The following is a 266,231-nucleotide window of genomic DNA, read 5'->3' on the forward strand; positions in this document are numbered from 1 at the left end:
ATCCTAATGACAATGAGGAATTAATAATAGTCAGAAGAGGATCTATGACTTCTGGAAGCACCTCTTTTAGGAGCTTAGATGGTATAGGGTCTAACATACATGTTGTTGGTTTAGATGATTTAACAAGTTTATACAATTCTTCCTCTCCTATGGTAGAGAATGAGTGGAACTATTCCTCAGGGGGTCTATAGTGCACTGTGTGATATGATACTGTAACTGACGGCTGAATGGTTACAATTTTATCTCTAATAGTATCGATTTGAGAAATAAAGTAGTTCATAAAGTCATTACTGCTGTGGTGTTGGGAAATGTCAACACTTGTTGAGGCTTTATTTTTCGTTAATTTAGCCACTGTATTGAATAAATACCTGGGGTTATGTTTGTTTTCTTCTAAAAGAGAAGAAAAGTAATCGGATCTAGCAGTTTTTAATGCTTTTCTGTAGGATATGTTACTTTCCCGCCAAGCAATACGAAATACCTCTAGTTTTGTTTTCCTCCAGCTGCGCTCCATTTTTCGGGCTGCTCTCTTTATGGTGGCAAACAGTTTTCCTTAACCTTCCTTAAGCGTAAAGGAGCAACTTTATTTAAAGTGCTAAAAAAGAGAGAGTCCATAGTTTCTGTTTCATCATCAAGTTGTTCTGAGGTTTTGGATATGCTCAGGAATTTGGTTACATCAGGAAGATAACTTAAAAAGCAGTATTTTGTGGTAGAAGTGATGGTTCTTCCATACTTGTAACAAGAAGTAGAATTTATAATTTTGGCTATATGAAGTTTGCACAGAACTAAATAATGATCTGAGATATCATCACTTGGCTGAATAATTTCAACACCATCAACATCAATTCCATGTGACAGTATTAAATCTAGAGTATGATTTCGACAATGAGTAGGTCCTGAAACGTGTTGTCTAACACCAATAGAGTTCAGAATGTCTATAAATGCTGATCCCAATGCATCTTTTTCATTATCAACATGGATATTAAAATCACCAACTATTAAAACTTTATCTGCAGCCAGAACTAACGCAGATGTAAAATCACCAAACTCTTTAATAAAGTCTGTGTGGTGCCCTGGTGGCCTGTATACAGTAGCCAGTACAAACATAACAGGGGATTTATCATTAACATTTGTTTCTCTGGATAATGTTATATGAAGCACCATTACTTCAAACGAGTTATACTTGAAGCCTGCCCTCTGAGAAATCCTGAAAACGTTGTTATAAATTGAAGCAGCACCTCTACCTTTGCCTTTTAGACGCGGCTCATGTTTATAACAGTAATCTTGGGGGGTAAACTCATTTAAAATAATGTAATCATCAGGTTTTAGCCAGGTTTCTGTCAAACAGAGCACATCTATATTATGATCAGTGATCATATTATTTACAAAAAGTGTTTTCGTAGAAAGGGATCTGATATTCAATAAGCAAAGCTTTATAATTTGTTTATCCATATTGCTTCTGTTTTTTATTTGTTGAACCTCAATTAAATTGTTAATCTTAACCTGGTTTGGACGTTTTTTGTATTTTCTAGTTCGGGGAACAGACACAGTCTCTATAGTGTGATATCTAGGTGAAAAAGTCTCTATGTGCTGAGAATTAACTGACCTCTGTGACGGGAGGCAGCTAGCAGACGGTCGGTTTAGCCAGTCTGCCTAAGGCACACTTGTAAACTTGCTGTCCAATCATACCTGTGAGGTGGATGGATTATTTCGGCGAAGGAGAAGTGCTCACTAACACAGATTTAGACAGATTTGATCTGACGATATTTGAGTGAAATTATCCTTTTGTGTATATAGAACAAGTCTTAAATGAGTTCAGCTCATGAAAAATGGGGGCAAAAAATGTGTTGCGTTTATAATTTTGTTCAGTGTATTATTATAGCTTTTTTCTATCCTAGTTATTTTAATACACAAAATAATTAAATTAAACACCACAAATTCTCTTGTGATCAGTTTACTCACTTATGTTTGTTAAGACATTACCGAAAGGGTCATAAATAAAAGGTTAATGCATTTTTGGGTGAGCTATTTCTTTAAGGACTGTTACTTGAAGTCCAATCACAAAACCAATGAATCAAACATCTGGGCAGGTGACAACAACAACACAATCAATTGCTCTTTAAAATATGCATTTCTTTATTTATTGTACACTTTGTTTACCCTAGTTATTTGAATACAATCCTGGTTAAACCACAAGTGCTCTTGCGATCGGTTCACTCATTCACTCGTTTTGATTTAGACATGACCAAAAGAGTCATGATGACTCATCATGAACAATAACTTCAGACGACGATTCAAACGGATTTGTGAATCGTTTGTCTAGTTCGTTTAAAAGAATCTGTTCAAAAGTGCGAATCGGACATAACACCGATTTTCCCGCCCACACGAAGAATAATTGCGTCATTTCTGCCCGGTTTTTTTTCTCGCTGGCGGTATCTTCACGTGTCTCCAGCCATCAACTCCTCTGCTAAACGTATGCTGCTTTATTTTTTATAAGTTACATGAATATGATTTTACTCCTCAGTCTTAATGCGAATTAAAGCACGATTGAAGAGAAGGTTGACTCGTTAGCGTCAAATGGTTAGGCGATAATTGTGAAGTTGCCTTTTACTGCTGCGGTCTAATTGACAACGTTAGTCGTGTTTGGTGTTTATACCTATCTTGGTTTAATTGCTTGCTTTTAAATTAACCGGTATTACTGTACTGTAGCAGAAAGGATGGTGTCGTGTGCTTTTTCTAGATATGACGGTGTTTTACACGAGGCTGTCAAATAGGTTAAGAGGCCTTGTGCAGAAACTAATGACCGATTTAAATTGAACGTTAATTTAACTCCTTAAAATGTTAACCGATAATCGAGTTAGTTTGATGTAGGAAATATTCACTTTTTTATCAGTGTGGTGTTTTCTGTCACAGATCTTGGAGAAGTGTTAATTGACGGTGGTATCCTCTCTCAGCTGAGCTGCTCATCATGGATGACTGGGAGGAAGATCAGGTGAGGCCACCACACTCATCCTCTCACGGTGTGAAATTCACTGGCCACAAGGAGATGTTAAGTTATTTCTTGCTTTCTTCAGTAGTACTGGAAACATTACTCATTGTTTTTTTTATTTTATATTTTGACATGTATTTTGGCCAAGAGAAGTGATTTGATTACAATGAGTTTGCCAGAAGCTTCTACGTGTTGCACATGGCAGGCGCTTTTATCCAAAGTGACTTTCAGTGGATGCGAGGTTTAACGTTAGTTTCGTTGCATATACTTAACTTTACATTACTTTGCCAGATGTGCAGTGTTAAAGATACAACCGGTACATTTCGCAAGTGTTCTGTGAAAGAAATGAACCCGATGAACTTTTTAGCACAGAGTTCAGCACCTGAAATGGATGTCAGATAAGGGACACAAACAGAACCAGGGTTAAAAAAAAAACTGATTTACAGGTTGAACTGTAGGAATTAAATTGTACAGGTTACCTGATTGTATGCAAGTAAAACCAAATGGAATATATTTAGTAGGGTTGGGTATCGATTCAGATGTTCCAGATCGATTCGATATTGATTCACAAGCTCTCAAATCGATTCGATTTTCTATACTCCATTCTCGATTCAACTCCATGCATATAGATATAATACAAATACTATATTTTATTTAAAAAAATTAAGAGCCACATTTCATTTTTAAGATAAACTAATCATAAAAAAAAATAAAAAATCGATACATGGCCTTAGAGAATCGATTTTGAATCACATTTTAAAAAACGATTAATTGAAATTTTTTTTTTTTTACCCAGCCCTAATATTTAGGAATGAACGGTGTTAATGTGATTACTTAATTTGTTCATCTTTTTACAGGGCCCTGTTGTATCCTGCAATTCAGGTTTTGGTAGGTTTAAAAAATAATAATGCACACATATACATACATACATGCATATTTATTGCACTTTGTTCTTTTTTTTACGTTTAGTTCCATACAACCTGACAGAAATTACATTTCAGTTTCACATTAGGGCTGTGCGATTTGGGGAAAATATCTAATTGCAATTTTTTTGACAGATATTGCGGTTACGATTTTGCGTTTTTAATTTTGCAAAGTCAAGCTTCAGCTTAAAATTGTCAGTAGTGTGCAGGACAGTATGGGTATCGTTACCCTGCTGAAAAAACATTAAAAAAAATTCTTATGATTTCCATTAAAACAATTACAAAATTATTTTTGTAGTGTGTTTTGGGCATTACTCCCATATTAATTACTGTTGTTCTATTGTTTCCCATCTGACAGATTACATCCCACCAATAGAATCCATCAAATAGCAGTAGACACCATTATAGTTTACAGAAAAGCCAAAATAATTCCCATTTTAACCCTTAAATCCATCCATTTTCTTTTGTTTTTTGGGAGGGGTTCTATTGTTTTTTGTTTTTTAAGCAGGGAATATTATAATTGCATTTAGGGCTGTAGCTATCGAATATTTTAGTAATCGAGTATTTTACCAAAAATTCCATATATTAATTGATAATTTTATTCATCGATTTTAATTGCTTAAAGTGCAATATTAATTATGCAAGAGAAAATAAGACTCCTGGGTTTCTTAAAATGAACAACTAAGTTTCCTTTTTTAGAAAAATGTTTATATTTTTTAAATGCATAGAATGCAAAGCATACATCAAAAATAAACATTTAATTATTACCCATTGTTTCTTTGTCTGTACTTGTACTGTAATAAAGTTGACAGATGAATTAAGTGCTTTTAAGTGCCATTCAGTTGGGGTCTTAAAGCATTTTCTGAGATGCACATTAAACATTAAACACATAAAACATTAATTTAATTTATCTTTTAATTAATGAAAATTAAGCAAACTTAACTTTTTGGTAAACAAAGGGCATTTACTATTAAAAATAAAACTTGGAAGAAATGTTGTGTGATTAAACCTTAAAAAAAAAATGTTTGATTTTTATTTGTTTTTTAGTAGTAGGCTATGTACATTCTGCTGAACAATAGTAATACATACGTACCTTTACAGTTCTGTGTATGTGATGTGATGCTAGTTTTACTCAAATCAAACGGTCAAATGCTCATGAAGTGACTCTCAGAGCAGTTCTGGAGATGTTGTTCATGTGTTCACGTCTTATTTAGTGAGACAGCAGACGCTGAAATCACCGGAGCGTCACGCGCGCTTCAGTGTGTTTAATAAAGGAAGAAGCGCTTCTGCTCCATTCATTAACAGAGACACGCAGAACATGCAGGATTCATATTTAAATAGACTGTTCCAGCTTAACATTTACAGATATTAGTCCATATCGTGATTTGATGTAAGTGCAATGACCTATTTTTGATTAATTCATTCAAAATTTGGCAAATTTCGTGCCATTCTGCGTTAAACTGTAAATTCCGTTTTTATGACTGGATTCCGTGATTCCCTCCTCGTTTTCTGCATCACGGAAATCAACGGCCCTAGTTGTGGTATGCCAGCTCTGTCTTGCAGTGGACACACGCCACGACGTTCTCTTTACGTTTGCACGCGCCTCAAATCAACACACTGCTGACTCCTTGCAGTATGCGATTTCGGACGCAGTGCTTGTGTCTCCTTCCGCTTTGTGGGTGACGTAAACGCGTTGTCACATTAAAAAAATCATTGCGAAAGAACCTGACGTGAGATTTAAAATTAAGAGCCTTCGAGGCAGAGGAATTTGCCCCGATCATCTTTTGTAATAGAGTTACTCGAGGAATCGTTTGAGCCCTAATTGCATTACTACTTTTACAGAATTTACTTATTTAATTTTACAGGAAAGATTTATTTTGTGTAAATAAAGAACTATTAGTTTAGTCAGTTAATAAAGTATTACATAGGTTACATAGGCTGATTTATTCATTTTTAATATTTGGGATTTTAAGAACAAGTGGAAAATGTGTTGAATGTTTCATGTCATCCTTGTGAAATTAGCAAAGCAGTTAGACTGAATTTTTTTTAAGCGGAGCCAAACAATTTTAAAAGCTGAGCCAGGCAGGTTGCGCGCATGGGTCAGGTCTCATCCATATTGCCAGATGCACTCGTGAAGACCTGCGGTGCGGAGCCACGCGCGAGTATAACTGAACATTACGAGACAGGCTGTGTGTGAGCGGCGAGTTTAAACGGCTCCTTCGTGAGGAGTGAGTATGAGAAGCATTCAGAGACACAGGCTGTGTGTGCGCTCTTCTAAATTGGGAATAGCGAACATGCATTATAAACTTCTATCAAATTAGAATCTGTTGGGGAGATAAAATGTGCAAGAAAACGTTCATGTACTAATAAAAACCTATAAGAACAAATATTTTATTCTCCAGACAGCTCTTGTAAATTTACCTTTTTTGTTTGGTGTCTGTCATTTCGAAGCCAAGTAATCTCATATTACATAAGTTTTTCTTTAGTATTAACTTGCCTAACTACTGACCCAGCAGACGCGATAATCACACACACACACGCACACACACACACACACACACACACACTCTCTCACTCTTTTTTTTTTTAACTGTGGGCATTTACACAGTTAGAGCAGTGCTGATTGAGGAGAACAGGGGTGCGCTCACTCTAATGGTTAGTAAGACTCCCACTCAAGGCTGACAGTCAGTTATATGCTCTGGAACAGAGTAATATTGCGTCCACATCGCAGGCTTTGCGATTAGCAAAATCGCAATGTCTCCAATCGCGTTTGCATTTCGATTTCAATTAATCGCACAGCCCTATTTCACATGCTTTCAGTACACAAAAATTGCTTGATTTTGAACTGGCATCACTGAAAGGAACGATAACTTGCAGTTAAGTGAGTCTGAATTATTCAGTAACTGCTCTGAGTTTGGTTATTTCTCTCTTTCTAACTACTAACACGAGTGAAAACTAATCATCAAAATAAGTATTTGAACATTTCAGTATAAAAATATTGGGTGTCTGTTTGACACGCATGTGTGTTTTCTAAAGTTTGCAACTCAGTATTTCGTGAAATGAAAATATGCACAGGAATTTAATTTTTACAATAACGTAAACAAAACATAACTAAACCTGCCAAAGAGCACTAACCCTGCCTCTTCGACCTGACTGCAAATAGAGACCGATCCATTCAGAATTACTAAACACCACAAAATCCAAATGAAAAATAAAAACTTTTCACAATGTGTGGGAACTGCCATCTTTTGCCTACATGTACATAAACACCACTAAATAATGTAGACTTGACCGACTGCTTCACTTCCCCTTTAAATGTACACTTAAATGTCAAATACATTGTGTTTTGCTTGCAGGTCTGAGCTCCAGTGGTGCAATTGGAGGATTCAAGAGCTTCTATTCAGGTTCACTCTCCCATTTTATACATGCAGTCATTTGTTACCCCTTTTCAATTGACAGCATTGGCTAGAGCAAAGAGATCAGAAACCCTGGTGATATACTGTCCTGCAGACCTCGGTTCAGCCCTGCTCCAACACACCTGCCTGTAGTTATCAAGCAACCCTGAACACCTAGATCAGCTAGTTATTGTGTGCTAGATTGGCATCAGAGCTGAAATCTGCAGGATGGTAGCCCTCCAGGAGCAGGGTGGGGGCCCCTGCTACAGCAATTGTTGTTAGGTGTAGACTAGAAACATTAGATGGCAACTTTTTGTATTATCATTAAGCTGCTGCTTTTAGACAGCCTGCTGTATTAATTCTGTCATAACATGCAGATTCCTAAAATCCACTACCTGGAGTAAATCCAGTTACATAAAATGCAGTTACTAATGTAAATTACTGAAGGGTCTGTACACATTGTGGTTAATCATTCAGTAGAGGAATGCCAACTGTGTTTGAACTGTGTACATTGTGAGTAGCAGTTTATAAGATGCTTTTCATTTGCAGGAAGTACAGGAAATGGGAAGACAAACAATGAAGGTTCGTATCTCTTTTGTTACAGGACTTCAGAATGCAACTAAATTTAATATAAATGTGCTTTCAAAATCTATTATGTGTCAGTTGATTTAAACAAATTAACCAATTGCACAGATTTTTGCAGTCGTAAATAATTGAGCCTAATATTAAAATGTGTAATTATGAATCAGACCTACCAGCATGTGCGCCATTTGGGTAGCCAGTATGTACTTTGACCTCAAAGAATGCAGTTACAATTTGGGACCGTAAACTATGTAAAAAGCTTTGTTCAGTTATGCACATGCAGTATGCTATTCAAGCAAGAGGCTGCATGCATCTAGAGAATCTAAGAATACGAGAAGTAATAACTGAAATTTCTGCCTTTTTTTGAATGAAAAGTAAAAAAAAATTGAAAGGAACACTTAAATCACACATTTGTTCTTTATAAACTAAATATTTGTTAAATTGTTACTTGTGTATGGAGCGATGAGGCCAAAAAACTCTAAAGAAGGCATATTTTTGCTCCCAAGTAATTGTTGTAGGAACCAGATCGTTATTTTTAGTTTAAATCTACTCTTTATGGTCGGAACATGAAAAACACTTGAATGCTTTATGCTTTTTCAGTAGGACTGCATGATAAATCGCAAGAGATATTTAATTTGCATCTTGTCAGTAAAGCCGGTTCTGAAATCAGTGGTAAATCTCCATCACGCATAGTGCTTTAAGTGGCTCAAAAGAGGTGCCGGTACTCTATTATAGCATACATACATACATACATACATACATATATATATATATATATATATATATATATATATACATATATATATATATACATATTTATACATACATATATATATATACATATTTATACATTCTACTAAATAATAGTAATATTTCTAGCACAATTCCTTTATGTAAAAATGAACTTTTATTTTGACGGGCTACTTTTATTTTGACACTGGTTTTACTCAAATGAAACGGTAAAATGCTTGAGAAGTGACTCAGAACAGTTCTGGTGATGTTTATGTATTTCTGTCCTCATTGAGACGGCAGATGCTGAAATTACTGCAAGCGGCACGCGCTTCAGTCTACGTAGTAAACAAACCATTCATTCATTCATTCACTCACACAAAGACTCGCAGAACATGCAGGATTCATATTTCAACCTTCAACTTTTGTGGCTAAACATTTACATATACTGGTCCATACGGAGATTTGATTAATTCGTGACTGTCCATATTAAAATGTAAGTTTCATTATCAAGACTGGATTTTGAGATTCTGTCTGCGTTTTCTGCTTCGCGGAAATCATAGCGCTGTATGCGTCAAGAACCGGGTTGACCGGGTCCTCGGTACCACCGGTACTTACAGAAACCTGGTACCGTCACATTTTAATTTTTTTAGTACCTACTTGGTACCGAAGTACCGGGTCTTTTGACAACACTTATATATACTTATATATATATAATATATTACTGTGTAAGTTTATGACTTCTGTAACAACCATGATTCTGAATGGCTCAAATAAACTAAACTAACTAATATATATTTATTTATTTATTTATTTATTTGATGACTCCCCTCATCCCCGAGGTAACAACTATATTAAAAGGGTTTTTATATACAGCAGTCAACAGATGACCTTATAAAAAATAATAAATCCTTTTATTAGTTTGTGGATTTGCTTGAGCTATTGCTAGATCTCAGTGCTGCGTTTGACACTGTCGATCATAACATACTACTAGAGAGACTGGAAAACTGGGTCGGGTTTTCTGGGATGGTACTCAAATGGTTCAGGTCATACTTAGAAGGGAGAGGTTATTATATGAGTCTAGGAGAGCATAAGTCTAAGTGGACGTCCATGACATGCGGAGTCCCACAAGGGTCAATTCTTGCACCGCTCTTGTTTAGCCTGTATATGCTTCCCCTAAGTCAAATAATGAGAAAGAACCAAATTGCCTATCACAGCTATGCTGATGATACCCAGATTTACCTAGCCTTATCTCCAAATGACTACAGCCCAATTAACTCCCTTTGCCAATGCATTGATGAAATTAATAGTTGGATGTGCCAGAACTTTCTTCAGTTAAACAAGGAAAAAACTGAAGTCATTGCATTTGGAAACAAAGATGAAGTGTTCAAGGTGAATGCATACCTTAACTCTAGGGGTCAAACAACTAAAAATCAAGTCAGGAATCTTGGTGTGATTCTGGAGACAGACCTTAGTTTCAATAGTCATGTCAAAGCAGTAACTAAATCAGCATATTATCATTTAAGAAACATTGCAAGAATTAGATCTTTTGTTTCCAGCCAAGACTTGGAGAAACTTGTTCATGCCTTCATCACCAGCAGGGTGGACTATTGTAATGGGCTCCTCACCAGCCTTCCCAAAAACACCATTAGACAGCTGCAGCTCATCCAGAACGCTGCTGCCAGGATTCTGACTAGAACCAGAAAATCTGAGCATATCACACCAGTCCTCAGGTCCTTACACTGGTTTCCAGTTACATTTAGGATTGATTTTAAAGTACTTTTACTCGTATATAAGTCACTAAATGACCTAGGACCGAAATATATTGCAGATATGCTCACTGAATATAAACCTAACAGAGCACTCAGATCATTAGGATTGAGTCAGTTAGAAATACCAAGGGTTCACACAAAACAAGGGGAGTCCTCCTTTAGTTACTATGCCGCCCGCAGTTGGAATCAGCTTCCAGAAGAGATCAGATGTGCTAAAACACTGGTCACATTTAAATCTAGACTTAAAACTCATCTGTTTAGCTGTGCATTTATTGAATGAGCACTGTGCAATGTCCGAACTGATTGCAATATATATTTTCACTGTTTTTTTTTCATTTTATGTAAAATCATTTTCTAACTGTTTTAAATTCATTTTAAATAAGTACAGGTTTAATCATTTTAAAAGTTTTAAAATTGCTTGTTTTATTATTTTTCTTCATTACTATTTTACTTTCTTTTATGTAAAGCACTTTGAATTACCATTGTGTACGAAATGTGCTATATAAATAAACTTGCCTTGCCTTGCCTTGAGCTAGAAAGAGCTACTGACCATAAATAAAATGTGCAAAAGGATTTTGAAAAAAATACCCTTAGAATAGGGTGACCAGATGAGATTGGCTTAAATTCGGGGTGGGGGTCTGCGGTCTTGGGTGACGGGATGGGGGGCTTATGATATTAGACTTAGTAGCCTATAATAAAAGATAATGAATTTCAAACCTTAACTAAACACATTTTTATTCAAAGTGTAACCGTTGTAACCGTGCGTAAATCAGACCTTTCTGTAACGCTAATGAGCTTAAACTTATTTTTTGTACACAGTGCCGCGAACTGTCAATCACTCGTGCATCACTGTCCTCGCAGCTGCAGCAACTTGCGCTCTCTTCATCAAGATTTAAACAAAAGGGGTCAAAAAGGTCGTATTGTCTGCATATAGATTAATTAGATAAATGAATATCTAAATTCGTGCCTAGCCGCCTACGGTATTTTTTTTAGAATTCAGACAAAAGATGCTGCAGCCGGCGGGGGCTGGTTGCAGGACGACTCAACCTCCGCAGACAGTTTTTAATGTTTATCAGACAATATACTCAAGATTTAGCTTTAGTGTAATTTTCGGGACAATTAGGGCCAGATTCGGGACAACAGTTTAGATTTCGGGACTGTCCCGAATTTTTCGGGACGTCTGGTCACCCTACCTGAAAGAGCTACTGCATTACTTCATTAGCTTGCGTCTGACCTGCAGCGATATCATTCAGGCTTGGTGGGGTGTCCACCAGCGAGTCATCTGATTCTAAACATGTTTCAGTATTCAGAGTCTGAAGCCAGAAGAGCATAATAAGTGTTGATCACTGTATTTGAATTTTTACCGAGCCAAGTGGGTGCGTTTCACACACCATTTCCGGCCACGTTGAGTTGTTACTGACAGCGGCAAAAGCGACGCATGCACTTTTCACTTGTAAAACTCAAGGGTGTATGGGTAATGTAGTCTCTCGGTGGGACGAATTAGGAAGCTTGCATTGTGAAGGGCGCTCTGAAAAGCGGCAGCACAGGCAAAAGATTAAAACCTCTATTAAAACAGATATCCAATTGAGTGTACCGGTACGCTAAAAGCATGTTCTGGGCGCACGGAGAGGTGGCGGTACACTCAAGAGCTATATTTGGAAATGGCAGTACTGAGTACCGGTGCGTAGAGGTCTTCACGGGTCCAAAAATTTGTGCCCGAACCCGAAAGAGACCCGTAATGTACTACACCGAACCGACCCGGACCCGTATACTATTTGAAAGCTGTACCCGAACCCGTCGTGAAGACACAAGACCCGACTGGACCCGATTGTCACATATTCCACTTTAAATTGCTATTACAAGTCAATAAACATGTTGCGAAAAAAAAAACATTAAGGAGCCGTAGTCTCTCGTCCTTGTACCTGCCTGTGATGCATTATAATCCTCAGACAAGAAAGTTATCAATGTTATTCCACTCGTTATTCCAAGTCCAAGCTTAATCCATTCATTATTTCAGCTTCAAAGTTCCACTAGATGTCACGGTGACGGATGACAAATGCAACTGTGCACATGTATATTCTGACTCGATTTAACTCTCATAATAACTTCGACTGTTTGCCCTTTTGAACTATAATAACAAATGCTCCTTCAGTGCCATGGCCACTTACGCTATCATCTCTGTGCTCTCTGCTCTGCGTCGAGTCTGAATCTGACCACTAAAACTTTAAGATTAAACAGTTTATTTATATTAGTATAAAAATGGGAGAAAATGTAAAGCGCGGTTTGTCCCTCACTGGTTGCCATAGAAACATGACACGCGCTCGAGACTGCACATGCGTGTTAGCTGGATCATCCTAAAATATGATTTAACGCAATTTGAGCGTCATAGAAAACATTCATGTGACAGTTCACCTCCAATTTTGTTGCTGATTTGAAATATATTAAATATGAGTGTCAAGTCTGCAATTATTACCGTGCATGTGCATGTATTTGCATTCTGCGCGCTCTGCTTCTAACGGCAGAGAGAGGGAGAGAGAGCGTTTTTTTTTTTTTTTTTTTTGCTCACTCTGTTCTTTTCCTAATTTTACAAGTTGCAAGTTACAAAAAACACAAGCAATGTCCGATCACGGCCAGGTGTTCTCCGAGTCCGATGACTCCTATCGCACGGGTATTACACACAATGTTAAACAGACACGGGACCCGAAGTAATAGATTCGGACCCGACCCGGACCCGGCTGATCATTTAAAATATAGACCCGGACCCATACGGGTTCCGGGTCGACGGGTCTCGGGTGCACTGTGAAGACCTCTACCGGTGCATACCGGCCCACTTAAAGCACTGATTAGGCACTTACTTTTACATGGAGCAGCATTTACTACACAGAGCTGTTATTCACAGACAAGTATGGGCCAAACATTATCATATGTGAAAAAAATTTGCCTGATCTTTATCACCGAAAAATATTTGAATGTAAAGTCGGCAACACCAAAGCTCAAAGGTATATAAAAAAATTGTTTAAAAACTATCGCATGGCGTATGTGACGTTTCAAGCACGCAGGCTCTACATCAGACATATTTCTGTTTGTTTTTTGGTCGATCAGCCAGTTTAGATTGATGTGTGTGCTTTTGCCTCCTTTTTCTGATCTTTATCACAGCAACTCATAATGTAAGTCAGTAGTGTCTAGGGACTAGTACTGTTGTTGCCCTTCTTCAGTCCTGTCCATCTGTCCTCATGTAACAGCCCATCTCCTGGTTACTTGAATGCACTGAAGGTGCAAATATGATTAGAATCATTAGAATGAAGGTATCAAATTAGATCTAATTTAAACTAAATACAGCTCATTAAACCGAAGCTCTTCTAAACCACCAAGCAACTTTGTATGGGTCCTAATTGTGTACATCTCCTAATTATGGATGTTAGTACAATTGAACCTTTTGTTTGGTCTGGAGAGGTATATTAGAAGCAATTCACATTACCAAATTTAAAATCACATGTCAGCTTTTGTTATGATCTGGGACTATGATGCCTAAAAGCTTATGTAAGTATATAGATTTGAACATATCTAAAGTGTGTCCTTGTGTTTGTAGATGTTGACGGCAGCTCATGGAAGACTACTGGTGATGGATTCAGGGGCAGAGGTGAGTAGGTGAACTTAAGTATTGATAACTGAAGTAATGAGTAACTGCATCAAGAGCGTTCACACAGTTGATGTTTCATCGAGATATCAAGAGCAGTGTTTTTCAACTCTGTTCCTGGAGCCCTAACACGCATTTTGAATGTCTCCTTTGTTCTAAACACCCGTTTCAAGTCTTGGGTAGAGGTCGACCGATATATCGGGCCGATATTTGTCATTTTTTTATATATCAGCATCGCCCGATATCCGTGTTTAGTAGCGCCGATTTAAAGTCAGGCACGTCTGCGGGCAGCCCCGTGTTATTGGTGCGGTGGAAAGTGCTGCTGCTGCCACTGCATGTGAAGCACCCCAAGCCAAAACTTTTGGAAGATTCAACAGCAGTCCTGGGAGATAAAGGTAGTCAGAGAATTTCACTCTGTAAATGGGGTGGAGAAGTTGGCAGCTCTAACAAACACTGCAGCGTGACGTTACCAAAGTAAACTGTCTCTGACGTTACTCCGCCCCGCTCACAGACAGCAGCGCGCTCGGAGAGACAGCTGTCCTGGAGCTGCCCAGAACCGTGAATCACATTTGTTCGGAAGCATGGTTTGATGCAGACAATAACCAGTTTTCCATCCAACTCATTTGTATTTAGGGATGTCAATATTCGATAATTTCCATGATCGATCGTCGTTTAAATTAATGATCAATTAATTACTTTAATGCTGCAAAATGCGTCTGCAGCGGTATTATTATTGTGCAAAAGCCACTTGGAAAAAAGTTTTCTCACCCGAATTAAAGGGGTTTTAGTCTCAATAAAATGCTAGTAGCAGGACTGTAAAATGAATAGATGTGATTATGATCATTTGATAAAATGAAGAGAGCGTGCCATACGTTGGAGATCATTTTACTTTGTTGACTGTTTCTCGTCAAGGAGACCGCTGAATGCGAAATGGTTTCGTGGTGCTTGTTGTATTTTAAAACGCATCTGCAACGTTTTCAAATGACACTATAGTAGTGGTGCAACGGATCATCATTGATCCGTGATCCGTTCGGATCAATATCTTCGGTTCGCCACACACGTGACCCGCGGATTGATTTAGGAAAAAAAAGAGTTGCGCATGTTTAGTCCACACTCAGCGGTCATGGCGAGCGGAGGAACGGAGGAGCTTGAACGCCCCGCGCATTTTGTATTCCCTGTCAGATATAATGATGAGGAAAGAGGTTAGAGTGAAAATATTGTGCCAGATCTTTATGAACAGGAGAAGAAAACAGTTGTGGATGAACTATCCCGAGCATCCTCTGTTGCGCTCACGACAGAAGGGTGTAGGCCTACGTCCAGGGGGACGGAGAGCTCTGTGACGATAACTGCTCACTTCATCACAGCACACTGGGAGATGAGAAGTCCGGCTATTATGTTAAAAAGAAGATATTATGTGCACTTTAAGTTGATTTCATATATTTTAATTTAATAATTTAATGTTAATAAAAAAAGACAAAACGTATGTTTATTTGTCTTGGCCTTTTTTTTTTTTTTTGCTGATCCGTAAAATGATCCGATCCATACGAGGACGAGCGAGCGCGGGTTTGACTAGATGTATTTGGAGGTTATTGCTCACGTCTCGTTCTGCACATATCCAAATGTTTCCATATTCGCAATGTATCTGAATGTTAAACTATAATATTTTTTATTTATTTAATGTAAACTAGACGGAAAATATCATCCTCTTCACATGAGCAAAAACGTCCTTGGCATAACAGCAGAGTGGACCGGTATACTACGGTCTATTTAAACTGACCAGTGTAACCTTTTAAATGTTTGGTTGACTGTACTTTATTTTAATAATGAACAGACTGCGATGTAAGTTTGAAATTAGAATGCACTTTAGATGTTCTGTGTCATTTATACCAAACACAAATGTTGCTGGTTGCTAGCGTGTTTGCAGCACTACTGTTATTTATTTTTTATATATTTATTGTTTTATATTTTTCAGATTTTTATTTTTAAAATTGTATTTATTTAAATGTATATTTAAGTTTACATTTATGTTCCAACAAACTTGAAAAATTCTACTTGATAAATGCTCTAAAACTTTTATGTAAATGATTGACTTTTTTATTATATATTATATATATATATATAGATATATATATATATATATATAATATTTTCCTGTTTTATATATTTAATACTTGGTCAGTTTATTAATTTTGTTTGGTTAACTTTGGATACATTTTTTATTTTAATACCGTGCAGTGCACAAAATTAAGATTCGAGAGATGGTTCAAGTCAGTGCTCAATAAATGATGATAAGTTTAGAAATGTTGTGCATCCACTTATTATTAGTGTGACATTTTTGCATGCAAATGAAGGGGAAAACTTCAAGATATCGGCCCTAAAAATCGGCAGCACATATCGGCCATCGGCTGACCCTGACCTCTAAACATCGGCATCGGCTATAGAAAAACCCATATCGGGCGATCTCTAGTCTTGGGGCATCTGCTTATAAGCATATCCATTACATCAGGTGTGTTTGATTAGAGAGCCAAAATGTGCAGTTTTTTTGTGGGGAGTTATATGGGGGCTTAGGTAACCAGGACCAGGGTTGAGAATCACTGCCCTGCCTTGGAGTCAAAAGATCAGAAACAAGGACTTGAGTCAAATTTTTGGATCAAAATTGAATATACTTGTGGATGTTGACCATTTCTATCCAAATTATATTTGGCACAGGCAGCTAGGGACACTGGGTCTCTTTCACTAAGCACGTGTTAGCAAAATGTGTGAAAACTGTGTATGGACGTTTTCAAAAAAATTATTGATCAAAATTTTTCATACTGAAATTAATTCTAGATTCATGAAAGTATAGAAACAACTGAAAGCACACAATCATAGCATATACTTTAGTTACACTTAATCTGTGTTAATATCGCATCTCGTACATTAGTGGTGTTCGATATATATAGTTTACGTTAATTTCTTAACTGTTGTTTAAACGATATGCAAATTGACATTATGGAGTATATTGCAAAAACCAAAAAGAAACACCCAGTGAGTGCAAGCATACACTGAGATGTAGATGTAGGTTAGACTATTGCACGAGCACACGTCCACACGGAGACGTGTTTTGCTGTATATGCATAAATTTTGTATCATTTAGGTGTTTCGTCCACATGGATCTGGCGTTTTGGGAATTGATTTTTTTTTTAACCGTGTCCCAAAAGTGGGTAAATCTGAAAACGCGGCCCTAGCATTTTAGTTTGGACGGTGTATCAGTATATTTTCTGAAACGATGACATCAGCCCACGTCTCGCCCGTACTCTGACACAGCTATGTCACATAGCCGCAACAAAGACATGAACAAACACTGTAACCTTAAAGAATGAAACCTTAAAGTGTGATTTATGCTATTAAAATACATTTATAATTCCTTCAAAATACAAGATAAGTGGGAAAATATGCCCCTGTATAAATTATATCATCTGATATAGTTGGGATAACATAGTGACATTTTTCTCCAAATATCAGCAAGATTGCAAATGTGAAGTTGATTTAATGAACGGCTCAATAAACAAAAACTTAAAATTTTAGACACAACAAGGCCCGGTTTCATAGACGGGGCTTAGCCTAAACCAGGATTAGGCCATAGTTCAATTAGGACATTTAAGTAATTTTTATAAACATTCCTTCGAAAAAAGTATTACTGGTGTGCATCTTAAGACAAAATAAAAGCACTGACATGTTTTAAGATCAGTCGGTGCAAGTTTCTTTTCAATAAAACAGCTCAGATTTACATTTTAGTCTAGGACTAGGCTTAAGCCTTGTCTGTGAAACCGGGGGTGAATCTTTTTTTTTTTGGCATTTCATCAATGAAAAGTTTCAAACAAACCCACAGCAGAACCTCTGAGCAACAGAACTAGGGGGAGCTGTGGCCTAATGGTTGGAGAGTTGGACCCAGTGGTGTAGTCCTAAAAAAAAAAGTGGTTTACTACACCCCCCCCCCCCCCCCCCCAGAGAAAAAAATAAAGGCAAAAACATGTCAGAAGTCATTGTTTATTTGGTTTATTAGGTATATATCAATTCATATACATTTATATCAATTTACAAGTCATTGTTTTTTTTGTTAATTAGGAATATATACATTTAAAACTACATTTACAATCTGGCGGTTTTTTTAATTTACATTTATCTATTATGCATTTTTTTTTACAGTACGTTCCAAACAGATTTACTATTTTTTGTTATATTTACAGATTTACATTGACGTGACTGAGGGTCATTTGCAGTGCGATGATGTCTTGCCCAGGAATTAACATATTTCTCTGGGTTGAACAGTGAAATTGGTGGGCCATTCAGGTTGATCATCATTAAATTTGAAACATGTGAAACAAGAAGCAAAGACCTCTTGTTGGTCAAGATGGTATTCATCAGACTGAAACCTCTTTCACATTCTGCAGTACTTACAGGAAAAGTCTGCATGCAGTTCTTAAGGGGTTTCAAATTCTGACTTTCAGTTTGGGGAGATTCAATTAAGTCTCGCATTCCCTTAATGGCCTGGTCAGGGCACACATTAAAACGTGCACAAAGCCTACAAATCTCTGCTTCACCATAACGAATGCTAGGCTCTGATGGCCACCTGCTTGTGTCAAGAATACTTAAATCTTTGAGAATGTCTTCTTCAAAAGGAAGACGTTTCTGTAGACTGTCAATTAGCCTTTGCAAGAATTCCTCAGTGTTAATGGACTTCATCTTAGGGTTTGACTTCAAGTGCACATCTTTAAATGTGCCATGATCCTTTGCTTCCAGGGCAGCTGATAGTTTCTCTTCTGGTTGAGTTTTAAATAATGTTAAAACTCTGATTGCTCTTTTCACAAGAAGATCTGCTCTGAGTAGGGTCATAGTTTGAGCTTGTAGTTCCTCAGAGACAATGGACAGTTCATGCAAGGTATCATACATCAAACCAAGATCACAGAGAAATTCTGGGCTCTTCAGTCTGTCACACAAGCCTCTGTATGTCTGTCTCTCAGTGCAGGTCCTCTGGTCATCATTGGAGGCCTTTTCAAAGTGTCTGGCAAGAGCAGTAAAAGAGGTCCAGACAGCCCGAACGGTCCGAAAACTGCTGGCAACCCATCTAACATCTAAGATTCTGCCAATTTTGAGAACCTGAGAGCCAACCTCAGCTGCTGATTCTAAAAGCTCTCTTTGGTTTTTGTTTGATTTGCTATAGATGTTGTGCAATTTTTCAACAAAGACTCTGAAGTGATTTATAGCAGTAACTTTATCTACAGCATCAGAAACTGCCAGTTCTAACCTATGATTCATGCAGTGCCAAGTGAGCAGGTTTGGAAATCTCATTTTCAATTTAGTTGACACACCAGAGTGTTTTCCTAACTAACAACTAGCACCATCTGAGACAAAAGATACCCAGTTTTGTTTTAGCCACTCCTCTGTGAATCCTGCTTTTGTTAGGCAACTCATTAAAGCATCAGTTATTCCTTCAGATGTCTGGTCCTTAAGTTCCACTAGATCAAGAAATATGAACTCTGGCGGTTCACCTAGCACAGAGGTTTTGATGTTAACAATCAAGGTGGTTCTTCTACTCAAGGTGGAAGCCTCATCTATTAGTACAGCTAGTTTGCTTGAGGATCTAATAATGTTATTCACAATTGAACACTGCATTTCTTTCGCAATGCTTTCAATAATGTTGGTGGCACTGAAACGAGAGTGCAGAATGTGTCCCATTTTGACTCCATTTAGCTGCTGGAGTTCTACGAGCGTTTCGTGATCTGTGAAGGGATGATTATTTTTGGCTAGGTAATATGCAGTTCTGAACACTGAGTAAGTCTCTTTAGTAACGACAAGTTCATTGTGTCCACATTATTTCCCAGCACATCTTTTTTTTTTTTTTTTTAAGTTTTCTATATTTTCAGCATGAGCATGTGCTTTTGAGCAATAATGTCTTTTGATTTTGTTCCTTAATGAACATAAAACAGTGTCCCTGTTTTCATTGATAGAACCTTGAATTTGAAATGTAGACCACTCCATGGAAATCTGGACACCTTGTTCTTTAAAGACCCCTGTTGATCCTGCATTACAGCAGACCAGGCATCCTGTAATTAAGTAAAAATGGAATTAGTTGTATGCCATTAATTTCAGTTGTCATTTGTTTATTTTAGATTTTAGCTGAATTTTTTAAATTTATTACCACAAATGCCATAAACCATGCTTCATTCAAAGACAGCTAGGTCAAGAATTTCATGTTGTTAGCATAAAATGTTTATAAAATCTTTAAAAGAATAAGAAAAACAAACAAACATAGGCCTTAAAAAACTCCATGTTATGCTATAGTCATTTTAATATTAATTTAACTTGAACAATAGTCTCTGCTTTTATTTTACAAATTGTGAAAAAAGTAAAAGCTCATATGAATTAAAGTCAGATTGAACAATCACATACCAAGCCTCTTATTCTTGCACCCCAACCAAGGGTTCTTTGATTTAAAAGCTTCCCATTGGCTTTTACTCCAAATGTCCGGCCAATCTTCAGTACATGGTATGCCAGGACCTAAACAAAAACATGATTTCATTGCACACAATTTTAATGTAAAGCCTACCCTATAAGACTGATGTGCTTTATAATTTCATAAATAACAGACTAATGTTAAAGTGATAGTTCACTTAAAAATGAAAATTCTTCCATTATTTCCTCCTTCTCATGTCATTCCAAACCTGTAAGGCTCTCTGTAAGGTTCAAAACACTAATGAATATATTTTGGATTGAATCATCTGAAAGAAATGGACAATACAGTGTACACCTTTTAAAGGTTGTATCAGCGATTTCTAGCCTAAAACATAAAGTGTCAATTTCAGCTGACCTTTCTTCACGATCCGCTCGCTGCCTGCCCTATAAATTGTCTGTGAAAAAAACGCGTCTCTCTGGTCAGCCTAGGGTCCGAGATATGCCAAAAAAACAATCGGCGCTACCATCCTTTCCACACGTAAACAAACAGTGTTCCAACCAATCAGCGTCCGGGGTTTAGTGTTGTGGACTTTCGCTCCGCCTCCCTCACATCCCAGCACCAGTAGGAAAGACCACAACACCAAACCCCTGACGCTGATTGCTTGGAACACTATTTGTTTATGTGTGGAAAGGTTGGTAGTGCCGATTGTTTTTTTTGGCATATCTCGGACCCTAGGCTGACCAGAGAGACGCGGTTTTTTCACAGACAATTTATAGGGCAGGCAGCGAGCGGATCGTGCAGAAAGGTCAGCTGAAATTGACACTTTATGTTTTAGGCTAGAAATCGCTGATACAACCTTTAATGCAAAATATTTTAAATTGTGTTGTGAAAATCAACAAAAGTCTTGTGGGTTTGGAATAATATTAGTGTGAATAATTAATGATAGGATTTTTATTTTTGGGTGAACTATCCCTTTAACAATTGCAATTGTGTTTTACAAAAATGACATATTAGTCTCTGAAACTGAACTAATCCTAATAGTGAACTACTAGTCTTGAGCAGGTTATAAATCCAGCCACATTGTGAGATGCCCATCAAATTATGAGCAAACAAAAGACTATAACTGAGTGACACATAATACTAACCTACTTTCTACTCTACTAAATATTAAATCACTATAGTAAGCATTTTCCTATTATTACTTTGGAAAGACCTGAGCTGTCTGTGCTGGTCTGATAATGGCCTGTGCTGGAGGTCTGGGCTGTGCTGGTCTGACTTGGGCCTGTGCTGGAGGTCTGGTCTGTGCTGGTCTGACTTGGGCCTGTGCTGGAGGTCTGGTCTGTGCTGGTCTGACTTGGGCCTGTGCTGGAGGTCTGGTCTGTGCTGGTCTGACTTGGGTCTGTGCTGGAGGTCTGGTCTGTGCTGGTCTGACTTGGACCTGTGCTGGTTTTTGAGTAGAACTGGCCTACATGGCTTCTCTTACTCTGCACACTAAAAGTAAAAAAGTAATCATTACCTTTGCTGTTGGCTGACAGGTCAAAAGCCAACATTTACCCTTACAAGTGGGACACTATGAAATTTCCTTTAGTTGGCCTACCTTCCAAAATAGTCAGTTAGACTGACTTTCCTTTTTCTCTCCTCTTCCAACCATTTTCTAGGTGAGATAGAGACAGAGATAGACTTGAATTATGCATCATTAAACTAACATGGGTCGCATAATCTACCCAAGTCTTTACTTTGTCATAAGACATAAGATAACACATCACAAATGTTTGCTTTTTAAAAGGTATTTGCAGTGGGATAACCTCGTAATGTGTCATTACAATTTTTATTTAATTTAAATTTGTTGTTGGATAAACATTAAATGAAAGTCAGTAGCAGATGCACAAATCCCAAAGCAGCCTTCTGATATTATCCCAAATGCTGCATTTATTTAACACATAACATTAACAGACTGTTTTATGCAAATATTCATCATGATGGCAATTTTAGAATTTGTGTATATGACTTTGTCTGTGGCTTGTTAGCTACTTTAAACATAATTTCTGATCAATTTCTGATTCATGTATATGCTTTATCAAGTTGAAATGTTTATAACTTCAAAAATCCTGTGCTGCTTGAATAACGTTATATTTCTGCCATATAAGAAATCATGATGAGGCAAAGGCATCATAAATCAGCAACAGCATAACAGACTGTAATTACCGGTAGCTGTAATTAAACTAATTTCAAATACTTTTATTACCTGACTGCCTCAACGTGAAACCATCTTCCGTCGTCAATCGATGAACACTGTGCTCGCTCGCTGGCATCCTGCGAATGATGCTCGATAACGGCGTCGTCGGGGGCGGGGAACGACAGAATTCAAACAAAAATGCACCAATTACAACAAACGTTCGCGAGTTAAAAAAAACACAATGCACACGAAAAAACACAAAAAATGCAATGTGGTTGAAGTTTTTACAGTATACAAAAATAGAGGCAAAGAAAATTATTTTACTATGGTAAATATGAGTTTACGATAGCGCTTATACAGACCTGCCAACATGTATGCATTTTTCGTACTCTGCACGCATTTTTACCCATAAGTACGCTTGTACGATTCGCTGCTCTCTAGGTACGCATTTTGTTGCGTCTCGCATTACGCCGATTTCAGTTTCTACGCAATCTATGACGCTGATTCTGCTGCTGATCCACAGCGTGTAAGTGGAGTGAAAAGCTTTCGGCCAATCAGAGCGGTGCATGTTAACCCACCGCCCACCTGCCTCTCCTATCAACAAGCTTAGTTGGCAGTTAGAAAAGTGGTGGAATGCTTGAAATCTAAAAGGTTTTAGACAGGCCAGGTGCTGATTAACGTAAGATAAAGGTAACAGATAGGCCATGTTTAGCCTAAATGAATTTATGAACATTAAAAACGACCTTGACATTAGGGTTGTGCCGATAGACGATAGTATCGTGTATCGACGATAGTCAGAGATATCGAAATAAGCAGATTTCTCTGTCAATAAGACGATATTAGGCTCATTTTCCTATTAATGTATTAGATTATAATAATAATAACTATTATTTTTATTAGGCTGCTTTATTTTCAAAGGGAACAAATGGCCATTTTATTTGGCCTCTGTTTGAAGTATTCCCATACTTTTGATAACAGTGGTCTCTGTTTTTGTGATAGAATGCAACTTTCTCCATTACCAGTATGCCATTACGCGAGATGTAAACAGTGTGACGCGTGTAGTCGACGTAATCGATGACGTCGACGTGTCGTTGCAGCACTACTTCAAATGCAGATTCTGTGCCACCTATGCACTGCAAACAGATTGTTGATCCTAATTTTATTTGATAGGTAACAGCCCTATAGTGTCTTTTTAAATTTAATATTAGAAAAAGATTAGCCTTTATAAAGGTAAAAATCAATTTAAACTTCTTTGAAAAGTTAATTTCTGTTACTCCCGCTGACTAACCACAGCACAGAATAGCTTTGGGAGTCAGCTGTCCACAGCAGTCCTAAACCTGCCGACTTACTAGCACAATAACACGCTCCGCAAAATGTTGACCAATTATCGTTGTTTTAAAAATTTAATTTCCATTTAAAATTAGAGGCAACCACTGGATTTTAATCATGATCCAAACAAAGATGCAGCATTAGTAGTTTTTAATCTAAATTAAACTGAATAATTTTGAAGCAAAAACAGAATGGTCTGACTTTAGTTTTGTGACACTATACTACAGAAAACATCTGAAGGAAAAGGCAGATGAGTTGAATAAGACACAGATGCACTCTCTGACAGCAGGTGGCACTTAGGAACTGCAATAATAGTGGGATACCATTGTAAACAAAACAGCACTGCTTTTATGAATACTACTTTAATATGCATTGTTTAGAGGTAAGATGAAAAGATTGTATTGCGATTTGTTTAGCATCTCACCGGATTTGCGTCGTCACATTTTAATCAATTTTCAACAGGTTTGTGGTTAATCATTAGTAGAGGTTGACCGATGTTTTGCTGATTAACCCTCTGGAGTCGATTAACACTGATACGCGTTATGAGTCATTTTCTCCTGATAACGCCGAAAAGAACTTAAATTACACTTTCAGTTTTAATCGTACAGATAAGAGCAATACATCAATCGAATCTGTAAAGGGTCTACTTTTTTTTGGATACAGACATAATAACAACAAAACTTTGTGCACTTATAAAATAAAGATAACAAACAAGGTGTGCTGTCTGCAGCCTTTGTCTGCGCTGATCTTCATTTACAAACAAGTCATTAAAATGAACTGTAACTCCGTGAATACTCAACGAAGAGACATGAGAGAGATATCTATAGAAAGCTTGACATGTCTACTTTTAAACTAAACAAGTGCCGCCGAAAACAAATATTCTGTGATAAAGTAATCCATATGAAAACAACGCAATGTCCGCTTTTCTTCCATTGTGACCACGCCCCCGCGCTGAACGCTCTATTCAGATTCTAATGTTAAATAAAGTTTTTATTTTTATTTTACTGTTTGCTTCGCGATGAGAGGAATAACACATAAATCACCCCAAAAAGATGTGATGTGGTTGAGGATTTGAGAAATGGATTTCCTCAGAAAAAAAGAATGAAGCACTTTATTCAGCAGAGATCATAAACATGAGTAAGTCTCTTTTTATTTATTTATATACTTGTACTAGTTTTCACATAACGTGTAAACGTTTTACTAGTTAGACTTTTTCCAAACTATAATTCCTGACTAAATGTATAATCAAGTGAAACATTATGAAGTTTCAATAACAATATACAATACTATACCATTCAAAAGCTCTTTTCAACATTAATAATAATAATGATAACAACAATAAATGTTTTTTTTTTTGTAGAAAATAAGATTGTTAAAAGAATTTCTGAAGGATTGTGTGACTGGAGTAATGATGCAAAAAAATTTGTTTGAAAGTCAGCTTTGATTGTTTCTAATAAACGGTTTAACTGCTCCCCCAAGTGGATATTAAAGTATGTTGTGGGATAATTAAATATATTCTAAATAAACTACAAACATAAAATTATATAGATTTATTTTGTTCTCACATTCTCTCTTGTAACTCCTCCCTCTCAGTGGCACAGATGACTGAAAGGCTCATTATGCGGCTCATTATGCGGCTCATTATGCGGCTCATTATGCAGCTCATTATGCAGGCCTTTGTCTTCTCAGGTGTAAATCACAATGATATTCATGATAGTTCACGCCCTCTCGCATATGACTTTTACCAACAAAAAGTGACATAGAAAATTTAAATCAATATATTGTTTTCTGTGAGTGAGTAAACAAGATGATTTTCACGTAATTTAGAAAGAAAAATTCTAGACTACAAGCTCCAGTTCTCAAAAATCCCGGGAACCATTGTTCTCTATGTGTTTTTTTGCCTTATTCAACCGTTTTAACATTTTTAGTTTTTCACTAACCACGCATAATATTTTTTTTCTCAAAAATACAATCATGTACATACATGCTGCTCACATATTATTACAGCCCAGTTTGTGCTAATTACAGTGAGATTGACTTTATTATTTATTTTTTTAAATTTATTAAATTACAGTTGACTTTACCCATTCAGATATTTAAAAGAAACAGAAAAAAGCACAAATGTCAGGGCATGACAAAACTTCTCCAGGCCCCAAAAATACCCTTAGATTCCAGAGGGTTAAACGGCTCTGATATTTGATTGCTGGAACAATCGGTTATCGGCACAAATTCATACCGACTGGCACACTTGCCGTTGCTCAAGAATCTGATGAAATTGTCTGTAGAGAGCTTATGTCTGACTCTGAGTCATAAAAGGTGAAAGACAATTCACTAACATTAAAATTAGGTTAAGAACATTGTCCATGTTGTAAATAATTACACACAGTTTTTGTGACATTCGAATGTGCTTATAAATATGAATAATTTGTGCATTTATTAGTGAGACCTATTGACTCTACAGCAACTCTGATAAGGGAGGTGGAAACTACATATTTTATAAAACTGCATACTTAAAATAGTTTTTTTTTTCAGATGGTTGCCTGAACAAACAAGAACACTACAGATTTAAACTGTAAATCTGAATCCAAAGTTGTTTGTGTGCAGCGTGCTGGAATTTGTATTTGACTTCCATTGCTCATGATGTATTTTCAGGAGGCAGAGGAGGATCACGAGGAGGAAGAGGAGGCTTCAGAAATGACTTTAAATCAGGTGATATTACATGTATCCTTGATTCTCCTAAACAAGTCTGGTTTTCAGGCTCTTGTCAATTTTGGTTGTATTCTACTCCAAGAAGAAAACAAGCTAGCTCCAATATAATGCTGATGTAATTTGCCATAATTTTCCTGGATGAAATCAGTTTACTGTAAAAGTGAACAGCATAACCCCTTCATGAAGCCTTCCTACAAGGCTGTTAGAGAAGGATTCATGGTAAATTACTTTCTTGAAGTGACCATCACATTAGCGTACTATAATACAACTACTAAAGACAACTGAAGTAGGACTAGGATGAAAATCTCATAATTCTTATATATAATAATATATAATAATATATATATATAAAATATATATATATATATTAGCATAAATTCTTAAATCCCAAGAATTGATCTCTGCAAAACTTAAACATTTTGTAAAGATGGTTTGGAGCTCTTTAATTTGATTTAACATAGCTGTAATGCCTGAGTTCAAGCAGCAAATGAACCAATCATTTCTTCCTTTATACTTATAAAAAATGTGTGTGTGTGTCATATATATATATATATAAATATATATATGTATGAATTGTGTGCTCGTGTTATCCTGTCAGGCATGTATGAATTTAACAATGTTCTTGCTTATTTTTCAGAAATTGATGGCAGTGATGAGGGTAATTATATTTTTATATATATATATATATATATATATATATATAATGTTTTTTTTTTTTTTTTAATAGACATGTTTTTATGACCCTTGAGCACTTTTTTTATGGAGGCCATTTGTTTGCAGGTTGGAAGGAAGGTCAGGGAAGAGGGCGAGGTGGTTTTCGCGGTGGTTCCCGTGGTGGTTTTCGTGATGGTTGGTTGTTGTAAAAATGTTATTTGACTTGTAATTTAAGTGAGAAAATAACAGAAAGGGATAAAATGAAATGTGCATGGCTGTGTATTAATTTGGTTCCTTGAGGTGACAGTGAATTATAGTTCATTATACACATTGAACCACATTACAATATATTTGACCAATCATTATTGAGTTGTGTAATGAGGCATTTTTTATATTTGTCTTTTTTTTTTTAAGGCAGTAATGAAGAAACTGGAAGAAGTGGCTTTGGAAGAGGAGGTGATGAATTTTAATTCTTGTCTATGTATACATGTACAATTATGTATATTTTTATTTAAATTTCTTTAAAATTTCAGGAATTGATGAAAATGGCACAGATGAGGGTAATGTAATTTTTCTTTAAAATAATATACATTCTCTTGTGACACGTGATGTTTCAGTAATTCATGGACCCCATCTGTTTGTTGCAGGTTGGAAAGGAGGTGAAGGACGAGGAAGAGGTCGCGGCAGTTTCCGGGGTGGTTTACGTGATGGTTTGTTATTGAAATAAATTAGAATTGTAGTTTATAATGTGAGATGATGACGGGAAGGCCTGAGGTGTGAATCTAGCACATCTGTGTAGGGAGTTATTTGTCTGGGGCAACTATGTTTTATAGCACAGTGTTTCCCAAAATGTTTTTCACTACTGAACAGTTTTGAGTAAAAATAAACAAATAAATCACACTGCACACCTCTAAGCACTTTAAACAAAATTGCCTAAACATGCATTGCTTCAAATGGTATATTTAAACTGGATCTTATATTAAAAGTAGGGCTGGGCAACACATTTTTATTTATTTTCCACGATCGCATGATTTTCTGTGATTTTAATAGTTGTGCACAAAATTCAATCATTCAAAAGTACTGTTATATGAACAAAAGTCCTAGAGTGCTGTGTGGGACAGCTCTTGATGAACACATTTGAGAGTGATCTTTTATTGTGGCCAGCCTAAGGCACACCTGTGCATTAATCATGCCATCTAATCAGCATCTTGATATGCCACACCTGTGTCTGGTGGATGGATTATCTCGGCAAAGGAGAAGTACTCCCACAGATTTAGACAGATTTGTGAACAATATTTGAGAGAAATAGTCCTTTTGTCTAAATAGAAAAAGTCTTAGATCTTTAAGTTCAGCTCATGAAAAATGGGGCCAAAAACGAAAGTATTAAGTTTTATTGTTTTCAGTGTAATTATATCAATGCCTGTTGTGTGGTGTGTTCCAGTTGTGTGTTAAATAATTGTAAACAATTGAGGGAAAACGAGTATATTGGATCTGTGCAGTCGTTCTTAAAGGGACAAGCTGCCTTATTTACCTGCTGATGTCTTTCATTATTAATGTTAATCTCACTTTTGGATCTTTAATCAGAATAATTTCATGTTTGATTGATACAGTGAATACTGAGTTGCTTTTCTACACCTTCAATTTTATTTTTTCTATTGTTTGTAATTTGCTGCTTATTTTATAACAAAAATGAAATAAAAATTGCTATATCAAGATATACAGGTCCTTCTCAAAAAAAATAGCATATTGTGATAAAGTTCATTATTTTCCATAATGTAATGATAAAAATTAAACTTTCATATTAGGGCTGGGATAAACGATTATTTTTTAAACGATTAGCGATTTTTTTCGATGCATCGATTAATCTAACGATTAATTTTTCAGACCGATTTCGATTATCTCCCCATTAATTGACTACTAACAATTTATACATGTTGATTTACATATCTGAATGAAAAAAACATGAATTCCTTAACATTGCAATATGTTTATTGCTCTTAAAGTTACAAAATAAAAGACTGACTAAGAATGCATTACTTTGCACTTGTATAGAGATAGCATTCAATAAAACCTTGAAGCCTTGAAAACACATAGCTTACTGAAACAAGCTTACTGAACACATAGGGCCTAGCATACTGAAAAAAGTTCTTCTTTCAGATGAAAATAACAACAACTTGATGTCTAGCATTCAATAAAAGTTCACCCAAAATACTTGTTTAGAGCAATTGAAAGAATACAGTAACCAATGTAAACTTTAGGGCTTTAAGCTAATACAGAGAGTGCTTTTCCAAAAAATAAAAATTAACAGTGGGAGCCAGCAGCCTGTCATATAAAAAAAAAAATCTCTGAATGCTCCGCGTGAAACTTTGGCGTTCCGCCCTTTCTCTATCGTGTCTAATGATTTTAGTTAATATGCACGAGGGAGAGAAAGAGAGAGAGAGAGAGAGCAAGAAGCGCTCGTGTAGTTTGAAGACTGTGAGTGCGCGAGCGCACGTGAAACTTGGGTGTTTCGCCCTTTTTCTACCGTGTTTTAATGATTTTGATTAATATGCACGAGGGAGAGAGAGAGCAAGAAGCGCTCGTGTTGTTTGAAGACTGTGAGTGCGTGCGCGCAGCCGGGGCTCTCTCTCGTACGCGCCCTGTCACTGTCACTCACCGATCAAATAAGGCTTTGACAGCCGCCAAAAAAAAAAAGATCAATGCAGAAAAACCCCTGGATTGGTTATATAACGTTGGACAGAATGTTGATCCGGCCATCGCGTATATTCAGCGCACATAAGGTAAACGTTTTGCAAACGTTTTTTAGAGAAATAAAAACAGGTCGACGAATCAATGCGCATATTTTGCGTCTACGTATTTTTTGCATTGACGTCATCGATGACATCGGCGCGTTGTCCCAGCTCTATTTCATATATTTTAGATTCATTGCACTCAAACTGAAATATTTCAGGTCTTTTATTGTTTTAATACTGATGATTTTGGCATACAGCTCATGAAAACCCAAAATGCCTGTCTCAAAAAATTAGCATATTATGAAAAGGTTCTCTAAACAAGCTATTAACTTAATCATCTGAATCAACTAATTAACTCTAAACACCTGCAAAAGATTCCTGAGGCTTTTAAAAACTCCCAGCCTGGTTCATTACTAAAAAAACCGCAATCATGGATAAGACTGCTGACCAGAAGGCCATCATTGACACCCTCAAGCAAGAGGGTAAGACACAGAAAGAAATTTCTGAACGAACAGGCTGTTCCCAGAGTGCTGTATCAAGGCACCTCAGTGGGAAGTCTGTGGGAAGGAAAAAGTGTGGCAAAAAACGCTGCACAACGAGAAGAGGTGACCGGACCCTGAGGAAGATTGTGGAGAAGGACCGATTCCAGACCTTGGGGGACCTGCGGAAGCAGTGGACTGAGTCTGGAGTAGAAACATCCAGAGCCACCGTGCACAGGCGTGTGCAGGAAATGGGCTACAGGTGCCGCATTCCCCAGGTCAAGCCACTTTTGAACCAGAAACAGCGGCAGAAGTGCCTGACCTGGGCTACAGAGAAGCAGCACTGGACTTTTGGACAAATTTTGCGTGTCATTCGGAAATAAAGGTGCCAGAGTCTGGAGGAAGACTGGGGAGAAGGAAATGCCAAAATGCCTGGGTCCAGTGTCAAGTACCCACAGTCAGTGATGGTCTGGGGTGCCATGTCAGCTGCTGGTGTTGGTCCACTGTGTTTTATCAAGGGCAGGGTCAATGGAGCTAGCTATCAGGAGATTTTGGAGCACTTCATGCTTCCATCTGCTGAAAAGCTTTATGGAAATGAAGATTTCATTTTTCAGCACCTGCTCACAGTGCCAAAACCACTGGTAAATGGTTTACTGACCATGGTATTACTGTGCTCAATTGGCCTGCCAACTCTCCTGACCTGAACCCCATAGAGAATCTGTGGGATATTGTGAAGAGAAAGTTGAGAGACGCAAGACCCAACACTCTGGATGAGCTCAAGGCCGCTATCGAAGCATCCTGGGCCTCCATAACACCTCAGCAGTGCCACAGGCTGATTGCCTCCATGCCACGCCGCATTGAAGCAGTCATTTCTGCAAAAGGATTCCCGACCAAGTATTGAGTGGATAACTGAACATAATTAGTTGAAGGTTGACTTTTTTTGTATTAAAAACACTTTTTTTTTTTATTGGTCGGATGAAATATGCTAATTTTTTGAGACAGGCATTTTGGGTTTTCATGAGCTGTATGCCAAAATCATCAGTATTAAGACAATAAAAGACCTGAAATATTTCAGTTGGTGTGCAATGAATCTAAAATATATGAAAGTTTAATTTTTATCAATACATTATGGAAAATAATGAACTTTATGATATGCAATTTTTTTAGAAGGACCTGTATATTCTGAAATAAAATGTATCGTACTGTGAAATAAGGTTTTGTTCATTTTGCCAAACCTAATCTGACTGAACATAATGTTTCATTTTAATGTTTGTGTCCTGCTTTTAAGGTGGTGGTGGTGATGAAGAGACAGGAAAAAGAGGCTTTGGAAGAGGAGGTGATATTTTCATATTCATGTGTTTTAAGTACTACATGAGTGATTTTATCTTATTGGTTCAATTGAACTCTTTTCAATGACACTGTAGGTTTCAGAGGCCGGGATGAGGAAGTGTTTTCCAAGGGTAAATCACTGCTTTTATAGTAACTAATTAAAAAGCAGCTTTTTAAATTTGCTTAGTTTTCTTGCTCTTTTCCCAATTGTGTAGTCTCAACAGTAGACAAGGAAAATCAAGAAGCAAGTGAAAATACAGGTATGTCATATTTTCCTTCAATGCAAGTCATTGCTTTAGCCAGAGCATGTGTTATAGTTGACTTGCTTTATATCCAAAATAAACTAACATTGTGTTTGTTTCTTGTAGGACCCAAGGTTGTCTATGTGCCGCCTCCCCCTCCAGAAGAGGAGAGTTCCATATTTTCCCAGTATGCCACAGGCATTAATTTTGACAAATATGATGACATCCTTGTGGATGTGAGTGGCAGCAATCCTCCCAAAGCTATTATGGTAAGTTGTTAGTGCATATATTTAGTAATTCATTTTAACATTGGCTATAAAATATTGTTGGTTTTTGTAATATTTAAGTTATAATACTAACTTAAACTTTAAATTACACAACTGTATTTCTGCTCCATGCAAGCACGCATGCACTGTCACGATCTAAGGCACTGTAAATGTGGGATTTTTTTAAACAAATAGGCCTAGTGGAACGCAGAAATTCTAAATCGAACATTTTGCAGAACATGATCAATTAAAATACTGGTCATAATACTTGCATAAAATGTTTGATGTGAAAAAAGCGGTTAATTGAATGCGCAGCACAGCCACAAGCGCCACAGTTACGTTTTGGATGATTTTTTAAAATACTATAGTGTCATTAGAAAACATAGCAATTGCATTTTAAAATACAACAACGAGCACCACGAAACCATTTAAAGAGGCGCATTCAGCGGTCTCCTTGATGAGAAAGTCAACAAAGTAAAATGATCTCCAACATATGGAGCGCTCTCTTTATTTTATCAAATGATCATAACCACATCCTATTAATTTTACAGTCCTGCTACTAGCATTTTATTCAGACTAAAAACCCTTTAATTCGGCTGAGAAAGCTTTTTTTTTCCAAGTGGCTTTTGCACAATAATAATAATACCGCTGTAGACGCATTTTGCAGCATTAAGGTTATTAATTGATCGTTAATTTAAACAAAGATCGATCATGGAAATGATCGAATATTGACATCCCTAAATGCAAATGAGTTGGATGGAAACCTGGCTATTGTTTTCATCAAACCATGCTTCCGAACAAATGTGATTCAGCTGATCCAGGACAGCTGTCTCTCGGAGCACGGTGCTGTCTGTGATAGTGATGTCTCATAACCGGGTTGGGGCGGGTTGAGAAATTGGCACTTTATTGTGGGGCGGGTCACTAAAAACAATTTTTTTTTAAATCCATTTATGTTGCGTTGAATTTAGTGGTGGAAATTGATTCTTTCAAGAGATTCGTTGATTTTCAGTTCGTTCACCAAAATGATTTGTTCACTGATTCGTTCAGTGACCATTTCTTCATATTACACAAATAAGCCAGCAGTTGACGTATTTACTTGTGACAAAAACTGATTTGGCTTTCAAGGTAAGTGCACAAAGGTCTCTCTCACACCCTCTCTTTCTCTCTCTCTATCACACACACACACTATAATTTGCTATTATACTCCATATACAAGCCAGAAACTATGCCTTTTTTTGCACAGGTCTATCTAAAGGGTTAATGGTCCCACCTAGTGATCAACTGTAAAAATAACAAATGTTACCTCTTCCCAACAGGGAAAAACCACCAACAATCAAGAATCTCACACACACACAAACACTATAATTTGCAGTTATACTCCATATAACTCCATATACAAGCCAGAAACCAAGCCTTTTTTTGCACAGGCCTATTTAAAGGGTTAATGGTCCCACCTAGTGATCAACTGTAAAAATACATTTTTTTTACCTCTTCCCAAAAGTGAAAACCACAATCAAGAATGCATGATTATATGGTGCCATGGCTTTGCAATCAAAAAATGTCATTATAATGTAAGTCAATGGGGCAAAATCAGCCACCAACAGCAAATTAGGGAGAAAAAATTTAAATCTAATGCTGCACAAAAACTAACAATGCATCAAAGCCAATCTTGTTACTAATCTTTGACATACCCAAGACTGTGATAAAAGGTTAAAAAAAATCCAGTCCACAATCACTTTTTATATTGAAAATATGTAATTTTTTTATTTATTTTTTTCCAAATCAGTGACATAATTTATGAACTTGGTAATTAAAAAAAAAGCATTTTCCCCAAATATGGGTCAAAATAAGATTTGTCACCAAAAATCATTCCATTAGCTCAAACACAGAGAAAGTTGTGGCCAAAATAAGACTCAACTTTACCCCTAGTGGACGAAAACGTCCCCAACAACACACAACGGTTAAAAAAAAATCATATTTTATTAGGTTTTTTGATATGGTTACGATACGAAGGTCTAAGTAGCAACGTAACTTCCGTGATGTCCCCGATGGTCGGGGCGGGTCAAGAAATGTTACGTTATTTGCGGGGCAGGCTGGGGCGGGCCAAAAAAAACCATAAAAGCGGGACCCGTGGGTTGGAAAAAATCCCGACCCACGCATCACTAGGTCTGTGAGCGGTGGAGTAACGGAGCCCTCAATCACGCTGCAGTGTTTGTAAGAGCTGACAACTTCTCCGACCCATCTACAGAGTGAGATTCTCTGACTACCTTTATCTCCCAGGACTGTTGTATCTTCCAAAAGTTTTGGCTTGGGGTGCTTCACGTGCGGCGGTAGCACTTTCCACCTCACCAATAACACGGGGCTGCCCGCCGACGTGCCTGACTTTAAATCGGCGCTACTAAACACTGATATCGGCCGATGTTGATATATAAAAAAATTCAAAATATAGGCCCGATATATCGGTCGACCTCTAATCAAAGTGAATGTGTGTGTGAACTGTCAGGTGAAACTTGGTTATCATAATTGCACCTCCACAATGGGAAAATCGCATGATATCAAAACGCTTAACCTAGGGATGGGTACTAAAACCCGGTATTAAAGGGATAGATACGCCACCCTAAAATTAAAAATTTGTCATTAATCACTTACCCACATGTCGTTCCATACATGTAAAAGTTCCGTTTGGCTTCGGAACACAATTCAAGATATTTTGGGATGAAAACCTGGAGGCTTGAGACTGTCCCATAGACTGCCAAATAAATAACCGTTTCAAGGTCCAGAAAAGGAATGAAAATGATTGAATAAAGTTGTTTTTATTTTCTTCGCTTACAAAAAGTGTTCCTGACGCCTCATATACCCTATTTTCCGGACTATGTCGCACTTCTTTTCATAGTTTAACTGGTCCTGCGACTTATCAAGTCAGGTGCGACTTATCAAGATTTATTTGACATGAATTAAGAGAAAACATTACCGTCTCCAGCCGCGAGAGGGCGCTCTATACTGCTCAGTGCTCCTGTAGCCTACACTGAAAACATAGAGCACCCTCTCCTGGCTGTAAATGCGACTTATAGTGCAGTGTTGTTGTTTTTTTTTTTTTTCGTCATGACGTATTTTTGGACTAATGCGACTTATACTTAGGTGTGACTTATAATCCGAAAAATACGATAACCCAGATTACATGTCTGATGGCAAATGGAGTATTCTGACAGACTTTTCATACCTTTTATAGTTACCTTTCATTCAATATAAAAAATAAAAAATTGCTTGACAGTTTGGTCTGTGGAGGAAACATTTGCACATATTGATATTATACCCATCGTCTCCTTCAGTTTAGTTTATTTTCCACGTCAAGAGTTGTTTTTTTCTGTTATTGAACAAAGTAAATATCAGATTTTATAAGCAAATATCTGATCACCGTCCATATTCCGGTTTATATTACACTTGCGTTACCAAGCCAAGGACTGACGCATTTGTATTGCCTTCCAAAGAGCTCCGATAGAAGTGCCACAGTGGAAAATAAGTGAGAGTAAATAAATAAGAGCGGTGCGGAGTGCGAGCGGAGTTGCGTGATTTTGCTAGGTGCTAGGAGCGGATTTTTTAAATGTCGGAGCGTTGTGATTTTCTCTCGCTCCGAAACGCTCCACTATCGCTCAATTACCAATCACGAGCCAGGAGTCCCAGGACCAAACCACTGTCAGGAGACGGAGGGGGACTCAAAATGTTTCTAATCATATTTTGGATTTGTTTGCATTTGTATTGTTTTATTAGTACTTTCACAAACATTTATATAAAGTATATATCATGTAATTAATTTATCACATGATTTTCCACCTGTGCATCTCCATTATATGATGGACGATTTTATAAGTTGGTAATAAGCAGTTAGCACAGGTAAAGAGAGACAGAAAAATGGAGTTTCTGAAATATTACCGTGAAGAAGGGGAAAAAAATATAAATGTATTATAAAAGGTAGTGATGACAAAGGAGAACGCGAGTGCGGGGAGGTGATTGCAACTTCAAAAGATTCATTGTGGAATCTTAAAAGGCATGTGTCAAGGAAACACGATAAAGTTTTTCGCTCACACGTGGAAAAAAATCTGAAGGTCGGTATTATTCAGCTTGAACAACCTAAACCACCAATGCAGAATGAATACATTTGTAAATATTGTATTGGCATTTAGGCTACTTATTATTTACATTTAATTTTAGCGCCATATTTATGTTCAATTTACATTTTTTTGCAGAGAAAAAATCACAGGAAACATGTAAAGAGACACAGAGCAGTAAATTTAAAGGCTTCTTTCAACAAAGAATGACAAAAATAATTATTTCACAGGAGAGGAAGAGTGAACTAGACCAGGCTTTCTTTAAAATGATTTACATGGACTATGAGCCACTCACCAAAGGAGAAAGAAAAGGGATGTGCTATTTTGCGAACATTGCACAGCCTGGCTACACCCCACCTTGCAATAGCATGGTACGTGACACACTCATGCCACATGCTTTATTAGAGTTGGAGAATAAATTGCGCGTTCTGCTACAGAACTGCAATGGACTCTCAGTGGCCCTTGATATTTGGAGGAGCCGACGAGGTCAAAGTTTTCTGGGTATCATGGGAAGTTTTGTAGATGAAAACTTTCAAGGCCACACTGTTCTGCTGGGTTGTGAACACATTCAGGGATGTTCTTCTCTTAGTACTGCATATTCACTTTACACTACATGCATCTTCTGATCAGAGACTGGTGTTATTAAAAAAATAAATAAAAATACTGTGAAGTGAAAACGGAGCGAGACGTATAAGGACGGAGTGGGGGAGGGAGCGAGGAGCGGAAAATTGTACACCCAGAGCGGAGCTTGAGCGGAGTAATTATGAAATACTTTGAGCGTGGAGCGCAAATTCATCCCGCTCAGCTCCGCTCACATACTCTGATCCATGCTGACTGGAACCGAATGGAACGGTTAAGCAAAGAGAACCGTTTGCCCGATAGTGGAAAATCGGCTTATGAATTGCCCTTGAGTAAACGTTATGAATGCCGTGATTCAGGTTATCTGGAAGAGAAGACAAAAATGCTGAAGACCTCAGCTGTGTGGGAGCACTTCAAATTAAGAGAGGACAAGACAAAGGCAGTGTGCCAGATATGTTATTTGAATCTGGCCTACCACAACAGCACATCAAGTAAAAAAAAAACACCCGAGTTCTAGAAGTACTACGCCTATAGTATATTGTTGGTGTAAAAAAAAAAAAAAAAAAATCATTTAAAAACTTATAAAAAAATTTGTCACTTCCTGTAACTGTTGTATGTGCGTCCATTCTGGGCAGATATATTGTGTAGCGCATGCTCCGATGAGAAGTGCCGAATGCAGAAGCAGAGAAGAGAGAACCAAACAAAACTCTGGTAATTAATTGGAAGTACAAAACAAGGATTGGTAAAGAGAAATGTTGGAGGATTTCGATATAAGCCAAGAGGAGACTGGTTATCCTTTGCTAAAGTAAGGAAACTTTGCTTCATTTGCTCCTGTAAACAATTGGTTTTCACGAGACTAGCATATTCTCACCGGTTCCTTTGCTACACATCCTACAGTCATGGCCAAAAGTTTTGAGAATTACATAAATATTAGTTTTCAAAAAGTTTGCTGCTAAACTGCTTTTAGATCTTTGTTTCAGTTGTTTCTGTGATGAACTGAAATATAATTACAAGCACTTCATACGTTTCAAAGGCTTTTATTGACAATTACATGACATTTATGCAAAGAGTCAGTATTTGCAGTGTTGGCCCTTCTTTTTCAGGACATCTGCAATTCAACTGGGCATGCTCTCAATCAACTTCTGGGCCAAATCCTAACTGATAGCAACCCATTCTTTCATAATCACTTCTCGGAGTTTGTCAGAATTAGTGGGTTTTTGTTTGTCCACCCGCTTCTTGAGGATTGACCACAAGTTCTCAATGGGATTAAGATCTGGGGAGTTTCCAGGCCATGGACCCAAAATCTCAACATTCTGGTCCCCGAGCCACTTAGTTATCACTTTTGCCTTATGGCACGGTGCTCCATCGTGCTGGAAAATGCATTGTTCTTCACCAAACTGTTGTTGGTTTGTTGGAAGAAGTTGCTGTTGGTGGGTGTTTTGGTACCATTCTTTATTCATGGCTGTGTTTTTGGGCAGAACTGTGAGTGAGCCCACTCCCTTGGATGAGAAGCAACCCCACACATGAATGGTGTCAGGATGCTTTACTGTTGGCATGACACAGGACTGATGGTAGCGCTCACCTTTTCTTCTCCGGACAAGCCTTTTTTCCAGATGCCCTAAACAATCTGAAAGGTCTTCATCGGAGAATATGACTTTGCCCCAGTCCTCAGCAGTCCATTCACTATACTTTCTGCAGAAGATCAATCTGTCCCTGATGTTTTTTTTTGGAGAGAAGTGGCTTCTTTGCTGCCCTTCTTGACACCAGGCCATCTTCCAGAAGTCTTCGCCTCACTGTGCGTGCAGATGCGCTCACACCTGCCTGCTGCCATTCCTGAGCAAGCTCTGCACTGGTGGCACTCCGATCCCGCAGCTGAATCCTCTTTAGGAGACGATCCTGGCACTTGCTGGACTGTCTTGGACGCCCTGAAGCCTTCTTTACAAGAATTGAACCTCTTTCCTTGAAGTTCTTGATGATCCTATAAATTGTTGATTTAGGTGCAATCTTAGTAGCCACAATCCTTGCCTGTGAAGCCATTATTATGCAACGCAATGATGGCTGCACGCGTTTCTTTGCAGGTCACCATGGTTAACAATGGAAGTACAATGATTTCAAGCATCACCCTCCTTTTAACATGTCAAGTCTGCCATTCTAACCCAATCAGCCTGACATAATGATCTCCAGCCTTGTGCTCGTCAACATTCTCACCTGAGTTAACAAGACGATTACTGAAATGATCTCAGCAGGTCCTTTAATGACAGCAATGAAATGCAGTGGAAATGTTTTTTTGGGATTAAGTTAATTTTCATGGCAAAGGACTATGCAATTCATCTGATCATTCTTCATAACATTCTGGAGTATATTCAAATTGCTATTATAAAAACTTAAGCAGCAACTTTTCCAATATTTATGTAATTCTCAAAACTTTTGGCCACGACTGTACGTCATCCACCCGGAACTGCTTCTGCTGTACGACAGCACAAGCTACAGAAAAGTGGTTATAATGTTTTAAATATGGATCTCTTTCTTACAAGAACGCATTGATTTGCTAAAGGAGGTCTATATTCACCCCCTGGAGCTGTGTGAGGCATGTTTTACTATGGATGTATGCGCTTAATTTCACCCGCTGAGTGCTTTTCTTGAGCTTGGAAGATCAAAGACATTGTTTTATATAGCTCCAACTGGATTTGTCTGAAAGAAGAAAGTCATATACAGTTAGAATTGTTGTTTATTGCAATTTTGGCTTCTAAGGAGGTAAGAGGTAAAACTATTAAAATCTAGCTGCATTTCTTTGAGCATAGTTCCTTCTCTTAACAGCGTCACATATTCGTTCCTCCCTAAAAGCCAAGTTGAATGTCAGAATCGGCACATTCTGTGATTTGTTGTAAAATGCTGTTTTTACTTTTGCTAAATTGTGGGACATGTTTGATAAATCGTTGAAAGCACAATAAAGCCGTGCAAGAGACACTGTTCTCCAGGCTGAAATGTGTGTGCACTAGGGATGTAAAATATTGATTATTTCCATGATCGATCGTCATTTAAATTAACAATCAATTAATCGATTAATGGTAAACCATAATGCTACAAAATGCGTCTATTGCAAAAGCCACACAGCAGTGACTGGCTATAAGGCCTCCAGTGTTAATCAAACAAAATGCAAAGAGAATCACCCACAGCTCTTAGTCTGAATAATGTTAGCTTTAAGCATTAAATCCTTATGAACAATACTGATGATAAATATAACAGGGTTTTATATATATAAAAAACAACTGGTTGTAACACTGAACACCACTAGATGATGCCTGTTTATGAATCCTCTAAGAACTCTGATCAAATTTGACAAGACATTGAGACGAAAATAATATTCTATATTGTGCCTACACGCACTCAAATTTCCATTTTAGCTTTTTTTGTGTACATGGTACATTTTAAAAGCTTTGGAAATAGGCCAAAATAGCTGCTAAATTACACCGTACTACAAAATTAAATTAAGTTCCTAATGCTCGCGCTCTCTCTTACAGACTTTTGATGAAGCAGGACTTTGTGAATCACTGAGAAAGAATGTAACAAAGTCTGGATATGTGAAGCCTACTCCTGTCCAGAAACATGGAATCCCCATTATTTCTGCTGGACGAGATCTAATGGCTTGTGCTCAGACCGGATCAGGAAAAACCGTAAGAGCAACCCTCTGTGACATGCTGTTTTCGTTAAATGCCAAGATCTTTAATTTGTGTTTCTGATGTAGTTTATAGGTGTTGGTTATTATAACTCATGTAATCATCTGCTTTCTCAGGCGGCCTTCCTGCTGCCCATCCTACAGCGGCTGATGGCTGATGGTGTGGCAGCCAGCAAGTTCAGTGAGGTGCAGGAGCCCGAGGCCATAATCGTGGCCCCCACCAGAGAGCTCATCAATCAGATCTATCTGGAGGCCAGGAAGTTTGCATATGGGTACACATTTTTGACTTTTCATTGATTTTATACACGTCTAGTGTTTGTTTTATTTTATAGTTTTCTTGGCTAAAACCAAAAAATCTGGAAACACTGAACTACAAAACAAACGTAATTATAAAATTAGACTTTATTGGAATTACTTTTTTACTATGTATGAAAACAGACTAATTTAAAGGTAAAATTTGTAAGATATTTGCAGTAAAATATCAAAAAACCACTAGGCTAGTGTTATATATTTTGTCCAGCTGATTATTAACAATATCTCTAATGTTTTCAACTACTTGTAAATCATGAGAAAATCCATGTAGTGCAAATTCAGGGCAGTGCAGTCGCCTGTCAATGACGTTAGTTACCCTTTGTTACAGCCTTTACTGATGTATGGACAAATGCAAAAGTAGCTTTGCGACAAACTTCAATTAGAAAGAGATGCCAATCCCGATTTGTTGTTTTGATTCCTATCTTTACAGAAAACATATGCTATTATAACGATCAACAACATTAGTATTATGGGGCATACACTCCAAACGCAGGGCATTGCGTCTCTAGACACGCGAGGACGCATCTGATCCATAGTCTGATCGCGTCTTTGCATTGACTTTATGTAATCTACTCGGGCAAATCGTTAAACTCGCGTTAAATCCATGATTGAACTTTCCTTCTGATTGATGGCTGTCAGCGATTGGGTAGAAGACAACAAATCCCATCATTCCGCACTCCTCCTTAGCGTCATCAAACCACGCGATTATTGTTTTGATAGTGCGCCCTCTAGTGGCAGGTCCTACAACCTGTACCTTTAAGTACAATCTTACTCAACAAAAGAAATATGGCCATCAGCAAAAAAAGTTTTTCTCATGCATTGCACGATACCGTCTCATAGCCTTTGCCAAAATGGCAGGTAAATGCTTCTGGCCATGGAGACGTGAATCCCATTTATAATACCTAGAAAAATAAATACTAAATCTGCAATTGCATTTTTACTTTTTCTACAGTATAGTAGTACAGTGCAGTAGGGCTTGGTATTAATACAGCGTTTCCCACAGGATTTTGTGAAACTGGTGGGTGAACAAGAAAAATTTGTACATTTAAAAAATGAATTTATTTTATCTGGTGCACTTGAACCCATTTTCTTAACTAAGAAAATTAAGAGATAAGTAGGTAAATTAACTTAAAATATGTACAGCTTAATTGTGAAATTGAAATGTTTCCTCTTGCCATGATTATATCCACTGCTGGTGACATGGCGTAGTCATAAATAAACTTTAAAGGGGACTCAACCCTCTTTTTAGTTGTGATATATTGTCTCATTCTGAATTGCATTCACACTGGTGTTTTAGGAAGCAAATAAATTAGTTATAATAAACCATTGTAAATTATTTAAATGACAGTAATATAGCCATACATTGTTAAACAATTGCACTCAATAAATGAAAATGAATATAGGTGTATTTTTTTTGTTACACAAGTATGGAAATTACAGCACATTTGTCCTAATTTCTACACTTGCAAGAGATGCCACTTTGAATATAGGCGGTCGCACACTGGACGGATGTAGGACAGCTCGAGGTATCGTACACCGGACGCACACATTCTATACGCTGGAGCTCAATATCGAATCAAGTTCTGACATGACATTTAACTTCATTTATTATTATTATTATTTTACATAATTTTAATTGATAATAGCTGAGCTTTGAACGGTAAGGCCATCCTTAAAAATATTCTTGTTTGCCGTAACCCGACCGACCCTGTCAATTAAGCACCGACTCAATTTTTTTTTTTTTTTTTTTGCTTTTAGTCCAACCGACTTGCAGATTGTAAATTTGCGTTAAGACCGACCAATTATTTTTTTACTCTTCAAACAACTAATACAAATGCAATAAAATACTATCAATTATATTTAAGTATTGTAAATATATAAATTGCCTTGGCCTACATACAAATGAAGGCTATCTTCTTTAAATAAAAAAAAAAAACCTTGACGTCATCTGTGTTTACACGGATGTCACACTGTGGCCTGTGCGTTCGCTTTGTCTCATACTCTCACTCACTGTCAGAGTCAACGGTTCGCGCTTGGTAATGATGGCTGCGGCTGCAGTAAACTAAATGTTCGCGGTCACTGTTCAAAGTCATATGGGTTCGGGCACCATAATACATCTAAAAAAATTCATTAAAACAGCTCGACACCGCTTTAACTTGGCACAAAGTTCTGGAAAAACTGTGCCCAGATCTTTTGCCATCCCTTCTCCTCTCTAGTCTAAAACCGTGACCGTGTCGACTGTCACTTTATTTTTCGAAATTCTACTGCACGAATCAAGCACGAATCAACCAACACAAGTTTCGAAAACGAAAATAAGAAAATGATTTTAACGACCTTCTCTCGGAGCGCGTACAGGTTTTTTTTTTGAACAGGCGTCACACAGCAACTGCAGCTTCAGACAAACATGCATAACAGCAAATAATACTTCTGCACAATGTTTCTCTTTTTACAACAGAAATGTGAATTCAGCCGGTATTCAGTCTCATACAGTTTCGTTCTTGAATCGCCTAGGGCTGTCAAAATAGCTGAAAAAAATACATTCAAATTTTTTACTTAAATATGATCAAAATTCTAATTGTATTCGAATTTCAAATGCATAATTTCAGTAAGGGTGAAGAAAAGCTTTTTGCTTCTCTTCTGAGGCCTCAAGATAGCGCATCGAGCAAAATATTACAGCATGTTTATTCAAAGCATTAGAATACATGACTGTGAAAAAACATAATATTTAAAATAATGTTTATGAACCAATTATTATTAAGTTGCTTAAAGAACTATAAACAAAACAGCATCATGTATGCATGCATTGTTAAATAAAGGGCGGAAAACCAGTCACACAGGATACATTTTTTCCATTTAAAAACATGAGATGCGCGAAATATGCGTTCTGTGTGAACGGCTTGGTTTCAGTTTTGATGTAAACATTTGATTTTTTTTTTTTTTTTTTAAGTGGCTTCAACTGGATAGGCTAACATAACCTTATAATGCAATGACACTAGATTTTCATCGCATCTCGTGCGCGTACACCAGGTGAAAGATGATACAGCAGATACTGCTTGTCGAGCTCGTCCGCCTTTGAAAGTTGTGTAGACACAGCTGTGCGAGCGGCGAGATGGACTGGAACACGTACCGGGGCTCATAAGGCAGCTTCCTTAATGCACACCTAAAATTCATATGCGCATTCGAATGTGGATTTTTATTTTAAATTCGACGAATATTTGAAAACATTTTTTTTGATAGCCTAAGAAAAGCCTTTTGATAGCCTCTTTTGTTGTTGTTGAAATTTAATCGTAAACACATCCATGTTGAAGCCTGCAGTAAATGATTTGCATTATGGCAGTCCACTCTGCTTATTGTTTTATCGAAAATGTTGCACTCCTGTTTGTCATTTTGCACGCAATAAATTCAACTTCAACTTCACGCCAATAAATCATCAGAAATATTGGTCTTTACCAATATATTGAATCTTTACATTCCTCCTGCCTGTTGTCTGTATTTGGTGTTATTTGCCGTATAAAACTTTAGACATGCAAAATCGATTTTACAATCGATTCAATGAACACTCGTCACTCAAATCAAACAGGATTTTTTTCACAAAAGTGACAACCCAAGAAAGCAAAGTAAACGTTCTCTCATTTGTAGGTTGCATTGATACGTAGCGGTGGATGCAAGTAAAACAGTACCTCATTTTTTCTCACCTGAAATTCATGCAATAAACACGTTTTTGACAGAGATTTAAATTTGTTTGTGGTCTATATAGCCTGCATCAAAATGAGGTTTGCAATGATGCGCCCGAAGGCACGGGTTGAAGACCCAGTCAGTGACGTCACGATATGCTAATTTGTTTAAATTCATACCGACGTCATCACCATCACAAAAATTAACTTTTTTTTTAACCCTCTGGAGTCTAAGGGTATTTTTGGGGCCTGGAGAAGTTTTGTCATGCCCTGACATTTGTGCTTTTTTCAGTTTCTTATAAATATCTAAATGGGTAGAGTCTAATCTCACTGTAATTAGCACAAACTGGGCTGTAATAATATGTGAAATGCATGTATGTACATTATTGTGTTTTTGAGAAAAAAAGTTATGCGTGGTTAGTGAAAAACTAAAAATGTTAAAACACTTGAATAAGGCCATAAAACACATTAAGGACATTGGTTCCCGGGATTTTTGAGAACTGGAGCTTGTAGCCTAGAATATTTCTTTCTAAATGATGTGAAAATCATCTTGTTTGCTCACTTACAGAAAACAATATATTGATTTAAAATTTCTATGTCACTTTTTGTTGGTAAAAGTCATATGCGAGAGGGCGTGAACTATCATGAATATCATTGTGATTTACACCTGAGAAGACAATGGCCTGCATAATGAGCTGCATAATGAGCCATTCAGTCATCTGTGCCACTGATAGGGAACAGTTACAAGAAAGTATGCGAGGACAAAAAATAAGTGTATATATTTTGTTTATCACACAAAATAACATTAGAATTTAGCAAAAACACAGAAGGCACAATCAAGGTGAAACTGCAAAAAAAAAGGAAAAAAGGAAAAGTGCAACATAAAAAAAATATATATTGTAAACAGGAAGAGTGCAAGATAAAAAAAAAAGGGACCACTTTATCATAAAGTGCCCGGAATTGCACAGTTATACGTCTCTGTGCCACTCCAGGAAACAGTTCCTTTTCAACTGGACACACAAGTGCACATCACATGCCTGGCATTTCCAAGGAGTGTCCTGTCTCTTACCATGCTTTACTTTGCAAAGCACACAAGTCCGGCGACCAGCAGTGGCACCTGAGGGCTGCTCAGATCCTGGAATAGGCACATGGTCAGCACTGGTCCGCTTTGGTGGTATTTTCTGTGACACACCACAGAGCTCTGCAATTAGTTCTTCCATAAACTCCTTGTGGGTCATGGTGCCATAAAGCTCTTTGTGTAAAATATAAGCATTGCTGGCAGCAATGTCCAAGAAGTGCAGAAATAGCTTTCTGTACCACTTCATTGTTTTGTGCTGTGTACTGTAGTATTGTAACAGCTGATCAGACAGGTCAACACCCCCCATGTGCTGGTTGTAGGCAGTCACAGGTGCAGGACATGGAAAACTCTTTTTCCTCCATCCATTTTGTGTTTTTGCCCTCCTCTGCACATTGTCTCCTGTGTAAGCAGCATGGATGGTGGAGCAGACGGACACCTCTCGTGTGTCCATCCATTTCACAAACACAAGATCTTTGTCTCGAATCCACCTGATGGAGCCCCTCACAGATTTTTTGGTGAGGGAGTTAGCTGCATTCCGAGGGCAATCTTTCCTGTTGTCTCTGTAAGTCCCACATGCACCAAACTTCAAAGCAAACAAGTCTCTTAGGAGCTTGGGACTAGTGTAGAAATTATCCATGTATACATGGTACCCAGAGCCCAAAACTGTACGGTCCAACAGAGATGTCACAGCGTCATATGAAAGTCCATGGCCTGTGGGAAAGTGGTTCTTTCCTGTGTAAACAGCAAAATCTGCAGTATATCCATTTGAAGAATCCGCAAGAACAAACAACTTGAAGCCCCATTTGGTTGGCTTGGCTTTCATGTACTGAGTCATTCCTGTGTTTGCTTTGCATGCCACCATTCTTTCATCCACTGCCAAATTTTTTCTTGGTTGATAGATGGCCTTGCATGCAAGCCGGATTGTGTCCATGAGGGGCCTGACTCTGAAAAGACGGTCATGTTCAGCTGTGCCCCTCTTTTTGTCATTGTCCTGGTCTGCATCTGGGTTACTCATGTGCAGATTCCATGAAATTGTGCGGTATCTGTCCCTTGACATGATTGTGGCAGGAAAAGGAACAGAGAAAAGATTGTTCTGCCGCCAGTAGTCTGTGATGGAACTCAACTTCACCATTGCCATGTAGAAGAGTAACCCAAAGTAGCAGTACAGCTCACTGATGCTGACATCTGTCCATTTATATTTATGTCCCTTTGCACATGCCCTGGCAGCCTGAGCATTGGTGTTTTGACACAGAGTTGTCACAGCAGTGTCAGAAAAAAACTTTTTGAATAGACTCATGGGAGTGTGTGCATCACATGGTCTTAGTTGTGGTCCAGGTTCCCTTGTGGGCAGGAATCTCAGAGCCTGTGGAGCCATGTCAATATCATCCTCTGTTTTCCATGACCAAGTGGGTTGCTTATTTACTTTAGCTCTCTTTGCCACAGGTTCTTTTGCACATCTGAAATAAAGAATAAAAATAAAAATTAGCATTTTTGATGCAGGTAAAACATGAAAGTGGTGTATTTGAAGTGTTAAAAAAAAATTGTTGTTAAAAACTGATGACATATATTAAGAAATAGTGTTGTAAATACTATAATAAATACAGTACAATACACTATGGTTCAAAAACACTATAGTATTCACTATAGCTAAATTACAATATTAGTTTTTCATGTGGGATACAGGCATAACAAAAGTACAATTTCTAATAATCCATACAGGAAGATTTGCTTATTGTGTCATCCAAACCACAAATAATGTTTCCATATTATTTAGGCATAGGCATAATAAAACTACAATACTGTGCACTTACTCGATATGCTTTTCCAGCGAACTCACGCACTCGGGTCCCTTTGTTATGCACGTTGCCGATGATGCAGCCACAGTCCTAAAAGAAAATTGAAAGTGTTGTTAGCAATTACCAGAGGATTCATAACTGATAAAACATTACATCACTTATAAGAATAGACGCGCGTGTATGTCTGCCGATGGCCCACTTATCAGCGACATTTGCAGCTTTATGATACATTTACACCTCGGATGATCGCGAACGCCAATAGCCGGGTATAACACTTTTGAAACTTTTAACACATCTGATATTCGCCAACAAGCTAAGTTGGTAAACAATTTCAGCATTTTGAAAAATAGTCTAAACAATCCACAATGTAAAAAAAAAATATAAAATTAAATAATTACAAAAAAAAAGCATGGTTAATTTTGGTAAGAGATATAAGATATGTATATATATCGGCCTATAGCATTATATGTGTATTATATAATTACATAGGCTATATATCATCATCATATATCATAATATATAGTTAAATACATGCTTTGCTCTGATTTTAGTCAAGTAATAATAAAAGGCTTACTCGTCAGGAATTATATCCTCAGCTGGGTCCAGACGATCTTCAAAATGCAAACATTCGTCATCTGAGTCATGTTCTTCCTCTGAGGAGAAAGCAGCCTCTTCGTCGCTGTCCAGGATCATCCGAAGCGCTTCTTCACCCGTGTAGCGTGCCATCATCCAAACGCGCAGGAAAAAAGTAAATTTCTATGATGATCCTTTACGTTTTATGTAATTTCTCGTGGGCGTGTACGTGATTACCTGGCTCACCTCAGTTCATTTCCATATGAACAGCGCGCTAAGAGGTAGGCGGGAACACATTATCTATAATGAGACGATGCAGGAGAAACTGGACCAGTCCTTTTATACAAATTACATAAACATTTATTATTCGTTTTTTACTTGAATCTGTTTATTTAAAAGTAGACATTTTAAGCTTTCTATAGATATATTTATCTTGTATTTGAGGCAAGTATTCGCTGAGATTCGGGTTGTTTCATTTAGGTGTCTGTGAAGAGAGGTGACAGAGACAGAGATGGCAGATAACGCACACTGTTTATTTTCTTTATTCTACAAAAGTATAGCGTTTTGTTTTTATCACGAGTGTATATAAAAAATAGTAAACACTTTACAGATACGATTGATGTATTGCTCTTATCTGTACGATCAAAACTGGAAGTGCAATTTAAGTTATTTTCGGCGTAATCAGGAAATTAACCCGCAAAACGCGTATACGCGTTAATCGACTCCAGAGGGTTTTAAAAATGAGCGCAACAAATGATGTTGAAGAGCAGAGGATGCTCTAAGATAGTTGACAAGTTTCATGACTGTTGTCATTACTTCTGAATACTTTTCTCCAAGGCTGGCACACAAAACCATCTGGTGAATTATGCAGTGATATGCCATGAGGTCAGGGTGGTGAGCTCTCAAGCGTGACACCAATCCCCTCTCTCTCTCCCAATCATACATGGTGCACCATCAGTAGCAATGGAAACAACATGCTTCAGGTCTATCTCTAAGCATCTGTGTCACTGCTTCATAAATGTCATCCCCCCTCGTGTGTTCTTGGAGGTTTGTGAGACCCAAAACATCTTCATGAAATTCTCCCTTTTCTTCATCAAAAAAATCTGACAAAGACCATGAGTTGTGCGTTGTCTGTGGATTCATCCACAGCCAATGAAATGAATTTGGCTTTTTTAATAGCAAAGCGAAGTTGTTCAAGCAAATCATCAGCAAGTATTGCAGCAGTGGAATCAGAACAGGGTATTTGGCTTATTTTCTGGATTATTTCATCCTTTTGAGTGCCTTCAAACAGAGCAGTCACCACTTCACTCATACACTCCTTGACTATTTCAGCATCAGAGAAGGATTTCTTGTGTTTTCCCAGGACCCATGCTACTCTTGGTGAGGCTTCCATTGCCCACTCCTGTTGTGTGGCTGATCTAACTATTACACTGCTTGTAGCTTCATAGGATGATTTCAGCTGGTTTATTTTTATGATCCTTACCTCTGTGTTCTGAGGGTAATTTTGTTCAAAATGTGCATGCTTGGTGTCATAATGGCGTTTTACGTTACCACTTTTGATGATTGCTACAGTCTCGGTGTAGATTAAACACATTGGTTTCCTGCTTCCCGCGGGGAGCAAGAATGCATATTTTTCTGTCCACTCACTCTTAAACTCACGGTTTTCAAAATCAACTTTTCTTTTCTTATCAACGGCCAACTTTGAGCACGCCATTTTCACTTTCGGTCAGCAAAAAAAAAAAGAAAAAAAGGTCAGTTATCGATATTTGCACTGCTCGCAAATGGTGAGAATGCCTGTTCGCCTGCCCACCTGGTCCAGAAGATGTGATCGGTAGATACATCTGGCTGCCTTGAGCGAGCGAGTGACGTAGTGACGACGTTGCTATAGCGACGCTGTTACAGCTACTGTGATTGGACAAAGATGAAGCAGCCAAACAGAGTAGACGCCTCAAAGATAAATAGGGCGGAATCACAATTGCTCACACCTTTGAAAATTATTATTTGGATTATGATTAAATTAGCATGTTGTGTTTGGCATCGGTCCAGATTTAACCGCGCCTGGGTCCGGATGCGGACCGGAGTCTGCCTATTGAGTACCCCGGTGTTATAATTTAGTCTAGATTATCACTATCATTCTAGATTTGCCATTCATCAATTTTGTATTATAAGCAAATTCAACATTTCTAATTCTGTAGCTACTAATACTGATTTGTTTGCTCAATATAAACAAAGCAGTATATTTTTATTATAGGTATGCTTATTTCGTAACGTTTTCAAGCACTGTCATTGAACATTTTACCTTAGATCGAAAATTAGACAATCTTACCTGAAAAATCTATGACTTTAATGTGATCTTCCTCCACGTTTATGACTTCCTGATGTTGTCTTTGAAGAATCTGTGGTTGGTTGCATATAATTCTGGGTATTTCCCTTCGTCGTTGATCAGTTTTTCATCTATTTGTGGTCCACTACTCCGCTATTTAAATAATCTGAAGTGTGTTGTGAAGGTTGTGAGCTGGTAAATCCACTAGGTGGCTGCTGACAACATTGAATGTAATCACAACAGACAAATACTCTATTAAATGTCTTGAGAGAAAAATAAAAGATTAGAAGGACTGTTTATTATACATTTAATTATACATGTTTACATTTTATTCAAGCTGTACAACTAATGTAAGTATTATTATGCAGCAGTGGTATCTTGGTATTTATGAACAACGATTTGAAACAAATGTTATTTAATACAAATTGTGCATATGGCTCTCTGTGACGCGGCAGAAATTTGAACAGTGTCCTGAGTCATAGCTGGGCACCGCAGACAGACGCAGAATGGCGCCGCTGGTGTGTGTACACTCATAGAGAATAATGTGTTCGCATTTTAAAGATGTGGTGGCGGCGCGGCGCTTCTCGTCTGCTGTGCGACCCCCCTTAAGGCTACTTTGAATTTTGCCGGCAGTACCCATTTCAACTGCTAGCAGTTAATATTACATACTGCACCTTTAAGCTTTTGTTTTGATGGAAAACTCCAGCTTCAGTAAAAACAGGTTTATGAATCAGTTTCATTAGCAATCTAGTGAAATACTGTAATCATCTGATCATCTCTGGCAGGCCGTTACAGTCTACTTTAGTGTTGTCAAAAGACCCGGTACTTCGGTACCAAGTCGGTACTAAAAAAATGTAAATGTGACGGTACCAGGTTTCTTTAAGTACCGGTAGTACCGAGGTCCCGTTCAGCGCTATGATTTCCGCGAAGCAGAAAACGAGGACGGAATCTCAAAATCCAGTCATGAAAATGAAACTTACATTTTAATATGGACAGTCATGGAATTTGTCAAAGTTAGCATACATTTATTAAATCAGATCTCCATATGGACCAGTATCTGTAAATGTTAAGCCGCAAAAGTTGTTTGAAATATGAATCCGTGTTCTGCGCGTCTCTGTGTGAATTAATGAATGGCAGAGACGTGCGGGTTTGTTTACTACATAGACTGAAGCGCATGACGCTTGCATTAATTTCAGCATCTGAGCTTCAGAGTTCTCTCTCCATCAAGCGATCTGAACTTTTCAGTTCATCTCAATGGACGCACAGCGCACCTTTATTTGACGCTCTGTAAACTCTTTGTGAAGGTGCACGACTCACCGTCGCTTTACTGATAGCGCTGTTTCTCACACATGCAAAGAGAGAGAGAGAGAGAGTCTTACCACGCTGAATCGACACACTATATGTAAACTATTCTTTGTAGTCTTCTCCTGTCAAAGTAATGGAGTTCATTTAGAACAAGCAGAAGACATACCGGTTTCTCCGATAGTGGGCGGAGCTAATGCGCAAATGGCAATTTCATTGCCTGGCGCTGATCTATTTCAGCAAATCAGTTCGACCGAACGCAGACAACGTGATTAATATTCATGAACCCAGCAGCTCATCAATTCATAGTGCATTGTATATACATTAGTATGATAGTAGAATTAGTAGCAGTATTATCTTTTAATAATAATTAATATGATCTATTACTATTTTTTTTTTTTTACAGAAACCCTCAATGACCAAAAATATCTTAAGCATCACCACCAGTCTTAAGTTCAGTTAAAATGACAAATATGCATTCATTAGGCCAAAAAGGTAATTTTTACATAAAGGCATTGTGCTAGAAATATTGCTATTATTTAGTAAAATGTATGTGATACTGCTACTACTGTTGAAAAAATGTATAAAACTTTCTTTTTTAAAGAAATAAATCACAATATTTCTTCCATGTTTTAATTTTAATAGCAAATCCCTTTTATTTACCAAAAATAAAATGTGTTTAAATTTCATAAATTAAAAGAAAATTTAAATTTGGGTGAAACTTGTTTACTGTTTTTTTTATAATTATATAACTTGTAGAAAAACTTTAAACACAATTGTAAATAAGTATAAAGAATGGCATTGGTTTTATTTTTAGTGCAAAAACGTTTTTTTTTTTAAATTAACATGTTTTTGTGTTTTGCTTTGGTACCGAAATTGGTACCGAGAACCGTGGATTTTCACTGGTATCGGTACCGAATACTAAAATTTTGGTACCGTGACAACACTAGTCTACTTAATGAATGGGAAACACTGGATACAGATTTTATGAGTCACCATCTTTATTTGTATAGAATTTTATACAATACATGATTCACATTCACAACTCCTTGTTAGCTTCGAGTCCACACTGAACTTGTATGACACTCATTCATTCTGTATTACTGGTAGCTTCCAGGTTTAAAAAATAACAATTGGTTTTGAATCTTGTGTAGGACCTGTGTGCGTCCTGTGGTGGTTTATGGTGGTATAAATACAGGATACACTATTCGAGAAGTGTTAAAGGGCTGCAATGTTTTGTGTGGGACCCCAGGAAGATTGCTTGACATCATTGGTCGTGGAAAGGTAATTTTATTTTATCCAAATCTTCCCCGCCACTTATTTAATAAATATATAATGTGGCTTCTACTAATAATAATGATAATAATAATAATATTTATTATTTATTTAACTTTTTCTTTGTCAGGTTGGTCTGAGTAAGCTGCGGTATTTGGTTCTGGATGAAGCAGACCGAATGCTGGACATGGGCTTTGAGCCGGATATGCGAAAGCTAGTGGGATCTCCAGGAATGCCTCCTAAAGAGGATCGACAAACCCTCATGTTCAGTGCCACCTACCCTGAAGATATTCAAAGGTCTGACACACTTTAAAGGGCAACTTACATACGGTTCTGAGGGCTCCATAAATATGGCCTGGGGATAGTGTGCTGCTTTTGTTTCGTTGAACAATCTAGCTACAAGAATGAGTCTGTAAACACCCTCTTAAAAACTCGTGTTTAAGACCGATCAGTCAGCTAGTCGTCCACGCAACTTAATGACAAGGTTTTGAAAATGTGTTTTGCGAGTCTCTATTCAGTGATTCTTTCATGGCTTCAGGAGTGAGATATGAATTGTGTGTTGTATCATAGGATGGCAGCAGATTTTTTGAAGGTGGACTACATTTTCCTTGCTGTTGGTGTGGTTGGTGGAGCATGCAGTGATGTGGAGCAAACTATCATTCAGGTGGACCAATACTCAAAGAGAGACCAGCTGCTTGAAGTGCTCAAATCTACAGGTGCATTCACAATCATAAACATTTAATGAGTTTAAATTGAGGGCTTGTTGAATTTCCATATGCAATTCACTTACTGAAGCATAACCACGTTGCTTTCATAAGTCTAAAGCAATTCGATAACCTTTTAAGGAACTGATGGATTAAATTTATACTTTATATTTGAAATTTTTCTAATATGTGTCTCTTTTTAGGGTTTGGAATCAATTTAAATAGATGTAAATTGATAAAAATCTAAATGTATTAATTGGACAGGTTTCTGTGTGTTTTATAAATTGTATGATTATGCTCCCAGCATCCTATATTGTTTTTGAACCGCTTTAGGCTACTATTGTACTTTATGCAGTACATCCAGTTTGCAGGGCCCCAAACAAAAAAATTGAGAAACTTAGGCGCCAAATTGTTTTTAGGTGCATAGAATAAATGTTTTTTCATTTTAACATGACCATTTTAGTCGCAGTTTGGAGCCCTGGTTTGGTACTGATTTTCTAATAGTTTGTGTCCAGTAACTGATTGTGATGTTTATTCAGTTATTTATTTTAAAGTTACACAAAAATATTTTAGTGCCTTGTAAAATGAAAATGGGTTGTAAACAGCTTTATGTTGACCGCTTTGAGGTTCCTGTCATCAGCTAATTTGTCAATTTAATGGCACTTTGTTTGCAATTACAGGGAATGAACGCACAATGGTCTTTGTTGAAACCAAAAGAAGTGCTGATTTCATAGTAACATTTCTCTGTCAGGAGAAGATCTCTACTACAAGCATCCATGGGTACGGTTTTATTTTTTTTCTCCCTCCTGTCCCTTTCTCTATTTCTTTCTGTAATAATGTGTTCATGATCATGTACTGTTGAAGAAAAACAAAGCAGTCTCCGAAGCATTGTAAATTCTGAGCTCAATATTAATCCGTTATAGATAGCGTTGGGTATTGAGTTTGATCATTTTTAATGATATTTTCAATTTTCAAATAACATAGTTTGAAAAAATGTCTTGTCACTCTGTACCAAAGCTTGATCCCTGAAGGGTTAATCTTAAAGTCAGTGAGCAATGCTGCATGTTTTATGAGCCTAAATCAGTTGGGGCCCTATGATTTCCGTGATGTGGAGAGAATCGCAGAATCCAGTCATAAAAATTGAATTTACGGTTTAACGCAGAATGTCACAGAATTTGTCAAAGTTTGTGTGAATTAATTTAAAAGGTCATTACAATGAAATCAAAACGTGGTATGGATTAGTATCTGTAAATATCGAGTAACAAAAAGACTATTTAAATATGAATCCTGCATGTTCTGTGTCCCTGTGTGAATGAAATGTGCAGACGCTCTATTTCGTTTACTACACGCATACTGAAACACGTGTTACCCTCGCGGAGATTTCAGCATCTGCAGCCTCAATACACGAGTACATGAACACAATCTCTAGAACTGCTCAGTCACTTCATGAGCATTTGAGAGAAACTATCCTCATATCAGATGCACACAGAAATAGAAAGGTATTCACGGCAACCCATCAAAATAAGTTTGGTTTAACTTTAATTATTATTCCTGAAATATATTACTGTTGTTCAGTAGAATGTACATAACTACTACAACTACTGTTACAAAAAATGTGACTTTTTTTTTTTTTTAAGGAATAGTTAGACAATATTTCTTTAATGGTTTAATGTTAATATAAAATCCTTTGTTATATAAGTTTTATTTAATATTTGATTAAAAGATGAAAATAATAAATTTTTTAATGCCTTCATTTGATACCCAGAATTTATTTTATACAAAACACAGAATTTCTGAGGAAGGAAAACGTTTCTCAAAACAGTGGAGATGATAGTGGACTTCAGGAGAAACCCCCCTGGCTCTCCTCCCATTCACCATCATGGACAGAGCTGTGGCAGTGGAGTCATTCAGATTCAAAAAATAGATTTTAATTGTTTTTATGCATTCAAATAATTAGACAGTTTGGTAGCAATGAAACAGAAGGTGAAGAAAAAAATAATTTCATAGTGCATTGTATATTTCATGATTTTAATTAGACATTGATTGACATTGATTAGACAAATAAAACAAACTTCACTTTTGAGTCCATGAGTTCGCCTACCAGTGGTATGAGAGGAGCAGCTTTCACTCTCAACCAAACTAACATTACTAGCCAATCAGAATATTTTGCTCTTATAAACACAAGACGCACCTAATAGTATCCAGTTACAGAGTCGCAGCCCTGGTGAATGGAGAAGCGCAACAAAAAGCTGCGAGGAGCAATGATTATGACCATAATGTAATCTCCATAAAAACGATATGATTGCCAGAACATATTTACTGGGATATTTTAACTGTCCTGTTCACTAATGGTCTATTAATGGTAACTTACCTGTAATTTACCAGTAAAGGCTGTATGTATGAAAGAGGTGAAACACTTCCTCTGATTATGCCAAAAAATTTGAATTGCATACAAAAAAAAGTCAATCTGGGAAAACAGTGCATTATCTCACTAGATTTGTACGTTTGCAACACCAGTTATTATTGCCTCATTGTTAGTTTATATATAAAATAGACTAAAGCCTGGTTTTCACTTAGTAATCTGATATTTTTAGTAACACAAACAGACCTCAGTTGTCAAAATAACCAGTAGATTACTTAAATTACCAAAACTGATTATAATTACAGCCCTAGACTAGTTACAATATTTCTAAATACAACTGCATTTTTACTTTTATGCAATTAAAAGACACACATTTTGTCATTTGAACATTTCTTAAAGTGTGTTAAAATATTGTCACGTTGTAGTGAACCAAGTAACTGTATTTTGTCTCATCTCGTGAGTTAAGTGTAATTTCACTCTAGTGTCGATAAGCGATGATATAGCACATAATTTTCCAAGTGTATGATACAGCTTTCATTCTTCAGGTCAACCATATATTCATGAAAAAGAAAATCAGTTTGAATAAAGAAAGCAATAACTTTGCCATAGGATCCTTTCAAATGTTAAAGTTGCCACAGTCACTGCATGACTTGCATGTGCTGCCCCGCCCCACCTCCGGAAAAAAGTTCAGGTTTAGGAATTTTTTTTTTGTTCCTTTAACCCAATAGCAAGCTTAGCTACAGCAACATGGCAAAAGTAGTTTAGTACATCCAAGCTATTAAAATAATAATAATAATAATTGTATTAAACCAACATCATACAAAGTCAATGTTCTCTCAGTGATCAATACAACCAGTGCTGCTGCTAGCCATTTTGGTGCCCTAAGCATAATTCCTTTATGATGCCCCCCAACCCGACCCCGAGAAAAAAAAAAAACGTTTGTTTTTGCCAGTTTAACTTTTTATTAACAAACATAACTCAATACCAATAACACAATAGCAGCATCACAGTATAAAACTTAAGAACACTAAAAAGAGAAAGTAAAATCTTCATAGCTTTGCTGACTTTGTAAACAGTAAACAGAATAGCAAAGTAAAAGAATTATCAAAATAATCCAGACTTTTTTTTTTTTGCAAATTCAATGTCACTTAAATAAATTAAATAAATTAGAATAAATTAAATTAAATAATCAATAAGTACAAACAAGAATAGTCAGGCTTCTTAAATAAAACAAAGATTTAGAGGACTAAAAGTCACAACTTTACTTACTTTGTAAACACAGTAGGCTATGTAACAGCTAAAAACACACATTCAAGTAAAGTGCAAAATCTTCTTAGACCAAATGTTGTCAAAATAAACCAAAGACATACATTTTGAGGGAGCCATAATGCTATTCTGTATGGATCAAGCATTTCCATCTTTTTTGGGAGGCTCTATAGAACCACACGTCTGCATTTCATCGCTGCAAAATCACTAATTAGGTCATCTTATGACAGCTTCTGAGCCACTTCACCATTGATGCTGATGACAGCAAGACCACTTAGACGTTCCTGCCCCATTGTTGAACGCAAGTATGTTTTAATGAGCTTTAGTTTTGAAAAACTTCACTCAGCGGAGGCAACTGTAACAGGGAGAGTTAATGCAACTCTAAGAGCAACCCAGAGATTTGGATACACCTCTTGAAGGCTATTCTCATGGAGAAATGTGAGCAACTCCAAGGCAGTTGTCTGTGGGGACAGTTGGGGAAGGTTGATGATTTCCTGAACCATCTCAAGTCCATCAGTATCAGAATTTCCTCCCTCAGTGTCTTCTGCACTTCAATGCATTTTTTTTGTAAGTCCTCCTTGGACACTCCGTGCACTCTGCTGAAATCGAGCACCACTCCAAATTTGTCTCTGACCTGGGTCATGGTCTCAAAACGCTCCTGCAGTGACATCGAAGCTGAGTCCACTACACTATTGAAAAATGTTACCTCAAGCCTTTTGAGGGCATCACTGAAGGGCTCGTCAGCAGTCTCATATGCAAACTGCCTTTTTGTGTTCCTGAGCCTTTTCTCCTTGAGCTCTGGCTCTATGTTCATGGCCTCACAAAGCTCCTTGGCAGATGACACTGCTTTAGCAATTCCAGAGTGCCTGTATCTGGAGAGGGAGGTTTTGGCATTGTCAATGAGCCTGACAGCAATGTCAAGCTGCATTGAACTAGTCTTCAGAAGCTTGTTTACTTGGTTAGTGGTCGTAAGAATTTCACACCAGACAACAGAACAGATCAGAAAAGATGCCACCTCTTCTGCTAGGGCTTGAGCCTCTATTTTTGCGACTGAGTCATTGACAGTTTGCCTAGCCTCGATGAGCGCATTTCTGATTTCTTTAATTTGGCTTCTGGCAGCTGTGACACTCTTAAGCCTGCTCTCCCACCTCACATCACTCCATGATTTCACACTCAGGTTGACGTGTTTTTTCAAGATGCCCCATCGCTGTGTAGCTCCTGAGAAGAAACAAAATAGCTTCTGCAAATAGCCAAAATAGCCAGTGTCATCCCTGGACGACTTAGCAGCATCAGCTATGACAAGATTAATCGAATGAGCTGCGCAAGGAACAAACAACTCCCTCGAATTAAGTTGTAGCTGTCGGGCCTAAACTCCTTTCTTTTTTCCCCCTTCATGTTTGCTCCATTGTCGTAGACCTGTCCGCGGCAATTATCAAACGGAATGCTGAGTTCCTTCAACTTGTCTAGACGGACAGTAGACCGGTTCAGGCCAGTTGTTTCAACCACCTCCATATAACCAAGGAAATACTCCTTGATATTTGGCTTTGGCACCAAATCAACAATTCGCACGATGAGGGACATTTGTTCCTTGTGGCTTATATCAGGTGTACAGTCAAGAATAATGGAGAAATATTTCGCTTCCTGAATCGGTGTCTGGATTGTTTGTAATGTTTTGGTGGAGATGATCTGGATCAGTTCATTTTGTGTCTGCTGTCCAAGATAATGCGTTCGGGAGCTTTCATCAGTTATCTTGGTCAGGTGGTTCTCCATCACGGGATCAAAACTGGCTAAAAGCTCCACTTCCTTTAAGAAGTTGCCATTGTCTGGCTCATACAGACACTGTGAAGAGCCTCTTCTTTGAGGCAAGAGATAGGGTTATTATAAGTAAGCGTTTGAGAACATCTTGCCAGCTTCTTTTTTCTGCCTCCAGCAATGTCAGTGCCTGGTGGTCTATTGTCATATTTGTCTGTAAACGCACGTCCAGTTCTCTCCATTTAAACATGCACTGGGCATGGTCTGAGCTACATTCATGACTCCTCAAACTACTGTTTATGTTGGACCAGTCACTCTGGCCCTCTGCATTCAGCTTTATAGCTTTCAAACTGAAAAGCTGACTAGACTAGAGCAATTATTAAATATCTTTCTTGTTCCCCCTTTTTTGTTACATATACATGGCTAAAATGTGCCTAATATTTCTATAGGCTAATGAAATAATACCGGCATTTTAAATAAAAATTTCATTAGGCTATTTTTGGTGCCCCCTCAGCACTTGGTGCCCTACGCACAGTGCGTGATGCACATGGTGGGAGCGGCGGCGCTGAATACAACTGTCAGTCAAGCAGATAGACAGGCCTAATAGTTCAGTTTAGTTGTTTATTCAAGTTTTCCAACTTTTTTTATTATACAATTAACCAAAGCAAAAAAGGCCTTTTAACATTAGCTTGTTCTTTTTCTATTCTACCGGTGTTATTTTTATTTTTTGATAAATTGTAAAATATATTAAAATAGAAAGCAGTTATTTTATATAAAATATTTCACAATATTACTGCTTTAGCAAACTGGTAGTGACTGGTATTGTGTAATGTTGAAATCTATATAAATGAACATCACATAAATAGCATTTCCAAAGTGGATATTGTTTATGAGCTCTCTAATAAACTAAATGATAAACTACATTATTAACATTATTGTGATTGGCACTGATACTAGTAGTACAGTCGAACATTTAGATGTAAATGAAACTTCATAATGTTTCACTTGATTATACATTAAGTCAGGATTTATAGTGTGGAAAAAGTAACTAGTAAAATGTGTACACGTTGTGTAAAACTTAAAGGCCTGGTTTCACACACAGGGCTTAGCTTAAGCCAGGACTAGACCTTAGTTAAATTAAGATATTAAAGCGACTATTACAAAAATGCCTTGGAAGAAAACATTACAGGTGTGCATCTTGACACAGAACAATGACACTGACATTTGTTAAGATATGTCAGAGCAAGATATTTTCAGCTGAGACAGTTCAAACATGCATTTTAGTCTGGGACTAGCTTAAGCCTTGTCTGTGAAACCGGGGGCATGTGTGTGTGTATCTATCTATCTATCTATCTATCTATCTATCTATCTATCTATCTATCATATAGATTAATTTATCACAGAATATTTGTTTTCAGCAGCACTTTAGTTTAAAAGTACACATGTCAGGCTTTCTATAGATATCTCTCTCATGTCTCTTTGAGTTCACGGAGTTAGTTAATTTTTATGACTCGTTTGTAAATGAAGATCAGCGCAGACAAAGGCTGCAGACAGCACACCTTGTTTATCTTTATTTTGTAAGTGCATAAAGTTTTGTTATGCGTGTATACAAATAAAAGAGACCCTTTACGGATTCGATTGATGTATTGCTCTTATCTGTACGATTAAAACTGAAAGTGTAATTTTTTCTTTTCGGGGTTATCAGGAGAAAATGCCTCATAACGCGTATACACGGGAATCGACTCCAGAGGGTTAATGTTACTAAAATAAAACACAAAAGAGAAAAATAACTCCCTGCTCTTGACTGAAGAACATTAATACAGTTGCTAAAGTTTATCAGTAATAAAATAACTTTTGCAACAAATATTATCGATAACCGAATCAATAGTTATCGGTAAGCAGTATCGATTAAAATGTAAATGATACCCATCCCTAACGTGTACCGTGTTAAGCTAACTGAGACCTTGTTATAGCACTTGCATATCATTGCGCTTTTGTTGTTTTTGATTGCTTCCATTGTCCTCATTTGTAAGTCGCTTTGGATAAAAGCGTCTGATAAATGTAAATGGTAACACTTCACAATAAGGTTAGTTAACATTAGTTAACAAGTGTAATTAACTTGAACTATGAATGAACAATACTTCTGAAGCATTTATTAATTTTAACCCTCTGGAGTCTAAGGGTATTTTTGGGGCCTGGAGAAGTTTTGTCATGCCTTGACATTTGTGCTTTTTTCAGTTTCTTATAAATATCTAAATGGGTAAAGACTAATCTCACTGTAATTAGCACAAACTGGGCTGTAATAATATGTGAAATGCATGTATGTACATGATTGTGTTTTTGAGAAAAAAAATATTATGCGTGGTTAATGGAAAACTAAAAATGTTAAAACGCTTGAATAAGGCAAAAAAACACATAGAGAACAATGGTTCCCGGGATTTTTGAAAACTGGAGCTTGTAGCCTAGAATTTTTCTTTCTAAATTACGTGAAAATCATCTTGTTTACTCACTCACAGAAAACAATATATTGATTTAAATTTTCTAAGACACTTTTTGTTGGTAAAAGTCATATGCGAGAGGGCGTGAACTACCATGAATATCATTGTGATTTACACCTGAGAAGACAAAGGCCTGCATAATGAGCTGCATAATGAGCCGCATAATGAAAGTGAAGTGACATTCAGCCAAGTATGGTGACCCATACTCGGAATTTGTGCTCTGCGTTTAACCCATCCAAAGTGCACACACACAGAGCAGTGAACACACACACACACTGTGAGCACACACCCGGAGCAGTGGGCAGCCATTTATGCTGCGGCGCCCGGGGAGCAGTTGGGGGTTCGATGCCTTGCTCAAGGGCACCTAAGTCATGTTATTGAAGGTGAAGAGAGAACTGTACATGCACTCCCCCCACCCACAATTCCTGCCGGCCCGGGACTCGAACTCACAACCTTTCGATTGGGAGTCCGACTCTCTAACCATTAGGCCACGACTTCCCCGGTAAATGAGCCATTCAGTCATCTGTGCCACTGTGAGGGAAGAGTTACAAGAGAGAATGTGAGAACAAAATAAATGTATATCATTTTATGTTTGTAGTTTATTAAGAATATATTTAATTATCCCACAACATAATTTAATATCCACTTGGGGGAGCAGTTAAACAGTTTATTAGAAACAATCAAAGCTGACTTTCAAACAAATTGTTTGGCATGCTTACTCCAGTCACACAATCCTTCAGAAATCCTTTTAACAATCTTATTTTCTACAAAAAAAAAAAACCGTTTGTTGTTATTATTATCATCATTATTATTAATGTTGAAAAGAGCTGAGAATATTTTTCTGGGTTTTTAGGGGGAATAAATGGAAAGAAAAGCATTGTTTTTACATTTGTTACAGTTATCTATTTGTTACATTTATATTATTTACATCAAGCTTTCGAAGGGTAAAGTGTTGTATATTGTTATTGAAACTTCATAATGTTTCACTTGATTATACATTTAGTCAGGAATTATAGTTTGGAAAAAGTCTAACTAGTAAAACGTTTACACGTTATGTGAAAACTAGTACAAGTATATAAATAAATAAAAAGAGACTTACTCATGTTTATGATCTCTGCTGAATAAAGTGCTTCATTCTTTTTTTCTGAGGAAATCCATTTCTCAAATCCTCAACCACATCACATCTTTTTGGGGTGAATTATGTGTTATTCCTCTCATCGTGAAGCAAACAGTAAAATAAAAAAAACTTGAACAGTCTCGCTGCTTTTTCTTCTGTTATGGGCGTATTCAAGCCGCGCGCTTCAGTTTGAATCTGAATAGCGCGGGGGCGTGGTCACATTAGATATAATGAAGGGAGACATGAAAAACAGATATCGCGTTGTTTTCATATGGATTACTTTATCACAGAATATCTGTTTTCGGCGGCACTTTAGTTTAAAAATAGACATGTCAAGCTTTCTATAGATATATCTCTCATGTCTCTTCGTTGAGTATTCACGGAGTTACAGTTCATTTTAATGACGTGTTTGTAAAAGAAGATCAGCGCAGACAAAGGCTGCAGACAGCACACCTTGTTTGTTATCTTTATTTTATAAGTGCACAAAGTTTTGTTGTTATTATGTCTGTATCCAAAAAAAAGTAGACCCGTTACAGATTCGATTGATGTATTGCTCTTATCTGTACGATTAAAACTGAAAGTGTAATTTAAGTTCTTTTCGGGGTTATCAGGAGAAAATGACTCAAAACGCGTATCCGCGTTAATCGACTTGATAGGGTTAATTTCAACATTTACTAATGCATTAAAATCAAGCTGTGTTTAAGTTAATGCACTGTGAAATAACATGAACTACAAATGAACGACTGATTATTTGCATCGCTGTATATGTCACAACATTTCACCAAAATCAAGTTCAAATACAAAGTTTTTGATCAGCGAATGTTCGAAGACAGTACGGGAATATAATTTACATTTTCATGAACTTGCAGGTTATGTAGTTTTCTGCTGCTATGTGGGCACTCAGTTTTTTCTGTTATTTGGCCAAAGTATCATATTGCACAAGCTATTTGAATGTGACTTGACAACAAATGCCAAGACACAGCTTTGATTGGGGAAAACTAACGCTACCACCACGCTACTGAGAAATGTAGTTAAACTATTAGTGACACTACTGCCCATCACTGCTGAAATGTTATTAGTAGCCTTTTATATCGAGCTAATCACTACAAAAATGCTAAAGCATTTCTCATGTAATCACCTATTATAAAATTAGGCTGAATCTCATGAAAATCATATACAATTCATATACAGTCATAATCGGGACCATTTTTATGGAAGAGTAATGCAAGTTTATCATCTGAGGCAGGGCGGGTTATGAACTTGTCCTATGATAGACATACCGGTGCAAAATAAATGTATTTATTTAGAATATATTATCCCACAAAATAATTTGAGATTCACTTGCAAGTGCTGTTAAAAAGTTTATTAGGAACAAAAAAGCTGACTTTCGAAGCTGAATTTTTAGCATCATTACTCCAGTCACACGTCCAGTCCAAAGTCAATGCAGCCGTCTACCAGGAGATTTTGGCGCACTTTATGCTTCCATCTGCTGACAAGCTTTATGGAGAAGTTGATTTCAGTTTGCAGCAGGACTTAAGCACCTGCCCACCGAGCCAAACCACTTCCACAAAGTGGTTTGATGACCATGATATTATGATATGGGCTTGATTGACCTGAACCTCACAGAGGTTGAACATTTCTGTTTTTTTTTTGTTTTTTTTAATCTTTTTTTGATTGATCTTTGAGAATATTCAAATTTTTTAAATTAAATTTTTAATTTTCCTAAGCTGCGAGAAAATGTAATCTTGATTTAAAATGGGTTTATAAAATTGGTATCAAAAAAGTATCATTAATGAACCGTTTTCAAAGTCAAGGTATCGATAAGGACAATTTTTTTTTTTTTTACAATACCCAGCCCAAGTTATAGGTGCTTGTTGTTGTTACAAATACTCCCTGTCCAAATGCTTTTAATTGAATTGACTTTTTTCTGAATAGTGATCGGGAACAGCGAGAGCGAGAAAAGGCTTTAAGTGATTTTCGCTTAGGCCAGTGTCCAGTGCTGGTGGCCACGTCTGTTGCTGCCAGAGGCCTGGACATTGAGCAGGTCCAGCATGTTGTCAATTTCGACCTGCCCAGCAGCATCGATGAATACGTCCATCGCATTGGAAGAACTGGACGCTGCGGGAACATCGGTCGTGCCGTGTCCTTTTTTAACCCGGAGTCAGACACTCCATTAGCTCGCTCTCTGGTCAAAGTTCTGTCTGGGGTTTGTATTTTCATGTTTATTATAAAATAACTTCATATGAAGAACAGATATAAATTGGATTTTTATCCATATAAATATTGAGCAATGCGAAAACAGCACATTAAATTTGGTCAATGCTCAAATGTGTTTGCTTGACTTTCTACAAAAAACATTGGTTTACCATATTTAATGTGCTCAAAAATAAAATCAAATGGAATGTTTATTGATAAATGTTGCAGATTCTGTGCGGGAATGTCCATTATACAAGGATCTTAATAAAACTTCCATAAATTGTAATCTCCCAGGCTCAACAGGAGGTTCCCAAATGGCTGGAGGAAATTGCTTTCAGTGCTCATGGGACAACAGGGTTCAACCCTCGTGGAAAAGTGTTTGCGTCTACAGACACTCGGAAGGTATGGCATATCACTTCTCATTTGACTGCCTGAAACCCCATTTTTGAACTTAATTTGCTGTAATTTGATGCATGTCTCCATGACTTTTGCATTTAGGGGGGATCCTTTAAAACAAATGAGCCACCACAAGCATCCACCCCAAGCCCAGCAGCGGCTGCAGATGATGAGGAATGGGAATAAACACTTACACCTTATGTTCTATTATGTAGATTTAATTTTTATATTTGAGTTTATTCATTTATCCACATGGTTAAATGTTGATTGATTAAGGTAGCTTTGCGGTAAAGCAAAAAAAAAAAGTCACATTATGAAAACTGTAGATTTGATCTGAAGGACAGAGTATTAATCAAGACATGATACCTTTTAGCAGTTTGGTTTGAATGACCTGATTTTTGTGTCACCTGTTTTGATTTGAGCACATCTTGATTAGTGGATTTGTTTTGTTATCAGATTAACACTTTGCTAAGAGCGTATTGAGTTTTGTGAGGTTTTATCTGAAGGTCTTTTCTTACAGTTGTACCGTATTAATCAGTTCTGTTGTTAAATGTGACTGTTTGCAGGTTGTTTTTCTTGACATTTTTGTCTTAACGCCAAAGTATACAAGTAAAGAAGCTTGTTTTGCTCATGTACCTTGCCAGATCAAGGTAAATAAAGCAATTGTTTGCCAGTCAACTTGGTATTACAAATCTATTCTCATTAAAATTTCACATTCAATATTTCTTGTGACAATATTTCTGTACCATGGATCAGTACTTCTCCACAGTAAATTACTAAAAATAAAGATGGAAGCTGACATTTGTTTTCTCAAAAACAATGCAAGTTTGATTTAAGTGTTTTCTAGACCTTAAGAGCTGTACAGCGTCCCATTGATGGGCTAAAGGGGGCCACATCTCTTGCCGGGGTTACTAAATCATGTCCTTCACTTGCAAGAGAAGGTCCTTTCTTAGTGGTAGTGGCCAGGGGTTGCTGATAGCAGCTGAATCAACTCTGGGTACCATGTCTTATTCCTCCTGAGTGGGGTCACCAGGAGGACTGAGAATTTGTCTTCCTTTACCCATCTGATGGCCATTGGGGGCAAGGTGTACAGGCAGGTGCTGGGCCAATTGTGGGCCAGGGCGTCTCGCTGATTTGAGAAATAAATTGGGCATTGAGAGTTGTCTTTTGAGGCAGAGAGGTCCTCCTCTGCCCTCCCAAAGATTGACCAAATCATTTGAACTGTTTGAGGAAGTAGCTTCCATTCTCATGGAGCTACATTGCTTCTGGACAGCATATCTGCTTCTAGGTACAGTCTGTCCAGGAAGTTTTCACGGCAAGGCAAACTGCCATCATCTTGTCGCAGTTGATATGCATGCTTGACCAGGAGCATAACGCTGAGTTGCCTTCGAACAGAGCTCTCCAACCCAAATTGGATGCAACTACATTCCTCCTGAAGGACAGTCCCAGTTGAATGCCTGATAGAAACTTGCAGCTCTGCTGATCCCTGTAAGATTCAGCCAAAGGTGGCACTCCAGCACCCCTAAATTGGCCATAGCATTGCCAATTACCTGTGCCATTGTCTTGGTGGCACGCAGAGACAGGTCAATCACTTTGCACCGCTTCTTGAAGGTGTAAAGGTCCTGGCCAGACTCGTTCATGCTTCAGAGAAGAGCACTGCCATCGTATGCAGCCATGAGCCAGCCCGGCCGGCCACTGCATAAGCCCTGTTGGGCAAGGCCAATGTCATCCTGCAGGGCTTAAATGGGTGCACTGCAAGGGCTTTTAATCTAAGGGCCAATGGTGGGCTCAGGTGGGCAGCAATCGGGGGAGCTTACTGTATCCTCGGTCTTTAGCGGTGGTTAAAGCAGCCGAAGTGGAGTGATTTGTGCCACGTTTTGGTGAGTTTTGGCAGGAACATGGAAAGGCGTTTGACGGGAGGAACAGGAGACCATGGGTGGGATCTTCTAGGGCCGACGAATTCAAGCAGAGATCCTCCACTGCCTTAAGCCCGGCTCACACTGCAATTTTGGCCATGATTTGGTCGCCTGAGACAAACTGTGACAATCCTAATAGATTCCTGTAATCCTAGGCTAAAACCTGTAGTCTTTGATCGTTAGTTAGTTTAGTTGCCTTTGCCATGATAAACACTGGTTGTGCTGCGGTTTCATGTCTGTCCCATATTGCTGCCATTCATATACTTTTAATGATAGCCTACATTTACAGACCCACGTGCAATGCTACGCGCAGTCACTGAACGTGTATAGATTGATAATGTAGAACTCCGGACAAGTTCTCTTGCACGCTCCTGTTTTTAACGCGTCTTGACTGTCGTACAGTCTGACATTAATGAAAACTGAGATCCCACACTGTGACATGATCACAGTGTTCATACAGTCTGACAAATAGAATCCTGAAGGACTTTTAAAAAATCGCAGTGTGCCATGCTTTAGGGACATCATGCTCTCACTGTGAGAAAAGGAGTCTCGCCAGTCTTTGCTTGAGGTTATCTTTCCTTAAAGAAGGTTGGTCCTCCCTGCTCTGCTCTCGCAATTCCATTCTCTCCTAAGAGAAAGAAACGGTGTCTCTGACAGCAGGCTCGAGTGACATCCATTCTCCCCGCATCGCATCATCAGGAGGATCAGCACCCCTCATCTGCTGCAATCAGCTTAGTTTCCTATGGTGCTTTTGAGGAGGAGATTGTCATCGATGAATCCATGTCAGGAAAATCCCTCCTTTTCAGTGCCAACTTCCGATCTTCCAATGCCAGGGCTCTTCTACAGGCTGAGCTTCTTCCTCCTTTGTGGACATTGGCAGAGTCAGCGAAGAGAGAATCCCTTTGCTGAAAGAGAAAATTCTTATGAAATGGCACTCTAAGCCACCTTATATAGCGATCAGCTCCTCCCTTTGGCAGTTTTAGAGCACCATTGATTTAGGCAGCTACACAAATGTGAAGAAATCAGGTTTCAGTAACACAGTAAACGGGAGTTTCTCCAAAAGTGTCAGCATCGCAGCGGGAGAAACTGTTCTATAGGGAACTATGGAAATATGGGAAATATAATGGTATGAGTTTACAGCATATGAATGTTAATTTCCACTAACAATGCAAACACTATGTTGCCTTAGGTACGGAGCCCCACACATGACGAGAAAAAATAAATTGTGCACACAATTTACTATTGCGTTCCCTCGATTTGCTAAATTGTGTGCACGATTTAGCAAATCGAGGGAACGAATTAGTAAATCATGCACTCGATTTAGCCTTACATTTTTCCCTGCATGTCATGTGCGGGGCTCCGTACTTAGGGCATTGGTTCCCAATATATATATCCGATTATACCTGATAAAATATTTTAGATCTTGGCATAACTAGAAAAATAGAACAGAGCTTCAAGAGTATGTCATCAAACCTGTTTTATCAACGAGTTCATCATCATGTCTGTCTTTACCGTCTGTGCTCCAAAGCCATCAGATGAATCAGGTTCACATCAGTCATCATTATTTGTGCTAAATTATTTTCTCAGACCATAAGTTTTGCTATTTAGAGCACAATTTAAAGCGGAATTGTTATATGCAAAACAATCCTGTTGTCATTTCTGGATAATAATTTAATGAAATTTCAGAGCTCAACTTATTTTTTCAGTGTAATATTTAATCTTAATGTGTATTTCAAATGTAAAACAGCCTTAGTTATGTTTGCTTCATTTCGCTCACAAAAGAGTGCTTACTGTAAACTGTATCAGATAAAAACATGGACGTACGTCCGTGACGTCAACCGTTGGTGTTAAAAGGCGGGAGCTGACTGCTGAAGCCACGCCCACCTAGTCACTCAAGTGTCCACGCCCTTAATTATGCAGAATTTAATATAATTTAAACAGATGAGTTATAAAAGTAAAAAAAATCTCCCCCCTCAACATTTGCAATGAAGGGCAAAATTAGCTATATATAGACCAAAATAAAATTAAATTTGCATAAAAATTCTTCGTAACCTAAAAGAAGCCCTTCTGAGTTAAATAACTGGGAAACAATCAGAATGTTTTTCTCCAACCAACTACTAAAAAACAAAGATTTTCAAGAAATTTCTTGATTGTTCCAAATGAAGTACCAGTGAGGGGAGAAATTGTGCTTAAAGATTAATGACCATGTAAGTAATGCCTGTTTGTGAAATTTAGATAAATTATAAGGGATTCTAGCAATATTATAATTACAGATCAATAGGAAAGGGAGACCACCTAATTTGGAAAGATAGTAATTGGGGATAAAATTCCAGATTGAGTTTGGGTTACACAAAAACTTTCTAATCCAATTAATTTTGAAAGTGTTGTTCAAAGAAGAGAAATCAAGGAAATTCAACCCACCATGCTCATACGTGTTCATTAATACAGACTTCTTAATATAATGGATTTTGTTTTTCCAAACAAAATTAAACAGGATTTTATCAACTGGTTTACACATTTTGTTGTCCACATATAGAGAGAGTGCAGAGTATGTAAGCCTTAGCAAGCAGTATTCTGCCTCTGCAACCATGCATTGAATCTTCTTTGGGCTTTTATTATAACCGGATCAAAATTCAATGTACATCTTTTATCTTGATTTTTAGTTATCATAATGCCTAAATATGTAATCTCGGATTTAACTGGAATATTATAAATAGTGAGTGCTGTACAATCTTTAATAGACATTCATTCACATTTACTTATGTTTAGATTAAGACCTGAAGCTTCAGAGAACAGTTTTATATAATTAATGGCTATAGGGATTTGGGAAGCATCTCTCAAAAATAAGGTGGTGTCATCTGCTAATTGACTTATAAATATTTCTCGATCTGCTACACGGATACCCTGAATACCACTTTCACATACAAAAGTTGACAGTAGCTGCACACAAAGAAGAAATAAATAGGGAGAAAGGGGACAACATTGTCTCACTCCTCTGGATAAACTAAACCTTGGTGAAGTGCCATTCTTTAATTTAATCGAAGCACTTCCAGGTTGTAAACGTGTTTTTTTTTTCTGCTGTAAAGTTGGGCATTTTGACATGGGTGTCTCCCTTTCGGTGCCAGTCTCTAGCGGTCAGTTGACGAATTACAGTTTTAGTCACTTCCTTATTGGTTTCACGAGAGAGAGCGGGAGATTGCCGCTCGGTGCATACGCCATACGCCTCGTCTAGACTCGAGTGTCCGTACGGGTGCGCACAATTGCGCAGTTTCCATGCCCATATTGTACGTACTAAACGTTTATACTTCCCAGAACAGCTTGCATGACTTCGCTCTCTCTGGAATTATGGGTAGTGTAGTTGTTTGAAGGCTGCCTCGCGTTCCTCGAGCGTTGTGTAGCGGTGGAATCTGCACTACTAATCCCATGCGACACTGGAAAAGCATGTGCCTTTTAAAAACCGAGTTTCCTTTTAAAAAAAACACTTGTTTGTCTCAGCAGTTTCTCGGCTTTTGTGTGGTTTGGTAAGTATATAATTCTAAATTCCTGTTTAGAGATTTCATCTAACTTAAATACTAAAGCAATTCGAAATCTCCATGTGAAGCGTGTGTACCCGTGCAGATATCCACATACATGTACGAACTCTACACTTGTTTATGACCCATGTTGAGCTGATGTATGGGCTTCTGAGTTAATTTAGTGTATTCATTAATGATCGCTTGAAGCTCTTGTTCTGGTTATTTCGTTATAGTTTGAATGAGTACTTTAGCATGGCTTACAATGATGCACATTCACATTCTTACAAGATTTCACCTGTTTATGCCATCCTGTGTAAAGCATATAAACTGCAGATGTTCGTTTCCATTTAGAGAACAGAAACTGTATTATTGACACATTGTATATGAAGGATAATGACACCTGATGTCACATGACTTTCGGAAGTGCCTTCAAACAGCAGAGAGGATATTATTATACACTTCAGCTTCTCTACCTCAGTCTTTTCAAACAGTGAATTGCTTACATATGCAGAAGTAAAACAATGAGTCTCAATGCTCGCTTCACAAAATGAGTTTTGTTTGTCAAAAACAACAGGAAAGACAATCTACTTACACTGCGTGTTTACCCTTTTTCCTCTTAATCCGGATTAATCAAAGTGTTGATTAGATTTTCTGTTTCTGAGTGGCTTTGCTTCTGTGTGCTGAAAATGTATGTTCATTGTAATGAATTCGATATACTGATTTTTACATTAATTTAAAACTCAGTTGATATCAAATTTGACATACATACAGATGTGTGTGTATATATATATATATATATATATATATATATATATATATATATAATATACACACACACATCCATACATGCATGCATGCATACATTACTGGTCAAAAGTTTATGATTTTTGATGATCAATAATTTTTTTTATGTTTTCTAGCAATATACAGTCAGTACATTTTTATTATATATTTTCTTGAAAGAAATTCAAACTTTTATTCAGCAAGGATGTGATAGCAAAGATTTATATTGTTAGAAATATTTATATTTTGAATGAATGCTGTTCTTTTTAACTTTTTATTCATCAAAGAATCCTGAAAAAAGTATCGCAGTTTGCCAAAAAGTATTTGGCAGCACAACTGTTACCAACATTGATAATTCTAATAAATCAGCATATTATAATGATTTCTGAAGGATCATGTGACACTTTATACTGTAGTAATGGCTGATGGAAATTCAGCTTTCCATCACGTTAATTAATTATATTTTAAAGGATATTGAAATAGAAGCCATTATTTTATATTATAATAACATGAGCAAGATTACTGTATATACATGTATAAATTTGTGTGTATTATCTTACACTCCAGATGATATGGATCAGGGAAAATAAGTGTTCAGCTGGATATTTCCACATTACTCACAGGGCAGGAATCTGCTGTTGTTTTGTGTTCTCTAATGTGAAGTGACGCTTTAGAGGCTGTGTGTTACATGTCTCATCAGGTCTTATCCAGTTATTTGTATGTGCAGGGTTTAAAGTGTCATTACAAATGTAATGTTTTCCCACAGGAAATTTGGCTGTAGGTTTCATCTTCCTTCCGTAGGTTGAAATATTTGGCTGTTAGTTGTGTTGACTTTGAGAAGGTTATCATCTTTCTCTCTGAACAGTCTCAGATCTGGTTTGGTATTCTTCTGTGCATGTCCATCTTTACAGGTGATGAGGGTTTAAACCAAGCACGAGCATCATGGATGAGGAGAGTAAACCCTTACTAGGATCAGAGCGAGCTGGGGACTATTACACCGATTCTTTGGACCCCAAGCAAAGAAGGTACTGTTTCTCTGCTGGCTTAAGTCTAACATCTACCAATATTTTAGGTGAAATTTTATATTTGCATTTCGTTGCCTTGTACCTTACATTTGCAACTACAATAAAGTTGAATCTAATCTAATATTTAGTTAGAAATCGTAAAGACACATGCATGCCGTATTTTAATCTTTTGAAGTGTTTCAGCTATTGCATTCTCTTTTTGGGCAAAACATCAATTGATCAAATGTACTGTACAAATATTTATCATATGAAGTGCAGCAAAACGTGTGTTTTTTGAGTCCACCTCATCACTGGAGCTGCCACAGTGTTTCTAGTGACTCAGACATCAGCTCTAACTGATGGCAAAGCCCCCCCCCCAACATTTACTCTAAAGGTTGTTTTTGCCAACTCTGGTTTCCTTCCAGGACTAATTAGCATCACTGGCCAGGCTGAATTAACTCCGTCTGGTATTTCACAAATACTGTCTAAGATGTAGTGTTATGTGCAGTCTGCTTCAACACAAAAAACCCTCCTAGTGCTGTTCAGAAAAGGTTAAATTACCTCCATGTGCATGATATTACAATGCAGTAGTGCCTAGTTCTGTTCCTGTAGATCAGATTTCATGTCTGGACCACGCACCTGTGTCAAGTGTCCCTGAAGATCTTAATTAACCGGTTCAGGTGTGTTGGGGTTGGAGCACCCCTACACTAATGTATACAGTAATCGCTCTCTAGTCTTGTGCTGATGTGAAACTGCCAAACATGTCTTGGATCAGCGTTCTCGTTCTGAGATGTTTCTGAACCAGCTCAGGGTCCTGTTTGCGTTGTCTTTCAGGCCGTTCCATGTGGAGCACAGAAACATAGTGGGGGATGAGGTTCAGGAGCGTGTGTCCGCCGAAGCTGCGGTGCTGAGCAGCAGAGTGCATTACTACGGCCGTCTGACCGCCTCTTCTGACCGACCTCTGGTGAGACATTTCACTGCCAAATATTTTTGTTCATTGCATGTTATACGTGTTATCACGTTAATGCCACAGAGAAGGAGATAAGCTACTAACACTAACTGTACAGATTTTAAGGTGCGATCACATTAGTGAAATGTATGTCCAAAAAAAATAGTTTTTAAAAATGTAACAATGCATGAAGCACAGCTCATATAAAAATCGAGTAAACCATGGCATATTACTTCTGTCAGATATTCACACCAACTCAATGACATCCTTCGTGTGAAGCGAAGGCTTTTGGGTTTAGTCAGACCACCTTAAAATGACACTTTTCAACACCGTTGTGAATCATATTCAAAATGATTAATTCAGTCTACATCTGTCCAATATATGTTTATAAATCCTTAAAGCAGTAGTTCACCCTAAAGTCATCAGAGTGGTATCATATGTGGGTGAAGTCAAACCTTCTTCATGCTGTCTTATTTCACAGATATTTGTGAGCAGTCTGTTGTTGTGTGTCTGTGTATAATTGAATTAGCTGGTGGCTTTGATTTCCGTTTTGTTTTGCCTGGTTTGGTTTGTGGGTGATGTATCTCTAATACAGATTAACATGGTCTTCAACCACAAATCCAGCTTTCCGCCAGTATTTCAGGCTGTGCGTCATTCGTTTGGTGACTCCAGAAATTGAAATCTAGTCTTGTAGAATATAAAAGGTAGCGTGATGTAATGTATTTGTTTATGCACCTTATTTTGGTCAGGTACCTCCAGATCATGTGATTCCTTCTTCTGATGACCTCTATATCTACAGTCCACTGGGAACAGCGTTCAAAGTGCAGGGGGGCGACACTCCTGCCAAAAACCCCAGCATTGTCACCATGTAAGACCAACCTGAAAAAGGCTTTTAATGCATTGCTTCTGTACACAGAGTTACGAGGCCCTGCCGCGGGACAGGTTTATCTGACAATTACACTGCCAGAGTTATACAATGTGAAACGATTGAGCTAGAATCAGAAAACTGAACAATAGTTGCATTATTAAATATTCATGATCTTTAAACAGCACAGTTATATAAGAGTGATGACAAGCAGAACAGATTTACATGGACACATTTCGTGTGTGTGTGTGTGTGTGTGTGTGTGCGCAGCTTCGCCATATGGAACACCATGATGGGAACATCTATATTAAGTATGCCATGGGGAATAAAACAAGTACGCTAAAATTTTTCTTATCTGTTTCCCTTTCCTCACTGCTGGCTGTTGTGAAGGTAAATTATTTTTTTTGTCCTGTTTCTAGGCTGGTTTCACTCTGGGCATCATCATTATTGTTCTTATGGGTCTGCTGACGCTCTACTGCTGCTACAGAGTATTAAAGTCCACAAAGTCCATACGTAAGCCAACCACATGACCGCTCTCTAATAAACAGCCAGTCTTTCACTTTTTTTTTGCAGCCCCAAAACACAAAATACAGTCGTGGCCAAAAGTTTTGAGAATTACATAAATATTGGATATTGGAAAAGTTGCTGCTTAAGTTTTTATAATAGCAATTTGCATATACTCCAGAATGTCATGAAGATCAGATGAATTGCATAGTCCTTCTTTGCCATGAAAATTAACTTAATCCCAAAAAAACCTTTCCACTGCATTTCATTGCTGTCATTAAAGGACCTGCTGAGATCATTTCACTAATCGTCTTGTTAACTCAGGTGAGAATGTTGACGAGCACAAGGCTGGAGATCATTATGTCAGGCTGATTGGGTTAGAATGGCAGACTTGACATGTTAAAAGGAGGGTGATGCTTGAAATCATTGTTCTTCCATTGTTAACCATGGTGACCTGCAAAGAAACGCGTGCAGCCATCAATGCGTTGCGTAATAATGGCTTCACAGGCAAGGATATTGTGGCTACTAAGATTGCACCTAAATCAACAATTTATAGGATCATCAAGAACTTCAAGGAAAGAGGTTCAATTCTTGTAAAGAAGGCTTCAGGGCGTCCAAGACAGTCCAGCAAGCGCCAGGATCGTCTCCTAAAGAGGATTCAGCTGCGGGATCGGAGTGCCACCAGTGCAGAGCTTGCTCAGGAATGGCAGCAGGCAGGTGTGAGCGCATCTGCATGCACAGTGAGGCCAAGACTTCTGGAAGATGGCCTGGTGTCAAGAAGGGCAGCAAAGAAGCCACTTCTCTCCAAAAAAAACATCAGGGACAGATTGATCTTCTGCAGAAAGTATAGTGAATGGACTGCTGAGGACTGGGGCAAAGTCATATTCTCCGATGAAGCCCCTTTCCGATTGTTTGGGGCATCTGGAAAAAGGCTTGTCCGGGGAAGAAAAGGTGAGCGCTACCATCAGTCCTGTGTCATGCCAACAGTAAAGCATCCTGACACCATTCATGTGTGGGGTTGCTTCTCATCCAAGGGAGTGGGCTCACTCACAGTTCTGCCCAAAAACACAGCCATGAATAAAGAATGGTACCAAAACACCCTCCAACAGCAACTTCTTCCAACAAACCAACAACAGTTTGGTGAAGAACAATGCATTTTCCAGCACGATGGAGCACCGTGCCATAAGGCAAAAGTGATAACTAAGTGGCTCGGGGACCAGAATGTTGAGATTTTGGGTCCATGGCCTGGAAACTCCCCAGATCTTAATCCCATTGAGAACTTGTGGTCAATCCTCAAGAAGCGGGTGGACAAACAAAAACCCACTAATTCTGACAAACTCCAAGAAGTGATTATGAAAGAATGGGTTGCTATCAGTTAGGATTTGGCCCAGAAGTTGATTGAGAGCATGCCCAGTCGAATTGCAGAGGTCCTGAAAAAGAAGAGCCAACACTGCAATTACTGACTCTTTGCATAAATGTCATGTAATTGTAATTATATTGTAATTAATGTCATGCTTGTAATTATATTTCAGTACATCACAGAAACAACTTAAACAAAGATCTAAAAGCAGTTTAGCAGCAAACTTTTTGAAAACTAATATTTATGTAATTCTCAAAACTTTTGGCCACGACTGTATATAGTGATTCAGTGTAGCTCTTAGACAAAAACATCTGTTATAAGATGTTTCTACCATTCTCAGTTTAATGCACAACAGGGACCTCAGTGACAGATCTGGTACTTCTTTATGTGACTGTGTATAAAGTTTGTGTGATACACAAGGGTTCAGATCCTGAGTATTTGAGTTCCTGAACTCATTTTCACATATGCTGGTCTTGATTAAACCTACGAACTGTAGATCTGTACTGGGAGTTTAGTTTTGTTTATGAAGCCATAATAATAAATAAAGGATACGTAATAAAGTAGTTCCTGCAGTATTTCCAACGCAATCTGTTTCTCCATGAGGTGTTGACTTCTGTAACACTGCGTTCTGGGCTAGCAGGTGTTTCACGTGAATCCTCTGTCTTTGCAGCGAATGTCGATACCTCAGACTGGGAGTTTCCTGATGTGTGTAAATATTACTTTGGTGGATTTGGAAAGTGGTCGAGTCTTGTCTTCTCACTGGTGTCACTGATCGGTGCGATGGTGGTCTACTGGGTCCTCATGTCCAACTTCCTGTTCAACACAGGAAAGTTCATCTACAGTGAGTGTTTGTTCTCCTCATTTGTTCTGCTGCACTGATGTTTTCTAGGGAATATCTGTATAACTGCTGTGTCTCTATATTTCTCACAGACTATGTTCACAATGTCAACACGTCAGACACCTTTGGCACAAATGGAACAGATCGAGGTAAGTGGTCACATTGATTTTTATTATTTTTAATTAGTCTGAAGTCATGAACCTGGTCTCTTTGGATTCCTTGAGCCATGCAGAGTCCAGTGATACCCAGAATTTTTCACGTGATTGAAGTGTGATTGGGAAAGTTCACTCAGGATACGTACAGTTTTGAAACATCTAGTGCGTGACTGCTTGAGTCCATCTTTTTTGCCATTTTTAATTCTATAGAGAAGGTTTGGCCAATCCTCTTAAATTTTGAAGATTCTCCTGCTGGCTAGGAGGCTAATTTTGCTAAATTGGAAATCCAAAATGCCTCCTACATATTCTCGTTGGCTATCAGATGGTCTTTATTTTATTAAGTTAGAAAAGATACGATTCTCACTCAAGAAGTGTTCAAGAAGTGTTTTGGAAGTTGTGTCCACCCAGAGCTAATTAGGACTTTTGGGCCTGGTGCTTATGGAGTAAGATTGGTTTCTTAAGGTTGGATTACAGCGGTCACAAACAGCTTAAAGAAAATTCCAATTAAATTTTTCTGTGACACTTTCACAAACCTGAATATGAATATCACAAAAAAAAAAAAAAAAAAAAAAAAATATATATATATATATGAAAAAATGACCCTTCATTCAGCATAACAGCGTGTGTTTCTCTAGTGATATGTCCATATCCAAACCTGGATCCAGACGGAGACCGCAGCACTCTCCAGTACTCTGCGGGTGAGAACAGCACAGGAGCGGTGTTTGATCACTGGTGGAGTAAAACCAACACCATCCCGTTTTACCTCATTGTTCTGCTTCTGCCGCTGCTCAACTTCCGCTCGGCCTCCTTCTTCGCCAGGTTCACCTTCCTCGGTATGGCCTTTATTTCCCAGAGAGCTAATGAACAGCAGCTTGTGTTTTGCTGCATCTACCATGAGGTTTTCATTTATTTTCACAGGCACCTTGTCGGTGGTTTATCTCATCATCTTGGTCACATATAAAGCCATTCGACTGGGCTTTCACCTGGAGTTCCACTGGTTTGACTCATCAGTGTTTTTTGTTCCAGGTAAAGGAATCTTTTTTTTTTTTTTTATCATGCATTATCTTGACATCACCTGTGAACTAATTTTAAAGGGATATTTATGGTTCTCTATTCACTTCCTTTCACATGACTTACCCACTGCAGTGAACTTCACAAAGCTAAATGTCAAGCCACATTATAACCCTAACAGCGTTGTTTAGGCAGAGTAAAAAAAAGATGCATGTAAAGTCTAAAAAAACCTATTACAACTTTAACCCCATTTGATTCTGAATGTTGAATTCATCCAGTGATTGTTGGAATAATTTGTATGCCGTTTAAATGATGATTAATTGCATTACCAGTGCAAAATCACGTACTCTATTTTAGTGAGTGGTTTTTCTTCCCATGATGTCTGGAGGCAATCAAAGTCATGTGAAAGAGTGGATCAGTGCTCACTGTCCTCTGTGTGACGTTTGCTTGTCTTTATCTCTGATTGAGGTAGAGTTCAGATCGCTGTGTCCTCAGCTGACTGGGGTTCTCACGCTAGCATTTTTCATTCACAACTGCATCATCACGCTAATGAAGAACAACAAACATCAGGAAAACAACGTGAGTGTTCTCATCAGTCTGTTATTACTGACTCAAGCCGTCACGTCTGTCCTTGTGGGATTAGTTCCATATTCCACCCATTACAGAAAAGTTTCTTTTCTGCTTGAGGAAACTGAAACGTTTAGTGCTGCAAAAAAGACATGCTTTACTTTGTACAAAGGGAAAATGGAGATGAGTCACTGTGGTCTAGAGTGAGTGTTCAGGAAGATCAGAGAGAACCAAATTAGGAGCGCTTTTTTGTGTGTGGTTTGGCCATAGCACTTGATTGCACAATGTCCAGTCACTGAGGAAACATAGGAATCGTTGGTTGTAACCACACGAAGACAAATAATTATTTTGTTAGAAACTTATTAGGTGAATTCTTACAAAACCTTTCCAGAACACTCTGGTCACATTTGAAAATGTTTTGGAAAGAATAGTCTATATAAATAAAAATACAGTAAACATATTACTGTAAAATATGAATGGTTTAAAATGGTTGTTTTTCTTATTGTACTATGGGTTAAAATGTAATTTATTTCGTTGATGCGCAGCTGTATTTTCAGCATCATTACTCCAGTCTTGAGTCACATGATCCTTCAGAACAGAAGTCATTCTAATATGATGATGATTTACTGCTCAAGAAACATTTCCGATTATTATCAAATTGTGCTGCTTAATATTTTTGTGGGAATGTTTTCATTCTATGTTTTGTTAACCGTGTAAAAGTCTTTGCTGTCACGTGATCAATCGAACGCATCCTTGCTGAATAAAACCAAAACCAAACACTAAAAGTGGTGTTTTATTTATCATCATTGTTAAAAGTTAATATGTGATGGTAGTCTAGTGAATATGTGAGCTGTGGTTGATCAGTGGTGTTGTGTTGGCAGGTGCGGGATCTGTCTCTGGCGTACCTGCTGGTGGGGTTAACGTACCTCTATGTGGGCGTGCTGATCTTTGCTGCTTTCCCATCACCACCGCTGTCTAAAGAGTGCATTGAACCTGTAAGACCCAGCATGCATCTGTAATATCATATCATATTCTTCTAAATCAGCTGATTGAGGTGCATTTATTAATAGTGAGAGTGTCTCGTGACTCTCATCCTCAATCTCAGAACTTCCTGGATAACTTCCCCAGCAGCGATGTCCTGGTTTTCTTCGCGAGGACTTGTCTTCTGTTCCAGATGACCACCGTGTATCCTCTGCTGGGGTACCTGGTGCGCGTGCAGCTCATGGGACAGCTGTTTGGGGACCATTATCCCAGGTGAGGAATAATTGATATGATAATGAGTTATGACTGATGGGCGCATTTGAAATCTTGATTCAAATCAGTGCTTTGTGACAAAATCATGTTATCATGAGATAATACAGAAATATGAAGAGACTAGGGCTACTTTTGAATATTAAAGCACACTTTACTATAGCTGAGATAACGTAACATTTAAAACGGTTTGCCGCAACCATTTTTTGTCCTTTAAAGAATGAAACACAGTTTTGAGATTGCGTTGCTCATTATGGAACAAAAGAGGGAAAATTTAATTATTAATTTTAGACTGAGTGGCCTTATTCTTTTAGAAGGTGCTGTTTCAAAGTTATTAATAACAATGTGGCATTATGTTAAACAAAAACAGCTGTGGATCATGCAGAGAACAAGACAGTATTGAGAATCAAGCATACAGTATTAACTTTGAATGGGTTATCTATTTTCTCTTGTCGATTACGTATATGTAAATATCTTTGTGAAATCTTATTCAGGTCAGTAATTAATAAAAATAACATGCATTATGAATGATCCCTCTTATTTTGGTTAAATAATTAACATAGAGCTTGTGAAATTTAAAAGTTAACATTACTAAAGCACGTGGGCACATATTTTCAATGTAGACTGCTTCATTGTTCATAAAACCTTTGACAGTTGTCTTCCTGTATTTTGAGGCTCAATGATGAAGCTTCAGCTCTTATTGTAGGCATTAACTGTACACGCGCTTCTGTTCCAGTTTCCTTAACAACTTCCTTAACAATTCTACACTAAAAAGTGTTAAGCCACAGCTTCATTTATAAAATGACAAAACCCCATGTAAATGCCCTATACTCAGTGATTTCTCAGATTGAGGTGTTGGAGCTGGAAGAGGTGCTTTAGTGACCTTATTGATTTTATTGACATTATTGATGCCTTGTGTTTCCATTTCTAGTTTCCTTCATGTGTTTACTCTGAACATCCTTGTTGTGGGAGCTGGAGTCCTAATGGCCAGGTTTTACCCCAACATCGGCTCCATCATCAGGTAATGAGAAACTGTTCCTGCTTCCTTCTTTAAAACAGGAACTTGGTGTGATTATTTCTTAAGCTGAGCAGAGCCTGTGTATCTGAGTAAGGATTTGCATTGAACTCTTTCTCTGCCATTGTTGGTTTCCTCTCAGGTATTCGGGGGCCATATGTGGCTTGGCTCTGGTGTTTGTGCTTCCCTCTCTGATCCACATGACCTCACTCAACCGCCGAGGTGAGTTACGCTGGCCCTCTGCCATCTTCCACGGCTCCCTCGTCCTCCTCGGTGTGGCCAATCTGTTCGGCCAGTTCTTCATGTAGCACGCTGTGCCTTAAAAGCGTTTACCTGATGGAAGAGTTACTCTGTGTGTTGGGAACGGTTCCTTGGGTGCTTCTCACAGGAATGAAGTCATGGTTCTGGAAGTACTAACCAACTATTCAAGTACCTGTGAATTTCATTACAAGAAACTCGCTCAAAGGCACCAAATGTCTTCGTTTTTACATTTAATTAAAGCTATGCATTTATCATATTGCTTTTAACAGCTCTTATTAGTTCAAGAAAAGCTATTTCTACGGGGATTCAATCGTTCTGTTTTTTCTTAATGTATTTACATTTTCTTCAATCACTAAAATCACCATCTTACATCAACATTTGCTTCCTCTGAATTAGAAACATGCATACATTATTTTGCATGTAATGAGCAGTGTTTTTTTATTACTAGAACTGTACTGAACGTCAGTGAATTCTGCATTCACATTCAAAATCAAGTTCTTAAATTAGGACCTTGCTAAAGAAAGTGGATACGGATTTCATTGTAGTGAAATGTAACCTGCTTACAGTAATTCATGGATACATAAAGGGAAACAAACGTCTGTTTTTTGGTTTCAAGTCACGTTTTGGATGACTGTTACTGATACTGAGTCTTTGAGTGTGCTGAGGCATTCTGTGTGAGTTCATGTCACTTTATGAAATATGTGCACATCAAAAAGGGAAACTTTGCACACTTTTGTGAGATTCCAAAGCTCGAGTCACTTTCAAGTATTTGTACATTTGTCAATTTATGTCGTTAATTTTTCAACAATTACATTTAAGTGACCTCTTTAGAATTTTTTTTTTGAAAATAATGCATTTTACAGCATAAATTGAACACAGCTCACAATATCTTAACAATTAAAACCTACAAAACTCAAATAAAGTGTTGTTTGCAATGTAGTGTTTCCTTTATGATTTCCACTCATTTAAAACCTGATGAAAGTTTACGGAAAATGTTTTCATATCACAACCAAGCATTTTTTTATATAAAGTGTCAGGAAAAAAAACTACATTCTTCCAAGACTGTTTTCAAATGTATTTTGTGATTAAAAAGAATAAACTTTCTTATTGTCTGTTTATGGATGATTTTTTTTGTTTGTATAGAATAAAATGAAGACTGCACTTGTCATATCGGTTTCTGAAATAAAAAGGAATTTGTCCAAAAAAAAAAGACTTTTCAGTTTCACTTCATCAGTAACATTTTATTTTGAGGTGTCCTTGTTACATGTTACTATTATGACAATTAATTATGCATAATAACATGCAAGTAACCCCAATCAAAACCGAAGTAATCCTAGCCCTATAGTAAGTACATGTAGTTGATTAATATTACTCCGTACTTAAATGTATAATTGCACTGTAAAAAGAACTACTTAAAATAAAGTTAATCTTTTTTGAGTTTCATCTTTTCTGTTACACAAAGGAACAGGCTAGTGTTTTGTGTTTGAAGTTTTTAAGTTAGATTTAAACTTCAGATAAATTAAAGATTTTAAATAGGTGTGCTTATGAAATGTGGCAATGCCTATAAAAATAATCTCAGAGATGTTGGTTTGCAGTTATCTGTGTTCGTGTAAAGCCCAATTTATACTTCTGTGTTGAACCTACACTGTAAGCGATGTGTAGTACGCTGTAGCCTGACGTGCACCTCTCCAAAAACCTAACCGCGCATCAAATCTAGGTGGACCACAACGCTGTGATTGGTCTGCTAGAACCCCTCCCTCCGTTTTGACCTGAACTTGAGTTTTGTGTGTTTATGTGCACTTAAATGTATTTGAATGTTACACCTTATATACAATAAAACAAAGCAAGAACAAGTTTCTTATTTATTACATTACATAGCATTATACAGCACTAGTTGTCCTCGACCAACAGTGTTGATCTGCCATGGTACAAGTCAATGTGGAGATGGAAAGAATGCCATCGACTCCTGTTCCGTTGTTTTCTCCTTTTGTAGTTTTAAATAACGATTTAATGATTTGATATTTATCTGTCGCCGTCAAAGCTATAATTCTTCTCCGACGAGCCGTTAACTCTTTGGGCTTTTGTCGTGGTACAGCAGGTTACACCAGCAACATGCCCGTGGACACTGCAGACTAGCCATTGCATGTGTACTGCACGCCGACGCGGACAACAACGCAGAAGTATAAATGAAAACTGATGCGTAGGTCCAACTCAGAAGTATAAATCAGCCTTTAGGCACAGCTTCTCCACTCTTCTGTTGGTTGGCGTTCAGATGAAGAGTTCTGTATAATCTGCTGCGGCTGCTTTCTGTCCACACGCGTGCCGCAGATACTCCTCCGCTCCAGACGAGCTCAGAGGCTCTACCTAGTGCCACACAATACAGAGTTACACAAGGGTTAAAACTGCCATCACCACACACATACGAACACCCTCTCAATCCAACCCAAACCCAACCTACTCTTAGATGACTCTAAGGTCACATATCCACCGTTTTCTTACGTCTCATGATGCTTTGTGTCAATTATGGTGGTAACTTCTCTTAAACTTTATGCAATCAGTGAAATTTTAATAATAATAAGCATTTTCAAAAAGAAAACTGTGTACAATGAGGTACAACAGACTGAATAACCTATAGACTGTATAAAAACATGGACGTAGTGTCCTGCAGTTATCTCTGATAGCTCCCACCCCCTTCATTCTGAGTTCCAGATATTGCCTTCCGGGTCTCGGTACAGATTACCTCCAGTGAAGAATAACAGATATAAGCATTCATTCGTCCCGAGAGCCATCTTGTTTATGAATTCAGCCCGGAGGAGTAGACAGACTATAACTATTAAATAGTGATGGGGTTATTATTATTATAATATGTATAGTATTGCTTGTTTTTTATGTTGCTGAAATGGGGATGGTTATGGAAATGTTGCTATACTATGAAATTGTCAGATTTTACTTTAACAAGGGCCTGTTACATTAAGTATTTCTTATGTGTTTTTGTATTGTATTTGTGCATCTGTGACTGTTCTGTGTTTATCATGCTGCAAAACCAATTGCCCTATGGGGACAAATAAAGTCTAAGTCTAAAGTCTAAAGTCCTTGACGTTACCCGTAGGCTTCCAAAGGGTGTTTTTGAAGCTCAAAGTGGGCGTAGCCGGCCGTCGCCATCTTGGCATCATGTCATTGTGCGTTACTCCTGGATAATTGGAAATGGACAAAGAGGCGGGACCTATTTGCTGAAGCCACGCCCACCTAGCTCGATAGCAGTGACCGCAGCGGCAATCCACCTGTCACTCAAGTGGCCACGCCCTTAATTATGCAGAACTTTAAGGCTTAATATAATTTAAAAAAAGTGAGTCATAAATTTTTTTTACCCCCTCACAGTTGTTTACAAACATGTTGCAGTAAAGTTGTGCATTTTAACATGGGGGGTCTATGGGATTGACTCCCTTTTGCAGCCAGCCTCAAGTGGCCAGTCGATGAATTATAAGTCACTTCCGTGTTGGCCTCACGAGAGAGAGCGGAAGGTTGCCCCTTGTAATAACCCCCAAAAGTCAACTATTTTTCAACAGCAATATTACAGATGTGTTAAAGTCCTCATTAAATCAAGATTTAACCACGCCCCTCCAACCAGAGTTTGCTCCAAGTGAGAGGTGGAGAGGAGGAAACATAAAATACGCATTTTTTTTAAAGAAAGATTAAAAATACGGGAAAAATGCGGGAAAATATTTAAACGGGGTGATAGAATGATAAAATACGGGAGAATCCCAGGAAAAACGGGAGGGTTGACAGGTATGCAATGGTACCATATTCATGGTATGGCAGCTAAGTTCCTCGATTATTATGCCGAAATGAGTTTGTAGACCCAAAATTAGGCTGAATGGATTTGAAAATGGTAAACTAAACTGTTTAACACTATTTTCAAAAATAGTGGCGTGTTACTTTAAGTAAAGTCAGAGATGCTTTACATTTCCGTTCTCTGGTGTTTCCAAGTGGATAATATAACGTTAAACCTATGAAAATGGTTTTTAAAACACGTGGAACCATGGTTTCTTCACTTTACAGTGTTGCAATGACCATCTTTTTGCAGTAACTCAATTGTCATTGTTCAGTGAGTGGGTAGAAGACATCAAGCAGCTGGAGGTTAGCTGCATTGAAAACACGAGGGCACATTTATACAGCTGCTGACCAGGGCGACATTCACAAGATTGTGTCCACAAAATGATGAGCATATGTTCACTAGCTATGACCACGCCACAAACAAACTAAGGAACTGGGGAAGAGTAGAAAGAGGATGAAGGGGTCGAGGGAATGGGATGAAGGTCAGGTTGATCAGGGCGTCCTGAATTGAGGGCTCAGAGAGACTCAGTGTGGGGGTACCGTCTCTAGCGTATATTTAGGCCAGACAATGAGGACCCCCTGATACAACCTGATAGAAATATAATGTGGGATAAGGATGGCTGAATGGATGAGAAAGGGAGGGAAGGGTGGGTTCGAGAGAACGAGACTAGCAGAGCAGTATGAGGTGGCCCGGTATATATGGAGGTTTTGGAAGTCAGGTGATTGTTTGAGGCGTGGCCCTGCTCCCGAACTTTAGTTAACATCAATTAACTCCATTTCACTAGCTATGACCACGCCACAAACAAACTAAGGAACTGGGGAAGAGTAGAAAGAGGATGAAGGGGTCGGGGGAATGGGATGAAGGGGTTGAGGGAATGGGATGAAGGTCAGGTTGATCAGGGCGTCTTGAATTGAGGGCTCAGAGAGACTCAGGGTGGGGGTACCGTCTCTAGCGTATATTTAGGCCAGACAATGAGGACCCCCAAAGATGGGAAGAGCTGAGTCAAGTGTGAGCTCGAAATGCCCGATCATACAGAGAGGACACAGAGGCTGATTAGTTCAGGCGTTAAATGGTTAACGCAGGTTCTTGTTTTCGAAAGCCTTTAGAAGTAAGAATGTGTGAGAATAAGAGAAGCTGGGCAATCGCAGACAGTGGTTATTCGAAAGGAATAGATGATCCACCAAGTAGGTTTAAATGCACGTGGGGATCTGAAGAAGGAATGACTGTAAGTTGTTAAGTTGTAGATGGATGGTGGGTCGGTAAATGGGAAAGGAAGCTTTGAGACAGTTCCAGGCGGAGTGGTATCCTGGAGATCATGCTTGGAGCAAGGCAATTAAGAATGGCTTCTTGGAATGCCTATTTGGTGTTTGGTCTGTGGTGTGACCGGCGAGAGATGCATTTATTACAGACCCAAGTCTAATTCTGAAATGGGAAATGAGACGAAGAGCCGGTTTACGAGATTATGGAGTCGTGGTATAGGATTGCTTGGAGGAGGAATTGTTGTTTGAATAGATTAGTGGCCTATGCATGAATTGCATAACTGCCAAACATAGTCATCCCTTGTTTATGGTTTCAATTTTTTACTGCATAGTCTGAGTGGATGAGCAGATTCGGACTATTCAAACCCCCAAGGATGGCTGTTATGACTATGGGATACATTTCATAATGCTGTGGTGACTGCTCTTGACTGTGGATTTTAGGAACTGAATTCTGGATGCTGTTCAGAATCGACCCAGCAGCCACCATATTACTGCCGAAGTCGGATTTGTTAGAGATAATTAGAAACACAGAGCCATATTCCTGTAAACAGCTGAAGTTAGGTTGAAAAAAAAAAGAATGTCGGTAATGTATGTGAGTGGGGTGTGTTACAAGATGCGGTGAGGGAGGAAGGTTGGGAGGTAGAGAATGAAAAGAAGATTTAAATAGAATTGGAGGTTGAAGGGAGACCGGCTGGTCTGCATGAGCGAAGACTAAAGAATACACAAGACGTGTCACTCCTTTAGTTTTGAATGGCATGAGGGACAGTGAATGGGCATCTGGAATTTAGAAGTAGCTGTAGAGAATTATTAGAAAACATGGAGCCGTGTTGCTAATTGTGTCTATTTACTTATAAGCCATACCAGCATATGAGGCTATATGTCATGACAAAAATCAGTTAATACATAAAATCAATCCGTGCACAGGTCTTTAACAATTTACACTGTTTACACTGGGGGAACAATTTAGACTGTTCAATTTGACCAGCCTGCGTGTCTTTGGGCTGTGAGCCGTATTGCTGTAATCAGCTGAAAGGAAGGGTATAGGAATGGATGTTGGAATGAAAGGATGTTTGTGAGTGGAGTTTTGCGAACAAATTGTGAGCATAGAGAAGAGAGATCAGGTCGAATGGTGGAATTACATCTTGCCTGCCGCTAGGGGGTGCTGTGGTTTGATGCTGTGGAGGAGAATTCCTATGACGTCACGTGTGACGGAGAGTGAAGTTGCCGGAAGTGCTGAGGGCTCAAAGTTTGTCATGACAGAAGATTTATTGAAACAAAATATAGTTGAAATAACTGTGTTATCTGCACTATTGAATTGGGTACCTTGGATTTAAGTGCGTGTTGAAGGCAACCCGTGGTTCAGTTATCCTCTGCTCTGGATTCTAGAAGACGTGCAATGAGAGCGCAGAGGAAGCGTGAGAGAGCGAGAATTCAGTTTCTGCGTTCACCACGCAAATGATGATAGCGAACTCAGCCCGCGGATCTCATTGACGGAGAGCAAGGAGGTTGGGCTCAGAATCCGCCTGAGATGAGCCTTTGAGTGGGCGCTCGAGGCCCAGAATGTGGGCGATCGAACGCGACCGCTTCTGAAAGAGACTTGTGATCAGAATGATGAGAGGTGATCATCGAGTGTCGTCAGTGACATGGAATCAAACAGCGCGCCGATCAGACCAGCCAAGTACACCTGTCCTTCGAGAGAATGAGACTAGCAGAGCGGTATGAGGTGGCCCGGTATATATGGAGGTTTTGGAAGTCAGGTGATTGTTTGAGGCGTGGCCCTGCTCCCGAACTTTAGTTAACATCAATTAACTCCATTTTTCACACACAGTATTTTAACTTGTGCTGCAAGCCATGCTTGTTTTTTTTGTCTTATTTATGCAAGGCATACAGCGGCAGACACAGACAGATTTGCTGCTATGCTTACTCTGTACGCAACGCCAGAAAACCTCTCAAAAGGAAATCTCTCCAGTTACTGACGTAACCTCATTTCTCTGAGAAGGGAACGAGACATTGTGTCATTGCCGTGTTACATACACTCAGGTCTTTCATAAGCTCTTTTAGTCAGTCAAAAGATTCTGATGAACCGCTCAACACCACTTACATAGGACGCTTTATTTTCGTGTGCTCGAGAGCCATTGGCCATTGTGATGCAGTGGTGTTAAGCAAATAAGCCTTCAGTATTTGAGGAGAAAGGTGTTCCCTAAAGTGATTCCCTTCTCAGGGAACCGAGGTTAGGTCAGTAACTGGAGACATTCCCTTTTGAGAGGTTCCCTGGCGTTGCATACAGAGTAAGCGGATAGCTTTGGAGAACATGTGAAGTCATGCTGTGTGTAGCTCTTGGAAGGCATCAGGACTTGGGCATAAGCTTGGCCTGAAACAGGGCTTAGATGGATGTGCTGCATGGGTTTTTATAGGGTTTCCATATCATTTTTCTTCAGTGCTGTTAACAGTGGTGAGATCAGCAGAAGTGGAGGAGTTAACTCATTGAATAGGGAAGGGGGGTGCCACGTATTGGTGAGTTTGCTGTGAACTTTCACGGAGAAAGAATGGGGCGGGCCGCTGGAGAGAGGAACGTTGACGGCATACTTTCAGGAACCAATCATCTGAAAGGCCACAGGCAGGCTCTTCCAGAGCCGACGAAGCTAAGGCGAGATCCTCCACAGCCTTGGTGAGAATGCAGATCAGCTTGCTGTCCATGCTGTGTTGTGTTGGTTGAGATGAAGGGAGGGTGTCGGATCTCTGCCTGTGTCAGAAGCTTTCAAAGCAGGGTGAGACTCATGATCTCACAGTGAGAGCATTCAGTCCAAATGAGTGCAGTTTTAGCGACAGTTTCAGACTTCTGCATCAGAGTAAACATGACTTCCCTTATAAACGTATTAAACACAATGGGGAGAGACCATTCGATAGGGAATAATCAGTTCATGAAAGTAAACTCATAAGGACACGTGCGCATTTATTTATGTGTATTTTTTGTATGTAAATCTGGTCACACATGTGAACAATAATTTTTAAATTTTTAGATGTGCACACCTGAAGAAATAAAATCCAGAAGTGGTTCTGGATTCTGCTGGCCCAATGTTCCTGACAGGCCAAACAGGAATCTCCCGTATTTTATCATTCTATCACCCCGTTTAAATATTTTCTCGTATTTCTCTCATATTTTTAATCTTTCTATAAAAGATCCCACTGTGCGTATTTTATATGTTTTCTTCATACGCCTCCTGTAATACTTTCTTAATTTGTATGGTCCAAACCTCATTATATGAATAATCACCCCAACAAATTCCAAGGTTCTCAGTTGCCAGATCTTGTATGAAACACATCCTTCTCACACAACCGACACATACTAATTTCAAGCCCTGGCCCCCTCAACTTGGAAACCTATAACAGTGATGAGTTCCACGGGAAGGAAAGGATCTCTAGTAAAAATGGGACGGGAGGAGAAGACTTGGGGTTGTGAAAAACAAAACAAAAAAACAATGCAAATGTAACCTTTCCAGAGCAGTGAGTGATGTATAGTACATTACCTCATGATATTCCACCAGTTCAGTGAGCGAGCTGAATCTGATCTGGTCTCCCAGCAGCATGTAGCAGCTCTCTGAAGCATCGATAAGCAGGTGCTTGATTCCCTCACTGGATCGGTAGGAAAGCACATATCCAAAGATCCTCTCGCTAACACGTACCAGGAAGTCTCCAGGCTCTCCCTCGTTCAATAGAGCCTCTGCCTGTTCACGAGATATTATACCTGCAGGGAACATGAGATTATGTGAATGATAGGAAATCCAACAGCATTCTAATCCTAATGCTGTATGAATGCAGATGGCAGCAGTGTGTAACCTCTGGAATTTGAGGTCTAGATTAAGTTAAAGGAATGAATATAGTCTGGGTTTTCTTCTCACCGTGAAACCAGTATGCGATCCGGCTCTGGTCGCGCTGGAATCCTGCTCTGAGCGGCAACTGTTCCTCCTTAAACCAGCGAATAATATGGTCTCGGCAAGAAGTTGACACTGAACGCCGCATGCCACCCTTCCTGCCAATCAGAACACGAGACGTTTAATTACTCTCATATCCTGGATCATCAACCACCATACAGTACATCACCACCCCAGAACAGAAACATCTTTACGTGTATATAACAGGAGAATGTAAATCTTTGCACAAACAGATAATGGTTTGAGGGGAATTCCTTGTCAAAATACGATACTGCACAAACAGCACAAATGACATTCCTGAGATGAATAAGACGCCTGAATGAAAAGATGTGACACAGCTGTGATCAATAAATCACTATTAAGACAGACATGGGACATTCCAGTTTTCCCAGTGTCTCTACATAATTTTCTGATTACTGACTATTAATTACTGATAAATATATGATATTATACAGGTTATTATATTTACATCAAACAGAGGAGCTTAAAAAAGATAGGTCAAAGTACAATATTTTCCATCACAATACTGTTACCAGTATTCTCATTTTAAGATTAACATTTGAGTTGCATGCATTTTTTTGTGTGAAAAAGCAGGTTAATCAGCATTCAGAGCAAACCTGAATAATTATTCGTTTCCACAGTACATTAAGCTCAATTTCTGTTCCACTAAAATCCAAACTTAGAACAATTTACCACAGTTTCAAATGAATACACTACTGGTAATATGTGTTATTTTATTGACTGATTGATTGAAAGAAATTAATGCTTTTTTTTATAAAGGACACATTAGATTAATCAAAGTTGACCGTAAAGACATTTATAATCTTACAAAAGATTTCTATTTCAAATAAATGTTGTTCTACTGAATTTTCTATTCATCAAAAAAACCTGCTTTTAAATGTTTTTCAAATTTTTTGATCAAATAAATGCAGATGTGGTAACTTAAAAATATTCAAAGAAAATCTTAGGGTCCTCACACTTTTGAATGATGGTGTCTATACTAAATATAAATGGCTGCTACATCACATCTTGACCTGGATAATGCCATATTGACGGGTCTCCGCTCATTCCCACCAATCATTGGTTTAAGAGATTGTTACATGCACATAAACCAAAATTCAATGGTTGTTTTGTTTGAATAAGCCAACTAACAATCTAAATTATGTGTCATTTAGACACCTTATTCACGACATGCACACCATGTCCAAATGAAATGAAAATGATTTTTTGGAGTGAAGAGGACGTTTCCATACAAACATTAAAGGAAATGAATGTATATTAATACACAGATGGCTGAGAGCACCATAAGAGTCCCATGACCTACATTTGGCCTTTGATGGCACCTTCTGTGAGCTGTTAGCAAGAACATGAATGAGCACGAGTAAGCTTCAATTACTGGCCATATTTAGAAGAAAAGAACTCAAAGAGCAAGAGCAAGCCTTTCCAGTATTTCCACATTAGAAAAGCAGCTGTTCACAGAATATGCTGATTACATCAATACATGAATGTTGACATGTAAACGTCTTCAGAATAAAGGCTTACTCATATTTTTTTTTTTGGAAATGCATGTACTGTAAATGTGGCCATTATGATTGATCATGATCTTTCAAGCCACCAGCCCCTTCGGTTTCATCACTTCTTTAATATCCAGTTACTGTCACTGACGTGAAGAACTATCACATGACTCACCGGCTGATAGCACTGCTGCTGTTTCTGGGTTTGGGTTTGGGTGGAGTGGTTAAATTGGTGCTGCCAAAGGCCTTTGTCATGACCTCTACACGTCCTCTTTCTAGAGCTTTAACTGAGCGTCTGCGGTGGTCCTCAATAGTCTGCTTGGCCAGAGATCGTCTGCGCATGTCTGCAGCTTTTGACTTCTGCACTGGAACCACATATGCAAAATCACACGGGTTATATCCTGTTATTTATGCATGACTGAGAAAATAACAGCACAAACAGAACCACAGAGAACTAATATCCTTTCTCATACAAGAACGGTCATGTGGCAGTTTCTGTGTGTAATTCTCAATATTATCAGTGATGATTTTCAGTATTATTAGTGTAATGGAGAAAAACAGTAATACAGTAGGTCAAACTTTATTCTTAAGGTTTTTCTGTGTAGATTCGTCACTAAATATATAATTTTTAACATTCAATTCTCACTACTAACTAACTATTAGCTATGTATTTTGCCTCAATAATCTCCTAATTGTCTTCTTAATAGTTAGTAAGGTAGTTGTGATTGTGAAGTTAAGGTATGGGGTATGATTAAGAGACCATGCAGTCATGCAGAATAAGGCATGTGCTTTATAATAAACAGCCAATAAACTAGTAATATACATGCTAGTTAAGAGTGAGAACCAGTCCCTAAAATAAAGTGTTACCCAATAGTATATTCATATTTAAGATTTACTGTATGCATAATTTCAGTTAAACATTGTATGCAATTTTTTTTTATACTGTGATACAATAAAACATGTTAAAAAGCATCGGCAATTATTCTCAAAATAATCTCAAAAGATTCTTTTCAAAAGATTTTTCTTTTTTGGGAGTGGGGTGGTGATATTTACAGCAGCTTTCTGCCTTAAGAACATGTTTCTGTGAGATTCACTCTATTTCCCATAAACACTGTGGATGCATACCATAAATAGTTCTTAGGTTCTTGTAAGTTATTGAGGGAATGGTTTGTAGTGTAGATTGTATGGTTTTCTTTACATGTGTTCTGCCACTCCTTGTCGTCCTCCTCCTCTCGAGTGTGTTTACTGTCCTTTACTTCCTTCAGACTGATGTAAATCTGCTGTTTCCTCTCCTGCTCCAGCCTCCTCAGCTCCTCCTCAGCCTTACGCCTCTCCTCCAACTCCAGTGTCTGACAAAAAACAAGCCTCCAGGTCAGGACAGACCCAAAAGATTTGCTTCTTCATTTGTTTAAAGTGAAAGTGGGGAGAGTTTGTGTGACAGCAGTACCTTGAGTTCCTCCTCCGCTCTCCTCTGCTGGACCTCCTGCTCTGACAACACAACCTGCTCCAGGCCAGAAAAACGCTTCTCCAGCTCAGCCTCTTTCATAGCCCTGTACATTCAGAAGTGAAGAGAACACTTGCATAGGTCATAAGAGTTTTTGACGATCATTAATGATTCACAGAACTGAACAGGAAATAGATGCTATGAGGGGAAACCATGAATGTCAATGAGAACATTCATAACAATGGGAGGTAAATTCCTTGAAGACATTAGTGCACGTTCATACACAGCAAAAAAGACATTCCTTGTGCTTATTGTCTTGTGCATACTCTTTAAAAAAGGTATGTGAGAAGAAGCCAGACAAGCCTTTTTGTTTTCCATGATGTATTTTCATGGCATAGAATTCAGGTAGCTTTTAATCTGTGTTGGATTTAAGCTGGTATTTCATATCGTGGTAGTTTAATGTTGCACATAGTCGCTACACAGAAGTCTCTTCAGTTTTACTGTGCACATGGATGTTTGCCCTTTAGTTCGGTGCAGTTATCTGAACACATTGCATCATGGAAGTACCTGCCATTTGGTTTGTTTGCACTGATATACAACCAAGCAGGCACTGATTGTTATAATTTTACACCAGAAATGCCTGTAAAACCAGAAACAAATATTCATTTTAACTTCTGTCCAGTATTCCCATTGAAAAGAACAAGTGCATGAGGAGGAAGTGGCTTCAACAGGGACACAGTATTAGCACACAAACCCTGATCACATCATTCCATTAAACTGGTGAAATACTGAGCTAGTGTTGACTGAGTGGATTACTGTGAAGTTTATGACATGCAATACATTTTCAGTGTTAAAGAACAATTACAATAGAACAGAAATGTAAGAGAATATAATAGAAATGTTGCCTTAACCGACTGAAATACGTTTCGAGTCGAAGCAATAAAAATTACCAACTGGAAAGAAAAAAAATGATATAAACCGAACCTAAAAATGGTAATATTAAAATAATAATAAAATATTTAGTGCCTTGCACACCTGAATCAATCATGGGTGCATTAGATTTTAAAGAGCAACATTTCAATAAAAATTTCTGTAATGATGCAAACTTGATTGGTGTGTGGGACTAATAAAAAATGATAAGATTAGTCAAAATTGATAATATATAATACTGATTTACAATGATGTTTCTTCTTAGAGTCTAATGATCTTTTTTTCAGTATTACATAAAAAATAAATACTAAAATGCACTGCATTTTTCATTTAAATCTGGATTAAAGGCAGTGCAATAAATAATATAATTATGTATAGCTACTCTATAGCTTAAATAATATATATTTGTGATTGCATGACATTAAAGGTAACTGTGAGTGTGACTGGTGTTTTACCGGAGCTTCTCGGCCTCTCTCTGAGCCTGCAGCGCTGCTCTCTCAGCCATGATCTCGTCACAGATTTGATCGTAGGGTTTGTCCTCAGGATGTTCTCCCATCACCCAAACCCACACATCCTCATCCAGACCCTTCATCCAGGACACAGTCTTTCCTGAAACTGCACAACATTCACAATGATGACAAGGATTGTGATAAATAGCACAAAGCTGTCTCTGACTTCGTCTCTCTGAGGCTTCAAGAAGAATTTTACCCAAAATCACAAATGAGATCGCTTTAAAGTCAACATGAATTGTTGGTCGCAACCCAGTTTACTTCCATAATAGTACATATTTTTGGGAAACTAATATATATTTGAAGAAATAAATGAAGGATAGGACTTGATTATACTTATTGGGAATTGACTGAATAAAAAAAAGAGTGAATAAGACACTGAATTTAACATTATAGAATAGGTACAAGCTATTATAAATCAAAGGAGGAGGTTTCAGAGGAGGGACAAGCTACTATATTTTGACATTTCTGTTCTTTGGAATAACTAAATAAACAAAACATTAAAAAAGTAAAAAAAAAAAAAGAAAGAAAAGTACATAACATCTATTCGGATTTCATGTTTACTATAGTATCAATCGTTTCTTCAGGACAGATTCACTACAGTATCTTTATAAAATGCTTGTTTAATGAAGTTCAAGTTTAGTGAAATCCATATATTTCTGGTGATATATATGACAGACCCTCTGCCCAGTACATTCACATCTTAATGACAGTGAAGATTAAAAACCTTTTTTGACTTTGACACGTGCAGCTTCCTCCTTCTCCAGCTGCGCCTCTCTTTCTCTCCATCTGCGGATCTGTTCTTCTCTCATCTTAAAGAACAGGATCTGTTTCTGTTCCTCATTCAGCTCGGCCAGCAGCTCGGGCTCGATGAACATGTCAGACAATATCTGCTGCAGCATCTTCACGCCTCGGGAGCTGAGCTCCAACACCTTCAGCTCAACGGGATGTCCCTCTCGGTGGTCTCTGCGGGTTTGGACTTGGTGAAAACAGAACTGTTTCTGATACAAAAGAAGGAACACAAAAGAAGATATTCAAGGTTTGGTTACCATTGACTTACATAGTATGGACCAACAACAACAACACTGAGACATTTCTCAAAATATCTTAATATCTATGCTCCACAGACGAAATTATAAGTCATAATGATGTTTTTTTTTTTTTATTATTATTTATTTTGGTGACAATTCATGTGTCATTGATTACTACTCTATTTATAATTACTTGACTAAAAACAAAACAAAAAAAACACTTACCACAGTAGTTATTAAAGTAAAGAATAACACATTTACTGTTACATATTTGAAAGAATCTGATCAGTACAGTCAATATACAAATGTAAACAAGGAACAGGAAGCAGGACAAATAGCCGTCACACACACACACACACACACACACACACTTACCGCTGGAGGTAAAGGCTCTCGCGAGGATCAGTGCAGCACATCAGTGGTGTGTCTATAGCGAATCCAGATGAAGCTTTGCTGAGAATACAGCTTGATTTCTGTTAGAAAGCCTGAGTGAACACCTGAACCCTGTCCAGAAAGGTGAATGACTCATGTACACACCCTTACATTCTTCCAGCCCAAACTGAGTGCCTCCTCCTCACTGCTCTGTGTGAAAGACTCGTTCAGCTGCGCGAGAGCCGCTTCATACACCGTGCACGCGCGTGCCGTGTGATAGTACCAGACCTGCGCAGGGAACACTTCATGCTGAAAAATAATGTGTCTAATCTGACCCTGAAATTCTGAGAGATCAAGATGAGAAAAAAGCAGGAAAGAGGTTAAAATTAATAAATAGTGCGCGGCCATGTCCCACACATCTCTCTCTATTTTTATTTTACAACATCGATTAACAGACTCAGACTTTGAAGTGTATTGATTTGTGTAAATTATGACAAACAACGTGCACTAGGTGGTGCACTTGTTATAAAACCGCCACCGAAACCAATATTATGCTGCACATGGGCTCATATTTCTTTCTGTGTGCCATAAAGGTGCAATTTCCGAAAATTATAATTGTACAGGCGACACACACACATACATGGGTCAAAGACGAAAAGGGTGTTTCAAGCATAAAAAACAGTGTAATATAGCTTTAAATTAGTTTTTCTCCATACATACGAATGTGTCCTGTTTAACTTTATATTATTCTGAAGAAGAAAAAAAACCCATAACAGCTATCATGCGTTTTATTTTATTTTTACCATGATTTACAGAAGACTCCCACTAATGCCTTTCAGTGTAACAATATTTATATACCAAAAATCTTGTTAGGCAAATTTTAAACATGGGTCGTCTGATTACATATTAAAGAACTATATTTAAGCATCACAGTGCATCCCTCAAATACAAATTAATATATCTTTATAGTATGCCAATGTCCTTTAATCCACTAGGTTTTACCTGTTTGTCAGCAAGAGGTTTTTGTAGGGAAGTGAAAGTCATTTCAAATCGAATAAAATTTAGTATGGTCACATATTCATTTTTGTATTTTAATATGTGAAAGACAGAATAAGTATATTGTTTCATTCTTATAGAAATATATCTATTATGCTGTATGACCATGGTTTGTTACTCAGAATGACAATTTGCTGAAAAGAGACAATAATTGCCATTGTTCCCATAACTGAAATGTTTTTAGTATAAGTCTGTCGTTAAATTAGTTTTAATAATATTCCTGAGTAAATGACTGCAGAAGCACATTTTAAAATATAATAAGCATTTGATACTGATGCTCCCGTGCAATGCTTGCTTAGCTTGGGACTTTGTTTCTGACTTGCTCTGACCCAAAAATTACTGCTTGCAGTCCTATTTATTAACACTTTCTGTTTGCCAGCATACATGACATTATCAGGACGAGTATTTGGGAGGAGAATCCCCTCAAATGATCTCCATTAAACTTGACATACTCAATAGCTCAATAACTTTCTCTTTTCCTTGCTTGAAAAGACTGCTAACTGGCCATCCATTTAAAACAGTGAGCTTGAGCAGGAAAGCAATTATTCATGAAAACAATTATTCACTAAACCTGCTTATTTTCCCAAAAATCACACAATAAAAGTGTTTTTTTGGCACTTCACTGAATGACATAACTTACATTACCACACCATGAAAAGGGGGAATTATCATATATTAATGAGCAATAATCAGACTGTTGAATGAATATCAGTTTTTATATGATTTCAGAATGGCTTCTTGGCTTTTCTTTTTTCGGGAAAAAAAGTCCCCTGGTTATTTAAAAACTTAAATAATAATAATAATAATAGGAGTTTTTAATATAACACAGCCAACACTTATTTAAAAATGCCAAGGCAACAAATGTTTTTTTAACTTGGTAATTTATATGTTTATTTAAAGATGTAATGGTAAAATCAAAGGACCATTACACTGAATGACAATTTTACACTTTGGAGCATTATTTCCCCCATATTGTGACATTTTATTTTCACCAAAGTTATTTGAAATATGAAAGCAGACTCTTTACTTGTATTTAATATGTATTTTTATGTATATAAAATTACTTAAAAATATTATTACACCAGTACATCAACTCTTCCATTGTGTTCGATTGAAACAAATTGATAAAAACACTCAGTAAATATGTTTAAAAGAGCTACTCATTGCCCTCTGACACAGTGGGGGGAGATGTAGCTCTTCTCATTTCTTATGGGATGATGAAATCAAGTCTTCAATACATTTACCAGTTATTACAACGACAAACAATCCAGAATCTAAGTGTTTAAGAAGTTCACAACAAATAAAGCAAAAGATAAAAAACTCATTATTATTATACATTATTGAATATATTTCAGAATTCACTGGTCCTGTGAAGTGAAGGGTTTTTCACATTATTTCAAGAATTCAAGTCAGTCAAATGTTTTTATTATTAACCATTTTTTTGTTCAAATTACTATTTACAAAAAATTCAAGAAGCTAGAAATTATATAGGCTACAGCTTACATGCAATAAATGTTTTAGTCATTTTTTTATATTTTGAAAAAACGTCATCTATATGAGCAAGCTTGAAAACTTGACAAATCAGCAGAATTTGCAACAACAATGTAGAATACATCACTGAAAATCAAAGTTTGTATGGCATTAAAATACATATACAAGATCAACAGTAAGCAGTAAGCAGCCCTTTAAAAGTTTACCTTACATGACTATTTTTCTGTAGATAAAGTGTGGTGATTTAGATTTTTCTTTTTGTTAATATGCTATTTGTTTAGTTATCTTGTAGAATCTGAAATGTTGCGGTTTATCCTGTGTACGTACAAGCATCTTATCATATTTTGACAAAGTCTGACCATTGTACTTTACCCACTGTTTACCACAATGATAGAAACTTGTTCAGATATTTTTTTAAAACACTCTAAAATAACTTTGCAATAGTATGAGTTTTAAGAAGAAGGCATTTCCTGCTTCATGCTGGAATGGACCTCTGTGATTTATCCATGTTTATATGACGCTGTGATGCTATCTCGCTGGGGCTTCGGGTGGCCCTGGATGTTAGCTGTATCAAGGGTGTAATTAGTAGTGATCCTTGATGGTTTACATACTCGGGCGTTTGATGTCAGCAGTGCTGGGAGCTGCAGTGTTCCTGCATGAGCCCATCTCTGGTTGATTTGTGCAGTGTGAGATAGAGATGGCTGGAGGGACAGTGAGGGGCTGATTTCACTGATACACACCTTTCGAGGGATCAGGGGTGATTCACAGTCTTTCTGAAAGCTGAATTACACTGATGTGTCATGGTTGGAGTTTCTGGTGGTAGTGACCACAGTTCTTATGAATTAAATAAGTCTTATAAATGCAACTCCTTTAAAGTAGAGGACTGAAAATAACTGATAATATATTTAGCTGCATGTAAACTCTCTACTGTCTATATCTGGGTGTTTTGAACAGAAATAATGGACACTCGTTCACAAGATGTAAAACTGCATTTTTCCATCTCAAAAATATATCTAAATTATCTCTCATCTCATCTCATCTTATCTCATCTCTTTAACCTGGCATACACATAACATACTAATATGCTTTTATTATCCAAATCCGTTAAAGGATTTTTAGGCTGCATTAATTAGGTAAACCGGAACCGGAAAAACTTCCCATAACACCCTATGTACTTGCTACATCATTAGAAGAATGGCATCTACGCTAATATTTGTCTGTTTCTCTCTTGTTCCGAGGTCAACGTGGCCACCAGATCCAGTCTGTGTCCAGATCAGAGGGTCACTGCAGTCACCCGGATCCAGTACGTATCCAGACCAGATGGTGGATCAGCACCTAGAAAGGACCTCTACATCCCTGAAAGACAGCGGAGACCAGGACAACTAGAGCCCCAGATACAGATCCCCTGTAAAGACCTTGTCTCAGAGGAGCACCAGGACAAAACCACAGGAAACAGATGATTCTTCTGCACAATCTGACTTTGCTGCAGCCTGGAATTGAACTACTGGTTTCGTCTGGTCAGAGGAGAACTGGCCCCCCAACTGAGCCTGGTTTCTCCCAAGGTTTTTTTCTCCATTCTGTCACCGATGGAGTTTCGGTTCCTTGCCGCTGTCGCCTCTGACTTGCTTAGTTGGGGACACTTCATCTACAGCGATATCGTTGACTTGATTGCAAATAAATGCACAGACACTATTTAACTGAACAGAGATGACATCACTGAATTCAATGATGAACTGCCTTTAACTATAATTTTGCATTATTGACACACTGTTTTCCTAATGAATGTCTGTGTTTTTCCCCAGATCCTCATCCACTCTCCGCACATCCACTCAGCCACGGACACTTACCTTCGGCTCTATTCCCCGCAGTTCCTGTGCCATCCTCTCCTGCTGCCTACTCACCGTCAACATCCGGACTACTCACCTGCTCTCCGCCATCATCCGGATTCCTTACTGCCTTACCACCACCACGGAGTATCGTCTTCTCATCCTCATTTGTTCCTTTGTGTCTTATTGTTCATCTTACTTCATTAAAACTGTTAACTCGCATCTGTTTCCTGACTCTCCTTCACCCCACCGTCACAGAACGATCTCACCATCATGGAAGCAGCGAGCACCAATACCCTCACGTACTTCATGCACCACAGCATTTCGCTCTACAGCCCTGCACCTTCGCCACAGAGGATTCTAAGGGGGCATTCACACTTACGTTGTTGTCCGGCAAGGCTGCCTTATGGGGGGCGGCGGTGTGGGAGAACCAACATCTGTGTTGTGCCTCGTTCCACGCCCTCTCTGAAAAAATGAGGAGAGTATTCGACCGTGCCGCGACCGGCAGGGAAGCCGCTCATCAACTCTCGGAACTCCGTCAAGGCTCTTCCTCAGTGACCGAGTATTCCATCGAGTTCCACACCCTGGCGGCCGCATGCCAGTGGAACGAGGCGGCACAGTGGGATCGATTCCTGCATGGGTTAGCCGACTGTGTTCAGAAAGAGATCTACCTCCTCGCGCTGCCCCCCACTCTCAACGGACTCATAGAGTTGGCTCTACGGGTCAACACATGGATTAATCGCCTGGGTCGCCAATCCAGTCCTTCTCGCCCCACCATCTCTCCTGCTAGGGGGCGCTTGAGTCGAGAGAACACGGTCGGTTCACGAGCCCATGCAGGTGGGTAGAGCTCGGCTGTCCCGGAGGGAGAGGGAACGGCGGAGGTCCCAAGGACTGTGTCTGTACTGTGGAGGCTCTGCTCATAACACCTACTCATGCCCGGTAAAAAGAGCCAGCCCGATAGTAAATTTGAGGCTACTATCGGGTGGGATCTCCGCTGAGAAGTCCTCATCTACATCATCGACCCTCCTTCCGGTGAAACTGCGGTGGAGGAATCAATATCACGAATGTCACGCCCTTCTGGACTCCGGAGCCGAAGGTAACTTCATTGATTCTTCACTGGCACATCACTTGAACATTCCTGTCCTTCCTGTGTCTCTCCCCGTCCATGTCACCGCACTCAACGGCCAGGAACTGCCTCACGTCACACACCATACAGAACCCATCACACTGCTCACGTCTGGAAACCATCACGAAACCATATCCTTTTTTTCTCATGGGCTCCCCTGTTGCTCCCATTGTTTTAGGTCACCCCTGGTTAACCAAGCATAATCCACGAGTGGAATGGGGTTCTAACACTGTCACATTGTGGAGTGAAAGAAGTCATGATTCTTGTCTGGTTTCTGCTTGTCCTGTTGTCCCTATTTCTGTCTTTCAGAAGGAGAACATGGTTTTGCCAAACATGCCCGTTGAGTATCTGTACCTGAAGGAAGTGTTCAGTAAGTCCCGTGCTGCTTCTCTCCCTCCGCATCGTCCCTACGACTGTGCTGTAGACTTAGTGTCAGGTAAATCTCCGCCTAAGGCCAAGTTATACTCTCTGTCTATTCCTGAGAGGGAGGCCATGGAGAAATACATTTCTGATTCCTTAGCCTCTGGGTTCATCCGTCCTTCCTCTTCTCCAGCGGGGGCGGGATTCTTTTTTGTGGGTAAGAAGGATGGTTCTCTGCGACCTTGCATTGACTACAGAGAGCTGAACAACATCATGATAAAGAATACTTATCCGTTACCACTCATGTCTTCAGCTTTCGAGAGGTTGCAGGGAGCATCCATATTCAACACGTTCAACACATCAGGCGAGTGCTCCAGAGGTTACTTGAGAATGGGCTTTTTGTCAAGGCGGAGAAATGCGTATTCCATGCACAGCCTGTTCCTTTCCTAGGGTATATCGTCTCGTCCGAGGGAATACGTATGGACCCTGACAAGGTTAAGGCTGTGATAGATTGGCCATCTCCAGACTCCCGTAAGGCCCTACAGTGGTTTCTGGGGTTTGCCAATTTCTATCGACGTTTCATACGTAATTTCAGCCAACTAGCCTCACCTCTGACAGCCTTTACCTCTCCCAGTACTCCGTTCAGGTGGTCAGCTGCGTCCGCTAACCTCAAGAACCGCTTCGTTTCGGCTCCCATCCTTGTGGCCCCTGATCCCACACGGCAGTTCATGGTGGAGGTCGACGCGTCAGAGGTGGGGGTAGGAGCAGTGTTGTCCCAACGTGCTGCTTCGGACGATAAGGTACATCCTTGCGCGTTTTTCTCTCATCGACTATCTCCTGCCGAACGCAATTATGACATTGGCAAAAGAGAGTTGTTGGCCATCAAATTGGCATTGGAGGAATGGCGTCACTGGTTGGAAGGTTCAGGGGTTCCTTTTATTGTTTGGACCGATCATAAAAATTACATTATGAGTGCAGAGAGTACATTAGAACTGCCAAAAGACTCAATTCCAGGCAGGCTCGGTGGGCACTTTTTTTCGGTCGTTTTGAGTTTACCTTATCGTACCGCCCGGGTTCCAAGAATGTCAAACCCGACTCTTTATCACGTCTTTTTGATCCCTCCGCCCATCCGGTGACTCCCGAGTGTATTTTACCTGAGAGATTAGTGGTCTCAGCACTCGTATGGGAGGTCGAGTCGAAGGTCAAGGCGGCCTTACAAGGGGTAACGCCCCCATCCGGTTGTCCACCGAACCGTTTATTTGTGCTGGAGGAGTTAAGGTCCGAGGTTGTCCATTGTTCTAATGTAGCTTGTCACCCAGGGATAAGCAGAACTAATGGGTTAGCTAGACAACGATTCTGGTGGCCACGTATGGCTCGCGATGTCCGCGATTTTGTTTTGGCTTGCTCAGTTTGTGCCAGTGGTAAGTCATCTAACCGACCTCCTGATGGGCTTCTTCAACCGCTGTCTGTCCCTTCGAGACCCTGGTCCCACATCGCTCTAGATTTTGTTACCGCCCTCCCGCCCTCTAATGGCATGATGGTCGTTTTGACCATAGTGGACCGGTTCTCGAAGGCGGCACATTTCATTCCCTTGCCCAAATTACCTACAGCCAAGGAGACAGCGGTCACTGTCCTAGATCACGTCTTTCGGCTTCATGGCCTCCCGGTAGACGTGGTTTCGGACAGGGGATCTCAGTTTATATCCAAATTTTGGAAAGAGTTTTGCAAATTGTTAGGAGCATCAGTTAGCTTGTCTTCGGGTTATCATCCCCAAAGCAACTGACAATAAGAGCGAGCCAACCAAGATTTAGAGAGGACGTTGCGATGTTTGGTCTCCAAGAATCCTTCTTCCTGGAGTCAACAACTCTCTATGGTGGAGTACGCCCACAATTCATTGCCAGTGTCAGCCACGGGCCCCTCTCCGTTTCAGTGTAGTGTAGGGTACCAGCCACCAGTCTTTCACAGTCTGGAATCTGAAGTCGCGGTCCCCTCTGCTCACGCATTTGTCCAGAGGTGCCACCGCACCTGGACCAGAGCCCGCGAGACTCTGCTCCGGATGAGGGAGCGCACTAAGGCCAAGGACGATCGCCACCGGTCAAACCTCCCGTTTACGTCGTAAGGTCGAAAGGTGTGGCTTTCTACTAGTAACATTCCTCTGCGTTCCGTTTCTAATAAATTAGCTCCCAAATTTATCGGCCCATTCACTATCACCAAGATCATTAGTCGGGTGACAGTCCGCCTTAAACTACCTCCTGCGTACAAGACGATACACCCCGCCTTTCATGTGTCCAAAATTAAACCTGTGTTTTATGCACGTATTAATCCGCCTACTCCGGTTCCCCCGCCGCCGCGTCTCGTAGAAGGGGAAACCGACCTATTTGGTTAATCGTATTCTGGACTCGAGATGGAGGGGACGAGGATTCCAGTATCTGGTGGACTGGGAAGGTTACGTTACCTGCTAGGGACATATTGGATCACTCCCTTATTGATGACTACAATCAGCAGGTAGGCCCTTCTGGGAACTCCAAGAGGAGTTCTTAGAGGGGGGGTACTGTCACGGTTGGTAAACTGTGATCTCGCCGTGTTTGCACTTTGTGGTGAAATCTGTGTGTTTCGTGTCTGCACTGTAATCAGCTAATGCTTGTGGGCGTCTCCGTTAATTGTCATCAGCAACAGCTGTCACTCATTACTCATCCACTATATATTGGCTTGTCTCACGTCTTGTGTTTGTGAGATCGTTGTTTAATGTCAGTTACCCCGTTTGTTGGCTTTAGTGTTGTCTGCGTTGGATGTCTGTGTTTTTCCCCAGAACCTCATCCACTCTCCGCACATCCACTCAGCCACGGACACTTACCTTCGGCTCTATTCCCCGCAGTTCCTGTGCCATCCTCTCCTGCTGCCTACTCACCGTCATCATCCGAACTACTCACCTGCTCTCCGCCATCATCCGGATTCCTCACCGCCTCACCACCACCACGGGTTATCGTCTTCTCAGCCTCATTTGTTCCTTTGTGTCTTATTGTTCATCTTACTTCATTAAAACTGTTAACTCGCATCTGTTTCCTGACTCTCCTTCACCCCACCATCACATGTTTTGGCAGATTGAGCATGTTGAATTAAAAATATTAAAAAAATCATTTTTATCATGATTCAGCTTGTTTGAAGTGAGCTCCGTGCATGAACTGTTCACATTGACATGCTCCCTACTCCCTAAGCAGGGAAAATCTGTTTAGGTTTATTTCACTTCAGAACATTCATTCACAGATTTGCACTGCCCAATGTCTCCACACATGGACAAGTGTGACATCGTATACCTCTGTAAATCAATACAATTTAAATTCATGTCTCGCACAGTTCAATGCACTTTGAATGGAACATATACGTTCACTTCAAACTGGAATTGCAATATCGCAATAGGATCAGGAAACAGTCCTCCATGAAATGCGCTGAAATTTTTAGGTTGAACTGTTCTGGAACAGTGTTGTAAATACAACTTAACCACTGATTTCTAGTTGCGTCAAACGAAGGTCAAACAAAGTATTTTCACTTTCACAACGAAACAGCATCTCCACGGCATGGCGCCAGCGACAACAGAGAGAATAAAAGTTACACCTTCTTTCTTTGCCTTTCACATTTGGGCGGTGTTATGCAAATCTTCCCACATAGTATGGGGGGTGTGGTTGACTCTTAACTGTTGTAAAGAATATCTCTTTGGATTTGAGACTTTAGTCTTTGCAACTTTACAGATCTTCTTCATGCACCAAGAGCTTGTAACACTCCAAAGAGAAAAGAAATCGCATCATATGACCCCTTTAACACAAATATCCTTTATGTGTTTAATCCCATTTTCATTTTTTTGTGTGTATGTTTTATTTTCTTTTAATTTCTGAAGAGTGTTGAACTTTCTGATCAATTAATTACATTTTAGGGGGTAATACAATATTGTAAAGCATTACTTTCCCCAACAAGGGTGTCTGGGGTTTTACATTGAAATGAGTTAAAGTATAGAGTCAGAGTTGAATTGGGTCAATGTCAATGTCAATGTCACCTTTATTTATATAGCGCTCTAAACAAAATACATTGCGTCAAAGCAACTGAACAACATTCATTAGGAAAACAGTGTCAATAATGCAAAAATGATAGTAAAAGGCAGTTCATCATTGGATTCAGTTATGTCATCTCTGTTCAGTTAAATAGTGTCTGTGCATTTATTTGCAATCAAGTCAACGATATCGCTGTAGATGAAGTGTCCCCAACTAAGCAAGCCAGAGGCGACAGCGGCAAGGAACCGAAACTCCATCGGTGACAGAATGGAGAAAAAAACCTTGGGAGAAACCAGGCTCAGTTGGGGGGCCAGTTCTCCTCTGACCAGACGAAACCAGTAGTTCAATTCCAGGCTGCAGCAAAGTCAGATTGTGCAGAAGAATCATCTGTTTCCTGTGGTCTTGTCCTGGTGCTCCTCTGAGACAAGGTCTTTACAGGGGATCTGTATCTGGGGCTCTAGTTGTCCTGGTCTCCACTGTCTTTCAGGGATGTAGAGGTCCTTTTTAGGTGCTGATCCAGCATCTGGTCTGGATACGTACTGGATCCGGGTGACTGCAGTGACCCTCTGATCTGGACACAGACTGGATCTGGTGGCCACGTTGACCTCGGAACAAGAGAGAAACAGACAAATATTAGCGTAGATGCCATTCTTCTAATGATGTAGCAAGTACATAGGGTGTTATGGGAAGTGTTTCCGGTTCCGGTTTACCTAATTAATGCAGCCTAAAAATCCTTTAACGGATTTGGATAATAAAAGCAAATTAGTATGTTATGTGTATGCCAGGTTAAAGAGATGGGTCTTTAATCTAGATTTAAACTGCAAGAGTGTGTCTGCCTCCCGAACAATGTTAGGTAGGTTATTCCAGAGTTTGCCTGAGTTTTGAGAACGTAGCGGACGTAGAGGAATATAATGTAAAGGAGCTCATTCAAATACTGAGGTGCTAAACCATTCAGGGCTTTATAAGTAATAAGCAATATTTTAAAATCTATGCGATGCTTGATAGGGAACCAGTGCAGTGTTGACAGGACCGGGCTAATATGGTCATACTTCCTGGTTCTAGTAAGAACTCTTGCTGCTGCATTTTGGACTAGCTGTAGTTTGTTTACTAAGCGTGCAGAACAACCACCCAATAAAGCATTAAAATAATCTAACCTTGAGGTCATAAATGCATGGATTAACATTTCTGCATTTGACATTGAGAGCATAGGCTGTAATTTAGATATATTTTTGAGATGGAAAAATGCAGTTTTTCAAATGCTGGAAACGTGGCTTTCTAAGGAAAGATTGCGATCAAATAGCACACCTAGGTTCCTAACTGATGACGAAGAATTGACAGAGCAACCATCAAGTCTTAGACAGTGTTCTAGGTTATTACAAGCAGAGTTTTTAGGTCCTATAATTAACACCTCTGTTTTTTCAGAATTTAGCTGTAAGAAATTACTCGTCATCCAGTTTTTTATATCGACTATGCAATCCATTCGTTTTTCAAATTGGTGTATTTCACCGGGCTGCGAAGAAATATAGAGCTGAGTATCATCAGCATAACAGTGAAAGCTAACACCATGTTTCCTGATGATATCTCCCAAGGGTAACATATAAAGCGTGAAGAGTAGCGGCCCTAGTACTGAGCGTTGAGGTACTCCATACTGCACTTGTGATCGATATGATACATCTTCATTCACTGCTACGAACTGATGGCGGTCATATAAGTACGATTTAAACCATGCTAATGCACTTCCATTGATGCCAACAAAGTGTTCAAGTCTATGCAAAAGAATTTTGTGGTCAATTGTGTCAAACGCAGCACTAAGATCCAATAAAACTAATAGAGAGATACACCCACGATCAGATGATAAGAGCAGATCATTTGTAACTCTAAGGAGAGCAGTCTCAGTACTATGATACGGTCTAAATCCTGACTGGAAATCCTCATATATACCATTTTTCTCTAAGAAGGAATATAATTGTGTGGATACCACCTTTTCTAGTATCTTGGACAGAAAAGGGAGATTCGAGATTGTTCTATAATTAACTAGTTCTTTGGGGTCAAGTTGTGGTTTTTTGATGAGAGGCTTAATAACAGCCAGTTTGAAGGTTTTGGGGACATATCCTAATGACAATGAGGAATTAATAATAGTCAGAAGAGGATCTATGACTTCTGGAAGCACCTCTTTTAGGAGCTTAGATGGTATAGGGTATAACATACCTGTTGTTGGTTTAGATGATTTAACAAGTTTATACAATTCTTCCTCTCCTATGGTAGAGAATGAGTGGAACTGTTCCTCAGGGGGTCTATAGTGCACTGTCTGATGTGATACTGTAGCTGGCGGCTGAATGGTTGCAATTTTATCTCTAATAGTATCGATTTTAGAAGTAAAGTAGTTCATAAAGTCATTACTGCTGTGGTGTTGGGAAATGTCAACACTTGTTGAGGCTTTATTTTTCGTTAATTTAGCCACTGTATTGAATAAAAACCTGTGGTGATGTTTGTTTTCTTCTTAAAGAGAAGAAAAGTAATCGGATCTAGCAGTTTTTAATGCTTTTCTGTAGGATATGTTACTTTCCCGCCAAGCAATACGAAATACCTCTAGTTTTGTTTTCCTCCAGCTGCGCTCCATTTTTCGGGCTGCTCTCTTTAGGGTGCGAGTATGCTCATTATACCATGGTGTCAAACTGTTTTCCTTAACCTTCCTTAAGCGTAAAGGAGCAACTTTATTTAAAGTGCTAGAAAAGAGAGAGTCCATAGTTTCTGTTACATCATCAAGTTGTTTTGGATATGCTAAGGAATTTGGATACATCAGGAAGATAACTTAAAAAGCAGTCTTTTGTGTTAGAAGTGATGGTTCTTCCATACTTGTAACAAGAAGTAGAATTTATAATTTTGGCTATAAGAATTTTGCAAAGAACTAAATAATGATCTGAGATATCATCACTTGGCTGAATAATTTCAACACCATCAACATGGGGTGTGTTTGATAAGGTATACATGTTAAATGTCTAAAGTGTTGGGGTACTCGAGGACCAGCATTAGTAAACAGTAGTAAACATGAGTTATTTGGGCCTAGATGCAATATGTGAGCGACAGAGAGGTCAGACGCTGATGTCGGGGTGATGGGATCTGGCTAGCTGATTGTGTTCATCCCAATGGTGTTCAGTGTTTTTGTGCAAGTTCTATCACACTAGACACATTTCTGTATGGACAGAGTGATTGTCATGCTGAGCCACACAATTCAATCTATCCACAGCTACAGTATTATATTGCCTTAGCGTTAATATTAACAACACTCTGACAGTGATATAAAGAACTTGAATAAGACAGCTGCACATTTTGTCAGAAACAGTATGAAACTGGCTTTGAAACATGAACTTTCAGACTGAGTGGCTCATTGTATTGTCAGAGAAACACTGAGCATTTGCTAAAGTCAGCAGTGTCCTATCTGGAACAGAGCTAGTGTGAGATAGCAGGTGCATTATGCAAATGTATTATCACCAGAGCTAGTTCAAGTCCTGATGCTCTTTTCTCAGCTCAATCATAGTTTGACCCATTTCTTTATTTTAAGACGGTCTGTTTCACAGCCTCATATCAGTAGCAGGTCAGTTTTAAAATAGAATATCCTCATTCTCTGAATTAAAAGTTTTTGATGTAACCCAGTTCAGATGTCCATTCTGCCAGTGTTGGGAAAAGAATGCATTACAATATTGTGTTAGGCATTGTCTAAAAAAATTACTAATTGTGTTACTTAGTTACTTTTATTGAAAAAAAAAGGAATGTGTTATATATTATATATAAATATGTGTTATATTTGAGCAATAAATACACACACACAATTCAATTCAAGTTTATTTGTATAGCGCTTTTTACGATACAAATCATTACAAAGCAACTTTACAGAAAATTACGTTTCTATCATATTTAGTAATAGCTTATAAGTGGTGACTGTCAGTTTGTGCGTGTATGATGGGATTTTTCAGAAAAATTAATACAAGACAGTCAGCCAGACGATGAACATTATTAACAGCAATTATTATATGATGCAGTCACACTTGTAGCAATATTTGTTAGTTCTGTTTGTTGATTCAGGGTTAGCATCATCTGGGGTCCTCTGAGGGGTCAGCATCATCTCTTCTCAGTTGTTCTGGATCCAGACTGGAGCTTGTGTAAATCCTCCTTTTTGTAATTGCAAATATACAAAAATAACTCTCGTTAAACATCACATTTGTGTGTGTGTGTGATTTAAATGAACCCCCTAAAATGGGTCGTTCTAACACACCCCCACATATCTACGTCAGTATGTGGGAAGATTTTCATAATGCTGCCCAAATGTTCATGCAAAGAACTTTTATTCTCGTTGTAGTATTGTTGTTGTCGGGCCGTCATGTTGTACAGACGCAGGCAGCGAAGGATAGATCTATACTGCCTTCTAAAATCAGCCAGATGAAAGCATCTCAGGAGACAGGTAGCAAAGCTAACACTGAATTCGGACATGCCTTGATGCCTTCCCATCTTGGAATGCTGCCTCCGAAGGCTGCACTTTTCAGTTTTCAGATGCAGCCAATAAAGTACAGTATGTGGAAAATAATGTGAACACATTTCATTACACAAAATAATGTTCTTTTTAGCAGCATCATATGACCCCTTTCTATTTATGAAGGCGATGTAAACTAAATAATTACATATTCTATGGTAATTGTACAATAATATAATATTTTATTAATTTCATTAAATTTTCAACAAATACATTTAATAATTCAGATGCTGTATATCTCTAGTGTTTGACTACATCCATTGCATCTGACATATTTTGTCACTGACGTGCCCCCAACTCTGAATCTCGGGGGTTAAAGAAAATTTAGAGTTTCCCACTCACCAATAATGACTTGTGATGGCGTTCATGTGCATTCCACTCATAAATATTATCTATCCGACATGACTTGAATGCACCATACTGTACCTTCCTGACTTCAGTTCCAGCCCTGCTCCAACACACCTGCCTGTGTTTGTCATGTGATCCTGAAGAGCTTGATTAGCTGCTTCAGGGGTGTTTGATTAGGGTTGGATCTGAACCCTGTATGAAGCTAGCGCTCCTGGACCGGTGTTGGCCACCCATGGTTTAAAGGGATTTTAACTGCTCCTCATTGAATTGTGACTCATTTCAACAGACTGCTGCGGGGATGACATTTTTTTTTGTAGGCCAAAGTCCTAAAATCAATAATTCTTTTGAGTGTATTTTTGGTTAAATGCCAGATCCGGACATACACTGTGTGATTTAAGCAATGCTTTTGTTAAATACCAACTCTCGATGTACAAGTAAATTCCACACAATGTAAAGCCAAATGTCACGATTTATGTGATCACGCTATACGGTCCAAACATTAATCTTCAAGTTGACTGCACTATAAGTGTGAAATCTGGGACCCACAATCAATCAAATAATCACAATTTTATAAATAACACTGAAAATGTTCTTCGAAATAAAACATTTCTACAACTAAATGTGTGCCGTTTTTAATAAATGCAGTTTAGTTAGGTGGACCAGTGCCATCCTGGTCCCTATGATCCTGGGACTTGTCCTTTTTGAAATTTGAGCTTTTCAGAGCCCCTCAAACCCAACTCAGAGAGATTAGCCTCTGTTACAGGAAATAGGAGCTCATCATCGTGGTAAGACTTCCTTCCTCTGCGTCCAGGGACCATCAGCACCAGCCCATGGAAAGAGGACCCTCTGTTTTACCATCAGGAGAGACAAAGAGCCACTGCCAGGGGCCAGCTAGACCCGTCTGTTCAAGGAGGTGCGCTAAAATAGTAGAATATTAAAAATAATTGCATTGACACTTACAACCCTGTTATCCTGTTGGATTACTGCACTACTCAGGAGGAAACCACAGCTGAGAATCAAAATCAGGACACCTGTCGTGGTCGACAGTAGATAGGACAGAATTCCCTAATTGGATTTTATGCCAAGGGAATTCTGAAATCATGAGCCAGATGAGTCCATCTGCTTCACAGGGAAGCTCTTCCCCACCGGTGTACCCCAAACTCACTTCAGCTGCCAGAGTGAGCTTCCTCCATCCAGGAGCAGGATCGGACACTAACGTCAGGAATCCAGGGATCAAACCTAAACTGAGCCCCAAGCCTCTTGTTCTTCCTCCGGTTCCTGTGATTCCAGTCATAACCCGCAGCAAGCCGCGGCAGCCGCACACGAGCTGGGTGCACAGCGCCAAACAGAAAGAGGAAGCTGGTGCTCAGAGCAGAGCAAAAGAGAGCGGGAGAGCTGACAAGACGTCTTTTCTGTCTGCTGTCATCGAGCGGACCTCAAAGCTGTATGGATACACACCTGCACTGCATCCCAGCTCCTCCAGGGAGACACCTGCCACCGAGTCTGCTGGTATGACATCACATCTAGATAAGGACGGCGGGGAGACTTCAACACTGACGGCAGAAGCACAGTCTGTTGCAACACAGACCGCCATGGTGCCGTCGGCCAGACTCAGACCTGCAGTTCCTGGGAAGGTACATTTGCCTTTTACTAAAGCTGCTTCTCTGATATTAATCCACCGAACTGGAAATTCAGATATGTGTACTGCATGTGTGTATCTGATGGGTTTACATATATGGTGTTGTATTACCTTTGTTCACTACATATAACTGAGTGAATGATTTGCTTGTCTCGGTGTAGTCTGGTCAGTGCTGTTTTAGACTGGTTTGAAGAGAGCTTCTTTGGGATTTGAGCATGCTGGGGATTGTTTGTCTCTCCACCCAGATTGACTGATTACAGCTCATATCTGAATCCCATCTTTGCCATACCTCACATTAAATGGACTAGAACCATTTTTCATCCTCCTATTTTACTTTTTAAGAGTTGGAGACTTGTGCAATGGCCCCAAATCTTTTTTGGACATTTAATTCGTGCTTAAAATTAGTGAAAGTAATTGTATAGAGAAAATATCATGGTAAGTGTCAATTCAAATATTGATGATTAATAAACACAATAACACAGACACTTTTATCCGAGCATCATACAGTGCATTTAAGGCTTTCATGTAATCAAAATGTCCTAGCAGTGTATTGAAACTATTATGGCTGTAGTTTCTCTGGGATTTTCAAACAGTGTTCAATTTAGCAATATCCAACAAGTGCCTTTGAAATAAATCTTAGCACGATGATATATTTGTTAGAACAGCACAGTTGTGAATGTGACACTTGCTTTTATAACTTCATTAAATAAGAATGTTTTAATTATTATTAGTAATTTACATATTCGATCAAATGTGGAAAGCAAGTTTGGATTGTGTTTCCTCTGTAAATGAAAATAGTCTTTAAATAAACTAAAGAATCAGGCTTGGGATGTCCCAGAGCATCACACAGACTGAACCGAGTCATGAACGGAGGACTGTCCTCATAAAACTCCTTACAGTCCATTTTAAAGGAAAGAAAAGATTCATAACCCGAACAGATCAGAGTCTATGAACCCACAAAAAGACAAGGGATAGAACTGCAAGTATGAAACCAGAAGCTGAACTGTGGGCCTTTCTAATAGTTACAAACTTGTATTTGAACCTCTTTTACATACCTATATTTAATTATTTAGCAGACACTTTCATCCAAAATGATTTAAACGTGGATCATTGTAGGTCAGAGCAGTTTATTAGGAACCAACAGTGTATTTAAAGTACACTGTACCAAGTTTCACATCAGTCCAGTCTTAACATTTTTGAGTATATATCTAATTCTTTTTATTTGAAATAATCTAAAATATATATTTTTTCATTTATATATACACACACACACACACACACACACACACACACACACACACACACACACACACACACACACACACACACACACACACATATATATACATACATAGATATAAATGAAATAATATTTAAAATAATTTATATATAAATAATTAAATATATATCAGATGTATATAACACTTCATTTTCTATATATTTATATAGTCAAATCATTACAATTTATTAGTTGTAGTTGACAAATAGGCAGTAAAAATGCTTTTTCTTTTCTTTCTTTTTTTTGTTGTAAAAGACCATTTTTGAAGAAGAAATATATATATATATATATATATATATATATATATATATATATATATATATATATATATATATATGTAGTTTGAAGTCTGCTGTTTGGGATAATTTAAGGGGTCACTAATCAAATCTTTCATTGTTTTTTTCTTTTTAAATTTTTACTGAATTGTACCGTAAATCTGTTCTATGGTGTGCGTGACATAGCAAAAATAAAGAAAAAAAAAAAACTCTTAATAATATACAAATAGCATGAGAGAATTTCTCTTCATTCTTAGCCACTTATTTTCAGACAGTCTTATTTATTTAATATGAAATCATGAATACCATAATTTTTAACCTATGAGTTTTTGGACATTTTTAAAACAAACTTGGATGTCATCAGTTCTAAGCTTTAAAAAATTTTTTTTAAAGATATTTTGAGATAAAACAAATCTGTGCTTCTTTTGTGTGTCACACCATATATGACACGCTAAAGTTATTGCTTTAAAGAGAAGGTGAGAAGTATTACATTAAAGTATTTCTATTTAACTTTGAACATGTCGAAGGAGAAAGAAAGTTGATTTTTTATACAAACAATATCAACATGTTTTTTTTAAAGAGAACAAAAAATAATTTTAATCAACAAAATTTCATAATTTAGTCACTTAGTCAATCAGTGTGTTACTGAAACTCCCTGCTGCATAAATATGATTGATATTCAATTATTTTATCGCAAAAACAAAGCATCACATTTTATTCTTATTTTCATGACATTTTATTAAAGTACAAGTTTTCTGCAAAAACATCAGAAAATATTTTAATTAATGTAATTATTGCATTTAAGAACAATGAAAATGATCACAAAAATAGAGAAAACAATAAGAAGCAGTTAAACATTTATTTACATGACTTATTTAATTATTTAAAAAGCTTCTTAAAGAGACAGTGGTGTGTCACAACGATGGACATTATCTGTCCCACCGGAGGTTGTTTCAGCCTTTTGTGTCGCTTTATGACCTTGATATTCCAAGACAAGCTGTCATTAGCAGTTAGCAAGACATATTTGCATAATTATAAATGTTTATGTAATATAAAATGCAGTTTTTAATAAAAAATAAAATAAAAACAATTTATGGGTGTCGCACCAAAGGACAACAAACTTAACACTTCTACATTGGTTACAAAAAAAGTTTAATATTTGAACAGTTCTGAGACAAACAGAACATGGGCTTCACAGGAGCTTCATAACATGACCTCAAATGGGCCCTTCAACTAATTAAAGCTGTCTGAGGAACTGGCCCATTTAAAATCAGGCTGTCACACTGGAGGACAGGGTTTTCAGTGATAAATTGTATAAAGATCCTATGATTTTACAATTATAAGGATGAAAAAAAATGATTGCAATTTACTAAAATATACACTTGAAAAATTAAGCCTGAGTAATATATTTATGCTTTTCTTTTTAATTTATAAAAGTTGCAATTTACTGAAGCATGCTTGAGACAGTCACATCATACAGTAGGACAGTTTTCAGATATGGCTAAAAAATAAATAAAATAAAAATAAAAATCAAGGCAGCTATTGTAACAACAGGCCCATGTATTGGACAAATATTTTTTTAACCATTTACTGCATTTTAAAAAATGACAATTATTAATTATGTACCTTTTTTACATTGTGTGACAGTGAAAATGCCATGATATGTCAACAACCCTAATAATCTTCTTACGTTTTTTTAATTTATTTATTTATTATAAAAAAAATAATAGCTATAGCCAAATATTATATTATCACATTGATCATGCCCCTAAAGAGTTGGTTTGACAGAAAAGCCCCGGATATCCTCATGAAGATTTAACATCTGGATTTAAAACAGACCATGCATGATGACGTCTGAGGTGTATGAACCTGGAAAACATGTGTTCGCGCGCACTCACGCGCACAGGACTGTACCAACTGAAGCTAGACTGAGGGGTCGAGACACACACACACACACACACACCGCTGCTCTTACACTGAGCCGAAGGAAATCACAGTGATGCTCAACATCCAGATTTACATGACTGTGAATCATTCTGTCGGTGAGTCTCATTGTTTGTTGTCCTTTATTTCAGTGTTTTGCACGATTTCCCGATAACTGGATTCACGCGCTTTCACTTCTGCAGCAACGTTATTCTCTGTTTTTGTGTCACACATTCAGTTTCCTTCAGTCACTTCATACACGTTTGTGTGTGTTTGATAAAAAACACACTTTAAACATGTTCACTGTTTATTTTTGTAGCTGCAGCGCTCGTTCACGTCTATTCAGTGAAGCTAACAGACTTTAGCACACAAGGGGAAAATGAGTGAAAATAAATAAATGAGACTCAAACAGTGATTATAGTGATGATGATGATGATGATGATGATGAGAACATGGTGCGTTTTTAAAAAAATGTTAATTTATACTGTTTTTATTATTATTATTATTATTATTATTTTATTTTTTTGCTACGTATTTATTCAGGACGGAGCTTTATTGTTTACTGGCTAGCGAGATGAATGATGATTTGATATCCATGGGATGATGCTTTGTGTAAGACCTTAATGCATGTTATAATAGTGTAATACTAGTGTAATTACAGTACTAATAGTGTAAATTAAAGAACCAGTGCTGAGTTACCACAGACCCTCAATACAACCATCACTGGTGCTGTTCTGTGTTCATTGTCTGCTAATGTTTGCTCAAACCAGCCAATCAGCTGTGATTCATGGATATTTGGTCTTGGTTGTAAAGCTACTGTCCTGTCATGTGTTATCACAGCTTCAGTCCTGAGGTTTAGGGTTTAGGCAGTGGTTCTATTTCGGATGAAATCTGCCATCTTTTCGTTAACCACTACCACAAGACCTGAACGTGAAGAGGAAGAAACACATTTTGTTGTTGTTGTCTCAGAAATATTTAGTCTAAACACCAGCGTTTTGTTCTTATTAAAACTTGCATGATGTTACAGTTGTCTTGTGCACGTGGTACAGTTGTAATGCTTTTATTGATTTATTTTTGGAAATGTACAGTTGATGGGTCTGTCACTTGACCTTTAGATCTGCATCGTCTTACGTTTGTTGACTTTGTACAAATTTATGGCTTGCAGAGTCTAAACAATGTATCATACCTCACTAAATAATATGTAAACAATTTAGTATGAGTAAATATCTATGAAGAATTGAACATGAAATGCAAACTTGTACTCTTATGATTAATATGGTTAATAATTTAATTATTAAAGGTCTTACACCTTTAAGAGTGGATTTTTGATGATAATCAGTTTTTGTGTTTATAAATGCACTTAATGTTGCAAGCTGTGCTGATAATATTGTTTTTTTAGCAAAAGTATTCATAAGAGTCATAGAATCATGTTTTATATAATATTAACATCAATAAAGATTTAATTATCAGATCATATCTGCGACAGGAATGTTGGCTTGTGCTGCAAAAATGTGGTAAACTTTTCCAGTTGTTAACAATAAAAATACTTCTAAAGCGTATATTTTAGTTAAGTTAATTTCAACATGGATGAGTGCATTATTAAAATCAAAAGTTGCAACCGTTAATATTATTTAACGGATCTGAGCTAACATGAACTAACAGTGAACAGTTGATTTTTTTATTAACTATCATTAGCAAAGAATAATAACAAATGTATTGTGCATTGTTAGTTAATGTTAATTAATGAATTACCTAACATTAGCTAATGGGACTTTATTGTAGTGTTACCAAAAATCTGTATGGCTGTATTTGCCTCATATCTGCTCAAAGGAATCTGCAGACTGTTTTTAGAGATTTAAGCATACTGTAAAGTAAAAATGAATACACTCTATATTGGATGATTTACCAAACTAGCCCAAATATTTAATAAACACATAGCACTGGAGTTGCAACAGTATTGGGCAAGCCTTTGCTGTGTCAGAGGAATTTAGGGTTTGTACGCTCTTGCATCATGGTCTCTGGTTACTTGCCACAGTTTTCCCCTGCATTGACAAAACGGTCATTTAGCAGATGTTTTCTCATCCACAAGCAACTGACAGTTTCCTAAGAGCACAGACCCCATGGACTAACCTGACGTTTTATGTCTTGCTCAGGGCACAGTGGTGATTGACGAGCTCAATAACTCTGCAGTCAGGCTGCATGATCATGACAAAACCTGAACTGATATGAACAGCAGCAACTGCATGCCATGTTTTCACGTAGCTGCACATTCAAAACATACGGAGAACTGTATTTCTGAAATAATTATGTTCTGTTTTAAACATCAGCAATTCTTGATAATTATAAATGGTCACCATCACATAGGCTTTGAACAGCATAAAAAACAAAACAATTTGAATGTATTGAACAAGGAAGAAATGGCACTATACTATAGTGCTCTGATAGACTAAGTGCTGTTGTATTGTAGTGCACACCGTCCATGTGCAGCCTGCAGAGCAATTGAACTCTCGAATAAGGGTCCAGTAGGTAGTGTGCATGTGTAGCTCAACAGTGCAATGTGGAAAACAATACCCAGCCCTTAATTGTGCAGCCCAATACTTGAGTTTTTGAATCTGCCGTTGCAGAGTTTGAACCTTTGACCTTTGAATTGCTGACCCTTTAACCACTATACCATCATCATCCTATAATAAAACAATGATGCATGTTATTATTAAACAGCTGTGTGATAGCTGTATGTAAAATAGTGTTTAGACAACAGCCTCAGCTCTACGGTTGCTGTTTGCATAAATGGCTGTTTATTTCCATGCAGTTATAAATGTGGTCAGATAAGTGCAGCAGTGCTGTGGTTGTCCTGAGCTGAGTCTTTGGCAGTGGGTTGATTCTCTCAGGAAATGTTTCCAGTATTTTTCCTTACTGAGGCATCCCACTGAATGACTTTGCTGTCAGACTTTTACTCATAAATCGCTGAAACTGGAGGCTCATAATTTCCTAAACAGTTTAATACATACAGCACTAGTGACTTAGAATAATCTCACATGCTAAGTAATGTAACTGATGGAAGAACACAGTTTGTAATGGTCAGCCAACACAAACCGTGTGCATGGAAACCCATTGACTGAATGGTTGTACAGTACATGATGTGTGGTTCGAGATGTGTGTTAGAAATTTAAGGCAGACAGAAATTATGAGAATGACATGAATGAATTTTGACTTAATGTTTATTTGTAAGCATCATAAATTAATGAAATTTAAACTAAAAGGGTTCAGTGAACATTATCTGGAGAATTATCTGACATCATCAAACAATCTAGGAAAGCATATGAGGTGACTATTCATTTATTATAAGGTGTCTGAAAATAGTGGTGTTAACAGAGATAAAGTGAGCCGTGTTGTAGTATTATTGAGTAGTAGTAAAGTCATGCCATCTCTGCATGGTGACCATCATTACAAACAAACACTAGTGCCTCTCATTTTCAGGGGAATTTTTGCACCTGTAAGTAATGCTAATAATCAGCCTGTGGGCAGTTTTATATTAAATGCTTTTTCTATTTAAAGCTGCAAGGAGTGTGATGTGAAAACATTTTTGTAATTCTTATTTTTATACATGCAGCTTTCATGAGCTCATATTAACTAATATAACAAGTGTAAAAAGAGGTGCACTACTCACTCTTCAAAGTTCAAGCTTTATTAATAAAACGACATGATGTTTCGGCCATCCAAGGCCTTCATCAGATCGCTGATGAAGTCATGTTGTTTTATTAATAAAGCTTGATCTTTTAAGAGTGAGTTTATCAAACAGAATACATGGAATATTATTTAGTTTTTAAAAAGTAATTATTTTTAAAACTATATTAATATATATTATTAATAAGGAGCAAAAGATGATTAAAGAAACTTTAAAGAAAATCTGAAATTTTGGATTTTTCATCGTCAAATATAAATGCTTTACCAGATTATGGTATGATCCTTATTTTAAAGTGTAAGCCAATTCACACTGCACAGACAAACCCCAACACACACCAGCACACACCAATACACACCAGCACACACCAACACACACCAGCACACACCAGCACACACCAACACACACCAGCACACACCAACACACACCAGCACACACCAACACACACCAGCACACACCAACACACACCAGCACACACCAGCACACACCAGCACACACCAGCACACACCAGCAAACACCTTCACACACCAGCACACACCAGCACACACCAACACACACCAGCACACACCAACACACACCAGCACACACCAACACACACCAGGACACACCAGCACACACCAACACACACCAGCACACACCAGCACACACCAACACACACCAACACACACCAGCACACACCAACACACACCAGCACACACCAACACACACCAACACACACCAGCACACACCAGCACACACCAACACACACCAGCACACACCAGCACACACCAGCACACACCAACACACACCAGCACACACCAACACACACCAGCACACACCAACACACACCAACACACACCAGCACACACCAGCACACACCAACACACACCAGCACACACCAGCACACACCAACACACACCAGCACACACCAACACACACCAGCACACACCAACACACACCAGCACACACCAGCACACACCAACACACACCAGCACACACCAGCACACACCAACACACACCAGCACACACCAACACACACCAGCACACACCAGCACACACCAACACACACCAGCACACACCAGCACACACCAACACACACCAGCACACACCAACACACACCAGCACACACCAGCACACACCAACACACACCAACACACACCAGCACACACCAGCACACACCAGCACACACCAACACACACCAGCACACACCAACACACACCAGCACACACCAGCACACACCAACACACACCAACACACACCAGCACACACCAGCACACACCAGCACACACCAACACACACCAGCACACACCAACACACACCAGCACACACCAGCACACACCAACACACACCAGCACACACCAGCACACACCAGCACACACCAGCACACACCAACACACACCAGCACACACCAACACACACCAGCACACACCAACACACACCAGCACACACCAGCACACACCAACACACACCAGCACACACCAGCACACACCAGCACACACCAACACACACCAGCACACACCAACACACACCAGCACACACCAACACACACCAGCACACACCAACACACACCAACACACACCAGCACACACCAACACACACCAACACACACCAACACACACCAGCACACACCAACACACACCAACACACACCAGCACACACCAGCACACACCAACACACACCAACACACACCAACACACACCAGCACACACCAACACACACCAACACACACCAGCACACACCAGCACACACCAACACACACCAACACACACCAGCACACACCAACACACACCAACACACACCAGCACACACCAGCACACACCAACACACACCAACACACATCAGCACACACCAGCACACACCAGCACACACCAGCACACACCAACACACACCAACACACACCAGCACACACCAGCACACACCAACACACACCAGCACACACCAGCACACACCAGCACACACCAGCACACACCAACACACACCAGCACACACCAGCACACACCAGCACACACCAACACACACCAGCACACACCAGCACACACCAACACACACCAACACACACCAGCACACACCAACACACACCAGCACACACCAACACACACCAGCACACACCAGCACACACCAGCACACACCAACACACACCAACACACACCAGCACACACCAACACACACCAGCACACACCAGCACACACCAACACACACCAACACACACCAGCACACACCAACACACACCAGCACACACTAACACACACCAACACACATCAGCACACACCAGCACACACCAACACACACCAGCACACACCAACACACACCAGCACACACCAGCACACACCAACACACACCAGCACACACCAACACACACCAGCACACACCAGCACACACCAACACACACCAGCACACACCAGCACACACCAACACACACCAGCACACACCAACACACACCAGCACACACCAGCACACACCAGCACACACCAGCACACACCAACACACACCAGCACACACCAACACACACCAACACACACCAACACACACCAGCACACACCAGCACACACCAGCACACACCAACACACACCAGCACACACCAACACACACCAACACACACCAGCACACACCAACACACACCAGCACACACCAACACACACCAGCACACACCAGCACACACCAACACACACCAACACACACCAACACACACCAGCACACACCAGCACACACCAACACACACCAGAAGAGTAGGTGCTGGGTGTGCTTATAGCAAATAATCCTTAAAATGGCAGGTTTCTGGACAAACCAAAACTGATTAGGGACCACCCAAGCAAAATTTTGAAAGCTTTCTAAATTCAAGTAGTTGCTCCATCTTCCCCGTGACAGCAACCACGGCTTCATCCACAGCCCTTTTCTTTTATTCGCCGACTTTTCAGTTGAAGAACGACACACAAAGACATTAATAATAGGGGCGGCTCGTTATCATTTTTTAAAAACCGATCCCGATCTAATACCAAAATTTGATCTGATACCATTTTTTGTGTGTGTGTTGACATGATCATAACTCTTTTCATAACACAATCTACTAAATATAGACAACTTAATTTTAAAGAAAAATAACAAATAAAAAAAATTTAATCATAATCCATGACAAAAATACTATTATAAACTAGGTTAGTGGAAAATTCTGAAGCAAAAGTTACTCTAGAAAAATCATGATTGTAGGGATGGGTACCGAGAACCGGTATTTTTTTGGACCGACATCTATCTCAAGCAATGTGCTGTATTATTATGGCTCTAGCTCCAACTGCAATTCGTGAGACACATTCATATCAATTGTCAATTCAGCGGTGGAGTTACAAAAACGTTTTATTCCTGTGCTGTTCTAACATGTGCTTATTTAGAGTGCATCCACCTGAATCGTCCATGAACTAAAATGCCGGTCAAACAGTACCTGATTACTAAGTTATCCTCTGATTATCCTCTGAAATTCTGTCATTATTTACTAAGTCATGTTGTACCAAACATGTATAATTTTTTATTTATTCTTGCGCTGAATACAAAATAAGATATTTTGAAGAATGTGGGTAAACAAACAATTGCAGATCCCCACTGTCTTTGATAGTAGGAAAAAATATAATTATATAAATATAATAGGACCAGCAACTGTTTAGTGTCCCACATTCTTCAAAATAGCTTTTTATGTTCAATAGAAGAAGAAACTCATTTAGGTCTAAAACAACTTGAGAGTGAGTAAATGATGACACAATTTTCATTTTTGGGTGAACTATTCCTTTAATGTTGATAAAATAAAACACAGAGAAAAATAACTGGAGAACATTAATACAGTTTCTAAAGTTCAGCAGTAATAAAATAATTAGTAATTTTTTTTTTCATCAGCTTTTCACTTCATATCTTTTTTCCCCAAAAATGATTGATAACAGTATCAATTAGTATCGGTATCGATAAAATGTTATACATTAATTAACACAATAATTTTATAAAATCTAAACATTTAGTGAAAAAACATTATTTAGTGGGGAACAAATAAAAGTAAAGCAGGTGTAGGATTTAATCTGTTAGAACGTTACACATAGCTCTTTGTAAAATACATTTGTGAAAACAAGTAAATATATTTATATAAATATACAGTATATTCTTTAAAATGAAGACATTTATTTTAAATGTATAGCACAGTAATGAGGCAGCAACATATGATAGATAAGACAACAAGAAAGGCTATTAATAATCTTTGATTGTGCAAAAATATTATAATATGAAAGGCTTCAATACAGAGCAGCACAAAGTCCTAATGTTCATCCTGTGAGCATAAAACAGTCACAGCACACAGCATCGAAAAGTTCAAGCACAAAGGGAAGAGATATTGATGCGTAGTGTGTTATATCTGTGCAATAGTTTGAGCTAGGGCTGTCATGGTGAGGGAATTTCCCTTGTGCTAATTTTGAATGGCTCTATAGCACGATATGTGGTATTATCGGTATATATATATATATATTTATATATATATATGCAGTTGCTGCGGTTCTTGCATTCCTTTGTAGGGTTGGGAATCGTTAGAAATTTTCCGGTTCCGGTTCCAATTCTGGTTCCATTAAAATCATTAAACAACTATTAAAAAAATAGTGGTAAGGAAAAATGCACAATACTCAACTACTCAAGTATACAAATATTCAGGTTCCATTTAAATGAACTATTTTTACTATTTTACCTTCATTGAATGTAGTGTTACTGTAGTAAGGTAAGGTAGTAAGTAATGTTGAGTAATGCTAGTCCATCAATCAGCATGGGCTTCAAAGTTGATGTTTTTACACTATCAGCATACCGTCAGCATACCGGCGCAAGGCTGCTCACAGCGATTGGTCACGTGTCGCACCAGAACCGTTTTCAGAACCGAAACTTAGAAATTGCTCACGGTTCCGGTTCTTTTCAAACCCTATTCCTCTGTAGTTTACTCGTCAGTAGCGCGGTATTGCAATATTGCAGTTATTGCGACATCTCTAGTTTGAGCCTTTTATTTAAACAGTTTTACATTTCAATTACTGTGCTTGTGAAGAACAAATCATAAGTGCTCTTTACTAGGGGTGCTCTGTTCAGGATTTTTGTGGCCAATCACGATCATAGAAAGCAGTATCTGCTGATACCGATGAGTGAGGGGTAGCAGTATGGTGAAACTTAATGGTGAACAAAGAAGAAACACAAGGATTTTGTGCTTTTCCTGGGGCTTAACAATAACACAGTAGTAGCATACACACAATATCGGATTTGGACCGGTCTCATCTGACCGATACCCCGATCCAGCAAAAAATGCAAGTATGGGAGTGATACCTATCCTGAATATCATCATAAAATGCATCCCCTTCCAGTCTTCAAGTAATTTTTCAGAAGTTAGCTCTGTGGCTAGTAAGTTGTTAAGCTTTTCACAAAAAAAAAAAAAAATATATATATATATTATATCACCTCTTATACTGGTGAATCCTTTCCTTTGGAATTAAATACAACATTATTAATGCATACGAAAACGGTTTAGAATATCGCAAAAATGTTTCCGTGCACTTAAACAGTTCAGTGCAGTGTATCATCCGGTTGGGCTACGGAGTTGAGAGAATGAGCTGCTTCGGCAAGAGTCGGCTGTTTCAAAACTTAGTAAGCATTTTTGAGCATCACTGAAAGAGAAAATGTCAGTATTTCATTGAGATTTGAGATTAAATAAACTGCTTAAGTATTGTGGATCTTGTAGTATTAATTTTCACATGCAGTTACACATTGTCCACCAGCCACAGTGGCCGGTGGACAAAAAAGTTAATTTCCATCCCTGAATCAGATCTAGCAGTTTTTAATGTTTTTCTGTAGGATAGGGTATTTTCCCACCAAGCCATAGAAAATACCTCTAGTTTTGTTTTCCAGTCCCAATACACTGTATAGCTTGCCAATCTGAGCACACCGCGCTTTTCAGAACGATAAGCTTTGTAAAAATCAACGTGTTTCAGAAAGGCGTGGCATAGAGGAGCAACAGTAATTAAGGTTTATTTTTATTTATGTATTTATTTATTTATTTGACCTTAAACCACATAAACACATTGCATTACACCAAATACACCAAATAATGTTCTTTTTAGCAACGTCACATAACCCTTTTAATTGTATTTTGATGGTAAATTTCTGTAGGATGCTGTATCATTTTTAGTGAAGTGCAAACATGAACTGTGTTTTGCTGTAAATCTTAAACATGCTCAGAAATGGTGTATTATTCCTCTGGTCTTTGAGAATAATTACTATGTTAGAAAAGATCACAGGCTAGCATGCTGTGTGTCTTAAATAACATGTTTTACCCTGAAGGCAAACCTCTGACTGCTCACTGTTGTGAAAAATCTGGATTGTCAGAATTGGTTAATAAAGCATTGTTTGTTGTATTTGTAATGTGTACCTTTGTTCTTTTTTTTTTAATAACAAAGATAAAATAATGACAAAGATTTTTATTTGCCTTCTTTGGTCTAAATGTCTGCCATTGTTATTTTTATTTTATATGTTGTTACTTTGTAAGTTTTGTTTTTAAATTAGGGAATGTAGGTTGGCTGTACTACTTACAAAAATTGTAAAATAGTTAAACCAACATGACAAAGAAACGTGATAAAAACTTAAATCGTGATATTACTGAAAAAAAAAGTGATATGATATTTTTCACCCACATTGCCCACCTCTACCTGCCAGTCATATAGTTTTCAAATAAGTTCATAGTTTCCTAAAACAAAGCCTTAGGAAATGGTTTCCAAGGGACGCACATAACAGAAGCACACTTCATGTGGAGGAACAGGAGAGAAACGTGGAGTACAAAGAAAAAAATTAAATCCAGGAATCACAAAAATAATCCACAACGGTAACACAGAACAACAAGTATGGATGAAGTAGACCCGACAGAGGAGAGATGGAAAGACAACTTAAATGCTATAGATAATTATAAAACACAGGTGCATAGAATGAGACAATTGGTGGAGCCACTGGGTCTACGGGCCAAGGCAGAGTCCGGGCCTTGGAGGCTGGAGGCGGAGGTGAGGGAGACTCTGACCATGGTGACACTGGAGGATGGCAGTCCCACATGGCTCGCACCACAATGATGGTGGGCTGAGGGCGATGGTGGGTCGATGCCCGACCAAGGCGGAGGAGGCTGAAGTGGGAGGGAGGGTGTTCATTTTCGAGGAGCGGGCACTGGAGTGTGCTTTTTAGGGAGCAGGCACTGGAGAACAGAAAGACCCCTCAGGGCTGGACGAGTGGACCATGGATGAAGGAGGGCTGGACGGGACCAGCGGAGACAACAGAGAGAGGAGAGGGGGCAGTTAGATCTTCGGATCAGATTCCCAGTTAATGAGATCCTCCTCCTTGTTTTGGCCCTTTTGCCATGCCATACTCGGCTCTCCCTCAGCCATGATGCAGGGGGTAGGGATGCAACAATTTTTCAGAATCGATCCGATCCCGAAAATTCTGAGTATCTGCCAATACTGCTCCAATCCGATACAAGCACAGTTTTTTTTTTAAATCAATGTAGAATTTCTATGCTTCTCTGTGTTGACCTGATTACAACTCTTTCGTGTGTAAAACACAATCTACTACATACAAATAACTTCATTTTAATGAAAAATAACAAATGAAAAAATATGTAATCATAATCTATGACAAAAATAGTATTATAAACTAGGTTGGTGGATAATTCAGTAGCAAAAGATACTCTAGATTCTAGAAAAATCACGGATGCATAATTTTATAAAATCCAGTGAAATATTTTATTAAGTCTAAGATCTGGTAAAATGTACACGTTGCTCTTTGTATTGTTGTAAAATACATTTATCTCGATTGGGTTCAGGTCCGGTGACTGTGGAGGCCAGGTCATCTGGCGCAGCACCCCATCACTCTCCTTCTTGGTCAAATAGCCCTTACACAGCCTGGAGGTGTGTTTGGGGTCATTGTCCTGTTAAAAAATAAATGTTCAAACTAAACGCAAACTGGATGGAATAGCATGCCACTGCAAGATGCTGTGGTAGCCATGCTGGTTCAGTATGCCTTGAATTTTGAATAAATCCCCAACAGTGTCACCAGCAAAGCACCCCCACACCATCACACCACCTCCTCCATGCTTCACGGTGGGAAACAGGCATGTAGAATCCATCCGTTCACCTTTTCTGCGTCGCACAAAGTTGGAACCAAAGATCTCATATTTGGACTCAGAGATTTCCACTGGTCTAATGTCCATTCCTTGTGTTCTTTAGCCCAAACAGGTCTCTTCTGTTTGTTGCCTTTCTTTAGCAGTGGTTTCCTAGCAGATATTCTACCATGAAGGCCTGATTCACGCGGTCTCCTCTTAACAGTTGTTCTAGAGATGTGTCTGCTGCTAGAACTCCGTGTGCCATTGACCTGGTCTCTAATCGGAGCTGCTGTTAACCTGCGATTTCTGAGGCTGGGGACTCGGATGAACTTATCCTCCGCAGCAGAGGTGACTCTTGGTCTTCCTTTCCTGGGGCGGTCCGCATGTGAGCCAGTTTCTTTGTAGCGCTTGATGGTTTTTGTGACTGCACTTGCAAAGTTTTCCCAATTTTTCGGACTGACTGACCTTCATTTCTTAAAGTAATGATGGCCACTCGTTTTCCTGTACTTAGCTGCTTTTTTCTTGCCGTAATACAAATTCTAACAGTCTATTCAGTAGGACTATCAGCTGTGTATCCACCTGACTTCTGCACAACACAACTGATGGTCCCAACCCCATTTATAAGGCAGGAAATCACACTTATTAAACCTGACAGGGCACACCTGTGAAGTGAAAACCATTTCAGGTGACTACCTCTTGAAGCTCATCAAGAGAATGCCAAGAGTGTGCAAAGCAGTAATCAAAGCAAAGGGTGGCTACTTTGAAGAACCTACAATATGACATATTTTCAATTGTTACACACTTTTTTGTTATGTATATAATTCCACATGTGTTAATTCATAGTTTTGATGCCTTCAGTGTGACTCTACAATTTTCATAGTCATGAAAATAAAGAAAACTCTTTGAATGAGAAGGTGTGTCCAAACTTTTGGTCTGTACTAGAGATCGACCGATATGGGTTTTTCTATAGCCGATGCCAATGTTTAGAGGTCAGGGTCAGCCGATGGCCGATATGTGCTGCTGATTTTTAGGGCCGATATCTTGAAGTTTTCCCCTTCATTTGCATGCTAAAATATCACACTAATAATAAGTGGATGCACAACATTTCTAAACTTATCATTTATTGAGCACTGACGAGAACCATCTCTCGCATCTTAATTTTGTGCACTGCACGGTATTAAAATAAAAAATGTATCCAAAGTTAACCAAACAAATCAATAAGCTGACCAAGTATTAAATATATAAAAGAGGTAATAGTAGTGCTGCAAACACACTAGCAACCAGCAACATTTGAATGACAAATGACACAGAACATCTAAAGTGCATTCTAATTACAAACTTACATCGCAGTCTGTTCATTATTAAAATAAAGTACAGTCAACCAAACATTTAAAAGGTTACACTGGTCAGTTTAAATAGACCGTAGTATACCGGTCCACTCTGCTGTTATGCACGTTTTTGCTAATGAGAAGAGGATGATCTTTTCCGTCTAGTTTACATTAAATAAATAAAAAATATTATACAGTTGTGTTTTAAAATACAACAACGAGCACCATGCAACCATTAAAAGAGACGCATTCAGCGGTCTCCTTGACGGGAAACAGTCAAAAAGTAAAATAATCTCCAACATATGGCGCGCTCTCTTCATTTCATCAAAAGATCACAATCACATCCTATTAATTTCACAGTCCTGCTACTAGCATTTTATTCAGACTAAAACCCCTTTAATTCGGGTGAGAATGCTTTGTTTCCCACTGGCTTTTGCACATAATAATAATAACGCTGCAGACGCATTTTGCAGCATTAAGGTTATTAATTGATCGTTAATTTAAATGACGATCGATCATGGAAATGATCGAATATTGACATCTCTAAATACAAATGAGTTGGGTGGAAAACGTCTAAGGTTACGTATGTAACCCTGGTTCCTCAAAGGAACGAGACGCTGCGTCGAGAACGTTTGGGGAACGCGTCCAGCGTGACGTCTCTGAATAATGTGTATAATCAGTCAAAAGGAAGGGCAAGACGTCATAGGCGGGTGACGTCAGAGACCAGAAAGCATAAAGCATGAGCGGCGAAGCCGGAAACCAGCCTCAAAGGATGAAGCAAGCGCCAGCCAGAGATGCCGGAAGTGTGGCACTGCGACGCAGCGTCTCGTTCCTTCGAGGAACCAGTGTTACATACGTAACCTTAGACGTTCCTCTTCAGGAACTCGAGCTGCGTCGAGAACGTTTGGGGAACGAGAATGCCCATGCCGCCAGACTTTCAAATCTCTGCCTAGTGTGGAAGAGCACAGCTAAAGCAAGATAAGGAGCCTGACAGAACTCGGGGACAACCCGTCCAATGGCCAAACTTCAGAAGCAGTGAGTCTTGACCCCCAGGAGAGGGGAGATCAGAGGACTCGAGGCTTAGGATAACATCCTAATCACCGCTTAGCATAAGCTTCTTCTGGCCGGAGGCCTCAGCCTCAGCGCACCATGGAGGAAACATGTAATCTCTCCTGACGGGAACCTCCCATGGAGTGCCGTCAAAAAGAGAAATCAGGCCCAGGAACCATTCCCGGCCCGGCCAGAACGGGGCTACTAACAGCAGCCGGCTCCGTCCCGACGCACTCTCTCCAGAACTTCAGAGAGCAGAGCAATCGGGGGGAAAAATGTACAGATGAAGCCTCGGCCACGTCTGTACCATGGCGTCCAGCCCCAGTGGAGCTGGATGAGTCAGAGGAAGCCAGAGGGGACAGTGCGATGTGTCTCGAGTCGCAAACAGATCCACCCGAGTCTGGCCAAACTCTCCAACTCTGCTTCATCACCTCGGTGTGAAGCCGCCATTCCCCGAGCCTTGGCCCCTGCTTCAACAGGATGTCTGCTCCCATATTAAGATGCCCAGGAATGTGAACTGCTCTGAGCGAGAGGAATTCGTCCTGGGCCCACACAAGGATCTGGTACGCTAGTTGTATAAACGGTGTGAGTGCAGACCTCCTTGGCGGTTTGTAAGAGACCACCGCTGTGTTGTCGGTGCGCACCAACACATGGCGACCTCTTAGGTCTGGGAGAAAATAACGAAGTGCACGAAGCACGGCCAGCATCTCCAGGCAGTTGATGTGCCATGTCAGATGGCGACCACTACACAGACTGCGGGCAGGGTGGCCACTCATGACCGCACCCCAGCCAGTGAGGGACGCGTCTGTCGCTAGCATCCCGCGGCGACAAGGAGCTCCCAGCACTGGGCCCTGAGACAAGAACCAAGGCTTCCTCCACATATCCAAGGTACGTAGGCAGCGCCGCGTGACCTTTAGCATGCGAAGTGGGTTTCCCTTCAGGGAGAACCCCTTGGTCTTGAGCCACCACTGTAGGGGTCTCATGTACAGCAGGCCAATAGTATTCACGTTGGATGCAGCTGCCATCAGACCCAGCAATCTCCGTGACTGCTTGACAGTGAGTGACCGGCCTTCTCTCACTCTCGCGACTGCAGTGAGGATCGACACGATCCGAGCAGGTGACATACGTGCCTGCATCGTGGTCGAATCCCACACCATGCCCAGATAAGTGATTCTCTGAACTGGAGAAAGCACACTTTTCTTGGAACGATATCTCGGTGCAGAACAGTCATCTGCTCAGATTGAGCTGATATCAACCAATGGTCAATGTGGTTGAGTCGTGAAAGTGTGGGGTGAGAGTGCAAGGCCAGAGGAAGGTCCATATTGGTAGGCTTTTGCCCCCAAAAGCAAACCTCAGGAACTTCCGATGAAGAAGGATGGAGATAAGTGCATCTTTTGATAGATCTTGACACACCAGTCCTCGGACTTGGCCTGTGCAGGCGTGCTAAACTTCAGTCTTGAACTTCAGAGAGGTTCAAAAAGCACAGATCTAGAAAAGGACACAACACCTCATCCTTCCTTGGAACCGTGAAGTACCGGCTGTAGGACCGGACTCTGCAACCCAAGGAGGGACCACATCAATGGTCTCCGTCCTCAGAGAGAGTCTACTTCTGAGGAGAGGTGGGCACCATGTAATGCGGTGTACACCACTCTTCCCCAGAGGGAGCTGGCCCTCAAAACGTCCTAGGCCTTACGCGTCAGGACGTTATGATGAAGGCTATCCAGCGAAAACAACGGTCCGTAGAACTGCTTTCCACTAGAAGCCTTCGGACTGGGAGCGCCACTCTGACTCTAGCGTCTGCGGAGTACAAAAGTGACACCCCTGGCACGAGGGGCTGGAACATGGTTGGGACTGCTCCGCCCAGCAGCCCCTGACCGCCTCAACCTCCTCAGAGGAAGAGCGGTACACACGTGTTCTCACATAAGAAATGACATCCCTAGAGCCCCTGCACATCTAACTTCACATAGTCAGATAAATATTAATATATAGTAGTCAACAACCAGACGAGTCAACACGGTCTGGTGTAGAAAAAAACTCACATAAAGATGAAACAATGTAATACATGCTTTGCCTCGGCAGCGTGCATGTCTATATATATCTTTTATATCATATATATATATGCTACTCAGTCACACAGACAACATCAATCTCCTCAGAGAAAGATGAATGCTGCAGCGAGCTCTGCCTCCGAGGACGAAGAAACCACAGCACGGGTTTTCAAGCCTTGAGACCGAGCTCTAGATCTAGTGAACACGGGTGGAGATAGGCTGAGCCGTCTCCAACCCGTTCGCCAGATCATGTGCGATTCCTGCGAACGCGGTCGCCGCAGTGCCCCAGCGCGACCGCAACCACAAGATCGCATGCACGGATACACTCCTCAGAGCGTGCCCGGCGAGAGAGTATGCAGCAGCAGCAGCGAGCTGTCTCAGAGGGCGAAAAAACCGCAGCGCTGGTTTCCAAGCCTCGATAATGAGCTATAGATCTAGTAAACACGGGTGGAGATAGGACGAGCTGTCTCCAGCCCGTTCACCAGATCATGTGCGATTCCCGCCATCGCGGTCGCCGCCGTGCATCAGCCCCAGCGCGACCGCAACTGCAAGACCGCATGCACGGACACACTCCTCGGAGCGTGCCCGGCGAGAGCGGAGCGCTTAACAGCGAGAAAAGCACAATCAGCCCCCCGAGAGCCGACTGCGCGAGCTCCACTCTTCATAAATGCTGCTTATTATAATATTAGGCATAATATGCGTGTGTAACTGGTGCTTGTGTGACTGGTGCTTGAACAACTGGCGAGCTCATCGATGCCTTTCCATATCAAAGATTGCGGGCTGGCACCGCAAGAAATGCCAGTGAAAGCTCTCTCCTCAAAGAGAGCCTTCTGAGAGTGAAGCAAAGGCTCGCATCGCAGCCGTCAACTCCCTCGAGAGCTGACACTGCGCGCTTCACTCTCAAGCAGACAACACACGAGCTGCGTGTGTCCCTACCTTTTTTTTTTTTTTTGGCAGGGAAAACACACAGCCTGAACACTGCCTGCTCTCGCCCAAAACTTCTCTTGATTGAAGCTTTGACAATGGAGTTTATCAGTGGACAAACGACAATAAATAAGACTCACAAACAGATAGCTACTGACACACACACAGAGCGCTTGCTGAAGACACAAGGCTGATTTCCGGCTTCGCCGCTCATGCTTTGAAAAGGACACGTTCCCCAAACGTTCTCGACGCAGCTCGAGTTCCTGAAGAGGAACTGGTTATTGTCTGCATCAAACCATGCTCCCGAACAAATGTGATTCACCGTTCTGGGCAGTTCCAGGACAGCTGTCTCTCCAAACACGGTGCTGTCTGTGAGCGAAGCGGAGTAACGTAGCCCTTAATCACGCTGCAGTGTTGGTAAGAGCTGACAACTTCTCCACCCTATTTACAGAGTGAAATTCTCTGACTACCTTTATCTCCCAGGGCTGTTGTTGAATCTTCCAAAAGTTTTGGCTTGGGGTCCTTCACATGCGGCGGCAGCACTTTCCACCGCACCAGTAACACGGGGCTGCCCGCAGACGTGCCTGACTTTAAATCGGCGCTACTAAACACGGATATCGGCCGATGTCGATATATTAAAAAATGACAAATATCGGCCCGATATAACGGTCGACCTCTAGTCTCTACTGTATATATATATATATATTAGTGCTGTCAACGTTAACGCGTTAACGCATGCGATTAATTTTTGTCTGGTTTAACGTGTCAAAATATTTAACGCAATTAACGCAGCATCCGTATTTTCTGCCATCCGTTGGCTAGCTTTACATTATATGATCAGGCTCTTATTCACTTAAATGCTTTTAAACATTTCAAGTGCGGCAAGACAAAAGAGAATGCGTAGTCTGTGAATGCCTTTATGTGACACATACACACGCACACACACAATGCATAGACAGGGCGCCAGAATCCAGTTCTCTTAAGCGCTTGAACTAACAATAAACATCCCAAAGTGCCAGTTTTGTCGATTATCCTCATAAGAGCAATCTTAAATGATTTATATAAAGTCTAAAATGAACAAAAAGAGTTGTGAGAGAATGAGGCAAGATCCATAGACAGTATATAAACGGTGAGATCCCCGTGTCTGTCTGCTCTTAAAGGGACAGCAGCCAATAAAGCTTCCTGTCAGTAAAGTTAAAGAACAAAGGGAACAGAGAAAATGACTCGCTGCTCTTGACTAAATAACTTTTGTAGCTTTAATAAGGATTAACTATTTAATTTATAGTTTATGCAGTGCAGACTGCATATAACTTTGATAACTTTATTAAATTTATTTAGATTTGAATCAAAAACAGAATGGTCTGACTTTAGTTTTGTGAAACTATACTACAGAAAACATCTGAAGGAAAAGGCAGATGAGTTGAATAAGACACAGATGCACTCTCTGACAGCAGGAGGTGCTTATGAACAGCAATAATAGTGGGGTACCATTGTAAACAAAACAGCACTTCGCTTATGAATACTACTTTAATATGCATTGTTTAGAGGCAAAATTAAAAGAAAATACCACTTAAACTTTTCAGTTCCCTTCAGAAATACATTCATATAAACTCCTACTCCAATTGTATCGCGATTTGTTGAGCATCTCAACCGATTTGAATCTTCACATCCCCAATTTTGTACTAAGCATCCTGAAAGTATAGTAGTTATCAAGCACATGCAAAAAACTTGCCTGCAAAAATAATGATTATGTATTGGGAAAAATAACAAGGAGATATTTAAATGTATTCTTAATAAGCTAATGTTTTCTGAGTCCGTGTCGGCTGCAAAGATGAAGTTGATGATGCTGAATCGCCATCTCCATAGTACAATGTATGTGCCTTCAGAGAGAAATGCACCTTTATTATGGATTACATAATCAAGTTTTGTATTTGATTTGAATTAGTGAATTTTCAAAGTTCAATCTTATTATTTATTTCTTAAGTCTGTGAGGTAAGTAGCCTATTTGCTGAGTTAATTTTTTTGTGCCATGTAAAGTTGCTACTACTTACATTGTAAAAAAGAAATCTGTGACATTTACAGTAAAATACTGTAGCTGTGGTTGCCAGAACTTTACAGAACTTTATTTAAAAAATATAGTAGCAACATTTTAGGTTTTACAGAGTTAACTTAAATTAACTTAACATTCACAGTAAAAAAAAAACAAATATCATTGTTACAAAGTCAATTATCAAAAAGGAAGAGGACAGAGTTGGCATGACTGCTGCTGGTGATTTTATTTAGGTTTCTGTAAATAAACAGAATGTCGCGCTACCAGCGCTCAATATAACACAGTTGCATAAGCAATATACATGGGGCTCTTCAGAGCAGACACGGTTTCCACACACACACACACACACACACACACACACACACACACACACACACACACACACACACACACACACACACACACACACACACACACACACACACACACACACACAGCAGTCTGTCCCTCTCTGCTTGCCTTCTCATTCCTGGCTCTCTTTATGCGGTCTCTCCACGCCAGTTACTGGAAAAAGACACAGGTGTTTGTAATTTGCGTTTGATCCCCTTACTCACCGCTCGTCTCCCAACTCCCTCTCCCGCTGCAGACCTCGCTAAACCACCCTATCGCCACAATCATTAATTGATTTAATATTAATATACCATCCTGTTGAAGTTCTAATATCTGTTTTGAATCGTAATATGCCAATAACCACCAAGAACAGGTGGTGATGAGAAAGTCACATGATGAATTAAAGCTCATCACAAACAGCTTTTCAACAAGCTAAGAAAGTAAAAATTAATAAATAAAAGGTGCACAGTGTAATCCACACAAATACTTAAAACCACCATGGTATCACACACTGAAATAATGCAATAAATTAGATATTCAGTTGATAAGAAAAAAGTGTGAAGAAACAGTTATTTCAATGGAAAAAACATTAAATGTGAAGTGTCATGCAGTGAATTCTGTGAATGCCAATTTACAGCTTTTCATTGTAAATTATACAGTGACTTCTTCTTTTTCACTTCCAAAAACCGTTTTACAGTTATTCACCAGTTATTCAGTTATTTTTATTTGAGGTTAATGAATGATAGGTGAACGTTTGGATTTCATGATATACTGTAATTAATTCAAAGACAAAAATTTAGTCGACCATTAGGGGGGCATCACATGTTCTGACTGAACAAGAGGCATCACACAGTGACCTTTAAAAGGTCATCTTGGACTAGTCAGTAACTGTATTTCCTGATGTCTTGGCTCAGGGAAGCTGCTGGTAATGTCAGTCATGGTTCCCCTCCATCAGATCAGATATCAGCATGCTGAAGCTGATGTTGGACTTGTTGTATCTGTGCTTTCCAGAGTCTCTGATGCTAAACTCTAGTCTTAACAAACACGAGAAATCAGGCAAACCTAAGCACCAAGGTCAGATTTTCACTAAGGCTGACTTCTCTTGAGAAATTGAAAGCGGACACTGTTTGAGTCCGCCATGAGTTCAGTTCCAGTAATCCCACATGCTCATCATGTGGCTAGAGTGCGGTCAATTACTTGTCTGCTACAAAAGACACTGGTACTAAAAAATGAGCCCGTTTCTGGAAACAGAAACATTCCTGAGCCGCCTGGAGCAAGTCATAGTGACCGGGCTCCTGCGGGCACTTCAGCGAGACGTGCATGAATGCTAGACGCACACAGACAGCCTGACATTCATGCCACTCGCTGGATTCAAAGGAATAGTTTATCCTAAATTAAAAAATTCTCATTGACTCACAGTCAAAATTGCTCCAAACCTTATGTGGAACTCAAAAGTAGGTGTTTAAACTGTTCATCTGCATTTCTAAACTTGTGTGTTGTGATTTGTTAGCATTGTTATGAAACTGCTGCAATTTTTTTTAAAGCTATCGTATGGCTTATTTTGTCATATTTTAGTTTTGGAACTTGACAGCATCCATCTTGTAAAACTAATTTGCTGAAGTCTTTCTGTCTTTGGTTGTAATCCTGCCATATGCACACTTTACAAAAACATCTTTTGGTCAGCTGAGTCTGGTGAGTCTGACATCATATCCTCCTGATGATTAAACTAATGATATGTCTATATTGGAGCATCAAAGAAGCTGGTAACTGGTTAAAGTGATGCTAAAATGATGTTAGTATAATGCATGTAAGTGTAATTCTGGTTTGTTCTTGCAGGGAGAATCATTTGATCGGGTCAGCAGCTCCTCTGCACATGCACAGAGTGTTGCCAAAGCCAAGTACGAGTTTCTCTTCGGAAAGACAGAAGACAGAAGCTCATCAGATACTGGTACTTTTGTGTTCTTGTATACTAACATGTAATTATTAGTAAACTGAAATTGCATGTAACACATTTTCTCTTTAACTTACATCTTACTCTACTAACATCCTGTTCTTATATCTGTAGTTCTTCATCGCGCAATCATTAAATACACTGAATTATTTTCACTGTTTTATTTTCATTTAGAAATACTATTTTACATCACTGGACCAAAATACAACAAAACTTATTTTTAGGGTTAAAGAAGCGATAAGGTAGAAATAGCTCTTAAAGGGATAGTTTACCCAAAAATCTTAATTATGTCATTAATGACTCACGCTCATGTCGTTCCAAACCCGTAAGACCTCCGTTTATCTTCTGAACACAGTTTAAGATATTTTAGATTTAGTCCGAGAGCTCTCTGTCCCTCCATTGAAGCTGTGTGTACGGTATACTGTCATAGGCGACTAGGCCTATGTATTTACATGTTATCTCTTAAAAATTGCATGCTTTTTTCCTGATTGCATGCTTTTTTCCTGATTGTTTTGCATTCACATTTTTTGTTATGTTCGCGCATTGAGAGAATGCGCATTTAGTGGGAAAAAGAGTTTTAAACAGTCCTCATCTGCCGCGCAGCAGCGCTGACACACTCGATAAACGCACGAGAGACAGAAATGATGGAGACTTGAAGAGAAAGTGCAGAAAAACAGCGTCTATTTCGTTCATATCTTGAACAAACTACAACAGGTAAAGCTGTCATCAGTGTGGATATTGGCAATATCGTTAACAGTTCTCGTTTATAATCATAAGGCTTCTTCTTAACAAGATCTTAGTCCATGCTGTTTTCTGTTAATGCATGAACTTCATTATTTGAAGTGCACTTGCCGTCCAGTTATCGTAAAAAGCTTTGTGCTTTGTTACTTTTTAATTTACAAAGCATCAGCTTTAAAATTATTCCAAATTCATAACAAAATTCAAACAATAAATACAGTTTTCGTGCTCTTTAAGGGGCCGTTGACATATCGCGCCTAAAAACGCGTGGAAAACGCTAGGCGCGCCGCTTTCATTATGAGCACGCACGCATACCGCGCGCTTACATTTGAAATAACGAACTTGAGCGCGCAAAAGACGGGACACGTGAACGGCCCCTAATGCGGCAGGCATGATCGCGAGTAGTGCCTCAGTTCAAGCAGCACGTGAACCTATCATACCTTGCTCTTTACTACTAGAGTACATAATGAACATGAATTAACATCAAACGGTAAGCTATTTTATAAGAGATTCTACAGTACAACACTTTCAAACTGCGGAAAACGTGTAAAGCTTGTAAACATTGCAACGTAATATTAACCTCAGTAACCTTTCGGTGTCCACAAGCTCATCAGTCAGCTAGAAAAATAACTATAAAGAGGAGCATTTTGCTATATTTATGAGCTATTGAATTTTAATATTTTTACTTAACCTGTTGTCTACATGATTCAACTCCTCCTATAAAATTTAATTTTACTAATTAAGAAAAACAGACTGAAAGTGTGAAAGACATGCGCTCTTAAAAATAAAGGAGCTTAAAAGGTTCTTCACAGAACAATTTTGGTTCCACAAAGAACCATTCAGTCAAAGGCTCTTTGAAGAACAATCTCTTTCTGACCTTTTCATAATCTGTTATTGTCTTCAAATGTTAAAGGTTCTTTATGAAACTATTTAGACAGGAAAAAAAGGTTCTTCTATGGTATCATGAAGCACCTTTATTTTTAAGAGAGTATGACAACATTTACAGGATGCATTGAGGAGGACCCCAAACTATACTCAGGGGCCAAGTGATGCTTATGGTCCATGATATTGGTACAGATTTTGTGTAATAAACAACGCATGACTGTATGTTTCAAGTTGGAAAAGACATTTAGCTCCCGCTTTAAGTGAACCTTCATTCCCAGGTCATCTACAAGATGGATTAAAATGCTGATAAAGTCAAGAAAAGATGAGACATAAACACTTCAGTATGATTAAAAAGTTAAAATGTAAAATAAATAATTTAAATAAAAAGCATAAAACATTTTTATTCTGTGGCACCTAAAAAAATCATTTGGCACCTAAGTTTTTTTCTTATAGGAGCCAGTGGCTCCTTACTCGATTTTTTTGTTTGGAGCCCTGCTTTAAGGTAACAACTGCAGGTTGCCACTGCAGTGTAGCAAACATAATGCTTTGCTGGTGAAAACTGAAGGAAGGGGAAGTGCATAGGAGTACATAGGGATGCTCTTATCATAAATAATACATATTTGACAGAGGCAACAACCTTGGACTTTGAGAGTAACTCATGATAATTGAGGGATTTACTCCCAAAGTTGCAATTATTGTTGTTGTGATAATTATAGCAGCATTTGATCATCCGTTGAACCTGTTTGATGTTGGCTATTTTTGATAGAAGGCATGCTATTCAACTGACGCATTATGTATGCTGACTCATAAACCTGCTGGTAAACATATTTTCTTTCAGTGTTACCATGTTCAGTTTTTATAAGTATATTTAGGCTTCTTGTTTCATTAAAGTAGTTCATAAAAGTTATGAATGGATTTTAAAAAGGCAAGTGGCTTGTTTTTTTCAGATCCAGTTTTTCTAGTGAGGTCTTGCAACACTGGTCTCTGTGAAGAGTAATGTAAGGGATTTCCCCAATACCACAGGGCTGATGGGAGAAACTTTAGTGGAGAGACTAGCAAAATGTATGAGTCAGTGAAGACACATAGCTTTGTTTCTGTGATTTTCTAGCATCCAGTTGCATCCATTCTCGAGCGGCACTGCATTATTAACTAGTTGAACAGTTTAGTTCTGTTCACAAATGTCACTACCTTAAATGCTTGAGGAGTTAATTTGTCAACGGCCGTCACGATGAAACCTGTTTCAGAAGTGTATGTGAGTCACGAAGCTCAGATATTTCATTGGCTAGTGGTTTTCTCGTACTTCTTCAAATCCAAACCAACAGAAAACAAGTCAAAATCAACATGCTAACATTTGTTAAATACAGTATATTTAATGCAGTAATTATTTAACACACTGCTTTGGAACAGTATTTGTCAAATTCCCTTTATTCACAGACATTTACATATACTTTATCCACATTTTGTGACCCTGGAGCACGAAAGCAGTCATAAGTAGCACATTTTTCTTTTATGCAAAAAATCATTAGGATATTAAATTTATGCGTTTAGCAGACGCTTTTATCCAAAGCGACTTACAGTGCATTCAGGCTATCAATTTTTACCTATCATGTGTTCCCGGGGAATCGAACCCCCAACCTTGCGCTTGATAACACAATGCTCTACCAATTGAGCTACAGGAACACTATTAATATGGTCTCCATATTAAGATCATGTTCCATGAAGATATTTAGTAAAAGGTTATTTATTCAGCTTTCAGATGATGTATAAATCTTAATTTCAGAAAATGTACCCCTATGACTGGTTTTGTGGTACAGGGTCACATTTCATCTCTGTAAACCAATAAACTTGGATTGGATAGTGGACTAAATCAATAGTTCATCCAAAAATCTTCTCACCCTCAGGTCATCCAAGGTGTAGTTGAGTTTGTTTCTTCATCAGATTTGGAGAAATGTGGTATTGCATCACTGACTCACCAATGGATGCTCTGCAGTGAATGGGTGCCGTCAGAATGAGAGTCCACACAGCTGATAAAAACATCACAATAATCCACAGCACTCCAGTCCATCAGTGAATGTCTTGAGAAGAGAAAAGCTGTGTGTTTGTATAGTTTGTATTAACATAGGGACTGATTCTCACTATTAATTAGTTGTTTATTAGTATGTATGTTATGAACATATTGGCTGTTTATTAGTACTTATAAACCACATACAGTTTTCTACATGACAACTACTTTATTAACTGTAAATAAGCAGCAAATTAGGAGACTATTGAGGCAAAAGTTGTAATTAATGAATTGTTAAAAGTGAGAATTGGACCTTAAAATAAAGTGTGACCATATATTTGACCTAACTCAGATGTTTAGATGTATTTAACTTAAATGTTTGAATATTTCTTTTGTCTTCATTGTTTAAACTAGGTCTGTGGTTTTATCATTTCAACCTTTTTTTGTCCGTCGTTTTGCTTTGATATTTTCTGTCGTTTGACATGAAGTGTCAGATCTTTATCTCACATACTGTACTGAACTCTACTGGAAGTGCATTGGGATGCAGCTTGATGCTTTTGTTCAAATTTTGCAGTACATTTTCATTCAGTCTGTTAAATGCTGCCACCTGCTGTTAATTTAATAATGCATGATATTTGTAAAAAAAGTGTTTCTTAGTATATTATTTAGTACTTAATTGTGTATTTACACTATAACAAGGACACCTTAAAAATACATACACAAGTGTAACATTTGTACTTTCTCATGTAAAACACTTTCACAAATGACTGGCCATAACACACACATACAGATGAAACACAAGCTCATAAATAGCAGAATAGAAACGTGTTGCATCAATCATGGTGGAAATTTGTATGTTGAAGGCAAACTTTTCATACGACCCACTGCACGATACAAAAAATTTGGGAAGATTTCATTTTCAGTTGGATGCACAAGTAACATTATTATAATAATTATTATTGCTTAATAAAGTAATTACTGCTATCACTGACTGTCCAGAAGCAGATCCAGAATTAACACCTAATGATCTCTAATCCTAATGTTTTGGTTTGTCAAACAGTCGCTCCTTCGACCCAAGAGAAACAGGAAAGCGGCTCAGGTCTTGAGTCTGCTCTTGATGACGATGACATTGATGAGGCGTCCCTCTTCCAGGAAATCGACAGAGAGCTGTCAAACCTATTGAGCGGCCTGACGGCTCGGAGTCAGCATGCTGCGGCCGAAGAGGACTCGCCGTCAGGAGACGCCGCCTCACCCATGATCCCCTGCAACGGGCAAAACGAAACCCCTCCGTCACAACTGGATATGGCCGAGCAAGGCCTGGACCTTCAGAACGGCCGGTCCGAGTTAGCAGGAGACTCTCTCCTCACATCTGGTATGCTGTTTGACTCGTGGTGTGAGGCGCTCATAAAGGACCCCAGCTCAGTTATGGCAGCCGCAAACGAGCTGAGCTGCTTCAGCTCTGGGCCCAGTCGAGACCCCAGGAACGCATCGGTCTGCCAAAATAAATCTGACACCAGCTCAACTCGAGCTGCAGCACAGTCTGTAGAGGTGCCCTCCAAAGAAAACGCTGGAAAGGAGATGGAGGGCAAGAGGGCCGGGTCACCCTCGCCCATTAGGACAGACGCCGACCCCTCGGGAGAACTGGTGGATGACTCTCTAGAGGAATCCAATAAAATTCTGGCCGAGATCCCGGGCATCTTCAGTGGCTTTCTGGAAGGGGGCAAACTGCGAGACAAGCCGCCGAAGAAGCTGCGGTTTGTGGAGAGCAGGGCGGAGAGCCTCGTGAACGGAGAGATGCAGAATGGAGCGTACCAGAGCTGCAGTGTGAAAGAGGAAGTGACTCTAGACACGCAGCATACAGAAGCCACAGGAGTGCCACAGGGGCGTGTGTTGAGACCCGATCACAAACCAGCAGAGAACGGCTCAGACAGGTACAGTACCCCTGCATCTCAGTCTTCACTTGCCAAAAGCCTGTAAGATAGTAGAGAGACACCACTATTTGGCATGAGCAAGCTGTTTTATAGGATACTTTTGTACTTTTAATTCAATTCTAAAAATAGTGGATTTAATTGGGTGTTCGTTCAACAGGAAACAACGGTGTTCACAGGTAAATTAACTCCTTATATTTTTTTAATAATATTATTAACAATTATTAATATTATTGACAAAAATATTGTTTTACAAATATTTTTTATGTAACTATTTATATAATTATTGTATTATTAACATGTTTTAATACCATTTTAACGATGCATGTGTTTAAAAAAAATACTTGGTATGAGGAAAAATCCATCAATTATCAAACGCTTCAACATTAAAATAATCAGTAATCTATTTCTTATCTCTGTTTAATAGCCATTATAGTTTTTATTATACATTTTTAAATGTACACACACAATAACATATTCTCAGTTCTAGTAATATTAGCTCTGCCTTGTTACATAGACAATGCCATAAGTGATTGATTTAAATGCTCTACATGGATGTTTGATATTTTTTGGTATTAAATTAAAATATTAATATGTATAACATGCATTTTTCTTGTTTGTCATCTTGGCATGATTATTCCTGATTGACTGTTTTGCATTTTGGTGCTGCCACAATATAGAAGGCAGCGTAATGGAACACTATTCACTGGTTGATTATTAGCATCCATATTATTAGCATATTGGCTGTTTATTAGTACTTTTGATGCACATACTGTAAATAAATGCTTTATTCTGCATGACCATATTCTGGATCCCTTAGACCTACTCAATACCTAAACTTACAAACTACACCTTACTTACTATCAATAAGCAGCAAATGATGAGCTTGTTAAGGGGGAAAGTTAATGGTGAATACCCTAATCTAAAGTTTTACCAGCTTAATGTATAAATATCTGTTATGTCAGGAGCACACCTATGATGTCTATGTAGGCATCTCACAGAGGTCAGTAAAAGCTGTCTAGAATGAGAGATATACACAGCTGCACCTACAATACAATATGCAATACACTGCAATCATGCTGTTCATAAACTAATCTAGTTACTTTATATATTCAGTTCTGTAATTATAAGTTTCGCTTCCTTTATCCTTTCTGCTTGGTCTTCGTAAGAAATTATCAAGCACAATTTAGAGGAAGCGTTGTGTTTACTTTAGTTGCTAAGAGGAACGAGGTTTGTGGTTTAGAATGGAATCAAACTTTTTTCAGCTTCCTGTGGGTGACTCTCATGAATTAGTCCAACATATACGGCTCATAAATAATGTTTTGCAGAAAGGAAACTGCATTTATTTTACTTTCATAATCATTGATTTCATAATAATTAATAATCATAATAATATTCACAATAATAAATCATGTGACTTTGCAAGATTATGGCTTAAGTTGGCAGATGTTGTAGTAAATGCTTGAGTTGTATCAATGGAAAACAAATAGGAAATGTAAACACAAGACAGAATGTCCTGAACTTCTGTATCTTCCTGTTTAGTGTCACACTTTGTGATGTGCTGCTGTTGAGATGTGCTTGTCTTTCTGTGTGTTTCAGGAGTTCTGCTGCAGGTGAGAGGGACACCACAGATGTCTTCAGCTGCCAGTTTGAGAACATCCTGGAGTCGGAGCGTCTGCGGGAGACTCTCTACAGCAGCGTGGACAATCTGTCCAACCCTGTGTCTGAACCCAGCTCTCAAAGCGCCCCGGGAGCCTCGTTTGCCTTCGACATCCCCCTCACTCCCATGATCCAGCAGCGACTCAAAGACAGAAGTCTGTTCCTGAGCTCGGACGCTGAGGTGCTGAGCGTCACCAGCTCGAAGGAGAGCGGCAGGGCAGCTCTAGAGGTGACCTCATCGTTCCTCTCAGTGGGACGTGAAGACGCTGGAGCAGCTCCAGCGGACACTTTAAACGACAAGGACCCCGGAGACTGGCTGCAGGGCTGTTTAAGGTAAGACCATACAGTTCAACGTATAAAAATGCTGAAAGAATGGCCGACGACTCTTTGACTTTATCATGGTTGTGAGTATTGCATGCAGTGTTGCAATCATTCTCAGCACTGAGCATTGTTTCGTTATTGTTTTTGTGCTGAAGAGCTTGTGTTGAATATATGTGGCGCCCTCTACAGAAAAGTCTTTTCCATTGCACTTACAAGTCCAGACAAGGGTTACTCTATAATTGTTAACTAAACCTAAAACACTTTTGATACGTGAAATAAAATAAACATAAGCTGCAATAAAATAACTTATTTTATTTTGGCTAGTTTCCAAGGAAACATTTTAAATTCTTTTTCAACATCATGTTCATTTAGTTTATGTAGTTGAACTAATAATATAAATACAAATACAAATAAAAGTAAAATAACAATATCAATGAATAAAAACTATATTGACATTTAAAAGCAATTACAAACATGAATAGTAAGTAAAAATAATATTTATATGCTACAAAAATAATTGTGGTTCAGTAAAGAATTTTGGACAATGACTGTAATTCATGAGTTGATGTTAAAGGGACAGTTTAACTCAAAAATGACAATTCATCATTTAGTCACCCTCTGCTTGTTCCAAAACTATATGAGTTTCTTTCTTCAGAAGATGTTTTGAAGATTGTTGGTAATCAGACAGTTGACAGTAGCCACAGTTTTTTACAACATCTTAAGGGTGAGTAAATGATGACAGAATTGTCCTTTTTAGGTGAACTGTCCCTTTAATGTTGAGTTGTTTTGTGTGTCTGTCATGGTGCTGATTCTAAACATGCCTGAAAGATATCAGACTCGTTCAGAATATGGTGTCAGATGAAGTAAAGAAAAAAAAACATTTTATATATAAAACTATACAATGAATAAGGGGTCTTCTTAAGGGTTGTTCATAAACGCCAGCAAACAACACATTCCTCTGTTCATTCCTCTGTTAGTGACATTAGTGTTTTAAAAAACTTTTATGAATAATTGATTATTATTTATTTTTACTTATAGGAATTGGAATAAACAGAATGAACACTGTGCTAACCAGATGTCAACGAGTGAAAAATCAGTGTTAAGGGGTTTTCATATACTGTATCAAACGACGGGACAACATTAAAAGAGTTATAAACTTCCAGTGCAAGAGCGATATTGACCTTTAGCAAGCATCAGCAGAGCTCAACTTTATGCAGATGAGCAAAGCCGAGAGAGAAGAAGTGATCAGGGGTTCGTCTCCTGTATAACGATGTAACTCTCACCCTGCATCCCAGTGTTCATACTATCAATCCTAAATAGTATGTGAGATGAGAATAAGTGCGTCCCAAAGCATAGTATGTTGAAATGGAAAGCCCAAAGACCCGAATGGTCTACTATTTCAGGGAGATTTTTGAAGTGTGGATCCGTGCACTCTAATGGCTAATATTACCCACAATTCATTGGGCTTTGACGAATGACTCGGTTGAGAAATACAAACATGGTGGATGTGCACGACCGACAGTAGAGTAGAAAATAGAGCGGTTTAGATAAAGGGGTTTGAGTTACTAATAATCAACATTTAACCTGGTAAAAAATATTAATTTAATGTAATCTGTGTTATATTTAATCTGCAACCGCAATGTGAACTTTTATAAACATCCATTTGTTTGTTAACTTTTATAAATGCATCATGCAAAACATATTATCAGAGTTCTCTGAATGAAGACCCACAGCTCGCAGATCAGCATGCTTCTTCTTTTCTCTCCGATGTGGTAGGAAGTTAAATACAATGACATGTGGAGGATGTAGAACTGTTACAAGATGATTGACAGGCCAGCTTACAGTGACAGGATGGGTATAATTAATCGTCAGAGCACTCTGTTAAAGACGCAGCTGTATAAGGTGATAGTATGTCGCAAAGCTTGTCTACTCTTCTTCTACACACTCCAAAATTTGTACTTTTTCTTCAACAAGAAAGTAGATACTGTAAGGGCATAGTATAAGTAGGCACATTGGGACGCAGCATTGTTGTGGAAACGAACTAACCAGTCATGACTGTTTCCCAAACACGGTCGCATCTCAGTCATTTGAACCACATTAATTCAACAATATAGGGCCACTGTGAATGACACACGCAATCACACGCATGCGGTGGAGTAATCATTTCTGCTCATTAATTGATTCGAGATTTCTGAGGTGCTGCTGTATTGAACATGGCACCTGATGACTAATTTACTATTTTTTGGTCCGTCATTTTGTTTTTTTGGTTTGATTCATCACTGGTTTCCTCTCACGTCATACTCCCTTATGCATTTATGCACATGCGCTTAATGAGTTTGCACAAAAATGTATGGATTAAAATCTATATTTAAATAGAGTGGAAGATATAGATTGTACTGCATGTTAGTTGCTTATTGTTCCCAAGAGCATAATTTATTCAAGTCCACGTTTTACTAAAAAGGAACTATGCTTCTAACCGCCGGTGGAGAGCTGTAGTTCCTAGCGTGTAAGTTTGAAGTGTGAAGTGTGGTTTTGGGAAACACTGACTCGTTGAACTATGTTGGTAACTTGTTGCGACCATAGTTTGCTGACGATGCTTTTGGGAAATTCACCCCTGACTGCCTGTGTTTTGTGAGTGTTGGAATTACAGCTTATTTTCACGCTCATTGTGGACAGAATAATTGTAGCTGTGGTCATTAACTACAGGCTGTGTATGATTGTAGAGCAGCGTTCATAAAATCCCAACTTCACAGTCAGAGCTCAATGTTTTCTTCTCATCCTTTCAACTGTAATAATAAATTGTCATGTTAACTAACAGAAAGTAGTAGATCTAGTTATGGCAGTACAGCAAAACTATTTTTAATTGTGCTGATGTTGATACTTTCATATTGATTTGGTGTTCACAGTTTCAGTACACTTTCATGATTTTGTGCTTATCGTCATTGAAGCTCATTTCCTCTGTGGCCATAAAAACACTGCAAAGTTTTAGGTGTGACAAATGCATTTAAATACAAGAAACATTTCTGATTATTATCAATGTTGAAAAAAGTTGTGCTGTTTAATATTTTTTGGGAAACCATGATACATTTTCTTCTGTATTTTTTCCCCATACTTTTAAATGGTGGTGTATTTTTTTTAATGCATCAGTATGATAAGAATCAGAGGAATAATGTACAATCACCAGGTCATTATCGCAAAATAAGCCTGATAAAAATCAGAAGAACCTTGTTTTTTTAGCTGTTGATGTTACTTTTAAACTTCTTACTACCCCAAGACTGCAGGGCTGATGGGAGAAATGATGGTTTAGAGAAAAACTGGCGTCAGAGTGAGTCAAGCTGTGTGTACAGAAGAAGATGAAACACTCAGAAGACTAATGAGACACCGATCAGCCGAGTTCAAACTGCACAGAATTGATGGAGCTCTTGTGTTTTATAGATGAGTGAATGAGTGAATTATTAAACCTGCTGTTGATGACGTACACTCAACCTCTCATGAGTATAATTTGGTGAACCATTGCTCATGTATGGATATAATATCATTTGTAAAACACATTTGAGTCCAACATTCACTGAGAGAAACAGAACTGATCAGTAAACATGCATCCTCACCCGCGCACTCGTCAGAAATCAGGCTACACTTCCTCATCATCAGCCCTTCTGTTATTTATAGCTCCAGCGCGACATCAAACTGCAGGCTTTAGCCTCGTGCCCCAGAGCATGATGGATGTAAATAAAGCACATCTCTCTGTCGCTCCATTCACACACGCGTGTTCGGCCCAGCCCCCCCTCCACCCGTCTGTCCGCTCGGACGGCCCGCAGATGGAGTGAGCGCAGCGGCTGCAGTGATGAGACTTGCTACAGTAATGAATAAGCACAAACAGAGCACCGTGTCCTAGCAGCCCGCAGGAAACCGCAGGCGCCGTCTCCATGTAGGTCAGAGCCAAGCATCCGTCCGGACGGTAGGACACATCAGGAGTTCGTCCACACGCACCGCCGACCGACTCTCATGGGCTCCGTAATGTCCAGCTGCTTTTCCCAGCCAGGCCTGTCCGACGCCGAGCAAGCGTCCGTCCAGTAAGTCTTGACCTTTGGCTTGCATGACACGCTTCTCAGACACCGTGGCGATTCACGTGGGCAGTGTGTGTGTGTGTGTGTGTGTGTGACTGCAGTGACGTCTCCGCAGCAGCTCTCGTGTCTGTCCGCTGTAAATGTCCTCTACTGCTGAAAGGCTGACGCTTTCCTTTCTTCGTGTGATTCTCCCCTCCCTCATGACTCCAGTGGGCTGATCCTGAAGCACATCATAAATGATAACAACCGTAAATGTTATAATGAATATATAGTTGCCTGTATTGTAATTTCATTACTCACCTACAGCTGAGTCAAGATCATTGACACCTTTACCTGTCAGTATACGTACACTGTTAATTTATTGTTGTATACGAATTCTGTCTTGAGTGCAAATGCAGGCTATTTAATTTTATAATAAAGGGAATAAAAACAATCAGGATATTGCTTGTATTAGGATAAAGTGTGGTCATGTTAGCAGAAATTCAGATTAAAGACAAATCCATTAAGGTGTTGTCCCATTTACGGCAAGTTTTGTTGAGAAAAATCCAGTCATTCCAATAGGAATTGACTGGCTCCTCATAAATTCTGCATCAGGTTCAAGTTGGTCACATGGATTCTGTGAAATTTTGTGTGTAGAAAAGGTCCTGTCTACTGTCAATACTATATCTATGAAGCACAGCTCACACAGATGTCACTTTGAAACCAAGCAGCCTTCTGCTGGTCAACTTGAAAAACCAGCTTAAACCCATTGCAAAATCTGTGGGGGAAGTCTCTCAGCCTCACACACAATTTTCCATTACAGAGAATCTTATTAAAATAACATTTTACAATGAAAAATGTGTCGAACCACTATAAAAATGAGTGCAAGTGTTTGTTCTAGACAACATCCTAATATGCTGTTTTAAACTCAGGTAAGGCTTTCTCAATCCAACATTCAAAACTTGATAAAGTCTTGATAAACTTCCTTTATCTAGTTTTTCAATGATGTCATTTTTGCAAGCAACTTTATCTTTTGTCTGCTACAGACGGTCTAGTCTTCCATAACAATTTTAGAGATTGCAGTATTTTTCTGAAAGCATTAACTGCAAATATGCAGTATTTACTTCTCATAAGTAATGGTGTGTTTGTGAAATTGGGCTGTTTGGGAGGAAATGAATTGCTTTTCCAAGTCATCATGCTATTTATATCCATCAGCGCTTGTCCCCAGACCATAAGCCTTGTTCTCAGTAATGCTGATTAAAGCAGTCTTCAGTTGTTCTGCTCTGTGAGGTGTCACCCTTTACTTCCACATGGTCACGTACGCGGAGGTGAACAGTGTGTGTGGCAGGTGCTGATGTCATGTCATGGGGCGTCTCCGTTGGGCATCATGGGCTCTCAGCTGCTCTAGAGGAAGTAGCTCTCAGCAGCGCTCTGGGTTTGTGCCAGTGCTGGATGTGTGAGTCAGCACCAGCGCCCCGGTGCCAGGTGTCTGTCTGCTCACTGTCCCGCACACAGACCGGTTTCATTTAACAACCCTTCATTTCTCCACTCATACATTTTGCCTGTGTGTTCTTCATAAGTTTTGGTCAGTTTGCTTGGGGGTATGGGTGAGGGTCTCTTAATTTTGTCACTACATACCTCATTTACTACATCAGCCTATTATTGCATGTTGCATGCAAACTGCAAAAAAATACCTAAAATTAAATCAGTAGTTTACAAATATAATTCAAGTTGAACCATAACACAAATGTGATGTTTCAGGCAGAATTCTCTTGTAATATTGCAGTGGAGTACCTGAATGAACTGAAATCTGGTACTGTACATGAATGCGCTCTTCCACATTTTTCAACTAAAAGTGCAGTTAGTACAGTGAATGCACCTCTGATCCTCAACTTGGGGAATCATGCTGATTGAATTAATTTATATGGTGACAAACAAAAAACTCTCTATAGACATCTTGTGGGTTCAGACCATAGAATGTGTAAAAACATGGATGTAGTGTCCGTGTTGTCACCTGTAGGTTTCTGAAGAGTGTTTTTGAAGCTCAATGTGGGTGGAGCCAGCTGTTGCCATCTTAGCAGCGTGTCACCACCTGTCACTTCCGGATAATTGAAAATGGACAAAGAGGCGGGACTGTTTGCTGAAACCACGCCCACCTAGCTCGACAGTGTTGACAGCAGCGGCAATCCACCTGTCACTCAAGTGACCATGCCCTTAATTATGCAGAACTTTAAGACTTAATTTAATTTTAACGGATGAGTTATTGAAAAAATTCACCCCCTCACAGTTTTGTCATGAAGGGCAAAATTAGCTATGTAGACCAAAGCCACTTTTTGTACAAGGCTGTAAACACATTTTTTTTTCTGCTGTAAATTTGGGCATTTTAACATGGGGGGTCTATGGGACTGACTCTCTTTTGGAGCTAGTCTGTAGCGGCCAGTCATTAAATTGCAGTGTTGGTTTCACTAGAGATAGCAGAAGGTTGCCACTTGGTTCAGACGTACAACTAGAGACCACCTAGAACACCACCAGCAACCAGATGCACTAAAATCTGCTCAGGGCATCTTAGGAACCACATTGTGCCCTTTAGAAACCATTGAGAATATCTTATCTGCCTAACAGCACTCCAGAAGCTGCCCACAACACCCTAGCAACCACCTAGAACCCAAGCAACTGCATATCAGTGTCCTAAAAACCAATCAGAACACCTTTAGTAATCACATACAGTAACAACAACTTAGCACCCACCCAGAATCGTAGCAACATTTATATTTCAGAATATGTAAATATCTAGCTAGATTAAAACCTATGAGCACATATCATAGTACTGTATCTGAATGAGATCTGGAAACATTATAGAAAGCACAAGAAGTAAACCCTGAAAAAGTGAAAGTGTCAAATGACACTTGTTTGTGTTCCTAGTGTTTCAGTATGCATCAGGCTGAGGCTGATCTGCTGGGATTGAATTGATCAGCACACATCCTGCTAATCTACTAACCAGGCCTAGATCTGACTCTAGGAGAGAGATGCCTCGTGTGTGTGTGTGTGTTTTTGTGTTGGCTGACTCTAGCGAGTCTCAGTTGTTGCTCATCAGCCTCATATTTCACCAGCCTGCTCTTCTGCACAAGGCCGAGCTCTTTACAGCCACCACCTCGTCACATGATAAAGCAGCAAAAACAACCGTACAGACGCAGATATCTGCACAGATCCTTCTGAAGGTCAACACACACACACACACACACACAAATGCCCTGTGCTTTTGCAGGGACTTCTGCTGCAGAAACCCTGGGAAGCATTCTTGTGGTAATCTGCTGGAAGATCAGGCTGTATCTGTTAGCTCGATGTCATCTGCTGTTATTCTGGCGCTCCGAAGACGCCCAGAGATAATCTGAGGTCAATCTAAGTGCTGTTGAAATGTGGGAGCAGGAATAGGGAAGTTAGAGAATGTTTGGAAAGGGTGGGGGTGACATGTGCATGCTTTCACTTCATACTTTCAGTGCGAGGGAATAAAAACTAACTTGTTCAGTGCAGTTTGGCTCCTCCACCATTCTGTAGTACAGATGGAGGGAGGCGCTTTCAGACCTTTATCTCAAGTCCTCTGCTCTGTTGCTGTTGCAGAACACTTTCTGTTACTCTGATCATCAAGTGTACATTCGTCTACCCTTGATATTTTTGGACTTCGGTCTGTTCTCAGGTCAGTGCCTCTACTGTTGTTGGCTCAGGATGGTGATGTGGTGAATGTCTTCACTGTTTGTGCAGGTGATCTTCTGTATTTGGTCTGTTTTCTGTGCTGGGCTGGATCTGTCTCTCTCTTCTGTAGTAGTTGTGCTGGAGCCTTCTGTATAATTGAATTAAATCTGTAGCATTTTATTTCAGTTGTCTGTTGTGGGAGAATGATTTCCTACTTTAGTGTTATGGGAAAGAAAATCATTTCATATTCCCATGATACAGATCCTGCTTTGATATTTGGGCATTTGTAGGAAATGGTCTTCTCAATATGTATTCTGGAACGTGAAAAGTATGATTCTTGATTTCTTGATTCTGTTTTCTATGTTGTGAAAGATTCATCCATAAATACATTTGGTTTTTGAAATTTCTTTGACCTGATGTTAACAACCACTGATCTATAATAGAGAACTGGATTGCTCATGTCCTTGTTTTTACATCTCAAGTAGCCCTGTACATTCTTACAACGCAAACATCCTATGCATGTTAATGTAATTTCCCCTGCATATTAAAAAGTCAGGTTCATATTCATTACAGTATTTTCAACATGTATTGCAAATGACAGAGTGCTCAGTTTGAAAAGTTTTGTGCTTTTTATAGGCGTAACTTAACTGTTCATGTAATTATGTTGTTTTATTGGAGGCTAACTGTAATCATTTATACAATGATTCATCTTGATGCAGTAAATGATTTAAACGTTGGTTAAATTAATAATTAATTAAACACACACAAGTGACATCCTACTTTTAAATGGTAAAGCTAGTAAAACGCCACAGAATTTGTGTGATCTTGAAGAGTCTGATATAGATGTTCCTTCATCAGGACATAAACAATGCATACATCATAACATAATTCAGACAAATAACGGTTACTACATATGGTACAGACTTAGACATTAAGTGTTATTTCCAAGATGATGCATGGTAAGCTTTGAAATTCAATAAAATATAGAGCAGTATAGTAAGAGGATAATATTTGCAGTAAATTCAAATCAGTTTCTGATAATAATACCAGATATATGTTCACGTTTAATATTTCCTGCATAATTATGTACATAAAGAAATATTGTATTGGATCAGTTACAGTAACTGTGTTGGCAAGTGCACAGCAGACACACCCACCTTAACAATTTCAGTATATTGCTTATCCTGCCTGAAAAGACCATAAACATTGGAGATAATATCTGAAATAAAGATCAATATACATACACATATCCTAAAAACTAATAATGTGTGTTTTTTCAAAATCCAATCAACAACCAATGGATATAACTAAGTTCCTGTCCTACATGTTTGTATTGTTTGCAAAAAAAAAAAAACTCACTTCCATTTCATCACAACTTTATAATCCCACTTTGCATACTTCTAATTATTCAATGCCATTTTTCATCATTTAGCTCTGGTCCTTGAATTTGATTGGGGCTGGTGGCCCCAGAGCGTGATTTATCCCTCATCTCTGGAACCGAGGAGGAAATGGAGCATGATTTTTAATCGAGGGGAATATAGAACACAGACTGAAGGGGAACGAAGGTGATTCTGCCAATAGCGCTGACACACTGTATCAAGTTGCATTGCAGTATTTGTTTGTTCCAATTAATAAAACATTATATTTTCAGTTATCATACTTAAGTGTGAACAGCCCTTTAGTGGTGTTTTATTTCTGAAGGTTACATTGACATGCCAGTAGGTGGTGACAAGTGACTTTGTTAAAGTCGTTGAATTATTCATGCAACCTATTCATTCAAAAACACAGAGTCGTTTAGTAATGCCACTTCTGTGTTGCTTAAATAGCTTTGGGCTGGGTTATAGTTGGCATATATTAAGCTTCATCAGTAAGTGAACAGTAACCCTATTATCACTTTATCATTCCTGCAGTTTGCTTTGCTTCTCAACAATGTCATTTCTACATGTTGTAAATGTTAAGTATATTGTTTTTGTTGTTTTTTGCATTGTTAAGCTTATATTTTTAGCTTGGTCTCAACATTTTAGCCTTGGTTCTGACCAGTTACACAAGCTTCCTGAGGCCAGAGTGAATGTCTGTGTCTTAGCAGCACAGTTGGCCAGACACTCCTTTCAGGGCCCTAGAAAACCCCAGCATTGTGTGGTCACTGTCTGTAGAACTGCTCTGGTGGGGAGAGATACACCAGTTTCCCTTCAAGAAGTGTGTCTCAGCACAGTGCACTTACGTCCTGATTGAGAGTTCATAATAATTCTTTATAGTCTGAAAATGATATCTGTATTTCACATAGTGTTTGAGTTAAACTGGAATTAACACCAGCTTTCTACAACCCGAATTCCGGAAAAGTTGGGACGTTTTTTAAATTTTAATAAAATGAAAACTAAAGGAATTTCAAATCACATGAGCCAATATTTTATTCACAATAGAACATAGATAACGTAGCAAATGTTTAAACTGAGAAATTTTACACTTTTATCCACTTAATTAGCTCATTTAAAATTTAATGCCTGCTACAGGTCTCAAAAAAGTTGGCACGGGGGCAACAAATGGCTAAAAAAGCAAGCAGTTTTGAAAAGATTCAGCTGGGAGAACATCTAGTGATTAATTAAGTTAATTGATATCAGGTCTGTAACATGATTAGCTATAAAAGCTTTGTCTTAGAGAAGCAGAGTCTCTGAGAAGTAAAGATGGGCAGAGGCTCTCCAATCTGTGAAAAAAATTGTGGAAAACTTTAAAAACAATGTTCCTCAATGTCAAATTGCAAAGGCTTTGCAAATCTCATCATCTACAGTGCATAACATCATCAAAAGATTCAGAGAAACTGGAGAAATCTCTGTGCGTAAGAGACAAGGCCGGAGACCTTTATTGGATGCCCGTGGTCTTCGGGGCTCTCAGACGACACTGCATCACTCATCGGCATGATTGTGTCAATGACATTACTAAATGGGCCCAGGAATACTTTCAGAAACCACTGTCGGTAAACACAATCCGCCGTGCCATCAGCAGATGCCAACTAAAGCTCTATCATGCAAAAAGGAAGCCATATGTGAACATGGTCCAGAAGCGCCGTCGTGTCCTGTGGGCCAAGGCTCATTTAAAATGGACTATTTCAAAGTGGAATAGTGTTTTATGGTCAGACGAGTCCAAATTTGACATTCTTGTTGGAAATCACGGACGCCGTGTCCTCCGGGCTAAAGAGGAGGGAGACCTTCCAGCATGTTATCAGCGTTCAGTTCAAAAGCCAGCATCTCTGATGGTATGGGGGTGCATAAGTGCATACGGTATGGGCAGCTTGCATGTTTTGGAAGGCTCTGTGAATGCTGAAAGGTATATAAAGGTTTTAGAGCAACATATGCTTCCCTCCAAACAACGTCTATTTCAGGGAAGGCCTTGTTTATTTCAGCAGGACAATGCAAAACCACATACTGCAGCTATAACAACAGCATGGCTTTGTCGTAGAAGAGTCCGGGTGCTAACCTGGCCTGCCTGCAGTCCAGATCTTTCACCTATAGAGAACATTTGGCGCATCATTAAACGAAAAATACGTCAAAGACAACCACGAACTCTTCAGCAGCTGGAAATCTATATAAGGCAAGAATGGGACCAAATTCCAACAGCAAAACTCCAGCAACTCATAGCCTCAATGCCCAGACGTCTTCAAACTGTTTTGAAAAGAAAAGGAGATGCTACACCATGGTAAACATGCCCCGTCCCAACTATTTTGAGACCTGTAGCAGAAATCAAAATTGAAATGAGCTCATTTTGTGCATAAAATTGTAAACTTTCTCAGTTTAAACATTTGCTATGTTATCTATGTTCTATTGTGAATAAAATATTGGCTCATGTGATTTGAAAGTCTTTTAGTTTTCATTTTATTAAAATTTAAAAAACGTCCCAACTTTTCCGGAATTCGGGTTGTATAAGGTGTGGTCAGTTCCAGTTTTATAGTGGTGCTCTGAAAGTAATTAAATGTTCTGGTTGTGTTTAAAGGATTCCATGCATACCACACACATATGTGCATACTACATTCCTAGTAGCCTAGCTGTGGTGTGGTTGCACGCCATTGGGAACACATCCCAAGAGCTCCATCTGCTCTTTGTCAGTCTTTCAATTGTTCTGTGAGCAGGGGCGGAGCTAGGGGGTCTTAAATTGACCTTCATATGTCTTAATATGACTTTTTGGGGACATTGTCAGTGAGAAGAAATTCAGAGAAGATACCCACTTCATGTGGCAAGAGTACTGTCATTATCTGTTTTTCTTTCTCTGACGGACTGTAAAGCCCTCAACTGTAAAATTTTCAAATTGAAAAAAACTTCAAACTTTCAGGCCATGCTTTCTCCAGCCAAGCCAACCTAAATTTTGACTCGACAAACTTTATTAATTTAGTTGATGTTAATGCTGGTTATAAATTAAAACTCTTAGGTAGTTTACAGACAAAGCAAATAACACTTTTTCTAACACCATGCTATAATATATCTAAAAATACATTTAAATGATATATTTTCCTTGTATGGCTCTTCTGCCTTTCTTCAAAATGATTTAATATTGCTTTAGTATTGTTTGTTATTTTATGTAAATTAGGTGTGGTGAACTGGAGTGCATTGTCTAAACAATAACAACCTGAGTGTCCGGGCGTCATGTTCTCTGACCCAGTGCCTCCGGTGAAGTGAGATATTTAAAGACTGTCCACCTGTGTGTGAGGAATCGCAGGAGGAGAGTCCTGTGTGGGTTTTATCCATTCAAAGAATTTTGACAATGACTTATTGTTTTATCAGTGATGGAAGTGAATTTCAGATTTTTATTTTCTTGTGTCATGTCTATAATCTTAATCTATATTTGTATATACAATTATATTTTCTTTGAAATAAACAAAAAAGATCACTGTCACCAGTTTGGTTTTTTTGGAGGCACCTTGCATAAAATGGGATACAGACACTGAAAATATACTGTGTGTAGTCAACTGAACTTAAAACTACTTTAATGGCTTAAATGTTTCACATGCAGAATTGTCAAAGCAAAAGAAAAATGTCCACATTTATAGTTAATAAATATATAAACAAGAACCATAGCATAAGAAAGGCAGTGGCTATTTACAAATGGCTATAGATTATATTTATACTATGTTAAAATAGCAGGACTTTCTGCTATTTATATTACTTATTGCAAATAGTGGCAATTATTTGCACCTCAGTATTGTAGTACATTATAAAACAGTATGCAATAATTACTGAGTGTAAATTATAATTTTAATTCAAATTATTAAATGGATGCCACCATATTAGGACAATAAAGCCCTCCCTCACAACTTTTTGATTATTTCCTTCGTTTTTATTTAAAATAAAAGCCTTTCTGATGTGATTTGAAATGTGAAAAGGTAGAAAAAAACTGTCAAAAGGCAGATTCGGACCCGGATCGATTGCATCAAATTGTGAACAACACACGTTTTACCATCTGCACTATTAGAGCCGACGACTGTACTTTATCTGTTGTAATTTTGACTAGCTCAATAAGAAATATAAGGTGTAATATTACAATATACACAGTGAAGTAAAGTGCAACAGAATGTTAATATATTGTAAGTAAGATACTACACAGATATTACAGAATAAACTTTAATTCCGTATAATTTTACCTCAGATGAAACCTGGTTAAACATGGTTGTTTTTCCCGTCTTTTTTACACCTTAATGTTCTTTAATACTTTAACATTTTATTAGAGTTTTCTGTTAAGTATGTGCATCTTTTTAATGCACGCACGACGCGAAAACAACTAACGTCATCACGCAATGCAAATTACCAGCGCATGCGCGGTAAACACATACATGGCGTGGCGTACATACGTGGCGTACATACGTGACGTCACCGCGCTACAGTCTGCAGCGAGGAATGTCTCGTATTCACTGAGTTACAGTTCATTTTAATGACGTGTTTGTAAAAGAAGATCAGCGCAGACAAAGGCTGCAGACAGCACACCTTGTTTGTTATCTTTATTTTATAAGTGCACAAAGTTTTGTTGTTATTATGTCTGTATACAAAAAAAGTAGACCCTTCACAGATTCGATTGATGTATTGCTCTTATCTGTACGATCAAAACTGAAAGTGTAATTTAAGTTCTTTTCAGGGTTAAATAACTTGAGGGTGAGTAAGATTATGACGCTCAGGATTTTGGTAAACTTTAATAAAAAATGCCATTGTAGGCTAGCTATTGTACACTATGTATCATTGTAATTTGGGCACATACAATACTTTAAAAAGTATTTTAAGGTTGGATAAGTGCCGTGTTTGTTTGCAAAATTATGTTTTTTGTGCCACCCCAAAGTAACGATACTGGCCCCTGCCTGGCCACCCCTATGAAGAATTCCTGGCTCCGCCACTGTCTGTGAGAGAACTGTTTTAAAGGAGAGGATGTTTCCCGCTCTTTTTCTCCCTCCTCCTTCGCTTTATTTTCGTGCTTTAACCGGCGAGGTGTGAACTTTACCTGTGTGTTTGCGCTCGCGTCTCTGTTGGGATGTTAAGGAAAGCGTTGCGCGAGAGTTGGAGGTTTGCGCTCTGGACGTGTGCCTGAAATCTGCAGTTAAACAAAGACACTACTGAAAGTTTGATAACCGCACGTTCACGACGCAACACATCAGAACACGACGCGCTCTTTATAATCATTAAAGCTTGAACAGTTGACGCGCGTGTCGGTTATTTCCTAAAAGGAACATTGCGTTCTGTTGTGACGTGAAATGTTGTAATGTTTTTGTGAATCACAGTGAGCCTTCTTCAACTGTACTACAGATAAATAGACTGCAGTGCTTATTGCAGGAAAGAATTCCACTTCTCATTAAAAAAAAAAAAATCACAAATTTGTGATGGGTCCAGCTTTCTTTGTGCACAAAGCATACTATTTTTAGAGACCTGTTTCCTCCTTGAGCATCAGTGAGAGTTTGAAGCTTCTGTAATTGTTGTGTATGAGTTCCTCAGTTGTCCTCAGTGTGAAAAGATGGATCTCAAAATCATACAGTGGAAAGGATTCAAATTCACAAAAGATTTCAGAAAACCAAATAATTTAACTATTATTTTCTCTTGTGGACTATATGTAAATGTATTTTATTTATTCGTCATTTACAGAACTTTTCTTTACAATATTAGTAGTTTTGCAATGAAGATGCATATAATTTTCTTTTTCAGACAAAATGAAATATACATTTTATACAAATGCAAGTATTAAACATTATGCATAAAATACAAGAATGAAAAAAAAACAGAAGAAAACCAACTTTGTCAAAAAAAAAAAAAAATGACCAGGGAAATTTTTTTTCTTTTTCAAATCTTTTTTTTGGTCAGAGAGTAATACAAATATGCATACTGTTGCACAAATCAATATTTATTATAACCTGATTTTAGACAACATTCACTCTCTTATGTCTCTGTGAAATGCCATCGTTGTTCCTATTCATGACTTGGTCAACAGTAGCATTTCATTGGTCTACCTTAAAAACATCATGATCTTATCCTGTTTGCAGTGTTTAAACAACTGTGCAATCTAAGATATTAAATTGATATCAAGGGTGTAAACTACCCTGGTAAAATGTGAGATTATGAGACATCTTCAATGTGTGTGTATTCATGTGTGTGATGTATCTTTGATGTGTTGTGTGCTGGTGTAGTGTGAACAGATGCTTTGATGGTCTGTTTCTGATATGACTGCCTCACTGTGGTGGATTTACATCATGTCTAATAACTCAAACCCGTCTCTTCTTACTATTTATTCAGTATTTAAGGAGATTCCTAATTTAGGTATTGGTGTCCAATATTATTTTACTTGTTTTGCATTTTTTCCAAGAATATTACATTGATTAAGCATTAAATTGCCTATAAAATAAGTCACTATTAAAGGAATAGTTCACTCAAAAATGAAAATTTGCTGAAAATATTCTCTAAGGCCACCCAAGAAGGAGATGAGTTTGTTTTTTCATTAGAAAAGATTTGGAGAAATTTAGCATTGCATTATATCACATTGCAGTGAATGGGTGCCGTAAGAAGGAAAGTCCAGGCAGCTCATAAACACATCACAAGTGTTTTTAGACATGACTCCATTCCAGTTTTCTCCAAATCTGTTCTGAAGAAGGCCTGAAATTTTCAGCACATTTTCACTTTTGGGTGAACTATTTCTTTAACAGAAGTCTCACTGGCACCACAAGTCTTTAATTAATCAATTTAATCCTTTAAGAAGGGCAACAAAAAAACCCCTAGATGCTAATAATTGGAGACAAGAGCTGTTTGGTGCTTGTATTGATATTTTTCAACGTGTTTCCAGTAGGATGTGATACTGAAACCTCTACAGCGTTTAAAAGTTGCCAGTGTTTCACAATGAACTCTAAATAAGAAAACCGATTGTGATTATTAATTTTACATTATTAATAATAATGTATTACATATATTGTTATTATTGCCTAATACAGTGGATCTCAATTCCAGTCTTTGCGTACCACTGCTCTGCATATTTTGCATGTCTTTCTTATTTGTAACATAATATACTTAACATAATATACCTCTGTAAATAAAAACAATTAACACTCATGTCCTTTGCCGTTTGAATAGAACATATTGCTCCTTTCTAACTGGAATCATGGAGGGATACCCTGTGATGTACACTTCGCAGGGCACTTATGTCTGAAGTGATAAGAGACACAATCAAAATGTGCAGAGCGCTGGTACACGAGGACTGGGATAACAGCCTCTGATCTTATAGTATCAGAGTGAGCAATTAAAATATCAGATTTGTAAATAAAAACAGGTCAAAGAAGAGAAAAAGCTTGATTTGTGTCAAAATTTCGGATTAAATACACATGCTGTTGTTTATTGCATGAATATTTATCAAACAACAACACTGACCAAAGAAAAAGTAAAGCAGACATTTTGTTTTAAATGTATTTCTTTGTGTTTTTTTTATGACTGTTTACTTGAAAAAATTACATCCAAATCTGAACATTCACTTCATTCAGAAACACACGAAGGCTGTAATAGACGGTTTTTTAGACAGTATTTCCCTTGTACTTATGTGATATGAAGAGTAATGTGTGTTGCTGAAGACTGAATTGCCATATTTGTTGCATATTGAAAAAAAAATGGCTTCAGAAACTGAAATTAAAAAACAAGTTTATCCACGAACAGATGTGCAGATATAGTGGGCTGCAACATCTCTGCTTCTGGAGCTGCTTTTACACATGAACCTGGTAAATCGCTGTAAAATTGCCAGATTAGTAAATGCATCACATTTGCCATTTACACAAGCAGTGGCTTCCTGACTCTTTCTGTTAAGATACATTCACACATCAGCAATAAAATACCAATAAAATCTATGATGTAAATCATGGTAAATGACCTTTAAATGCTGCAGCATTTTTTTGACGCTTCCTAGTTTCTGCCGCAGTATGGAATAATTTCTTTATCTCTGCCCGAGCATTTATTAAAGGGGTCATGTAATGTTGCTAAATAGAACATTATTTTGTGTATTTGGTGTAATGAAATGTGTTTATGCGGTTTAAAGGTTAAAAAACACATTATCTTCTTCATCTTTATTTGGCACAATTGAAAAGTGCACTGTGCAAATCTATCTTCATTTATACCAAGTTTAATTTTGTTTTCTAGAATATATCGTGAAGGACCTGTCATTATTTTCTCAGTACTGTTTGAATCACTTTTTCATTAAAAAAATAAAAATAAAAATGCCAGCATAGCTGTGATTCTGTCATAGCAGTTAATCACACCCTTCATTTTATCTTACACTCTGTAAACAACAAGATCAAGTTATACCTAAACTTCACAATTATCTTACTAAATATTAATAAGCAGCAAATTAGGAGTTTACTCAGAAAAAAGTTGCAAATAATATTTAGTAAAGAGTGAGAATTGCTCCACAAACTAAAGTGTGACCGAATGGTTTATTTTATATTATTTTATATTATCTTTATCTATTTTTGTAATACATGAACAGGCAAGCAGAGTGATCATCTTGTACATTTTCTGTCATTCTCTACTTTTAAAGGGCCATTGTTTTCATTCTTTCGTGAAAATTATGAAATTGTCTTCCATTTTGATATGCCCAGTATTTTCAATAATTAAAATTTCAGTAATTAATTAGAAGTTTCTAATTAAACAATTTTCTGTTATACTGTACATTGCATATGGTATATTATTTGTGGCGTTAATTTAGATTATTTTATTTTCAAAGTAAAGTAATAAACTGGACTCTGTAAAACATAGGTTACAATAGAAGTTAATAAAGTGAAATTAGTTTTTTAAAACTCTATTTTCTCTACTTTTCTTCGCTTCTCAATTGGAGTCCATAACAGTGGGAAGTTTCTGAACTAGGGACACATGGGAATTTATATTTGATATGAATAGTGAAGAAAAGTGACAGCTAATGTCCAATCCATTTAGAGAAGCAAAATAAACTGCTACCACCAATATCTGCCACCCTGCCAATGAACTGACCCAGTTTTATTTTCTACAAAACATTATGAACTTTTCCTAAAAGTGTTTGTTGTCATTTGTTCTGGCTCTCAACAGATGGCACTGTTAAACTGTGTGAGGTGACTTGAGGAAGACTGTACTAATGCAGTAGATAAATAAAACAAACTCTTCAACTTCAGAAACCAGCCTTAGTGAGCAATGCTATTTAACTGTTTTATGGTCATTCATCTGTTCACAACTATGAATTCATGCTCTGACTGCACAGAGAAGAAATTAAAACGCATTTGTCTGTTTTAATAACTCACTTCATTGCATCTCAATGTCACGTCTCTGTTCAGATCTCAGATGAAGTTCTGTTTGGATCATAACATTCTTCAGATGCAGTCCTTTGTGACACGTCTAGCGTTAGTCTGCATTGTCCTTCAGTGGCTAATGGCTCTGAAATCGGATAATTCGTTAAATCCATGAAATGAAAGAGATAGAAAACGACGAGTTGGTGTCCCACACATTTAATGGCTGGTATACGGCAACGCGCTCTTCTCATACATGAGAGATGAACTCTTTCTTGGTGTCACAAATAAAGTAAAGACAAAATAATTAACAAGGCGGCAGAGCGAATTTATCATCCATAGTGCATGGTTCTCACGTAGTCCTTTTTCTTAAAGACTGATCACTTAACTTATAACACACACTGTGTGGTGATGACGAGAGAACCACTATGGATAATAAGTTCAATCTGCCGCCTTGTTATTATTTTCATGCACACCGCGCTATAATGTGATGCATGCAAAATACATAGTTTTGGCCGTTACAAAGTCTCCATCCACAAACAGACGTACATCGTCTGCAGATATAAGGCATTTCATTACACTTTAACAAGTAATCTAAACGGCCTTTATACTGTATGTGCAATATAAGTTTTTCAAATGACTTCATGACTACAGATGTTAGAGCCACAGGCCTGTAGTCATTTAGTCCTGTAATTTTGGATTTCTTTGGGATGGGGATGATGGTGGAGCGTTTGAAGCATGAAGGGACTTCGCACAGCTCCAGCGATCTGTTGAAGATCTTTGTGAAGATGGGGGCCAGCTGGTCAGCACAGGAGAGGGGGGATGCAGGAGGTGTGAATGGTGAGAGTGCTTGATTGGAGATGTGTTCAGGGTTGGTTGCAGGAGTTGTTATTGGTGTGAACGGTTATGTGGGGAGGCGTTCAGGGCAGGTGATGGGTGTTCTTCTTTCAAACCTGCAGTAAAACTCGTTCAGATCGTCTGCCAGTCGTTGATTCTCCACAGTGCTGGGGGGTGGTGTCTTGTAATTGGTGATCTTCTTTAGGCTTTTCCACACTGATGCGGAGTCGTTCGAAGTAAACTGAGTCCTTATTTTTCCAGAATAATTCCTCTTTGCCACTTTGATCTCCTTTTCCAGTGTGTATTTAGCCTGTTTATACAAGACATTGTCCCCCTTCACGTAAGCATCTTCTTTGGCCTGAAGGAGCTGTCTGAGTTTTGCAGTGAACCACGGTTTGTCATTGTTGTAAGTTAGACGAGTCCTGGTAGGAATGCATATATCCTCACAGAAACTGATATATGACGTTACGGTCTCTGTGAGTTCGTCCAGATCGGTGGCAGCAGCTTCAAAAATACTCCAGTCAGTGAGGTCAAAACAAGATTATAAATCTTGCTCTGCTTCATTAGTCCATCTTTTTACAGTCCTTAATACAGGTTTAGCTGAAATGTTGCCAGAACCAGAATAACACAGATTGGACTGTGAGATCTTGGATGATGTCATTGATGTGGGAGGACAGCGGGTGATGATCGTTATATTTGTTTTTGTATGATGTAGTTTTGGTTGCTATCGCTGTTGGCAGAAGCCTGTGGTGACATTGGTCTTCTGTAATGTCGGCCGGTTGATTTGGGCTTTGTATTTTGTTTCTCTTGTGAAATGAATCTGATGGTGCAGGTGGGAAGAGTGCAAAAATGGGTGTTTCTGTTTTCAGCAGGAGATATCGGACAATTCCTTAAAATTCACTTATACAGGATTAAATGGATGAACGAACATCATTTAGGCAAATTAATTAACATACTTTTCACTATTCTCTAGTGATGTGTCATGTGAGGCTGTGCTGGAGTTCAGCCAATCACATTCAGATCTGCCTCTGTTCCAGTATGCAATGTTTGCTTTTTATTTACATCCCAATAAACATCCCAATTTTTTTTTTTTTTTTTATTATTATTATTATTTTTTTGATAGTTTTGCTTCACTTGGAAATACATCATAGTACGATAGAAGTCGATTGCCGTTTATGTTGAATGCTGACACTAAAAATGCAGAACTTTTCAGAGAAGATTTTAGGGGGTACACAAAAAGCTAAAGCATAGAGTCCTAAATAAAGAAGTGGCAATAAAAAATCTAAATATGAAAACTTTCTGCTTTCAGTAAGAGCCATTCTTACTGTAATGAACTGTCTTATGTGTGTTTGTGTGTTGTGCAGCAGCGATGCAGGGCTAAATGACATGCTGTCAGACTGGGACTCAGACATGGATGGTGTGGAATGTCTTAAGGACACCGATGTTCTCCACAATGGCAGCCAAAAAGACCAGGAAGCTGCCCGACGTCTGGCCAGACGGCTATACCACCTGGAAGGCTTCCGGCGCTCGGATGTCGCCAAACATCTGGGCAAGAAGTGAGTGCATTCAGCCATAAATTTAGTTTAGTTTATCACTGTGTTTTCCTCCTCTCTATATTGTCTTTGTTTGGACACCTGTAATGCACACCATTCATGCAGAATGCGTGACCAGAGCGACCAGAGGAATATCAAAAAATTATGCTCTAACTGGAACCTGAAGAAAAACATTGTGCAAAAATTAGAGATCGACCGATATGGGTTTTTCTATAGCCGATGCCGATGTTTAGAGGTCAGGGTCGGCCGATGGCCGATATGTGCTGCCGATTTTTAGGGCCGATATCTTGAAGTTTTCCCCTTCATTTGCATGCTAAAATGTCACACTAATAATAAGTGGATGCACAACATTTCTAAACTTATCATCATTTATTGAGCACTGACTTGAACCATCTCTCGAATCTTAATTTTGTGCACTGCACGGTATTAAAATAAAAAATGTATCCAAAGTTAACCAAACAAAATCAATAAACTGACCAAGTATTAAATATATAAAACAGGTAATATATATATATATATATATATATATATATATATATATATATATATATAAATAAAAGTCAATCATTTACACAAAGGTTTTAGAGCATTTATCAAGTAAAATTTTTCAAGTTTGTTGGAACATAAATGTAAACTTAAATATACATTTAAATAAATACAATTTTAAAAATAAAAATCTGAAAAATATAAAACAATAAATATATAAAAAATAAATAACAGTAGTGCTGCAAACACACTAGCAACCAGCAACATTTGTGTTTGGTATAAATGACACAGAACATCTAAAGTGCATTCTAATTTCAAACTTACATCGCAGTCTGTTCATTATTAAAATAAAGTACAGTCAACCAAACATTTAAAAGGTTACACTGGTCAGTTTAAATAGACCGTAGTATACCGGTCCACTCTGCTGTTATGCCAAGGACGTTTTTGCTCATGTGAAGAGGATGATATTTTCCGTCTAGTTTACATTAAATAAATAAAAAATATTATAGTTTAACATTCAGATACATTGCGAATATGGAAACATTTGGATATGTGCAGAACGAGACGTGAGCAATAACCTCCAAATACATCTAGTCAAACCCGCGCTCGCTCGTCCTCGTATGGATCGGATCATTTTACGGATCAGCAAAAAAAAAAAAAAAGGCCAAGACAAATAAACATACGTTTTGTCTTTTTTTATTAACATTAAATTATTAAATTAAAATATATGAAATCAACTTAAAGTGCACATAATATCTTCTTTTTAACATAATAGCCGGACTTCTCATCTCCCAGTGTGCTGTGATGAAGTGAGCAGTTATCGTCACAGAGCTCTCCGTCCCCCTGGACGTAGGCCTACACCCTTCTGTCGTGAGCGCAACAGAGGATGCTCGGGATAGTTCATCCACAACTGTTTTCTTCTCCTGTTCATAAAGATCTGGCACAATATTTTCACCTCTTTCCTCATCATTATATCTGACAGGGAATACAAAATGCGCGGGGCGTTCAAGCTCCTCCGTTCCTCCGCTCGCCATGACCACTGAGTGTGGACTAAACATGCGCAACTTTTTTTTTTTTCATAAATCAATCCGCGGGTCACGTGTGTGGCGAACCGAAGATATTGATCCGAACGGATCACGGATCAATGATGATCCGTTGCACCACTACTATAGTGTCATTTGAAAACGTTGCAGATGCGTTTTAAAATACAACAACGAGCACCACGAAACCATTTAAAGTCAGGCACGTCGGCGGGCAGCCCCATGTTATTGGTGCGGTGGAAAGTGCTGCTGCTGCCACTGCATGTGAAGCACCCCAAGCCAAAACTTTTGGAAGATTCAACAGCAGTCCTGGAAGATAAAGGTAGTCAGAGAATTTCACTCTGTAAATGGGGTGGAGAAGTTGGCAGCTCTAACAAACACTGCAGCGTGACGTTACCAAAGTAAACTGTCTCTGACGTTACTCCGCCCCGCTCACAGACAGCAGCGCGCTCGGAGAGACAGCTGTCCTGGAGCTGCCCAGAACCGTGAATCACATTTGTTCGGAAGCATGGTTTGATGCAGACAATAACCAGTTTTCCATCCAACTCATTTGTATTTAGGGATGTCAATATTCGATAATTTCCATGATCGATCGTCGTTTAAATTAATGATCAATTAATTACTTTAATGCTGCAAAATGCGTCTGCAGCGGTATTATTATTATGTGCAAAAGCCACTTGGAAAAAAGCTTTCTCACCCGAATTAAAGGGGTTTTAGTCTGAATAAAATGCTAGTAGCAGGACTGTAAAATGAATAGATGTGATTATGATCATTTGATAAAATGAAGAGAGCGTGCCATACGTTGGAGATCATTTTACTTTGTTGACTGTTTCTCGTCAAGGAGACCGCTGAATGCGCCTCTTTAAATCGCCGCTACTAAACACGGATATCGGCCGATGCCGATATATTAAAAAATGACAAATATCGGCCCGATATATCGGCCGACCGATATATCGGTCGACCTCTAGCAAAAATACAGGCAGATGCTTTCTTTGAGTCTGATTTCTTATCAGGTAGTTTGGGGTTTGTTGACCACATTACATTTTTGTATTACTTTACAATGTTCTCTGAATTCTCTGAAAAAGCCACAGCAAAAACTGACTAAACACCATTTGAACACTGAATAAGTCCAGCAGTGTCTGTCATTGTCTATGTAGCTAGGCACATGCATGTCACATACTTATCGTTATTCAGGTGAAAATGTTTTCTTTGCACTCAGAACAAGATTTCTGTTCAGTTTAGGGCACAATTCAAAGTGGAATGACCATGAGCCAAGCAATCCTCACTGATGTTGCAACAATAAAATGTTGCAAAACATGCCATGGGAAAAGTATTCCAACACATCCACTTCCAGTGTTTTTTTAAAGGTTAAATTCATTTAATTTTATAACTTTGTCATTTGAGAACTTAACTCAATTTTTAAGAGTGGCACATGTAATTAAAATATGTTAAAGAGTTTAAATTAATTTTGTGTACTTCAGTATTTGGCTAGTCAGCAGTTCGCTAACGCCAATAAAAGAGTGTGTCTGCACAGTCCACATATTTATGCCAGATTTATTTTGAATAAATTCCAGTGTTTTCACAAAAATGCTTGTATGCATGTTTCAGTGGCAATCATTTGTATTTAATAATGTTTAAAAAACAATAAAAAAAAAAAAACAGTTGCTGGTCCCCATTGAGCTTCATTGAGAGAAAAAAAGTATATATATATATATATATTATAAATGGGGACAAGTAACTGTATGGTTACCAAAATTATTCAAAACATCTTCTTTATAGCCTTAAATGTTATTTAATTCCTTATTACTGCAATATTATTTTATAATATTAAGCTGCTTTGAAAAAATATATATAAATAAACTCTAAATAAATAAATGCTTTAAATCAATAGAAACTTAATTCATTGTATTTCCAATTGATTTTTAAATTACATAGCTCTGCCCACGCCCCAAAATGAATCTTACACTTTCCTAACTTTAAAAAGGCTCCATTGGCACATCCTCAAGTATGATTAAATCAGCATATTTTTTCATACAAAAGATCTTGTTAATACAAGCTTTTGCTAATGCCATTCATCCATTTCATAGCCTACATACAAGCATATTAAACAACAGGTCAATGTATGTCATTTTCTAGTTTACTGTGGTGAACTGTGCTCACAGTTATTTCTCAGACATATTTCTTTGTCTCTCAGAACCAATCAGATCTGTGTGTGACCTTAGTTCAGTGACTGCATTGGAGCAGTTCAACACCCTCAGCCCCTTAAAGAACCACCCCCAGCCTATATGTTCATCCCTTACATTCTCACACACACTAGAAATAAAGGTTTCAACATATAGGCACTCATCCATATTCATAAGCACTCTCAGTGCCAGACGCAGTACTCTAGAGGAGAGCATCTTTACTCCAGTGTGCTCTGTAGCACCGCCTCCACAGCCCTGCACTCATCCTGTCTTACTCTCCCGCTGTCTGGAGACCATCACTGTCCATAGCAATGCTCTCTTCCTGTCTCACGCTGTCTGCAGACCATCACTGTCCATAGCAATGCTCTCACCCCCCCCCCCCCCCCCCCGCTGTCTGAAGACCATCACTGTCCATAGCAATGCTCTCATCCTGTCTCCCGCTGTCTGAAGACCATCACTGTCCATAGCAATGCTCTCATCCTGTCTCAATTTTCCGCTGTCTGAAGACCATCACTGTTCATAGCAATCCTCTCATCCTGTCTCACTCTTCCGCTGTCTGAAAACCATCACTGTCCATAGCAAAGCTCTCATCCTGTCCCAATTTTCCGCTGTCTGAAGACCATTACTGTCCAAAGCAATGCTCTCATCCTGTCTCCCACTGTCTGAAGACCATCACTGTCCATAGCAATGACCTCATCCTGTCTCATTCTACCGCTGTCTGAAGAGCATCACTGTCCATAGCAATGCTCTCATCCTGTCTCACTCTCCCGCTGTCTGAAGACCATTACTGTCCAAAGCAATGCTCTCATCCTGTCTCACTCTCACGCTGTCTGCAGACCATCACTGTACATAGCAATGCTCTCATCCTGTCTCACACTGTATGCAGACCATCACTGTCCATAACAATGCTCTCATCCTGTCTCACTCTCCCGCTGTCTGAAGACCATCACTGTCCATAACAATGCTCTCATCCTGTCAATGTCACCTTTATTTATATAGCGCTTTAAACAAAATACATTGCGTCAAAGCAACTGAACAACATTCATTAGGAAAACAGTGTCAATAATGCAAAAATGATAGTTAAAGGCAGTTCATCATTGGATTCAGTTATGTCATCTCTGTTCAGTTAAATAGTGTCTGTGCATTTATTTGCAATCAAGTCAACGATATCGCTGTAGATGAAGTGTCCCCAACTAAGCAAGCCAGAGGCGACAGCGGCAAGGAACCGAAACTCCATCGGTGACAGAATGGAGAAAAAAACCTTGGGAGAAACCAGGCTCAGTTGGGGGGCCAGTTCTCCTCTGACCAGACGAAACCAGTAGTTCAATTCCAGGCTGCAGCAAAGTCAGATTGTGCAGAAGAATCATCTGTTTCCTGTGGTCCTGTCCTGGTGCTCCTCTGAGACAAGGTCTTTACAGGGGATCTGTATCTGGGGCTCTAGTTGTCCTGGTCTCCGCTGTCTTTCAGGGATGTAGAGGTCCTTTTTAGGTGCTGATCCAGCATCTGGTCTGGATACGTACTGGATCCGGGTGACTGCAGTGACCCTCTGATCTGGACACAGACTGGATCTGGTGGCCACGTTGACCTCGGAACAAGAGAGAAACAGACAAATATTAGCGTAGATGCCATTCTTCTAATGATGTAGCAAGTACATAGGTTGTTATGGGAAGTGTTTCCGGTTCCGGTTTACCTAATTAATGCAGCCTAAAAATCCTTTAACGGATTTGGATAATAAAAGCATATTAGTATGTTATGTGTATGCCAGGTTAAAGAGATGGGTCTTTAATCTAGATTTAAACTGCAAGAGTGTGTCTGCCTCCCGAACAATGTTAGGTAGGTTATTCCAGAGTTTGGGCGCCAAATAGGAAAAGGATCTGCCGTCTGCAGTTGATTTTGATATTCTAGGTATTATCAAATTGCCTGAGTATTGAGAACGTAGCGGACGTAGAGGATTATAATGTAAAAGGAGCTCATTCAAATACTGAGGTGCTAAACCATTCAGGGCTTTATAAGTAATAAGCAATATTTTAAAATCTATGCGATGCTTGATAGGGAGCCAGTGCAGTGTTGACAGGACCGGGCTAATATGGTCATACTTCCTGGTTCTAGTAAGAACTCTTGCTGCTGCATTTTGGACTAGCTGTAGTTTGTTTACTAAGCGTGCAGAACAACCGCCCATAAAGCATTACAATAATCTAACCTTGAGGTCATAAATGCATGGATTAACATTTCTGCATTTGACATTGAGAGCATAGGCCGTAATTTAGATATATTTTTGAGATGGAAAAATGCAGTTTTACAAATGCTAGAAACGTGGCTTTCTAAGGAAAGATTGCGATCAAGTAGCACACCTAGGTTCCTAACTGATGACGAAGAATTGACAGAGCAACCATCAAGTCTTAGACAGTGTTCTAGGTTATTACAAGCAGAGTATTTAGGTCCTATAATTAACACCTCTGTTTTTTCAGAATTTAGCAGTAAGAAATTACTCGTCATCCAGTTTTTTATATCGACTATGCAATCCATTAGTTTTTCAAATTGGTGTGTTTCACCGGGCTGCGAAGAAATATAGAGCTGAGTATCATCAGCATAACAGTGAAAGCTAACACCATGTTTCCTGATGATATCTCCCAAGGGTAACATATAAAGCGTGAAGAGTAGCGGCCCTAGTACTGAGCCTTGAGGTACTCCATACTGCACTTGTGATCGATAGGATACATCTTCATTCACTGCTACGAACTGATGGCGGTCATATAAGTACGATTTTAACCATGCTAATGCACTTCCACTGATGCCAACAAAGTATTCAAGTCTATGCAAAAGAATGTTGTGGTCAATTGTGTCAAACGCAGCACTAAGATCCAATAAAACTAATAGAGAGATACACCCACGATCAGATGATAAGAGCAGATCATTTGTAACTCTAAGAAGAGCAGTCTCAGTACTATGATACGGTCTAAATCCTGACTGGAAATCCTCACATATACCATTTTTCTCTAAGAAGGAATATAATTGTGTGGATACCACCTTTTCTAGTATCTTGGACAGAAAAGGGAGATTCGAGATTGGTCTATAATTAACTAGTTCTTTGGGGTCAAGTTGTGGTTTTTTGATGAGAGGCTTAATAACAGCCAGTTTGAAGGTTTTGGGGACATGTCCTAATGACAATGAGGAATTAATAATAGTCAGAAGAGGATCTATGACTTCTGGAAGCACCTCTTTCAGGAGCTTAGATGGTATAGGGTCTAACATACATGTTGTTGGTTTAGATGATTTAACAGGTTTATACAATTCTTCCTCTCCTATGGTAGAGAATGAGTGGAACTGTTCCTCAGGGGGTCTATAGTGCACTGTCTGATGTGATACTGTAGCTGACGGCTGAATGGTTGCAATTTTATCTCTAATAGTATCGATTTTAGAAGTAAAGTAGTTCATAAAGTCATTACTGCTGTGGTGTTGGGAAATGTCAACACTTGTTGAGGCTTTAAAAAAAATGGCTTTTTCGTTAATTTAGCCACTGTATTGAATAAATACCTGGGGTTATGTTTGTTTTCTTCTAAAAGAGAAGAAAAGTAATCGGATCTAGCAGTTTTTAATGCTTTTCTGTAGGATATGTTACTTTCCCGCCAAGCAATACGAAATACCTCTAGTTTCGTTTTCCTCCAGCTGCGCTCCATTTTTCGGGCTGCTCTCTTTAGGGTGCGAGTATGCTCATTATACCATGGTGTCAAACTGTTTTCCTTAACCTTCCTTAAGCGTAAAGGAGCAACTTTATTTAAAGTGCTAGAAAAGAGAGAGTCCATAGTTTCTGTTACATCATCAAGTTGTTTTGGATATGCTAAGGAATTTGGATACATCAGGAAGATAACTTAAAAAGCAGTCTTTTGTGGTAGAAGTGATGGTTCTTCCATACTTGTAACAAGAAGTAGAATTTACAATTTTGGCTATATGAAGTTTGCACAAAACTAAATAATGATCTGAGATATCATCACTTGGCTGAATAATTTCAACACCATCAACATCAATTCCATGTGACAGTATTAAATCTAGAGTATGATTTCGACAATGAGTAGGTCCTGAAACGTGTTGTCCAACACCAATAGAGTTCAGAATGTCTATAAATGCTGATCCCAATGCATCGTTTTCATTATCAACATGGATATTAAAATCACCAACTATTAAAACTTTATCTGCAGCCAGAACTAACTCGGATGTAAAATCACCAAACTCTTTAATAAAGTCTGTATGGTGCCCTGGTGGCCTGTATACAGTAGCCAGTACAAACATAACAGGGGATTTATCATTAACATTTGTTTCTTTGGATAATGTTATATGAAGTACCATTACTTCAAACGAGTTATACTTGTAGCCTGCCCTCTGAGAAATCCTGAAAACGTTGTTATAAATTGAAGCAACACCTCCAACTTTGCCTTTTAGACGTGGCTCATGTTTATAACAGTAATCTTGGGGGTGGACTCATTTAAAATAATGTAATCATCAGGTTTTAGCCAGGTTTCTGTCAAACAGAGTACATCTATATTATGATCAGTGATCATATTATTTACAAAAAGTGTTTTCGTAGAAAGGGATCTGATGTTCAATAAGCCAAGCTTTATCATTTGTTTATCCATATTGCTTCTGTTTTTTATTTGTTGAACCTCAATTAAATTGTTAATCTTAACCTGGTTTGGACGTTTTTTGTTTTTTCTAGTTCGGGGAACAGACACAGTCTCTATAGTGTGATATCTAGGTGAAAAAGTCTCTATGTGCTGAGAATTAACTGACCTCTGAGAATTATCCTGTCCCCCCCGCCGTCAGAAGACCATCACTGTCCATAGCAGTGCCCTTATCCTGTCTCACTCTCCTGCTGTCTGAAGACCATCACTGTCCAAAGCAATATTCTCATCCTGTCTCACTCTCCTGCTGTCTGAAGACCATCACTGTCAATAGCAATGACCTCATCCTGTCTCACTCCCGCGCTGTCTGCAGACCATCACTGTCCATAGCAATGCTCTCATCCTGATTCACTCTCCCGCTGTCTGCAGACCATCATTGTCCAAAGCAATGCTCTCATCCTGATTCACTCTCCCGCTTTCTGAAGACCTTCACTGTCCATAGCAATGCTCCCATCCTGATTCACTCTCCCGCTGTCTGAAGACCTTCACTGTCCATAGCAATGCTCCCATCCTGATTCACTCTCCCGCTGTCTGAAGACCATCACTGTCCATAGCAATGCTCTCATCCTGTCTCAATTTTCCGCTGTCTGAAGACCATTACTGTCCAAAGCAATGCTCTCATCCTGTCTCCCACTGTCTGAAGACCATCACTGTCCATAGCAATGCTCTCATCCTCTCTCACTCTCCCGCTGTCTGAAGACCATCACTGTCCATAGCAATGCTCTCATCCTGTCTCACTCTCCTGCTGTCTGCAGACCATCACTGTCCATAGCAATGCTTTCATCCTGTCTCACTCTCCCGCTGTGTGAAGACCATCACTGTCCAAAGCAATGCTCTCATCCTGTCTCACTCTCCCGCTGTCTGCAGACCATTACTTTCCATAGCAATGCTCTCATCCTGTCTCACTCTCCCGCTGTCTGCAGACCATCACTGTCCATAGTAATGCTCTCATCCTGTCTCACTCTCCCGCTGTGTGAAGATCATCACTGTCCAAAGCAATGCTCTCATCCTGTCTCACTCTCCCGCTGTCTGAAGACCATCACTGTCCATAGCAATGCTCTCATCCTGTCTCACTCTCCTGCTGTCTGCAGACCATCACTGTCCATAGTAATGCTCTCATCCTGTCTCACTCTCCCGCTGTGTGAAGATCATCACTGTCCAAAGCAATGCTCTCATCCTGTCTCACTCTCCCGCTGTCTGAAGACCATCACTGTCCATAGCAATGCTCTCATCCTGTCTCACTCTCCCGCTGTCTGAAGACCATCACTGTCCAAAGCAATGCTCTCATCCTGTCTCACTCTCCCGCTGCCTGCAGACCATCACTGTCCATTGCAATGCTCTCAACCTGTCTCACTCTCCCGCTGTCTGCAGACCATCACTGTCAATAGCAATGCTCTCATCCTGTCTCACTCTCCTGCTGTCTGCAGACCATTACTTTCCATAGCAATGCTCTCATCCTGTCTCACTCTCCCGCTGTCTGCAGACCATTACTTTCCATAGCAATGCTCTCATCCTGTCTCACTCTCCTGCTGTCTGAAGAAATTCACTGTCCATAGCAATACTGTAATCTTGTCTATGTTTTTTAATACATTGATCAAAAGGTGTGGGAACCCTGAATGTCAAGTCATATAGCATAACTCCCTCAAACTTATTCACATGTCTTTGTTTGCTTTACTTTGCTTTATACGGCTGTGGTTCCTCTTCTGCCACCCTCTCTATTATAGGGTTGTGTCACGGTAGATTAATGTCTTTTCAGGGTTGTTCATCACAAACTAGTAAAATTCTCTGAACTTCAGTATGTCTGATTTCTGTCACACTGATATTTCACACACACATACACACACACACACACACACACACATACACACACACACACACACACACACACACACGCACACACACACACACACACACACACACACACACACACATTGAGTATACAATGAAGTGATGTGTTATTACAGTGCACACATGCCTTTATCAAATGTGATTGCCAGATACCATGAACCATATGAGCTTATGTCCAGTTGAACTGTTGCTAATGTAAATGTTTTTTTTAACCCCTGTAATAATGTCATATTTATTTTATAATTTATTTATGTTATATTTATTTTGTTTTCACAGTAATGACTTCAGTAAGATGGTTGCAGAAGAGTACCTCAAATTCTTTGAGTTTACAGACATGACATTGGACCAATCACTCAGGTACATCTCATGTCAAGTGTTTGTCATTCAGTTATTGGACTCTTATACAGTCACAGTGTGTGTGTTGCTGCTGTTTTGCAATGACTAAAATGTGGCTCATCTGGTTGTATGTTTACAGTCTTTAACTCCAATGTTAAATAATATATTTTTTCTTTTTTAAATTAATGAAAGTTTTGCTGAAAGTTTTATTTGTAAATGATTGTCCTGTAGTCTCCCCACACACATCATTATCAAGTTTTTACTGTAATTGGAGCTTTTATTGGCTCTTTTTATCTTCTATCTTGTATCTGGACCTGATTCTGGACCCCTGATGAGTCTTTACACTCAAGCTACAAGCAAAGCATGAAGTTCAAGGTCATGTTATGTTGCTGTTTTTATGTTGCAGATGTTTTCTGAAAGCATTCTCACTAATGGGCGAGACACAGGAGAGAGAGCGGGTGTTAATTCATTTCTCTAATCGGTACTATCAATGTAATCCCACCGTCATCACTGCACAAGGTACTTCATGTGTCATCCTTACAAACCTTTCTCATTTACTCATTACTTAAAAATGTGTATTTCAGATCAGTTTAATGTGTAAAGGGTCATTATCATACAGTGGTGGTCAAAGTACACAAATCAAGTACTTGAGAAAATGAACAGATGCCCTAATAAAACATGACTCTAGTAAAAGTACAAGTACTCATTTTCAATTTTGCTGGCTTAAAATTACAGAAGTACTTGATTTATAATGTACTTAAGTATAAAAAAGTAAAAAGTAGTGATCGCTGAATCATGTTTATTATTTAGTCTAGCCAGCTCTAGTCAGACTACACATTAATCAGCACTAATAAAACTGATTAATAAATACATTTAATATGCATTCATCTGTAAATAAGCAAACTTTTACTACCAAAACCTATTGTACACTACAAAAGCATTAAACTTCAGTATACTAAAATATCCACTTACTAATAATTAAAGTGTGGAAACAAGTGAAATATACAAGTAGTATTTTAATAATGCGACAAAACTAAGTTTATGTTATTATATATCTACAATGTACAGAGGTCACATGGGGAAAAATGTACTAATGTTTAAAGATGGATGTTATGCAAACATGCTAGTTTTATGTAATTTTAAACGGCTACATCAGTGAGGAAAATGCCGCAATTTACATTATTTTACCTAATGTAACCTACCCTGTATAGACATGACACATAACCCATTTACTGCAGATTCACTTTACCTATAACTGACAGTCTTTACCTAAAAATTACATTCATTAATAAATACTTAAATTCAGCTTCAGTAACTTACTTTTTACACCATTGTTTGTGCTCCGGGGATATCTCGGTTCTTTGCCGTTCTGACCGGATCGTTGAATAAGTGAATTGTTGATTCAAAATCAGCTTCAGTCAGATCAGTACGATTCACAAATGAATCGTTTAGTGTGATTTGTGAACCAGTTCAGCAGGTTCATTGGAAAGAATCTTCTTGTCCACAAATCAGACATCGAAGGAAAGCAGAAAGTATGATATTATGCTTTAAAATGCTTTCAAGTAAAAGTTTCCCAAAATAAAAATACTGTAAAACAGTAAAGATACTTGAAAAATGTGCTTAAGTAGTGAAATAAATAATACTTTTCTGTTACTGTCCACCATTTATCATAACCCTAGCACAGTGAAACAGCCTTTCACTTTATATTAGGATCCTGATCACCTGGGTGGAGTTTATTTCATCATATATACAGCTGAATGCACATTATCCTGCTATTACATGGCTGCTAACTAAATAATAAATAAATGGATGTGAGATTAGACAACGATATGAGCTGAAGTTAATAATGTGAGGATATTCAATATAACAGTGAAATATTAAATGGGTATTTATGAAATGGTTTAATTTCAATGTTAATGACTGTTTGTAGAAAACAAATAATATGAATAAAAGAAATATTGTCATAAGGAACATTATTTAAAGTAGGTTTTCAAAGACATTCCCATAAAAAAACAGTTTATTGTGATATATATCGTTACCAACTAAAATGTCAATAATGTAGTGATATATATTTTGGCTTTATATCGCTCACTCCTCTGAGAGAAGAAAGAGAGAAAAACATGAAGCTAAAAAAGTTGCCTGAGGACTGTGTTTAATGCCTCGGGATATACGTCACTCCATATGAAATCTTTAAATAAAACATTTGTAACATTGCACAACATTTGTTATCTGTTAGATATTTCATATTCCCCTCTTCAGTAATTCTCCATCAAACATGATTGGGTTTAATCGCTCATTCAGTATCACAGTGTCGTGTTTCTTCCATAGCAACCATCTTAGTAACAGCTATGACCAGTCTATGGGTACAAAGCTAAACCATATCCTTGTTGCTAAGAGTGTTGCCATGGAAGTGATGTTAGACTTTCTCCTGATGCAGAGATGAATAAGTGCGTGATATCAGAAGTTATGTTAAAAATAATGTTCAGTCTCTTTGACCTGTCTATGAGCGTGTTCACAGTGTGACCGAATGTTTCATTGATGTTTGCAGATGGAGTTCATTGCCTTACCTGTGCTCTAATGCTGCTCAACACTGACCTTCATGGCCCAGTAAGTGACCTCTGACCCTTTGCTAGAGTTGCCTGTATTAGTAGCTACATGAAAACTGACCGTTTGTTCCATCTTTGCCATAAGCACATGAATGCAAACGCGTTTGAGCCTGTTATCAGTTTGACCAGAAAAGGAAAACAAAAAGAAATGATTCAGAAAGTGCCATTAGTAGCTGCAGTACAGTGAAGAAAGAAGAAAGTTATCTACCCCCCACTATTTCCTCAGTGAAATGTGAGGTGCATTCTGGGTTCTCTAAGAATAGCTCCTCTCATTGGTCTCCATGGTGTTTGATCATGTGTCTTGGAGCTTGCAGGACGCCGTGTTGTGAGTTTGACACGTTCAGTAGAACGCATGTGCCATGGAGACATAGAGATCTCATGCCCACGCCGCAGCACTTCTCTAGACGCTTTCATTTCAAACATTTCTTAGTTTCATGTCATGTGGGTGAATACAGCAGAAAGTTGTGCAGCTCTGGATCTTTTCAGAAATGTATGCCAGACGCCCACACACAAATAAATACATGGCTACGTTTGTGGAGGGAAGCGTTATGCATATCACACAGGTTTATATAGAGACAGAGCAGGTGCAGATGGGTAAATCTCAACGAAACCTGTCCTGGTTTGAAAGAAGATATGTATATTTTACATAAAGAAAGCAGAAGTTATTTTGTGGAACCAATAAAGACTTCATGAGCCTTATGTCTGTTAGCTTTGAGGTTGACTACTGTTTTCCTGAAAACTGACAAACTAAATATTACTAATATTACTAAGCAAATAGATGCATTAAGATTTACAGGCCAGATTTTTGTCCACTGTCGTGCTCTTTAGAATGAGAATGTGCAATGACAAACATGGTTCACAGCTGTGTCATGACTGAAGCCTGAGCCAAATGTTTCAAAAGGACATACACTACCATTGGGTTCAGTACAATTTTTTGAAAAATTAATTCAGCAATGATGCACTGATTCTGATTAAATGTTGGAGAAAAGACTTGGATATTGTTATAGAACATTTCCATTTCAATTTATTATGTTCTTTTAAGCTTTCTGTTCATCAAAGAATGAAAAAAAATGTTTTTGGCATCGATAATAATCAGAAATGTTTCAGCAAATCAGCACATTAGAATGATTTCTAAAGGATCGTGTGATGCTGAAGACTGGAGTAATTGATGCTGCAAATTCAGCTTTGATCACAGGAATAATAATGCAATAAGCCCCAAGAAGCCATGGTTTATGGTGAATTTATAGGCACAACCCCCTTAGCTGTTATAAATTCACTGTAAACCACGGCTCCAGAGGGTTTATTGCTTTTATAAAGCGGTTATTCCATATACGTAGTAAGGTTTCACAGAATAACTAGAGCAAATGTAGTGTAATGATATTAACAACTGTATTCTTCCACCAAACAATGTATTTCCTCAGAAACAGATGTAAACAAAGGTGTATGTTTGTAGAGTAATTTACAACAGCTTTGAACGTGTTTTATAAATTACATTTTACAATTTATTCGCAATTTAATTGAAATAGTAATTCCCTGCATTACAGTAATGAGAATGAAAATATAGGGGGCGGTGGAATAAACACACGTTTGCATTGTATTCATGAGCGTGTGTCTGGTTACTGAGCGGGACTCAAATGTTGTTGTTGTTGTTAGGTTTTGTTTTTTGGAGAATGATTTGTTGTTCTTGCAAAATAGTGTTTTATTTTCAGTCAGTCTTTGCTGACTTTGTGATCCGTGCTGCAGACCCATGTCAAATCAGAAAGAGAAAATGGCTTGATGTGCTGTTAAAGTGATGGATGACAGGAGGCTATAGCATTACTTCACCGATGAAACTGCAGCACAAGAGCTTGTGGAATCGTGTATTTGGAAGCAGCCTGTGTCTCTCTTTGATAGCTTGTGCCAGTCTGAACAGAGCCATCCACCTACAAACTCGGCTGGTGCTGGCAGGAACAGTAAAGTCAGTGGAACAAACACCGTCTGCGCTTTCTTTTAGATTGCAAGCGGCAGCTCCTTCAGTCTTTGTCTATGACATTATAAAAGCAGCAATCTGATGCTGTGAAGGAGAAATCAAGGTTCAGACTGAGTAATTGTAGTGCTGTTCATTTGGTGAAATGCAGCTCTGGTATCATGAAGTCATTGCAGCAATTGTAGGACTATGAAATGGCATTTGTGCTGCTGTGATACTTTCTCTTCTTGCTTCTGCATGATCTGTTGTACCAGCTCTATGAAAATGGTGAATAGTTGTTTTCTTTTTCCCCACATGTATTTGCTTTCTCACAAAACAAACACAGAACTACTGTGACCAAAACAAATCATCGGACAGGTAATGCTGTTACAAAATCATTCAGTGAAGTAAAACATTTACCCCCAGTTTCACAGATTGATCTTAAAATATATCAGTTTCTTTGTTTTGTCTCAAGATGCACACCACTAATGTTTTTTCTAGGACATGTTAATAAAAATTACTTAAATGTCCTAATTGAGCTATGGCCTAATCCTGGCTTAGTCTGAGCTTAGTCTGTGAAAACGGGCCTTAAACTATATAATAGCTCAGAGATCAACAGCAAAGTAGCTCAGAGCAAATGCTCATGGGACGTTAGTCATTAGTTACTGATTACACACTCCAGTTAAATAATTTCATGCCATTGGATTAGATCAGTTCTGGACTGTAATAGATATTCTTAATTCTGTACATTTAGTTAAAGCAGTACTTAATCAAGTGCATCAGTCTGTGAGTTATTGCATGAGCGTGGAATTATATGGTGTCAGACGTAATTTATAAAACAAATCTCAAAATAAAACAATATTTTGCTTTGCATCAATCAATAGACAAAATAAAAAGAATAAACAGTTATTAAAAAAATCAAGAATTTTTTCTTTGCAAAGTTAATTTATTTGATGATTCAAAAATAGACCTTACATATAGACCTTCCAAAGTTTGGGCTTTTTAAAAATGTTTTTGAAAGACGTCTCTTCTGCTCACCAAGGCTGCATTTATTTGACCAAAAATAGAGTAATATTTTGAAATATTAAAATTGGAAATAACTGTTTTTATTTTGACATATTTAATAATGACAACATTGAATACAATATAAATAGATCTAAAAGGATCTAGGTATTGGAGAATCAGTTGTATCATCTTGTTATGTTGTCATATTGCCCAGCAATAAAACTTGCTGCATGGTAAAGCACTGACATGACAGCACAGTCGCTGTAGAACTGCTTTGAAACAAACATGTGTATTGTGAAAAGCACTATACAGATAAAATTCATTTTTTAATATAATTTATACCTGTATAAACCAGCATTTTTTGTTAAATAGAAAGTTCGAAAACATGATAAATCTTTGTCTTTTTTTTATTAATTTAATGGATCGTTGCTGAATAAAAGTATACATAAAAAAGGGAATCCAAGGGACTTCTAAAGGCTTTTAAAATTTGTGGACCAGAAGAAGTGCCTTAGATTCCCTTTTTTCAAAAGTTGTTTCAAACCCAACCAAAGAGCACCTTCTGGGATTACTTCACAAGGTCCTTTCAGCATGTAGCGCTTCAAGATGTCTCATACAGTTATAGTAGTGTATCTCATATATTAACTGTGTTTTACATGGGATTTCCAGCAAAAACAATGACATAGTGATAATTCTGTGATATAAAATGACTCATACTGTGATTTAAGGTTTTGGCCTTGCCGCCCACCCCAGTGAATACTGTAGGGTTCCTTACTTTTAATAGCAGGCTCTATTCAGTTTGTCAATTTGATGAGAAAGCAGGACTGACTGATTTACAGCCATTGTAGGAGTGCATGCTGGGATGTCAGCATGAATTCATTAGAGATCCCCTCCTCCGCTGCTGTCAGTGGCGTCAGGTCGTGTTGGACTTGCAGGGGTAAATCAGGGTATGCCAGGTATGCCATCCTGTCCCATTAACAGCCCAATAAATGTTTCTCATGCCCCACAGAATATTGGGAAGAAGATGACGTGCCAGGAATTCATCAATAACCTGGACGGACTCGATGGAGGACAAGATTTCCCCCGGGAGCTGCTGAAGGTACGTCTCAAACAAATCTCTCAGCGTTCCTCTTTGAGATGATGTATGAAAGGATAACTTTTGTTGAAAACCAGCTAGACACAAAACATTTCAGAGTAGAAATCAGCTGCTCCAGGTCCTTTGAGTGTGGTGATATTCTATAACACACAATGCTGTGTACTTTCTCTTGTTTTCATAAGATCATCTGATCTTTACTAATCAATCACCGTCAACCTGATGTTTGTGCTCTTAATACAAGCTCAGGACAAAAGTGCTCTCGACTCGGCTTCATTAGTACTACAGACATGGATATTTGGAAGCCTGAACTAATGCACGTAGATCTCAGCAAGATTTTCTTCAAAATACTGCTCCACCATGACCAGAAATCTGAAATAAACATACAAAAAAAATATTTTGTGGCACTACTAAGACTGCAGAATGCAATGATGCATGATGTGTGGCTAAGAAGCATCTATATTCTCAATAAAACAGGACAGAAGCATGAGAGAAATTATTTGTTTCACAGCAAAGTTGTGTTACTGTCATAACTGAGTTAATTGTTTCATGCAAATATTCGGTTCTTCAGTTGTTTGTGTCGTAAGTGACGCTCGCAAAGATTTAAATGTATGCTTTTGCTGGTGCTAATCTAAAGCCTACAATGCATTCAAGATCTACAGTGTTTTTCAGTTCATTCAACACTTGAACACCAAAAAATATTTGTTTACCTGCCGGTCGGTTTGATCATTAACCATCATCAGAGAACTGTAAACATGCGAATGTGCTGTTAAATTATTAAAATATTACCTTTCAAAAATATTTCAATGTCAAATTGGTTTAGTTGACAAAATTCTTGGGGAATCTCTGCATTATGTGAACAAACATTAATAAACATGAAAACAGCAATGACATTACATGCCCCAAAGCCTTCCAGGTTTTACATTTGTTTGTCCAGCTCACTGTATATGATGATGACCTAGTGTTTCACAGATATCATCAGTAATTAGTAACTTGCATAATTATTTGCTTAATACATGGTCTCTGATTGCTTGAGGTCTTTCCCCTCACTTACAAAAACATGGTTTGTAAATTTATTACATGACGTGAATACAGTCAAAGCTAAATGGTATGACACATAGAAGGATTTTTAGAAAATTAAATTTAAAAGAGAGAAAAAAAATAGGCAGAATAAGTAAATTATGAATAATTATGAATAATTCATATGTAATTATGTACTCCTTAAAAAAGCAACTGTAATGTGATTGAGTATTTTAAAATGTCATATACTTTAATTACCAGTACTTAATTTTGGGAATTGAGATTACGTAATCCAGGTTACATGTAACTACCCAGCCCAGACCATCAGATCTGTGGCCCCCCTGCTAGACAATCTTGTCCCGCTGGCAGCCGAAATCAATCAGTGACAGGCCAAAACAGCCCCGTGTGGACTCAAAAGAGTGTGATCTGCCAAAATCAGCGGACATAGATAATTAAATACACCCCACCCCCCTACCAGCACTTCTTCCGGATAGTGCACAGTTACGTACAATTCACACACTAACAGGATGTGTATTGCATGCTTAATAACTTGGCAGTATCTTCAGAGAGCACTTTATAAGGCGTTATATAAAGCTGCACCAAAAGCAAGTGCCCTTGCCGAGCGTCTGTCATGACTGTCCTCTGCCAACTCCATGAGCTGGCTACTTTCATGAGCTTTTTATGGCCCGACTGATCCGTCTTAATGAGAGAACAGAAGAGTAGTGTGAACTGTGTTCTTCAGGTTCATTTTGCTGTCAAATATGTCTTTCTGATCACAAAATTGCCTTTAATGGATGCTGTTAACCTAGTCTAGGTTTAGTTAGTTGAAGCAGTTTGCATCTTTGACAGGCTTGCAAACAAGCAAACCAATCAGACAGCTTTATTAAGTTCTGAGACTGCAAGGACAGAATCATTTAAATTTGTTTCCAAGCTCATTTCAATGGCACATTTTGAGTAAATTGTAGTACAAGGTAAACTTTTCAGTTGTGTGAGTCATAATCTTGTTTTCTGCAGTGAAATCAGCCTGCCAAAACTCAGAATATATTGATGAATCATTTTGTCCTTTCAATTTTCTTGGTTTGGCATCTGAAGGAACTTGGTTTGGTATCTGAAGTTCAGCACCTTTGTATCAGAACTTAATGTTTTATGGTATTATTAGATCATAAGTTTTTTATTTATGGGGTTAATTACATATCAGTAAATGATGCAGACCATCTTTATTTATTTATAAACAAAACAGATGTAATGTTTATTAAAAGTAAGGTTTTATCACCCTGAGAAACACTGTGGCTTGTTAAGAGTGTCTTTTCAGAACGACTGTGGAGATGGACTCAAATAAACTTGAAAGCATCAGTGACTGTGAAAGACTGTGTCTCTGTTTGATTGGCAAACACCACAGTTTGTCAGATATCTCTTGCAATTTTAAACATTCTCTTTTGATACATCAAATATCTAATTTATTTGTCTACTCTAGTTACACGCTGTCATTTGGTGGCTGACTATTTTGCATTATTGAAATGTTCGCAAGTTTAATGTTAATGTGTATATCAGTGGTTCCCAACCTTTTTCACCTCGCGGCCCACACAACCAAACACAGATGTTTGCGCGACCCACTGCAAAAATATTAACAGACCCCACTATTATTAAGTTAATAATTTAGTACTCAGAAGCTAGATTGTTAACTGTTTTGGCACACACATATATGCTAAATGCATTCAGGATGAGTTTGAAACCTATTTCCAAAAGAAAACCAATTAGAGCTTTATCAAAAAGTTGTAACGTCTCTAGAACAGACATAAGTCAAAATAATCACTATAGTAAGGGTGTAACAAAATTTATAGACATATAAGAATAAGAATATACATTATACATGGTTCACACATACTTCGTTTGCAGTGTGTATACAGTATGTGTGAGCGGTGCAGAAGGAGCAGAGAGTTATTGTAACGCGAAAGCACATTAAAATAATGCACGAGCGCGAATCTCTCTGTTCGCACGCAGATTTCCTTTGCGCTGTCACAAAACCAGACATACTTGCTCAGATACATGCTGCTCTGCGCGGAGAGAGTGTGTGCACTTAAAACGTGTCTCCTCTCACTTAAACTGCATCCTGTGCACTTACAACTCTCTCTATGCTCATGCACTAGATATGAATTATTTTCGCACATTTTTATCTCTAGCCTTTTACCGCATGCAGTGTGAACGCTCTGATCTGTTAACATGGGCTCGGAAAAAAGGCAAATCACAGACAGTGTGTGAACCTGGAGTTAGGCATATGCTCAGTCTGTTCTGTTCTCGCACTAGGCGCAATGCATTCTGATTGGATCGGATAGCATACTGCGGGAGGTCAGGGCCACGGAAAATTGTGCTATAAAGCGATTTAGAAACCGCGCACGCTCAAATCGTTATTTTATGGCGATTTTGATTAATCACAGCCCTAGAATGGTCTGGAAATTAAAAAAAAATTTAATTATATTAAGCCTTAAAATTTTGTATAATTAAGGGCGTGGCCACTTTAGTGACAGGTGAATTGCCACTGCTGTCACAATCGGCGCATTAGTAGGGTGTGGTTTCTTCAACCAGCTCCACCCACGTCCCACCTCTACCCATTTTCGATTATCTAGGCTGGCAAAATGGCAACGGTCGGCTCCACCCACTTTGAGCTTTAAAAATGCTCTTCAGAAACCTACAGGTGACGTCACAGAAATTATTTCTATGTTTTTGCCCAGTCTGTAGTGCTAAGCTAAGACTAAACCCACACCAGCCAGATCTACCTAGCATCTGCCTTGCCAATATACAGTTTCTAATAATTAAGTTGGATAACCTGAAGACCTGGACCCTCACACAGAGATGACTTATGGACTGTAATGTCATGTTCTTCACTGAGGCCATGTCCACACATAAACAGGTATTTTTACAAACAGAGTTTTTCCTTCTGTTTTTAAAAAAATCTCTGTCCACATGAAAACGCTATGTGCAGAGCTCATAGTGCTATGAAGCACTGTCGGGAGCATGCCAAGCCAACAGGTGTCGAAATAATCTCAACCGTAAAGCCATGTTGGCTAATCAGAAGACTGAAAAAGTTTCCAGTAGGTGGAGATAACAGTGCATGCTCCGACGCACACCCTGTTTATTTTCTTTATTTTAAAAAAAGCAAAATGTTTTGTTGATATTGTGAATGCACTCAAATAAAAGTACACCCGTCACAGATTCAAATGATGTATTACACTTATGTGCATTATCAAAAATGATGGAGAATTTAAGTTATTTTCACTGTTATCAGGAAAAAATGCAAGCACTCCTGCCTTTGCCGACATCAGGAGGTTAAGTCAAGTCAAGTCTGCTTTATTGTCAATTCTTCCACATGTATAGCATATACATACACAGAATTATTTTTTTTTACTCTCAAACCATTGGTGCATTTAAATAAAATAAAAATAAAGTTAAATAAAGCAGCACAAGGGACATGGTGGGGGGGAGGGGTAAGAGGGCAGGGGGTTCAGAGTTCCGTGGTGCCTGGGTCAAAAGAAGGGAGTGGCAAGGTAGTGAGGGGGATCAGCTTCCTGACAGCCTGATGAATGAAGCTGTCCTTCAGTCTGTTGGTCCTGGCCTGGAGACTCTGCAGTCTCCTCCTTGATGGCAGCAGACTGAAGAACCTGTGTGATGGGTGAGTAGGATCACCTGCAATGCAGAGGGCTTTACGGGTGAGACACCAATGATCTTCTCAGCTGCTCTCACTATGCTTTGAAGTGACTTCCGGCAGGATGCATTGCAGGCACCATACCACACAGTGATGCAGCTCGTCAGAATGCTTTCGATGGTGCCTCTGTAGAAGGTGCACATGATGGGGGCCGGGGCTCTGGCTCTTCTCAGTTTGCGGAGGAAGTAAAGACGCTGCTGTGTTTAATTGGAGGTCCTCTGAGATGTGCACAGCCAGAAACTTGGTACTGCTTACTCTCTCCATATTTGCACCGTTGATGTTCAGAGGAACATGTTGAATGATCAAGAAGAATAGCGCAGTCTGGAACACTGTTGCTGAGCCATGTTTCTGTGAACACAAAAACACAACAGTCTCTAACAGTCTTCTGAGTTGAGCGTAGTAGTCGGATGTAGTCCAGTTTATTGTCCAAAGACCGTACGTTAGCCAGTACAATGGTGGGGATAGCTGGCTTGTGTGGGTTAGCCGTTAGCTTAGCCCGGATACCTCTGCACTTACCCCTCTTCTGCTTCCTCTCAAGCCTCTTGTGGTGCCTCCACTGTGGGCGAGATGCAGTAGTGGGGGTCGGTGATGGTGTAGGTCTCTGGAGCAGACAGAGATCCCGTTTAACTCTAAAAATGTGGTTCTGCCGACATCGAGCAGAAACTCACGAATGTGTGCTTAAAGACAGGTAGACGTGATGAAGACATACAAAAACACTGCGACTCACAAGACAAAAAACACATAAACACTGTTCTAGGAGGAGAGAGAGAAGCCGCTGTGTGTGGATGCGCCACCATCTTGGTATGTATCAGATAAGAAAGTTCACATGAGTCCCAGAATCCTTATGGATTCCTACTGGTGTACCACAAAAAACATACTCACAAACTGCATCTCAGAGTGGTAAAAAATGTACTCCACATCAGACCATTGAGAGCATTTATCACAAGCGCTGTCTTGGCAGGGCAATGAACTTCATCAAGGATGCCTCACATCCTAACCATGGACTGCTGTGTTTAACGTATTTGATGCACACTTTTGTAAGGAATCATTCAAAGTAATTTATTTACTATTCACTATCTTCTGTCAGACTCTCTGAGACATCATTGTCATAATGAGTTGTGTCTTGCTTCGGACTTGACTGACAGACTGGCATTCTGACATTCGCAAGTTTCATGCTTTCTTTCCTTACCTCAACCTTTTCCCTTCATGTTCCCCTTTATCTTGTTGTTTTACATATAAATCACAAGAAGTTTATATCAGTAGTCCCATATTATTAATTGTGAGCACACAGTCTGTTTACAGTGTCTATCATCATAACATGTTTACATCTACCAATTGTTATTTTGGATATTAGTGATGATAGATATCCCTTTTTTTTTTACATTTGATCCCCTGCCCGAGGAAGTGCCTGCATATCCCTGTTTACATTGGATTGATTTTAATAACGTTTTTTTTACTTAATTTGTGCCCAGCACAAGGAAAATAATAAGTATCTAATCAGGAATCGGTATCAGCAGATCAAATTAGATCGGATCGGCATCCCTCATATTTTTTACTTTTTTAACAGTCACATTCAGTTTAAAATGTGGTACTTACTCAGTATGTCATATTGGACGCACTGTAAATATTAGGTGGTGTTCACACTGCCAGTAGTCTGATTACAGCAGTGTAGTGGACCTGTCTTCCTCCGGGCTAAGTATGCAAGCTCAGTTATAAACCTCACCATGTAAGGATTGACTAGATATGGCTCAGATGTATGTATACTGAATGATGTCTAATAAAAGCAACTGTTCACCAGTTGACAGGGATTTACTGCAGTAACATTTGAATGTTCTGGTCCTGTCCTGGTGTACTGAAATCCCTTGAGATCTTTGGATTTGTTGAAGGTCTGGCCTTTAAAACAGAGACATGAGAGGCTGTACGCCTCCATGTAATCAGACACCAATCACTGCCGCCACACTTATGATGCTTCTATTCTTATCAGACCTATTTTTGCTGGACTCAGCACACATAATGCTGAAGGTGTTTGCCAAGCTTTTGACCTGTGATGAATTGAACAGAAACGTAAACCTTCATTTTCAACACTAGATCTATTTGTGTTGTCATTTTACACCTAGCAAGTTTTTTGCTTGTGAAATGTGCTTGTGCGTCTTTCTTTGTAATAAATGACACCTGTTTTGCTCAGATTGTCTTTATTGCTCTACTTAATTTGTCAGTTTAGTTGTCTTTCTGCATATCTTGTTGGAGAAGTTTTTAGAGGGGGAATTTGTGGCCTAATGGTTAGAGATTCTGACTTATCAAAAGGTTGCGAGTTTGAGTCTTGGGCAAGCAGGTATTGTAGGTGGGGGGAGTGAATGTACAACACTCTCTTTACCTTCAATACCAGCAAGGCACTGAACCCCCAACTGCTCCCCGGGCACAGCAGCATAAATGGCTGCCCACTGCTCCGGTGTCTGTTCACGGTGTGTGTGTGTTTATGCACTTTGGATGGGTTAAATGTAGAGCACGAATTCTGAGTATAGGTCATCATACTTGGCCGTATGTCACGTCACAGTCATTTACACATTCATTTGGATAGATCAGTAACTAATCTGAATGATTCTGATTGTTCTCCTGCTGGTCCAGAACTAAAAAAAAATAACAAATGTAATTAATAAATAAATAAAAGAATAAACATTTCAAGTGTTTAATTTAACAGAGGTGGTTTTCTTCATGGCAGGATGCTTGTGAAATGATTGTGTGATATCAGGTTTATAAACGCAGGCGATATGACGCAGCTCATCTGTCTGAAAATAAAGTGTTAAATCAAAGGTCAAAAGATTAATAACTGTATATTAGATGGAAAATCGCAGTTGCTATCTTTAGACAACTGCTGCTTTACACAAGCAGAGGACAGCTGATTTTTCAGTGGTACAGACCCCAGTGTAGTGATGCTTTTATTCTGTTTTGCAGGCTTTCCTTGGGTCCTTAAAATCTCTTTAGTTGTATCAAATTTAAAGCCATAAAGCCATAGTTTTTTTTTTAAAGTAACGACCAAGCGGCCAGCGGCAGACAGTAGTGAGCCTATGTTTGATCAATTTAGCCTTCTCAAATCATCACGACTAGCCTAAAATAAAATGTATAGATATAAAACAGTTCAAGCATATAACTGTTTAAATGTTAATCCTAGATAAATGTGCACTATATCCAGTAGTTTGTGTGGAGATGCTTTGCAGGACACGGAGGAGCCAGTGTGATCACTTGGATTTTTTTTCAGTGGATACGTCGTCATTTATGCAAATAAAAGTAAGAGTAATCATTCATAACTGTAAAGGGTCTACTTTTGTTTGTGTGTGCACTCACAATATCAACAAAACATTGTGCTTTTATAAAATAAAGAAAACAAACATGATGCGCTTTCTGCCATCTCGTCTTTAACAAGAACGCTTCACAAAAATGAACAGAAACTCAGCAAAACATGCCTCACAGACATGATAATATATATATAATATATATTCACATTTATGGTAATTACTTTTGCTGGTGCTTTGAGGCAAGCTTAAGCCTATTGCGTGTATTTGAACGCAGAACTGTTCAGATGCGCTGACAGCATGCACCAAATCTGTCGAGCCACTCTTGACAGTCGCAGTAGCACTGTCTCGTGTTGTTTCCACCAGCACTGCATTTTTCCATTACTAAATGATGTATGTCTAAAATATAAAAATAAGGACAAGCCTAAAACAGGCCCGAGGCCCGGCCAAAGTCTGAGCTAAAAAGGTGAAAATTGGCCTGAAGCCCGGCCCGAGGGGCGTAAAGCTGAAATGCAGGGCTCTAATCAGGCTTGATTCCTTCTTCTTTCGAAAGTTGCCATAGAATATATGACTATATTCGCTACGAGCACTCCCTCTGAGAGTGTATTCAGTGCGGCTGGCAACATTGTCACTCTGTTAAGATCTTTGCTGAAACCAGACAAAGTGAACATGTTGGTTTCCTGGAAAGAAACTTCAAGACCGAAAAATAAAGCAGCAGGACTCACTTAAGTGGCCCAGTAGTTTAACAGTGATGTTCCTGACGTTCTCTTATGTTGCACTTTGAAAAACCCCGAATCAGAAAAACAGCATCTTTTATGTTCCATTTAAAAATGTTTTATAAAAAAATAAAAAGATTTGTATAGATTGCAATGCTCTGGTAAACCATTATAGAGTAGCTATTGCTATAGAGTTAGAACCAGTGAATGTGTTTCACAGGTTTCAGTGCGCCAAATGAGACGCTGTAGAAACCAAATATTTTAATGGTTGCGGCTGAAATAGCTCAAATCGAGAACCAATGCAAATGCAATGACATGTGAATAAAATGTCATCATGTATTAAAGAAAAGTGGCTTGATTAAGTACTGGAAATATCGGATGATGGGCACAGAATGGTAAAAAAATTCAGAGACATTTACAGTCACACAGGTGTATTGTGCAAACTGTGCTTCATAGGGATGTTTAGAAGAATACGTTCACTTTTTAAAAATATATATATATTTACCTTAAAGATCTCAGTTTAAATGCTTCAGTTTGTTTTGATATTATATCATGTTAGACCTATATTATAAACCTAATAAATAATTTACCTTGTTTTGTAATGATTTTTAAAAATGTTAATGTCTCTTATGCTCATCAAGGATATATTTATTAGATCGAAAAAATTTCTAATATTGTTTTCAGTCTTCAGTGTCATATTATCCTTCAGAAATCATTCTAATAAACTGATTTGTTATCAGTGTTGAAACTGTGATGCTGCTTAGTATTTTATTATATTTATTTATTTATTAAATTTTTTTTGGAACCTGTGATACTTTTTTTATTTATTCTTTGATTAATAAAATGTGTAAAATAACATCATTTATTCAAAATAGAAATCCTTTCAAAAAAGATAAGTCTTTTCTATTATTTTTGATCCTTTTAACAAATTCTTGCTGAATTATAGTATTCATTACTTTTTTTAAGCAAAGAAATTACTGATCACAAACTTTTGAATAGTAGTGCATATTGTTACACAAAATGTATATTTTAAATAAACTGTTCTTTTTAACTTTTTTTATCAAAGTAATGATGCTGAAAATCGCTTTGCTTCATAGAAATAAATTACATTTTAAAGTATATTAAAATAGAAAACTTTTATTTTAAATTGCAATAATATTTCACAATATTATTTTTTAAAATAATATTCAGTATTTTTATCAAAAAGATACAGCATTGATGAGCATAAGAAACTTCTTTCATAAGCATTATTGATCCCAAACTTTTGAATCTTAGTGTATTATACTGTAAAAAATAAATATAAAAAAATTCAGTTAACCTAAAATTTACATAATTTAGCCACGGGTCAAATTAAATACAAATAGCACATTGAAGTTAAAAGTTACACACTTTTTACAAAGAATATTTTTCTCAGGTGGCCACAATGTCCACTGCAATAAAGAAAAGTTTTGCTCAGCAAGACAAAAACATTACAGGGAACATTGCTTATGTGGTCATGTAAACTCATATGAACACAGCATTCACATCTTAAGCAGTTTACTCACATTTTTAACTGACTTTCTGGTGCACATACTGTAAACGTGCTGACTGTCTCTGATCAAGGTGTCTTCAGAAGGACTGACGCTTTGCTTAACCTGCTGAATGTTTTATTTCTGAGAAATCGAAATGCTTCGCTAGCTGTGCAACCCAACTGTAGAGAAGAATATTACTAAAATATTGATATTGCTGTTAATGAAATGAATTGATGGAATAATGTCTACCCATCCCTTGGTCCACAGGGAAAACTCACGTTACTTACATCTTAATCTGTGTCATAACCAATCCAATGAATCGCGCATTAAACCACATAATTGAAGAGTTTTTTTATTCCTAAAAATGTTCAGAAATTGAAGTCATCAGATGTTTTGGGTTCACAGAGGGAGACAACACAGCATTTAACAGATGCTTTTAGCCAAAGCTACTATTCAAAAGTTTGGGCTCAGCAATTAGGCAAATCAGCATATCAGAATGATTTCTGCATGATAGTGTGACACTAAAGTAACATCTGCTAATAATAACTTTGCCACCAATACATTGCATTTTATAACATAGACAATAGAAAACAACTGTAATAGTATTTCAATATATTACAGTTTTGACTGTATTTTTGATCAAATAAATGCAGCTTTGGTAAATGTGAGACTGGACGGTTGTATAAACAAGCTATACTTTATACTTTTTTTTCAGTTCATGCATTTCATTGGATTCATATTTAATAGTTTGAGCTGCAGAAAGACCTTGTGTATTCCTTGTGAAAACTGACAGCAGCCGTGACATCCACAAATCTGCACTGGTTTATTATGTATTTAGTGTGTGCTGTGAAATGAAGGCATCATACAGCGCTATACGGCATGTACCCACTATACTGGAGGTTTATTCTGAGCAGCAGTGAACTGACCTGACTGCTTCCAGCATTTTATCCTACACATGCATTTTCACGCCATTTCAAGGCTGCGCATAGAAACTGCGTGTAGATTATACACACTCACATTCTCTCCTGTACATTTTTAAGAAGCATTGTGTTATTCATATGAATGTAATGACTTTCAGCTGCATGTAGCATGTATATGTTTGGCAACAGTAGCATGTTATGGCCTGATGTCTAATAAATCTAATTCTGATAGTGGCCAAAATATCATTCAGTGTGAATATTTCTCAGTGCATGAATTATCAAGTAGAATCAAAGATGTGAAATGCTTGTATGCTGCCCATGAACCTGAGCTGTGCTGCTTTAATGAAGGTTTAAAATAAGGTTTAATGGTCAGCAGGCAGATAAACAGACCCTATACAGATTTAATTCTGTTAGAGTACATCATCTGTAAAGTGCTTTTATTCAATATATCAGACACTTATAAATGCGTGATGAAAAGTGTCCACTGATGACAATTGTGCACATTAACCATTTTGTTACAGTCATAGTCAATAAGAATGTTTTTATGTTAAATTTAATTTAATGTCTTTCTAAAATTAAAATTGATTTTTTGTCAGTGGTTGGTCGATATATCACTATATATTGCCATATTTGCATTATTGGCTTTTTTTAATTAACGACATTGGCCAATACGTTTTTCTGTTTGGCCGATAAGTGTCAAACTTTTATTTTGATAGCTCTGTGACTGCCAGTATGTCTAATGAATTAGTAGAGCTCTTAAAAAAAGGTAATGGTATATGAAACAGAATTATAGCATTTGCAGAATTATAATGTTTATTATTAGTAATAGAAATGGAAATGCTATAATACCGTCTCATATACTGTTGGTATTCAGTAAATACGCATTTATGTCATTTAAATACATTTTTGAATACCTAAATTCATTTTAATATTTGTTAAATCCTCTGACGGTTTGTCTGAGCAGATCTGATCTTGACACACAGCACAAGCGACAAACTTTAATAACTTGATTTCAAACTGTTCTGCGTTATATCCAGGTGGCGTCACATCATATTAATGCCATATTCACTGTGTAAAATTAGGGTTACCTGAGAATATGACTCCCAGTGTTGGTTGCTGTGTTTACTTCATTTTTATTCACATTTTTAACAGTTTCTTTATTTGTTTACACAATCAAGATGTTTTTTAAAGTATAAAGCTGTTTTATTCGATACATGTTTTATCAAGTTCAAATATTTGTTTCATATTGATTGACTAATTAATTAATATAAATTCCATGTGTGATTTACTTTAGTATTGTGATAACATATAGGTCTATATTGGCTTTATATTAGCCATCAGCCACCCTGCTCTCAAAGCTCATTAGCCATTAAAATAAATCCATGTTTTCATGCATCATTTATCATAATACAGATCCAGAGATTGTTCACTTGTTGCTCGTGTTGTGTCTCTGTTTGGAACACAGCGTATATTTGTCTTCACTCTGACAGATATAAAATCATTCTACTCTGCAGTGTCCAATCACATCAGCTCTGTCTTCACTCACATTCACAGCAGATGCTGTATAACACCTCCACTCCCACATACATGTATAATATCATAACCTATACCTTAACCTGGAACTTAATATCATGCCTGTAGTCCCAAATTACATTTAAAAGAGTCTTTTTTATCTAGAATGTGAAACATGTTGTTTTTCTGTATGAGTTTTCTGTTCATTGTTGTCAGACTTTATTCCTGATGTGAAATGTTATTCAAACAATCTTATAAAGAGTTCCAGATTCAGAAAATTGCTGCCCCAGGACCAGCGTGTGAACTGTCATCATCGGCTCATCACTGCTCATTAGAAAGTTCATAAAACTCAACTTTGTTGCATTGCTAGAGGTCGTTGTTGCTAATGTCACCTCTAACTCTTGTGAAGCTCAATGACTTCCAGTCGCTTTGTCACTGTAGATCAGTTTCAACATGAACACACCTTAAAGGAATAGTTCACCCAAAAATCTAAATGATGTCATTAATGACTCACCCTCATGTCGTTCCAAACCCGTGAGACCTCCGTTCATCTTCTGAACACAGTTTAAGATATTTTAGATTTAGTCCGAGAGCTCTCAGTCCCTCCATTGAAGCTGTGTGTACGGTATACTGTCCATGTCTAGAAAGGTAAGAAAAACATCATCAAAGTAGTCCATGTGACATCAGAGGGTCAGTTAGAATTTTTTGAAGCATCGAAAATACATTTTGGTCCAAAAATAGCAAAAACGACGACTTTATTCAGCATTGTCTTCTCTTCCGTGTCTGTTGTGAGAGAGAGTTAAAAAACACTGAAGTTTAGTGATATCCGGTTTTGAACGAATCACTCGATGTAACCGGATCTTTTTGAACCAGTTCACCAAATAACTGAATCGTTTTATATATATTTAATATATACAGTATTGTATTACAATATATAAAAGCATTGTGCTATAACTCCCTCTCCTCTCCATTCTGAAAGCAACATTTATTATTTTCACCCTGCAAAATTATATATTTTTTCATTGTGATGTCAGGAGGTGGTGTTTCACATCAGAGCTGCTTCTGATTTCAGGTTCACATGTGATCCGCTGTGCCCCCCACATCAGATCATTTGATGTGTATTTGGGGATTTGGTAATATACTTGTGATTATTTAATTAGGTGTGATTGATCCTGATTTTTCACAGAAAACCTTTGAGAATGATGGGTCAAACAATTCACAGTCCTTTAACATACTTAAAGACAATTGTCAGTGTATTGCTACTTTGTTTCCAATTAGCTTCTGATTAATTTATTATTTAATACATTTTTGATTGTTTCAGTGTAACAGTTTGCCACTGTGCAAGGTGTGAAGCATTATTGTTATTTTTATTATTAATATTATTTAGCAATAAGGATGCTTCAAATGAGTAAGATTAGCTTCTTCCATTTTGTAAGAGTGACATCAGTGCTGTTGGCTGTAAAGCAGTGGATGCTGGTTGCTTGAGGAGCCACGGGCGCTCTCCAGCTCACTGTAGGGAACAGATGGGCCTGATGATGCATCGCCCATTGGCTCTCTCGTCACATAAAGGCATATTGTCTGGCAAGTGACCAGGCCGTCTTAAGCAACCTGATGACAAACCTGCTGAGAATAATATTAATAACACCTTCATCAGGTGTGTTTGAAACTGCTCTGTCTTTTGCTCTCTCTCTCTATATATATATACTAAATCTTAAGATAACTGATTGTCATAAAAGAAGCACATTGATGTGCAGTTATTTCAGCTGCTGTCCGTATTGTCATGGTCAAATAAACCTGCTCATATAAAGCAGCTGTATCACAGGAATCAGAAAGGTTCTTATGCTTGTGACCCATTTCAGTGAAATGCAGCTGAAGAAAGAGGCAGTAAAAAACATATTTGACTCTTTTCCTTTTACCTGGCACTGAGCTTGGTAAATATATTAGTGTTTTTGCTAAATTCCATATTTAAAATAACTTTGGAAATGTTACAATTTCAAACAGGAACATGTCATTTTAAATGTCAAGTTATTAAAAACTGCTGTTTGCTTACAGCAACACAAGAGGCTTGTATTGTATTTATTTAAATCTAGTTTATATGCCGAGAACTCTGAATCACGCCCCAGTCCAGTTCTCTTATCCAATTAAAAAAGGCAAGATACCACAAACTAAAATTCTTTTTAAAATATGATTTATAACAACAGATAATGCACAAAATTTACGAGCATGCATTCATTTATTTAAAATTTCGATGTAACATCAAGGTAGCTCCTCCCAACCTTACTGTACTCTAACAAAAGCAAAAACAGAATGCATTCTACAGAAGACTCTAGTTTAGGGGTGGCCAGCGTCAGTCCTGCAGAGTTCAGCTCCAAGCCGAATCAAACACACCTGGACAAGCTAATAATGGTCTATGGGTTACTAGAAACCAACACGCAGGTGAGTTTTTGTGAAGGTTGGAGCAAAACTCTACAGAACTGTGGCCCTCCAGGACCGATGTTGGCCACCCCTGCTCTACATCTTCAGTAAAGTTGCTGAGCGCATTAAAGATTTAACAGTCACAAAACAATGAAGAATACATTGTCCCTCTGTTCTACATGCAGCATGTAGAACAATTCAGCTGTACCTCTCTATCAGTGCCATGAAGTTCTTTTGTGCTCCTCAAAATTAATGTTATTGTTGGTTGAACTGCTAAACATCCATGAAATCCATGAAGAGTGTGCCTTGTTTTTTGTGGTAGAATTGACTCTGTTTCATGTGATTGATGAAATAAATGCACATGCTACTTGTTGGATTCAAAGCCATCAAATAAAGTTCAATACACAGTAATTCTGCAGAGTTATGATGGCATGTTTATCTCTACACATCCACAGCCCACCGGCTCCTCAGAGGAACTGGTGTAATGTTCTCAGAAGATGAGCCAGCCACCATATGCCACCTACTCTGGTGGGCATGAGTGGGTTTTGGCTGCTGTGCATAATATGAATGCAGACTTCAAATTTAACTGTTGAAAAGGGACTAATCTCTTCTTCCACTCTCAAAGAGAAAGTGCTGTTTTTGGCAACATGAAAGATCCAGTCTGTGGACATGCAGAATAAACCCATGATCTTCAGCCTGGCTGCAGCCCTACTCTCTATGCTGCTGTTACTGCAGCACCGTCAGTGGCTCTTCCATTCTTTGACCCTTGCTTACTGGAGCTTCTGTTCTTGACATTGGCTTATGCTACTCACTATCCTGCTCTACAAGTGCATACATAAAGCATTTCTTGTTCCTCCACCACACTGTTAAAGCAACAATCCGACATGAACTAGAATTTTGAGTCTCTCTGAGCCAACTTCTAACAGAAAACATTTCATCTACATGTAGAAGTCTTAAAAGAAAACCAGCAAAAGCAGTCTGTGTAATTGTATTGGTCAGAGGGTAGACAATGATGGAAATCGAAATTGCAACATTTTTGATGCTAGAATCCATACCTAACATTATGATTGGGGAAAAAATTCAATGTGACAGAACCAAAATTGTTCGGTGGTTTTGAAGCTCATCTTTTAGATAATTTGATGCTGACATAAATTTTCATTTAAAAAAATTGTAAAAGGTCCCTGGATGAGGTACTTTAGTTTGTATTTGCACCCCACGTTCACAATATGTGTCTGACAGCATATAGAGACTTGGTGCCATGAAACCATGCTTTTTTCCCTAGAAAGCATGTGAAAGTGAAAGTGACGTGACATTCAGCCAAGTATGGTGACCCATACTCAGAATTTGTGCTCTGCATTTAACCCATCCGATGTGCACACACACAGAGCAGTGAACACACACACACACACTGTGAACACACACCCAGAGCAGTGGGCAGCCATTTATGCTGTGGCACCCGGGGAGCAGTTGGGGGTTCGATGCCTTGCTCAAGGGCACCTAAGTCGTGGTATTGAAGGTGGAGAGAGAACTGTACATGCACTCCCCCCACCCACAATTCCTGCCGGCCCGGGACTCGAACTCACAACCTTTCGATTGGGAGTCCGACTCTCTAACCATTAGGCCATGACTTCCCCTATAGACTTTTTCCAAATCAACTTTTTCTTTCCTGCTTCATTCCAGTGTGATCCCGTTTCCCGCTGTAACTAGACAGTATGCAGATATGATGCTCTGTTGGAGCTCCAACAGACATTCAGAGAGGGGGAAAAACAAACATAATCATGAAACCTCTGCTTGAATCATCATTCATGAAGTCAAATAAAAAAAATAGTCTCACAGACTTTAGACTGTTGGCATGATGTCTGGTTTACATTTGAGCTTATCCTAGAACAGATCGTGAGAGCTGAACCACCAACAGTGATTTGCTTTCTTTATTGTGACTTCATGGGTAGGTCTTTGATAAAGAATGATAAGCTGCCATGGAAAACATGTATTCAGATAATGGCCCAGGAATTTTATTTTCTCCCCAAAAAATATAAAAAAATGTGTTTTCACTTCATGGTCAGAGATGCTTTATGCTGTATGCCAGCACGGTCTCATATATTGACGCTTGCTCAGGACACCATGGTGTTGCTTTTTGACGCTCAAGCTACCCTTTGTTTTCAGTTGTTTTTCTTAATTTAATGGTTTTCATGCATTTGTATTAAATATAAATAATTGTATATAAATGTATACTTTCATTGGAGCACGTAATCCCCCACCTACCCTAAACCTACACACTTCTGAACAATATAAAACACGAAACAGGCAAATAAAAGTACAGTCACAGGTATTTATTGAAAAATACAAGCAGTATAAAAGCATTACAAACATGTTGAGTTGCATTCCAAGTCTTCTGAAGCCATATGATACCTTTATGCAAAGAAGAGAGTAAAATATAAGGTTTTAATCACTTAAAATGATCCGTTGTGACTGTTTACATTGAAAAATCACACACCAACATATATGCAATAATGGCAATATTATTCCCCAATATATAATTTAATCATGATGATAAGCTTTTTGCATCGGCATATTGACGCTAAGGGTTTCTTATTTAAACCAATGGAGAACCCTGCACGTCAATAAATGACGCTAAAAGGGTCCCCTGTGCATCAAAAAGCGACACTTAAGTGTCCTGACCAAGTGTCAATATGTGATGAGGTGGAGTGAGACTGTGTTGTGTATGCATAGTATTGATGCATTTCACATCTAGAACTCTGAAATGAGAGATCAACAGAAAGTTGTGCAGAAACCTTTTCACACCTGTTAATTAGGAATGCAATATTAAAATTATGCGCAATAATTATTGTTATAAGCAATAACCAATAAATGGCAGATACTAGATTTATTTTCTATTTTGACACACTAACTCACTAAAAATACAATCAGTAGGGATGTCCCGAGCCGATCTCAAGAATCAACATATTTTTTTAACTGATCGGTATCGGTGGTATCGGCTCTCCTCTGCCGGATCCTTATTTTCTGTCAGCTGTCACGCTGGTGTCATGCAGTAGGTGCAGGTATGCACCTTTATGTGGCTTTGCCAACTGCCATTAAAAGGAAAAGAAGAAGCATAATGTGTGTGCGAATGTGAACCAGTGAGGACTGTTCTAGCATCTTACATGCACGTTCAAGCTTTGATGCGATTTGATTTGTAGTCTTGTAATGATTATTCAGTATTTTACTGCTTACTTTTATCTGCAGTCAGACTATCTGAGATTTAATGTCATAACGTGTTGCTGCAAGCTTTTTAACCATACCTCCACTTTTTTCCCTATATATATATATATATATATATATATATATATATATATATATATATATATATATATATATATATATATATATATATAAACTAATTTCAGCTGAGGATTATTGTGTTACCTATATATAGTGCATCCCTAAATCTCAGCATCCCATGAACCTCACACACTTTTCACACAAATTGTGTTCTTCTTCTGAAGTGTTCATTGAAGCAACCCTGTAGACAGATTAGAGCTCTTAAGCTTTAGCCACATTTTGAAACGGTCTATGAGTATGTTTCATGCTTGTCATCTGAAGTCACACATCTGAAACTTAAATGAATAAACCTGCCCGCTCATGATTTGTTTTATTTCAACCAGTCATGGTGTGTTTATAAAGCATTTGTATGCACTTTGAACACTGAATTATTGATTCCAGTTCAAATGATACTGAGGGGATGGATTTCTCACAGGAGATCTTTGAATTACTGCCTAGAGCCAGGAATGTTTGAAAGAATCTTCATCATTATTCTACAGCCGTTATTATCATAAACCACCTCAAGACAGCGAGAGTTGTGCATGAAAGCCTTATTGCGTTCAAAAGTAGAATATCATTTGGCAATTTCTCCAATAAGCTCCAATATTACCATGCATACTGTAGTCATGCCTCAGAGGCAGTGCTGCATTGTTGTTTGCTAAGGTGTGATTTGGAGAGCTCATCTACAGCTCGTGCAGGTAATATTCAGGTCTGTGCTCTGTGTGCAGACGTGAGTGAGTCCAGTGCCAAACTCACATGGGCTGTTTAAAATATAAATGAATCGATCTCAACATTGGCTCCCTTCAGAATGGGAGGAGCACCTCCTCTCCCCTTTTCTCTCTCTCTCTCTCTCTCTGTGTGTGTCTCTCCCAGACTCTACCCATCACTGACGTGTTGCTTTCAGGGAAACGCGCTCTGTGTCCAAACACTCCAGTGAGTGATGCAGGAGAGAGCAGCGCCGCTCATGTGTTGAATGCAGGGACATTTGTTTGCTGTTCTGCTTTGCTCGTCTGTCGTTTTCAGTGTTTTCCCTTTGTGTGGCTCACTGCCTCCTCACACATCCCTCCTAGCGAGACGTCCGTGGGTTCTGGATCAAGCTTGATCTCCTCTCTTGCACCGTGTGTGTGTGAAAGGGCTTTAATCAGAGGAGATGATCGGGGTAAACAGCGTTCAGGGGACGGGGAAGGTCCGCATGCGGGCAGGCGGCTCCGTCAAGTACGGCAGGGAGGAGCCGGTCAGGCGTCAGCCCCAGCACCGCTCCAAGTCTCTCAAAGTGTCCACTTCTGTTGAATTCAACACTGGACTGCCCAAAAAGGAGAAGGTAATGAGCCTGACATTTGCTGTGGTGTTTGTGTGCCTTGAATGGAGATGATTTCTTTGGCATTGTGGTGCTGTATTAACAATAATCTGTCGTTGTTGGACTCTGGGATTTTTGGATGTCATTGCTGACATGCTGCTGTTATCTTCATATAACCCTGTTTTTAAGTGCTCCTCTGGTGTTGTAACTGCAGCACTGGGTGCACATACAAAATGCTGCATTTCCCTCCGGAGGAGATGTGTCTGTGTCCTTACATTGGATTTATGTCTTTACCAGCAGTTTGCTTATTTAAGTGATGGATGGTTTGATGACGGCTTTTTTGTCGGTTGTGCCAGTTACTGAATGAAATGCATGCTGTTGTAAAGATCTGTTAGTGTGATGGCATTAACGTGTCACCTTGACCCGGGGTAACTGTGTCTGTCTGTTTTATTGGCCACTGTGCTTGATTTATGATTCACAGACATTGTTTATGCCAATGCTCCCCTCTCCGGTGTAACTTGCTCCCTCTTTCACACCCGTGTGTTTTCTGTAGTGCTGTAAACACATCGATCTAATGTCTGCTGTCCAGTGGACGGTATCCCGCTGCCATAGACACACATCTCATGTGAGAGGAACATACTGTATGAACCCTGAAACTTCTCACTTTGAGGCAACTAAAATGGGAAAATTACTACACACACATGCAGAAGACAGCAGTGGATGCTTGTGAAATGTTTTTCAGTTGCGATTCATTTGAAGGAAACTGATGATTTAGCTGGATTTAGAGGCTTAAGTGACATAAGTTAGACTATGCGCACATTGGAGTTTATGGCTATATGAGTCCATTTTTAACTGTACCATAACTGTAGGTTGTAGGTTGCTTTAACGACTTATTTGGATAATATATTTATATGTATAAATAAATTTCTAGAATGCAAACACAAATATAATATTATTCATTATATGTATTTAAGCAAGATATATAATAGATATATATTTTATATACATAATTTTGGCCTTTTTTGCCTTTATTCATATAGTATAGTAGAGTTGGCAGGAATCTCTGTGGGAGACAGTGAGAGGGCGATGACATAGGAATCAAACATGAACCGGTACTCAGACAAAGCACAATTATATGTTGGAGCACTGCCCACGAGGCTATTGACTCCAACAGATTATTTTTTTAGAACGCTTGGTTTACATCAAAACCTATTTTTACATATTATTTTTACATCACATCTGGACCATATTTTTTAAAGTTGAATTGAATTTCTATGTTACTAGCATCATTAAATAGAAAGACAAAATAATGTTTTCAGTTCTGTCAATGCTGTTATTCTGTATAATCTGTCATTCAAACAGATAGTTTTGCCTAAACTCACAGCATCGGGTCAGTAGTTGACATGTTGTGCCTCTTAATCAGCGTACTGGATCAGTGTTTTGAAAGCACCACATCGTTTACACTCTTCAGGAAATCAGTCTACTTATTTTTATAATTTTAAATATCAAATATAACTTTTGTATTCATGATTACTAATTACTATTTTGCCTATAGATTCTTATTTAAAATCCCTCACAGTACAGAATAAACTATCCTTTGACACTTAAAACATGTTACCAGGCTAAACTAGGCCACATGCCCATCACCTTTTGACAAACAGCAACAGAACAACACAGAGCAAATTCTAATAGATGCTAAAATTTTAGAGTTTTCATTTTATCCGATTACTTAGAAGTCTATCAAAAACTGTGGAATTTCAGGTTTCTTGGTTCCAATTTAAAAACCTCAGCAAAATCTAATACTATTGAACACACTCCATTTAAAAAGTGACCTAAAAATTATTACACATTTTATTAAAACAATGGAATGTTGCTTCAGGTGTTTGTTAGTGAAGTAAACTGCTTCAGATTTATCATGTAATGTAACATAATAGAGAACAAGGAAATACATTATATTTTCTGCAGAATGTTTTATGTTTCATGCCAGTTTATTGTTTGATTAATGTTAGAAGACACATCACAGATTTTGCCTGGCGATTTATGTTTATATAAGAAAAACATTTACGATCTGGTTTGGCACTGAAATCACGGCAAGATGATTTTGACCAAGAAGTGAACATTCGATCATTTATAGTGTACACAATCACATGTGCACTTAGACATACAGGGGTTGTACAGCATCCATCTGTCAATCAGAAAGCACATACTGTGATCATGACTTTTTCTCATATTTGTATTGACACAAATGAGTGTGTTACAGACCACAAGCATGCGTGCCGTGACCCATCGTGTGTCATGTAGCAGCTTCATGTAACATCAGCTGACGTGTGTTTAGTGTTATGAGACGGTGACTGTTATGAGATATCAGCCGTCAGTCACATTTGCATGTGGTCTGAAGAAATAACTGTGTCCTTATATTCATGCTAACAAATGAAATTTATGCAGCATTTTGATGTCTGGTTTGACCTTTCGCTCATACTCCACCCGGGAATCTTGCATAAATAGTGCAAATAAACTATGTGACATTTCCAATCACAATGAATTTTACTGATGGCACTGCATCAGAAAGCTTCATTAATCCAGAAGAGACAGCGTTTCATCATAACTCATGATTCTACGGTGTTTGACTTCATAATAACTCAGTGAGATGGATTATTAAATAAAAAAGCACACGCATCAATCTAGTACATTTTCCACAGTGATGAAATTACAGTTACATGGATCACACGTACCATGGGACAGACCTCACATTTGAAGAACGCTTATTTAAGGAGGTTAAATTAATAAATTGTACTTCAGGTGAATATGAATTCTATTAAACTGAATGCATACAATACTAAGCCTTTTTCTTTGTTCTGTTTCCCCCCCCCCCCATGCAGTCATTGTATAACTCCATCAAGAACGAGAAGCTGGAATGGGCAGTGTAAGTACTAACACACTCACCACCATCATTGCTGTTTTTAGAACTGAAATATAAAAAATAACCAGGAAATTCTAGAGAGAAAGCATGGAATTAGGATCAAGAAATCTTGATTCAAGTTGGTATTCCATTGAGCGCACGCAATATTCACTGCCCCAGAGATCATACACCACAACCTTTGTGAAGCATCATGTTTCCTTTCCATCTTTACAAGGGGTAAAAAAAATGATGCTTTTATTTTTATCTTCATCATCACTGGCTCTGGTTACCACCACACACAAATACACAATAAACACATGGTCCAATTAATGTCCAAGAAGTGTGTGTGATGGTGTGCCTTTGAGTCAAATGATTAGATTGGTGTCATTTGAGACATGAGCTGTAATCATGATTTTGAAAACATGACATTAGACTGACAGTGTGCTTCACTGATAACAGTCATAGAGGCAGACACCAGTTGTGCCAAATTACAGCAAGCCCTCGCCAATTCTCTGTACCAACCGCAGACCACAGCTCACTCCGCTTGACCCCAACCAAACCTCCTGAACCTTGAGCTTATCTCTCACTGTTACATGTAGGATACATTAGTTATTTGCAGATTAATTATAAATTAATATCATGTTTGAATATATTCTGTTGATTAAAGCAAGACGAAACCATGGATTACATTGATTGTAGAACAGCTAAGAGCCACAGTTAGGCACGGCATGGAGCATCACTGATTCATGAATGATTTAAAGGAGCGCTCCGGGTAAATACAATTTAGGCTTTGTTAACAAGAGTGTGACGCTAACAATGGAGGACAGGAGGCAGATGCAAGTAAAGGTAGTTTATTGACAGGAGTTGTGATGGATGAATGCTGGTGAGTGACGCAGGAACCACGATGGCAGCACAGACCGGTGGGTAGGTGATTTGAGTGCGTTGGTAGCGATGACGGTGGGGGTAGATCGCTGATCCGTGGTGATAATCCGTGAGTGACTGTGATAATCCAAAGTAGACCGAAACAGGAAACAGGGCAAGGACAGGAACACAGGAGCACGAACAGACATCAACACATGGACCTCAAACAACGATCTGACAAACAGGAGACGAAAGACAGGGCGTTAAATAGGCGGTTGGAATGAGATGCACCTGCCGCTGATCAGGCGATCAGTGGCCACACCCACATGAACCAATCAACATGACATAACATGACTACAGCTGGAGACGGTGCATTCACGAACCGTGACAGTACCCCTCCTCCTAAGGACGCCTCCTGGCGTCCCCAGAATCTCTTACCTGTCGATTGTAATCATCGATAAGGGAGTGATCCAGGATGTCCCTAGCAGGTACCCAACTTCTCTCCTCTGGACCGTAACCCTCCCAGTCCACCAAGTACTGAAATCCGCGTCCCCTCCTTCTAGAGTCCAGAATACGATTTACCAAATAGGTGGTCTCCCCATCTACGAGACGCGGCGGGGGAGGGACCGGGGTAGGCGGATTAATGGGAGAATGAAATACGGGCTTAATTTTGGACACATGAAAGGCGGGATGAATTCTCCTGTACGTAGGAGGGAGTTTAAGGCGGACTGCCACCGGACTAATGATTTTGGTGACAGTAAACGGGCCAATAAATTTGGGAGCCAATTTATTAGATACGGACCGGAGAGAATATTCTTGGTTGAAAGCCACACCTTTTGACCCACGACGTATATGGGAGGCTTAGACCGGTGGCGATCGGCCTTGGCCTTGGTGCGCGCCCCCACTTGGAGTAGAGTCTCACGGGCTCTGGTCCAAGTGCGGTGGCACCTCTGGACGAAGGCGTGAGCGGAGGGGACCGCAACTTCGGATTCCATACTGGGAAAAATAGGTGGCTGGTAACCTACACTACACTCAAAAGGAGATAGGCCTGTAGCTGATACTGGTAAGGTATTGTGGGCGTACTCCACCATAGACAATTGTTGGCTCCAGGAGGAAGGATTCTTGGAGACCAAACATCGCAACACCCTTTCCAAATCTTGGTTGGCTCTCTCGGTTTGACCATTGCTCTGGGGGTGAAACCCTGAGGACAGACTTACAGTCGCTCCCAGTAGTCTACAGAATTCTTGCCAAAATTTAGCCACAAATTGGGGTCCCCTGTCGGAAACCACGTCTATCGGGAGGCCATGTAAACGAAAGACGTGGTCTACGACGGTCAACGCTGTCTCCTTGGCTGAGGGTAATTTGGGCAAGGGAATAAAGTGGGCCGCCTTCGAGAACCGGTCCACCACGGTTAAAACTACCGTGTTGCCCTGGGAGGGCGGGAGGGCGGTAATAAAATCTAGAGCGATGTGGGACCAGGGTCTCAAAGGAACCGGCAGCGGTTGGAGTAACCCATCAGGGGGCCGATTGGAAGTCTTACCAGTGGCACAAACCGAGCAAGCCAAAACAAAACTGTGAATGTCGCGAGCCATAAGTGGCCACCAGAATCGTTGCTTGACTAAAAATCTAGTACGATTAACCCCTGGATGGCAAGCTACATTTGAGCAATGTCCCCACTGGATAACGTTGGACCATAATCCCTCCGGCACAAATAAACGGTTCTGTGGGCACCCGGGCGGAGGCGTTACCCCTTCTAAGGCCGTTCTGACCTTCGATTCGATCTCCCATGTGAGAGTGGAGACCACTAATGTCTCAGGAAAAATACACTCGGGAGTGGACGGGCGTTCGGAATGGTCAAAAATACGCGACAAAGAATCGGGTTTGATATTTTTGGAACCCGGGCGGTACGAGATAGTAAAGTCAAAACGTCCGAAAAAAAGGGCCCACCGAGCCTGCCTGGAGTTCAACCTCTTGGCGGTGCTAATGTACTCTAAATTCTTGTGGTCAGTCCATAATATAAAAGGAACCCCCGATCCCTCTAACCAGTGTCGCCATTCCTCCAATGCCATCTTAACTGCCAACAATTCTCGGTTACCAATATCATAATTTCGTTCTGCCGGAGATAAACGATATGAAAAATACGCGCAAGGGTGGACCTTGTCGTCTAAGGGAGAACGTTGAGATAACACCGCTCCTACCCCCACCTCTGATGCGTCGACCTCCACCACAAACTGACGTGTAGGGTCAGGGGTAATCAGAATAGGGGCTGAAATGAAACGGCTCTTCAGTTTGGCAAACACAGCCTCAGCTGTGTCCGACCACCTGAACGCAGTCTTGGCGGAGGTCAAGGCGGTCAGAGGTGCGGCTAGTTGGCTGAAGTTGCGAATAAAACGCCGGTAGAAGTTAGCGAACCCCAGAAACCTCTGTAGGGCCTTACGGGAATCTGGGCTTGGCCATTCTACCACAGCCTTAACCTTCTCGGGATCCATGCGTATTCCCTCAGTCGACACGATATACCCCAAAAATGGAATTGACTGTGCATGAAATTCGCATTTCTCCGCCTTGACAAAAAGCCCATTCTCTAGCAACCTCTGAAGCACTCGTTGGACGTGCTGCACATGTTCCTGGAGAGAAGAAGAAAAAATCAATATGTCGTCCAGGTAGACATAAATGAACTGATCGATCATATCTCGCAGCACGTCGTTGACGAGTGCCTGGAAGACCGCTGGGGAGTTGGAGAGCCCAAAGGGCATAACCAAGTATTTCAAAGTGCCCTCTGGGGGTGTTAAAAGCGGTCTTCCATTCATCCCCCTCCCTGATCCGAACCAAATGATACGCATTGCGTAAGTCCAGTTTTGTGAAAATTGACGCTCCCTGCAACCTCTCGAAGGCCGAAGACATCAACGGCAAAGGATAAGTATTCTTTACCGTGATGTTGTTCAGTCCCCGGTAATCAATACAAGGTCGCAGAGATCCGTCCTTCTTTCCCACAAAAAAGAACCCCGCCCCCGCAGGAGAAGAGGAAGGGCGGATGAATTTAGAAGCTAGAGAATCAGAAATATATTTCTCCATAGCCTCCCTCTCTGGAACAGAAAGTGAATAGAGCTTGCCCTTAGGCGGAGACTTACCTGATAGTAAATCTATGGCACAGTCGTAAGGACGATGCGGAGGAAGAGAAGCAGCCCGAGACTTACTGAACACTTCCTTCAGATGGAGGTACTCAGCGGGCACGTTAGACAAATCCACCGCCTCCTCCTGCAACACAGACACAGACGGACAGGCAGACACTAGACAAGACTCATGACACCTTTTACACCAAGACAAGACAGAGTTAGAGAGCCAGTCAATGCTAGGGTTGTGGAGGAGGAGCCAAGGGTGTCCGAGGACAATGGGTGCCAGGGGAGAGTCAAGGATGTGAAAAGAGATGGTCTCGGAGTGATTGCCAGAGGTGATGAGTGTAATGTCTTCAGTGATGTATGATATGGTGGGAAGTTGCTGACCAGTGAGGGCGTTAACCGTGATGTGGTGCGGAAGAGGTCTGAGGGGAATGTGGAGCTTGTGGGCTAATGTGCTGTCCATGAAGTTACCCTCTGCCCCGGAATCCAGTAGTGCCTGACAGTGATGTGTCTGTGCTGACCACCGCAGCCATACCGGGAGGAGCGTAGAAGATGATGGTGATGATGATGATGATGATGAGGTCTTCTCGGCGGAGATCCCACCCGATAGTAGCCTCATACGTACTACCGGGCCTGGCCTTTTACCGGACAGGCGAGGGCTTGATGTCCGGCTCCCCCGCAGTAAAGGCAAAGGCCCAGGGACCTCCGCCTCTCCTTCTCCTCCCGGGAAAGCCGAGCTCGCCCTACCTGCATGGGCTCGTGATCGTAGACGGGGCTGGCCACGTCCCCGCCGCTGAACCGCACGTCTGCCGGTCCCCTGGATGGGGTGTTGAGTTGCCCCCTCCTCTCCATCCGTGCCAGACGTGCATCGACCCGAAGGGCCAGCTCAATAAGTCCATTGAACGACGGGGGAAGGTCCAGGGCGTAGATCTCCCTCTGGACGCGGTCAGCCAGCCCATGCAGGAACATGTCCCACTGCGCCTCCTCGTTCCAATGGCACTCCGCCGCCAGGGTCCGGAACTCGATGGAATAGTCCGAGACGGATCTCTCGTGCTGGCGTAACTCCGCCAGCCTCCTGGCCGCCTCCCGTCCTGCGGCGGCCCGATCAAAGACCCGTCTCATCTCGGCGGAGAGCGCCTGGAACGAGGCGCAGCATGGGTCCTGGTTCTCCCACACCGCTGTTCCCCACAATGCCGCCCTCCCAGAGAGCAGGGTCAGAACGAAGGCCACCTTGGCCCTCTCACTGGCGAAGGTTCTAGGCTGGAGGGCAAAATGCATATCACAACGGTTAAGGAAAGCTCTACAATAGTCGGGCTCACCCGAGTACGCTTCCGGAATCGGGAGGCGTGGTTCCAGCTGGGAGGGGGCCTCCGATGGTGCTGGTGGAACAGGCGGTGGGAGTGGCGCAGTGGGAGCTCGTAATAGCTGGAACTGTTGGGTGAGCTCGGACACCTGCGTCACTAACGCCTGAACCGCGCGACCAGTGTCGTTAAGAGTCCGCTCCTGGGAGTCCATCCTCCGAACACTGGCGCTGAGGAAAACTTCGAGGGAGGAAGGTTGATTACTCGCTGCCTCCATGTGGGTCAGATCATTCTGTGACGCTAACAATGGAGGACAGGAGGCAGATGCAAGTAAAGGTAGTTTATTGACAGGAGTTGTGATGGATGAATGCTGGTGAGTGACGCAGGAACCACGATGGCAGCACAGACCGGTGGGTAGGTGATTTGAGTGCGTTGGTAGCGATGACGGTGGGGGTAGATCGGTGATCCGTGGTGATAATCCGTGAGTGACTGTGATAATCCAAAGTAGACCGAAACAGGAAACAGGGCAAGGACAGGAACACAGGAGCACGAACAGACATCAACACATGGACCTCAAACAACGATCTGACAAACAGGAGACGAAAGACAGGGCGTTAAATAGGCGGTTGGAATGAGATGCACCTGCCGCTGATCAGGCGATCAGTGGCCACACCCACATGAACCAATCAACATGACATAACATGACTACAGCTGGAGACGGTGCATTCACGAACCGTGACAAAGAGTTTATGGCAATATGTCAATTACCACAGAAAAGTTTTTAACAATATATTTTTTTACAACATGTGGTTGTAAAAATAACAAAATAAACATTAAAACACACTGTTTGGAACATACTGAATAAACACAAGACTTTCATATACATGTATGACTGAAGTAATATTGTGGTAATCAACGTAATGCCAAAATTATGCCAAGTTGAATTTGTGTTGAGCTTGGAATATTTCTTTATCTCAAAGAAGACACTGATGTAATGAGGGCACTGGTGTGTGTTCATAAAGTATTTTACAATGGCTTAGAATAAATTTAACTAAATTCACTGTCCAGACAGGTCACATCAGGTATTTTCCACTTATAATACAAAATGTATTTCAAACAGGTATAGATATTTTAAAATTAGTTTTAGAATGGTCTGAACATTTCTGGTTTTGTTCAACCCTTGCTCTTGAGCGATTGAATTGTGTGGTCTAGATTCTGTTTTATAGTGATTCCTTTGATTTTTTTTTTTTATGTATTCACAAATGTTCCTTAGTGAAAACCTAGCAAAAGCTACAGATGGGATTTTAAATTACCTTAAGAACAGAAAGCGAAGCTGTGCTTAACAATGGTTTAGCATATTGAAATAATACTTGGCATATGCCATTGCCATCTTACCCTGAAGCTACCTGAACAGTATGGGAACAACGCCACATACTGGCCAAGAAATCTAATTAAAGATGGAAATAACGTGAGTAATTACAATAGGGATGTCAAGTCGTGAGAGTGGTCCCTGTAGATTTCTATAGCCCAAGTTAATTCAATAATGAAGTCGACTGTGAATACAAGTGCGGCTGTATCTTGGCAGTGCTTTTGCATATTAAAGTGACCTGGGACCATGCCAAGAGGGCCGCTTTCTCCTTTTTCACCAAAATAGTGCCTTCTTAGAACCAGCGTAACATATTGTCACTGACTTAAGAGCCGGAGAGTAATGCAACTGACTATATAACCTCCTAACCAAGAGCACTGGGGTGTAGCTGGATGATTTTAAGGGCTGGAACAGACGGGGGAGTAGGAGCACATATTGATCCAATGGAGGTTGTCTGCACATCAGCCGTTCCAGTGGATCTATAAGGGGTGCAGAGCGGCCAAGAGCAATATACTGTATACAGTCACAAGGCCCGTAATTCCTACTTACACCCCAGCATGCAGTCTTTGTGTACAAGTCTTAAGAGTTTGAGAACATGTTTAAACACCAAAGTCGTTCATTACATTTATATATATTTTCTTGGGATAAAATGGTTAATAAGTAGTTAATTGGTCTGGCCCTGTCCCATGTAAATCGGAGTGAACTTTACAGAATTGATTGTAAATATTAAAAGGGCATCATACCCCAAAGAAGGACATTTCAGAGGACCCTTGTCAAATAGTCATTGCAAGTAAGGTTACAAAAGCACTTTGAAGGCTTTACTGCTTCTCTGACCTACAGTTGAATAATAGTGGAGCTTCCTTTCAGACTTACATTCTGGTATGTTTGGCAAAAAGCAAACGTTGCTTCTTCAGGAGAATCTGAAGTCTAGTTCTAGTTTTATTGTGTGTCAGTCTTTCCTAATTGAAAACTGTATCAGTTGCTTGGTATTAGGCAAGCAGGTTTGATGAGCCAGTGGAAACATATGTAACGTTTGCCGGTCAGTGGCACCTGTGAATTTTTGGCACTGGTCAATAGCTGTAAATAATTGGCTCATTTAGAAAAGTTTGCAGCTTGCGGGTTAATTTCATATGGTATAAAACTTGTGCTAAGTTTTAGAAACAGAAACAGAGCAATACTATGCTAAGTATTGCTCTGTTTCTGTTGTGCAGAAAGTGTGCAGCCTTATTTCATTAGACGTTTTATTAAAATGTGGAAAAGTGCAGTCAGTTCACATAGATTGCATATACATACAGAACCATTCATTCATGTCTAGCTCTGTTTATTTCTCATCTTGCTGAAATACTCTGCCTCCATCATCATTTATCTGGGGTTTTATAGGGTTTGCTGGAGTGTGGAGAATGAGCACTACGTATAGAGAGGGAGAATGAAATAGCCTGCAGTTGAAATGAGGGTGAAATGAATTGTTTTCTGATTTGAATTATGTTGATTGTTTGTTTTGTGGGTAGGTAAATCTCACCAGCCTGTTAATGGTGTGATTCAGCTTGAGTAAGTGGAAGGGAACTTCTAAAAGGGTCATTTATTTACCGAGACAAGAGACACTGCTGTGAGCCTGTCTGCCAGTTCTGACTAACTCTACTTGTTTCTTATTTCAGTATTTCTTCATGTTTTTCTTTTTTCTTTAAAGAATATTTTGTGTGATCCTTCTTTACATAAAGGGAGTCTTTGTGACATTAGTCGAGAGTCAGGTGGCGTCAGAAATGCTCAAAGAAAGCAATAGTCTCAAGTTTCAAACATATTACTGCAAGCTAAGGTAAATGGCTACTATTGGGATTGTTAGTGTCCTAGCAACGTTTCCAATCACAATGAATTTTACTGATGGCACTGCATCAGAAAGCTTCATTAATCCAGAAGAGACAGCGTTTCATCATAACTCATGATTCTACGGTGTTTGACTTCATAATAACTCAGTGAGATGGATTATTAAATAAAAAGCACAAGCATCAATTGCCATACGGGATGAGGATAGCAGCATCACAGAAGTCGACTCAGTAAAAGTTGCATATAGAGCAGGAAAAGTTCATTGGATTTAAATCCATTGTATGGATACAAACTGGAGTGTGCATACCAAAACAGATGTCCTTGCCATCGATCAAGATGCATGAATTGTCTATAATTTGTTTACTGTCATTTATCTGTCATGCAAAAGAGACCATTTTTAGCAAATTACATTTATTGATTTTTCCTGCTTTTTATTTCCACAAATGTCAGGTGGCCACATAATAACAGATGTGCATTACTGTATGTGTCAGTGGTCAGTGTGTTTGTGCAGGGATTCCTGCAGTGGTGTTGAAGGACTGTGGACTCTCCCACACATCAGTCTCTTACAGAAAAGTTTCCACGGCTTTCCATTTAACACAACCTGTTCAGACCCCCACTACATACACTTCATACATTGTCAGGGCTGTGGAAGAGTTGTCATGCATGAAGGTTGATAGGATATGTGTGTGTGTGTGTGTGTGTGTTGTAGTGATGGAGATGAGCTGAAGAAGTCTCTGTCTGAGCTGGCGGATAAGAACCATCACTCTCACACTAAGAGCATCAGTCGCATCAGCAGCGGCAGTAACCCGTTCCTGGACATTACCCATGACCCCAACGCTGCTGTCTACAAAACTGGCTTCCTGACCCGCAAAATCCACGCAGACATGGACGGGAAGAAAAGTAAGATTTAATCCAGAGTTCATTTGAAATATCTCCAATACAACAACTGCTCGATTTGAGCAGCCACTCAATGATTTTGAAACGGTTTAAAACAAATTACTGTGAAATGTGTATAGTTTAATTTAATTGTTCAAACTAAAATACCATGATTTATTTATTTGATAAAGAATAGCAGTTTTCAACTAAAGACTTTTGTTTAGCAGGTCAGGCCATTCAAATGACTTATAACTAGTTTTTACAAAGCATTTCAATTTATTGTTTCTTTGTGTAATTAAAAGTCTTCTTCATAAGCACTTAATATTTATGACTCTTCATAACCTAAGCTTCTGGGTATGCAGAGAATGATGGGACAGAACATTAAATAAATGCTGTGTAATGTGAACGAGGATAAAGCAGGTGTGATTCAGTGCTTTGGCAAGCACACATGGTGAAATGGGATTTTGGCTGTAGTCTCTCATATACTATGTCCACTTATTTTTCCTTCCTAATGAGATTCTAGAGTCTCTAGAAACCTGCTGAGCTGTTGTGTCTGTTTAAAGACACGTACCGATTACAGCTCGTCCTGCAAAAAACATTTCAAAACCTGTCTAAAAGGATGCTTTCAACAACTATGCATAGTTCTGTTTTTGTATTATAAACACTACCATGCAGAAGTTTTGGTTCAGTGAGATATTGAAATAAATTTATACTTTTATTTAGCAAGGAATGCATAAATTGCTTAAAAGTGGCAGTAAAGACATATGTTATGATTTTTATATATAATGATAATAATATAATAACATTTTTTATTTCCACAAATATGAAGCAGCACCTGTTTTTAAAATTGTCCGAAAATGGTTCTTGAGCAGCAAATCAGCATTTTAAAATGATTTCTGAAGGATCATGTGACACTGAAGACTGGAGTAATGATGCTGAAAATTCAGCTTTGATCAAAAAACAGTCAATTACAGGAATGAAATACATAGAAAACAGATATTTTGAGTTGTTTTATTCCATGGTCTGTCAGTATACTTGATGCATTAGAGAGAACCGTTTAAAACACAGGTAGGTCCAAGTCAGTTTAATCACTTTTCTACTGTATATTAATGCACTGCTTTCCTTGATGCACACACACACACACACACACATCACTCGCATATAAACACAGTGAGAGGGAGAGAGGTCGGAGATTTGCAAATCATGCCGCGCACACACAGAAACATATTGTTGGGGCTGCCCCGTCACTTTAATTAACAAAATAGCATAGATACTAGATCACTATATTATATTTCTCAGCTAAAATTGAAGTAACTAAACAGCTTCATTGTTTGTAGAGAGATGCACAGACACCAGTAACTCACGCACACAACCCTGTCATCTCTCTCTCTCTCTCTCTCTCTCTCTCTCTCTCTCTCTCTCTCTCTCGATAATTAATTAAAATAAATGCTATAATTCATTCAAATAAATGTGGTATCTGTATCTGGTTTGAAGTGGGCAGAATGCTGTACCTAACGAGCTGTAACTGACTGAAATAACCATTCTTATCCTTCCGGTTAAATATTGCACTGCCAACAGGTTTTAGTTGTCAAGAGTGGAAAAAGACCATGGAATAAGAGGGATAATCATTGGCTTGCCACTTTACGTCAGGTGGTTCTTTTAAAATCCTTTAATGCACAGCAAGCTGTTGATTATCCCTTACATACTATTTTACAATATTACTGTTTTTAACTATTCTTGATCTATAAATGCTGCCTTGGTGAGTGAGAGACTTCTTTAAAAAACATTTTTTAAATCTTATACCGTTGTTTGAACACATCTAACAGGGTAAACTGAAGTGGTTACCTTCTGCCCTCCCCTGATGTGTGATTTACAGTCCAGCTGTGGCAGAAGAGTTTAGTGGACATACCAGCCGTGCCAATGCGGTCTAATGAGCGTGTCCCTGGGTTATTACAGTCAGGATAAAAACAGCAGGGCTTTACTGATCTGATGCATCGCAGGCTGAGAGCATTCAGGCCAGGGTCCCAGAGGTGCCATCAGCGCACTACAGAGAGCTCAGTCTGTATGGGGTGTGAAGGATTTGGATGCTTCCCAAAACTCCTATAACACAGCTGTAAATAAAGCTGTTCTTCAGAGACACTATCAAGGGAAGCATTTGACAGTAGAAATGCAAGTAATGCACTTCAGAGGAGGAACACGTAGTGACATTTCAAACTGTATGAATTTCGGACTTCAGTTGAAATCAAATGGAGGAGTTATTTTCCAAACTGTGAAAGTGAAATGAAGCAGATGCTGCCGAGCTCCATAAAGCACTACAAAACTAGCCCATGCTACTTTTATGTGTGTGTTGAAACAGATTATGATAAGTATGAGATTTGACAGCTACAGTAATTAATAAGGCATAGTATCTTAAATTTGGGTATGTTCCTCACACAAAGCAAATGCCTTCAGAAGACTTGGAACAAGTTAGGATACCTGTAATGATGTTTGTGTCCTTTTAACATGAACTGTTAGTGAATAGAAAATAGGAGCATATGATAATTGTGAATAAATGATGTTATTGTATTTGTATTCTCTAGCACCAAGAGGGAAACGAGGCTGGAAAACCTTTTATGCCGTTCTGAAAGGCATGATCCTTTATTTGCAGAAGGTTTGTTTATTCTCTCTTTCATTTTCCCCTCTCGCACTGCTGATTAATCAGATTTCCATCGTTTCCCACAAACATCAATAACGATTCAGTTTCTCCTCGACGAGGTTCAGATGTGAGACGTAATCACATTGATTAATTTATTTCAGGTCTGGCAAACCTTTTTAGAGCCCATCAAAGAAAGAAGCGTTTTAGCCCATTACAATAGTTTATTTATGTGCTCCATTTGAACTTGCGTTAGTTGCTTAGCTGTGCAGTCATGCAAAAGTCACAAGAATGAAATATTGGCGCAGAAGCAGGCAGTACCTGTGCATATAATTTTGTGCTGGTGACTGATTGTATCCACAGCTGCAGGTTTCAATGGCATTAGAGCTAATGATGTGCCATTAACCCATGTGCGGCAATCACACCAATGACTGTCATCAGAGAAACAGGAAATGTGCTGCATAGCATTCTCAGTCTCATTTCACACAGACCTTTTACTTTGAAGGAAAAGAACACACTCAAGTGCAAACTGAGTGTAATGTTCTCACAATCTTAATTGCATGTTCATTGCAATTAAATAAAAATGTATTGTAGTTTAAATATTAAAACGGTCTGAACTTCAGAGTGGTTTTTGAAGACGTAAATACTGTACTTTAAATCTTCATATGTAATTTCATTATTACTTGTATTGTCTTTGACATATAGTTCAAGTATACTGCGCAATGTACCGACAAGCATTTATAGAGAACTAGAATATACTTTAATATCATTTCTATTGACACTTGAATGTCATGTATTTAAATTTATCGGTAATTACACATTTGCAATGAAGTTAAAATATATAAGCTTTAAATGAAATATCAAATTAGACTACAGTTAAAATTACATGTACTTTAGTACCTTACTAAAGTAAACTTTAGTATTACCTCATAATTGGAGTCTGTTAGCTCCTCCCCCTCCGCTACGTAATTAAAGTGTGACAGTTGAGCTCATGTAGTGTCCAACACTTTGCACTTAGTTTTTTCGGTGCATCATCCATGTATTTAAAGTGCACTTTCCCTTTTGGGAATTTTCTTTGAGAACATGCTACTTGCACTATTTATACGAAATAGCATAGCATAGTGCAAAAGTACACAACTTAGGACACACCTTTAGATTTAAAAGGTAAATATTTCATTTAAAATTGCTACAAAGTGCATTTTGAAGTGTGATAAGAAACGGCCACAAAAGTATAATTTCTTTAAGTAAACATCACAACTTTCTATTGTGTTGTCTCTGTAAAAGGCTTGAAGTTTTCAGATGTGCAGATTTGTTTAATTCCTTGGATTCCCATCCCTGTCCGTGTTCATCATTTGTCCTGTGTGTGCATGCTCCTGCAGGATGAGTTTAAGCTGGAGAAGGCCCTGTCAGAAGATGACCTGAAGAACGCCATCAGCGTGCACCATGCTCTCGCCATCAAGGCGATGGACTACGAGAAGAAGCCCAATGTTCTCAAACTCAAGACTGCTGACTGGAGAGTGTTCCTCTTCCAGGCCCAGTAAGAGCAGCAGCACTTTCAGAAACAGGCCTGCAACTCTGAACACTAATTTCATGCTTCAGTTCAGGCTCAATTAAACCTCATTATCTCTTCCGTTGGTTTGCCTGCAGACCTTTTATTTCTTCGTAAGGCTGACTGCTCTCATCCTGTGAGTTTGCACGACTGTAGCGTGGTCTTCTTCATATGAACGTCCCATCTCTTCTCTGTAGGAGCCCCGAGGAAATGGAGTCCTGGATCAGAATAATCAACTCAGTGGCGGCCATGTTTTCCGCCCCATCCTTCCCCGCTGCCATCGGCTCTCAGAAGAAATTCAGCCGTCCGCTGCTGCCGGCGACCACCACCCGAATGTCTCAGGTGGGTCTAAAGAGTGCTGTTGATGGCACGTGCCGTGTCTGTCTGAAGCCTTTGAATACTTCTGCTCATTTGATGTGTCTGTTGTGTTACAGGAAGAGCAGCTCAAGTCCCACGAGGCCAAGCTGAAGCACGTCTCTACAGAATTAGCCGAGCACAGATCCTATCCGCCAGATAAGAAGGTCAAAGCCAAAGAGATCGATGAGTACCGCTTGAAAGAGCACTACCTGGAATTTGAGGTAGACGTCGTTGCCTTTTATGATGCTAGAGACACAATTAAGCAGATCATTTGCTCGGCCGTATTTCCCCCCGCTCACTCATATTCATTGTCTTTGACGTTCCTCATCTAGGCTGTTAAGAAAGAAATTGTCTAGATTCGTTGGAAATGTGTAAAATTTTCTGCCTTTGATTGAATGCTCATTCATTCCTCTTATCGAGGCTATTTTTATAAAAATGGATTTAACAATATTTAATTTAAGGAGAATTTTTTTTTCTGTAACATTTGGTGTCACACTAGAGTAACACTTTCACTTAAGCTACATATGTTGAAATATTATGTTTATGTAACACATTTCAAAAAATAAAAATAAAGCAAAAGCATTGTTAAATGTATTAAATAAATCAAATCAACAGTATTCTGACTTGAAAAATCTACTATGAAGTTAATTAAAAATAAAACAACTTGTATAAAAATTCTTAAGCAGCATCTTTCACAAATAATTGGTTTAGAACCAAGTTCATTTTGGAAGGCCTGTTTTGAGCCCTATTTCTGGAAAGGGTCTTCTGCAATTGTAGAATTCAAAGAGAAGTAGCCTAGAATTATCAAATGACCCCAAACTTTTCAAATGTAGTTTAATTGCAGCTCTGTTGAGGGAGGCACTTGATCGGGTGTGAAATGCCTCGTCATCAAGCAATGTGTGTGAAAAATACAAAACTAATAAGTATACGAGATATGAAATACGAGAAACTAATAAAAATAGTTTAACATACGCATGTGGGTTTTTTACACTGTTATGGTAAATCCAGTGGAATTATCTAATTGATTAACATGATCTTAGTTTAGTTTTATGGATTTCACCGTTATAATGTGTAATGTGATAAACTCATTTATATTGCAGTGTATTAACCCTTCTTAATAAACTAGACCAATTACACATCCCCATAACATATATCCACTTCTGTGAGAAAAATAAATTAAAAAAATCTATTTTAAAGCCCTTTGGCCTGACAACATGATCAATATCCCATAAAAAAGCTGACAATTATCAACAGAGAATAGATTTCTGCTGAAATCAACTGTGAGCATTGCTTGAGTCTGTTTGTGGACTTGAAGGCAAGACACCACAGGTGAATAGGGTTCACAAAAGAGAATTGCTTTGTATAGCAAGTTTTACAAAATGTCCAGAACAAATCTGAACATAGGAAAACATCCCAAATTAAAAATTATTTCTTTTGTTGACATATTTGTTGACATATTATTGACCTTATATATTAAGAGTTAAAGGGTCATGAAACCCCATTTCAGCACTGGTTAGTTCTCACTAGGGTTTTAATAAATGCTAAAAACGTGGGCATGGTGCGGAGCGGAGGAGGGGAAGAGGGGAGACAGACAACACACAGCTTTGTGTTGTATTTTGCTTCCATTTAGTTAAAATCACAAATAAATTCGCAGTCATTTTCACTCTGTATCAAAAACATGTATATGAATCTGCTGTTGCACCTCAGAGAACTTTTAAGGCTTATTCTGTGGCATTTATATAAGCCTTTTGTGTGTCACAGAGCTGTAAAAACGGTTATGCTCACCAAGTGAATGAACTGTTAGGTTTTTATGGTGCATGTAAGTGCTGCTGAAGTTTCTGACTCAGTGTAGGAGAAAAAAATAATTTTGATAAAACTTATTTTAATTCAAACCTACTGATGCAAATACTTAAACAGTTAAATGTGTATTTTGGATGTTGTCGATCCATTAGTCTGAAGGACAAGACATGTTATGGATGCAAAATTGCCTGAAATCTCACAGTTAGCCAGTGCATGAAAAGCAGTGTCATGTTGTGAATAAATGAGCCTCTCACAAGGTGCCTTTGACTGAAGGTGCAGTAACAGCGAGGGCTTGTCTCAGATGCACGGTGGCTAATGATGGATTTTCTGAATTCTCTCTGAAGGAGAGCCGTTACGAGATGTACGTCAAGCTCCTGAAAGAGGGGGTGAAAGAGCTCTTGACGACCCGGGACAGTGACGCAGTGCTGAAGAAGTCTCAGTCCAGCCCATCTCTCAACCAGGAGTCCCAGCCGGCCAACGCTAAAGTCAAGCGCAACACGTCCGAGCGGAAGGACTACCGGCCCGAAACACCCAAGGTCACATAGACATCTCCTGCTTCCTGTCAGAGAGCCTCTGTATATCACGCGTGACTGTACTTTGATGTAATTTATTTATCTGCCGACAGCTGAATCAGAAAACTTTTGTGTAAAATGTAAATTGATCAATTGATTGGAAGTCGTAAATCTCCCTTGACCAGCCGGTGCTTGTGGAGCAAATAGTGTGGTTTTCTTTTTTATTCGTTAGCGTGTATCAATTTTGTAGTTGCACTTTATTTGACAGTACAGTCGTGCGCTTGCAGAAATGACTGAGTAAGATCAGGAAACTACAGGGGTTTAGGGTTAGATCCAGGGTTAGCACCTACTGTAGTTACTGTAGTTTCTATAGTATGTACAAGCGCAACAGCACTGTAAAATAAAGTGCCGCTGATTTCGTTCTGAGAACATGACTGTCTCTTCATTGTGCTGTTCCACTAATTTGCTTTTGAGAAGTATTTTTTTCAAGTTGAAACATATGCTAGACAGTAGATATAGTCTCACTCAGAGCGAGTTATTTTACTAGACTAAGGGTGTTTTCACACTTGGTCCTTTCCAGGGGCTGAGCGCGCTTCGCTTGATTTTTGTGCATATGTGAACACAACAAACGATCTCAGACCCCTCAGAACCGAACAGAGACCATCTGGGGAGGGGGTCTGAGTACAGTTCACTTTCAGCTACAGGTATGATTCGCTAAAACAACATGCATTGTGAACACAAATAGTCCCAGGCTCACTTGATTTTTCCTTTGGTGAATTACAATGTAGTTTGGCCATCAGATGTTTCCATACAAATCAGATGTTTGTAGTGGCAATGGGGATGGGAAGACAATTGCCATATAGCTTACTGTGATGATTAAAAAGGAAAAGATGATTTTTCACTCTTTTCTTAAAAATGGTTTGACATTTTAAAGGCTGTAATTTCATTTTATTTATATTTTTCTGCGAAAACCTGTATCTGAACTGTAAATCATTCTTTCTACATTCGTTTTACAGTTTAAAATGTTCGACATTGCCCCGCACCACTCATATGGCATTAATTTTAAAAAGTCTTAAATTTGAGCTTAAAAATCCTGCAGAAACCCTTTGTGTTACAAAATAAACACGATTACACAGACAAGAAAAACAATTCAAAATAAATATTACAAAGGTGTACCAAAACTAATATCTTTTGTCCAAAAGATAAGACTATTCCAGTTTTGGAGGCCATAATGTCAACCATTACACACTGAACTGGACTAGATCCAGAAAGTGACAATCTGAACACAATCTGAAGGAGGTCTGAGACACCATTACTGCTTAAGTGGCCCTTTCAGGAGCTGCGATAGTGCGAACACAAAGAAAACTGTGCTTTTTCTGAGTATGGGACACCATACTTGGCTGTATGTCACATCACTTTCACTTTTTTTTTCTCTTGTCCACTTAAAGGGGTCTGGGTTTGGTTCTTTTAAAGAGGACTCAAGTGTGAAAACACCCTAATAAACGTGGATCTGACTTGACAGCAGAGAGAGAGTTTGAGGGGTTATTTTCAGGATCCTTCAGGATTTCAGTGTATGGGTATGATGTGGCATATATCACGATAGCCTTTCGATTTTGTTGCGGATGAAATCCACTACCGATGTACACACCACCTTCTAACAAACCACCGGAAATATCTACTCACACACACACGCGCTTGTTAATGGATCGTATCAGCATGTCACAGCAATGGACCCAACTCTAAACAGATTATTTTCTAATGATGATTTCGAGATACTTGCTGAGTTACGGCATTTCAGACTGCAAGATGATGTTCACTTTAACGTCATCGGCTGCGCAGTTTGTGCCATTTATTTTTTTATCTGTTTGTTGAAGTAAAGAGTATACTTCTGCTTTTCCAGTAGTGTAAATGCCAATGCTCCTTTTGTGTATTTTATAATCTTATATATTTGAATTTTTATTTCTCAGTTCAGAACATTATTGTTGTAAAGATGACAGTAGTATTTATAGTGCACTTTATTAGTTCTTTTGACTCCTTTAGAGAGCTTTATAAAGGGTAGTGATATGTTACTTCATTATACAGGTTTTTCAAGCGTAACCAAATCTGTGGTTGGTTTTATTGAAGGTACACAGCCGAAGGTACATTTTCACTCGTGTGAAGTCGTGTTAGTTTGTCTGTGCTCCTGTGTTTTTGCCGTCATGTTTAGGTTGTTCGAATGCAGAGGTTTCTAGAAGAACTGAGAGCGTTTTGGTTTGGAACTGTTGCTTTTCATGATGCTGACCTTAAATTTAAGATGTCATTTTCATTACAGAAACAAAAACAATGACGTGAACACTATATGAATGTTCTACACTGTTTTTGCACATCAACAAAGCCACATCTATTTACTTATTTGAACATTTAAGGGTTTAAAAGAAATCTTTATGAAAAGCTTACAGATATTATTTGGAGTACCTTCTTGAGTTCCCGTCTATAATGACATTTTGTTTACTTGAAGTATTTTTAAGGACACTTTATTTTAGGTTAGAATTTGACAAATAGAAAGGATCATATTTACATTGTATTTTTGTCATTGCAAGCTCTTTCAACAGACTTTATAATGTTGCTGCGTCTTGTTTTTTGTTTTCTCTCTGTGAAATTGCAGGACGTATTATTAGTCTTGTCCAGTTCTGAACACAGAAGCACTTAGATGATGTTTATTTTTATTTATTTGTTGCTACTTTGAGAACAAAAGTTGTATTGTGTTTTTAGCAGTATATACAGTACACACTTAGAAATAATGTATACTACAAAACTGTCATCAGTATGAATGGTGATAAGAAGAGATCAGCTCTTCCTTTTATGTGCTACTATGTTTCATGTTTGATGTTCGCCGCTTTTCCAGACCAAACATGTAACGCTGGCACGAACCCTTTAATAGTGCACCTCCTACACAGACTTAGTACTTTTAAATTGTAATTTCATTTTATTATTTACATAGGATACAGAAAACAATAATACAGTCAGATGAAGTGTAATATAAAGATATGGGCATGCAAGTGCACTTTAGGGGGCAAAACAATAACTCAAATTAAAAAAACATCCGAAAGTGAGACTTGCCTAATTTCAAGTAGTCACGAGCTTTGAAATATCTTTCTTTGTCGTAATAATATTTCGACTGGAACACTCACTTTGGTTTTGACTTTTGTTTGTCAGTCTCCTGGGTGCAAATTTTCAATTGTGTGCGTTTACTTTGGCGAACCCTGTAATGTATGATCTCCTCTCAAAATGCAATTGTGTGAGTACTGAAGGAGTGCAGCTGGTTTTAATGCGCCTTAGCCATCAGTTGGACCATTTGCGGTCCAAACTCAGATATCGTGAATAACTTTTTTAGCTGTGATCCTGTACTACTCCTCTAAATCTGTAAATGTTGTTCAATATGCCTGTTGCCCTGTATTCAGAAGACTGGATGTACTGGTTGTGATCTCTTGGCATGAGCGTGTCTTACGCCTGCCCACAAAGATCAGGGACACAATGTTGGCTTCAGTGAATAAAATACTGTATTTAATCCTTTCATGCATCTGCGCTCGTTTTTAATCCACACATCTTCTGAAAGCAGCTCAAAGTTGAGCATTCTGAAGCCTCATCGCTGAAATGGTTCATGTATGAATCAAACAGCTAAAAAAAAGGCCAAGCATTATACACCACAGCTTGGACAGAGAAGGTCACATTGTAAACATGAAAGTCAATGTCATCTCCTGTTTACACTTTGCTCCTAAAGTCAACAATCCCAACTAGTGTTTTGGCAAAGTGGAGTAATAAATGCAACAATCACATACACTATAGAGGCTGCTGTATGGGTCTGAACAATAGACAGGATTACTATTATAATAACAATTAATTATGCATAATCACATGCAAGTAACCAGAAGTCAAATCCAAATACTAACCACAACCATATAGTAAGTACATGTAGTTAATTAATATTACACAGTACTTATATGTATAATTACACTCTAACAAGGACAACACCCAGTAGCACACTGTTTAAAAACATACATATTTTCCAGTTTATGGGACCTTTTGAGTCACCCTTGAGTTTTATCACTATGCATAGCAGATGTGAGCATCTGAAAATCTTGCTGTTAGTGTTGTATTTATTGTAAATCCATTCAATCTATCATTAGGGGTCCCAGTATACTGTATTCTTATGCAAAACAAATATGTTTGATAATCTTATTGTACATATTATTATAGATTATTAAAATTAGGAAGCATATTTAATCTGAACAAATGGAGGCACAAAAGACATACCATTAAAGGGGTCATATGATGTGAATAAAATTTTTCCTTTCTCTTTGGAGTGTTTCAAACTCTTGGTGCAACTTTAAAGTGGCAAAGAATGAAGTCTCAAATCCAAAGAGATATTTTTTATAAAAGTTAACACTTGTTCACCCCCCCCCCCCCCTAAAATAGCTCATTCAAGCACGCCCCACATGTCTACATCACTGTGTGGAAATATTTGTAATGTTTCCCAAATGTTCAAGCAAAGAAAGAAGGTGTTTCAGTAACACAGTTAATGTTGAAGCAGCCATGCCAGGGAGATGTGTGTGTATTTTTGGCCTTCTGAAAGTAGATGCATTTTTTATCTTTAAGATTACTTACAACAAAACAGCAATGCAATTTATTAATGACTGTTTCGTGAACATAGGAGAGGAGGTTATTCTGACATTGCTAGTAGGGTTGGGCACCGAAACCCAGTACCAATATGACACCGGTACCTATGGAACCGGAATACACCGATCCTAATCAGAATGCAGATTTCAGTGCCTCATTTCGGTGTCTCTGTGTATTCCTGAGCGATTGACTAAAATTTTTTTCCTGGTTCTCAGAAATGTACACTAGAAGCATGGGCATGGCGAGGATTTTTTAGCGGGGCTATATAGCATTTTAGCTCCATAAACTGTCCTCAAATTGCAAATTTGCGAAAATCGAGCCCTTAACACATATGAACACATACTTTAATTACACTTATTTAAATATACTTAATCTTATTATACAAACTTTCTTCATACACTACTGTGCAAAAGTCTTAGTCTTAGGCAGACTGTCATTCTGCTTGTGCATTCAAAAATCTCACTAGATTATTATTCAAATGAATGGCAAAATTAATGTTTGGAAATGTAAACTGATATTTCCTTCTGAGATACTAAAGCAAAAGATATACATAAATGGCTTAAAACCCTTTCTTGGGGTGAAAATACTAATGTGCCTAAAACTGTTCTTTACAAACGACATTGTTGCTACTTTATAAAGAATGAGCATCCAGTCATTCACAGAACTGATTAAAGACAGTGACAGACAGCACTCATCTTAACTAAATATCAGAGTGATTGACAGAGATACAGTAGAAACATTATGTGTGGTTTTGTATTAAACAATGACCCAGATCTTAAAATACATTTATTAGCCTTAAAGTAAGGGACGCTTGGGAAATGAGTGTGTGAATGCTATGGATTTATTTTAATTCTTTTGAATGTTCTTTAATGTTATCCTTTTTAGGCTTTACTTATTTATTTTTATAGAAGTATCGATTCAGGCACCGCTAAGGCACCGGTACTGTTTTAAAAGTATCGAAATGTCACCGATATCGTATAAAACTCAATCGATACCCAACCGTAATTGCTAGACAATCTGTTGCTTCTGTATCAGCTACTGTAAGTATGTTTTGTTATTAGTTTAAGTATTTGCTATAGAATGTTCAAATGCAGAGTTTTCCGTGTAGCATGTGTGTGTGTGTGTGAGAGAGACAGGGTCACACAGTGGAGTCAGTTGTCTTAGTGGAGTCACTATGTCTTGTGTACTGCAAACACATACAAGCTTCATCACTGTGTCACACCACTCTGTTCCCCTTCTGCGCTTGAAGTGATGGTAAAACTAAGAACATTATTAACTGTCTTTACATTTATTTTAAAAGAGGAAGCTCACGACTATGGAAAGGGGCGTTACATTTCTGACAAGAACCAATCACAATGCACTGGGTCAGCTGGCCAATCAGAGCAGACTGTTCTTGTCAGAAGGAGGGACTTTGTAGAAAACAACTTGTTTGAGAGAGGAGGAGCATTGAGGACCTACAGTAATGTACAGTATTTGAAAAATAATGTGTTTTTTGAACATTAAAGCATGTCAACTTATTCTGTTATACCAAACACGCAAAATAATGATCTTTAAAAAAGCATCATATGACCCCTTTAAACGAAAGCAGAGGGCTGAACTAAAGGTTCAAAAGAATAACAACAGATGGAGGAGGGTCTTGAGGAGGAATCTCATCACCTCCCACTTCAACTTTAATGGCACCCAGACAGAAGAAGCCTCCTTTGAAAGGATCATCATTAACAACAAGATGAAATGAAGCATGTATCTTCGCTTTTGCGTCACCTGATGTGGTCAGAACAGCTTCACGCTTTGCTTAAACGGGTGAGTGAGTGTTTTATGAAACCGGGCTCTGCTGATTGGAAACGGTTGCTTGGAAACCAGATAGCTGAGATGCTCTTCAGATGATGGAGACGGAGTCGAGGAGGGATAAGGAGCTAATGGACAGGAAGCGTGATGTCAAGAAGGACATCTGTGTGGATTTACTTCATTCCACAAGCACTCTGACATTTATGTTCTGTTTACCTCAAAGTAAAGAGCTGTTAACAGTGTCACAGTTGTATGAGTGAAATTAAATTTACATAATACACAAAGTCTCCTATGTGTTCCTGGTATGTTCTTATTGTCATATTTAGTATCTTATTGAGGATTGTAATTCATGCAAAAGTGATGACATAAATAAACACTCTTAGCAATGTTCTAATCATATGTGCCATGTGAGATGCTAAGTGTATCTGTTCATTCATTTAATGTGTGTCGATAGCAGACACATGATCAAAGTCAAGCAGAGTGCTGGTCGTCGTGCAAGTGGCCAAATGTGCTTCCAGTAATTACCTACACATGTTGCCACTAGCAACCAAATCCAAACCATGCATTTTCTTTACTTATAATTTGCAGCAGCTATATACTTGCAGAGAATAACATTTGACACCTCTTTCTTGTCAGATAACTTAGTTTGGTTTACACTTTTTCTCTTTCAGAACATGCTGAATATAATCTAGATTTTGAACGGTAATACAATGCTATACGATCCTCTGATACATTTGTACATATGATAGAAACATCCATTTAATGCGCTAAATCAGTTTAAATAACATGAATGTACATAGATGACAACAGGCATGAGAACTGTGCTGCTTTATATACAGTACCGTTCAAAAGTTTAGGGTTAGTAATCATTATAATTTGCTGATTTGCTGCTCAAGAAACATTTCTGATTATTATCAATGTTGAAACAGTTGTGCTGCACAATATTTTTGTGGAAACCATGATGCATCTTTTTCAGAATTTTCTGATAAAAAATAAAAAAATGGTATTACCTTCAAATATTCACATTTAATTGGCAAAAATCAAGCTTTCATTGAAGTAAGACATGTTATGAATTCATTGATCCGTACTGAATCTCCAGAAGCTGGTGCTTCTCTTCTGTTCACTCATTTTCTACAGGGTTCAGACCAAAGGACTGGGACGGCCATAGCACAACATTCATTTACTGCTCACTGACCTCTTTTGGTGTTTATTTTGATGTTTGTTTATGGACCATTGTCCTGATGGAAGATCCAACCATGACCTTTCATAAGATTTCTAGCAGACTCAGAGCGGTTTAGATTTTTTTATCTGCTGGTATTTGATCAAATCCATGATGCTATATATCTAAACAAGATGCAGAACCTACAGAAAACCTTGTGCACATAAAGATCAAGTCGTACTGAGCAAAGACATGAATTTCTGATGCTCTGTAGCTACACTCTGCCATTTCCAAAGAAAGATGAAGGCTGTGACAGTAATGATGATGAGAGCTTGTTTACGTCTAATCTCTTCCTGTCAGTTTTTTATTAGCTTGAATGGGAATAAATGCATAGATTTTGTTCATTTGTACAACTATTGTGTACTGACAGTACAGTTTTAGAATATTAGTGTACAATACAATAAAATAAAATGAAGATAAAAAATAATAATAATAAAATTAAATAAAATCTAAAGCACTTATAAATATTTAAATGTTTTAACTTTATTACCCCATTGAACCATATTTGTCAAGTTGCCAGACATAATTAGATATATTGCTGTCCATTTAAAATTGAGATTTCAATATAGTAACTACAGAGCCATCAGATCCCTAAAACAAAGAAGGTGTGGAAACACAGTTAAGTGTTAAATGAATAAATCTAGCTTTACCATTACAAACTAAGGATAACAGTGGGAACTGAATGAATGTCTCATCTGTGGATTGTTTAAAGTCATAAACAACATATCTCCATTATTCAGTAGTGGGCTGAGTGAGAGCAGACATTAGATGAGAGATGCAGTTATTAGTTTTGTTTGGTGAGTAGCTATTTATTGTGTTTGTGAAGTGCTCTTCACTTTGATTATAGGAATCGGAAATCTGTGAATCACGTAATAGTGAGCAATCAGTGCTGTAGTGTTTTACTCTGCCTTTACACAAACAGTATAAGCAAGCAAACCAAAGATCATGAAATAAAGTGGTAGGTGAACAAAACATGCTGTACTGACCTTTCTTGAGCATTTGTGAAATGTACAGGAAACTGGCTACGGTTTAAAAAATAAAATCACCACATTTATGAAGAAGACACACTAATATTAAACAACAGTCAGTTGTAACATTAATAAATCTGAACATTTCTATTTGAAACCTCTTTATGTAAATGCATGTACTGTTTGACAGACATGTGGTTTAGTGTGAAGCAATGTGTTTGTCAGGTGCTTCATGAGAGGATGCCGAGAGAAGGACTTCTCTGAAACACAAAAGGAGAATGAGCACTCAGAGTATTTCTGTTGTTGCCATGGCAGCAAACAGGTACATTATGACTCACTGGTCAACTTCATCTGTTGAAATACATCACAAATCACACGAGCAGTGTGCATCAGATGGACTGGGTTTTTTTTTTTTTACATTCAATTCATATTCATATGAACTTTGTATTGTTGTAACAGTTATAAAATATAATTAAATATAACTGTGACACAAACAGTTTGTGTCAATGTGACACAGGCAGGCATTATGTTTTCAGACACTGAAGTGAAAAGGAGCTGAGAGGCATGCTGTTACTGTTTTTATTTTTTCATTCAATACTCACACAAAGTTTCAGGAGTAACAATTTAAATATGGGAATGAATGCCCTAAATTATTAACCAAAGACTCGTTATATTTGGCGAATTTAATGAAACCACAGTCGACAGAGCCATTGTGTTTCGTTTTTATTTTGAAATCCATGACTGGTTTTCTAGGTCCTTACAAAGGAGGGGAAAATAAATAAAAAATACAGATTGTTTCATCAAAACCTATATGAGTAAAATCATTACATTTTTATTCACAGTGTTGCTATTTTGACATACACTCAATTAAAATATGGGCAAATAAATATCTAATTATTCTCATGCCTGATTTTTACCTTTAATTCTGCCTTTATCTGTTCAATTTACATTTACATTACATTTATTCATTTAGCAGACGCTTTTATCCAAAGCGACTTACAGATGAAGACAGTGGAAGCAATCAAAACCAACAAAAGAGCAATGATATATAAGTGCTATAACAAGTCTCAGTTAGCTTAAACACAGTACATGTAGCAAGAGCGTTTAAATAATATAATAAATAAAAAAAACAGATAGAATAGTCTTTTTATATAATTGTATAATAAATAAAAAGACAATAGACAGAATACAAAAAGATTAGAAAAGTAGTTAGATTTTTTTAAAGAATAGAATTAGAATAATATGAGACAGATCATTTGATTTAGCATTTTACATTAACAGCATTTTAAAAATATATAAAAATAATAATAAGACTGATATCAAAAGTCATTTATACAAGTTGTAGTAGTGAAATATAGGTGATCAGACTATAATAGAGCTTCATATTTAGAGTAATGTGTGATTATTTCCATATAGTTATTGGGGTCCTGGTGTCTCTTCAAGAGGACATCTAGAACTACTCTTAAATATTATACATTATACATCTCTCTTACAATCGTTAAACATTTGCGTGTGTTTCTATAGTGTTGAATGACGAGTGGCAAGGCAAATATTCTTTTAACAACAGTATCTTTACTATGAGAAATGCAGGAGTTCAACATGCAGTGTACAAACTTCAACAGCGTCGCACCAACAAGCGCATGCGCATAAACAAGTTTGAGGATCATAGTCCGCTCAGATTTAAAGCTACAGACCACAACATTTAAAGCTACATATAGTAACAATCCGCTTGCAAATACAGTAACTTCCACTGACCTATAATAGAGAGAGAGAGAGAGAGAGAGAGAGAGAGAGCGCGAGAGCGAGCGAGCGAGAGAGAGAGAGAGAGAGAGAGAGAGAGACAGAGAGAGACAGAGAGAGAGAGAGACAGAGAGAGACAGAGAGACAGAGAGATCAGCTATGGTAACTTCCCTTCGGATGGAGGAAGTGTCTGTGGTTTAAAGGGTCGCGTAACGGAAGTGACGCTGATACGGAAAAGCGCTCCTCGGACAGCCGCTATGGGATCAATATATCTACAGGAATAAATCATGCATTACAGATCGCAAATATTCGAAAAAAAAAAAAAAACATACCATCAGAATTAATGATTAGGAAGTGTTATTGTTTTTAACGTTTCGCTCGCGGACAGAGGGTTTGACATGTGGCCAGTCTCTGTTAAAAAACTTTGCGCTTTTTGTTTCTGCGCGTGTGCGATTGTGTTTTTAATCATGACATTTCAGGTAAAATATTAACTCTATCCTTAACTGAAACCTCAGATAGTCAGGAAAGATTTGCTTACCTTAACATTAAATGTATTTCTCGTTGTTTTGCGATAGGAAAACATTCACTGTGTTTAGTTATTAATGCAGTATTTAGCCGATACTGCTTTATGAACCATAAGTGTGGACTATGCTGGTTTTGAAGTTGTTCTTGTTTGCAGATGTCTCGCTGTGTGTCCTCTGGACTTTGGGATCTGATCAGTCTCTCACTAACATTTGGATGAATCTCTGTCCTTTCCTCATCCTTGGTATTTCCTTTTACTAAAATCTCCCTTTTCCATCCCTGCAACCTGTATGTAATAGCAATTGGTGACTGACTTTTGAAAGATGCATTGCATTTCTAACATAGGAATTTTCTCCACTTCTCTAACAAATAAATGCTTTCATTTATGAAACTTTTTGGAAAAGCAACTGACTCTTCTATTTCAGCAAACAGTATTTTGTGCTTGTCATGTGCAAACCTTCTTCAGTAAATCCATCTTTCATTTGTGGTGAGCATGATTTCACCAAGTACAACATGTTCCTGGATCAACATACTTGTTAATTCTGGAGCAACATTCCAGTCAACCAATCAGAATTGAGATCTAACTTCTCGGGAAACTTTTTAGTCTTATAATCAGGGTTAGAAGCTTGTTAATAAGCTATCATTTCCCCCTGATTTTAGGAATATAGTATGGGTAGGGTTTGGTTTAGAAGTAGGGATTTTGTTAAATTTATAATTTATATTTTTGGCAACAATGTTGATCCAGGGTCATCAGAAGATGTTGATCCAGGAACATGTGTGCAGTATCAGTGTATTCACAGGCCTGTCTCTCCTCGTAGGTTATCGAACAGCTCGGACAGTTCGAGCAGAGCACACTCAGACAGAAGTTAACACACACACGGGTTCAGGACCCTGTCATTGTGTGGTGGTCTCCTCTGACTGGAGAACTGGGACGTCTCGGAGACTGTGGCCATAACAGATGTTTCTTCACTGTTAACAAGTCTTATCATTCCCATCCACACACAAAAGCTTTTCTTTTTTATGGTGAGTCCATACAGACAGTCACTGAATTCATTGTTCCATACTGTACACACTTATTTTATACTTGCATTTATATGATTAAAATATTAATTTTATACAGTTTTGTCTACATAAAAAAATACAAACTAATATAAGTTGTTTTAAATGCAGATTACAGTGCGTGTAGAAAATAATCAGTCCCCTTTAAAATAATCATTTAAAAATAATATTTTAATGGGGGTGATTCTTTTCTATTCTCACTGTAGTTACAAACTGTAGTCTGTTACTGATTCCAAATTACATGACAGACATTGCAGAGAAAGAAAATAAGTTTCATTTATTGTTATTAACAACATGAAGTACATTACATTACATTACATCAAGGTTTTCCAAACTGGGGTTCATTAAGGGACTTCAGGGGGTTTGTGAGTTCATTAAAACGCTAACAATCAATTAAATCATTAAAATGTAGAATTTAAACATTAAAATAAACAATTAACAATTAAAATAAAAATACAAAATTATATTTACTTGTATTTCATTAACCAACATCAGCACACCGTGGACATGCAAATATTACTGAACTTATTACTGTACATTTTCAGGGGTACTTCAATTCAGGTATTTTTTGAATTTTTGAGAAACGTAATATAAATAAAATTGAAATTATTTTTTGTAAATCTAGTGGTCAAAGGCTGTGTAGCCACCGAAATAATGACTGTTTGTGTGAATGTCCATGAAACTGACAGACCTTCTGAATGTGTATAAGCAGTAGGCTATTTTAGAAAGGAACGTAAAATATGAAAAAGAAAAACAATTGTGAGAATCAATACATTTTAAATAATTAATTGCTATTGTGTCAATAATATGTAATAATGTAATCAGTAAAAAAGTAACTATAGTCTGATTTAGGGTATTTTAATTACTTAAATTTGTGTAACACTTTATTTTAAGGTGTCCTTGTTACACATTACATGTACTTACTATTATAATAACAGTGAATTATGCTTAATTACATGCAAGTGACCCTAACCCAAACCCTATAGTAAGTGCATGTAGTTCATTAATAATACTCAGTACTTAAAAGTATAATTACACTATAACAAAAACACCTTAAAATAAAAGGTAGCCAAATTTTTAAATCTGATTACATAATCAAAGCAAAGGTGATGTGAGATTCTGCCAACAATGACAAAAATGTTAGATCGAGTCTCCACATCAGCAATATTAGATCCTACCCTGGACTCAGAAAAAATCAGTGTTTTACTGCATTTTGTGTAATACTCAAGACTGTATCAACAGTCAACCGCTCAAGAGGCAGACAGTCTCAGCCAGGAAAGAGCAGAAAGCATGAGACAAAGTAATGAAGAATGAGCTGTTTACTGTTTATTGAATGATCTTAGTCACTCATGTTTCCATGCACAGACTACAACCCGAATTCCGGAAAAGTTGGGACGTTTTTTAAATTTTAATAAAATGAAAACTAAAAGACTTTCAAATCACATGAGCCAATATTTTATTCACAATAGATCATAGATAACATAGCAAATGTTTAAACTGAGAAAGTTTACAATTTTATGCACAAAATGAGCTCATTTCAATTTTGATTTCTGCTACAGGTCTCAAAATAGTTGGGACGGGGCATGTTTACCATGGTGTAGCACCTCCTTTTCTTTTCAAAACAGTTTGAAGACGTCTGGGCATTGAGGCTATGAGTTGCTGGAGTTTTGCTGTTGGAATTTGGTCCCATTCTTGCCTTATATAGATTTCCAGCTGCTGAAGAGTTCGTGGTCGTCTTTGACGTATTTTTCGTTTAATGATGCGCCAAATGTTCTCTATAGGTGAAAGATCTGGACTGCAGGCAGGCCAGGTTAGCACCCGGACTCTTCTACGACGAAGCCATGCTGTTGTTATAGCTGCAGTATGTGGTTTTGCATTGTCCTGCTGAAATAAACAAGGCCTTCCCTGAAATAGACGTTGTTTGGAGGGAAGCATATGTTGCTCTAAAACCTTTATATACCTTTCAGCATTCACAGAGCCTTCCAAAACATGCAAGCTGCCCATACCGTATGCACTTATGCACCCCATACCATCAGAGATGCTGGCTTTTGAACTGAACGCTGATAACATGCAGGAAGGTCTCCCTCCTCTTTAGCCCGGAGGACACGGCGTCCGTGATTTCCAACAAGAATGTCAAATTTGGACTCGTCTGCCCATTAAACACTATTCCACTTTGAAATAGTCCATTTTAAATGAGCCTTGGCCCACAGGACACGACGGCGCTTCTGGACCATGTTCACATATGGCTTCCTTTTTGCATGATAGAGCTTTAGTTGGCATCTGCTGATGGCACGGCGGATTGTGTTTACCGACAGTGGTTTCTGAAAGTATTCCTGGGCCCATTTAGTAATGTCATTGACACAATCATGCCGATGAGTGATGCAGTGTCGTCTGAGAGCCCCGAAGACCACGGGCATCCAATAAAGGTCTCCGGCCTTGTCCCTTACGCACAGAGATTTCTCCAGTTTCTCTGAATCTTTTGATGATGTTATGCACTGTAGATGATGAGATTTGCAAAGCCTTTGCAATTTGACGTTGAGGAACATTGTTTTTAAAGTTTTCCACAAATTTTTTACGCAGTCTTTCACAGATTGGAGAGCCTCTGCCCATCTTTACTTCTGAGAGACTCTGCTTCTCTAAGACAAAGCTTTTATAGCTAATCATGTTACAGACCTGATATCAATTAACTTAATTAATCACTAGATGTTCTCCCAGCTGAATCTTTTCAAAACTGCTTGCTTTTTTAGCCATTTGTTGCCCCCGTGCCAACTTTTTTGAGACCTGTAGCAGGCATTAAATTTTAAATGAGCTAATTAAGTGGATAAAAGTGTAAAATTTCTCCGTTTAAACATTTGCTACGTTATCTATGTTCTATTGTGAATAAAATATTGGCTCATGTGATTTGAAATTCCTTTAGTTTTCATTTTATTAAAATGTAAAAAACGTCCCAACCTTTTCCGGAATTCGGGTTGTACATCTGACCAGCATAAATCCAAAAAGTATTATTATACATTACCAAGGCAAAGGCAATGGGAAATTACTGCTTCACAACATCACCCTGTCGCTTATCTCTTTCTTCTGAAGACAAATATCCCTTAAAACCACACAACCATCAGATTAAACAACAATGGAAACATATTTCATATAATATAGATTGACTAATCCATGAATGATTGATGTCCAGCTACAACACTAGCCCCATATCAAACATGACACTTTACAAATCAAACAAAAAAGGCTTTTCTATAATAATGTAGATCCTTGTAGATCCTATATTTATCCTGATGAACACAGTTTTTTTTTCAGGTACAGATTTCAGCATTGAAAGTCTTCCTCTTCCGCGTCATGAGCAGCACCAGTGGGCGTTGTTTCACGAGGAGTCGCCCAAGAATAACTACAAGCTTTTTCACGAGCCACTCATTACCCTGTTCAACCACACGGCGACCTTCAGCCGTCGCTCTCACCTGCCCCTCACCACGCAGCACCTGGAGGACCTCAGCGCCCTCCGCGCACAAACACACCTGCTGCCTCTGGCCTACAAAAACCAGCTGAGGAGGGCTCTGGCGCCCGTGGCGTACGTCCAGTCGGACTGTGACCCGCCGTCTGACAGAGATGTTTACGTTCAAGAGCTGATGCAGCACATCCAGGTGGACTCATACGGACAGTGTCTTCACAATAAAGACCTGCCGCCCCATCTGAGAGACTCCACTGCAATGGACGATCACGATTTCTACCAGATCCTCGCCCAGTACAAGTTCATCCTGGCCTTTGAGAACGCCGTCTGCGATGACTATATCACTGAGAAACTGTGGAGGCCGCTCAAACTAGGCGTTGTGCCGGTGTACTACGGAGCTCCTAACGTTCGCATGTGGTTGCCAGATAACAGGAGCGCAGTGGTGGTCAATCCCAATGAGCCGCCGAAGAAGCTCGCTCAGTATTTAAATTGGTTGGACAAGAATGACGGGGAATATCTGAAATATCTGGAGTGGAAGCAGAAGCGGGAGATATCTAATGTGAATCTGGTGAGAGAGCTGAAGGACAGACCGTGGGGTGTTCAGGATATTGGTCAGGACAGCTTCATTGACGCCTTTGAGTGCATGGTGTGCAACAGGGTCTGGGAGAATATCCACCGGCAGGAAAAGGTACTGAATTTGACAGGATTTCTCTAGAATTTCCATTCTCTGATCATGCAATATTCAAAAGGTTTTGCTATTGTGGTAACACTTTAGACTAGGGGACGCATATTCACTGTTGTTCTCTCAGTAAACTCCTAATTACTGCTTATTGGCAGTAATTTAAGTAGTAGTTGTAGTAGTTATGTTTAGGTATTGAGTAGGATTAAGGGATCTGGAATATGGTCATTTAGAATAAGGCATTAATGCAGGGGTGTCAAACTCAGATTAGATTCAGACCTAATGCAGGGTTGGAAGCGCAGCCCTCCAGGAACTGAGTTTGATGCTCCTGTATTAATATGTGCTGATAAAACAGCCAATATGCATGCTAATAAGCAACTGGTGAATAGTCTTTCCTATTCTAAAGAGGTTTACTGCTATTGTTTACTGGTTGTTTTTAATTTGATCTGTGATAGAAACTGCCATCTAAAGTCTGGAGAGCTGAAGAAAGCCACCTCACATGCCCACCTCCAAAGCTGTTTGAGTTTGCTGTGAGCCCCAGCTCATCTCTTCGGCAGATATGGAGAGCCAGTTATGAGCAGTCCAGAAGAGAAGCACGAGCGCTGGGACTGATGCTTCGCAGGAACAGAAACTTTACAGTCACGCAGTTCTGGAGAGAAGTGTTTACTGACTAAAGGAAACGGGTAACTGAAATGCAGTTATTATGTTTATGTGGATGGCAAACCTGTGGGCTGCATTTCAGGAGGAAAAACAACATCAAGTGAAGTGTAATTCATAGGGCTATGTTCGTGTTATGTGAAGTTATGTAATAGATTGCTTTATATTTAACAATCTTTATGTTGACGTGACATTTTTTCTTAAACAGTCAAACAATGCTCAGGATATGTATTAACCATGTGTTTTTTTTTTGTGTGTGTTTTTTTTATTTATCCTATATAGCCTAATATCCAGCCTTAATATTCAAAGGCCACACTGGATAATAAGGTCCCAGTGAGTTAATGCTAGTTAATGCATTAACAATGATGATTTGTTACAGTAAATTTGTTAAAATAATTTAAAATGTTTCTTAACTTTAGTTAATAAAAACTAAAATAACTGTTCATTGAATAATATTAAATAATATAGTCAGTTACAGTTTTTGTTCATGTTCATGTTAATTAATATGGAATATATTAAATTTAAGTGTTTAATGCAAAGGTCTACAGCAGGGGTTTCAGGAGCAGGATTGGACACCCCTTTCTTACTATAAACGCATTAAAATGCAGTGTTTGCACTTTATGGTTATGATTTTATGACATTTAAGTAAATTCAAATTATTAATAAAGAAGTAGGATTTGTTAAAATTGTTTTTTTTTGTTTTGTTGCCAGTATACTTTATACTTTTCACACAGGGTATTGAATAACTCTCTGTAATTTAATTGTATTTTTATTATTATTGTTTTTTTTTATGAACTGTGACTTTCATAGATTCATTGTTAGTTTATGGCTGAAGTTCTGATTAAATTCAAAAAAAGCAAAATATTAAGAAAAATTCTGAAAATCCAAATTTACACAAAATCCAGAAGCTTTGTTAAAAGTTTGTCAAAGTTTAAAGTCAAGTTATATCCAAGATTAGTATGGATATAAGTCACAGGAACTTTATATGAAATGTTTCTCAAAAATGAAATCCTCTCTTCTATTGCTGCTTAATCTTGAGTAGTGTTTCCTCTTTACTCTTCTTGACACTAGATGGAGACACAAACATGCACAATGAATGTACAGCTCTATGCAATGTTATCTGTTTTTTTTCCTATATGCAAATAAACAGCAATCTAAAAGTGATGTGGATAATATACTATTATTCTATCAGCAGTAGTACTGCTTAAAAGTATTACTTATTTTTATATATCCAAATTCACATTACTGCAGAGAGACTACCTTTTTCTAGAATAAGGATTAGAACTAGATAATAGATAGTAGATAAACTAGAAAAAATATATACTTGAAGCTTATTGAGCCTGAGTGGTAAGAATTAAGTGAAGGCTTGAAAGAGTTATACAGAGGTCGTGTTTCAGCCACAAATTTGTGAATTAATTTTGATAGAAAGTTGGGTTACAAATGGTAGGCTACAAAAGTACTTATGAAACTTAAGGACTATGTGTTATATGTTATTCTTTGGTTTAAATCAACATACATTTCTGTTAAACAATTACCGTATGTTCACAAAGAAAGATAAATCTGAAGCAAAATGGTAGTAAAATTATGAATTCAAACATTTAACTGCGTTAAGACACAGCACAGCAATCTTCTGATACCAAACCAGTGTGGCATTTCAGACTAGAATATTCTAAATACCTAAATGCTGCTGGAATTACAGACAATTTTCAAGTGCAAGTGAGTACTTGTTATATCTACAGAGCTAAACAATGCAGAAAGTATGAATCATCACATACTTTTCTTTGTTAAGTCCAGAAGTCATCATTCTGGAACTACAAGTTTTAACTGTTGGTGAGTTTTTACATGTAATTCAGTTATGAAGTCCTGATGGGAAGATATCCATCTTGAAGGAATGTTTAACTGGATGCAATGTTTAACAGATTATCAAAGATTAGACTGTGGAATCCAACAAAGTCAACAAAAGAAAACATGAGCTGTTGAGGTGTGATTGGAGCATAAATCTGGATGTTAAAATGGTGGAATGAATCAATGAATGCTGTTTTCTGTGATGACTGCCACATTTATCCAGACATCAGAGTCAGAATCAGAAAGTGCTTTATTGCCAAGTTCACACACACACACACACACACACACACACACACACACACACACACACACACACACACACACACAGGAATTCATCTTGGTGTCAGGATATTCCAGTACAGAAAGTAAAGACACACATATAATTTAATGTAATAAAACACTAATAATAAAGAGAATAGACAATACATAAAAAATAATAATAGTAATAACACTGTAATAAAATACAGAGAAAAAAAAAATATCAGAATTGTGAATGTGCTATTTACTTATGAAATGTTTTAAGTTATTTAGAGATGTACAGTCCTGAGGTGTGTTATGTGGTGTTCAGGTGGAATATGGCTGGGGGAAAAAGCTATTCTTGTGTCTGACTGTTTTGGTGCTAAAGGCTCTGTAGTGCAACAGTTGAGGGCAACAGTTCAAAGACGAAGTGTGCTGGGTGTGAGGGTCCCAGAAGGATTTTTCCAGCCATTTTCTTCACTCTGGGGGGTGTAAAGTTCTTGGAGATTGGGCAGGGGGCACCAATAATCCTCTCAGCAGTCCTGACTGTCCATTGTAGTCTCCTGATGTCTGATTTGGTAGCTGAGCCAAACCAAACAATTATAGATGAACACAGGACAGACCCAATGAAAGCCAAGTAGAACTGTGTGAGCAGCTCCTGTGGCAGGTTGAACTCCCTCAGCTGGCAAAGGAATTACAGCCTCTGCTGGGTCTTTTTTTTTTTTTTTTTTTTTTACAATAGAGTCAGTGTGAATGTCCCACTTTAGGTCCTGTGAGATGGTGGTTCCCAGGAATCTACTCTAGCCACAGTGCTGTTCCTGATGGTGAGTGGGGGAGCGAAGGGGGATTTCTCCTGAAGTCCACGATCATCTCCACTGTTGTGAGTGTGTTCAGCTCCAGGTTGTTAAAGGGATAGTTCACCCAAATAGCTAACTGACCCTCAGAAGTCACATGGACTACTTTGATGATGTTTTTATTACCTTTCTGGACATGGACAGTAGACCGTGCACACAGATTACCGTGCACATCAATTAGCGACACTGATGATATTGTTGAGCAAAGCAGCATCACGACACCTAGGAAGCCTCAGCTGTCAGCCAATGGCTAGAGTTGAGCTGCACCCAGTCCCAGGCAGAAATAGAAACCGCACATCAGTACATCGTACGTGTTGAAATTGTAACCAGGCAATGGCAATCGCCATGATTTGGCCAAGTAAGACATGTTCCCTAATTCAAAATCTTTTGTTGATTCTGGATCAACATTACTGTCCAAAAATAGAGACTTGGCCCAATCCCTACCCCTAAACCTACCCCTACTCATAATTTATTCCTAAAATCAGTGTGAAGTGGTAGCTGATTAAAAAGAGTGTAGAGGCACCTAACCCTGATCATAAGCCTAAAACAGAAATTTACTGAAAATTCTGACTGGTTAATTGGAATTTTGTTTCAGGATCATCAACGATGTTGATCCAGGAACATTTTGTACTTGGTGAAATCATAGTCACCAGCCAATAGCTACTTTACTTGCTGTCAACTGGTTTAGTTTATTCCTATGCATGCAATCTTTTTTCATCGCAAAGTCACGCATTCATTAATGGCTTCTGTGACTGGAAGTATCCGTTTTCCGTGTGGGCTCGCTTACATTAGTAAAATTTCTAGATCATTAATATAACTGGACTAATACTAGCTTGCTCCATTCTTTTTCTACTCTAAGTGTTTTCTTTTTATTTATTATATAATAATAATAATAATGATAATAATCAAAACCTGCTATGTGTACTGAGTAAAGCTAACTGAGACTTTTTATAGCACTTGCATATCATTAATCTATTGTTGATTTTGATTGCTTCCATAGTCCTTATTTGTAAGTCGCTTTGGATAAAAAGAGCCTATACAAAGTGCCTGACAAAGACTTGTTGGTCGAAACGTTTCAATAAACGTTTATTTCTTTATTTTTTTTATTTTGCAGTTAAATCAGTGTGAAGAAATTATGTTTTGTTCATTGCTTCAGTTTGTCTCTTTTTGTCCTGTATCAGAGCCCTGTTTGGGTTTGTGGAATGCGCACAACTTTTTTATTTTTTATTTTATTTTATGCTTTCAGTTTTGTCTGACCTAAGAGAAGAAATATATCATAACAGTTAGAACAAAGTAAATTTTCTTTACGGTATCTCTCAGTATTAGCATGTACAGGGTGAAAAGCAATGGTCTTAGAACTGAGCCTTGCAGTATACTCTATACTGAACTTGTAAGCAACATGACAGCTCAACCTACTGCTACAAGCTGATAACGGTAAGTACATTTTGAATATTAAGTAAATACTCATTTGAACCATGTCAATGCAATTCCACTAATACCAATGTTATTTTGGAGGCTATCCAAGAAAACATTGTTTATAGTAATAAAGGCAGCACTAATGTCCAAAAACTCTAATGGAAAGATGTAACCATGATCTGATGATAAGAGCAAGTCATAAAAGAGTAGAGGCATCCATAAGAGAAGGTGAAGAATAATAAAAAATGGTTTTCCTGGCTGTGAAAGGGGATCTTCAGAAGGGATAAACAACAACAGACCAAAAGCTGCCGGTCACTAAAAGAGAAAATACAACATTAATGTCCATGATTGAGGTAATTGTAGGTCAGAAGGAGTCTTTATTTGTCCTTCAAACCTGTTCTTCCTCAGTGGACACCCGCAGATAAATTGCTCTGTCCAGCGGGCTGGCCCTCCAGCACAGATGCTCTAAATACATGTTAGTGAAGATAAGCGGTTGTGAAAGAAACCAGCCTATTTAACCTATTTAACCTATTAGACACACCCTCACACAGGTTCATTCATGGCAAGCAAAGAAGACAAATGGAAAACAGCACTCGCAATTGCAAAATAGGACAAAATTCTAAAGAGGACATTGAACTGAAAAAGCAGAACATTGATCTTTCCCATGTGAATCTTAAAAGTTAGACTGATTATTCATTGACTAAGTGCTTGATCTAGTTCTTAAGATGCAGTCTTACCACAATGTATATGTTAATGCACCTGGCTCAAGATGTAAAAAGCTAAATGTAGGCTGTAAACCAAACTACATCATGGCCTGACCATGGTGAATCTGCCCACAACCTTTTTGGAAATATGTTCATTATTTTAGAGACATTTCAATTTGTGTATAACATGCATCTCTTTTGGATTGTTTTTCTTTGTGGCAAAAATATTTTTTGGTGTTTATAGTTTTGATAAAAGTTTAAAGAATATTTTTATTTTTGAATGAACTCTGCTACTTTTTAGCTTTGAGCAAGACAATTGCAAGATCATATTGTGGCGGGGTGAAGAAGGACACGACGAGTAGGTACAGGTGAGTTCCCCGAAGGGTGGATTTTATTAACAAAGAGTGGGCCCATAGGCGGTGGCGTGAGGTGCTTTGGTGCAGGGTGCTCGGCTTCCTCTTCGGTCTGTGCGCTGTGGCGGTGTGGGTCCCTTGTGCTCTCCCATGTGCGGTGGGGCTGGCGGTCACACACTGCTCTCTGTAAGCAAGACAGATAGTTGGGATTAGCCGAGTCTCGTGGAGACATCTCTCACCTCCGTGTTCGCTTGCTGTGCTTAAGGCAGCTCTTGATGGGGCTCAGGTGTGGCCGATCAGCCCGTGACGAGCAGGAGCAGGTGTGACTGCTCGGTTTCCAGGGCGACGCTGATGAGAGCTCGGGACATGTGTCACAGGGAGTGGACCCTGACAGACCTGCGAAAGCTGCCCAAATCCGAGAGAGTCCGTTGGCGTTGGCATTGGCCGTCCCCGCTCGGTGTTGCACGGTGAAGTTGAAGTCCTGGAGCGCCAGGAACCACCGCGTCACTCTCGCGTTCGTCTCCTTGGCCCGGGCCATCCACTGCAGGGGGGCGTGATCTGTAATGAGAGTGAAGGGGCGGCCGAGGAGGTAATACCTGAGCTCCAGGACTGCCCACTTGACGGCCAACGCCTCCCTCTCCACCGTAGCGTACCGTTGTTCCGCGGGGGTCAGCTTTCGGCTTATGTAGATCACCGGGTGTTCCTTGCCGTCCTGGTCCTGGGAAAGGACGGCTCCCAACCCGGTGTCGGATGCAGCTGCTTAAGGTGGGCCTCCCAAGTCTCTGAGTGTATGACAACATCGATGTAGGCCGCAGCGTAGGCCTGGTGCTCGGGCAACGTCGAGCAGACCACGGGGCTGGCGGCTGAAGAGTAGCTCAAACGGTGTGAAGCCGGTGGAGGCCTGAGGGACCTCCCGAACACCGAAGAGGACGTATGGCAGCATCTTGTCCCAGTCCCTTTTATCTTTGGCCGTCACTCGGCGCAGCATCTGTTTCAGGGTCTGGTTGAATCGCTCGACGAGCCCGTCGGTCTGGGGGTGGTACACCGTGGTACGGAGCTGCTGGACCTTTAGGAGTTTGCAGAGGTCTGCCATCATCCGGGACATGAACGGGGTGCCCTGGTCAGTCAGTATCTGGGATGGGATGCCGACCCGACTACAAAGCAGGAAGAGTTCCTGGGCGATGGCTTTGGTAGTGGCTTTTCGGAGGGGGATGGCCTCAGGATAGCGGGTGGCATAATCCACGATGACCAGGATGTGTTCGTGCCCCCGGGCAGACTTCGGCAGCGGCCCCATTACGTCCATCCTGATCCGCTCGAAGGGCACCTCAATGATGGGCAGCGGTATCAGCGGGCTGGGGGGAGGGGTCTGTGATGAGGTCCGCTGGCAGGTTGGGCAGGCTTGGCAGAACCGCCGGACTTCGGCCTCTAGGCTCTGGTCACGGAGGTGCTGGGCGGTGTTCTGGACTCCTAGGTGTCCTGCCATAGGGTGTGCCTGGGCTATCTCCATCACCATTCCTGTCTTGCTGCGAGGGACAACCAGCAGCGTCTTTTCCTCCCCCCTCCGCTGTGCGACACAGTACAGCAGGCCATTTTTCACTATGAAGTGTGGGGTGGGGTGGGGTGCCTGGTTGGATTTCTCTTCCGTCCACCACTCTTACTTGGCCCCAGCAGTGTTTTAATCGGTCGTCTGCGTGCTGCTCTTTGGAGAACCCTCCAGCCCCCGTCACCTGTTGGTACAGATCATAGTAGAGGTTAGGAGTTGGAGGGTGTGACTCACCATCTCTGGGACTGTCCGAGGCAAGCAGCACGGTTTTCTCTACTTCCTGTTGGCCTTCTGTAGCAAATTGTAGCTCCGTGTAGCTGTTTTTATTTTATTTTTTTCTCTAGAATCTTTATCTTACTATCACTCTCTGTTTTTTAAAGTGGTAAAATATAACTTAATTCACACCATATTTCTGATATTATCGATCAATCTTATCAGATTAACTTTGATCGTTCACTTTTATTTTATTTCCGTGAGTGCAGTACATCTGCAAAGCGTTAGCACTCGTTAGCTTGTCATTAGCGTTTTCATTTGAACCTATCGCTGTTTTTTTTCTCCTCTCCCTCGCTCCAGTTTTTCACAAGTTCATCAAACAACCGCAGTAAGAATTTTCATCAAGCACGGTGAGTAATGGCTTCTCCTATCATTGTTTCTTGCACCTCTTGCCACATGTACAGTTTATCTATCTCTGTCGCTGATGAGGGATTCACATGTGATAAATGCAGGGAAATAGTTAGGCTGACAGAGAAGATTTCAAAATTAGAGACACGCATCCAAACTTTAATTGAGGACAGTAAAAATGTTAGGGCTCTAGATACGGCTTTGGATGCGTCTAGCTCAGGGATTCCTGTACATTGTTCGGTTCCGGAAACAGAGCCCCAGCAGCAGGGCAACTGGGTGACGGTGAGGCAGCGTAGTCGTGGGTCAAAACACCGCTCTTCTGTTCCGATCAAAACGTTAAACAGGTTCTCCCCACTCAGTGATGCACCCACTGAGAAACCTGATGAAAGTGCTCTAGTTATTGGTGATTCTATTGTACGGAACGTGAATATAGAGACACCAGCCACCATAGTCAAATGTTTACCGGGAGCCAGAGCGCCTGACATCTTGGCAAATTTAAAAGTGCTGGCTAATGCTAAACGTAAATACAGTAAGATTGTTATTCATGCCGGCGCTAATGATGTTCGACTTCGCCAGTCGGAGATCACTAAAAATAACATTAAAGAGGTGTGTGAACTTGCAAGCACGATGTCAGACACTGTAATATGCTCTGGTCCCCTCCCTGCTTACCGTGGTGATGAGATGCATAGCAGATTGTCATCACTCAATGGCTGGATGTCTAAGTGGTGCCCACAGAATAACATAGGTTTCATAGACAATTGGACGAGCTTTTGGGGCAGACCTGACCTGTTTAAAAGAGATGGTCTTCATCCCTCCTGGGGTGGCGCCACTCTTCTCTCTAGAAATATGGCAAATAGTCTTAGTGTTTATACTTGACTAACTGGGGCCCAGGTCAGGAAGCAGACAGACTGGCTAAACCGACCGTCTGCTAGCTGCCTCCCGTCACAGAGGTCAGTTAATTCTCAGCACATAGAGAATTTTCACCTAGATATCACACTATAGAGACTGTCTCTGTTCCCCGAACTAGAAAATACAAAAAACGTCCAAACCAAGTTAAGATTAACAATTTAATTGAGGTTCAACAAATAAAAAACAGAAGCAATATGGATAAACAAATGATAAAGCTTGGCTTATTGAATATCAGATCCCTTTCTACGAAAACACTTTTTGTAAATAATATGATCACTGATCATAATATAGATGTACTCTGTTTGACAGAAACCTGGCTAAAACCTGATGATTACATTATTTTAAATGAGTCCACCCCCCAAGATTACTGTTATAAACATGAGCCACGTCTAAAAGGCAAAGGTGGAGGTGTTGCTTCAATTTATAACAACGTTTTCAGGATTTCTCAGAGGGCAGGCTACAAGTATAACTCGTTTGAAGTAATGGTACTTCATATAACATTATCCAGAGAAATAAATGTTAATGATAAATCCCCTGTTATGTTTGTACTGGCTACTGTATACAGGCCACCAGGGCACCATACAGACTTTATTAAAGAGTTTGGTGATTTTACATCCGAGTTAGTTCTGGCTGCAGATAAAGTTTTAATAGTTGGTGATTTTAATATCCATGTTGATAATGAAAACGATGCATTGGGATCAGCATTTATAGACATTCTGAACTCTATTGGTGTTAGACAACACGTTTCAGGACCTACTCATTGTCGAAATCATACTCTAGATTTAATACTGTCACATGGAATTGATGTTGATGGTGTTGAAATTATTCAGCCAAGTGATGATATCTCAGATCATTATTTAGTTCTTTGCAAAATTCATATAGCCAAAATTGTAAATTCTACTTCTTGTTACAAGTATGGAAGAACCATCACTTCTAACACAAAAGACTGCTTTTTAAGTTATCTTCCTGATGTATCCAAATTCCTTAGCATATCCAAAACCTCAGAACAACTTGATGATGTAACAGAAACTATGGACTCTCTCTTTTCTAGCACTTTAAATAAAGTTGCTCCTTTACGCTTAAGGAAGGTTAAGGAAAACAGTTTAAAACCATGGTATAATGAGCATACTCGCGCCCTAAAGAGAGCAGTCCGAAAAATGGAGCGCAGCTGGAGGAAAACAAAACTAGAGGTATTTCGTATTGCTTGGCGGGAAAGTAACATATCCTACAGAAAAGCATTAAAAACTGCTAGATCCGATTACTTTTCTTCTCTTTTAGAAGAAAACAAACATAACCCCAGGTATTTAATCAATACAGTGGCTAAATTAACGAAAAATAAAGCCTCAACAAGTGTTGACATTTCCCAACACCACAGCAGTAATGACTTTATGAACTACTTTACTTGAAAGTGAAAGTGAAGTGACATTCAGCCAAGTATGGTGACCCATACTCCGAATTTGTGCTCTGCATTTAACCCATCCGAAATGCACACACACAGAGCAGTGAACACACACACACACTGTGAGCACACACCCGGAGCAGTGGGCAGCCATTTATGCTGCGGCGCCCGGGGAGCAGTTGGGGGTTCGATGCCTTGCTCAAGGGCACCTAAGTCGTGGTATTGAAGGTCTAACATACATGTTGTTGGTTCTAAAAATCGATACTATTAGAGATAAAATTGCAACCATTCAGCCGTCAGCTACAGTATCACATCAGACAGTGCACTATAGACCCCCTGAGGAACAGTTCCACTCATTCTCTACCATAGGAGAGGAAGAATTGTATAAACTTGTTAAATCATCTAAACCAACAACATGTATGTTAGACCCTATACCATCTTAGCTCCTGAAAGAGGTGCTTCCAGAAGTCATAGATCCTCTTCTGACTATTATTAATTCCTCATTGTCATTAGGACATGTCCCCAAAACCTTCAAACTGGCTGTTATAAAGCCTCTCATCAAAAAACCACAACTTGACCCCAAAGAACTAGTTAATTATAGACCAATCTCGAATCTCCCTTTTCTGTCCAAGATACTAGAAAAGGTGGTATCCACACAATTATATTCCTTCTTAGAGAAAAATGGTATATGTGAGGATTTCCAGTCAGGATTTAGACCGTATCATAGTACTGAGACTGCTCTTCTTAGAGTTACAAATGATCTGCTCTTATCATCTGATCGTGGGTGTATCTCTCTATTAGTTTTATTGGATCTTAGTGCTGCGTTTGACACAATTGACCACAACATTCTTTTGCATAGACTTGAATACTTTGTTGGCATCAGTAGAAGTGCATTAGCATGGTTTAAATCGTACTTATATGACCGCCATCAGTTCGTAGCAGTGAATGAAGATGTATCCTATCGATCACAAGTGCAGTATGGAGTACCTCAAGGCTCAGTACTAGGGCCGCTACTCTTCACGCTTTATATGTTACCCTTGGGAGATATCATCAGGAAACATGGTGTTAGCTTTCACTGTTATGCTGATGATACTCAGCTCTATATTTCTTCGCAGCCCGGTGAAACACACCAATTTGAAAAACTAATGGATTGCATAGTCGATATAAAAAACTGGATGACGAGTCATTTCTTACTGCTAAATTCTGAAAAAACAGAGGTGTTAATTATAGGACCTAAAAACTCTGCTTGTAATAACCTAGAACACTGTCTAAGACTTGATGGTTGCTCTGTCAATTCTTCGTCATCAGTTAGGAACCTAGGTGTGCTATTTGATCGCAATCTTTCCTTAGAAAGCCACGTTTCTAGCATTTGTAAAACTGCATTTTTCCATCTCAAAAATATATCTAAATTACAGCCTATGCTCTCAATGTCAATGCAGAAATGTTAATCCATGCATTTATGACCTCAAGGTTAGATTATTGTAATGCTTTATTGGGTGGTTGTTCTGCACGCTTAGTAAACAAACTACAGCTAGTCCAAAATGCAGCAGCAAGAGTTCTTACTAGAACCAGGAAGTATGACCATATTAGCCCGGTCCTGTCAACACTGCACTGGCTCCCTATCAAGCATCGCATAGATTTTAAAATATTGCATATTACTTATAAAGCCCTGAATGGTTTAGCACCTCAGTATTTGAATGAGCTCCTTTTACATTATAATCCTCTACGTCCGCTACGTTCTCAAAACTCAGGCAATTTGATAATACCTAGAATATCAAAATCAACTGCAGGCGGCAGATCCTTTTCCTATTTGGCGCCCAAACTCTGGAATAACCTACCTAACATTGTTCGGGAGGCAGACACACTCTTGCAGTTTAAATCTAGATTAAAGACCCATCTCTTTAACCTGGCATACACATAACATACTAATATGCTTTTATTATCCAAATCCGTTAAAGGATTTTTAGGCTGCATTAATTAGGTAAACCGGAACCGGAAACACTTCCCATAACAACCTATGTACTTGCTACATCATTAGAAGAATGGCATCTACGCTAATATTTGTCTGTTTCTCTCTTGTTCCGAGGTCACCGTGGCCACCAGATCCAGTCTGTGTCCAGATCAGAGGGTCACTGCAGTCACCCGGATCCAGTACGTATCCAGACCAGATGGTGGATCAGAGCCTAGAAAGGACCTCTACATCCCTGAAAGACAGCGGAGACCAGGACAACTAGAGCCCCAGATACAGATCCCCTGTAAAGACCTTGTCTCAGAGGAGCACCAGGACAAGACCACAGGAAACAGATGATTCTTCTGCACAATCTGACTTTGCTGCAGTCTGGAATTGAACTACTGGTTTCGTCTGGTCAGAGGAGAACTGGCCCCCCAACTGAGCCTGGTTTCTCCCAAGGTTTTTTTCTCCATTCTGTCACCGATGGACTTTCGGTTCCTTGCCGCTGTCGCCTCTGGCTTGCTTAGTTGGGGACACTTCATCTACAGCGATATCGTTGACTTGATTGCAAATAAATGCACAGATACTATTTAACTGAACAGAGATGACATAACTGAATCCAATGATGAACTGCCTTTAACTATCATTTTTGCATTATTGACACTGTTTTCCTAATGAATGTTGTTCAGTTGCTTTGACGCAATGTATTTTGTTAAAGCGCTATATAAATAAAGGTGACATTGACGCCATCGGGACCTCTTGCTGGGCTTCCGGGACGGGCGGTTCCCGGCCGGGCCGGCAGGCTGAGTGACGGAAGACGAGCAACTGGTCGAATCCTGGCCAATCTCGCCCGAAGAGGACCGGTACCGACAGATCCTTGACCAGCCCGAAGTCTATGGGCCAGGCGCAGAGCGACGCAGCGATGGTTACCCGTCGTGCCGGCACGTCCCTTGTGTCGCCGTGCACACAGGTTATGGAGAGCTTCGTTTGGGCTTCGAGCCGCAGGGGCAGAACCGCCGACTTCACAAGGCTGACCGCGCTGCTGGAGTCCAGAAGAGCGAGGAAGGGGCGACCGTTCAGTTTTACCTCCGCCCGCGGCGTGTTCTACGTGTGCACGGCGCAGCCTGCCAGCCAAGGTCGTTGCGGAGAGCGGGGTGCTTCGGTGGGCATGGGCTCATCTCGAGGGCTGGGAACCGCCGGCCTGCTCACTGGTCGCTGGATGCCCTCCGGCGTGCGCTGCTCCTGTACCACCCTTCAGGGAAACGGCGGCGCTCTCGTTCATAAGACTCGTTGAGCTCTGGGGGAAGCGTGAAGTAGGCCCGTTGTGCCTCTCCCGTCTGCAGCGGGGCAATGATCCGGGCCCACTCCTCCTTGGGCCACACCTCCCGGGTGGCCACGGTCTCAAACATCTGGAGGTAAGTGGTAACATCATCGTGGGACGTCATCCTCGGCAGCAGCTGTGTGGCCTGGACACGGGGGTCAGGCAGCGGAGTACATGCGCCGGCAGCCATAGGGAGCGTGGCGAGCTCCCATTCGGTTTTCCTCTTCTCCCTCTTCACTCTTCTCTCTAGAAATATGGTACATAGTCTTAGAGTTTATACTTGACTAACTGGGGCCCAGGTCAGGAATCAGAATCAGAATGAGCTTTATTGCCAGGTATGTTCACACATACGAGGAATTTGTTTTCGTGACAGAAGCTCCACAGTGCAACATAATGACAGCGACAGAACAAAAAACACAATAAGGAATAAAAAATACAAAAAATACAAATAGGTAGGTAAGGAATAACAATATACAAATTGACAATGTTATGGCAGGTATATTACAATGAGCAGTTATGTATGTACAGGTATATTATGTGCAAAAAATTTAAGTGTACGCTAAGTATGTGTGTTAGATAGTGTATGTGTATGTGTATATAAATATAAATAGTGAATATAATATAAGCAGACAGCAGACAGACTGGTTTAACCAACCATCTGCTAGCCGCCTCACATCACAGAAATCAGTTAATTCTCAATTCACCAAGATATAGATATACACATTATAGAGACTGAGTCTGTTCCTCGAACTAGAAAATACAAAAAAATGTCCAAACCAATTTAAAAAGTAACAATTTAATTGAGGTTCAACAAATATAAAACAGATGCAATATGGATAAACAAATGATAAAGCTTGGCTTATTAAATATCAGGTCCCTTTCTATGAAAGCACATTTTGTAAATGATATGCTCATTGATCATAAACTAGATGTGCTCTGTTTGACAGAAATCTGGCTATTTTAACTGAGTCTACCCCCTGTTATTAACCCTCTCATATAAAAACCACAACTAGACCCCAAAGAACTAGTTAATTACAGACCGATCTTGAATTTTCCTTTTCTGTCCAAGAAAAGGTAGTATCCTCACAATTATATTCCTTCTTAGAGAAAAATATTATCTGTGAGGATTTCCAGTCAGGATTTAGTCAAGTCAAGTCACCTTTATTTATATAGCGCTTTAAACAAAATACATTGCATCAATAATGCAAAATGATAGTTAAAGGCAGTTCATCATTGAATTCAGTGATGTCATCTCTGTTCAGTTTAAATAGTGTCTGTGCATTCATTTGCAATCAAGTCAACGATATCGCTGTAAATGAAGTGACCCCAACTAAGCAAGCCAGGGGCGACAGCAGCAAAGAACCAAAACTCCATCGGTGACAGAATGAAGAAAAAAACCTTGGGAGAAACCAGGCTCAGTTGGGGTGCTAGTTCTCCTCTGACCAGGCAAAACCAGCAGTTCAATTCCAGGCTGCAGCAAAGTCAGATTGTGCAAAATAATCATCTGTTTTTTTTTGGTCTTGGTCTTGGTCTTAGACCATATCATAGTACTGAGACTGCTTTCCTTAGATTTACAAATGACCTGCTCTTATCATCTGATCGTGGTTGTGTCTTTCTATTAGTGCTATTGGATCTTAGTGCTGTGTTCGACACTGTTGACCACAACGTTCTCTAGACTAGAAAACTTTGCTGCTATTAATGGAAGTGCATTAGCATGGTTCAAATCGTACTTATCTGACCGCCATCAGTTCATTGCATTGAATGAGGAGGTATCATATCGATCACAAGTGCAGTATGGAGAACCTCAAGGCTCAGTACTAGGGACGCTACTCTTCACGCTTTACATGTTACCCTTGGGAGATATCATCAGGAAGCACGGTGTTAGCTTTCAATGTTATGCTGATGATACTCAGCTTTATATTTCTTCGAGACCCAGAGAAACATACCAGTTTGAAAAATTTACAGAATGCATAGAAGATATAAAAAACTGGATGACGAGTAATTTCTTACTGCTAAATTGTGAAAAAAAACATAGGTGTTAATTATAGGAACTAAAAACTCTGCATGTCTTCTAACCTAGAAGACTTGATGGCTGCTCTGTCAATTCTTCGTCATCAGTTAGGAATCTAGGTATGTTATTTGATAGCAAACTTTCCTTTGAAAGTCACATTTCTAGTTTGTAAAGCTGCATTTTTCCATCTCAAAAATATATCTAAATTATGACCTATGCTCTCAATGTCAAATGCAGAAATGTTAATCTATGCGTTCATGACCTCAAGGTTAGATTATTGTAATGCTTTATTTGGTGGTTGTTCTGCATGCTTAATAAACAAACTCCAGTTAGTCCAAAATGCAGAAGCTATAGTTCTTACTAGAACCAGGAAGCATTACCATATTAGCCCAGTTTTGTCAACACTGCACTGGCTCCCTATTCAATTCAATTCAATTCAAGTTTATTTGTATACCGCTTTTTACGATACAAATCATTACAAAGAAACTTTACAGAAAATTAAGTTTCTACATTATTTAGTAGTAGCTTATAAGTGGTGACTGTCAGTTTGTGCGCATATGACAGGATTTTTTTTTAGAAACATTAATACAAGACGTAGTCAGCCAGACGATGAACATTATTAACAGCAATTATTATATGATGCAGTCACACTACTAGCAATATTTGTTAGTTTTGTTGATTCAGGGTTAGCATCATCTGGGGTCCTCTGAGGGGTCAGCATCATCTCTTCTCTGGTGTTCTGGATCCAGACTGGAGTTTGTGTAAATCCTAGTTACATCATTAGCATAGCTGCTGTTCCAACAAAGTAAAATTAATTAGTTTAACCCAAGCTAAAGAATAAGAATGCGCATTTGATCAGATGCAACTGCAGTCACAACTTAAGAGATGCATTATTTGAATGCTTGGCGAAAGAGATGCGTTTTGCGGGACTGTAAAATTGGGGGTAATATGATCATATTTTCTTGACCTGGTAAGGACTCTAGCTGCTGAAATTTGTACTACCTGTAGCTTGTTTATTGAAGATGCAGGACAACCATCAAGAAGTGCATTGCATTAATTAGTCCAGTCTAGAGGTCATGAATGCATGAAGTAGCTTTTCTGCATCAGAAAAAGGTAACATGTTTCGTAGCTTGACAATGTTTCTAAAATGTAAGAATGCAGTTTTTGTAACATGGGAAAAATTGATTTTCAAAAGGAAAGTTGATGTCTAATATAACACCCAGTTCCTTTTCAGGAACTCGAGCTGCGTCGAAACGCTTTTGGGGAACGTCCCTGACGAAACCGACTCTGAATATCGTGTGCAATCAGTCCATCGGAAAGGCGTGACGTCACGGGCGGGGTGACGTAGCGACCAGGAAGCTATAAAAGCACAAGCCGTGCAGCTGGCTTCAGCTTCGAATCTGTCAGCAAGCGCTCTGTGTGTGCATGTCAAAAGTCTGTCCTGTTGGTCCTATTTATTGTTGTCTGTCCCTTAGCCATTAAAAGATCGCTAAAACAGCTCAATATGCCAAAACAAAAGCAAAAGACCTAACATATGAAGGGCGATTCCAAGCCACGTTATAGATTGTGTGTTCCTCCCTGCCCTCACTACATTAAGAGTGGGGATACACACAGTTTGTGCGTGGCTTGCCTGGGATCGAAGCACGCTGAGTCGGCTCTCGAGGGGGCCGACTGCCCGCATTGTGAACGAATGCCAATGCGGACGCTTCGATCCCGCAGGGCTCTCTTCGAGAAGTGAGCCTTCGCAAGCGTTCCTCGCGATGCCGGTTCCGCTTTCGCCGAGGCGAAGCCGCGCCGGCATTCGTTGGGTTCGCAGACCGATCTGCTGGAAGGTATGGAGACGGGCACGTCCTTATCTCCTACCGTACCCACCAGATCTGCCTGATTCCGGGGTTTGGAAGCCCGAGCTTCGGCTCTTCCCCCCGAGCGTCGGGCTTGACGCTCTGCCTTTCTTCCTCCGAGAAGATTGACACGGAAGGCGTCGGCGAGCTTGTAGTTGCACAAACAAAGTTGCATAAGCACAGTATAAAACAAACAGTGTCATTATACGGGCAGCGTTAGTGAGCAGCTATTTAATCTCCGAGGGGATTAATATTGTTTGTGTGACTAAGCTATTCGCGCGCTGTCGAGGCAACGCGTGTATTACATCATTTTCAGTTTTGATGTGAATTTTTCCATACCCGACCGCGTGTCTGGTTATTTTAACTCCATTTAATAAGCAGGAGTTGGTTCTATCACTTCAATGTGTACTTTATCACAATCTAGACCGTGTTTACTTGTCTGATTGTTTGATTATTTTTAAATTCTGAGGAATATGACTCTGAGAAGTCAATATATCACTATATGTGTACTTTATCACAATCTAGACCGTGTTTACTTGTCTGATTGTTTGATTTCACTAAATTCTGAGGAATTTGGATTGCATTAGATTCTGAGGAATCTAATGACTGTTATCTAACTTTGAGAAGTTCAATATATCACTTCAATGTGTATTGTATCACAATCCAGACCGTATTTACTTGTCTGATTGTTTGATTTCATTAATTCTGAGGAATATAATGACAGTTATTTGACTCATGAAGTTAGATGTACTGGAGGGACTGCTGGGCGGGAGCAGCCCCCTCCGCGTACAAACAGTCACGACTACAGAGGGCAGCCCCTACTGGGGTAGAGCGGTGTCCACCTCATTACACGGTGCCCGTCTCACCTCAGTGCCCTCGGGAGGTGGGTCTGCCAACCCTGCCGGAGTTTCAGGGTGCAGCGGCCTCCAGCGAGCACTACTCAGTTATTTCCGCCCGTGAGCGTAGCGGAGCTGGGATACTCGCCTCCCCTTCGGGGGCCTCTCGAGAGACTGATTCCCTTAGTACATTAGCTAGCAGCGTGGAAACTACTGCCAATGTATCTCAATGGGTCCTGCGCACAGTGGAAAGACAATAGTCGGCCTCCTGCAGGCTCTGGTTATGGAACAAAAAGTGAATACCCTTTTTAGGAAGGAGGCCATCGAGGTGGTCCCTCCTCTAGTCAGGGAGTCCGGGTTTATAGCTGCGTGATGGGGATGGGGAGTTGCGTTCGATCTTAGACTTATGTCATCTAAACCTCTCAGTAATGTCACTGAAGTTCAAAATGCTCACTGTCAAACAGATTGTAGCTCAAATCAGATCCGAGGACTGGTTTGTCACAATAGATCTCAAAGACGCATACTTCCATATCCATCCTTCCACAACACAGGAAGTTTCTGAGGTTCGCTTTCGGGGGCAAAGCTTATCAATATCGAGTACTTCCCTTTGGCCTCGCACTCTCACCCCGCACGTTCACGAAATGTATGGATGCGGCTCTGGTATCCCTCCGTATGCAGGGCATCCGCATTTTAAATTATATCGACGATTGGTTGATCCTAGCTCAATCAGAGCAGATGGCGGCTCGACATCAAGATGTCGTTCTCGCACACATGGGGGAGCTGGGTTTGAGACTAAACGCCAAGAAGAGTGTACTTTCTCCAGTTCAGAGAACCACCTATCTAGGCGTAGTGTGGAATTCGACCACGATGCAGGCACGCTTGTTTCCTGCTCGGATCGAGTCGATCCTCACATCAGTCGAGAGAGTCAAAGAAGGCCAGTCACTCACTGTCAAACAATTCCAGAGATTGTTAGGGCTGATGGCAGCTGCGTCCAACGTGATACCTTTTGGCCTGCTGTACATGAGACCCCTACAGTGGTGGCTCAAGTCCAAGGGCTTTTCCCTGAGGGGAAATCCACTTTGAGTTATCAAGGTCACGCGGCGGTGCCTTCGTGCCTTAGACATGTGGAAGAAACCTTGGTTCTTGAATCAGGGCCCGGTGCTGGGAGTTCCTTGTCGCCGTGTAACGCTAGCGACAGATGCGTCCCTCACTGGTTGGGGTGCGGTCATGAGTGGCCACCCTGCCCGCGGTCTGTGGAGTGGTCGCCATCTGACATGGCACATCAATTGCCTAGAGATACTAGCAGTCTATCGAGCATTGAAATATTTCCTCCCAGACCTGAGAGGTCACCATGTGTTGGTGCGCACCGACAACACATCAGTGGTCTCTTATATCAATCACCAGGGGGGTCTGCGTTCGCGCCCCTTGTACAAGCTGGCACACCAGATCCTTCTGTGGTCCCAGGGCAAACTCCTCTCGATCAGAGCAGTGTATATTCCTGGGAGATTGAATGTGGGAGCAGACATACTGTCAAGACAGGGGCCGAGGCCCGGGGAATGGATGCTTCACCCCGAGGTGGTGAAGCAGATATGGAGAGTATTTGGCACAGCCCAGGTGGACCTCTTTGCGACTCAGGAGACATCGCAATGTCCCCTCTGGTTCTCTCTAGTTCATCCAGCTCCTCTGGGACTGGACGCTATGGTACAGACCTGGCCGAGGCTTCGTCTGTACGCTTTTCCCCCTATCGCTCTGCTCCCGGGAGTTCTGGCGAGAGTACACCGGGACGGGGCCCGTCTACTACTAGTAGCCCCGTTCTGGCCGGGCCGAGTATGGTTCTCAGATCTAGTCTCGCTCCTCAACGGCTCTCCGTGGGAGATACCGATCAGGACAGACCTACTCTCACAGGCGCAGGGCACGATGATTCACCCTCACCCGGAGTTGTGGAAGCTGTGGGTGTGGCCCCTGAGGGGGCACAGCTGTTAGCAGCTGGTCTATCAACCGAGGTTGTTGAGACCCTACTCCAATCCAGAGCTCCCTCTACGAGGAAACTGTACGCCCTGAAGTGGAAGCTCTTCACTTCATGGTGCAGAGACCGCCAGCTTGACCCAGCAGACTGCCCAGTTGGTACAGTTCTGGAGTTTTTACAAGTCAGGCTCTCTGCGGGGTTATCCCACTCCACCTTAAAGGTTTACATGGCGGTTATAGCTGCTTTCCATGTCCCTTTTAATGATCAGTCAGTGGGTAGACACCCCCTAGTTACACGTTTCCTCCGCGGTGCGCTGAGGCTGAGACCTCCAGTACGATCCCGTGTTCCCCCCTGGGATTTGGTTGTGGTTTTAGAGGCTCTTTGTAAAGCTCCATTCGAGCCAATACAAGATATCTCAGATAGACATCTGACACTTAAAACTGCCCTGTTACTGGGAATCACCTCACTAAAGAGAGTTGGAGATCTTCAGGCCCTTTCGGTGGCCCCTACTTACTTAGACTTTGCCCCTGGTATGGCCAAAGCATTCTTATACCCTCGAGCGGGTTATGTTCCGAAGGTTCCCTCTGTTACACCACAACCTATCGTACTGCAGGCCTTCTGTCCTCCTCCCTTTCGGGAGCCAGACCAAGAGAAGCTAAACTGTATGTGTCCAGTGCGAGCACTGGACGCATACGTCCACAGAGCTGCCCTGTGGAGAAAATTAGACCAATTGCTTGTTTGCTACGGTCCTTCTAACAAGGGTTCTCCTGCCACCAAGCAGACCCTTAGTCGTTGGATAGTCGAGGCTATCAATGTCTCCTATGAGTCCTCTGGTCTTCCCCCTCCTTTGGGGGCCAAGGCTCACTCTACTCGGGGTATGGCGGCCTCCAAGGCCTTCTCAGCAGGTGTGTCCCTCTTGGACATCTGCAACGCTGCGGGGTGGTCCACGCCCTCCACATTTGTCCGATTTTACGATCTTGACATGCGAGCCACGCCGGGCTCTTCTGTTCTCTCGTCTTAGCTGTGCTCTTTGACTACACACTAGGCAGGGATTTGGAAGTCTGGCAGCGTGGGCACATCGTTCCCCAAAAGCGTTTCGACGCTCGTTCCTTCAAGGAACTAGGGTTACATACGTAACCTTGGGACGATTTTTGACTGTAGAGGAAGTAACAGTACATCCATTTAGTTGCAAATTGTAATCTACAAGATTCTGTGTAATGTTTTTTTGCCCAATAATTAATATCTCTCTCTTATCCGAATTTAAGAGGAGAAAATTATTGGTCATCCAATCTTTTACATTTTTAACCCACTCTGTTAGCTTAGATAATTTAGAAATTTAATCTGGTCTAGTTGAGATATATAGCTGAGTATCGTCAGCATAACAGTGGAAACTAATCCCGTATTTTCTAATAATATCACCAAGGGGCAACATGTATATTGAAAATAGAAGGGGACCTAGGATGTATCCTTGTGGCACTACATATTTTACTGGTGATAAATGAGATGACTCCACATTTAAATAAACAAAATTGTAGCGATCAGACAGGTAGGATCTAAACCATCTTAGAGCCTGCCCTTGAATACCTGTATAGTTTTGTAATCGATCTATGAGTATGTCATGATGATCTATGGTGTCGAACGCAGCACTAAGATAAAGTAAAACTAGCAATGAGATGCAGCCTTGATCTGATGCAAGAAGAAGGTCATTTGTAATTTTAACAAGTGCAGTTGTGCTCTGCTATGGTAGGCCCTGAAACCTGACTGAAATTCTTCATACAGATAATTTTTTTGCAGAAAGGAGCTCAATTGAGCAGACACAACTTTTAAATTTTTTTTAGACATAAATGGAAGATTTGAAATAGGCCTATAATTTGCCAGTTCACTAGGATCTAGTTTTGGTTTTTTAATAAGAGGCTTAATAACCGCCAGTTTAAATGGTTTTGGGACGTGACCTAAAGATAACAACGAGTTAATAATATTGAGAAGTGGTCTTTCAGCTACAAGTAACATCTCTTTCAGTAATTTAGTGGGTAGAGGATCTAATAAACATGTTGTTGTTTAGATACAGTGATAAGTTTATTTAGCTCTTCCTGTCCTATAGTTGTAAAGCACAGTAGGTTATCTTTGGGTGCGATGGATGAAACTGAAGTGTTAGACGCTGTAGAATCTACATTCGTTATTGTATTTCTAATGTTATCTATTTTATCAGTGAAGAGATTCATAAAGTCATTACTATTAAACGTTGATGGAATATTTGAATCAGGTGGCATCTGGTTATTTGTTAATTTAGCCACTGTGCTAAATAAAATCCTTGGATTGTTTTGGTTATTTTCTATGAGTTTGTGGATATGCTCTGCCCTAGCTGTTTTTAGAGCCTGTCTATAGCTGGACATACAGTTTTTCCACGCAATTCTAAAAACTTCCAAGTTAGTTTTTCTCCATTTGCGTTCAAGACTACGAGTTTCTTTCTTGAGAGTATTACTGTTATACTATGGCACAGTACGTTTTTCTCTAACCTTTTTCAATTTGATGGGGGCAACAGAAAATAGTGCCAATGTTGCCAGTCATTTCATCTAGTTCATGTGTATTTTTGGGTACAAATAGCAGTTGAGATAGATCAGGCAGGTTATTTGCGAATCGGTCTTTGGTGGCTGGAACAATAGTTCTGCCCAGACGATAATGCTGAGACATATAGTTAATATGAGTGATACGCAGTAATAACGATACAAGGAAATGGTCGATAACATCATCACTTTGAGGTGCGATATCTATATCAATAAGATCGATTCTGTGTAATATAATTAAATCTAGTGTATGATTAAAACGATGACTGGGCCTGTTGACATTTTTCTTGACTCCAAAAGAGTTTATTAGGTCCTATTAAGTGCATCATTTGTATCATCCCATTATTAGCGCTTTATCAACTGTAACCAGAAGGTCTGAGAGGAAATCTGCTAATTCTTTCAAGAATTCTGTATACGGCCCTGGCAAGAGCAAGAGATACATTAGATTTCCTTTGCATTTCTGACAGTGTAACATTAAGCAGAAGTATTTTTGAATGAGTTAAAACCTGTATCCTGTTCTCTGGGTAACATTGAGAATATCACTTTATATTGATGCAACACCGACCAGTCTGACGGGGCTCATGCTTATAACAGTAATTCGGTGGAGTAGACTCATTTAGACCAGTATAATCATTTGGTTTTAACCAGGTTTCAGTCAAGCAGAGTATTTCAAAAATATTATCTGTGATAATTTAATTTACAATAACTGCAAAATTGTTATTTACAATAACTCTAATATTTATGAGCCCAAACTTTAAAAATGGTTTTTGTTCATTTACTTTACATTTTTCTGGTTTAATCACGATAAGATTTTTTCTAGATCCTATATTAAATTTATATTTTGACCTCACTAATCGGGGAACAGACACAGTCTTAATAGATTGGACAGCGCAAGTACTTCTATCATTTGAGCGTGTACAACAAAAGACATCATAATAGTAATTAGAGAATTGGCTTACTAGTCATATGGAGCAAAGTGTCCTGGAGATGTTGTCAGAGAGCAGCTCCACTCCTACTTTGATGGGGTGCAGGCCATCAGCGCGAAAAAGCCTAGGACGCTCCCAGAAAAGATTCCAATTATTAACAAATAGCAGGTTCTGTTCTTTACACCATGACAACAACCATTCATTTAAAGCAACAAGTCTACTGAACCTTTCGTGTACTTGTCGATACATGGGCAGTGGGCCTGACATGATGATTCTATTAAACATTGTATAGATTTGAAAATCTTGCTTATTACTTATAAAGCCCTGAATGGTTTAGCACCTCAGTATTTGAGCAAGTTATTATTGCACTATAGTCCTCCACATCCACTGCATGCTCAAACCTCAATTTGATAATACCGTGAATATCAAAATCAACTGTGGGTGGCAGATCCTTTTCCTACATTTCCCAAACTCTGGAATAACCTACCTAACATAATTGTTCAGGAGGCAGACACACTCTGACAATTTAAATCTAGGTTAAAGGCCCACATCTTTAACCTGGTTTACACATAACACACTAACACATGTCTAACATTCAAGTCCATTGAATTGTTTTTTAGGCTGCATTAATTAGGAAAGTCTGGAACCGGGAACACTTCCCATAACACATGATGCAATTGCTACATCTTTAGAAGAATGGCATCTATGCTGATATTAGTCTGTTTCTCTCTTATTCCGAGGTCACCGTAGCCACCAGATCCAGTGGTTTAATTCCAGGCAATACATGTGCAGAGGTCTTCTCTGGTTCCCGTGGTCTTGTGCCGATGGCCGTCTATTTGATGAGATCCAGATGGAGTTCGTGTATTAAGCATGCAGAGCAACCACCCAATAATACATTACAATAATCTAACCTTGAAGTCATGAATGAAGCAACCACGCTACGCTGATGATCCTTTGTAACTCTGATGAGAGCAGTCTCAGTACTATGATACAGTCCAAATTCTGACTTGAAATTCTCAGAGATACCAATTCTCTCTGAGAAAGGAACATAGCTGAGATGATACTACTTTTTCTAGTATTTTGACAGAAAAGGGAGATTTGAGATTGGTCTGTAATGAACTAATTCTCTAGAATCAAGTTTTTTTTTTAATGAGAGGCTTAATAACAGCTAATTTGAAGGTTTTTGGGACATATCCTAAAGACAATGATTAATTAATAATATTGAGAAGCACCACTTCTGGAAGCACCACTTTAAAGTAGCTTAGATAAAATAGCTTCTAACATAGATGTTGTAGGTTTTGATGATTTGTCAAGGTTAAACAATTCCTCCAGTCCTATCTTAGAGAATGAGTGTAATTGTTTTTTAGGAGATCTAGTGCATTATCTGATGCAATAAAGTGGCTGACATCTGCATGTTAATAATTAAATTTCTTATAGTATCTATCTTGGAAGTAAAGAAGTTTATGAAGTCATAACTCTGTGTCTTTGTGTCCGTGGATGCTTTATTTTTTTGATAATTTAGGCACTGTATTGGATAAATGCTTGGGGCTGTGTTTGTTCTCTTCTAAGAGTGACAAAAAGTAAGTAGATCTAGCAGTTTTTAGAGTTTTTCTATAAGTAGAAGTTATTTTCCACCATGCAATATGAAATACCTCTAGTTTTTATTAATTTTCACCCAGCTGTGCTTCATTTTACAGGCTTTTAAAGCATGAGTGTTCTTGTTAAAGTATGGTTTCCCATATTCTGAATTTGTGTTCTGCATTTTACCAATCCAAGTGCACACATAGCAGTGAGTAGTGAAGACACACACACTGTAAACACACACCTGGAGCAGTGGGCAGCCATTTTTGCTGCCGCACCCGGGGAGCAGTTGGAGATTCTTTGTCTTGCTCGAGGGTCTCACCTCAGCGCTGGTCATTCACTCTCCTCCACCTACTTATTTCCTACTGCTAAATTCTGAAAAAACAGAGGTTTTAATTATTGAACCAAAAACCTCTGTGTGTAATAATCTAAAACACTGTCTAACTCTTAATGGCATCTCTGTTAATTCTTCATCATCAGTTAGGAACCTAGATGTGCTATTTGATAGCAATCTTTCCCTCGAAAGCCATCTAAATTATGACCTATGCTCTCAATGTCAAATGCAGAAGAGTTAACTCATGCGTTCAATACCTCAAGGTTAGATTATTGTATGCTTTATTTGGTGGTTGCTCTGTGTGATTAATAAACAAATTACAGCTGGTTCAAAATGCAGCAGCTAGAATTCCTACTAGTACCAGGAAGTATTAGCCTGGTTTTGTCAACTCTGCACTGGCTCCATTTTGCAGGGCGGATAATACTTAAAGCAATTATAATTAAATAAATTTCATAAGAAGTATAAGAGAAGTTCATTTGTGCAATTGCATTTTGGTGTCTTTGTTTCCATAGTGACGGAGTCTCAACACGCTCTGTTAAGGCTCTTTCACATGGAACGCAGCGTTCAGTAAACCTGAGTGGCTCAAGTCTGCCCGCCCTTTGAAAACAAGAGGCTCTTCAGATGTAGGGCTGAATGGGAATGTTATCAATGGGTCTGTCCAACTAATGATGAACACGCAGTTTGCAGAGAAGCATTTCAGTTGCTCACAGAGGACTTACTTAACCTGTTAAGCCGCACCCAGACGCGGGCGCACTGAACTCTCCTTGTTTGCACGTGTCAATGTTTATGAATAGATTAAATGAAACGGGACAAATTTAATCTTGAGAAACTATATATCATTATAAAGATTATTATTAATTAATTAATAATAATTATTCTCTTTTTCCTTCTCCTTGTTTCATTTCTATTTCAGTTGTTTTTTGTTTATAACCAAATCTTACTATGTGTTTCCAGATCCCTACTATCACTACCACTCGCAAACCACACATCACACAATGTAGACAGCGCAATCTTAACAATCTGCACACTTTGCCTATATCTGCTAATACACTACTTTCTTTTTCTATTGGTCTCTGGAATTGCCAGTCTTCTGTAAACAAAGCTGATTTCATTACTTCTATTATTAGTCATTCAAAGCTTAATCTCATGGCCCTAACAGAGAGCTGGATCAAACCAGAGGACACTGCTACACCTGCAGCACTCTCCAATAATTTCTCATTTTCCCACTCCCCCCGTTTGACTGGAAGAGGTGGCGGTACTGGTCTGCTCATCTCTAATGATTGGAAATTTAATTCTTTACCATCTTTTGGTATCAACAGCTCCTTTGAATCTCATTCAGTTACTGTTACCTACCCTTTTAAAATACATCGACTCCCAGGACCACTGGGTAACTTTTTGGATGAATTAGATGTGTTGCTCTCAACCTTTTCTGAGGATGGTACTCCCCTAGTTATGCTTGGAGATTTCAACATCCATCTAGATAAACCTCTGTTTGCTGATTTCCACAATCTGCTTGCCTCTTTTGATCTCAACCGAGTGTCAACTACTGTTACTCACAAATCAGGCAACCAACTGGACCTTATTTATACACGACACTGCTCTACTGATCATGTTCTGGTTACTCCACTGCACACGTCGGATGACTTCCTCCTCACTCTTAACCTCAACATGATCCCTGACACATCACTTACCGCTCCACATGTCATCTTTCGACGTAACCTACGCACATTTTCACCCTCCCGGCTTTCTGCAATGGTTTCATCTTCACTTCCTTCCCCTAAACTGTTTGCATCTTTGGATGCTAACAGTGCTACTGATACTTTCTGCTCCACTCTCAGTCATCTTGTTTAGACACTGTTTGTCCCTTATCTTCCAGACCAGCCCGTAACACCCCTTCTGCCCCTTGGTTATCTGATGTTCTACGCGAACACCGTTCTAAGCTTAGAGCTGCTGAAAGGGTGTGGCGCAAATCCAAAAATACTACTGACCTTAATATGTATCAGTCACTCCTATCTTCCTTCTCTGCTGATGTCTCCACTGCTAAAATGACATATTACCATAACAAAATTAACAACACGTCTAACTCTCGCATGCTTTTTAAAACATTTTCCTCACTTCTTTGTCCTCCTCCTCCACCTCCTGCTTCATCTCTAATAGCTGACGACTTTGCAACGTTTTTCATTAATAAAATTAAACACATTAGTGCACAATTTTCCACACCACAATCAGTCAAGCTCATATCACCAGCAAACATACACTCATTTACATCCTTCTCTTTACTCTCTGAGGCAGAAGTCTCAAAACTCATCCTTTCTAATCACC

General features: G+C 39.1%; 5 protein-coding genes across 10 annotated transcripts; 4 read left to right on the forward strand and 1 right to left on the reverse strand.

Annotated features, from left to right (window-relative positions):
- The first annotated feature begins 2,330 nt into the window (after positions 1–2,330).
- Positions 2,331–66,181, forward strand: LOC132116490 (ATP-dependent RNA helicase DDX4-like). 2 transcript variants are annotated; one of them, XM_059525370.1, is made up of 25 exons: positions 2,331–2,470; positions 2,911–2,989; positions 3,844–3,874; positions 7,266–7,313; positions 7,854–7,886; positions 13,977–14,027; positions 26,618–26,674; positions 27,312–27,332; positions 27,455–27,527; positions 27,747–27,784; positions 27,862–27,888; positions 27,976–28,036; positions 31,829–31,875; positions 31,964–31,999; positions 32,084–32,128; positions 32,237–32,379; positions 40,583–40,735; positions 40,855–41,009; positions 52,950–53,079; positions 53,201–53,367; positions 53,641–53,786; positions 54,455–54,554; positions 64,705–64,975; positions 65,260–65,367; positions 65,464–66,181. In XM_059525370.1, exons 2-25 carry the CDS (start codon positions 2,966–2,968, stop codon positions 65,545–65,547), a joined length of 2,049 nt encoding a protein of 682 aa, XP_059381353.1. In that variant the 5' UTR covers positions 2,331–2,470; positions 2,911–2,965; the 3' UTR covers positions 65,548–66,181. The 2 variants fall into 2 exon arrangements, with proteins under 2 accessions (XP_059381353.1, XP_059381354.1); XM_059525371.1 differs by having other exon boundaries at positions 2,447–2,470; positions 2,891–2,989.
- Positions 66,182–70,545: 4,364 nt separating this feature from the next.
- LOC132116491 (neutral amino acid transporter 9) lies at positions 70,546–81,611 on the forward strand. The gene is made up of 15 exons (XM_059525372.1): positions 70,546–70,798; positions 72,487–72,600; positions 73,414–73,543; positions 74,278–74,396; positions 74,664–74,727; positions 74,813–74,906; positions 76,928–77,098; positions 77,188–77,244; positions 77,886–78,083; positions 78,169–78,276; positions 78,734–78,840; positions 79,710–79,823; positions 79,934–80,082; positions 81,011–81,100; positions 81,237–81,611. Exons 2-15 carry the CDS (start codon positions 72,518–72,520, stop codon positions 81,400–81,402), a joined length of 1,650 nt encoding a protein of 549 aa, XP_059381355.1. The 5' UTR covers positions 70,546–70,798; positions 72,487–72,517; the 3' UTR covers positions 81,403–81,611.
- A 1,890-nt stretch (positions 81,612–83,501) lies between these two features.
- On the reverse strand, positions 83,502–95,758 carry LOC132116492 (SH2 domain-containing protein 4A-like). The gene is made up of 8 exons (XM_059525373.1): positions 95,506–95,758; positions 94,725–94,884; positions 93,343–93,445; positions 93,094–93,244; positions 92,071–92,260; positions 90,349–90,479; positions 89,977–90,194; positions 83,502–83,719 (listed from the first exon to the last, which is right to left on the reverse strand). The coding sequence occupies exons 1-8, from the start codon at positions 95,678–95,680 to the stop codon at positions 83,624–83,626; spliced, it is 1,224 nt and encodes a 407-aa protein (XP_059381356.1). The 5' UTR covers positions 95,681–95,758; the 3' UTR covers positions 83,502–83,623.
- A 16,581-nt stretch (positions 95,759–112,339) lies between these two features.
- Positions 112,340–223,208, forward strand: LOC132116493 (PH and SEC7 domain-containing protein 3-like). 5 transcript variants are annotated; one of them, XM_059525374.1, is made up of 16 exons: positions 112,340–112,593; positions 137,437–137,548; positions 142,237–143,107; positions 144,704–145,096; positions 165,766–165,957; positions 176,464–176,544; positions 176,930–177,042; positions 179,072–179,130; positions 183,086–183,175; positions 205,748–205,791; positions 214,942–215,132; positions 217,688–217,758; positions 219,120–219,277; positions 219,487–219,631; positions 219,724–219,867; positions 221,791–223,208. In XM_059525374.1, exons 1-16 carry the CDS (start codon positions 112,471–112,473, stop codon positions 221,989–221,991), a joined length of 2,988 nt encoding a protein of 995 aa, XP_059381357.1. In that variant the 5' UTR covers positions 112,340–112,470; the 3' UTR covers positions 221,992–223,208. The 5 variants fall into 5 exon arrangements, with proteins under 5 accessions (XP_059381357.1, XP_059381358.1, XP_059381359.1 ...); XM_059525375.1 differs by having other exon boundaries at positions 144,707–145,096; XM_059525376.1 differs by lacking the exons at positions 112,340–112,593; positions 137,437–137,548; positions 142,237–143,107; positions 144,704–145,096 and adding an exon at positions 148,902–149,157.
- A 9,315-nt stretch (positions 223,209–232,523) lies between these two features.
- fut10 (fucosyltransferase 10) lies at positions 232,524–238,775 on the forward strand. The gene is made up of 4 exons (XM_059525379.1): positions 232,524–232,805; positions 233,667–233,871; positions 237,214–238,049; positions 238,496–238,775. Exons 1-4 carry the CDS (start codon positions 232,725–232,727, stop codon positions 238,712–238,714), a joined length of 1,341 nt encoding a protein of 446 aa, XP_059381362.1. The 5' UTR covers positions 232,524–232,724; the 3' UTR covers positions 238,715–238,775.
- Positions 238,776–266,231: the final 27,456 nt, after the last annotated feature.

Source organism: Carassius carassius, chromosome 35, assembly GCF_963082965.1.
Source record: "Carassius carassius chromosome 35, fCarCar2.1, whole genome shotgun sequence".
In the NCBI taxonomy this organism is placed as follows: domain Eukaryota; kingdom Metazoa; phylum Chordata; class Actinopteri; order Cypriniformes; family Cyprinidae; genus Carassius; species Carassius carassius.

Excerpts from the sequence above, each read along its gene's own strand:
- LOC132116492 (XM_059525373.1), bottom strand. The coding sequence starts at position 95,680 with ATGCTGCAGCAGATATTGTCTGACATGTTCATCGAGCCCGAGCTGCTG. Across the intron at positions 93,245-93,342 it reads GAGCGGAGGAGGAACTCAAG|ACACTGGAGTTGGAGGAGAG; the intron begins GTACTGCTGTCA and ends GTTTTTTGTCAG. Across the intron at positions 90,480-92,070 it reads AGCAGCAGTGCTATCAGCCG|GAAGGGTGGCATGCGGCGTT; the intron begins GTGAGTCATGTG and ends TCTGATTGGCAG.
- LOC132116490 (XM_059525370.1), top strand. The coding sequence starts at position 2,966 with ATGGATGACTGGGAGGAAGATCAG. Across the intron at positions 2,990-3,843 it reads ATGACTGGGAGGAAGATCAG|GGCCCTGTTGTATCCTGCAA; the intron begins GTGAGGCCACCA and ends ATCTTTTTACAG. Across the intron at positions 53,368-53,640 it reads TACCCTGAAGATATTCAAAG|GATGGCAGCAGATTTTTTGA; the intron begins GTCTGACACACT and ends GTTGTATCATAG.
- fut10 (XM_059525379.1), top strand. The coding sequence starts at position 232,725 with ATGTGGCCAGTCTCTGTTAAAAAACTTTGCGCTTTTTGTTTCTGCGCG. Across the intron at positions 232,806-233,666 it reads TTTTAATCATGACATTTCAG|GTTATCGAACAGCTCGGACA; the intron begins GTAAAATATTAA and ends CTCTCCTCGTAG. Across the intron at positions 233,872-237,213 it reads AAAAGCTTTTCTTTTTTATG|GTACAGATTTCAGCATTGAA; the intron begins GTGAGTCCATAC and ends TTTTTTTTTCAG.
- LOC132116493 (XM_059525374.1), top strand. The coding sequence starts at position 112,471 with ATGACATCACATCTAGATAAGGACGGCGGGGAGACTTCAACACTGACG. Across the intron at positions 112,594-137,436 it reads GACCTGCAGTTCCTGGGAAG|GGAGAATCATTTGATCGGGT; the intron begins GTACATTTGCCT and ends TTGTTCTTGCAG. Across the intron at positions 179,131-183,085 it reads ACACTGACCTTCATGGCCCA|AATATTGGGAAGAAGATGAC; the intron begins GTAAGTGACCTC and ends CATGCCCCACAG.
- LOC132116491 (XM_059525372.1), top strand. The coding sequence starts at position 72,518 with ATGGATGAGGAGAGTAAACCCTTACTAGGATCAGAGCGAGCTGGGGAC. Across the intron at positions 72,601-73,413 it reads TTGGACCCCAAGCAAAGAAG|GCCGTTCCATGTGGAGCACA; the intron begins GTACTGTTTCTC and ends GTTGTCTTTCAG. Across the intron at positions 77,245-77,885 it reads CACAAATGGAACAGATCGAG|TGATATGTCCATATCCAAAC; the intron begins GTAAGTGGTCAC and ends GTGTTTCTCTAG.